This window comes from Agelaius tricolor, unplaced genomic scaffold (assembly GCF_023055355.1).
Source record: "Agelaius tricolor isolate 1412-34295 unplaced genomic scaffold, bAgeTri1.0.p SCAF_8, whole genome shotgun sequence".
Taxonomy (NCBI): Eukaryota; Metazoa; Chordata; class Aves; order Passeriformes; family Icteridae; genus Agelaius; species Agelaius tricolor.
Genome location: NW_027269268.1, coordinates 20,664,898 through 20,921,397, shown reverse-complemented (window position 1 = coordinate 20,921,397; position 256,500 = coordinate 20,664,898). Strand labels below are relative to the sequence as shown.

Below are 256,500 nucleotides of genomic sequence, written 5' to 3'. Positions count from 1 at the left end.
CACACAGCCTTTATGCTGGTAAAGCAGTGTGGTATAGACACGTGATTCCCTTTTCCTGTACCACTGCACATCATTGGTTTACAGAAATGGGAATTCAGATGTAGCTCATTTCCTTTCTTGGTAGCTCAGTTACTCTGTTTGAGCTGAATTTTCTCCTTTCAAATGTATCTGTTTAACTGCATTGGTCTAGTTCAAACCATACAACCTCTGGGTTAAGGCAGAGTGGGGAAGCCAGTAGTGTCTTGTCAACTTATAGCTGTGTCACCTCTGTTCTTTGAGCAGAATGGAAAAGTGTAAACTGCAAATTAGTGCTACCAGTAAAGTGAGCAAATAGCACACTGAATTACCAAATCTGTTGAGTGAGAATGTGCCATGTTTTTAACAATTTTTAAAATGGCTTTCTGTGTTTTACAATATTTCAGCTGAAAGTCACATTATTCCTAAGCTTTCATGTCATGCTACCTCTGCCACAACATTCCAGCCTTGAGCATGAATAGCACCCAGGGGAACAGGTCACTCCCATCAACACACAGGTAGCTACAGTCCATGTGAGTTGTCAGCCTGCCCACAGGAAGTGGCTGTGTCACTGGGGAGGTGAGTTCCAGAGCTGGTTTGCATCCTCCTGCCCTTCCACACCTGCATTGCTCTATGTGCTGTGCCAGCACTTGGCTGTAATCACCAAGGTAGTGACTCATCTGTCTGAGAAAGTTTGGTCTGATGGGATAGTGACACCTCACCCCAAATGCCAAATGAAATAATTCAGAGTTTATTGCTTGAAGACTGTGGGACCCAGGATTGCTGAGGAGGGCATTAAGATGTCTCAGCTCTCCTGGTCCCTGCTCAGTAGCAAGGCTGAAAGAGAAGTTCTTGCTCTGGAGAAGTTCTTACAAAACACTCGCTCTTAGAAGAACTCCTTCGACATGTGGTAACTAGTTGTTGGATTTCTCATCTGAAGTCAGCCACTTCTCTTGAGAGCTGTGCTCTGTATCATGCATACAAGGAGACAACCTAATGAAAGCGCTGCTTTTCTTCTAGAGGCACTGGTGCCTCCTATTTCTAACCTGTATAAATGATGCAATATGATACTTCGCCATTCAAAATTCTATTTCTTTCCCCTTCCACCTTTTATTCATCCATTTTATATTCATTGATATCCTGACAATTCTAATGTTAATGTTAGGATTTTTGGCCCAACCTTCCGGCAAACTGCTTTCCTCCTTACACTCCCTATTTCTAATATTATCTTTTGCAGATCATATTTTTGAACTGTCTCATGTATCAGCTAGTATCACCCTCTTGGTACACATCCTCGTGATCGTAGGCCCTAATTTCTCCATTGCTGTATTTAGTGGCTTTCCCAAATCCTTGCTTCATTTAGCTGAAAACATTATGTCATTATTTGTTTTTGTCTTTTCCTTTTGTAGCAGAGGGTGTGCAGTGCTTTTTCCAGCAGTTCCCCAGAATGTCCAAGAGAACTGGTAAAAAACCACATAATCTCTTTCTCCTTTCAGGTGTCTCCATTTTTTAACTTTCTGTCAGTGGTCCTTTCTGACCTGTTCTTTTGAAATTCTCAATTTGACATTTAGTATCTTTGTTTAAACTGCTCCTATTTCTCATTCATCTCTTACCCCTACCTGCCTATATAGTATCCTTCCCACATTCCATTTTTATATTTACATTTCTAAATATAATATTGCTACTCTTAGCTCTTTGGCTTTTTCCTCCCTCTTATTTTACTGGCCCCATCTAATATTTAAACTGCATTTCAAACTCCCTTGTCTTCTTTTCTATTATTTCATGTCCAGTTCTCTCCTCCAAAAACAAATACTTAATTCTTTCTGGAGACAACCAGTTTTTTTACTTTCTATCTTACTTGGCATGTCTCCATGATATTTGTACATCAAATATTATGTAATGATTAAAAGTATGTCATCTGCCCTAACTTTACCTCTTTGCATTTTTTCCCCATCCTTTATGCTTAGTCATTTCAAGTCTTGCCTTTGTTTGAAGCTTTCTTTTGCACTCCTCAGCATAAATTTTATTCTTTGTTTTAACCTTGTAAAAAATAAACCCACAAACAAAACCTGCGCGAGGACAGAGTTGAGGACTGTTTGTTGACATAGCTGACTGTGTTACAATGTTGCATTAAAAAGTCAGATTGAAAGCCGGCTCAAACATTAGGTAATATCTATCAAAAACCTATCTATCTAGGTTTTTATTTTAACCTACATCTTTTGTTGTTTATTTTTGCTTTTTGCTATTTCAATAGCTGTTTGTGAGACTTCAGATGTTTGTGCATGTGTAGCGAGCCCATATGGCCTGAGATCATAGAGAAAGGCAGGTAGAACATAAAAAAGGATGGGTTAAAAGGCAGGGTTCTGTTCTATTGAGATTCCCCTGCAGGAACTCAAGGAGAATTTGTAGGTCAGGTTAAGGAGAACTTTTTATTAAAAATCAACATCGATTGTTGTTGATTTTTAATAAACAGCTAAATTATATATGGATATGGACTTACAGAATCCATATCCATATATAATTTAGCTCACAGAAATTATTATGAGAGGTAACACCACAAGTTCTCCAAATTCTGGATAGCAAGAAATGGCCACCCACAATTCAGCTCCACTTCAAAACTGACACAAATTTGTGTTTGAGTTTTCTCCCCCAGAGCTAATGACACACGATCTGTGTAAACTGTCACTGCCCTGCCCAGGGCTCATCAATGTTCAGTGAGCAAATAGACATTTGCCTAGAGACAAGGCAAGGCTGAAACAGCATTTCTGTGTAAGAAGGGTTTCTGCAGAGCCTAGACATTTCAGAAAGAGTCAGATGAGCTTGAAAATTGACATGGCTTTTCAGAAATTAACCAAGAGACACTTGGTAATATGAACTTGGGATCTGAATTAGAGACCCTTATTATGTGCTGTTACTAACAGCTGCTAAACTATTTTTGAAAAGCTGGTACAATGGATACAGCTTTACTGCTCTGAGAAAAAGTGTGTCTGAGTGTTACATATATACTCAACACATGGCAAAGACAAACAATTCAAATTTGAATTACGACTCAAGTTCTAGTAGAGACAAACCCTTAATTCCCTGTGAGTGCTGAGGGTGACCAGACTCAGTGCATTATACACTGAGCATCTGCAGAGAAGCAGGAGCAGATGTGGCAAATGCTATAGACAAGCAACAGCAGGACAGAAATAATATAGGTACAGGCAGACACATCTACAGGCTCTTGGCTCTGCTTGTTGAATGAATACAAACAGCCCTCCAATCCCCATCAGGAGGCTTCTCCTACATGTCCTGTTACCAACCCAATCTTTTCAAAAAGCAACAGAAATTCTCTTAGGAACCAAAAGAAATTTAGGGTTTGATAATTTCTTGCCAAATTGGCAATGTTGTTCTTCATACCCCTTCACCATATAGAAGTTGGCAACAGAAATCCAAATAGAAAAGGTAAAGCTGAAGTAAATGTGTGATAAAACTTGTAGTTTTTTGTGTCCCATCCTCAACTGGCCTTCACTCATCTCATGTAGATTTAGGTGCCCTAAATCATACAACACCTTCGGAGCTTTGTCAAAGTGTAATCTGGTGCCAACCACTTGCCTGCCAGAGCTAACAGGAGAGCATTTGGCAAACACAATGGCGGCTAGAAATCATCTTGCAGTTTCATCTCAAATATTCATTGTTAAATAGCTGTAGTAAAATGGCTTGATCATTCCTTAACAATATCTACAGCATTATTCCTACCCAGCCATAATGCACATGTGCAACTCCAAACCTGTATTCCTTGTGAAATGCCTGCATCACTGGGATGGCAGAGAACATCCTGGACAATGAGATTATATGAAACTTACATTAATGTAAGCTTCCTAAGGAATTATTTGGAATGAGGATTAGGTAGCTTTATGAATTTAAAACTTCCTTCAGATTTCTTTATCCTCTCACCTCATCTAACAGGGGTTGAAACCAGTAGCTTGCACTGGTCCAGCCTCACAAAGGAGATAATTTTGAAAAGTGTTCTTTTGGGAGGAGCTCTGCTAGTGTTCAGAGGCATATTGACCTGCAAGGATTAGGCAGAAATTTTGCAATGTGTGGAAAACGGCCCATGGGATCCAGCCAGCAGGAGATTTAACTGCTGCTCTGCCTCCCAAGTGGGCTGAGCCAGCTTCTTATTAGGATGCTGACTCCTCAGGCAAGGCACATATTTGTGAGATTACATCCTCCAAAAGCAGTAATGCAGGTCCTGGTTTGCTTTTAATCATTCATCCTTCTCTCTTCTTCCTGTCTGCCATTCCAGCTCCTCAGAGATTAAAAATTCCTTGTCAGCCGCCTGCCTGATCCGATCAGTCCCCCGGTTTGGAAACCTGGGATGGCTCTGTGCAATCCACCCTCCTGATTTACAGGCTTTAAATATAGCACCGGTATTTACCAGGCTTTTGTTTTGTTTTGTTTTGTTTTTGTTGAGTATCAGATCCTTGCATTCTCTAAAAGCATTTCCAGCTCTAATGGGAAAAGAATGAGTTGTGAACCTGAAATGAACTCCACGTTTCTCTCTGTGGAGATAAAATGATAAGAATTTAAACCATGCTGAGATCTGCCCTTACTTACATTTGAGAAGGGTGTAGACTCAGGGTAGGTGTGGATTGACCTTTGCAGACACGGTAGAAGGCATAAAGCTTCACAGTTAAGTACTCAGAACCAAAATGGATTACAAGAGGAATTATATGTTCACTTCCAGGAAGCTTCTGTTTCCCATATGATCACATCTACAATTCTTTCTGTCAGGGGTTTCATCAGCAGCCAATAGTTAGGACTGACCTCTTTCATTCTTGCATCTCCTGTGAATGGCTGAATGCCAGGTCTCACAGAATTTTAGTGTTTCTTGCCTCTTACTTAGGATAGACCTAAGTATAAAACCTGTACCTTCTGACAGAAGATCAGGCCTCAGAGAGCAGGATGTAGTCAAGGTAGCAGCCTGTCAGAACCATGATCTTCTCACTTCAGACCACACTTGGTGCACCTACACTGGCACAGGGGTGTGACTGTGGCATGGACAGATGCATAGAAGAGGCACCACAGGGGTTAAGGGGTATCAGTCTGTGCACTGCTATTAGGATGTGTAATTGGGCTGCTAGTATATATACTGAAGTGTATTTCACTGTCACAACTCTCTACAGCAACCAAAAAAATATTTAATAAAGGTGTGCCTACCTGTACTGCCATCACAGACACTGGTCAACACATGACTCCACCTGAAAATGTGGTGCAGTACATCCAACCCAGCTCTTAGAAATGGATTTCTCCCATACCAGACTAAATCAGAAGGCCAAATTTATGATCTTTTTTTTTTTTTTCAGGTAATCTTGCAGCACTACAGTCAGCTATACTGAACTGAAAGTTAGATTTAAACACAGGGTGTTGAGAAGCAATGCTTTCTGCCACAAATGCCCTCAGCATATCCCTCCCTGGGCTGTGACTGATGGCATTTTGGATGCTTACCACCAAAAAATTCTATCACCTGTATGAAGACTTGGTCAGAGATTAAATACACCCTATGCTGAGATGGGGGTTTCAGAGAAATAAGGATTGTAGGCAAGACACAACTCACATTTCCATCTGAAAATGAGGCTGCAGATACATGGATTTCCAGATTTCAGCTTGGTTTCTGATTTCAGATTCTAGACAAAAGTGTAAAATTTCTGAAACAGCTTCCTTGGCACTGCAAAGGCTGTTGAAAACTTTTTGAGTTAGCAATATGTGGGTTTAGTGTAATCACCCTGACAAAGGGATGTATCACATATTAGCAGCTATGATGGTTAAACCAGTATTAGCAATGTAATGCCATATAGAAAGTGCTTTAACTGAATTTTTTTTAAAAGTATGTGTTTCAAAAATATGTTTATTTTCTAATAATCTGTGACTGAAGCTGTGTTTCTTGCTTCAGTCCTAGTTTCCAGTCGCATAGAGGAGCAGACAAAGTGCCTTCAGGACCACTAACATTTTGATTCAGGGGCCTGAAGTTAAACAGGCACAGGCTCAAAACACAGGCTGAGAGGCTTCCAAACAGCCTTAATTTAGCCTCTCACTTGTACACACATTATAAATACAGCCTCTCTGCAGACTATCACACTTTTTTCCTTTAATATCTGTCTGGTTTAAAGCTGGATGCTGTTTCCTTAATTCTACTGGGACTATTTATATGCTTAAATATGTCCTCAAATTCTGCAGAGCTGGACTATGACAGGACTGGAGGCTGCTTCCATGATTTTAAATGTTGGTTCATAACACCACACTAGAACAGAGAACTTGGCTTAAGTCCTTTAAAGTTATTTAAATTACAAACTATGGAAAATAATTTTTTCAAATAATCTAGGAACAAAATTTGCCCCAGATCAGATATCCATACTCTTAAATGTAGTTAGTGGTTATTTGCATTTTTAGTATCTGAGAAGGTTTAAAAAACGCTTGTCTTTAATGTTTCTTTAGAGTCTGGACTCTATATAAACTATTTGTGAAGTAAAGTTCAGTAATTACAGTGAAAATATGCAAAGGAAAAACTCGAGAACATTTAATTCAAGAACAGAAAAAGTGACCTAGATGGGAGGATCAAATGAGAGCTGCCACAGCCTAAAAAAGTATCAAGCAACATTTAAGCAGCATTATTTTAGGACATCAAAGATTATCTTCAGATACTTTAGGTGTGGCTGGAAAAATCTTAGTACTCACATTACAATTTGGATGTGCTGGTGTGGTTTTTTTATGGTCTAGTATTCCTGAAGGAATGTGCTTTTCAGATTTCATTCTCTTCATATGAATTGCTCACAGCTGAGAAAATACCTTCAGACATCCAGCTGAAGCACCCTAAAAATGAAAGTAAAGGGGATTTTAAAATATCTACTTTACTTTCCCTCAAGTACCTTGTCTCTCTACTCTTCATTTTACTAAATCTCCAGTGATTGCACCCGGAACAGATTTCTGTTTGGTTTTCAATCCTTTAATTCATCAATCTCACATCTTGTTATCTCTTTAAGATAAATATTTCAATTTCTACAGAGCACTGAGGGTTTTTTCAAGCCAGATCTTAAGCTAGCATTGACTTGTAAGTGACAGCTACTGAGCAGGCAGCTCTGTGTAAGCCACGCCGTGCTGACGTTTCATGGGAAGATCATTCACCAGCTGACAGCTTTTCCCCCATTTAGGTTGCTGCCCATGCATCTATCAAGTGAGCTGGCACATGAAAGCCTGTGACCAGACAAGGCTCTGATCCTTGTGTGGGACACCCAGGATGTGTTTCTTCTCTCACTCCCAGGAGCAGCCACGGAGAATTTCTATTCTCTGATTTTTTTTCTAAGTTGCACAGATACTCCTTTTAGCATGACAGTCGTATTGTCTGCCGTGTGTCTGTCTGTGCTGGCAGGTCTGCTGCTCTCCTGTGCCTGCACAGCCATTTCTGTACAAAACAGCTTTACTCCCAATACCAGAGACTCAGGAGTCAGCTCCTGTTCTAAACAGGCTTTTGAACACACTCCCATCCCTCTGTGAGGCATCTCAAGTAAATTTATTCTTCCTAACTTATTACATGACTCATCTTTTGGGGTCCATTTCTGGTCAGATGTGTTTCTCAACCCCTGACTGAGAGTGGAAGGGGATCCCCTCCTGACAGCTGAGTTGCAGTACCCAATGACCTCTTTGTTCCTTAAACTAGGACTTGGATTGTTTACATCAGCTGTATACTTAATACAGGTTTGGGATACTGCAACCCTACAGAAAAGTTATATTTCCATTTGTATAATTTCAGTCTCTAATTCCAGCTTAAACCCTAATACAACATGTGCATAATTATTTTTAAAGAATGAAACAAACCTTTAACTAATAAATCCCCATCCTGCTCCACAAAGTATGAAAGTCTGATTTACTCATAAATAAAAGGTCAGAAAGGTGACCCAAGCCTTTTTAACAACTGATTGTTTTTATTTCAGTTTCATTCCAGCACTGGCTTCAGAAGAACAAAGTATAAAAGATTAATAAATTGTAAATTTCTCTCCCAGTAGTGGTATGTTACAATTAATAAAAGTGTCTGAAATTTGATTCTCAGAATTGCAGTGTTCATGCCTTGGCTTCTTGTCTCAGATGCTTATGGCTTCATGTCTCATGAGGATGCTCTGTACAGTTTTGAAAATAAGTGGGGCACAGCATCCTGGCCCAAAACCCTGGATTTTCCCTGTTAAAACAGACAGTTTTGGGGGCAGAAAAGGGTACAACCCCTGTTGGTGCCCAGGAGCACTCTGAAGTTACAAATTTAGGAGAAAGCACTAATCATTTAGCTATCGAAAGGAATATGAAGCTGGTAGCATTGAGGTAAGAGCAGGCTTTAAAAAAACACAAACCCTAAAGTTGTACTTTGGGGGGTTCATCCCACCTTTACCCAGCCTGCATTGAGACAAAGACAGACCTCATGGAGTCCCACCTAGATTTTAAGGGTAGGAGTCTAGGAAGGTTGTTGTGTGAAGGACTTTATGGGTGAATCCCCACTAGGCTACAGGAAAGCTCTGCTGGGGACTACCTACACCAGCTAGTAATTGTGTCTCCTGTGGTCAAATAACAAGACAACTTTGCTGACCAGACATTGTCCTGTTGGAAGTGCAGTTTCAGCTGTGGATTTTGCCTGAGGGAAAGCTGAGCTTCCAGGAGGACATATCTTTCAAAACACAGTCAGTACTACAACAGAAAGGAAGCATCATCTATTTTAGGAATTTATGTAAGTCACAAGTAATTCAGCAATCTTTTGGCAAGTGCAAAATGTATAATCCATGTACTGCTTTCCCAAAAATTAGTAGAAATGAAGTGTCCAGCTTCAATATAAATCTGTCAACAATATAAATCTTCAATATAAATCTGTTGATGCTCTCAATGCACCCTGAGGCCTCTTCCATTTCAGAGATTTTTAATCTTAGAAGTCTCTATTTGAACCCATTTTTAAATTTTTTTAAAGGAAACTTAGATGCAAACATCTGAATATTTTCAAGTATAATTTTGTAGATGCAAACATCTGGATACTTTCAATTTTAGTTTTGTATTTTATTTCTCTTCCTATTGAAGTATCCAAAGTATTGTCAGCATGAAATAGCAGCCTGTGTTATGTATGTGGAAAAAAAAAAAAATAAAAAGAAAAAAAAAGACAATTACAAGTGTAGTAAAGCAAAGAGATTCTTAAAACTGGCAGATACTTGTTTTTATGCTTTTATTGTCATTCTCATAATATCTCATTGTTCTAAGCTTTGTTCTAATTTATACTGGTGGCACTGGTTTCAGAAAGATTGAAAAGATTGAATGATTCTGTTTTTTCCTGAAGCACCTCTGTGTCTGAAACAAAATGTAACTTCTCCTTTCGTGTAATCTAGATTTGAATTTGTTGGAAGGAGAGCTTTGTCATCTGCAACTTGGTCAGGCATTGCTTGCTCTGAAACAAGTGCAACAGTGGATGCAGTTCCAGATCCCCACGAGATTTCCACACAAGGATGGATTTTAGCCTTGATTCTGCAAATCTGGTTTAGCTCAGCAGCCCGCAGAAGTGCCATTGCAGCTGACACTCTGGCTGACTCCAGAAGATCCCTGTGGGCTTTGCACAAACCCTTCTGCTTTGATGTTTGTTTCTTTTTAAAATGTTGCAGTGAATTGCAATGCACTGCTATTTTCCATTCTTTCACAGCAACTGGTGGGAAAATTTTATCCGTCCTTTCTCAATGTATGTAAGAGACAGAAACAAGTCATTAAGGCACTAGTAGAACTTGGCTGGTTCTAGTCCCTTCCTGCACTTCAGAGCAAGTGAATTAGCTGCTCAGGACTGCAGCAGACAAGCTGTACTAGCAGGTTTGTAATAAAAGCCCTGCAACTAACCATCAGCTTGCCACATCTCTTGAAAAATTTAGCTGTTGTTGTTTTCACAGGAAAAAGGAACTAGAAGAGTGTCAGCCAAGCGGCTGCAGCATTGCAATACATTTCTGTTTTTCTGAAAAGGTCACTCTGATGACATGCTGTAATCTCAGTGATGCAAATCCTTCTCTATTAGGGAACAACATCAGCCAACAGCCTAGCTTTGTGCTCAGAAATGCCCTTTACACTCTAAAAACCAATGAAACAGTAACAATGAACATGCACAAATGCTTCCAAATGGGTAACATACATTGCAAGCACCCTGAACATTTACTGGTTTTACCTGTGAAAAGACACTTCTTTTTGCTGAGGTGCATTGTGGATCCTAGTAAATGCACTAAGGTCTATGAAACTACCAGATACAATCCATCCCTCTAACAAAACCATCCATGACTGAAGCTACATGGGTTTCCAAATGCACAAGTTTGTTTTGCAGCGAAGTTGTCACTACAGATTTTGGTTTCTGTATTCCAACTATGAAGAGAGATGCATGAGGCTGAAGACAACAACTGAGGCAAAGGTACCAACCTTGCTTCCCAGGCAGGCCAAAGGGAAGCAAGGTTGGTACCTTTGCCTTGGTACCAGGCAAAGGTTCAGGGGAGCACCATCCCAATGCTGCTGGGCATGGTCCAAGGTAACTGCCCTTGCTTGAGAGTCTGATTTGTCAGCATCCAAAATACCTCATTTCTCTTTCTCTACAATTAAAAAAGAAAATAAAATTAGGATAGTCAAATGCATGCCAAACCACTTTCATATGCCTCTAAAATCTTAATTAAAAGGTACTGTGGCCAAGAGTCACATTTCCTGTACTTTTATTTGCCTTAGAAGTCATACTTGTGTACACAGCAGTAGATGGCTATCTTGCTTTCAAGGGGCAGTGATGAGTTGTTAGCCAAATATTTGTCAATAAGAGTTGATGGGAACTTGAGGGAAAATGCTACAACCTATGTAGAAAGACTGAAAAGGGAAAGAGAAATATATATAGTTCTTTACATTAGAAATACGGTGTAAAAATGCAGTAAAGATATAAAATAAAAACAAATCCTTTCCTGTTTTCCCTTCCAGTTTCTCTCTCTATGTTTATGTTTTTGTAATGGATGAGTGAGCTGGGCTGAGTCTACACAATGGGGCAAAACCACAAATATACAGGGCAGGACAAATCAGAGGAACATGTGTGCAGCCCATCTGGTATTAGAGTGGCAAAGCTGGGAAGGAAATGGGGAAGAAATAGAAAGGAGTACAGCACATCTTTTCTGTACATTAAAACAACGAAAATACTGTTAAATAGTAAGACTTTGCCTACTGTTGACTAATGTTCAAGGAAAGCTGAGGATGGACAATAGTGCCAGCCTTGGGATTTGAGAGTCTGCTCCTGAAAACACAGACAGGCTTTGCCTTTGCTGGCCACCAGCCCATTATCAGTTTTCTTATTGCCAGACGAGACAAAATCACCTCTGAGCACAGATGAGTAGCCTCAATTTCTGGACTTTCATCATTCAAACAGTCTATGTCAATTAGACACTATTACTAATCCTTTGAGTTTCTGTCATTTTTTAATGGAAAAATCTTAAAAGTATTGGCAAGTTTCACCTCTGACACTTGTGTCTGATAAGTGTTATTGTGTATGACTCTGACATCATATTAAAGAATATCTCCTAGAAATATTTGATTTGTTGGTCAGTGCAGTGGATTCAAAACTCAGAGCTCCTCTTTATCTACTTGTAGGTGCAAATGTTGCAACTTTGCTTTTCCCCCAACTATTTTATGATATACATACATTGCCAATACTAAGCAACCAGTTCAGATTTTTAGTTAACTGTATTATTCAAGGGGCTTAAATCTATCAACAAGCTGGTCATTAAATGAATCACTGACCTATTTCTCAGCTACTCAAGCTAAATAACCTAAAACTGATGACCGATAAAAGCATCAGTGTGTTAAGAAAAATTATTAGCTGGAGAAGCAGAGCAGCAATTGATCACTCCCCACCAATCTGAACAGAAAGATTCACCAGCTTTGACAAATTCCAGAACTCAACAAATTCTGACCAGAAATCAGATTTTGACAGACTGATGTATAGGGAAAGTACTATGAAGCTCCTACACAGTCACCATTCAACCCTCCTTTCTTAGATTACTACTGGAAAATTTTATGCAAGTATTTCAAATGGCTCTTACCTGGGATACTCCAGAGTAAAACCTGGAGTGCCGACTCTCCTCAGCTCAGAGAGATTAATTTTAGACCTAGCACTTATTTCTGCAGTGGAACAACCCAATTCAATGGTCCAACCGCTCTCCCAGCTTGGGTACATGTGTAGTTTAGATCCAGATCCAAATCCTGAGTCCTGTCTAGGCCTATACAGCAAGAAGATTGAAAATGCTTGGTTTAATTTTTAAGTTCTCCATTGCTCTTACCCACAGAGCACCACCCAACAGGAAACACGTGGAAGCCCCTGGCCAGCTCTTACATATTTCTGAGCGTGTGGACAGTGATGGGGTGGTGGGAACAGAGGACATGGCAATGTTTGGAGGGGCAACAGCCAAGGTCTTCACACCCAGACAGAGACTGCCAAGGGGGAGCAAAAATAAAGAGGAGTCAGGAAGGGAGGCATGATTACTTTCCCCTTGCCACTTCACACAACTGTGGCACTGCGGGCCCCCATGCCAGGCCCTGCATCCTGGTGGAGACTGAAACCTTCTGTCCCCTGCCATCTGCAGCCATCATCACACCAGTGTCTCAGCACTTGCTCATTAAGCCACCTGCTCATAACAAAAAAAATTATGTGGTTTTCTGCTTTTTCCTCTTCCTCTGCACGAACCAGCCCAGAATAGTCAGTTATAGGCTCCTAAGAGAGCCAGCCATTCATCCCATTTGCTGAAGACAGCCCACTTGGGGGCTGCCTTTTGGGACTGTAAATGTATGCAGTCTCCCACCCCGATGTGGGGAGAATTACAGCTTGAAAACCAAGGAAGGAGGGGAGGCACTATTGAAATTTTCTTGCTTAACCACCCTGAAAAGTGACATAAAACCTTCCTGCTAACATACATATATGAAGTTTTGTGTCTGATCTGTATTTGTATGATCTGTGGCACTGTGTGTAGATGAAGATAGAAGGTGGTAAAGTCAGGAGTGAAAGGAGAGGAAGAGAGCGGGAGCTCTCTCACCTACAGCATAAAGGTGCCTCAGTCGAGTGTGCGCCTGAAGAGCAACTTCTGGGTTTTTTTTTCTTCTTTCTTTTGCAATCATTGCTCACTTGACAGGCCCAGACGGAATTACATCACTTCCTAAAACCCATCAAAGAGAGTCCATCTCCTGAAGAAATGCAGCTCAGATGCTCCCCGGCAGGAAGCAGGAAATGTAGATGTTCGGGTGCAGCAGGGCGGCTGCCGGAGCGCCCCTCAGGTGGGAACGCTGCCGGGGCAGCATGCGGAGCCCCGGGATCCTCGCCCTGCTCTCGGCCCTGGCGCTGGCTGCGGGATCTGCCGCCTCTGGTGAGTAGGAAAGCGCCTTTCCCTGCCGAGGTGGGACCGCGTGTCTTGCCTGCAGCAATGGGACCAAGCTGGAGGGCAACACCCTCCAAACTGAGCACAGGGAGGAGATCTGTGGGGACTTGCTCTCTGCTGATTTTTGCTGTGTTTACCTTCTCTGTTTCCAGTTGCCTCTTTTTTTCAAAGCTTTGACTTTTTTTTCCCTTAGACCTATCCCCGAACAGCAGCAAACAAATCCTACAATTGCAAACTTTTCCTAAATTGCAGGTGTGTAGAGAACGGGAGTTTCCATGTTGAGCTACCAGGCATGTTGCTCCTAATTTTAGTTATTTTTTAAACTTTTTTAAACCCCACACCCATACCATCAGTGTTTAATAGCAAAGTTAAAGGCAAAGCACTGCTTCCATTCAAAAGGGGACTGCCGATTTCCGCAGCCCCGGTGCACTGAAACTGGTTTAACAAAGGAACAGCCGGTTCCGGAGACAAATATTTTGAACTCTCAGCTGCAGAACAAAGTGGCCAGCACCATGGACTTAGGTTCTGACCCTCTGAACCATGAGTGGAAAAGCAGCTTGTGACAAAATGCTGAGGCACTGGGCTGCCGTTGCAGAGATTCTCGCCTGTTTGCAGGCGTCATTGATTCCACTAGTGTTTTGGCAGCCAGCAGCTGAATATGACAGGCAGCTCTTGTAGGGAAACCTTGCTGAGGTAGTGCTTGTAAGCCTTTTGGGGTCAAACAAATCCCTGCCAAAATGCCTTGGTATAGACTAGAAGTGTTTGCTGCCTCTGTGTTGCTGTAGTGAGCAAGAGCTCTTGAGAAAGCAGGGAAAGAATGGTCACTCTCAGACATCACTGGACTTCTCTTAATGTCCTAAAATGCACTGCTGGAATTGGTGTTTTGGTGTGAGTGCTTTTTCCCTGAAAAGCAGTACTCTAAGCAGGGTTAGAGCTGGGCTGCAGGCTCCTGGCATGCTGCTGATCTGCTTGCACTTAGGAGACTTGCTTAGCTGTACAAGCGAGCTAAGTGAGCTATAAAATGGTTTGGGTTTGGCTGTGTTACTACAGCCCTGCTGCATTGCAGACACGTTAGGAAAATATGCTGCAAGCACTGAGTGCAGCTCAGAATCAAAGCAGTCAGAGGAACAAAAATCCTGCCATGGGCAGAGCTAAACAGAGGTCCCAGGGAAATGGAGGAGTACAATGAAGAATGAAGACATGAAGGCAATGCAGAGTGATCAGGCTCCTGCTTCTCTAGCTCATGTGCAGGGTACTGAGAGCTATGATTTCATCACCACATCCCCATGGGGTGGGGGGGACATATTAGCCCGGGGTCCCTCAGCTCATGACTGGGTGCACTCTGCCCTTCTCTGCAATGGGCATTAGGGACTGCAGGAAGCACCAGACAGATGTCACACACCAGGTGTGTGACACTTCCCACTTCCTACCAGTAGGTCCACCTTCAAATTCTGGTTGATTTTGGAACAGTTCCTCTCTGGGAGTGAGTCAGTCCTGCCAGAGCCCTCCCCAAGCCCTGTCAGCTCTGACTTTACAGAGCCAATCCACGGTCCTAAGGGAAGCGGAGGAGAGCACCCACCTTTGCTCCCCATACAAAGGCGGTTTTTGCTTATTAAACCAGCTCCAAAATGTACCTGGGGGCTTACTCTGACTGTGGGTGGGACAGGGAAGTTGTGAACCTGAGCCTTGGGGGGGAAATAAAACTGATGGGGGGAAGGTTTATGTAGTGCTTATGTACCCCACAGGCACTGGTGGGTCAGGAGCCCCTCTGCTGAGGGCAGCCTCTCAGGGAGATCCTTTGCTCTCACCCTTCCTTGCTCACAGATCAACAAGGCAGGACCTTTAAGGGAACTTTTTCACCTTTTGCCAGACACAGTCTTCACCTTTTAAGCAGTTTACTGTCTAGAGACCATTCAGAAAATAGGCAAACAGGGTATGATTAAATCTTGCAGCACAGATAGATTAAAGTCTTTATAAGTCCTGTTCCCATACCATGCCAGAACCTCGTAAAAGCCTAGCCTTGCCATTTGTATTATGATTTATGGATGCTTTTCTCCCTGTGATGCTACAATCACTCTAATTCAGTAGCTCTAAGAGCATTCCTGAGGTCTCAGCTCTGGGTGCTGGCCTTCTCCCAGCTCCATACTGAGAGGACATTGGGGTTTGCACCAGTTCCCTTCCCCTTGCTTTAATGCAGTCAGGAATCCCTACAGGCAACAGTGCAGAGCATCATCTCTACTGTAGGGGATGATACTCACTGCTCAGCCTTGCAGCAGCCCTGAAGACCTGCCTAGGTGTGTGTGCTGGCCCTAGTAACAAGCATTAAGACCCTTACTATAGCTTATAGGAACATGTTCTGATCCTTGAGTCATTTCCCAGGCTAGGCCATCTCCCACTGTGCTCAGTGAAACAGGTGGGAAATTGCAGCCAAAGCAGTCTGACATGGGGAGCAAGAAAATGTGTGAGGGAGAGGAGCAGCAAAACATGTAATATCACCAAGTGGAAGAGCTGGGGTGCTTGCAGGTACTGCTCTATTTTGTCTGTGTCTCTGTGCTATTGTTTTGAATTGTCATTCAAAGAAACACTGCTATCAAAGATCCAGATATTCAGCAGCTTGTACCATGAGCACAGGCAGCAACTCTCTCCTGACAGAGAAGGGTCTTTTAGGCTGCCTCCCCTGCAAAGCCAGGTCTCTAATGGAGTAATAATTTTGACCTGTTCCCCCCTCGAGTAATGAACTGAGAATGGGTTTGAACCTGTTACAATCACCTGTTAAAATTTTCTAGCAAAGCAAAGCAACAATGTAAGAAATGAGGATTTGCTACATTTTCTCTTTCCAAAGTGCAGTGCCCTAAAAAGCAGATGAAATATCCTTTTTACTGAACACATCGACTCCTCCTATGTATTTACCACCATTCCTCCATTTTAGCCACACACACAAACATTCACTGTTTTATTCAACTGCTTCAGGGACATTTCAGAAAATCTCTCATTTACATCAGCAAGATTGTATACTAATTTTCAGTCAGTGACACCAGTCTCTTTTCCCTCAAGAGATTTTATGAGAGCTGGAAAGCCTCCGGAGCTTTTGAATCTTTAATTTCAGGGTCCTCCTGAGAGCAAGAAGCACTGAGAGATTTGCATCGCAGTGAGGTCGCAGGAGTATCACAGATGCAGAGCTAGAAGGCCATCGGATTAAGCAGAAGCAACTAAATGCATAAATTGGTCTGGAAAGCCTGTAGTACTTGGGGTGAGCAATGAGACTACAGGTTCACAGTTTGACTCTAACATGTGACTGAATTTGTAATGCTGCCTGTTAATGCAGCACTTCAGCTGCATAGAAATACAGTGAGGAAAAGCAGTTTCCATCTTGTATAAATGAGCTTAAACAGTTGTTTCCTCTTTCAGGTTATACCTAGATAACGCTTTCTAAGCACCTCGTTTTAATAGGATCTTGTCTACAGATTAGCCACCCTGAAATGCTTGTGCTCCCTCATCAGAAGAGTGTATGCTCCCAACAGCTAGCCTGCAGGCTTTTAAGGATTCCTCTTCTAGCCAGATTGACAGGCAAGACCTGCCACAACAGGCAGCTGGGCAAGTCCTGGCCACGGCAAGGAACAGCCTTCTTACATCAACCTGAAATGTGGAGGGAGGAACAGTGCAGGGATGAGCCAAGCAATACACCAGAGGATCACACAGACTGTGAGGAGTGGTATGACTACACCACCAACAGAATGTGTGCATGGAGCAGAATGATATAGGATATAGTAACTTTATTCCAGCTTTACAGCCTTTTCTTGTTCTGTCACCTTCTCGTGAGCCTTCCTTTCACTGCATTTTTATAGCTTATGGGAAAGTTTGGAGATATAAAAATTTTCCTTTCAGACTAATAAGCCTGGCTATACCACTGACGTACTTCTTGCTTTTTCTCTAGCTCATTGCTTTTTCTTCTGTCAGTAGACACTCTGGTGTAATTTGAAAAATTCCCTTGAGAGAACCCAGTCCTTGAGTCTGATGGCAAGGCAGCAGAGAGACTGATGGTTCTACAACAAAACTGAATGTGCTGACTGCCAGCTGTTTTCCTTTGCTATTTCCCTTTGCCTCACATCCAAGCGAATTCAGAAACCTGTTTGCCTGCTTACTTCATCAGTAAGCCCATATCACCACCTCTGAGTGCTGCAGCACAGAGGTAGAAATGCTGCAACAACAGAAACGTTGTTTGTTTGATTGAGACATAATTTTTTGGACTCCAGTCTGTAAAACCACTTGGTATATTCAATTGTCTCTCTCCCCCACGAAAAGCATATTTGGGAGCACCTCCAAAATTCAAGCGAAGTCTATCAGTGACCCAAGCATATTTTTAAAGTAAAAAATCTTGAGTAATACCTTATACCATAGTATCTGCATACAGGGACATAGCTTTTTCATAATTTGTAAGAACTGTTAATTGAACCTTTTATGAGAGGCTACTGGTGCTTGCTCAAGTATTTTGGTGTCTTGAGTTACAGATTCTCTAATACCTCAACTGGGGAACCCTTAAACAACAGTTTAAGCTCATTTATACAAGATATAAACTGACTTCCAGCTCCAGCTTCTTAGCTTCCAGTTCCAGCTGTGCCCACCTTCCCCTCAGGGTGGATTGCTGCATGCCAGCCCCTCTCCCTTCTCTTGAAAGCATGGGAAGTGGCAATACAGGCTGGGCTGAAGCTGTGTTGTGTTCCCATCCACTTCCCTTTACACAGGAAGAAGGCACCAGCATTCATGCCCCAGGTGGTCCATACAAAGGTGAAGCCCATGTGGTTGTTGTATGAGCATTTGCTGCTTGGACAAGATGTGCAGAGGGATGAGTATATGGATGTTGGAATGTAGCCAACAGCATGAGGCTGAGCTCAACAAGAGAAAGGGCGCAGGCTTTGCAAAGTCAAGGAGATATCTCTATGGTCACATGTGACTTGCTCTTTGTTCCACTTCACTGGCGTTGCTTTTCCATCCTGAATGTCATGCTGTATTGTTGTAAGATTCCCATTTGCAGGGAGCTAGTAGATGTCTGCAAGATGAAACCACAGCTGACAAGACAGTTCATGGTGTGAATTATCACCGTAAATCTGGCATGGAGAAAATGTTTGAACAGCACCTCACAAAATCTCCAACTTTCAGATGTTCTTCAGCCCTGCTCCAAACCTTGTAATGCCCAAACCTTGTAACTCACCCCACCAAACAGCCACCCAGGCCAGCTGCAGCACAGCCCACTTGCTATTTTGAGCACTTTAAATTGAAACACTATGACAAATAGCAACTTGAGGTCACCCACCTGTGTCTCACTGGGCTGTGGCTGTGGCAGGTGCTACAGCTGCACTGGGAGGCCTGAGCCCGACTGTCCCCGCCGGACTGGAGGCACAGATCCTTCCCTGTGCGAGCCTCTGGGCCAGCCCAGGTGCAGGCTGTGCTTTCCCACTGTGTAAAAAAGGTGATGTGTGGGTGGCCTGAGAGCGAGAGCAACTGCTGGGTGACAGGTGAGGCGTCCCTGGAGGCTGAGCTCTGCTCCTCAGAGGTGACGGGGGAGCGGGATGTGTTGAGGCAGCAGGTAAATGCAGGAAATAAGAGCAATGTCCTTGCGAGAACATTGTGCAATTGGCTGCCCTTTTGCTGAAAGATGTATTTAATTTGCTCAGAGAAAAGATCTCTGTAAGAGAAAATGGTGTTCCCAGAGAGATGCTGTTTTGTCCCTGGATTTATGCAAAGTGAAAAAAATACATGGCAGCAAGGTCACTCCCTGTGATTTGCCATTTTCTTTGCCTAGAGACTAGAAAAGGTAATTCTGTTTCACTGAGAGACAAATGATTTGAAGTCTGCTTCATAGTTCAAAACCAGGCAAAGTGGCAGAGATACTGGAAAAATCTCTCTCAGAAATCAAGCACAGCATACTCTGCAGCTGAAAGTTTATCACTGCAGTTAATGAAGTGTGACTGTTTGCTTTAAAGCCACACCATGCTTTAGACATTTGAAAAATCCATTTTAGCTCTACGAATTAATGAAAAGCAAGGTATTTTCTCCACACCCTTTCCCTATTTTAAGCAACAGGCTTGTCCCTCTCAATATATCAAATGTGGCAGGCAATGGGTTCCAAGGGCAATGGCTAGAGGAGGAGAAGAAAGCAAGGTCATGGAGGAGGTTCAGCGAGGCTGTGGCAGGCCATCAGCTCTGCCCGTGGCACAGTCCATCGTGTCACAGCCTGCAGCACAGACATCTCTCGTGCTGCCTCGCCGCTCTGCACAGCAGCAATTGCGATGCACTGGCTGCAGGCACTGGGAGCTACCAACTGCCTTGGGAAAGAAAAGCCAAACGGCCAAACTAATAAGGGAGAGGAGCTCTCCCTCCTGCCCTCTGCCATAAGATTAAGGACAGGCAGCAGACCACGGGGAGGGGTGGAGCAGCACACACCTAAGGGGGTCGTTACCTGCAAGGGAGGCAGAGATAGGGTTTTGCTCTTGATTGAAATATTAAATACAGAAGAGACAGAGACTATTGATACAAAGTGCTTTGCCACAGAAGAGCTATCATTCTCATTGTCCTATTGTGCTGCAGGAGTCTGGTGACCTTCACAGTATTACATTAAGTATTCAAATTCTTTCCTAGTTTTTAGGAAAGGATGAAACAATCAGATGCCTGTGTGATATGTGCAGCATAAAAATCTGGATAAAACACTGCTGTCGCACTCAAATAATTTTATTCATCTGCAATTGGGTTTACTTGAATACAGTCTCATGAAATACTCATCCTTGTGACAAATCTGGTGGGAGATGCTGCAGACTGGATTAAGCAAGAGATAGCGCTCTAATCCCAGGTTTTTCTCTCTCACTTGGCATCCCTGGGAAGGACAGCATCCCTGTCCTTCTGGTTCCTCATTTGTAAAATGGAGATGATAACTGCTCATCTCTCAGGGCCATTATGAAGATTAATGTGTTTACAAAAGCATTTAAAATGCTAAGTACTTTTGGTTCCAGTCCTGTGAGATTGGAAATGCCAGCACTGAGGTGCTGAAAACCTTAAGCTCTTGCTAACTCTTGTGGAAACTCTGGCTGCCCAGCACTTTGCAAGTATGAGGAGAAACATGTAATTGCAAAAGTCAAAAAATTCCATCCTGTTTTATTGCACAAAATGAGATGTGCACCATGCTGGCATTGTATCTGAAAGGGCAGATAACACAAAAACCCCATCATTTCATTTCATGCCAAGAAAATTCTTGGAGGCTTTTCTGCTGTAATTTAGATAAAGGCTGATTCTTGCACCTTTGGCTACAACAGGATTTTGGCATCCATATAGAATACAGCATCAGCCCAGAATTTGCTGTACTTCTTTAAAGCTTTTAAATTCTGTGACAGTCAATAGACTCTTATGTAAACACACAAAAAGCACTTGTTTCACTATTACTGACACAGCCAAGTTTAGCTATTTTTCTTGCAAAATGAGTGATAATTGAAACCAGAACTGAGATCAAAGTTCAAAACCTCCAGTCTTAGCACTCATGGGGAATATCCAGCACTGATGCTTTGCGACACACTCCTTCAGCCAGCCTGTAGAATCAGTCAGAGGAACAGTTCATTGGACCTGTATGCAGCGAGGTCCCCACGTTACTCACACCTCTTCTAGTCCACTCAGATGGGGAAGTCAGCAGCTTTTACATCCTTCAGACTTCCTTTCACCAAATGTTTTTCACAGTGAGACAAATTTAACAAATTTGAGAAAGGTACAAAAACAGGGAGATGAGTGAACCAAAGGAACTGGTGAACCAGGGACAATGGTCTCCCTGAAGGCAGTACCTAATTCCTTGGGTAAGGGGAGGAACATATGTGCCAGGACTGGGAAGCAAAACAGGCTGGTGTGGTTTACTGAGAAGCAGAATAATTTCTCATGCGAGCAAGACCGGATGCCAACGTGCAGCAAAAGAAGTCTGTTTGTGCAAGGCAGCTGTGTGCAGACAGATCACACATGCTGACGTGTCCCAGGAAAAGTCAGCTGAAGAACGTGGTCATGACTGGTACGATTTTGTGATAAAGCTGAGATCTAATTTTACATCCAATGCCCAAGACTTCCAATCTGTGTGTATGAGGCATCTGTTAAATTTTTTTAATACATCAAATGGGAAGTAAATACTAAAGTTGTACACTGTGGCTCACTGATGAAACTCTTAAAATGTTAAGCTGTCCTCATATATTTGACAGATGCTGGAAACGATGGATCAGGAGATGGATCAATGATATTACCCACTTTCACAGCGACACATCTTCCTGCTACGGGCCCTTCGACCGTGGATGACCATGAGCCAGTACTTGTAACTGCAAGCACTACTGAAAGCAGCTTTGATACACAGAGCTCTCCAAGTACTGAACTGATTGCTGTGAATGATGGGGAGAGCCTAGAAGAAACAGAACAGTCTATCTTGATATATGTTGTCCCTGTGGCGCTGCTGGTCCTGCTGATTTTATTGATCACATTTTTTGTAATGCATCATAAAAGGAAAAAGTCCAAGCAAGGTAAATTTGTCTTCTTGTGCATCAAAAGGCTGTTTCTAGGATGTGTTCAACATTAACAGATCATTAAGGGATGGGGTGTCACATTTAGGATGCCCTTCTCTGACTGTAGTTGCATGTTTGACAAGTAAGAGAGGGATCCTCCCCAGCCAGCAGTCCCTGGTCACACGCCTCTCCTTGGGCAGGAGCTACTTCTGCTTCTTGGCACCTCCTGGTCATGCTGCCACACCCATGGGAGCCCTGGCACCAATCTCTGGCTCCTGGAAATGCTGAGAATGCTCAGAGATATAACTGTGGCTGCAAATGCTTGTTCTGTCTTTATGCTCAACAACTTTAGGCAAGGTGAAATTACTGCTTCTGTTGCTCTTAGTGCCCACAAGGTAAAGCTGCTTGGAGCTTCAATAAAATAAGATCAAGAAAAATCATTATAAGGAATAATTTTAAGGAATCCTGATTGCATGGGGTGGAGGCTGCTATGAAGACATCCCAGCAAATGAGCTAGGTCAGACTGCCTGGGTGCTGCAGTAGGGTGAGCAATGCTTCAGGAAGGTGCTGTGATCTGTTAACAAAGGAATTGGTAACTTGGAGTGTCAAACCACAGGAGAACAAACTGAGGTGTCATAATAAAACCACATAGTTGATAAGTGAAATGCTGAGATGGTCGTATCAGTGTATCTGCATGGTCAGAGTGCAGCTGTCAGCTCATCAGCCTGTAGACAGTGTAACACATTCAACACAGATTTAAAGTCAAGTTTTCAGCACATTTTTAGGTTGTATTTGCCCAGTCACTGGGTTTCCCTCTAACAAACTATGAATTTGCAACCAGGCACCCACTTGCCTGCATGTTTCTGGATGATTGAAATGCAGGTACACTGTTCAGAGAGTTAGGAAATGTGGTAACTTTCAGGAACACAATCTTAGGATCTCATGCCCTGTGCCAGCTGGGATTTTGAGCATCCTCAAGGATGGGGCAGATGGCTCTGTGGTTCTGGGGTGGCTCGGCAGTCTGGGAATGTGCTGGAACAACTGGGAGGTATCACCTGCTGGCAGCAATGAATTAAAAATAGGGTGATTTAAGACAGGTTTTTCAGTCACTTGATTCCTGGAGGTGAAGATATTTATCAGAATTATGTCTGTGACACCATTTCCCCCCTCCATTTTTACTTTGTCTTGGAGTCATAAGTAGATTGGATCCCTTTTGACATCTAGCTAGTTCAGCTTCATTTGCCTGAGAACTAATCTGCCATGCAGTCCAACTCCCTTCTCCCCATGAGCAGCTCCCAGAGTCTCCAGACAAGCTGAATTGCCCAAGTGTAATCTGTAGCAAAATGTCTCAATGCTTCTAGTAAACAATTTTTTTGCAGAAGTGGTTCCTTTTCAGGATACCATTTCCCTCAGCACATCTGTTCTGCTGAAGGAAGTGGGCATCTGCCCTGTCCTGCTCACTACAACACCAACACTGGGCTTCCTCCCAGCAAGGCTGAGCTAATAATGAGATGCTTTTACATTCAAAAGAATAAGTTCCTCTGAAAATTGCAAACAGGATATGATGTTTTGTCTTTCATCTGCAATTTAGTTTTTATGCCTTTTGAAAATGCAACCTGTTTCACTTGATCCTATTCAAGGCCTGCACGCAGTCCACACCCTGTAAATACAATGGGTAAATATCACACAGAATTATGAACACCAACTTTCTTCTTTTCCAGATGAGCTGGGAAGTGAAAATGTAAAAAGGTAAATTTTATAAATATCATTATTTTAAAAAAATTTCTTTTATTCTAACCTTTGTCTCCTTCACTGCCTCTTTTAATATAGCTGTACATTAAACATCATTTCATTTTGCCATCAATTACACCAGCAATCTCAACAAGTGGATAAAGTGTGACTTCAGAATGTGGCTGAAGTGTGAGACTAGAGCAGGAGAACAGGAGTAAGTGGTGGCTGAGGCAAGGGCTGCCCCACAAACACCCACAGCCCACAGACGTCACTGAGCCTGCTCTTAAGCACCACAAGAGGTACAAGGTGCCCCATGAGCAAAGGGGATCAGTTCCCAGGCTCATCACAGGCTTTTGCTATTCAGAATAAGCTCTGTGTCTTGCTCCCCTGTTTTTCAAGTTTATCTTCTTAAGGCAGAAAGGCTTGCCTGGCTGCCACAGGAGCAATGCCTTAGATGCTTGGAAAACAAGACAGAAGCTGCGTGGCTCTTCTCAGAGTCATAATTTTTATTGTTGCCTTTTATTGATCTCCATCTTGCTAATTAATGCTGAAAGTTCATGAATTGGCTCTATGAGGGAAATTTTTTTTTTTTTTCTGAAAACATATTTTCTATCATATGACTGCAGGAATGGTAAGCAAAGGAAACTAAGCAGAGGCATTTAAATAAACATAGCTCTCATGACCTTTCCTTTTGAAGTCACTGCAAATGTCAGTCACAGCTATGATGAAACTTTAGGCCTTCAGCTTTTAGCACTGGAGAAATGGCACTTCTATCATGTGTTCCAGAAGGGGTAGGGACAAACCATCTTTTTTTTTAGTTTTCTATTTACAGCAGGGACAGTTTTCAAGAAGCTGCAATGATCCTGTGCTCTGGCATGTCTCTGACTGCACTGAGTCCCTCTGTGTTATGTCTCAGCTGGCCCTACCTCTGCCCAGAGCTGGCATCTCAGTGCCACTCCCTTGCATCTGTTCATGGCCCCTTGGTTCACACCCACTGGGTTGACATCTCCTCAGATTACTGGGCTAGGATGGCTTTCCAGAGTTAATACAAGTCTCTGGAATTAGAAACAGTCATACAAAATCACTACATTGTAAGCTGTTTGAATTAAGCACTTTGTGTAATACTTTTTCCCCCCCTCTCTTCTCTCAAGTCCTATTTTTGAAGAAGACACACCCTCTGTTATGGAGATAGAAATGGAAGAGCTTGATAAATGGATGAACAGCATGAACAAAAATGGTACACGGTAACCCCTCTACTCCATCCTCTCTCTCTTGCCTGCTGACATAGATCCCATGCAGAGGAAATCAGTGGAAGGTGTTTTATATGCATATCACTGCTTTCCCTACAACATTTTTAGTTGTGCTCTTGACTCCCTCCTACTAAAATAACTGAACAAATGTCAGGGGTAGATTTTTTCAGAGGAGTATTTTAGTTTGTGTGGGAGTTTATTTTTAATATGTGATAGAATCTCATAAATGTTTTCAGTTTCCAGTAGGCATTTCTATTAAACACACTGATAGCTGTGAATGTTATTTATATTTTTAAATACACATTTTAATGCTAAATATTAGCTTCTCTGAAGCATCTAATCCTTTCAGTCTCCAGAATTTCTACACTTTTGTGCTCCACACTGAGGTATTGTAGAAGAAATATGCATTTGCTCATAGTTCAGACCACCATTTATTTAAAATTGCTGCCAGGAGCCTATGAATACGCCCTTCCCCTCCCTTCGAGGCTATCAGTACATGGAGCAATTAGAACATATAATAACTACCAGCAGCAGCATCTTCAGCTGCCTTCTCAGTTACTTAAGAGTACCTTGCATTTTTCCCCCCATTTTTCTCCCAGGTGAATTCCCCAGTCAAAATCTCTAAGGGGTCTGCATTGTCCCTCCAGGGTCTCCTCAAAAAATGCAGGTCTTCAGTAAGCCATGAGTTAACCAAGGCCTGATTTTGAACCATGAGCAGCTTTTCACTGGCTAGGAAATGCTGAAACACTGATATTTTTTTCATTCCTGGTCCCTTGCCTTCTATCCAAATGGCTCATTTGCCTGACCTACTAGGCATGCTTTGTTTTTCAGGACATAAAGCTCTCTGGAGCATTTCTTTGCATTAGCACAGTGCTCCACATGATGGGGTTTTGACCTTCTCAGTCTGAAAGCTTTTGTAGAAAACATGTGCTAAGTGGCAGTAGTGAAAGAGAGACATTAACTGTACTACATGGGGAAAAAGTGCTATAAAATATATTTTAAAATTTTGTGGAGAGAAGGAAGCAAGTATTTTACATACTTTCATGTGTGTATGTGTGTTAGCATTCCCTAAACTCCAGCCCCAGATTCCCAGCTGGACCAAAAGGCATAGGTACAACTGTCAGCAGTGGAAGATTAACAAACAACTCTCCCTGTGGCAGTGTGCAGGATACAGTGCTCAAAAGTAGCTCATTTGTACAGGTGTACATAGAGAACTGGAACATATAAAATAAATAAATTGTGGCAACATCTATCAAAGGAAGGAGATGTAAGATTCATGCTATGGGGACCCTGCAGATGAAGGGAGCAGAAGTGAATCTGCAGAACTGTATTCTAGAGTGACTGCATGATAAAAGTTCATGCATTTTTGAAATAAATGTAGAACAACTGCCAAGAGTAACTATAGTCTTGTTTCTTACCCTTTTCCAGGTGACTGTGAATGTTTACCTACTGTAAGAGAAGAAGAAAAAGAATCAATTGCCAACCCAAGGTACTTTAATTCATTCTATTATTTGAAGAAATATGGTCAGTGTCATTCTAATTTTTTTTTGTATGTAATTATAGAATTATTCTTCGGTCCATTTAAGTTTTAAAATGTTTCTATATATAAACTTTGACTTCAACTTAAACTAAAGGCTTGATACTCTTATTTCTGAACAGGTCTCTTCCTGTAAACTGCACTGCTAAATAATCTTACAGTTGTAAAGTGGTGCAAGACAGACAACCAGATGGCACAGATGGAGTTTCACTCACTGATCAGACTTTAATCACAGTTTCCCAAGGTGTTAATACAAGCATTCAGCATAGTGTCCTTGGCTCCCTTCAGCAAAGGCACCCAGTTCCCCTCTGCCACCTGGTGCCTATAGGTTCTTGGGAATCACTGCCAGATGTTTTGGCTGGAGCTGTGACCTGAAAGACAGGGACTTGTCTGATTGCAAGGAAAAAATGAGAATGAGAAACATGAAGGATCTTCCCAGTGCCCCCTTGCAGCACTCCCCCAGAGCTGGCACTAGTTGATAGTCCAAGCAGAGATCCCAGTGGGATGCAAAACCACAGTCCTGACCAGCTTGTAACCTTAAAATCTTTCTGGTTGGTTTCCTTAGGAGTTTGGCCAGAATTCCTAAACCCCTTGCAATTTTCCCTAATTAAAAATTCTGGCCCTTGTTTCCAGCGGGAAACAGGAGGCTGTACATTGCCCTTGCCTGCACCCTTGTGTTGCAGCTGCATTTTGAGGAGTGGGCAAAGCAGCTTCTCTGTGCCAGGTTATGATAACAAACAAGGCATCCTGTGTGCCAAGAAATCCCTGGTGCAGTGGAAGCAGTAACGCAATCAGGCAAGGCCAGGAGCTGGGAGGGGACCTAGGTCTGCTTCCCATGGCCTCAGATAATTCCACTGACCATGCCTCTGGCAGAATTGCACCTCCTGCAGTAGACTGTCATAATATTCCAATCCTCTTTTCTGAATTTCCTTGCTCAGAAGTGAAATAGGGATGTTAAATCACCACTGCTGCAGAGTTTACAGCTCAGTTGCTCCAAAGCTGCAGTTTCAGAGGAACCTTTGGATGGGGCTTGTCCACTACAGCTACTTGTATATAAAAGGTTTATTTTTACACCTATTGCAAGTGAAATCAATGCTGTTGATTTAGTTCAGATTGTTTGAAAAAAAAAAGGGCTTAGATCCTAGATTCCAGATGCAAGCAAGCACATTAATTTTACCCTTAGCAACTGGAAAAGATCCTGGATTTGTTAGCCATCTGGGTCTTCCCTTCCTGCTGCTGAATGATAACTCAGAGGGGGGAAAATTGTTAAGGGGAGGCAGCTGCACAGCAGTTCTCTAAAAGCAGATTTGCTGAGTGTACCACTGACTATAGCAGGGAGTACAGCACAAAGGATGCTTCAGCCATAGGCTAACACTGGCAGAAGTCATACTGTAAAAGGCTTTTTAGGCACAACCTTAGCATCAAGTTTACTTTCCAAATCTTTAACAGTTCATTTTAAGGGGGGAAAAAAACCCCATCAGGGTCTACCAGCTTGAGCTGACATTTTACCATCCTTGCTAAAGGAGTGGTTTTGTACTGGATTTGCATTAACCTCAGCAGAAGAAGGGGATTTTGCTCCTGGCCATCAAAAGGCATCTTTGAGCTACACCCTACCTCAAGCTCCCCACCTGTAAAATAGAGTTATTTTAGAACACTACAGTGAGGCTTAAGCCTTGATACAAAAAAGCAGCCCTGTTCAGATAAGTATGCTCCAGTCAGAGAAAAGGCACACTCATTATTTAAGCAAATTTTCTTGTGAAGGGTATCTTAGAATCAGACTAGATTAGAGAAATTTATGCCCCTAAACCGTAGAAAGGCAAGCAAATGCAAATAAAAATAGGAGATTTATCTCTAAAACATTCAGAGCTGCTCAGACAAGGGATATTAGTTGAATATAAAGTGCAGGAATATTAGATTCAATTTAAGATTCTGAAAGACTACTTTGCTTGGGCAAAATTCTTCTAAAATTAGGGTAATTTATTTTTAATATTTTATTGATATTTCAGTATGGGAAACATCTCAGGCCACACTGAACAGAGATGGTGTTTTCTTACTTCACAAAGATGCTGAGGGGGAGCTGATCAAGACTCAAATGTCTTGAACTATGAACGATTTTGAAAACATATGAGACAAAACATTTAAATAATGACACTTTGACATTTTCAGAATGAAGGTTGTTTCAAAACTACTCTTCAGAGTAAGTGTATTTTTAATATAAAAATTTTTAAAATTTTTGACAAGCAGAACTGTGTGGCGGTAAAGTATTTCTATGTTGAATGTTTCCCTTACTCCAAGGCTACTTCTTCAAATTTCATTTCACATGAAATTTTGAAATATGCTTCATTTCAATGTGAAAAGATATTTGAAGTGGAGGGATTTATGGGAAACAAACAAAAATTTCCTGTTTATTTGCAATTGAACCTTATCAGTCCAAGATCTGCTGCTTTTCCCAACCAAATTTTTAGATTAATAAATAATGTCAGAAAGAGAATTACATACAGATAAATAGATGTTTTCAGCAGCTCTTTTGAGCAGGGAAAGGGCAAGACTAAGAAATAAAATGAAACAAAGCTATAATTATGGCAAAATTTATACTCATGAGCATCAAGGCTGCACATTTGTGCAAAGGAAGTAAGATATGACAACCTGGGCTCCCTGATAGGTGGAGGTCCCCTCCCCTGGCCTTGCAGGCTAAGTTACAAACATATGTATATACACATTTTCAAAATTTATATACACTGTTCAAAATATGTATATTTGAATCAAAACCTCTTGCATTTGAAAGCTACTGCTAGAATCCTGATTGTGCCTGAGCACAGAATTGCAACTCCCCCCCCCCCAGCTGCCTGGGGCCAGGGCTCCCATCCTGTGCATGCAGGAGGGAGCAGCAGCATGTGCAGGGGCAGCAGGCAAGGGCTGATGATCTGTGGGGCACAAGGGGGGAAAGACCAATCTCTGCTCCAGGGACCTTTACTGTTCCAGAAAATAAATGCAGCCTGTCCCCTTCACAGCATGGGTCATAGTAGGGGGTGGAGTACAAGCAATCCCCCTATGCTTTATCACCTGAGAGGTTTGGTTTGTCTTGGGTGCTGCTGGGCACCCTTCTTGTCTTTCTGTCTGAAAAAGGATGACTCCTTCCTACGGAGAAATGTTTTGGGTGGATGGTAGGTCAGTACAGAAAGAAGTACTTCATTCCCAGGATGTGCCTCAATTTGCAAGAGACTTAAGAAAACATGTAAAATATTAAGATTATAGGTGGCCCTTTTAGTTTCAGAGATGGTTTAAAACCCCACTGTTGTCCCTGCTGACTGAATTCAAATCAGACAATATAAGATGTCACATTTTTTAACATTGGCATGAGCCAAACACTATTAAGAGAGTGCTAGGGAGCAAGCCACTTGAGCAGAAATCAGTGGGACAAAGAGAAAAGGCACCTGTTACAAGGTCAGCTGTAAACCAAAAAGTTTTCCTCAGCTGAGGAAAGAGAGCCAGGAGCAGGAGAAAGGCTGTGCTGGGCAGCCATGAACCATCTGACAGGAATCAGAGCAGCCCTTGCTGCCAGCATCAGTTCATCCATTACATGAGTGACAGATTTATTTTCTGGTAACACCTTCTCATGAACTCTAGAGACACTCTTGCATGTTATTTCCTGCTGAGACAACTAACCCAAGAGCATGACACTGGTGTTTTTTTTTCTTTTCCACATGTACACAGTGATGGTGAATCATGAAGTCCTCAGGATGGCAAAGAACTGGCTAAAGGGATGCAGCACACAAGCTCATCATTCCCCAGATATTGGAAGAACTGGATTTAAATAGAATTCATCTCAAAAGGCCAGAGAAGCAAATGCTTTTGTTGTCTTCTGCTTCATATGGTCTTCAGAAAGGAAACATCACCAAGGGAAAAGAAGAAAAGATGGGAAAAAAAAAGAAAAAAAGAAAAGCACTCTAGCAAGATTAATGACTCATTTAAATTCTTTTTGCAATGAGATTCACCCCAAATCAAGAGAAACCCCTTTTTTACCCCTGCTGAAAATTCTCAAAGTAGTCCATATTTCTGTCTAGTTCTGCAGTTGTGTATTGTGCAGCACTTAAAACCAATTCTGTTCCAGGTTTGGTGGGTTTCTTCAGTTTGGTTTGGTTTTGTGGGTGTTTGTTTCAGTGTCCATACTTCTGGACTGCTCTGGTTTGGTGGATGTGAAGCTCATGCTTATGCAATGTTTATTTCTCAATTTGCTTTTTCTGAACAGTGCAATGATTTGCACAGGACTGCTGTTGGGGAGGTACCAGGCTAGGACTGACAGACCAGCTATGAGGACAGACTGCAGCTGAAAAGCCTCTCAAAGGAATAGCCAGAAGTGACTGCAGCCCAGCCAGGGCACAGACTCTGTAGAGTGCTTTTTGGTTTTCAGATTAAATGCCCTGTAGAAGTGACAAGTATTATTTTGAGACTGCCTTTCAGTTTCTTTTCTCCACAGATGAGTGCCCTGGGCTAGCTCTCCCTGTGTAACTCTTGTCCCTGCCCAGGGCTGTTCTCTAACCACCTACTTCAGGAATATTCAGCTTGAAAACATTTCTTTTCTTTCTTTCTTTTTTTTTTTTTTTTTTATGAGTGAGGTTGAAAAATGGAACAATTCAGTATTCACATTAAATACAGATTTAGATAAGCATGTGTTATGCATAACTCCTTGGTCAAGGTTTTCAGATACAGGAGGTTTTCTGCTCCTTCTGTTTTTAAATACTGAGGCTGCAATATCTGAAAGATAAGGACTACTAAGTGTGCCTGGTTAATTTTAGTTAAAATGAAAAAAAAATCAGACTCTTGGGATACCTCAAGGTGGGAATATGAATGTTGTAATGGTGTCCATTGATTTTAGATAGCATGTCTCTTAGGGATCAGAGCTTGAATATGTAACTCACATAAAAATGGATCCTTGTCTGGGCAAAGTTTCTCTTGCCTTATTTAAAATAGCAGTTTCATATCTTACCATATCTTATGTCCTACCTATCCTCATATTCTATTTAAATATATAATGCCTTCCCACTCAATACATGTTTAATAGGATCAGGTTTTTTGCCTGCAAATAAATCACAAGTTGCCATGCATAGCTTGATTAAAGAGAGAAAACAAATGCCCCAAACCTCTGTGATGGCATCTAAGTATCACTAACAGCTGACAGAGGATGGTTCAGCTTTGTGAATAATTAAAGACATGTCAAAATACAGAGGAAAAAATGTTTAGATCTAACCATATTAATTCATTACTGAATTAAAATTAATTAGTAATTTCCTAAAATAATAATTTTTTCTCTGTTTGGATGATTTTTAACTTTTAAATAAGTGTTTTAAGTTCATCTTTCACAACTTTTTTTTTAAACACTTCCACTATTTCCTGACAGTAAACCCATCATGTAGAATATTGGTTTAAAAGAATGCAGTCACAAGGGGAAGAAAAAGTGAAAGATTGAAATTTAGAATTTTTTTTAAATTGAAGTAGATAATTTCCAGTAGCAGTTTTGTTAGCTACTTCTTTCCAACAGAAAAAGACATTTTGCTTAGGTGTCCTACAATTTGCAAAGCAGTAACCTGAAGATGCCCAAAACAGAGAGACTGGTTTTTTTTTTTTTTAATGGTACAAGATAAAAGGCTGTATTTTAAGACCATTACCAGCTGTGTGGTTGGAGAGCAGCCAGTGGGACCCAGCAGTTCACAACAGCAGTGACTCTCACCACACCATGCTCCAGTCCACACTGTCCTGTGTCCAACACCTGCTGCCTTCTCCCTGAAGCACAGCTGGGCATGAAGAATAGGAGTCCTTGCCTTTTTTTTTTCTTTTGAAAATGAACCAACTCCCAAAGGTGATGTTGCATCATTGTATGGCTTAACTCAGTTCTGGTACACTGATGACCCGTTTGATATTAGTGCAATGCACCAACTCAGTTTGCTGTGGCATTTGAAAGCAGCCTGTGTTGTAGATGTTGATGGTTTGGGGTTAATGTTAATTCTAGATGGTCCTCTTCTCAGATAAAAGGCTGTACAGCTCCAAATAAGTTTCTCAGAGATTAAGTTTCATTTATATATTTTATTTTTCAAGTTTACTTTGAGAGAATGTATTTTCTGTAAACTTAGTGCCATTAAGCACTAATTCTTATTCCAGTGTTCATCATTGATCATCTCTATAAAAAGCTTTAAAATCAATTTTGTCCAGAACTAATGTCTAGGTTCAAGGTTTATAATTATTCATGTCACTTTGTCTAAATTCTGGCATGCTAGAAAATTTATTTGCCTCTTCAGGAACTTTTCTCGGCCTTTAAAAATACAAAACAATGCTTTGGGCACTTCCTTGGCCAATTCAGACAGAAATTTTCTCTATCTGCTGATTTTTAAAAGTCCAGATTTAATATATGCTGCATTACTATTGAAAAATGTGCCGTTCCATCAAATCTCACCTGTCATTAGGTCCTGTCCTCCTTGTGTGAAACAAGACCGAGGGTGAACCAATTTGCATTTCAGTATAGTTATGGATATTTCCCTCAGCACTAGACAAATACAATTTTTAATATTTCTCTTTTTCCTGAGCATTGATACATCACTTTTATTCTTCCCCAAGCCCTAAACTACGGAGGGGATCACTCATTCATCTGCACTGCTCCCTGCCACCCCACTGGTCTCTCTCTTTGATCATCACTTTCACACTGAGGTCTGCATTTGCCACAGCCACTGCCCAACTCCTGCTCTCTCACTTAAGCCCAGCCTTTCTGTGAAGGAGGTTCAGGGCTGCAGCTGCACCATGGGCACTGCTTTGGCCCCTCTCCTCCCTTACCCCATTTGGTATTTCCCTCTAATGCTTGCTCTCCTGTTTTTTTACACTTTTCATCAGTTCCTGGTCATTTCCTTTTGCACAGTTTTGCCTCAGTACTTTAATTTTGTGGGTGGATTGAATTACATGGGATTTAGGCCATTTCACACCTACATTAATACAGCCAAAACTTTATAATATTCCAGTTCACAAGTATTAACTGTACACCTTCTGTTGATCCACCTTAATTTTTCCTAAATCATTCACACAGTCAGGTCCTCTAACCCATATAAAAAGAAGAGCCAAATAAAAAGAAGAGCAACCAGACAGCAGATAAGATAGCAGCAAACTCTCAAAATTATTTTATCACTGTGTACTGCAGAGTATTTAAGCCTCTGTGGTAATATCCTCACTGTTAGCCTGATCTGAACCCATCTCACCATCACCCTGCAACATCTACCAGTAACTGATAAGTTATCATCCCTCAGTAGAAAATGAGAAAAAGCACGGAAACAGGAAGTGTCTCCCACTATGTACTGTTCTAAAATGTTTCACAAATGTGATGATCCCAAAGGAACTGCTACCTCTTCTTCCATTTTCTTCAATAATTTCAGCAGTTATCCAGCACTTCAAGACAATTTGACATCTCATTTACAGAGTGAGGCCTTTTTGTCCTGCAGAAAAGTTACAGATCCACAGGAAGATTTGTCTGAGAAATACATAGGTAATAAGAAGGGTAATTAAAAATCAACACCTCTCCTAGATATGCTAAAAATCAGTATCTTAACAAAATAGAAATAACTCCTCCATAAAGTTACAAACATAAGGCTGCTGATATTACCAGCAGCTAATTAATTCCATAAGAGTTCTGCACTTGTAAAGCACACAGCCCTAACATTAACCTCAGCAAAAAGGAACAATCTTTTAGTTTCCACATAACCATAAGTTATAGATTCATAGATAACTCTTGGTCTGAGATTAAAAAAATTTTTTTGTAATGCTAAACTCATTGGGGGACCCTGAATTGAACTTTTGTTACCTTTCTGGTGTGAGACTGCTGTATATTTAACAGTTTTATCAAATAGCTGTTTCAAATTATTTTGTAATGTAAATATTTGAAAGACACAATATTGCTTAATTGTATATAAGAGTTTGAGATTTTAAACAGCTTGTTCTAATAAAGTTTTTAGTGTATACAGGCTCTGTTTTTTCCATAGTCCTGCTAATCCACTCAAGTCTATGGATGCTAATTACTTGTTATTTATGCCACTCAGGCCTGAGAACATGTGCACAGCTGTATATGGTACATAGATATCTTACTCTCATCAGCTCTCTAAAAAGGCCAAAAAAAAAAAAAAAAAGAGAGAGGGGCTTTATATTTCATTTTATCTCTGTTGGGATATTTCAGATTGTTTATATCAATAGATCAATTCCAACTCCAGGGAAAGTAGTGAGTTACTCCCAGGATTTGTCCTTGGGTGACTGTTGCCATCTTTAATGATGAATCATTTCTCAGGTTATTTCAGTTAAAACACTCAAATGAGAGTCTCCAAGTTGATAGACCTGTTAAAGTAATTTTCAGTGGATTTAAGGGAAAAGGAAGAAAAAGATTAAAAAGAGACATGTATTTCCAACTAGAGAATTAGAAAACATTAATAAAGTAAAGCATTACTTTCATCTATTTTTGCAACAGACAATTTCATGAGAGAGGTGTATAATGGCTGGGGAGTATCCAGAAAGCTTGAGACGGTGTTTATTCTATTTAATGCTCTTAATGTTCAAACAACCTCAGTATGAAAGCATCATAGCAATGAGCAGGCAGAAACCAGCCACCTCTTCCTCCCTCTCTCTCTTTCCTAGACAGCACATCAGCAAGGCACTTGTCTAAGGTACAGCCTTAGAAATCTGCATTTTGGGGCAATGCTTGTCTAGTTCTCAAGGGAGGTGCAAAAGAGGACTTGACTACAAAGTCCCAGAAAGTGTTGTGCCACCTTAGGGAGTAACACAGTTACTCTCCTGTCCCCAGACACTCTCTCTTGCCCCACTCTGCTCCTCCTAGAACCATCATGCTGACCCACAGGGGGTCAGGGGCTCCTCAAATGTGCACTAAAAAATGGCTGGAAGGGGTCGTGGGAGACCTGGCTTGGCAGGGGGTTTGAGGGGAGAGCAAAGGACACATCCTGCACCAACATTATCAGCAACAAACGTGGTAATACCTCCCAAGCACTTACTCTCTGTTCTGGCTTTTGGAATGGTTAAAGTTGTACTTTCTGTGAATATCAGTGACAAGAAAATGTAGCAGCACGGTCTGTTGAGACTCCCATTCCCTTCCAGTGAGGTTGCTCAAGGTCTGGTTTTGTACTGGATCAGGTCTCTGGCCTCACTTTGAGCAGGATCTCACAAGTCCAGTGAACTACCATAAACAGGTGAATTATGCACCAAAGCAGAGGTTTTCCAGACAGTGGCTGGAATCTCGCCCAGCTCTCAGAAAATGAGCTATTTTGGGTGCCCAGCTCTCAGTAAAGGAGCATTTTTGGTTCGCTGGGGTCTCTCCCAGCCGTACCTCGGCTCAGGGCACCCACTTTGCTCTGCCTAGATGCCGAAACGCTGCGGTGACTGCCACCCCCAGGAGGCAGTCCTGCCCTGCAGCTGCAGGAATGCATCTCCTGCACGGAGCCTGACTCCTCTCACCGACAGAAGGAGCCCGGAGCTGGGGCAGTTTGCCCTGGCGGCAGTGCCTGCAGCACAGGGACAGGAGAGGGGCTGCTCTGTCCCCACTGGATCACCCGCTTTGCTCCCCAGGTTTGGCCCGGGGTCGCAGCAACCGAGAGCAGCAAAGGGGTACCCAACACTTTGGGGGGGGCAGCGCTGCCCTTCACTCCGGGGCTCGCTGCGCTCTGGGGCTGCTGTAAGGGCATCACCCCGCGGGATGAGGCTGCTCAGTGCCACAGCCACAGGAAAACTGCCCACGAGGGGGTCACCCACAGACCCAGATGGACGTGGGGATGTGGTTTGGACTCCCACAGCACGCGAGAGATGGGTAATCTTCAGCCTGACCTTTTCAGCCTGACTAGTCAGGCAGACCAGCCCAAACTATACAAGAATATTCTTGTGAAAGCATTGAAAATTATACATACACTTTGTATTTTTACCATTTCCCTCAAGAGAGACTTCTCTCCAGTCTGCAAGGCTGGGCCTGATTCTTTAACTGCAGCATTAATTTTCTGAATATATTAACTTAAATAATTCCCAATAAGATTTCCTAATAAGGGGCAGTTTAAAAAAGAACAAAAAGATGCAAACCTTTTGCTGCCTGGAATAAATACAAGCATTTTCTTTGGGAAAAATAAATACTTATCCACTAGGCTGTGTGGTGTTCGTATAGGAAGTTAAAGCAGAAGAATCACAGAGCAACTTCCATGAGCAGGTTTATTTCAAAAGTCTTGTTTCTTTCAGTCACTATACAGACCTATCAAAAGTCCGTCTTTATTGAGAGGGAAAATAGGACTCATGGAATACTAAAGTGGAAATCCTTCTGAAGGTGGCTCATCCAGAGTTTGGGTGACAATGCTACAAGGTTACAATAGCATTGTACAATTGCTACAGGGGTACAACAGCAATGGTATAGGTGCCTGGGGAGCTGTGACCACTAGAGTATGCAGATAAAAGGGGTAATGAAGGAGAAATAATTAAGTGGATGTATAATAAGGAGTTTATAACCCTAGAGGAAAAACAAGGATTTGCACAGCCATGCATTAGGCGGATTCACAGAAGAGATTTATTTTTAGAAAACACATGAACAATGAAAGGCCTCTTTGCTGAAATTAAAATACTAAGGTTAACTGTACTGCTAACACTTAATTTAACCATGGATAATTCTTTACAGTTTTCAGTTTTGTGAACAGTTCTGTAGACAACTCAAAAATATAAAAGCAGAACTTGTCCACTCATGAAAGACCATAGTCTAAAAAGGCCAGATCCTTGTGTTACCTCACTTGAGCCAAATCACTGAACTGAAAGCACAAACCAGAAGGAGGCATGAATCGAAGTATTATCCTTGTGCATTCCAGGAGCACGGGAAGAGCTGAGATCTGGGGGAGGACTCGAAGGTCCAGGCAGGCAGCACAATAACTAGCTCCTCTCTGTTTTAGTTATTTATGCACAGAGTGTATCTATTCTGTGAACACAACATTAGTCACAGGATCCTCAAGTTATTATTATTTATGGATATACATGTTAGCATAAAATACTAGCAGCCCCAAACTCCTCCCTCAGTTTTTGATGAAGAGTTATTTATCTATTAATAATTAGGTTTAATGCTCCCATATACTAGACTTCAGAACTTGTTTACACTGCTTCATGCCAAAGCTTCAAATGTATTAAAGGGGAAGTTCATTATTTTTGATTTATAATTATCTATGACAAGACAGATCTTAAACAAGAGCAGAAGAGAGCGGGAAATTATCTACTCATCCTCTGTTTATGCAACTACTACAAAGAGGCATGTGATGGCTTTGGCCTCAATCCAGCTACCATTCATCTCTATAGGGCTCTTTCTATGACTATCATACAAGAATCATGGAGCCCTTTTTTATTTTCTACTAACTCAGGTGTAGACAAGCCATTGCTCTCAGTCTACGGAGATCCCAAGATGGTGCCTCATGGCAAATGAGCTACCAAGTGACAGAACAAAACTCCTTGCTGATATATGGCATTATTGTTCTCCTGAAAATAAATTTTCCTGTAGCCTTGGTGATTCATTTTCCTCCCATCCCCATGTCATTAACTATCAACTGGGAAAGTCAACTACACTAGTGCAGCTCTGGGAAAACCTAAGTCAAAAAAATAACTCAAACCAAAAAACCCAATCAAAAATAATGTTGAAGATTGCAATGCAAGTTGTTTTCCATTACCATCTGTATGGCAGATTACCTTTGTCAAGTGAGCAGTTTGCTTTATCTCTCTCTTTGAGTGACCACATTCACACCTCCCCCGGGAGGGGACATCTGTTGATAACAGACTATTGGATGTCACTGCATGACTGATAAGAACTATAACATCCCATTGTGAGATGCTCTGCCTAGAGGGAGGAGCCAAGCATTGCTACCCAGATATAATCCAGAAGTTTTTGAGACACCAGCATGGCTTTCTTTTTCTTTCACGGGATTCCCCAGAGAAACAGCAGCTGTATCTTCTTCCACTGGATCTTTGGAGGAAGAATACATTCTTCTCTACAGATCCTCCTTCCTCCAACAGAACCACACCTGATACTTCAGGAGGACTGCAGCCACATTTCCAATTGGACTGCCACTGACACCCTGACCCACAGGGTGTCAGGTTGGGTTCTGGCTCTGTCAGTGTTGTTCTAGTGTACTGCATTGTTTATTTTATCCTTTTTTTTTTTCCTTTTCCCTATTAAATAACTGTTATTTCCTGCTCCCATATTTTTCCTGAGAGCCCCTTAATTTAAAATTTATAGCAGTTCAGAGGGGTGGGGAGGGTTTACATTCTCCATTTCAGGGGAGGCTCCTTAGCAGAATCCTGTCTTTCCAAACCAAGACAAATAACCAAGTCAACCAAAACTTGTTTAAAACCAGTGACACTTGAAAATTCAGTCATGCCAGCTCTGGAGCCAATTTGTTCCCTGATGCAACCCCTCTGCCCCAAGCAGGGGTGCACCAGCAGCAGCCACCTTGCCCCCTCCTCAAACCCAGGTGGGCTGGTGCAAGGGCTCACCAGCCCAGGGGGCTTTGGCAGGTGCCTCCACACCCCAGTCAGTCCCAGACCCCCTCAAGCTCCAACCCTGAAGCACTGTGGCAAATGTGACTTGACAAGCAAGCCTCGGCACAGTCCCTGCCCGGCTCACTGCATCCCATCTCTACCTGCCCCCATTCATTAAACCTCACAAAGGCACGGAGCAGTGAGGAGTTTGTCCCCACAGGAGACACACTGGTCAGACATCTCCAGTTTTATTATTAGGGTCTTTCCCACATTAGACTGGAGAGCTGATTCAAAGTAGTTTGTAATTTTATAGTCTTCAGCTCTTTGCCCCACCCAGTATCTATGTGTTTTTTCGTCCTCTCAGTCTACTAAACATGTCATGTACAAAAGCCTAACGGTTTCTTCCTCTCTTCTAGAAATGCTTTTTAGAGTTTTGACCTCATCCACACACATAACCATTTTATTCCCAGTAGCTGGTAGTCTCATTACCCTTGTCTTACTTTGGACCACAAATTTATGGTTTTGTTTGCTGTTTTCTTGCATGCAATTCTGTGCCTTATTTATTTTCCTGATGTTTCTCTGCCTGCTGTCTTAACACAGTCCTTGATCTTAGAGAGACATGGCCTGCATCTTTTTTGCTTCAAAAAAAATCACTTCCCCTAGTGATTTTCCAGCAATAAACCTCCAACCTCTTTCAGAGTAATATGAAAATACATATATTTTTTTTTACTTTCAGTCTGCATATTCCTGCATTTGTGCATATAAAATATTTTACACTTGAATATAAAGCTGAAATTAGAAATAATAAAACAAATTAATTGCTTGCATCCTCCCATCCATTCTAAACTACGTTTATAGAATTTATTCCATTACTACATGAGCATCTCACTCCCTGGCTCCTAACCCAGCTGCCTTATAAATATAACAAAGCTTCCCTCCTGGCATAATTTGCTGCTCTGTTTTTCTTCCCCTTTCACCTCACTCTGCAACCAGATTATCCATAGGGAGTGGTACAGGGCTGCAGCAGGGAGCTTTGGCAGTCTCTTCTGGCAGCAGGGGATAATTCAGAGCAGGATGGAGTCTGTGCCAGGTTATACTGGGGCTGGGTTTTACTCCTCCTAGGTTTGAACTGGGAAGAAGCAGAAATATGTCTTAAAGCTCTGTCACTCCACCCGTACAAAGGACACTGAAATCACTACCCAGTTGCGAATTCAATTTGTCATTTTTTCTGAGACAAAGGCAACTGAGGCATTATACCATCCCCTTCCCCAAGGCAGGGTCACCTCCCTGGGTGCAGTGTAGTGATTTTCCAGCTGCATCCCTTCCCTCCTGGGCACACAGCTTCCAGAGTAGGGCTGCACACCTCCTCTCCCCCAGCCCAACAGCTTCAGCACCTGATCTGTCAGTGCTGGGAGTTACAGACAGCATTCAGCCTGAGCAGAGCAGCTAAGAGTGGCACAGAGAACATTTCAAATTTGCAGCACCAGCAGCATTTGAAAGGCAGAGCCACAGGATATCTAGAAGCAGATGAGGGAGAAGATCTTTATATGCAGATTGCACAAGCACAGTTGGGCCTTGTATTCATTATTAGTTTTAAGATAAAGCCAACAGGGTTGTCACTCTTTTCCAGTTAAATCTACACATTTTCAATCCCAAGATCACGCCGAAACCAATGTGCCTTAAATAGAGGCAAAGGTGTCCACCTGTACTGTTGAAAGCAGTTGGCAGCTAACCCAAGGGAAATGCTGGGATGGGGATAGGTGGGAAGACAGGGCTGGCTGAGTTCACATCCAAGAGGCAGCGTGCAAGAAATACCCTGGTGTAACAGCCCAGAAGAAGAGGGAGGGGAAAAGCAAGAGCCAAAGAATTCAACTGCTGTCTCAATAAATTCTTATTCCATAAAAAGGCACCAAAATTAGATGACATCTACACATTATGATAGCTTCCTTTATATATAGGCATGTAGTTTCTAGTGACTGATAGAAAGTAAGCAGAACACTTGCTAATTTTATTGTGAAAAAAACCCAGAACAACACAGTGATTTCAAATTGTTCAGTCTGAAAGTGACTAACACAGAGAGAGAAAAGGGCTTCTGATTACAGCACCTGCAAGAAGCTCTTCAGTCTCCTCACCCCTGTAAATGTTCTTTCAGCATTGAATGTGCCTAGAGCTCTAGAGTGCCTTGATTGGATGCCATTAAAAGATATTTCCAGACAGATGCCTTAAACAAAGCCTGCAATTCTCCAAATACAAATGTGCCTTGGTAAGAATGTTTATATATATAAAGAAAATTCTATTTTTCAGATATTCCCTTGTCATGTGACACATTACAGTTGAAATTGTAGCATTTTATGTGTCTCAACACTAGGAGATTGTCACCATAGAGCATTATATGCTGAATCTATAGTCAATATTGAAATATTTAACGGATGAGAGCTGGAGCTAGACAAATGCAAAGCAGAAATAAGAAACATTTTAAATTAAAAAGAATAAGTAACCTATGATCGGGATGTATTTGTTATTCTAAGACTTCTTCTGAAGTAACCTCACTTTCCCTTCATGATCTAGGAACTCTGAACTACCATCAGCTGCTGGCTAAAGTAGAGACATTTGTTTGCTGAGGTATGGTTCGAAGAGTTTGTAACATCCCTAAGATCCTGCAGTCATGAAGATGCCTCCTGTTCAGGGTCTTCTCTGCACTTGGAAAAACTCTGTTTTTCAAAGACATGGGTATGGCCAGAGGTGAAAATGAAAGATCTGGGAGTTATAGGCCAGGCTCATTCCTTGACTTCCACTCATCTTTAGACTATCTAGAAGTCAGTAAATTAAGAGTACTTAACTGCGAGCCAGGGCTTTTTTTGGCATGAGTGTTTTTGGGACTTGTGATCCCTCAGCACATATCACACTGCACTAAAGCTCACAATGAGCCTCTTTGCTGAGGCACCCATCATCAACCTCCACCTCAGCCCTCTGGTGGGTCATACTGCAGCACATCCCACCCTAGAGCTCCTTCTCAAACTCACACGACAGCAAGTTCCCCCTGCACTTTCTACATTCCTGTGTAAAAAGATTTTATCCACCTCCTAGCTGTGCAAAGACAAGTTTCATCTCTACTTCTCTGGCCACAGACACCTGTCAAAACAGAACCTAAACATTTCCAGAGTTTGCTGTCTTCAGCCTCCTTCCTATGTGGGCAAAAGAACTGCCCAAATTTGAACCCATAGCCTACTGCTTGCCAACATGCCTAGCTGAACCATCACATTGATGTTAGATGTTCCAGCTGTGCTATTCATTTATTGCCACTGGGTTACTTTACCAGAAAAACACACAAAGTTCAGTTTGAAGAGTCTTTCATGTTTGGGGATGGAGGGAGGTTTATTTTCTTTTTTTACATAACTGAAATATTTCTTCCACTTACTTTTTAACCTTCAGCAGTTCTGGGGTTTTTTTGCTAGCCTGATATGTGTGCTTGCTCCTTAGTTACCATGACACCCTCTAATGTGCAGAAGATTAGAGCCCAAGAACAGAAAACAGCTGAGTCACATGAGAAGATGGACAAGTTGTCAAGCAGATAACTCTAAAGAGCACACAGAGGCTCCTTGGCTGACGTAAATCAGTGTAGCACCATTGAAGTCAAAGTTATAAATCTCTCCCTCTGACTTGGTAAATACCTTCAGGGATCAGAGCTGCACCTTCAATTCTGTTGATGCAGTTGAGCTTTTAGGAACTACAGCTACAGATCTCTGAAATAACCACAAACACAGATTTAAGTATGTAATTCAGCATTTATCAGAAGATATTCAGTGACTTTCCTGGAGGTATAACCAAAAACAGTGTAGGGAATATGAACACTGAAAGAAAAGCAGAGATGAAACTAAATCTCAGATCCAAAGGACATGGAACAGATTTGAATTTCAGGGCACAAGCTTTCCCCTGCTTCAGTCAGAGACTCAGCCCCGAATATCAAGTGCTGAAAATCCAAGTGACCAATAGGAGTTTCACATTTTCCTTCTTGTGGGAAAGTAAACATTAAGAAATGTATGGTCTTGCACCTTCTGCACTAGAAGATCAGGATATATCCAGCTTGGAAGGCTTTGTGGCAGCCGTGGGATGGGTAAGTTGATGATGACACTGCATGACATATGGGATTGTCTTTTTATTTAAATGGGTAAAGTCCTAGCTCCAGTAAGGTCAATGTGAATTCTGCCAACATCTCAGGAAACTCTGTGTTATCTTTGCTTTAACAAGCATTTAAAGAATCAAATGAAGCCTTTGGGAATTAAACACAACCTGCCCCAGGCTAGGTTCAGCTATGGGCTGGGTTTGGCAAATTCCTGCTTCCTTGGTCACTTTTTTCAGGTGGGCTCAGTGCACCAGCCCCCAGCATCACCACAGCAGAGAAGAAAAAGGAGCAGTTAGCTGACTGGGCTCCAAAATAAACCTCCTAAGAAAGGGTTATTTCTGATCTGGATTTTATTGAGGCTGTACAAAAAGCTGCTATTGTAGTGAGGGTGGGGACAGGGCTGTGCAGCAGGAGGTGAGAGGGGCCCCCAGGGTTGGCACACTCCAAAACTGCAGCATGACACTCAGTGCTCTGTCCTCTGCAATTGCATGGGGGAAAGCCCAGCCTGTGTTTCTGCTGCCAAGTCAGGGGGCAAAACTAATATAGACAGGACTTTTTATAAAGAGGTCTCTAACAGAGTCTGAGATTTCAAAGCATTTTTTGCTATTCCTCTATTCTTGAGTGGAAAGCCAAACCCCTGAAACTAATTTTGCCTTTCCAGATTGGCTAGCCTAGCTGATCAGAGAGTGAAATGATGGGTTTTTTACTAGTATCAGCATTAACAGGAATCCAGAAAGCCACGCCTGCCTAGCAGCAGGGATCATCATGCTTTGTGTACAGCATCATTAACACACCAAATGAAAGGCTGAAGGAAAAGCTCCTGATGCAGCCTGGGCTCCCACAGGAAAGCAGTGATGCTGTCTGCTGAGCCTCAGTGTGCTGCTTTTCCTCCACAGCCTTGTATTTTCTCCTTCTCCTCTCCCCTGCAAATTCTACTGCTAAAGTGTGCACAGAGGCACTGTAAGCAGTGTCAGAAACCAGCAGGAGCTTTTCTTGAGCTGTAGCAAGTGTTTTCAGTTCTGTGTCACTGAGGCATGCTCCCAGCAGGCCTGATGAGCACAATGCCAAGTAGCACTTGCAAAGTTTGAGAACTGTCTAGGTTAAGGCACTCAGCACTATTAATAGTCATGCAACTGATTGAGTATTATAACTCCAGGCCTTTTTTCCTACAAATAACAAGGGTCTTGAAGTTCTTTGCTGATTTAGAAGTTTTATTGTACAGCAGTAGCCTTCTGAGCATCAGTGAAAATGACAATTGAGAAGATGTTCTGGCTGAGGAATTTTGTTGCTTTCTAGTAGTGCTTCTGCTAAAGGGCAATTCTGCAAAATAACATGTGTAGGTTCATTGCTTTCCTTAATAGAAACAGTGAAGAACCTGAACCAAGCAGAGCTACAGAAGAGATATTATGTTATCTTCCCTTTGTTCAAGCTTATGACGTGGTTCAAGCCCATTACACTTGCCAAGCAACAATAAATATTTGACCTGTGAATGCTAGAAGGGAATTCATCCTTATTTCCTCTCCTCAGATTACATAAATCTGAATGACAAGCTATTTAATCTGGGTAATAGTTAACAGTCTCTGATTGCAGCTGTTAATATTACCCAAAGGAATACCAGCTACTAGTCAAGAGGGCTGTGGTAACACCTTGCTAATGAGATCCATATTTAAGGGTACTCAGACTAATAGTTTGATTCCCATAAACACATTTCAAAAACAAAAAAAAAAATGGCATTTATAATAACAGGGTCAGTAAGAGTGTCCAACTATATAAGAATCCTTTACATTTTTGGAGACTTACTTGGACTGCCTCTGAACATCCTGGATTTGCCTTCGGCTTTCCTTCTCAGGCACCTGAGGCTACTTTTTACTTCTTATAAGAAATTGCTTTCAGTCTGGTTTCTTTAATTAAAATTTTTAAAGCATGTTGCCTTGCATAATATAGCCCTCACAGAATCATCACCTCTGAAAGTGCTGATGACCTTCAGAATAACTCTTGCAAAGCACTAGGGAATCAAAAGTGTGGTTTTTGTCTTTTCTCTCTCTCTTTTGTTTGTTCATTTGTATTTCAAAACTCTCTTTCCCACTGATATTTGGAGATGTCTAGTTTTTCCATTTTGGAAGGAGGCTTTATATTGCAATGCTAACTTGTATATGTGAGATAGATGGAACATAATAATCTGAAGGGATCAATCATCACAGCAATTGTCAGGGCTGTAACACCTTCTCTCTTCAGGCTTTCCTTTTTCAGGGGAAAAATACAGTATTCAACACAAATTCATGGTATCATTTTTTTCCTCTCCCTTGAACCAGGAGCCTATTGAGCTCCCTAAACTACTCTCTTCTGGAAAATTTTGTGTCGCCTGCCCACAGCAAAGCTATGCAGTGGAGAACAAACCCCAGCAGTCTGCTTGGTTCCTTAGGTAATGTCTGTTGGTTGTGCCTTCAAAAAGAAAGTTTGGGAATTCCTCTGTGAAGTTGGGCTCTTGGATGCAGATACTTTCAAAGTTTAGCATTCTCTACATGCTTAATGTTTCTATTTCCTGATGCATTTGGTTGCTGTTTGATTTAATGTGATATGGTTTTACCTGATGAGAAAAAGCATTTTTCTGGTAAAAGAGGAAGCCAGACAGTGCAGCACTGGGCTTTAACTCTGCCATTTGGAAGCCACTCTTCATCACAAAATCAAATCACTTTCTGTTAAATTGTTGCAAATTTGTTGAAAAAATATCCCAAAGAGCACTGAGCTAGTATAAAATGTTAAACCTTTCTGTCTTTCTATTTACCTTAGGGCCCCAGATGAAGGCAAATAAAAAAGGGTAGCAGCATGACTCGCTAACCAAAACTGTTATTTTGGAACACACCATGAAGGGAGGAAGATTTTTCCTTATTCATATGACCTGCCAAATTTGTATCATTTTTCAGATTCTATTGCACAATTTGGTGTAACAGCTATACCGTGATTTTTCTAGTAATACTAGCCAAATACTTTGAAAGTTGCTCTTAAACTTTTCCTCCCTTTCTGTATGTATATGTGTAATTAAAATATCATTACTGAAATATAAGTAGTCAAAGTCAGTTTGTTCAGAAGCAACATCACTACAGAAACTGACTGTATTTTCTGCAGTCGTGGGAGAGTTTGATTTGCTTGGATATGGGAGAAACAAGAATGAACTCACAAGGAAAAGAAAACAACACAGGAAACAAGTTACTATCTGGAAACCATGAAAAGTACTGCAAATAAAGTTCTAGACCTATATAAATTTGCCAGTATTTTTGGTTGTGAAATGTAATATCAGAAAAGACTCAAAGCCTAGAATTTGATGAGATACTGTTGCAACTCCAGGGCAGTACTAATGCCTAATAAAATAGAGAGCTGTCTGTCTCAGGTAGACTTTGGGATAGTCCCTTTAACCCCCTTACACTGATGTTATTAGTTTGGGGGACCAGGTGGCAGCGGGCTAAAACATCAGGGTCCAATTTTACAGACACATAATTACAATCAAAAGTACAAATGGCTCCCAAAACTTTAATTGATGAGAATTTTGTGTCACCTGTTACAGCTAGTAAGTATTCTCCAATTTAGCTGAACACATGAGTCCAATGTCTTTTTATCCCTAAGACTGTCTTTTCTATATATTTGTGCAAACCTTTTTGCAGAAACTGTTTTCCTGAATAATTGTTTTATAAACTCCAGCCATTGGTGGAGAGGGGGGAGTTGTTGATGGCTAAAGGAAGATGGCTGAACAAAAAATTATACTACAGAGCAGGACAGTGCTAAATAATATTTGAAATAAATGTGAAATATAGGTATTCAGATTTATGTCAAGAAATAATTCTTAAATTCTCTAGAACTACCTCTGAAGACATGAACAGGAATTTAATGAAACTTCTGGGAAAAAAAAAAAAAGTGCTCTGCTATGGTGATGGTGTGGGAATATTCAGCACCAAGACCAATCCATAGCAGAAAATAGTGATGTTACCACCAGGTTTCCACAACGGTTTTCTATGTAGTGTTGTTTAATGGAATTATAAATAGTTTAAATATTGCAGCTGTGACTCAGTTATTTTCAATACCGGGGAATACCTTATTAGGATTTGCTCCCACCAAACCTTCTTTGCTTACCATGACAGTCAGGCTACCATGGCTAAATATAGATTATAGAAGAAAGTTGCTAACACTTTCAACTTCAAGCACACACTTAGACAAATACTATAAATAGGCTGATGTTTTGTAAACTAGTACTTGCCAGAGGCACAGGCTACATGCTTTCCTGTGTGAATTTTTTCCCTGTGTTGCCTTTATGAGACAATTAGCCGCTCTTAGATATCTGAGCTCTCTTTTTATTACAATGAATTTCAAGTCCAATAGCAGCAAGAGACTGACGAAGCTTGTGAGCAGCAAGCTTTCAGGCAAGCTGCCCAATATAGTTTTGCCAATACACTGATCTGCACTACCCTTGCTATGTCTGCCCTGATTTCACCAGGGTACAATTAATTCTAGTTCTTGTGATGGCTTAGTCCTGGTGTAGTCACAGCCTTGGTGGACCTGACAAACTTTGTGTTTTGGTATGGATTTGGAGAACATTCAGAAATTGGTTCACTTGAGTGTGTTATCATGGGTGTTAGCAATGGACCGAAATACCCGCCTGTAAGATTTCTAAGATTGGAGACCTGAGCCTGCAGTGTTGCACAGGTCAGATCAAACTGGGGTTCAGTTCCAAACACTTCACCAAACCCCATGATTTTGCTTAAAGCCATATCCTTTAAAAGTAAAATTTTGTATTCAGTGGAAAAAAAAAAATCAGCAGCACTCTTGCATTAAGCAAATTAATCTATCAGTATGTGATACACTTAGGCCAGAGCTGTTTTAACTCTAGTTATATGTGCTTTAAGCTACAGCCAGCCATACAAAGATAATTAACTCTGTCATTGAAACTAGTATATTTGTATAGATGGTCTTTTGCCAGTCTTCTCACTGATTGTACTGTTTCTCTTCTTTTATATGTTACTTCTACTAAAACCATTACATTACCTATAACAGAATGAGAAGAAACAGCACAATAGAATAAGAGAAGAAAAAGCCCAAAGGTCTTGCATTGTATTACCCCTGTAAGTATCAAAAATAAGGCCATTTTCCTGAGTCGGGGTAAGAATTCACAAATCCTGTCTGATATGGCATTATTGCTATGAAACTTTTATGTAAATGTCATAGCAAAAGACTTAGGGTTTGAGATTGAAATTTCCTGTTGATGAGATCATCAGTGCTATCAGCTCTCTGAGCTGATGCTGTCACAGCATTGTCCTTTATCTTTACTTGCAGTTTGATCCAGGACTGCTGTAGTTATGTCTGACTAAACTTTCATCAATGTTTGTTACAGTAAATTTACTCCCTTTGTCTCCCAAGTGGGGATGAGGCTTGGGAAATAGGGTCCATTTCTTTGGCTGCATCCATGAAAATTTACCTTATCTATCTTGGAAATTTTGTCTCTTTTCCAGGCTTTTTATCTGCAACTGGGAAGTATTAGACCTTTACACCTCTTGAAAATGAGATCTTGTATAGATCTTTTTTTCTTTATCTGTTCATTTTATTGAAGAGAATATTTACATTATAATCCACTTGAGCTCAGTAGGGCCATGATGACCTGTTCCCTACATCCTAAGATGAAAGATGATTTTAATTCTTGTTTTCTTGTTATTACTTCTGTTGCATCCTCTCTATTTTGTTTGAATGCAATAGGTTCTGTCTACAACCACGATTTTATTGTCTAAGTCTGGTGCAATGTGCTTACACACAACTTTACAGTACTCAGTAATGCCATGGGAGAAATGTGAATTATGTCTTAGCAGTGACTCTAAACCATTCTTGAGAAGAACAGCAAGAAAAGAGAGACAAATCAAATGTCTGTCTGCTGGGAAGGAGATGGTCTCAGTTTCATCATGCAGGCTGTTTAAAATGACCTTCCCAAGGTCAGCCAGGACAGCAGCTTCATTTGTAGGGAATTAAAGGTAGAACTAACCGTGTCTTTGAGCAGAAGATTGCCTATCAAAAAGAGGAGCTCTCTGCTTCTTTACCTCAAGTCTGTCATATCCTTACATGAAGCAGAGAGAAAGGATGTTTCATACCATTTAGGAAGCGGCAGTAGGAGTCTGAATTGGTAGATTTAGTTTTAAGTAAGGTTTTGACAGCCCATGTGTAGCCTAAGCACTGCAGCTCAAAGGGTGAAGTTTGAGCCAGATGAATCAATCTGTACTTCACTAACAACAAAAAGTGTGGCTCTACTCCCTTGTGGTTTGCTTATCTTTCCCCTTTTGCTACCTTTTGTCTGCTCCTGAGATTTTTTTCTCACCCAGCAGAACAAGCTGTGATTACGAGAGCTGCTGATCCGGTGTCCCCTGCTCCATTGCCTGCCTCCTCCTACACCAGCAGCACGACAGCACAGCTTCCCCACTCCTCTGCTCTGTGCTTGGCAGGGGGAAACCAAAATATGGATAAGCACTGTGCTGCAAGCCAGGACTATGTGTCTGGTGCAACTCCCTCCTCAGAGGAGTCCTGCTAAAGGGTCTGTTTCTCAGGCACCCACTCTGCCTCAGAAACCCTCCCCAGTCCAGGACCTGCACATGTGTGCATCGCTGGTGATCCTATTACATGGGATGCCTGCATCTCCCATCCCAAACCCTGACACATGCAGCCTCAGATATGGGCAGGTTACAGAAGCTGAAGCATCTGCCCAAGACAGAGCTCAGTTTCCATTCTCATTCCTGCAGGCAGTGGGATGCACAGCACTGCCAGTCATTAGGATATGTCTACCTGTAAACAATTTCTAAAAAATAAGGATTTAAATTTAAATTGGATCAGTCAAAATGGACTAAACCTTGTACAGAAGATCTCCTACAGAATTACCATAATTTGGGTCCATGTTTTCCCACACAAAGAAATCCTTTATTCTTCCCTTTATCTGCAAACAGCTTACACAATTTATCATAGATACTTGATAAAACCAGCTTACAAAATTTGTCATAGGTGCCTGATAAAACCAGAAACATGGACAAATTAGGCAGATTTTTTAAATGGTGGTTTAGTATTTGAATGTGCTCCTTTCATTTGGTTATTTCACCTTATTATTTATGGCATTTTAAAGACGATGTGGTATTATACAGGGTCAGCTTTCCACTGTAATAACAATTCTATAGCTGATTTGTTACTCATGCATGTGCCCTCTCTCTCCTGGCTAATGCTCATTTTCAAATCATCATCTAATTTTCTACGCCTTTTAGCATGGAATCTTTTCAGTTACCAAGGTTGTTGATAGATTGCAGTCTTGCCATTAAGTTTAATACCAACCTCTGGTATGGGTGGTAGTCCATCAAGATTAAAAACACCACAGGAAGAAAATATATGCAGACAGACAGCAAGTATCCCTTCAGCCTCTAGGCAGAGTGCTTAAAAGCCCCAGTGTTTCTCTTCCTCCGTCATGATTTCGTGCACAGTAATAACCTCTGGCAAGGTTTTTGCATTCTCACTGGATTGTATGTTGAAAACAATACAGATCCACTTAAAATTGTTCTCTGTGTTATTTTTAAAATCAGTTTTATTGAAACTGTCTGTGTGGTGGCATTCAAGTCTGGCATATGACAGTGTGATTAGTTCTGCCAATGCATTGATCTGTAGCACAATTCCTATTTTTATCCCTGCTGTTTGAAGTATAGTCAGTCATGACCACATTTCCATTAAAGACTACACGCTGAACCAGTTTAATCTGTGACTAATAAAATAATCGTAACATTTTCATTAAATCCTCAGCCAGTCTGAACACCATCATCAGTGCTGGCAGAGTAGTGATTTTCTGTTTCTTGAGTGATGCATCTGCCATTGTCAGTGATCTACACTGATTAGACAGCCAACTTTTTCCTTCGCTCCCAAGTAATGTGTACTCAGTATTAGTGTCCCAGCTATGTCTGACCCATGTGTGAATTTATTATCCAACCGGTAGAGAGAGAACATCACAATTAGTAGAAAGCCAGTGGAATAAGCAATAGATCCAAGAAACAGGAACCAGTAACCCCTTGATATGGATAGGGTCTGAGAGAGAAACCTGTGTTCTCTTAGCTCAAGGAGCACAGATCCATACTGCAGATACAAAAGTTTTAGCACTGCTATTTCTTTTGTAAGGGGCAAAAAATGCACATATTTCTGAAACTTGTGGGGAACAGACCTTGCCAAAATGAAAATATTATTCATGCAGATTTAATTCCTGCCTGCTTCAGGAATAAAAAGCTCAATTGCCCGATTATATATTTACCTACATACTTATTGCGGGGCTGCTTTGTCATTCTGTGGAAAAGATGAGTGATGTTCTGTGGGGCAGCAGGCCTGAGTAGTGAAGGAGTGAAGGAGGCTTCTGTCTGCAAAAGCACCCCTTGCCAATTTCTTACAATAAGATAAGCTAGGCAGGAATGGATGTGTGGAAGTTCAGCTGGTGAGGAAGGGATGTGCCTGCAGCTCTCAAGAGTGAGAGTGCTTCTCTGCTGCATTGTTCCAATGGGGACACAGTGGAGGTTTGGAGACTCAGGTAAGCTCAAACACCTGTTTTTAATACATGGGAAAAGAAAAATCAGGTAAACAACTTAACAGGAAAGGGTAAAGAAACACCAAGTAGAAGATGATGGAGAATAAAAGACAGATTAACCACTGAATAGCAGACAGGAAAAAGCTAGTGGGGAATTGGAAGGCTTTTACTGCAGTCAGACATCCCATGTCCCAATGCTTAAGTGAGGTCTGGGCAGAGCAGACTTCTGCCTGGGCATACTCTGACATGGCAAAGATCCACCATGATCTTTTGAAAAGAAAGATAAATGCCAGACCTAAGGTACACAAGTAACCTTAATTTTGCTCTTGTTGTATATGCTTTATGATGGCAACAGTCAAATACCGCTTTTTTTTCCTTTTTCCTGAGGCCTAAGCTCTTCTCAGGGGCCAGGCTGAGTGCTGCTTTCAGCCATCCCACATGCTTAATGACTGACAATTAAGTATTCATTTTTTACCTTGTTGTTTGTTGAATAGTGCTGTGTATCAGCATCACAAACCAAAGGAGGCCTAGCAGAACTCTCATGTGATGGCCACAACTCTGCACTAAACTGGAGCACAAGTCCCAGGACGAGTGGCTGAGGGAGCTGGGGTTGTTTAGCTTGGAGAAAAGAAAGCTTGGGGTGACCATATCACTCTACAACTGCCTGAAAGGAGAGCGTAGCCTGATGAAGGTCTGTCTCTTCTCCCAGTCAACCAGCAACACAAAAGGACAGTCTTAAGCTGCACCAGGGGACGTTTAGTTTGGACACCAGGAGGAATTTCTTCACAGAAAGGGCAGTTTGGAAAGGGGCTGTGCAGGGAGGTGGTGGGGTCCCTGGAGGTGTTTCGGGAATGATTGGATGTGGCACTCAGTGCTAGGTCTAGTTGACCATGGCAGTGTTCCGTCATAGGTTGGACTCCATGAACTCAGAGGTCTTTTTCCAATCGAATTGATTCTGTGATTCTGTTATAGGCTCTTGTAAATAACTCTCGGTTTAACCTTAGGAGAGCAGGGATGGGGTAACCATCATTCCCGTTACTGTGTTCGCGGCACCCGGAGCCCGACTGAGAAAGTGCTGCTAGGGACAGGTGAGCCCCAGTTTCTGGAAGCACCAAGGGTGACCAGCACTTCCCACCGCCGACTCCCGGACAAACCGAGCGGCGGCCGGGCACGGAGCGGCGCGCACCGGGATGGCCCCGGCATCGGCCGTTCCCATGGCGGGAAAGGGCGGGCCGGCCGCGGGGCCGCCCCCTTGTCCCGGGCTGAACCGCGCGGCCGCGGCGGGACCTGCGCGGCTCCGCCTCGCCCGCCCTCAGCATCATCGCTCCGCGCCAGCACCGGGGCGGGGCGGGCCCCGTTGCCGGGTTACCGCTGTCATCCGCCCGCGCCGCCGCCGCGCTCGCTCCCTCTCCCGCCCGCCCTCCCCGCCCCCTCCCGGCGCCGCAGGAAGCGAGCGGATCCCGGGGCGCTGCTGCCGCCGCTGCCCCCACCGCGCCCGGCGTCCCCGGCCCGGCCCTGCCTCGCCGCCCAGCGCCCCGCGCCGCCGCTCCCCCCACATGCCGCAGAGCGGAGCGGTCGCGGCGCCGAGCCCCGCCGCCCGGCTGCCCCGCCGCGCCGCCCAGCTGGGGCCCTGACGGCCCCCCCGCCGCTGGAGCTGGGGCCCGGCGGCGCCCGCAGTGCATGAGAGGGAGAGCGGGGCGGGGGCCGCGGCCCGAGCCACTCGCCTCCCGGCCGGCGGCGGTGCGGGGACCGGCCCGGGGGGCGCCGAGGGGCGGCGAGGCGGTGGCTCCATGTGAGAGGAGGCGGCGGCGCACCTGATCCGCCGCCGGGACAGCCGCAGCCGGGGGGATTCTTCGAGGGCCACCAGTCCGCAGCCCGCCCGGGGCGGGGGGGGGCTGGACCCGCCTGCCCCTTTGAAGTCACCCGGCCCCCGGCGGCAGCCCCGGGGCGGGGGGGGCAGCGGACCCCCTCCCGCCGAGGGAGGGGGGCTCCGCCTCGCCGCCCTCATCGCCCCGCCGGCGGGAAGGCGCGCGCGCCGCGAGCGGAGGGAGAGCCCAGCGGAGCCCGTCCCGAAAAGTGAGTGCGAGCGGGAGGAGCCGCCTCGGGAAGGGGCTGGGTGCCCCGGGGCTGCCGGCGGAGCGGGCGGGGGCCGGGGGCCGGGGCGGGGGGCGCGGCGCCGGCGGCCGCCGTTTCCCATGCGGCTCACGTTGCCGGCCGCGCACGGTCTGCTGCCCCGCGGTCCACGCGCCGCTCCCGCCCGCCGCGGAGACCGGGCGGGAACGGGGGTGCTCCGCCAGGGCCCCCGGGCAGCGCCGAGGTCTCCTCCGCGAGTTCCGCCGCCCGCTTTGTGCCGGGAGCGGCGGCCCCCGCGAACAAAGGCGGCGGGCGGGCGGGCGGAGGGCTCGGACCCCTCCGTCCCGTCCCCGCCCGGGTAGCCGAGCGGAACTGCCGCGGCGGAAAGTTGTGCAAGGTTGGAGTGGAGCGCACGGCCGCAGTGCTGTGAGCCCCGAGGGTTTCAAACATCCCCCACCCCGCTCCCCCGTTTTCCTTCTTTTCTCTATAGGTTGAGTGGCTCTTAACAGACCCCGCGGCTCCCTCCTGCTCGCTCATTTACATAACACTTGGGTGGAAAATGTAGCTCTTCTTTTCGCGGAAAAACGTTATTGAAGAGTTGCTTATTTTCCATGTAAAGTGTTTTGAATGTGTTTTAAAAGCCAGGAGTAGTGTTGGCTCTTCCTGTTTATCGGAGTAGTTGCTGCTTCACGAGGCACGAGAGTGCTCTTGCTCTTACTCCAGACCTTACTCCGGGACTGGGGAGAGAAGGGTCTCGTTTGGGAATGGGACTGTGTTTGCTTGGGTTCTGTTTTGCTTTGCTTTTTAGCATTTCCGCCCCGCGCATAATTTCCCGCTGAGCAAAAACTGTATCAAAACTTGAAGTCTTTTTATAGAGTATCTTAACTTTCTTTTAACTGAAGAAAACAACACCTCCGTAGCTTGTCGGGGAAGAAACAATTGTGTCTGCTAGTGTTAAATTGTACTATTTGGGTGTTAAAATTTATACAGCAATTTGTTACATATGAGGAGGATGTACTAAAAAATGAAGAGAGTAGGTTGAATGTCGTTTTTTTGATGAGACAGTGTTCAGACAGAGATCCAGAAATTGTAACTCTTGTGTGGAAACTGCTGTCTGCATGAATCCTCTCCACATCTTCCTGGAAAGAGTCTAGAAAGACTTCGCAGGGGAAGGTTGTAGGGTTTGTCGGGCTTTTCATTAAAAGAAGAGTGTACAGCTTGTGAACATCCTGTGGGCCAGGTGCTAGGCGCCTGCTCTCCTGTGCTTTCTTTACCAGATGCAATTGAAAGCAGAGGAAAACAAAACATAGCAGAAATGTACACAGTTGCCGAAATATATGGGTGTGAACAGAAGGCCATATTCCAGCATTCCAGCTATGGATGCTTGCTCTGTGCTTCAGTTTGTGCTACACTTTTGAGAGCACTTACTGCCTGTTTCCCAGCTGTATATTTGTCTATTCCACTGAAGAGATAGCCTTTGAAAACTCAGGGAAAAAACTTGACATCAGTAGGAATTTTAAGGTAGGCAGGGCAGCTGATCTTTCACAGTTTCATTTTGAGACCCAGTTTGCTGAAGGTAAAAAGATTCATTTTCTTTAGTTTGAAGTATCTCCACATCTTAAGCTTTCTGTCATCACTGCTGTTTTGAAAAGGGGTGTAAAGAAGTTGAACTCTTTATTTGGTTCATTTCTAGCTTTTCTTCATCGCTGAACTCAGTGGTTAGAAACGGAAGTTGCATTCTCTTCAGGCCACAGTGAAGAGAAGGAGAGGAGATGGTCAGTTCTGTACTGCATTTAATATCTACAGGAGCAAAGTGACACTATGTCCTTTTTTCATGTGTTGATTACACTTGTTTTAAGGCACTTCCTGGTCCCAAACTTAAATCTGCCCTTTCTCCATCATCATCCAGTTATTAATGACAGTCTAGTTCTGTATCTTGATGGCAATTATGCATTCTTGTTGGTGTTTCAGGTTCATAAATATCTCAAAAAGATATATCACTTCATATTTTTAAAATTTTTTTCATCAAGGTTTAGATTTTTCCTCCTACTGCAGCTTCTATCTAATCAGTGTAGGTTCTTTGTTCAAGCTGAATAATTTACTAATACAATGGTGTCTGTTTGGAAACATAAATGTTTATTAGAAAGTATGTGATTTTCATTTGTATTAACTGTTACAAAAGCTTTTACAACAAATAACTTTTTAGCTTAGGGAAAGAAATAATTTTTATCTTTAGACTTAGGCTGACAAATTAACTTTACTTCTCCTTATGTATGCATGTGGTACTTTGCAAAAGTTTTGTTCATTACTTCAATGGAATTTGTTGTCTCTGAACCAGTAAAAGAAAGGAATGGTGTGTGATGATTTAGGCCAGCAATGTTATTAAACAGAGAGGAATGCTGATCTTCTGTCTCTTTAAAGTAAACAGAGTTTTTAAAATTTGGACGGTGTTTAATGGACATGTTTAATATTCTGAATCTTTTTGTGAAGAGCACATGCAAAGGCTGTGTGTACATTACACTTGAAATAAAAGTGCAGAGCTGCTTCAGCCGTGTCATATGTGGACTGTGTATGTCAGGTAATTCTAGAAAGACATGATAAACATTGCATCAATTGCTCATGAAAATGCTCTCCCACAACAAAGTATTGTGCTTTAGTCAATTTGTGGAAACTGATGGATGGTTCAGTACTGAAATGCTCTCAGTATTCACTGGATAGACAAAATCTATTTACTGCAATCACTACTATGGACATTAAGATAGTCTCTTGTAGCAAAGACTACAAGAGTAGTAGTTGTAGTCTCTGTAGCAAAGGCTACAAAGATTTTAGGTATTTGTCTCATGAAGACCTAGACCCACGTAAGCATGGAAACTGACTTATTGTCAACAAACTTCTTGATCTTTGTGGTGGTACAGCCACTGGTCATCACACAGGCTCTTCTGGCTAAATCAGGCAAGGACAGTTTAGCCCAGAGCAGGTCTGCAAAAGGCTGAAGGCAGCACTGGATGCTTACAGGTCCCGGTCCCAGAGCACCCTTGTGGCTGCTATCAGTGTGTACTTTAGGGCTGTGTCACTTCTGTGAGTTTGGCAGCCCTTGGTGGCTTCCTCTCTGGTGAATGTGTTTGGTGGCTTTGAGGGAGGAATGGACAAGTCCTTGTTTTGAAGTGACTGGTCGTGAATAAACGTGTTGTCAGGTGTATTGGGTGCCTTCTTATTCCTATGTTAGGAGAGACGAAGAATATTAAATCCCTGTCCATTCCTCAGCTGTCACAGTTTTGTATTTAGTAGAAAATGAAAGGTGGTTCTCTGTCTTTCACTTTGTAAAGATTATTGGTGAAATAATAAAGTAATCAATTTTTGGCTACCTTCTCTGTTCAGCCAAAATCAATAAATAAATATAATAGCTTGATTAGGTTCTTACTTAAACATTAAACTACACATGTGCTTTTCTTCTTTGAGAATTTTGCATATGCAAGACATTTTTTGGCTGTAATGAATGTGAGAGGCGTTGTGGCTCACTTGTGGAGGGACATTTCTTGGGCAGGAAGAGAGAATGGGAGTAATTAAACTGTTGCAATGCTATGAATCCTACCTGGGTCTTTGCAGCAGTGGTTCTGGTTAGCTACTCCAGTGTTTGTCCTGTATCAGTGCAAACATTGCAGTCATGTATTTTCTAATAGATCCTTGCTAGGCTTTTTTGCCAGTAATGTGGACATGATTTACATCTGTAATGTCAAGTACTTCAAAAGTAAGGAATGTCAGAGTAAAAGGAGCTACTGCATTCAGTTTTGTTCATGCTCACTATGGCAAAAAACACGAGTTCATCTCCTCAAGACTGCTCGTTTTTGCTAAATAGACAGATCTGTGTAATTCAGGAACTCTTTCTCTATTTTGTTTTCTCAGTGTTCTCTGAAACTATTGCAGTTATTTTTACAAGGCTGAAACAATGCATTTTTTTCTATAATGTCATGCCTAACCTACCAGCAGGCATATTTTCATTTGCTGGGACAATTGAAGATGTTACCATCAGCTAGAGGATACAACACCCACAGCTGGTTGGTAGCTGATGTGTGAAATATTGTCCAAAACTAGCTTGCTTAGTTCAGGTAAGCTTTGCCTGAGTCTTGAGCTGAGACAGTTGGCTTTGCTTTGTGCTGGAGGATGAAGTGTTGGTGTGTACTGTTTTGGTGGCACACTTCTGATGTGCCAGAAGTGTGCCACCAAAACTTCTTTTCCCAGTCCAAATCCCTTCAACATGATTGTGGTGGCTGTGGCACTAGGAACTAGTAGAATTTGTCTAGTTTTCTAACCAAACACAAATATGGCCATAAAATAGAGAAGCATGGCATGTTTTAATTAAGATATAAAACAAACAAAGAAAATACCCCAACTAAATAAAAAAGTATGTGCTGTTTTCAGTTTTGGCTGTAATTTAGAGTTATACCAGTATGATACATTTTGCAATGGTATTTACCTCAGCTTATATTGAAAAAAAGGAAAACCAGTTTCCCTTTAATACTCTCATAAAAGGTCGAGTGATGTTTGGATTTTTGTAATCCAAATACATTGTTATGAAACTGATTAACATAGTGATGTACCTTAGATGTTTTGTGGGCAGGGGTCATTGGATACGGAGGGGAAAGGAAAGGGTTTCTTGAAATTCCTTGGTCTCCAAGCTCCTGTATCGGGGAAGCCTCTTGTGGGTAGTGCCTGCTAAGCTGGCCTAGGTGAGTCTGGTTTGTCTTGTGACCTGAGAGTGGATGGCTGCTTACAGCAGAGGGACAGCTCTGAGGTAATTAAGTAATGCTTCCTGTTTAAGGGCTGGCTATTCAGAGTTGTCCAAAATGTGGATGTTGTGAAATGCTTTTTTGCTTGAAAACCTTTCAGTGGTGCGGACGGCGTGACCTGCCTGTTGCTGCTCTGGAGAAGCAGCACTGGGAAGTCTCTGAACTCTTCAGCATGGGCAGGCTGAGATGAAGTGCACTTGAGAGGGCAGGGCATACTGCTGAACACTTTCTTAGCACAAGCTCTGCCTCCTTACCAGGCAGGAGGGCTGCCCTAGGTGGAGCTGAGAGGCATACACGTGCTGTGGTGAGACCTGGCCTTGCGGAGCTGGAGCTGTGGCGAGTGGGAGGTTAGAGCACGGTTGCAATAGAGTTGCAATAATTTCCCCTTAAACTCCTCATAAACCTCAATCAATGAATCTCACCACTCCAGTATCCTAGGTTGTAATAATAAATTAAATCAAATCTTTCCCCTGCCAATTCTCCCTCTTTACACATGGATCTCTCCTTGAAAATAAAAAATCTGAACTGATTCTGGGATAATCGTTGTACTTGTTCCTATGTACCCTTCTTCTGTTCCTCAATTTCTCGGTCCAATGTCAGAGCTTGTTGTTCTCCCTGTTCAGCACTTCATCCTTAAGAAATGTTGCTCTGGATGGCTTGGAATGTGGGAGGTGACCTTTACATGATACAGGTTTCTAGAGACTTCCCTTGTGTTTTTCCTTGGTGAGTTTATCAAAGAACTTAAGGGTGGTGGTGGAGACCCGATTGCACATGAAGTTTTGGTGGGTCCTTTTGATAGATTGAAGGATTCCTTAATTCGGTCATGCAGAGTCAGAGCTACTCAGCTTTGGCTTTGTCTTCATGTAGGTTGTGGCAGCTGCTGTGAATTTCAGAAGGACAGGAGCTGCAAACCCTGGGTGTGTGTTGTTGACAGTATCTACTTAAACTCTGCCCTCTTTGACCGTCATAATGTCCTTACTGCACACATTAGCCCTGTGTTCTCACAGATGCTGGTGGATACTTTTGGAGCACGTGCTTTTCAGGATAAAATCTACCATGTTTTCTTAAAGGTGAAACTTTACATTTAGATCTGCTGTAGCATGCAGGACCTGCCTATTCTTATAGGGAGTTAGTTTGCTGTATTGCAAAATTGCATACGAAAGGTTATTGCTGTCTTTATGTAAAATATATGATGTGTTTTATAGAATAGAATGTGTGTCTGTATATATCTGCAGGAATGACAGTAGTCACAGGGAATTCAGAACTGAACAGGCTACTTCAGGACAAGCTACTTGTCTTACTAAATGACTAACAAGCCCAAAGCATCATAAGCCAATGGAGAAGAAAAGGTTTCAAGCTTTTCCTCAAGTTCCCTTTTTAGGAGGGTAAGCTGCTCAGTGTGTTCCCTGGCAAGTGTAAGCCTTTTCAGCATTGTAGCATACTTCATGCTTGAGAAGTTGCTCACTAGCTATTGCAGTAGCTGCAAAATCTACCATTTCTTTGCTAGACCTGACACTAGTGGGTACTTTGCTTTTGATGACTTCTTCATTGCCTAATAAGGCTTTAGAATATACTAGAGAATATTTTCTTTAGTGTTCAAGGCTGTAACCATTAAATAATAACCAAAAAAACCAGCTATGGATTCAGACCTCTCTGAGGAAATATTACTCATCTTTTGTGGCAAGTGTGACCCCACACAGCTTGGCATAGTGCTGAATCTCTGTTGAAAACAGGATGTCTTCACCTTTGCTTCACCATTGTCTATGTCTTTTCCCAGCTGTGTTAGTTGTGGCCCTGAGCTTGGGCCAGTAAACCTGCAGTTTGCTGGTAGTGTCTGCTTCTCCTGCTGTTTATATCTTGTCATTTTGTTTTAATTCATGCAATCATACTCTAGCACAACAGAAAAGGGTCCTGAAACTGTGATCCTGGAGATACCCTTGTCTGAATTATTTTAAATGTTTGTTTCTGAGCTCGGCTGTGGCAGTTTCATCTGCTGTTGCCAGAGCTGATGAGTGTGTCTGCAGATCTGTGGCATTTCTCTGAGTGGGTGGATCACTGCAATGACAGGTAACTCTTTTTTTCTTTACTACAGAGTATGGTAGTGACAGTTTTTATGGATCTTGAGGGCTAATCTTCAGCATCCTTTAAAGCATGCTAAGGCAGAGTTGCTGTGATTTTCAGTGGTTTTATTTTTTTTATTTTTTTTTTTTCCTGGGAAATGTTTCTTTCTCCACATACCTAAATAGCAGTCCCTGTTTGATCTTTCAGCAAGAATGAGTTTGAAATAAAGAATTTGTATGGGGCACTGTGTTTGGGGATTGCTTTTCTCCTAACTTGCTATTTGCTGCAAGGGAGGGAGACAATGATCAAACCTGCAATGCTTTTCCCACCTGGCCCATATTTAAACTTGTCTGTGTAGCCAAGATGGGGCAGAGATGACCCTTATGACAAGCCTCTGCTGGAAGGGGGCAGTTATATCCCTCTGCTTTCATGGTGTGTTAATTATCTGTGGCAGCAGGTGGATTCTGACTGTGCTGTTGGTGGTCTGGGTAAGAACTAGACTTGGTCACTGCTTGACTCCCAGCTTGCTGGAGTTTGTGCTGTCCTGCACTTGCTCCACTCTACCAACTGTGTGATACAACACCCTGAACAGCCACTTGGTGTTCATGAAACGTGTCAAAGGTAGCATGCAGGCTTTGGTAGCCCCTGAGTAATATGGTAGTAATGCTAACAATATTTTGTCATTATGTGTCTAGAGGGGAGTGATTATATGTGTGAAAGAAGTCCTACTAATAGTATCGTAGGTGGGCTCTAATACACAGGTGGCTGAACTTTACATTTTGCAATGTTATAGTACAGAAGTAACAGAAGTGTTTCTGTTAATAACCTTGATTATCTCCATAATGGCTTCTTCCTTAGGTTATCCAGATGTTTAACCTAAATTTGCAAGTTTAACATAGCTGAATGCACTATAGCTAGAGCATTTCTTAGACATGGCTTGCTGTAGCAAAACAACCTTGACATGCACAGTTACATTTAGTTTGTTTCCAGGACATCCTGTATTTTCATCTCATCTTCGAGGTCAGGCTGAATGGGGCTTTGAAAAACCTGGTATAGGGGAAGGTGTCCCTGCCCATGGCAAAAGGGTTGGAATTACATGACCTTTAAGATCCCTTCCAACCCAAACCTTTCTCTGATTCTGTGATTTCAGGTTGTGTATTGTATTCCCAGCTTTATAGCTTATTGCCATGGTGAATCTATTGTTAATTGTGCTTTGAACACTGTTAGGCTTGGCTATTTTGAAGTCAAGTAATTCCTGATATGCTACAGCAAAGTAGTGGGCTGATAGTGGAATAATTGAGGGTCGAACTTCAGCTCTGCCATTACTGACATTTGGCCTGGTGGGAGCACTAGATAACACTCGGTGTGACTCAGGAGCCCAGGCAGGAGTTTTGTTTGAAGAGTAGAGGTGGGTGGTGTCCCCTGTCATGGGGTGGGTGTGTGGCTGTCTAGTGAGGGGAGCTGCATGCTGGGGTTGCTGCCTGCCTATGTAGGAGGTATGTACAGTCATCCCGCTCAGCTTGTGGTTGTTTACACGGGCTGTGGGAACCTTTCAAAGGGGTGCTGGGAATGACTGGAGAAACAAAAGCTTGTTTAGTGGCACAAAAGAAATGTTAACGTTTTGGTCCTTCTCATTCCTATTGTTTGTTTACACTGCAGAGTGGTGGGAACAAAATTGATTGCGTAGGTTAGGCACGACCTAGCAAAGATTAAAAAGGAGAAACTCATCATTAAACATTTCACCTGTCCTTCATAAAATTATTTCAAACATCACAAAGGTTGAAATGTTATATTCACTTGTCCTTAATGGGGTTGTCATTTCATATTGTATTTGACTTGCTTAGTTGCTACTGTAAGGAATGGCTCCCAACAGCTTCTCCTACCCATACCTCTTCCTGCACTAGCTATTGGTTTAATCTAATTTATTGTTAAGATTATTCAAATTAATTTTGTGCTATTGGTTTTCTATAATTTCAGTTCCCTGAATTTAAATGAGAAGGGAACTAAAAAGCTAATAGAGTTGGCTCCCTGTGACACGGAATGTGCGTTAGAGCTGGCACGGGGGATGCACAGCTGGCAGTGAATCCTTTGGGCACTGCCTGGCCATTAGATCAGCTTAACTGTGCCCTGAAACCTCATGGCTGTGGTTTGATGATCTGCTGAAACCAGTGTGGAGCAAGTGCTATAACCAAAAGGGCTGATCTTTTTCCTCCTGTCCCTTCTTTGCTTTTGTGGTTGTGCTGTCTACTTCTGAAATCCAGCTGTTTGTGAACCAACATGAGTGCTACTCTTGCCTGACTTCTTAGCCTTTTCAGTAAGGAGAGAGTGGTATTGACCCTTTTAACAGCAGGACAAATTTAAGTAATCTGAAAGTGTTTACAATCCTTGTACTAAACTGCAAAAGTATTGTCATATGTATCATGCTGTAAACTATATGCATGATATAAACCACCTTCAGCACTCCTGCCAGTTCAGCCTTTAAAACAAAGCATGTGCTTGATCTTCAAAGGTTTCTCCCTCGAGTTCTCTTCAAATCACAGTCATAAGCATGCCAATCTGGACAAATAATCCTTTTATTCAGTAGAGCTACATTTAACACAGTGATCAAAGCTGCAATGTACAGAAATATTAGTATTCAAATCTGTAAAACACAAGGGAAACAAATTGTTCTGTGAGCAGCAGAGCTAACAAAGCCTAGTTTCCTGTGGATTTGTGTCCTCTGTCTTCTGCTGTATCCCATCACTGCAGTAACAGTCCTGATTATTGTCCTGTTATCTCCTGTGACCTCCCTTATCACAAAGTGTCAGATCCTGCAGCCTGACTATTCCACCACTCCCCATGTAACCTACCTGCTAGCTGGGGTAGAGGCAGCATGTACTGTGCTGGTTGCAGAGCTGTGCAGAGCTATGCTTGGTGGCTGCTGCCAAAGGGGGAAAATATTTGCATTCAAGAATTCTACTGATTGTGAAGCTGAGAGTTTAACTTTTGTTCTATTCTTTCTGCCTATCAGTTGCCATCTCCAGAAAAGCAGTGGGATTTCATTATAAGGTGTGTGTATCTTTCTTTTCAGAATCACTTTTCACAAAAATGGCACTGGAAAGTTTCATGTATAAAGCTTCAAGTAGTTCTGTTCTTCTTTACATTATTTGTGATGCTTTAACCCCAGTTTAGTTGAATATATTCTTTTTGTTATAAAAATCCAGTTAAACTCAAGGTTCTTAGTGGTTTTTTTTCCCTATACCTTTTCCTTTATAATCTTCTGCATCTCTCAGTTACAATCAACATACCCAAATTTTCTGATGGTTTTTGGCTTCCCCTTTAAGATGCCTGTTACTAAATGTCACCTTTTTTAACTTTTAGTTTAACTACATTTCAAAACATTTTTTTATGCCTGCCTAGGAGTGCTGTATATTTACAAAGTGCCTATTTAAAATGCTTCATTCAGTTTGTAATGTACCAATTATAATATTCTCCAAAATATTTAATGCACATCCTAATTTTTTCTCTTACTGAGTATTATTCTTCTTTGGACTATCAAGACTCAACATATTCTTTCTGAATTTGTTCTTAAGGTCCAGGAAATTGGTGAGTAAAATATTCCCCTGGACAAACAGTACCTTGATTATTATTTTCTTTGTCTGTCGTGTATTTTCCATTTTATCTAGCTTGGTTGACTACATGAAATGTATAAGGTTCCTTCTCTTATCTTAACCTTAATAGCTTTTATGTGAATGAGTTTTGCCACCTTTTGCTTTCTGGACCATTAGGGAATATGTGTTGCAGTTCTAGTGCAGAACTGTGGCCTTCTGCTGTTAACCCTTTTCTGCAAATTAACAGACCACTTACTGCTTTTTCTTTTGATGCTTTACTGCTGGCATCTAAACACAAATGTTTTCCCCTAACACCAATATTAATTTTACTTAATGGGCTCTTGAGACTTTGAGGAAGGTTTTTCAAAAGTCTTTCTTTCAGCAATTTCTCCCTAGTTTACTGTTGTTATTATAAAATTCTACTAGCCTAAAAAAGCATGGTTTCCTTTCCAGAAACCATGCTGTGTAAATTCTCTGGTATTAACCTGCATATGTTTTACAATCATTTTCTCCAAACAATTGTTTCAGCTAGCTTGCTATGCATGAATGGCTTATTTGTTTGTAACACATTAAATCATATTTACTGGCTCTTTCAAATGTAGGTAAGTACTGTGTTTTCTCACATTCTAATACTAGGTATTTTTAGTAGGAGGTGAATGTAATTTTTTATTATTTATAATTATTTTTTCTCTTGTTCCTGTGGAATCACTCAGTTCTGATTTCTGCTAATAAAATGAGAAAATGCTAAAGTACCATGTTTTCTCGGAGGTGTTGGTGGTTTAGGTTTGTTAGCTCTGTTCTACTCCCCCAGATTGTGTAGTGGAGTGGTGACAGCTTGAGGGAAACTTGTGTGCTCAAGTAGTCTTACACTTTGAGTGCATTGTCTAGGAGATCTTGAATTCAGATGGCAGAAACACTGTGAGATGTGCAGTGAAAAGGGAACAAACAGACTATAGAGGTCTTCCTAATTAGTGAACAGCCTGATGCCTGTGACATATTTTTCCATTTGTTTGTTTTCAGGAGGGAAAACAACCTGCAAATAAACCCAAAGTGAGTAATTTAGCTTTTCTCTGGAGAAAAATGTCAGCTGGAACTGTTCAGTAGTAGAATCATTCTGTTGCCCCGCAAGTGCTTGCACAGACACAGTGTCTAGGAGGCAAAACCATGAAACTGCTGTAGATGTTTTAATGGAGAATAATCAGTAATGTTATTCCAATAGAAATATAATTTTGTAACTAATATTTTGAATGAAAGGTCAAGCTCATTCAAATATTTGAGTATAATATCTTCTCTCAAGATGGCAGTTTTGGGAGAGACGTCCAAAAGTTAAAATACTTCTATATTTTTATTGAAATGTTCTGTTTTAAATTGTGTTTAATAAATAGTTTTAAATGTATTCTAGAAAAATTGACCCACTGGTTCACACTGGCATGTGTTCTTTCTAGCTTAGTATTCTGTATCTGATAGCCATAGAAGAGAAAATCTTGTCCAGGAATCCAGAAATTCTCTAATTCTTCGCATGACCCATCTCAAAAAAATGTGTAAGTGGATTCATGTGAAACATTGAGAACAAGATCAATTTTAGATGCTTTTCATTTCATGCCTGTTCTCCAGCTACTTTCAGTTATGGAATCTCTGAGCTAGAAGTTGTTTCTGTTTATTCAGAAATTCTTGAATATTTCTCTTCTGAGAACTTGTACAATTTCTTCTTGAACCCTTGTAAATTTTTCAGCTCCATTGCATCCCTTTTCAACAAATCCCACAGATCTGCTGGCTGTTGCCTGAAGAGTCACTCATGTTTTGAAGGTGGCTTCTCCTCACTTCCTTAGGTGCTGCCTTGTGTTCATGTTGCAGGGGGCAATGAACAACTGGTATTCTTTGCCTTTCACGTCACTTGCCTCTGGCATAGTCCCTGGAAATGGGGATCTCTGTTCCTAAAGAGACTATTTTTTCAGGTCACAGTTCTTCTATATTTACGCACTTTTTGCTGTAAGAGACAGATGCTCTGTAAGATGACAGATGCTCCTTCACTACACGATTTTTCTTGTGGAAATGTGGAGGTGCTGTTTGGGTACCAGTGCTTACTGGTTTTTCATCGTTGGAGTCAACCAAACAAAGGTGGCAACTGCATCTAAAGTTTAGGCTGTACTGGGGGCATGTTTGCGAAAGAATTGCTTGACCCTGTGAAAATGATGGGTACTCATGTAAGGATGAAGAATTCTAATTTTTGTCTCCAGGAAATGGCAATTCCTGTATAGTTGTTCCTGTGGTCATCTTTTAATGTGGTTAGAACATCAGCTTAGCAGCTCTGAAGTTTCGCTCTATTGATGTAATGGATCATGAAAAAAATAAAGAAACACTAGGATCTATCTGAAATGATAAATAGCGAGTTTCCCATGTTAGCATTACTACTGTTGCAACCAGGCAGAGCAAACAAAAGTTCAGCTCTTGTAATTGAAGTTTTCTTTTTGGCCTGTGGTGTTAAGAGCTCATTGTGAGCTCCAATTTTATTATCATCCCATGTGAGTACTTTTGTGAAGAAAAGTAAATTTAATCCTTATTGGTTTTCTGTATGCCTCTAAAGCCTTTATTTAACTGGCTGATTTGTAGATCTATACAAATAGATTGTGTTTAGGAATAAGAATCTATAAGAATAGATTATATAGTCTATTTCTCAAACACTCCTATAAATGTATACATTTAAAGAGTGTATTATTTATAGAAATATATAGAAGGGTTCTGCAAGCTACATCTTGAGGTGTTAAGGTGTTAAAGGCATGTAACTTAGAGTGTTTGTTTAAAATACTAGTTATTATTTAAGTTATCTAAGTTATTTATATAATCACCATAGGTTTTGAAATTTTTTTGAAGATTTTTTTTTAGTGTTCAATTGATTGCTATAATGGAAGAAAAATCTCAAGGTACTTGTGAAGCATTTTAACTCGACGGTTAATTTTCTGTTGCCACTAGTGATAGACTATCATATTGGCTCTTCTGGAACACAGGTGAAGATAAGATAAATGCAGTCTAGGTCTGATGCTGCAGTCACTGGAGCATACATTTAGATTTGGCCATAAGAATGCCTCTAGAAAGCTATGCACTTGCATAATGTTTGCTGCATCAGTAGCTACAAATGTAAATTCGTCAAACTTCTTAGTCATGTACTTTTGTTGCCTCAGAAAAGAACTAATTGTCAGTTTTCCATTGATAAAAAGTCATTAGTCTAAGCTTCTGTTTATTTACTTCTAAGAGCAAGAAGTTAATCTCTGAAGAGTGGGACTTTTCAAGTATGCTTAAGTAATTTAGGAACATAAATTCCACTGCCTTTGTACTGTGAGAGGAGTAGAACTGAACTGAAGGAGAGGATTAATTTTGGAAGTTAAGCAAACTGAAAAGTGCACTTGATCACAAATATCAGGCAGTGTATTGTGTTCTTGATTGATTCTTGTATGGATCTTCTCAGCCTAAATGAATATTAGACTGTAGAATTGTTGGAAGACCTGATCAGGTATGGGCAGGGAGAGTTAGCAAAGTTGACTTCAGGACTTAAATAGGAAAATATTAAAATAATAAATTACTTCTAATTGCTGTTTGAAAGTTATATCATCCTCTCTCAAAGAGAATGAGAGAAAAGCATCGTGTAACTCTTTAGAATCACTGTCTTTGTAATAGTTATTGTCCTGCTGTTTTCTTTGCTAGCACACATCAGTGGTGCAAAAGCAGACAAAAGGCTCCAAAGTCCAAAAAAGCTTTAAGTAAAAACCTTAGAAGATGGTCAAAACTTTGCAATTAAATGAAATGATGTGTCGCTTTTTGCTATGAATTTTAATGGTCGTTTGTTTGCCTCTTGACTACTCACTGATTAACTATTTGTTTGGCAGGAACAGGAAGTCTGCAAAACTTGTTGTATGACTTGTTTCAGCTATCAGTTGTTTTTCTGTGCCTTATCAGGCTGCTTGACAACTGTTTAATTGAAAAGTTTCACATGCTATTGAAGTGTTATTGTTAGAATAAGCACTTAATTCCAGAAGGAGGATATAATCTCAAGGCTTGATAGTGAGAGTCACAGTGTAGAGGGAGGGATGCTATCTCTGTCCTAGATAGCAGACTTGTTTATTTTATAAATAAAGATTATATTTTCTGAATAGCAAAGGATAGAACTTTGGCTGATTGTACATATCTCTGAGTAGGGACAAATATTTTACTGTCATTCTGTTACAAGAACTTTCACTGAGAATTCAAATGCTGTATCCAGTGTAACAAATGGGAATCTTGTTCTGGAGAAGTTGCAGTAATAAGGATGAAACTTGCTTTTTTTGCTTGGGTTGTTGTGCATATAAAAAAATCCAGTAGTTGCAGTGTGCTTGAAGAAGAGATGCAGCTGAGAAATGGCAGCAAAAGAATGGCTTCAGATTGCTTTTAGAAACGGGTGTTTCACTGTTAAATATGAGTAAGAGAACATATACTTTTTCCCCTTACATACTGTTTTGCTTTATTTTCTGTGTTAACACCTTATGCAGCTGTGATACTTGTATATTGCTGCTAGTAAAATTGGTGTTCACAGGTTCTAAACATAAAAGTTAGAGGAAATACCTGCCTGGCCTTTTTTGTCTAGCTGATGGTAATTAGATGGAAAATGGCTTTTTTTTTTCCCCTTCCTTTTTGGTGGCCCAGTCTCTAATCACATAATAATGGAGCTACCTGTTAACAAAGCAAGTCTAGAAATTGTGAGTAAGGAAGGAGACTTAATTTTAATGCTTTCAAGGATTGCTGGTATAGTGCAGCTGAAGTCAAGGCAAAAATGCTGATGTTGTTTGCAGGAAGTTTGTGGCCATTGTCCTCCTGTTAGTGCTGGTTTTTGAGAATAGTTACAATCCCCCTCCAGACAGCAGCGCTGAGTGCTGGGGACTCAGGTTCAGACTTTGTTTCAGTTTAATTGAAAGCAATGGACACGAGTGCTAACAGCTTTTTTGATCTGTGCTAACTACAGCTCTTCTCGTTTTTGTTTGTCAAATCCAAACATATCTTTGGGTCCAAACTGAGCGTGCCCATGACTGAATGATTTTGTTCTTTTTGAGTATAGTTGTGGTGGACACAAGTACAGGTTGTCAGTGTTGCAAAGGAAGCTTTACATAATGCTAATATGATGGATTTGAGCTCTTGTCAGGGGGAATCTCTTCACCAAAAGCCCTAAATATTTCTGATGATGAATAATCAGGAAAGTTTGTGTCACACTTGCTGTGCTTTGAAAAGTCAACATGAAGGTATTTTACTATCAGTTTAAGGAAGTGGAGAAGTTAACAGATTTTAGAACTTCTGAGTTGGTGATTTTTAAGAAAGCATAGTTAAATGCATTCTATGAGGTTTCTGATGTTTCATAGACTAACAAAAGGTTGCTTTATTAGTAGCTTTAATGAACAAATCGCTTTATTGGCTTAGACATACTGGTTGCTTTGTCGGTCTAAACAGCTATGGGTTCTTGTTTCAATTCACCATTGTGCTGGAGTAGAGAAGTGATAGCCATTGACCTTCTGTTAAAGCACAATAAAAAGTTTTTTGTGAAGAAGGAAAGTGTGCAGGGAAAAGAGCAATGCAGTGCTGTGTCTGGAGTTCAGCAATGTAAAAATCAAGATACCATGTACCTCTGTTGCCTTTTTTACTAGGGGCTCAGTGTAGTGAACCACCTGAAACAAGAAAAGACAGGACTGACTTTCTGAAGGCTGTTTTTCATGGAACCTCTGTGTAAAGAAAGAAGGTATTTATGTTCTAACTGTAAGGAAACATATTAAGCAGGTACTCATTCACTTCTGAATGGAAAGTGTATTAGTCTTCAAACAATTTCTGATTTTACTATTGATTGTCTGATTTGTTTATTGTTTTATTAAGTGATTACCACACATGACTTAACCATAGCCTCTGGCTGAATTAAGTGACCTTATTTTATTTCTTTAATTACTTCCTAAGAATTTATTTAAATTATCAAAGAGCTTTTTTTTTTTTTCTTTTGTTTTTCTTCTGGCTGTATGCTTAAGACACAGAAGAAATTTGTTAGATGCTGTAGACTTTTGTTAATGACAATAAGCAGCTCTTAAAGTTGATGTCTGTGTAATGAAAGATTGCTTTTAGGTGAGATGATGCTGCAGTCATTTTTGTAGTTATTGGCTTGCTTTAAAAACTTATCATATTGCTTGTTAAAGATGAGCATCCTCCTGTAATTAGAATAATGGTGTTGCAGTAGAAGTGAGGATTCAGATTTGCCAAACGTATTTACATTATATAACACATGAAGTTATAATCATGATTAAAAGGATTAGGGACTTTCTCTCTAATGAAAGCCCTGTATGAAACCAGTTTATCATTCTCTGTAAATACTTTTTTATCAGGGATAGGGCAGTACAGTGCAGCATGGATGTTCTGTAGCTGGCTGGTTTCTACTTTGCAGAGTTGCACTTGTCGTTTGGTGGGAGCAGCTACTGGAATATACTTTGCACTTTAGTTACACTCTTGAGTTTTGTTGTAGGTATTGTGTTGTATGCTTGGTGGTTATGGTTGTTGAGTGTAGTTTATAGTGGTCACTCTATTTGTAATACAGATAAAGTATATGAATTACGTTTTTTCTCATGGAGCAGTTTTGTACCCCAATATGCTCCTAATTCCTCAGGAAAAACAAGTTTTCCCTGCAACAATTTGGGGAAAACTACGACAAGCAGTGAAACTGCCCATGCATAGATTTATCTAGATTTCATTTTTGAGATGGTTGTTGCTATAAACTTGTGTCTGAGATTAGGAATGAGATTGGGTGAGCTTGCATGAGAACATGTTGAGGGGAAGCAGCCACACTGAGTGTTCAGACTGTGCCTTGCTGATCCTGGTCAAAGGGGACCTGGGTTGCCATCGTGTTCTGCTTAACAGCTATAGCTCAACAGTGCTGTTTACAGGAAGTACCTTTGGACTTCCTTTAGAATCCTTCTGAATCCTATAGCATCAAACTGTCATTAATGTAAAATTTGCATGGAGGAAGCTTACAGCAGGAAAAAAAGCACATTTTTTTCATTTCTCCTCCCTATGAGGAACTGGGTAGGATACGTGATTGTCATTGTATGCAGTTTCCTCTTGCCTGTCTCTTCTGGTTACTGCTTTCCCTGCCTTTCCTCCTTCTGGTCTTTCAGCATGTACTCAAAGTTTGTTTTGCTCTCTTGCAGTCTTAGTGCTATCTCCTTTTGGCTGCAGTTTTTTCCTTTACCCCTTTTCTTGTCCAGTTCTGCCCTCCCATCCTTGTTTTACATTTTAATGTTGAAGTAGTTTTGTACCTCTTCAAAATATAAGGTTTTCCTTTGTGAGCATAAAAATTATTTGAGTCAGCCCTGATTTTGAAAGGAGCTTCCACAGGTTGTGTTAGCACCCCCTTCTGACAGCTACTCAGCTGTGTTCCTCAGTAATTCTGTACTTGCTGATGGGTCTGTATCTCACTTTCCCAGTGTACAAATTTTATAGGTGACTTATGTCCTCAGTATTGTTTAGAATCAGTTAAGGTGTCAAAGGATTTTGACAGTGCAGCAGTTACTCTAAAAGTACTGTAAGAGTAGTCAGCATGGCTGCAGTTGGCTAAATACAATTCATATTTGTAAATTCTTTATGTCCAAACTATCCTTATGAGTGATGGAATTGAAGAAGTTGTGGAGCTTCAAATAAAGTGTTTTAACCCTTTGCACTGCACTGTGGAAACTTGTGTTTTAACAGCGCGCTCTCGGGGAAGTGGTTTTGAAGCTGTGTTGATGTTATGACTGTGCACCCATCTGTAACTGGAGTGTGTGATAGCAATGGATGCCAGCTGTATCCATAAAAGAAAACTGGCAATTCTAGTGCAGTTTTCCTTGGAAAAATAGCTTAAGTAAAGGTAAAGCAATAAAACAAATTGAGGAGTTTTAGCTGTCTAAAACTGTGCTGCAGTTAGCTTTTTCATTATACATTTCTTCATCAATATCAGCTTCCTAAACATCCATCTCAATATCGACTGGCAGCCCACAAAACTGCATATATTGAAGAAAGAAGATATGACAAACATCTGTTTGGTTTAAAACCAGCAGCCATCTGTGACAAAGAATTAAATGTGTGCTGTATAATAGCCCTTAGATACCACTGCATCTGCAGTAAGGAGCATTTGATATTCATCTTTCAAAGCATATACCTCAGAACACTATTCCTCAAGAGAAATAGTAAAAGTTTTGACTATCCAGCATGAATTGGCTGTAATACAGCAAGAAAAAATCCCTATAGTGGCTTAGCATTATGGCTTGGAATCTATACAGAAAATGATTGAACATTACCAGCTGTAGTGGGAAATGGTATGTGGAAGAAATTTCAACACTTTTCCCTAATAATCCCCTACCATGATCAGAGCCAAACTTTTTTAGGTGAATTTGCATCAAATAGTACCAGGTCTTGCAGAGCAACAAATGCAAGGCTTGCCAATGAATCTTCAACTTCCTATGGTAAATATTTGTTCTCCCCCCACTAAAATCAACAAAATCTCTGGGTCTTACATATTCACACACCATAATGAAATATATTCAATACAGGTCACCAAATGTTGCTATGGGAGTAAAGGGAGGGGAAGCAAATAACTGTGAAGTGCTCAAGTGAACACACATTTAGAAATGAGAAAAGACATCACCACTCTATTCTGTCAGGCAAGCAAGGGGTCAAGAGAAAATGGATAGTTGGAGTTTAACCAAGGTGGGCCTAAAGGAGCATTCAGGAGACAAATCCTTTTTAAGTATGGGTTTATGTAGACTATCCTGGCCTCAAGAAAGGGGTTTTGTGAAATTGCATTAATTTACCCACTCCTTTAAATCTTCAGTATATCACATGTAAATAGTAATTGTCTGTTCTGCTCTTATTAAATGACAAATGTTGTTTAACTTTGACCATTTTCTTAGAAAAATCTCCATTTCACAAGTTTTCAGCCTCCTCATATTATTTAACATAGCCCAGATGAAATCAGAACTCATATTCTCAACTTGAAGTTGCTCTAAAGACTGTTCTTTGTCCTTTCCAAATCTGGAGGTTTTCTGTGCCTAGCCTGTTCAGCTGTATCAGTTTGAGTAATAGAACAAGCTTTATAGGTGGGAGCTTTTAACACTTTACTGAACCAAAATTGTTGTCTTAGCAAACTCAATTTCACTTAATTTGACCAAAACATTAACCTGGCCTTACAATGTTCAGTTTCCCCAGTTTAGGTTCTGGTTCAGCCTTAAGTGAGACTCTGGCTCATTTGGCTTTCATAGGGCTTCTGCCTTGCTAATCAGAAGTTATTTTTAGCTCACGTTGCTGCCTTTTTCATCAGTCTTTTGGAGCTGGAAATGCAGACAGAGCAGTGGTGTGATAGTTGGAAGGACTGAGGTTTCTATTCCTAGCTTCTGCCACTGACTTTGTCTGAAATTCTCTTATTCAGGAGCATACTATTCCATTTTATGCATCCTACTTTATAAAATGAGAGTATGCATCTGTCAAATGTTTTGAGGTCTTTGAGTAAAAGCTGTTCTGAGTGTTTGTTTCAGGGGATCACAGCTTGTGATGCCAGTATAATAGTACATATAATAGTTTATTTCTTTGTGAAAAAGAAGCAGCATCAGTAGTTCACCATTCTGCATTGAAAGGGCAGCCTGTAATTTATGTAATAATCTTAAATTAATATGTTCTTCTACATATATATAACTAGTAATTGTTTAATAGGAGCAGTGACTTAAAATGAATTGCTAGTAGATGTACTGGTCATTAGATGCTTTAAAGAAATAAGCAGTTATATTAATCAACTGTTTGTGGGACTGTTTTAGCAGGTGCTAAATTTCTGTGCTATTGATATTGTTCAAAATATGCTTAATAAAACATAAATATTGTTCTCATGCAATGAATGTCATATCCAAGACAGACCCACAAGTTCCAAATGAGATGTTACTCTGCTTAATGGTACACATCTTATGTTTTCTCACTCTCATGGAAACAGCTTACTGCTATAGTTGCTGCATTAATCCATAATCCAATACAGGAGATTTATTTGAGGGATTGAAGGCAGAGAGAAGGAAAAAAAAAGTCTCTATAAGTTAAGCTAAAAATAAGATGGGGCTCTTGAATGGCTCTGTGTTTGCCTTTCTCAGTGTTTGAAACATATGCATTAAAGTTTCATGGCATTCTGTAAAAACCTTACCAAAATGCTTGATTTTTTTGAGAGGAGATTCAGGACTTTCCTCTTTTCTTTTGAATATGGGATGTGCCTTACCTGTATCTGTAAGATGGCCTGTTCATGCTTTATTTTAAAATGCTCGATTTCTGTGTCTGAAATGAATTTCAGAGAACAGCCAGGAAGACATTCTAATTTTTTAATGCTTGAAGATTTCTCATACTAGAATTATCATTTAATGAACTAGTGCTTTACTCCAATTTCCAGTGTACAGTTTAGATAAGAATAATGATTTTGAGCTCTTACAAGATATAAACCTGGAGATTGTTTCGTGCTCAGATACACATATCCTCCCATGGGTCAAAATAACAGGAAGAAAGTTTAGCAGTCCTGAACAGGATTAAGAGTGTGTGTATGAATTAGAGGGCTAAATTTTGGTTTTGGCACCTGCCATCATGTGAAGCAACCAAAGCCTTGAGCTGTCTACAAAATACTCTAGCCTGTGGGCTGCAAAGAGAAGCCTGCAGACATCACCAGAGTGTAACCCACAAAGCCTTGCCTGCCAGGGACTGGAAATGTGCAAAACCTGTTAGGAATGTCCAGAAGATCTCGAAGCAAGTTGAGATGTGACAAAATGGCTGTAGCAAGTGTTTCTCAGTTGAGCCCATGCTGCAGGTAGCAGTGAGGGGCAGGGGCAGCTCAGATCTGTGCCCTGGTCTCCAGCTCCTCATGCCTCTGAGCTGGCACTGGACTAGTCCTAAAAATAGTACATGTTGCAGATGCTCCTGTTACCACTGCATGAAGGAACAGGATCCTTCTGCTTGGTGTGGGTAGAATTACAGTCCCTGAACGTGAGCAAAAGCAGAGCTGTAGGAATCTGCTCTTGGTGGACACTGCTGTCTGGAGCACCTGAAGCTGCTTCTGCTGCTCTTCAGCTGATTTATGTATTGTTTCTTCAGAGTTTGCAGCTCTTTGAAAAGTGTGGTGCTAATTTAAACAGAAGGTAGCAGGAGGGTCTAGCATGCTGTATGCCATTTGACAGGATTGGCTTTTTTTCCTTTATTTCAATTTTGGGAATTGGTATAAAGCAAGTACAGATTTTTGGGAGGAAATATCAATCAGATTGTAAGAATAGAATTCTTCTAGCAATCTTCTTTTTTTTAAAACAAGATTGGTCAATTTAAAGTCAGTTTCAATCAGTTTCAATTTTTACCCTTTTTATGCTTTGCTGTTGAAGTGGTGCTTACTGGGAGAGTACTGTATTTCATTTAAGTTTTAATTCTTTTCTGTTTGTTCATTCTGACTGCTGCTATTTTATAAAGTCAGGCAGAATGTTTTGTTAGCAAACAAATGGGAAGTATAAAGCAAGCAGCCCTTCCTTTTCTAATAAATGCTTCCATTATTCTTCCTTAGTAGTTAGAATGTTATGTCATGGGCCAAACTCGAGTTGATAACTAAGCTAGAAATGATAATAAAGTCTTGGTTGTGGGAAATGGATAAACTTACTGATAAAATTCTTATTTTAAAAGGTGCCTGGTGTCTACTGCAGAGTTGCCTTTTTTAGTTTAGACTTACTGGCTTTGCTAACGCATAAAATAATGCTTTCTTTTATTTTTTTTCTTCTTTTTTTAGTTATTTTTGGTGAAATTGGAGTTTAGTATTATACTGATAATATCTTAACTTGAACTATTGTGAATTTTTGGCGTGGACTCTAAAGAATTGACTTTTAACCAGTTAGGATGATACATGTAATAAATACGATATTTATTTTCCTGTTTAAATGCTAAAATCATGAAAATATTTAGATAGCCAGGGAACTGAAAGATCTTGGAGGATGGTTCAATAATACTGCATATGAATCTGGATGCAGACACAGATTTATCTGTTAAACTGAATATCTCCATTTATTAGAGTATGATAGAAAATACTGGGTGTTTCTATGCAAGTTACCTGAGAACCTGAGGCATGTTTTCAATGAGAGCAGTTTCAAGATTGTCTCAAGAACTGCCTGTTTGTCCTGTACCTTGTGGCAATTCATTCTTAAAATAATGAAGGCCTGGATCAGCTGAGTTTACATATGTGAGAAATTATATATATATATATATAATTTTTTTTTCTGTTTTGGTTTGGTTTTTTGTCATTGTTGAGGTGTTTGTTTGTTTTGTTTGGTTTGGTTTTGTTTTTTGTTAGTTTCTTTTTTTTTTATTTGTTTTGTTTTGTTTTTTCATGTGTTCATGTGCTTCCAAGGAGTCCTGGATTCTGGGTGTACAATAGAATGTTTTCATCTCATGAAAATAGAATTTTTTCATCTCACATTTCTGTATGAATATAGAAAAAATGTTAGATGCCTTTGGTAGAAACTCTTATCCAATACCATTCTGAGGAATTTCTTGATTTATCTACTTCAGTGATGTTATAGTTGCTAGAAAGCAAAAGTCATTCTGGCAAAATTTATTCTGGCTGCTGGTACAAGGCAAATAAACAGAATCTCTAATTTTCCATACCTGGTCCTAAAATTAGACTGTTCAAAGAGTTTGAAAGACCTTAGGGACTGTTAGGAGTTGCTTTGACACATACTGCTCTTTAATCTTATGCAAACTAAACCAAGCAGAAAATAAAATTGCAAACCCTCCTTAGTATCAGGGACTGATTGCTATGTTCTTCAGCTGTTTCAGTAGAACACTTGGCACCTTACCTCTTTTGGCATTGCAGAGTCCCATTGCTGTAAATTTAGCAGCATTTCTGCATATATCTACATCTGTGTTGCTCTGTGAGTTTTCTTTGTAAATCCTGGTCTGAAAAGAGACATGGAGAGAACTGCCTTAGAGCAATAACAGAAGATAAGTTTATCTAACTTTATGTTAATTTAATAGCTTGTAAGCCATTAAAGGACTGATGTACAAGGTCAGTAATAAACATTTCCCTATGCAGTAGTTTTTCTTAAGTCTGAGAGAAGATAATGTAGATTATCCCTACCAGGAGAGGTGAGCTTGTGTCTCTGAAACCATGATTGAAAAAAATGCCTTGCTGTTTGTGTTTACTCTCTCTTCCAATTGCAAAACAGAATTATTGTATGAGTGGCTTGATTAATTGTGTTGGAACCATTCAGGATTGCCATGAATTACTCATGGGAACTGTTGCATCCTGAAAAGTTGTGTATTCCAATGTTTATAAAAAACTAAAAGAAAAATGAAAATCCTTTACTAAGAAGATATCCTTGGGGGTAGTTTCAGACAAATTCTAGGAGAATGAGCCCTTGATGGGACCAAAAGATCAACATTCAATACTTCATTAATGGCCTAGTAATGCTTTGTATTTCTTGGTGTGAAGTTGTATATGATTTCTTCTTCTTTCTCCCTTAGATTAAAGAGGCACCTCAGGGGTGCTGTTGAAGCTTTCTTAAAGAAAACTGGGAGAACACATGAATTAATGTGTAGGCTGTTTTGTTGCTTAATGTTTCCACCAAAGCCATCCTAATTGCATCCACATTGTAAGCCACACAGGCACTCATAGATCTGTTAAATCATCTCCATCTTTCAAACAGGACAAGCTTAACTCATTGCATTACCACTTTATCATTGTCTGTGTAGACAGATGAAAATGCACAAATAACTTTTAATTTTTCACAATGACCATAGATTAAATTTTTGTACCTTTGTAAACCTGAATTTTTTCTCCCTGTAGCTTCATATGTTTGCTATGGCACCCATTTGGTTTCTTCATGTTACTGCTAAATTGCTGAAATAAATTCCTCCTTGTCCAGCAATTGCTGACTTTTGTTCAGTTTTGTTTAGTAGACCTGAACATATATAAACATGAAGAATAAATTCAGGTTGCACTGAAAATGTCCTCTAAGTTTTGATTTGAAAGTTTAAAGGCTGCACAGACAGAACTGAGAGGCTAATTGGGATTCAGAATTTCTATTGCTGTATATAAAATCAGATAAGAGCATATCAACATTCCTACTCTATTCTCTGTTACCAGCTCTGATAATTAGCATCTGCACTGATCCAAAGTTTCTCTCATCACACAGGAGCTATACACCAGTCTCATTTCCTCCTTCACTATGAAAAGGAAGAGGTGGTACCAATTACTCCAAGATTTAGCTCTGAATCCAAGGTTGTCTTGACAGACAACCTAAAGCAGTTTGTTCACTTCCTCTTTGGATATGTAACTGTACTGTTGAGAAAATAATTTTGGCATACCATGAAGATTTTGCATTGTGTAGTTATTGGGAGACAGAAGATCTCAGAAATATGCAGCTGAGATTCTCTGCCTTTGGCAGTGTGGTAAGGATACTCTTTTGTTCTGTCCACAAAGTGTTGCACTCAAAAATGCAGGTGTTGGTCAGAGCTCTTTGCAAGATTTTTAGCTTCCTTGACTCCTGATAGGCAAACTTTTTATTGCCAAATTTTCTATGTCAACTGCAATGTTATTAATAGAGGAGTACACTAGAGGAGCTCCACTTCATCAGTGTTCTGGTTTATCATCCATCTACCTTAAGCTTGCAGTAGTTACCTGTAGTATATATTGCTTTTATGGATATGGAAAATAAAGCACACTTCAAATATTGCATAATGATGTTCTTTTCTGATGTATGCCCATAGTGAAGTAAGTTGGTAAGATGCAATGTGCTGAACTGATAAGGCAAAAAACCACCTTTATGTTTTGAAGGTATTTAGGAAATCAGTGTTCTGAAGGGACTCACTCTGTTTTGCCTCTTCAGCTTGGAATAGCATTATTTATGTTTACAGAGAGTTGTGATTAAAATACAGTTAAAATGAGTTTATTTTTTGTTTCTGGAAGCCACAATGGCTGTGAAGTCTGCAGCATTTCCCCCTTTATCTCCACTAGAGAGCACTACCAGCTGTGCTGCTGATGCCTCTCCAGTATTTAGTGAAATGCTGTTTGGGATGTGACAGTCTGTCCTTGATAAAGTGTCACTAGAAATTGTATTAACTTCCTATTATCTTACATGTGTGGTCATTAAGGGAAATTAGGGGCAGAAGGAACTTTGGACTTCTTCAAGACAAAAATCTAGACCAGCATCTCTCAGTTTCATAGAATCACTAAGGTTAGAAAAGACCTCCAAGATAGAGTACAACCATTAATCCAGCACTGCCTGTCCACCACTAAACTATGTCCCCAGGTGTCACATCCACACATCTTTTGAACATTTCCACAGATGGTGATTGCACCACTTCCCTGGGTAGCCTATTCCAATGCCTGACCACCCTTTCAGGGAAGAAATTTATCCTAATATCCAATCTAAACCTCCCCTGTTGCAACTTGAGGCCAATTTCTCTTGTCCTATTGCTTGATACTTGGCAGAAGAGACTGACCCCCACTTTGCTACAACCTCCTTTCAGGTACCTCTAGAAAATAATGAGTTCCCTACTGAGCCTTCTTTTCTCCTGATTAAACAACCCCATATCTCAGAGGACTTATGTTCCAGGCTCTTCCCTGGCTCTTTTGCCCTTCTCTGGATACGCCCCAGCCCCTCATGTCCTTCTTGTAGTGAGGGGCCCAGAATTGAGCACAGGACTCAAGGTGAGGTCTCACCAGTGCTGAGTACAGGGGGACAATCCCTGCCCTGCTCCTGCTGGCCACACCATTGCTGATCCAGACCAGGATGCCCTTGGCCTTCTTGGCCACCTGGGCACAGCTGGCTCATGTTCAGCTCCTGTTGACCAGCATGCCCAGGTCCTTTCCTGCCAGGCATATTTTCAGCCACTCCTACCCCAGCCTGTAGTACTGCTTGAAACTGTTGTGACCCAAGGGAATGTTTTGCTCTCTTTTCAAGCTGCCAGTGAAGGAAAGTCCATGTTTTTCATAGCCAGTTTCTTTTATCACTTTGTGATCTATAGACTTGCCCTACCTTTTTGCCCCCTTCTTCTCAGCGTCACCTTTCTTTAGACTCTGTTCCATTTTTAGCTCTCTGTTTGCTGTAGACAGGACAAATAGTTATTAGGTTTCCCCCTCCATACACACATGCTTTTTGGTGTTAAAAGAGTGCTGTTTTCCTTTCCTCACTCTTGTCATCAAAGCCAGAGTGGCTCTGTAGCATTGACAGTGGTGAGGGATTTGAACATCCAGTGGTGAGACAGCTGCATCCAAAGTCATTACCAGTGGCAGATAATGGCTCTGCTGGGTGATAAAATGCTCTGAGGGTAACTTGGGTCTTGCCAAAGAAGGACCAGGATGCCAGGAGGGCCAGGCGTGGCTGAGGCCTGTCTGTATCCATCCTGTAGGGACTGGGTAGCAAGGCTGAGGAGGTGAAAGCAGCAGGGGGCAGGTGTCTGTGTCCTCGGGTGTGCTGTGAAAGGAGTCTTGCTGAACCTTGCCAGTTTTCCTGTGCTGTGATAGATGCAGTCACACACGCATACACACACCAAAAAAAAAAAAAAAAAAAGAAGGGAAAGCACTGCTTCAAACTAAACTCCATTAACTCCATTTTTTTCTGTCTTTTGTTGTAAGCTGACATTCCAAGGGTCTGGCCATTGTTGTCCCCTATATTCATAGATAATGTGAAGAATGCTGAAGTGTTTCTGTTGGGTGGTTTGTGTGGTTAAAGGGAAAAACATCAATAGGAATTTGTTTTTTTTTTAGTTTGCAATACTTCATCTATTGTTGAAAGCAGCATTATGGAGAAACTGATTTTCACACTTGTGGATTCAGTACCTTTTTGTAGTTGGATTACTTGTTTCTCTTCACTTGTTCAGACTGTAGCTTCAGACAAAACTGTGAACTAACCTACAGAGGATCACAAATGATGGGCTATTTTAATGTGCAGAAGTCTGACCTGTGTTTTGTAGAACTCAGAATTACTCCTCTGTGCTTGTTCAGTCGGTTTGGTGTATTGCAGCAGGCAGCCTCTGGCTTGCTGGCAGAACCTGGTTTGCAGGAATGGTAACTCCTGGCAGGTTTTCAGTCCTGAGTGGAGGGCAGGGATTTAAAATCGTGTATGGCTACAGCTCCTCCCAGTGGCAGCTCCTTCTCTGCTTCTGCTCGCTGGTGCGGCAGTCCTGAGAAACACCACCCCACAGCATTTTTGCAGAGGTGGGAAGGGGTCTTTTTGTGACTGACTGGTAGGGTCTACAATAAGAATAATAAGGGCTGACTATTTACAGCAGCCTGCTGGACAGAAAAACTGCCAGAAGCATAGGTGTGGTCCCCCGTGCAGCATCGCTTATGCTGCCTCAATAGAGGTTTTAGAAACACTGTGTCTCCACAAAGGCTGGAACTGCTGCTGTCGTTTTATACATGAAATCACCTTCATTTTTCCTGCAGAAAACATGAGATTCATATTCTATGCACATAGTTAGACTCTCATCATCTGGCATCATGATTGCTGCAGTGTCCTTTTAACAGGCCTTTACAAATGCAGTTTTGCTCTTGCTGTATCAGTCTCAGACTATTGCTGCATACTGAATTATATTCTTGTACAACAAGCCATTTCAGAAGTGTTTGGGCAATGCTTCCAGGAGGCAGTGGAGGAGATAGCATGACTGTTGGCACAAACTGTGGTTGGCTCTATGCCTGTCCATACTGAAATATTTTCTGTGCTGTTTTTGTATATGTAAAACCTCTCACAGTGTGAGTATATAACACTTTATTGTTGAAAACTGGACAGGATTTGTGAAAATCAGTTACTCACTAGACTCCTTTCCATTTCTAATTGCACATGCATTTACATTTATTGAATTCTGTTTTGGTTCTGCCTAGAGCATTCCCTTTCTCTTACATCCTTACCAATGTAAACTTTTATATACATCAATAGACTAGCACTGCAAAGTGCAGACTTTCCACCAGGTCCTTGGAGGTTTTCAAGCCTTGACTGGCCAAAACCCTGTGCAACTTGATCTGAATTCAGTATTGAACTATCATTTAAACAGAAGGTTGGATTAGACACTGCTTGAGAATCCCTTAAGTCTAAACTAGTCTAATATTTTTTTCTTTTTCTGAGGAGATAGAATACCTGGCTCTCTAGTCAGTAGTAGGGGTCAGAGCTTCAGTGCTGAAGGACTAGTGCAATGAAGAGTCAAAGAGCAGCACATCAGCTGCTATTGACACCTATCAGTGTAACTAAGCACCAAACAAATACATCAGAAATACCCTGTGTTTCCCTGTCTCTCTGCTTTGGGTGGAGTGCTGGGGTGTGCTTCAGTTTGCTTGCACAGCTGCAGAAGGAAAAGCCTTCTGGCCCAGGGTGTGTTCCTAGTGGCCTCATCTGTGTCTTCACTTCCATTACATCCAAATAGCGCTGCTTATACTCGTTATTATTTCTTAGGGCTCGTCCCTCTTTTGGCAATCAACTGTAAATCATTAAAACATTGAGTACAGTTAATTTGGTAAGATTTTAAAAAGGTCTGTCAGTCTTCTATTGTAAAAGCAAATGGCGACCTTTTTATAAGAAAGCTGAGATTGAAATTTTTGCTAATTAGATGGTATTGACTGTTGTCATTGGAAAGGCTCAATTTTGATTATTAGGAGATGGAACAGAAGAGCACTGGGGAGACAGAGTAGACTGTCTAAAAAAAAATTACTAAGGATTTCTGCAACCCTTTTCTTTTTACAGGCAAAAATAAAAAGTCTTTCTGTATGGTGGTGTATATATATGTTAATGTATAGCTCTACAATGTGGTACAATTGACACACCACCACCATCAGCCCTCCCCCTCAGTCCTCCTTTCAGTTTCATGGAGTCATAAGGCGATTTTTTTTCATGGTGCCATAAGACGATTTAGATTAGAAGGGACTTTGGAGGTCAGCTAGTCCAGACCCTCACTCAAAGCAGGACCAGCTTAGATAAAGTTGCTCAGTGTTGCTATCCAGGATAAGTTTTTAATATCTCCAAGGCCAGGTATTCCACAGCTTCTCTAGAAAGTCTGCTTCAATATTTGGCTGTGATGTAAGACTTTTTTACAGAACACATAGTCAGAATTTCTGTTCTTGGAACTTGCATTTGTAGCCTTCATCCTATCACTATCTGTCTCCAAGAAGAGTCTGCCAGAGAGGCTCTCTGCAGGGTAGATTGTCAGTTATGCAGAGTAAAAATATCTTTGTTACTTTTCTATGACAGTAAAACCCCCATAACACATGAAGGTACCTGAAAATATTTCTAGTCTATTCGTTTTAAGACATGAAAATTAATACGTTGGACCTAGAAGCTTATAAATTTGAGCACTGGTACAGTATAAGCAGCTCTGTCTGGTATAAATTAGTGCAGGAAGATGCTTGTCTTCACAGGACTTGTAGCTGTCAGAAGGAAACTTATTTGCCATTTTTGATATCTGGAGAGAAGTTTGTGTTCAGCGGAGCCAAGGGTGGAGTAGGGTACAATTATGGGTAAATACTCTTTGTTCTCTCCGCTGTTGAAACTAGTCTTTTGTATTTGAGAATATATGTGAGTCTTATTTGATCTGTGCTACCTAATATGAAGCATGTTGAACTCCAAAACTTGGAATTTTGGTCCCACAGGAGATCTAAGCTGTGGAAGAGAGCACAGACCCCTCCCATCCTTTCCTTCAACTGCCAGCCAGCAGTGACTGGACTGGCAAAGCTCTTAGCTGCCGTCCTGGAAGACACCGGAGTCATTAGCCCTTGGAAGCTAATGAATGAGCTTTTTAAAGGGAGCTCCTCTTGATGGGTTTGGACAAGGGTCACACTCATTTTGGGAATACCATCCCCTTCTTGCAGCCTCCATGCTTTCATCTGTCCATCAAGGCTGACCCTTGTTTGGACCTTTTGTGTGCTTATGTTATTTGGTTTGTGAATTGTGTTCATTGTTAACTTGGTCAGCAATAATACTTTGCAATAAAATGAAGGTAACTTAAAACAGTGCTTTAATTATTTCCAAAAGAGTTTTCATAAAAATTAATTTTTGGTGATTTTACATGTTTAATTAAAAAGGTGCAAAGGTGAAGTTGCCCAGCAAGTTGCCAGTTGTTTCTGGTTTAACTTGAAAAGTGGCTTTCTTCTGCAAACTTAATAACTTAATACCGTAATTTTTTCTTCACTCAGTATTCTCAGTGAAAAAGTAATCTTTTTTGGTTTTGTTTTTGCTTTGTTTTAAAATATAATCTTCTGGGACAATCAGTTTTTTTGTTGATGATTAAGTAGTTGTAGTAAGTGCTGATTAATCAGTGTTGTGGTTGGGTTTTTTGTTTGGTTTTTATTTGCATCCTCTTTGGATATCCATTAAAAAATATTTTAATCTTTTTGTGTCATGTTTTCTATTGTTCAAATCTTGAGCTAGATGCATTTTGAATAATTAAGTGAAACTGTACTTTCACCAAACTATTATGCATAGAAAGATCTGAGTGTTTTTTTAGCAAATTAACTAGACACCAATTGCAAATTGAATTTAGAATTCTGTTCTTTAGCACTTCAAACAACACAAATTAGTAACTCCATGTACTTTTTTCCTTTTTTCTTTGGGAATGCACAAGTACATTTCCATGGGGGTTCTTCATGGATATTATTCCACTTTGTTCCAGAGCTGAACATCATGCAAAATATTCTTCAGCTGTCAAAGTCTTTTTGCAAGAGAACACTGCAGCTAGTGATTTAAAATGATAGTCAGCCCTTTGTTTTTAATGCTTGTGAAGAAAGTGCTGCTGCTTGTAGTCTTTTTCCTTAAATGGCCTTTGGGAGGGTGACTTGCCTCCAGTGAGATAAAGCTGAAGAGCATCTATCTTTGTTGCCCTGACACAAAACAGCCTGGCTGTTTTGATGGTGGCCACTGCTGTCTGCTTGCAGGGATGGCAAAAGAAGAATTTTCCAGGATATCTCAAGGACTAAGCTTGTCCTGAGTCTGCCTGCTGGAATGGTCTTAATTGAGTGAGAGAGCTGATAATACAACAGAACACTTCTGTCTGTGTTGTGGACCAAGCTGCTTATGAAGCAGTTCCTCAACTGCTGCAACTTACAGCCAGGCATTTTCAAGGTAAACAAGCACCAATTTAGTTTGGATCAGAAAGCCACTTTTATAATTCAGTTTCAGTTGCACAAAATATATGAATATTTAATAACATACCTGCAATTGTCTCTTTAACTGAAGTTGTAAAGTATATGCTGATTTGCCTGCTACTGGAGGATGATGAAATATTTAGCTTAATATAAACTTCAATAGAAAATTATTTTCTTACGGGAAAAATTTAAGGGAAACACTTCCTTAAATTTGTGTGAACTTTTGAACCTTAGGAAATGCTAAAATAAAAATAAAAACTTCCAGTTAAAAACTGAGGAGGATGGTTTGACATAGTTATGGACATCATTTATACCTAGAGGTGATTATACAATGTTTTCTGCTCCTCAATGCCCCAATATTTTGGCTAATGGGTTCAGTATGTGACAGATTTACATTGCACACAAATTGCAAACTTTGCATTAAAAATTTGAGTAGAAAAACTAGTGGTTAGGAATATAAACTCAGTGGGAAGCTGAAAAAATATACTGTTCAGATTCCATGAAAAGAGCGTAAAAAAACTTCAGCTTATCTGACAAGCTTCAAAGATTCTGCTACTTAGCTAGGGAGGCTAATAATCAGTGTTTTTCATTACAGAATCCTGGGATGGTTTGTGTTGGAAGGGGCTTTAAAATTATGTAGTTCTGACTCCCTCTGCTATGGGCAGGAAACCTTCCGCTAGACCAAATTGCTCAAAGCCTTATCCAGCCTCACCTTCACCACTTCCAGGGATGGGGCATCTGCAGGTTCTCTGAGCAGCCTGTGCCAGTGCCTCACAACACTTTCAGTAAAGAGTTTTTCCTAATATCTAATCTTAATCTATTCTTTTTCAGTTTAGAACCAGTCTTTCTTGTCTTATCTCTGCCTTCTGCCCTTATCTTATGCCCCCATAAAAAAATCCCTGTCCAGCTTTCTTGTAGGCCCCCTTTAGGAGCTGGAAGGATGCAATAAGGCCTCCTCAGAGCCCTCCTTTTTCCAGGCTGAACAACCTCACCTCTCTCAGCCTGTTCTGATAGGAGAGGTGCTTTAGCCCTCTGAACGTCTTTCTGGGTCTCTGCTGACCCTGTTCTAATAGGTCCACAATTCTGCAGAATCCCCTCCCTTGCCCTGCAGCCCACGCTGCTTCTGATGCAACCTTAGAATACAGTTGGTTTTCTGGGCTGCCAAGTGCACATTGATGGGTCATGCTGAGCTTCTCCTCAACCAACACCCCCAAGTCCTTTCTTCTCAGGGCTGCTCTCAGTCCATTCTCTGCCCAGCCTGTATTGGTGCTTGGGGTTGCCTTCACCCAGTGCAGGACCTTGTGCTTGGGGTTGTTGGACTTCATGAGGTTCAGATGGCCTCACCTCTCAAGCCTGCCCAGATGCCTCTGGAGTGGCAAAGTGTTGATCACATCACACAGGTTGGTGTTGTCAGTGAACTTGGTGAGGGAGCATTCAGTACCCCTGTCCAGATCACCAACAAAGCTGTCAAACAGTGCTAATCCCGATTCCAGCCCCTGAAGTACACCACTTTATCACTGGTCTACACGTAGATGCTGAGCTGTTAACCACAACTCCTTGAATGCAACCATCCAGACAATTCCTTACCCACTGAGCTGTCCACCTGTCAAATCAATGTTTCTCCAGTTTTGAGACAAGGATGTTGTGCTTTGCACCTGTCCCTGCCCTCCCTTTAATCCTGACCCACATCTTGATCAACTCCTCACCCATCCACAGGCAGACCTCCATGCACTCCAGCTGGCCACTAACATAGAGGGCAACACCCCTCCTTGTCTACTCCCCCTGTCCTTCCCTAAGAGCCTGCATCCTTCCATTCCAGCACTCCAGTCATAGGAGCTATCCCACACATCTGCATGGTGCCAGTAAGATCACAGCTAACTCTTTTTGTTTATTCCCCACGCTGCCTGTGTTTGCATAGAGGCATTTCAGTTGGGCCCACCATGAAGCTAACTTAATGGCTGAAGTGGCTGGAATTGCCTTGTGGTGCCCTTCAGGTGCTCTCTGACTGACTTGTGATCCTGCTCCAGGCTCTGGGCTTCTTTTGCTGGCACTGACATCAAACTGGTATCAGTGGGATAAATTGAAGTTCCTCACCCCCAGCACTGTTGGTTTAAAGCCCTCTTCCTTGGCTTGGAGAGGCCATGACAAAAGACACATTTCCCCTTCTCTGACAGATGGACCACATCAGCCCCTGCTAGAACCAGGTTTCTCAAAGTAAGTCCCATGGTCCAGGTACTGGGCCCCTGGCAGTGGTACCAGTCCAGGAGCTATTTTATGATTTTCCAGATTCAACTGGCCCTTTCAAATCCATTTGACTGGGAAGATTGATTATCAAAATCTACCTGTGCTCCAGAGTTCCTAACTGTCCCTCTCAGGGCTCTATAATCCTTCATACTCCTCACATGTTCCTGGTTGTGTCACTGGGGTCCATGTGAAACAACATCAGCAGATAATAGTATTTGTGTGTTTTGACAAAGTCATTCCTAGCTAATGAAATATACAAGTTTAATGTTTTTCTAAAACTGAAACACTGAAGATACATCAATTGGACGGCTCCAAGACACATCACTTAAAAACTCCAAGAAAATATGGGAGGGAACGTTTCTTGGTGTCTTGTTGATTTCTGTTTTAGTCACTGAGAAATGCAATATTTGAGCCCAGATTGTAGCTAATTTTTCTCATGTCAGTTTGAAAGCTTAATGCCGAAGAGTTTTGGGATTACTTGATATTTTTCTGTTGTGGAATGAATGAGACACAGGGTGTACTAGCCATCCTGAGGAGTGGATGCAGCAGATCATTACAGCATTGCAGCTGTGATGGGATAGAAGAGTGAGAATAAAACCAGGCTTGTTGGGCAGAGAGGGGCAGGAGAGGAAAGAAGAGTAATATCCCTTTTTAGACCAGCTAACAAAAAGGGAAGGAGTGGAATTTTCTAGTGTATGAATTCTTATGTGTAAATGGAAAATGTTAAATTGGTTACACTGATTAATTAACTAAAGCATTTAGTTTACTTGAAGTTGATTTAGTTAGGTTATGGCAGCCAAAAATACCAGCATGAGCAAACTGTGACTTCACCTTGACAGTCCTTAAGCACTCTATTTACAGTGCGACAACAAATGAAATGAGGTTTGGTTTGAATGGAGACTACACAAATGAATGGCAATTGACTCTTTTTATGTCCTGAGAGGTCTTGGTGTCATTGTTGTCTTCTCACCCACTGCCAACTAACTAAAAGAGGAAAAAAGTGAATCCCCAAACAATGAAGAATAAACCAAGCAAACAAGATCCAGTGCTATCTGTAGGTTTTATGTTCTTCAGTATCATGTTTAAGAAACTGAACTAGGAATGGGTTGCCTGGGATGCATTGTACAAAATATATCCCAGCACTGTGTCTTGATCTTGCTTTAGGGAGAAAGTAGTTCCTGAAGTTTGAAAACCAATTAGTCACATATTCTAAAGATGACTTTTACTTCAGATATTCTGGGACCAAAGATTTTCAGAACTGTAGAGGAATTGAATACTTCGGCTTAATTATAAGAATACAAACTGTTAAAAGTCATGTAATCAGATGTGAATTTTGCAAGATTCTTGTATTTCTGCTTTCAGTTAATAATTTGAAGTTATTAAACCTTTCATGACTTTGTATGGCTTGCTTTGCCTGCTCTTAGCTTACTGCTAAGTGGTTGCAGGAATGCTTGTATGTGAAACTGGGCTCCCAGTATGTGCACAGGGGGCCTCACTACTTACTTGGTCTTTCACATCTTGATATTAATTAAATTTTGTTAACATACAAGAAAATAAAGAGCCTTAAAACCAAAGAACTGGTAGTAATTTAGAAGTAAAATCTGATTTTGGTAATATGGAATGAAGTCTGTTTAGGATGTTACATTGATAGTTGATCATTCTCTATCACTAGGGTGCTTATTCTCAGTTCTCTTCTTCCCCTGGTGGTGGGTCCAGTTGCTGCTCTAATGCAATGGCAACTGTGGACAATAAAATGCTTGGAGTGCTTTAAGTAGCACATCAGATCACATCCAGCTCAAGCCTCCTCTGAGCAGGGTTTGGAATGTTTATTCCTGTGGCTTCACAGTTTTTGAGTTTTCTTGTCTCTGACAAGCTGTCTGCAGCACATCAAGCCCCTTAACAACTATTTCTCCTATACTTTGGTCACAGGAAAAAGAAGAAAAGTTACTGCTAGTGTTAGCTGTCTTTTTCTTGTCCTGCCTTCAAGAAGAATTGTATCCTTCCTTTCCTACCTGCTCTTTAATAATATAGTAAGTAAATAACTTATAACTTCCTTACTTTACCCAAGTGCCCTAAATATAGTAAGCATTAGTCCAGTTTTATTAACAAGGAAGTGAGGAACAGAGCAACAAGTAATTTCATCAATGTGGTATTTGACATCCATGGATTTGGATTTCCCCAACCAATTTTCCTCCCCTGGCTGTATTCTACCCTCCATGTCACCACCCCCTCTGTATTGTGTGGTGAGGTCATGTGCAGCATAGCACTCTGATCCTCTGATCTAGACTGGCCATCTTATGAAGTGTGGCCTTCTTTTTTTTTTTTTTTTTTTTTTTTTTCCCTTTCCTGTGTTTTTTATCCAAATCCAAAATTTCTTATTTTTCTCTGTCTAACTAAATGAACAATCATACCTCTGTATTCCCCTCTGTATGGAAGGGAGAAGAGTTTGAAACAAGGAATCAATGCTTCTGTAACCTAGCATAAGCAGCAGGGCTTCTAAGATTGAAACTAGTGTTAGGCTACAATTTTTAAGCACTTTAAAGCAGGCAGCAATTCTGAAGTAAATTCTGCTGATCAGCTTCTGACTTTTGACTTCTGGAAGTTTTGGAGCATCTGTGCAGTGATCTAGATTTCAGAACTGTTGCAGGATAAAATTAATTATCTCAATAGCATCTAAAGTGCTTGTGCAATCTACACAGATTCTTGTGCCAGCACAAGGCCAAGGGTGAAATGGGGAAGGAAACACTTGAGAGAGAGGGGAATGAAGTATGTTTTTGAAGCTAGTGTAAGTGGTTCTGCTGTCACTGCCTGTCAGCCTGCAGCAGCCTCAGGAGAACTGCCCTGCCATGAGCACTGACACTGGGCTACTCTAGTTCAGTAAAATTCAAGATGCAACATTCAAGATGTAGTGGAAGTTAATGCCCCTGTGCTGGTGTATGTTTAGCTCCTGTCATTAGGGATGGAGATTTCTTCAGTTTTGTGTTCTGGCACACACCTAAGGCTTGTACTGAAGCATCTGTACTGCTGTTGTAGCTTGTGTTGTCTAGGTTAAGTTCATGCATGATAATACCTTGATTTTTCTGTGTAGAAAATAGATGGCATGGCATACAGAGGTAGGGAGAAGCTAATTGTTCTTTTTCTTGGATCCTGCAAATAAATTGATACGTACATTTGATCGTTTAGGACAGATTAACTATTTCCTCAGACCTTTTTGAATCACTCTCTGCTTTTGGCATAGATGAAAGCAGTAGAAGGTACATTAAGAGATTCAGTATGTAACAGTCATAAATACAGAATGTCCTCAGAGGCTGTTCCTTGCTACTCAACCTCAGTTTAAGAATGGGTATACTATGTATTTTTGTGAAAAAATTCTGCAGTGCATCTAAATAGATGCATATTTGTTTGTTAGGAGGAGGCTGATGAAAGAGTGTAGTTTCTGTTTATCTTGATTGGATTGTATTTTTATCTATTTAATTTTTAGAGATGAAGTTCATTTAGTTAATTTGTTAAAATGTGGCATATTCTCCAGGAAATACAGTTTGCAAAATGCCCACTTTCTCTGGCTGATGGCTTTGAATTACCTTAGCTTTCTTTTTAGCTGGAAGACACAGTTCGCTTTCTAGGATTACCAGACTGATGATCTCATATGAAAAAAGCGAACTTGCAAAGTGCTTTTATCCCTCTTGCATCAACATCTGTTAAGGTTTTCTGCTGTTACATGTGTCCTGCTCCTCTTATTGAGAAAGCTGACAAGGGCATAGAACGTAATTGTGTTGTAATTAATTTGAATCTAAAGTAAAAATAGTTTTTTAAACTTTCATAACCTACTGATGTTAAGTTAGCATTTTCTCATGTGGCTCATTCATACAGATTGTATTAAGTAGCTATGGGTAAAGCTGTGCAGAAAGATCTGGACCATGACTTCCCAAAGGGTTAATGAAAATGCACTTGGCAGTGAATAGTGACTTCAGACAGAGTATTGCAAAAGGCAATATTTATAGTAAATATTTTGCTTAGTGTAAGCCTGCAGGTGGGGCTACAGTTGAGAAATGGGGAAAAATATTTGTTATTCAATAATAATTATGTTAATGTTGTTAGCTTTTATTTGAAGTCGCCAGTCTTCTGAGTTTTTTATGTCTTAAGCACAATAAAGGCCAATCCACTGGTTTCATGCAGCCTGAAGAGGCTGCAGGATTAGATTGTTGTGTTTCTTGATTTAATGTGAGATATAGTGGAAATGCTGATCTTTGTAAGCCTCTCCTTCTCTCTTGAACTTTGAAACTGACTTGTAAGTTTTCCTATTTGAAGTATTCCTACTGGTTAATGAAAATTAAAGGTCTGCTATCTTTCACACCATATCTTTGACATGGATAATTTCCATCTCTCTTACTTTTGGTGTGTTATTTTTTGCTTGTTTTGGCATTTTCAAATAATGTTGCTGAAAAACTGAGTTTCATAAAGCTAACCTCTATCTGCAGCTCTATGAAGACCTAGATTATGAATGAGAGTAAGTTGCATTTTAGAAGAATCTGTTCATTCTGAATATTGCTTGAAAGTGAGCAAAAAGAATTGCAGGTCTTCCTTTATTGTGTGATTTGACATGATAATTTCTGCATCAAATGGTTGACTGTTTTGCCACAAATCGCTTCTTGTGTTTTGCATTGTCTTCCTAGAAATACACTTTGCTGGGTGATGTGCTATTTTTTTCAGTAACAGGGGAGGAGTGTGGTCACACCTTCCTTGTCACTTAGCATGACCTACCTGTGAAGAGGCAGTGGAGTCAGTCTGCTGATACTCTGCAAGCATCAGGCTTTTGTGACACATAAGATTATGTCCCTGTTACTTCTCATCCCTCCCCATTTGCCCCAGGGAAACAAGGGCACCCAGGGTCAGATGCAAAGTCTGGGCAATGTTACTTCTGGCAGTGCTACATGAAGGGTTTGAAAACCACCATTTATTTAAGATTCATATTTCAGCCTCACCAGGCCAGCAGCATTCTCTTCCAAGGGTGTAGCAGGAGTTGCCTGGTTGTTATTCTGTGCTGTTTGAGGAAAATTTACCATCCTGACAGATGTGACAGTGTCTCTGCATTGAGAATCTGGTTGTCCTCATCCTTGTTTCTATCAGTAGCAATGGAAGTGGGTGGCTCTGAAATTTGCAGTCAGATGGCAAGCTACTTGCTTCCTCTTGATATTTAGTGCAGACTAAGGTGTGGTAGCAGCATCCCTCTTTCCGTAAGATGTCAGTTTTCTTTTATTGTGGGATTTTGTTTCACTGCTGTTGCTTGAAAAGGAGTAACTCTCATAAGTAAGTCACCTTAAAAAAGAAGTACCAAGCATAAATTGATAGTGTTTCCTTCTTAAATAAGCAGCTAGCCTGAAACAAGAGCTCTGAAGGAAACTTCAGTGCTTGCCCTAGGGTTACCTCTGAGGAAAACAGTTAATATTTCAACATCTGGAAATCAGATAAATGCTTATCCCAAAACTCTAAAGGAGGAAAATCACCATCAGTTAAAAACAGGCCCATGGGGATATGTTCAATGACTTTTAATACTTATGATCTAATATTTTCAGTACACTGAATATGTGCAGGTAGTATATGGTAGTATAAATTTATTCTTTACTTGAAGCATGGCTGAGTTTTTGTATTCAATTAGTTTATAATCTCCAGCTTTTTCTGGTGCTGTGTAGAAAACTGTCTTTTACATGTAGATTTTATGGAAGCAGCAAGAAGAGAAGGGGAAGTAGAGACTACTCAGTAAAGCTGTAAGTCCATTCCTGGAGGAGAGGAACAGCCCTGTGCAGATGTCCCTGTATTTAGCTGTAAGAGCTCCATACATAATTGGGTGTGAGGGGTTGCTGCTGCCTGTGTTCATGACTCAAGTGTAGGCTTCCTATCTAATGCCAGGAACCACGTGTCCATCAACAGCACCACTTGAGCTAAGTGATTTTAGCTCCCAAGCCAAATGATGAATTCTGTTGTTCTTAAGCCCACTAGAAAAGGCATTCAGAAATCTGCCACTGGATCATCTCCTGCTCTCCCAGGAGACATCCTCACAAGCCCTGCACTGATTGCCCTCATTAGACTGTACTCACTGTGTGAGCTAAACCTTTTATTGTCTCACATAGCTGGAAGAGGGTAGAAAGGACTTTCTCATCTTTTAGCAGGTGCTGGGAATTGTTAAAGGGGTGTAATTTTTTTACTTATTCAGACGAGATAAAAAGGTAAACATAATTCCTCTGGAAAGCAAAGTTAGGGAAGTTAGCTAGAGAGGCAAGCCCAGGGGCTGGAGGAATTACTCAGCCACAGTCAAAGAAATGTTGGTGATGTTGTGGGTTTTGTTTTGGTTTTGGGTTTTTCTCTCGCTTGTTTCCTTGCTTGCCTGCAATAAAGGCAACTGAACACATGGAGTGAGAAAGACTTTGTTAGAGAACAAAGGTGGTTGGGTGTGAGATGGGGCCTTAGAAGGTGCAGCCTGTGTTTGTCCTGCAATAGCTTGCACAGATTACAGTTTTGGAACAAAGAGTTGTCTTTTTCAACGCTTTTATTGGTGGGGTTTTTTTTTGGTGATTCCTCTTGTGCAGGAGGAGAAAGAATGAGCCTATCCATTCATCTCTCCCCACCCCAAAAAGAAGGAAGGGGCCTTGAGAAAAGCTGATGAAGCTGAAATCCACCACTTTTGTTACATTGTGCCTTAGGTGAAAATGGTCATGCCTTCTTATATCTTTCCCATAACTGCTTTGAAATCTGTCTGTAGCAGGGGCAGTGTACTTGTCTCTTGTGATGGTGGTTTTAAAATTTGTTTTGTTTTATTATCTCTGATATGAGAACTCAAATACCCAAAGACCATTTTCAGATCTTTAAGTTGCAATCTTGAGAGCCCAGCAGATGATGTAATTTTTAAAGCAATTTGCTGCTTCTCCCAGTGTAGGATTTCAAAGTTTTTATTACCAGGAGCAAACCTTAGATTAGAACCTATTTTATCTTTTACCTATATACCTATTGTACTGGTGTATAAAAGGAGTCTAAGTTCTTTTGTATGTACCAATAAAGCAGCTTTTGGATTATGAAGAAAAATATAGCTTAGGTTGAGTTTATAGAGCTACAAGTTCTTCTATTATCTCAATTAGATTTGTAAAACTTCATTCAGATTGCTGTCATCTCCCTTTCAAGAAGCCTTCATTCTGATCTTGTGGTAATTTTTTGCTGTGCACTAACAAATATATTCTGACTGTATTAAAAGCTAGGTATGCATTGAAAGCGGTTTTTTTTTTTAATTTAAGTAACAATTTTAGCATAACTTTAAGAAGATATATTCATTTGAAGGAAGCATACAGCCAACCCTTTTCTTGGCTAAGTATTGAAAAGGGGGTTGCTGTGCATGTTGGATTTATTTTCCAAGGCAATGGAACTTTCAGCAGACAGAACAGGGGAGCTGGCCATGTTGTGTGGCAAGCTCCAGGGTCTCTGGTGCTTCCAACGATCTTTTGGAGAGTTGCCTTACAACTCATTAGGCTGTTGTAAAATATCTTCCATTCTACTAAACCCATTGAAGTTTTAGCTTCTCTTGCATTCTCTTGCTTTTTTTCTAAATATGTAACAAATAAACCTATTGGTTTTTTTCAATTTGAGCATCTTGCTGTGTATCAGGTGTGTTGTGTGTTGAGAACTTTGCAGTAAGTTTAGCCTTTTTAACTTTACAATGTCTTACAATTGTATATAGTATAGTGATTTAATCCTAATTGTTTGTTACTAATCACAGGCTACTTTCCACCAGTTCAAAGTTGTATTTGTTTGATTATTTGTTCACTAACTATATTTCATAATTTATGTATTGTTTCTATATGTATATCTATTCTGCACTTTTTTTAAGTTGGTACTTACACTTTTCATAGTGTACTGCCTTTTCCACTCTGTCCAAGTGATATTTCATCAGTGCTTAAGAGTGTGTCTGGCTGCCTGCCTATTGAGATTTTGCATACAGGAGAGCATGGCCTTAGCTTAGCATAAAATCATGTCTCCTTTGCATTTTTTTTTTTAAAGAGAAACAGGCTGTGGCTTGTGATGAAGAATATTGCAAGAAAGATTTGTTAGCATGATAAATGTTCCTTTAAAACCATAAGCAACCCTGCTGTTTTGAAGTTTGGACTTGACTGAGTTTGTGCGAGTCATGAGAGCTAAGATAATGATGGAAAAGGTAATCACAGTTCTGAGGATGTTGTGTTCATGACTCTGTCCTGTCAGTGCATATTATGGATTTACATACGCATTACATTTATGCTTTGGTTGGAAAAAGGGATGTAAGAAAAAAGATTCATAGCAAGCAATTTTAATTTTATAGGGAATAAAGTTTTATTGAAAGTTTTGTTGATCAGGCACAAGAAAAATAAATAAACAAAATATAGTGGTAACACCAATGTAAAATTTAAGGAAATCTGTCTTCGTGTTTTAAGTGGCACTATAGGATATTTTTGATATTTTTGTTCTTCCATTAATTATGTCACTATGAGTAGGACTTCAATTCTGCTGTCCATAGATAGAAACACACCCTTCCCTGCCAGTAAAATTACTTTGATATTCTTAAAAATATTAATTTATGTTGCAGATACTTCTTCTATGAAGCTGTGGCTGTCATTCACTGGCTCTATCTGCATGCACCAGGGGATCAATAGTACATTAAGGAAGCTGACTTAGGAGAGGAAGGATTCATAAATAATAAATTGCAGGCTGCACTGCTGGCACTTCATCTCTACACAGAGTAATACAAATTCTAGTGAAGTACCCTTGTACTTCCTAACCCTGTTAGGCTTGAAACCATTATCCCAAATATTGATGCTTTCCTTTAGTCTGTTTCTTGTTAAGAAGTATGTCTGTGTAATCCTTAACTACAAGCTACCAAAGGAAAAGGCTAGTTTATATATCAGAAATACAGGTACAGTAGGAGCACTTGTGTAAGAACTGATCTGTAGTCTTCTGAAAGACCAGGATTTGAGCAAGGGGATGTGGGGGCTGCTTTCAATGTTTTCTTAGCTCTATAAACAATAGATGCTTCTGTAAAGAGATTTTTGTGGTATGCAGGACATGTGAAATGTTGAGCATGGGAGCATGATCCTTGCACTTTAAATCTGTGTATTAATTTTTTTCATTAGCTCTCTCTGCTTCCACATCCTGCACATTGCTGGCAAGCATGCATCAGCAGTAAGACTTTATTCAGTAATGTGTCTGAGATATCTCTGAAATGTGGCTGGTCAGAGCTATAGCTGCTTTTTTGGAAGTTGGTTGCTTTCAAGACATTTAAGTAATTTCACCAGATATTACTTTAAATGTTCTATATAATGTGCTCTTTCGATGAATAGCCATGTAGAATCAGCACGGGAAGAGCAAAGTCCTTGGCAGTGCCAGCTCAATTGCATCTGCAGATGAGGATTTAAAATTCTATGCAGCAGACAGTACCTCCAGCAGGCGAGTAAAAGGTTACTGCATTATTTTGCTTGTTTGCATCTGTAGTCTTTATCTGTGGAAGGGGTTTTTTTACCATTCAATTTGTTGTGCATGCTTGTATATAGATACTACTGGAAATCGATTTAATAGGAACATAAATATAAAAAGGGCAGAGCAAGGTGAAGGGAGAGGCTCCGTTCAGCTTTAAACCAAGGAAAGGGAGGGAGGAAGAGAGAGAATAAAGGGGAGGGGAGGGAGCAGAAGAGAAATTAAGGTTTCAATGCATTGTGAAAGCGGGAAGTTTTTTTCAGCTGCTTTCACATCACTTGTATTTTTCTTAACCTTTTGCTAAAAAGGATGCTATTGTACAAGCACTGATAGCTCTATAAATGTAAGTGACAATTATTTCAAGTCAGATTATCCCATAATCAGTTTAAGCAGTTGTGTTAATGTGAGACCTTCTACTTTTAGGAATAGTATTGCATACCATACAATCTTAAACCAATTAAAATGAGCTTTTTATAATATTATTTGCATTTTCTTTCCTATGAAAAGGCAAAAGTATATAGTTACTGCATCATTAACTCTTATAAACAAGAAAATGTTTCTAGCAGTAAGTTATTTTGTGTGTTAAATTGGGAGGGTATTCAATGTTGTCTTTTGAGCAGAATATACTTATTTTTAAAGGTTAGGAGACCTGTTTATGTCTCACTGCTCATTTGAATTAGTTTTGCATTTTTTGTTTTTCTCAGAGCAAAGAGCTCCTTGAAGACTTTGTTAAAGCTGCTTACACGATCTGCCTCTAACTTGCTTTGAGATTTGGTTGTGGTACCTTTGGACATTCTACTGCAAATCCTTTCATGCTTCTTTCTTCCTGGGTTCAAATTTATGTTGGCTTTTCCTGATGTTCTCACTCTCGTAGCTTTGTAGCAGCCATCCTAATTTCAGGATCTGGTAGTCCTGGATAACATTTTTCTCATGCATTCTGACTTTCCAAGAAGACTTTTTCCCCAGGCACTTGAGGTAGTCAGTCTGAGAGTGCAGCAGTCAAACGCTGTCATTCCCCTGTGTGATGGGAAGGTCCTTTTCCTTCAGCAGAGGCGTTCCAGCAGGTTGGCAGCCCCCAAGGTGTGCAGGCAGGGAGGCAGGCAGGGAGGCAGGCAGGAGGTACCTGCTGTGTGCCCTGCCCTGGCGGGTCCGTGGGTGGGGCGCGCGGCTCCGGGCTGGCACAGCCTCCTCTGGCCACGGCCCAGCCTGGCTGCGCTGCGCTGCTGGGGAGGGCAAAACACACTGGAAGTGACAGCAGCCAGAGAAGGAGTAGTCAGCAAGCAGTTTTGAGAGATTGCCATCCCTGAATTTGCTCCTCTGTTAGACAGCTGTCTGTCTTTTTGAAGCAGCTTACTTTGCGAAGAGGAGTAGAGGGAAAAACGCACACGTTTTTTAAATGCAAGGTATTACTTGCTGATGAGACTAGCTGACTTTTTTTTGAGAAACATTCTTCCTTTTTTTTTTTTTCTTTTTCTTTTTTTTTTTCTTCCCTCTCTGTTTAGCAGTCTTAATTTCAGCCAGGGAGCTGCAGAATGAGGCAGCTGGCCAATTTTGAGAGTTTATGGGACAGTACTGGTCCTAATTTCTTTAAGAATAAACTCGTCTGATGAGCAAGTCAATGTGTGGCTGTGGCTGCAGCATTATTTCTTCTTTAATGAAGAGGCTTGGCTGTTCGACCTGCTGCTCCAATCTTCTGTCTTGCAGTCATACATCAGAGCAGTTGCAGAGACTATCCATTGAATGTCTCAATCAGCCGAAGAAGGTAATTATATTTTTAATTTTAACTATACCATTATAAGGATGCTGTATAATTTGGATTTACTTGATAAAATGACAAATTTTAGATCTTTTTGACAGTTTTCTTGACCTTGAGTAGCTATCCAATATCATTTTGCCATTATCAGGTTGTGTAGCAATAGAAATGTGCTGCAGTAATTGATTTTGTAATAGGATCAGGTGATTTACTGGATGCACTGACAACCACTTGCTTGCTTGTTCTGAAACGTGGAGCACTCTAATGGATGTTTTGATTGCAGCCTCGAGTTGCTCTGAAACTGCTAGATGCTCAAAGATGTAACATCTCATTTGTCAGCCTATCCCCTTTCCTGATGGCCACTTAGAATTAATACATTAACACATGCTTTATGCATTCCCTGAGAGTTTGGTCCGTGCTAAACATGGTCCAAGTTGCTGCTTAGAGGAGAGTATACAATATAGTTCTTTATGGGTTGCTATTAAATGTTGGGGGCTTCTTTCTGTTAATATGTTATGCTTTGGAAGTAGAAATCTGGCTCTAATTAGCAAACAAACCAAACCGAACTAAGCCAAATGCATTCCATATCAGAATATGGATTTTAGAAAAAGCCATTAGGAGCTGTGATCCAGTGAATTAAATTGGGGAGCTTAATTGGATCTACTTTTTGAATCAATCTGTTTTAGGCTGATGAAATGCTGTTAAACTTTAAGAGCTTTTAAGATACAAAATACACCATTCCCCCGCAGATTAATTGGGGTGTAGTATAAGCACAAAGGGTGCCACACTGATTATTAATAGTTTGTATCTTGTTCTGTTCACTTTCAAAGAAGTTGTAAGTCTTTATCCATTATTGTGAAAGAATAAACATGCCCTTTTGAGTTCATTGTTATTTGCCATATCATATAATAATGAAAACTTATATACAAAAAATCCCCATTGAGATGTTAAATGGCTTTTCCTTGTTGTTGTGTCCATTTTGGAGTGAAAACTGATAGAGAAAATATTACATCAGGAAGTAGAAAAGTTTCACAGGGACCTCAAAGTAAAACACTGTCAAAACTTAACTTCAGTAGGCTAAAATATAGAGGACAACACTTGCTTTGACTGGAGGACAGCAATATGCAGTGTACAATAGGAGGTTGAATAACTAATAGCCAGGATCAAACACGTACCAATTTCTCACCTGATTGTATATGCAGTGATTTCAGTGGCCTGAAGTAAATCAAGGTGGCTGGATTAGAAATTGTTGAACCTGATTATAATTAAACTAAACTGGAGAGCTCCTTCAGCCAATTCTCATTTGATAAAAAACAGTGAGCAAGAAACATGATTTAAACCAATTGATTTTAATTTTTTTTCCATTTATACCTCAATGAAGGTAACTAAAACAAAATTTATTCTCACCCATGTGTTTTATTATATCTATTTATTAATAAGGAGAATATACTACTATTCCCATGCTTGCTCCTGTTGTGTATGGCTTGACATTCATATGCTTCTTGGCTATTTGATCTGGATTTGTGTTTATGGGGTTTTTTGCATTTGTTTTTGTTTGGTTTTTCTAACATTGTGAAATGAGCATGAGTCCCTTTACAGAAATAGCTTTCTATCTCACCAGCTTACACTTGTAATTCCTATCCTTACACACCCAGGTTCCTATTTCTCCAGAGTGTAAGATGTTTTTTCAGTCTGAAAGAACTGGTCATTGTGTTGGAGTAGCAGAATGAGCCCAAGTGTGTTTTTTGAACCTGAAGAGTAGTAGTATTCAAAGGTGTTCATGGTGTTAGGGGTAGCACTTGAGTGAGCTTGGGATGCAGGATCTACATAGTGATTACTGAGTTCAGTGATTTGACTTTTTAAAAGGTGCATGTGAAGGCAACATTCTCACAGTCTTTCAGCTATTTGTTTTGAATTGTCTTAACAGGCAGTGGGAAACACAGCTATTAGTTTAAGGGAGGGAATAATTAAAAATCACTTCCATATAAAGAAGTTAACTTGATGAGAAAAATAAGCTTAATAATAAGCTTAATAATAAGCTTAAAAATAAGCTTAGATTGCTTTTACTTTGCTTTTATTTTTATGCATCTTTTTCAAGATTAGTTTATACTACATAGAAATTTTGCAACCATAATGTTGTATATCATAAAAGTATTTGCAAGAGAGTTGATGTGATCTGCTGTGTTTTGAATTCTAAACATGATGATAAATAGCTAGTGGATTGAGTTCTGAAGTTCAAGAGAAAAATCTTTGTGAGTCAGTGACAAGAGTAGTTGAAAAGAATTACATTTTTCAGAGAAGGCGGCAAATAAGCTTTTTTTGTAAAATAGTGTTTTATGTGCAAACTTGCACTTGAGAACATACAACTGTGTGAAACCATAACTAGGGCAGGGAAGAGAAAAGGGCTTTTTTGTGGAGAATGAAATGTTTCTGAAATGGCCATGAATAAATATGTGCTGCAGGTACTGTTGCACTAGTGGAGCAGAAGCAGTAACAGAGCTAATTGAATAGTAATATCAGAAGTGTTGAAGTTGAATTGGTGAAGTTGTGTTGGTGAAGTTATGGTGGTGACCCTTGGGTAACACAGTCCAAGGTGTCCTGCCCATGGCCACCCTCTGTGACCCCTGTGTTGCCTCTCAGCTCCCACCCCACAGCTTCATCTGGGTGGATGGGGCAGCTGGTCCTGATGGGCAGCAGTAGTGTCATTTTAGGTCCTGGCACCTCCTGGTGCTTAAATAACAAAAGGCAGCACTTTGCCAGATTTAAATGAGACTTAGAGCATGTGAAACATCAAGGTAAACATTATAGTAGAATATTATATTAAAATCATAAAGAAACTGGCTTTATCTTAAATAGTACATTACTGTTGAAAATTAACCTTGGTAATTTGCCAAAATTAACCTTGGTAAACATTTGCCAAAATTGGTTTAATTGTGCACACCATTTAGTGAGATGATTTTGTAGACTTAAAATATTGTATGTTTAAAGTGTCTCCCAAGGGGTCAGCAAAAGGAATCTTCCAACAAATTAGAAGCCTTTATTGAAAAAAAAACCCAAAACCAACAACAACAACAAAAAAATTGAGAGAATTATGTAAATTTTTAAAAAATTGATGCTTCTTACTTTTTACCTATTTTAAGAGAACTCTTGGAGGTGTTTCCCAGAGAAATACTTGACAAAATGATGTCTCCTGGAAGTTTTTTCTGCAGTCTAGTTTAATTTGATTTTCCTGAAGTTTTTGTGTGCATTTGCTCTTCTGCATAACCATACAAGTTTCTGTGGGATCCAAGACTGTAACTGATTGGTAACAAGCATTCACAAGAGAAGAAACCCCATACTTTTATTTACTGATCTCCTTCCAAAAATATAGTGAGAAAGTCTTGCTATTTTTGAATGCCTGTGTAGCTACAGACAAAAGATAATGATCTTCTAAACTGGTTTTCTCACTCTGACTGACCTTCCAGATCAGTTGAGGGCTTCTGCATCTGATTTCTTAATGAGGAATTGACCAGATTGATTAATAGCTTCCCCTCTTCCACTCCAGGCGATTTCAGTATGAAGACATGCTGGGTTGCTGGCAGTCGCAGGTTGTGTTAGGGTCTCACCTAAACCTAACTTGAATTAAGTCAGAATAAAATAATGGGATTGTGAAAATGGATGTGTGGCATACCTTGCACTTCAAAATTTGTCACACATGCTTATTTTATAAGATTACATGCCTGTTTTATAAGAGTATAGATGTCTGTATTCTTGCATGTAAAGGCCTCATCTTAAACTGGAAAAATACCAATAGTGGAGAAGGAATATTTAAAAAGGAATACTGAATGAAGACTTGAGAACACTAAAGATTGGATAGTAAGGGTAGAAGCAGTAAGTTGTAAGGAACTAGAAACAGGCAGTATTTTATGGAAGGTGGAAAACCTTGCTGTAAGCCACTTTTTTATTATCTGTGTATGTATAATCTTGCACAGCTGCTAATCACTGATTTTGTTTTAGTTCTGCAGGTAACATGCAGTGTGTGTGCATTTATATACATGAACGAGTGTTATAGTTGGGATTTGTCTTTTCTTGTTTGTTTCATGCTGCCCTCCAAATTGATATAATTAGAAATTTATTATGGGATCTGAGTGTCACGCTTCATTCTCTAAGAAATATAACTTGTGATCATAATTCTGCATTTTAGTTCTAATGTGTCTAAAGGGAACCTGCTAACTCCTACATGGCTAAATTTAGCTCTGCTAAGAATAATGTTTAAAAAAACCCCAAAAATAAAAATCAAGGTATTCTTTTAGTAGAATGAAAAGAAAGTATCCATCTAGATATATCCAATAAAAAAAAAGAACAGTAAGGTCTTTTTAGGTCAAAACCTTTAGTAAATTTAAAGTTAATTCTTTTGGTAAATAGATTTTCATCTTTAAATGTTGTATTGTACAGATGCTGAAGACTGAAAGTTCCTGTTTCCTGTGGAGATACCTACTTTCTCTATTTTGTGTATGGCACAGCAAAAGCAAGGATCAAGTCATGAAGTATTTCAACTAGGCAAGCAGATATGTCTTTTTTGCAGCTTATTTGGTTTTGCCATCTTACAGCTGCTTTATGTGTTAAGAGCTTAGTGTAATTATAACTGGAGAGAGCACACTTTACTGAATTCCAAAGTATGATGGCCTATGATTTTTATGAGTGAGTGATGATTTATGGGGTGTTTCTTTGTTTGTTTTAAACTGGTCCTTCTCAGCACAGGTGGGCTGTTCTCTTTGCCAGCAGCTCCACAGTGAAGGAGTCTTGAAAGCCTAAGGGGGAGAGACTGAAGGTATGTTATGTTACATGTTCAGAGAAGAAGTCCTGCTGTAAACAGAAGGGTGGAGATGGTAAAATGGCCTGTGAATACTGTGAAGAAATTTAAACAGGAACAGACTTCTGAATAGTTGGGCAAAGAACCTTCCTTGGTGGTATTTGAATATGGAGATGGTGGTAAGAACAGAGAACCAAGAGGTAGGAAGCCTTCTGTGTGTGGGAGATGACAGACTATGCTGAGGAACTGAGCCAGGGGAAAAAGGACATATAAATTTTTAAGTGGTTATCTATGTTATCTATGGTTATCTAGTTTGACCATCTGCACAGCACAGCACAGGATTGTACCTGTGTTGTAACCCCAAGATCAAGGTTTGGTAACAGTATTCAGCATTCAGAGCTAAATTGTGCTGCTCATTCTTTTGATTCAGACTGTTCTGCTCACAAAGCCCTAATTCAGCACTTGTTGCATTGTCATCTATTCGCTCATTAAAGATTCTAAATAGTATTTCGATTTTCCTGTGTCTTTATCAAGCTAAAGTGATTTCTTTTTTCTTTTTGTTTTTTTTTTTTTGTCTTAAGAGCAGCACATAATTTTTTCCTGCTGTTGGCAAAACAGGAAAAATGATGACAAACAGTAACATTTTGTGGTAAAATGCTATTACTGGCATCAATATTGTCATTATCAGAAGAACAGCAATGTAAGAGACAGAAAAACCATTGCAATGTCCTTTTGCTCAAAGCAGAATTTAGGAAAAAAAAAATCAATTTCAGAAATAAATGAGATTTCCCAAAAGTCATAATTGGGATGGTTTACCAGAATGGTAGAGTTTTTCTTCATCCCAACAGGCTGACATTGCAAGTTTTGATTTGAGTACAATCACTTTCTTAGAAATGCTATTACAAGTGCTACAGCACACAGAATCTGTTAATGGTATTAAGGACTGTGAGATTCTGAGGCTCGAATTAATTATTGTCAATTTTAATCAAACCAACTTTTCATACAAAATCTTAGCTATTCTTCCCCCAGTTCCCTCCTCTAAGATTGCATTTTTCTCATCAGCTTCCACAAGACAGCAATGAGCCATGGAGAGGGAAATGCCATCACAGCAATGGAGACTTTCAGGTTCTTGAGCAGTAACATCACTGGAGCAAAACTGAGTTTGTGTGCTTGGCTTGGCTGCTTTGAAAGGCCCTCCAAGAAACTTCTTACCTTCAGGTTCCTGTGAATATTTGTTTTTCTAAGTAGCAGACTTTACTTTTTGTGACTTCATGCTGTGACTTAGAACATTCAGCATTGGGAGATGGTGTTCAGGGACACATCAAGAATAAAACTCATGCAGCATGACCTGTTCTGGTCATTCTTGCAACACTTTCAAGAAAATATGCCTGAAAATATGCCTGAAAATATCTTGCATCCTTCTAAACAGAGTGCTGTGGTCTGCTCATTGTTTTGGTAAAGTAATTGCAAAGACTTTGTTTCTTGTGCATTTTGTTAAAGCTTCTGTTCTGAAGCTTTTAAACAATTGTTTCCTCAGTACTGTTTTTATTCCAGTTTTAGTGGTATTGTATCTGTTACCTTAAATACCTTTGAATTACACTGTAGTGCAAGACAGAGAAACAGGCATCTCACACATTGTTGTGTTATGGTCTGTGTATTTAATACTAGAATTAGACTGTCAGTTGAACAACTTATTGTCCACAGAGTTCAAAAGATTTCTTTTTAAAATAAATGCATATAGTTTTTCTTAATTCTGTAAGAAGCCTCTTTTTCCTTTATAATCCCTGTTGAGATGTCACTGATGATATTGTATTGATCCACTAAAAAGGTTTGTGGTAAAGCTTTTTACTTGATGTAGACTGTCTTTTTAATTATAGCTATGCCAGGATGCTGTACAGAACTCTGTAGTTAGGGTTGTGTCAGCACTTACATATGAGATCTCTCATTTTTATCAGCGACTTAGTGCTGACAATAAAAAATTGCTTTGAGGAAAAGCATAGTAAGATCTTAGCCTTCAGGGTGAGTCGGTAAGAGTTCACTGTATTAAAAACTATTCAGATGAATCTGAGTTAATGAAAGGTTAGAACCTTCTCTTTTACACAGATGTGTGCTTGCAGCTACTGTTTTAAAATTATTTTTTAAGGCTTTGTTTTCATTACTTGAGGTCCTGCCATTCAGCATCTAAAAAAGCAGCAGAATTCAATGCTCTCTTCCTCTGGACATCTCTAAGGGATCTACAGCAGTTCTTGAGCCTGCCTGCCTCTTTGTCTTGGTTCCCCCCTGCCTCCTCCTCTTCCCCTTCTCCCAAGCCTGCAGTTGCTCTGAGCAAAGGACCTAGCAATGAATGATGGCTGTCTCACTGGTGTTCTGTTTTTATATTTACCAAATGTTTGATCCCACATGAGACAGAAACATGTGCAGAGGGGTATTTTCTCCTTATTTTAAAAACATACAGCAGCTACTGTAAAAGAATGTGTCTCATGCTACAGACTGATGCTGTTGTATGCTGGCTCACAGTCCAGAGCACAGAGCTATTCCCTCATGATGGGAGCCTGAGTGAACAGGATTGATTTGGTTTTTCCCTAATGGTGGTAGTGAGAGTGCCTGCAGTGCCTACCCTTTGTGGGAAAGGGAATGGCTTGAGCACTCAGGGCTGGGTTCAGTTCCCACTTGTTCCTGCAAGGGTGGAAGGGCTCATCTCTCCCTTTTCTAGAAGAGTGCTGAGAAATTGTTTGGGTAATGGCATCTTCCATCTCTGTTGTGGTGTGTAGGCCACTGTGTGGTTAAGGAGGAGAGAAAGGCAGAAGAAATGTGATTTTGCAGGCTTAGTATGCTTTGCCCTGGGTTTGGGGAAGAGATGTCCAAGCACCAGTCTGCTCCCTGTGTTATTTCCAAATTTTCTCTCTCAAAAAATTAACAACTGTATGGGAAAAGCAGGACTAAAATACAGCTTTCCCTAGGAGCTGATATCCTAGAGTAATCATCCCTTCTGTTATTCTGTCCTGTTAGCTTAGAATGCTGTAGTGAGGAGAAAGAAATGCTGGTTTACATATCCCTCATCAGATTTTGCTCTGATAATGCACATGTGTATCTTTCTTAATTTCACATCTAACTGAGCCTGACATACAGACCTTATGATGTTTTGATTTTTTTTTTGCTTTGTTTGTGGTTCATTGATAGGTGTCAGGCTGGTCATCAGGCCTTCCTGGGATGGGAAGATGCTAGAGGAAAAACAAACATATTACCAGCATATTCAACTGTTGATGAGTACAAAAACTGAAAAGAAGAAATAAAAGCGATGTAATGCTCCAAAAAACTAAATTTAAAGAGTCAGAGTTGTCATAGTCCAAAGCACAGCTGCTCTACATTGCTACAGATACAAGTCTGGATTTCACAGGAACTTGCTCTCACATTTAAGTTCAGTGTAGCTGACCTTGCTGGCCAGGTCTCTGACAGAATCTCACTTTCACCTGTTTGTTGCTAAGATAAAGCAGTTCACTACGAAATGTACAAACATACCATTGCATTGAGCAACCTGGAGAACATGTATAAATACACCTTATTTCCATTCTGTGGGCATGCTGATGGACTGTGAGGGCAAAAATTGGAGTGTGAGACTGTTGTAATGAATGTGCGGGAAGAAGTTGGACTGACAAAGTAATGAGATTTTTTATCCTTTATTTACCTTTCACTATTCAAAGCCCTTTTCCAGGGAAGCATATGTAATAAACATCACTTTATAAATGGGAAAACAGAAAGAGGATGAAGGTTTTTCTTCAGACCCCTGGCAAATCTGAGCATGGAAGCCAAATCTCCTCAAAATGTATTCAGCAGATTTCCCACTGGGTCACATTTTCTCCCCATAGTATTTTCTTTGTGAGGAAAGCACAGAGAAAAGTCTCAAGTGACTGCAAGATGGCAAAACATTTGTAGGGGTATTCCAAGTACCTTAAAAAGGTGATCCCCATTTCCTGTAACTGGAGACATGAGGCACAAGGAAGATAGTGACTTGCTGAAATTCTCTCATTTGGGATAAAAATCACGACTGTTTCCTACCTTTTAAACACATTTAACAAAATGGTCTCTGTAGCCTCTTGGACCTTATTGCTTCAGTTTCTTTTGTGCCACATCTTCACAAGTATGAGTTCAGTGTCTTTGCCAGCCGTTGGGAGCTGTGTGCCAACTAATGCAGCTGTCACTTGATTATTTTTTTTCCCCCAAGCTTTTTGGCTCCATCTGCTTGCCTGGTCACTTCCATTGTTTGCTTTCCATTTCCTACTGTGCTGCCTCCCAGATGCACAGTTGTCAGTAATAGTCAGTTTGTGCCTCTCCCTGCCCCCAGTCTCCCCAGAGGATGCAGATTACACCTTTCCTTCCTCTGAATGCCTGTGCCCATACTCACAACTCAGGATGGAGAGCAGAAGAGACTTCCTGAACATGTCATAACTAATGTATACCAAAGCATTTTCCATCTGCTTTCCACCCACAGCTACAGCTATTTCTCACAGTATCTGCAGTGACAACAAAATATTTTTCTTGATCAGGTTTTGGTTAAGTAGCATAAATTGAGGAAGAAAGGAAACAGTTAGACAACATGGACTGAAGGATATGTGCAGGAGCTGGGAAAGGAGTTGTGTTATTTATTTATCTTAGAGGTATAACCACCCCTAATTTTGAGTGGTAATTTACTGATGGAAGATTAGTCATTAATTATTTTTTCTAATTAAAAGGATCCCTTGCATATCATAAGCAAATCAAGATGTTGAAGTGTGCAGATCATGCACATTGCTAAGTTGGTGCAGAGCATCATAGTAAGTTTTATGAGCCAGCTGAATTTGAAACAAAACATGAACTGGCAAACCACTTAGCCTACTTCAAGTGAATAATATGGATAGATTCTACCTGCTGCTTTGGCTTGTTTGATGCTCAGTTTTATTTATCTATTTATTTTAATTATCTATATGTGTCTATATATTTACTTGTAGTTGATTTGGTGTCAATTTTTGTTTGGGAGCTCAAGAAAGCAGCAACAACTGGCAGTTACAAACTCATTAAGTTTTGCAAGTTTTATTGGTCTGAGAAGTTCTTTGTTTCATTGTTGTAATCATGATTTTTTTTCATCTTGCTTATGTGTATGTAGACAGCGCCTTTTAAATGTCTCATAAAAATTTTCTTAGGATCACATGGGTGCATTGAAGCCTATACATAGGTTGATTTTTAAGTAATTTGTGTATCTTGGTTAACATTTTGCACATTTGGCAAATTTTTTGCATCAGAAGAATGAGTAGTTAACATGTATTGGCTGTATTTTATCTTTGTGGAGTTTCTAAATGCATTGAGTTCCAAGAGAAAATAATAAAACTGCATGTAAGGATATTTATTATCCTGTGGAGACAAAAAATACCACCCTCCAGGTTGATTTTTACTAGAAATGTGGAGTTAATCTTTTCCAGACTTAGATGTTTCTGGCCATTTGGTGGCCATACCTTCCACTGGGGACAAACTCACAGGAAAGGCATCTTTCTTTATGAAGAACATAATGAGTTTTTATGTGTTTCAGTGCCAAAGTCTTCCTCAAACCTGTTTCATGTCACACATAACATGAATCTTATCACTATTGTGTGTTGCCAGTATGGTTACATTAATTATTCTTCCATCCCTGGTAGTACTCCTCTTTCAAGTTTCTTGTGGACCTTTAATTTTGTGACGAAAGTAAAATAGCAGCCTTCTATCTGTGGAAGAGTGTAGGCAAAGAAGTACAGTCAGTTTTGTTAGAAACTACATTTAATGGTTCTGAGCTGTTGCATTGACTCTGACCCTACAAAGGTAGCAACAATCATGTGGATTATGGAATGTTTCAGATCCTTTATGATCCCATGGCATCTAAAAAAAATCCCCAAACAAAACAATGCCCCCACTACCAGCAAGGGAAAATCAGTCATGAATCTTGTTCTGAGAGAGCAAAGATGTAAAATGTGTATTAATATGTTAGAGATATTAGCTAATTTTATAGCAGGAGGTTTGATGGCTGTAAGCACAGGAAGACAAATCTTGGACCTTAGTTGTTGCATCACTACTAGTGCACAGAGTGGCTGCTTGTGGAATAGTGAATTGCAGAACTGCTAAAATCCAGTGGCATCAGATTCTTCTAACTTAAGGAACAAATCGTCCTCTCATCTTCTCATGTAGGAATCACACTTCCAAAATTTCCTATGTGTGCTAGGAAATTCCACATACTGACTGAAATGGATGCTATTCCAATGTGTGTAGCTGACCTTTGATTCTCAGAATTGAAATTCTAATGTAGGAATTATGGAAAATAGTGCATACTACCAGTACCTGCTTGTGGGAAGAGCTGAGAAATAAAGAAGTGATGGTATTTCCTTGGCTGTCTAAGTGTTACAAACTTATTTTAGCTGTAGTCTGAAAAGGTCTTTTATTCATACAAGTAGCTTTACAGGTGGTTGTGAGTGGTTCCATGAGCAGGAAAATGTCAGTAGCTGACAACTGAAATCTTGTGCCATCACTTGCAGAGGGATGGCTGTGGTAAATGTCCCAATGACATATATTATATAAGGTGTAATTAGGTGACAGATGGTGTCAAACTTCACTTGCAGTTGGCATAGTTTTTTGAGAAGGGAACAGTAAGGACACACTGGTATTTTTGTGCTTTATTTAGCCACTTCTATTCACATACCTTCAGATTTTGTACATTTACTCATGCTGTTTGAAGGCAATTACATTTTGGTTTTAACAAGCATGTTCTCAGATGGTCAGTTAAGTATCCTTGATGCTGAGGAAGGCAGATACTACTGCTGTATAAATTTAGACTTATTTTTAAATGTGTAAGTATACAGTGGTTATTGTATCTTGACAGGCCATCTATCACATTTGCAGGATTGACATTCCTACAACCATGAGTCCACTATTTTCCATGTGTAAAACTTTCTATGCCTATAAATATAGGCAAGTACTGTTAATATGTGAAGACATTTGTCTCTTTATTTGGTTTGTATTAGTGATTGTATTGATGACTGACAAACAGCTTCTAGTATCAGGCAGAATCTGTCACTAATAGAACATTTTATTTTGTTTTCATGCAAGGACTGTAGTACAGTCTTAACATTTTCTTAATTAGAATAAAAAAAGACATTATTTTTGGTATTTTCTGTTATTTTAATTTTATAAAATTGATTGCTGTCCCAAGGTAAGGTTTTTTGCCTCTACTAGTCACAATGAGAGTGCCTATTGCTTGTAATCTTTACGTTTCAATTTGCTTTTACTCATTTATTTCATTAATAACTCTCCTTGGATCCTGTTGCTGATCTGTCATATCAGCTCTAAATAACATAGCAAAAGAACCTATGCAAAGGTAAATAGACTTCTGCAGCTCTTACATGATGTGAAACTTGAATTGGCCTTTAGTAACCTGTACATTTCAAGGTCATATACATATTTACACCAGCCTGTATTGGGTATGTAAAATAAGAGGGGTTTAGAGAGATGAACACTTTTTGAAAATACTTCCTTATAAATGCTTCAGCTACTTTAGACATTAGTTAGCCTGGTTAGTGAACTTCAGTGGCTGACTGGTTTAACATCTTGTTAGTTTCCTGTATGTATTTCTTGTCCTAACAATGTTGGTGGTAAGCTGCAAGGACAATGCTGGTTGGACTCCATCTCTATTGTTAGAGAAGCTTTAAATATTATTAAATGAAGGAATTGAGTTCTTGGCCTTTATGACAGTTTTCCTCTTCTTGGTGCACAAAGCCAATTTATCTTGAAGCATAAAATAAACAACCAAGTACTAATGTTATGAAGTGTCCCTTTCTGCTTGTTTCAGCTGTTACTAAATATAAAAATTGATATGCTGGAACACTTACTCCTGTGTTGTCGTCTTTCTCCAAGCCTTGCATAATACAGTAAATCAATAATGCACTTTCTTGCCTACGGGCGCTGAACAGATCTGATCCTGTTTACTCTGTATCTAGTAATGAATTATCTATAATTCCTCTAAGACTTTACACTGTAGAATTTATTCTATGCTTCAGGTTTTTCTCCTTCCTATCCCCTTATGCTTAGTTCACTTCTAGTTTTACACTGCCACATGTATTTGGAATAGTCTCTGTTGTGATACACAGCTTCCAACTTCACCTTGCAATTTCTTTTCAAAGCACAATTTTTCTGTGATCTCATCTACTCCCACTTTCCTGTGTTGCTGCTTCTAATTTTCTAAAACAGTAGTGGGTGAACTAATAAGCAGCATATCAATCCCATTACAAGCAGCTAAATATATATCTTCTGTCCTTGGTTTGAGATTTGTGAATTCTGTTGAGCAAATACTGATCTTTAGACAGTATAGATGATGGACTCCACTGTACCAGAGCCACTTGGCTCATTTCTTCTGGAAAGGAACACATGTATCAATAGTGATAGATAGAATAGATCCTGGTTGATATTTGTCAAACATGTACTTGGAGAAAGGACTTTCCCTATGAAGGACAAACAAAAGCACCTGCTTTTAAATTTCATGTTTATGTACTGGGTATGAAGGTTATTGGTAACTAATTTGGAGGTGATAATATGCATCTTAAAAAACAAAATCTGGGGTTGTTTTATTTCTGCAGATCCAAAAGACTTGAATAGACTTTCAGAAATGCACTGAGGCAGAGCAGCACTGAGCATTTCAGTCATGGGGAAAGTATAGTGAAAAGGACAGAGGTAATATGTGAACAAGCAGGAATAGAATAATTTCCCACAGCTTTTTTTTGGATATGTTAGCACTTGGAAAGATATGTCATTCTTTCTTTGGGTTTTCTTTTAAGAGAAAAAGTAGAGCTTTTACAGACTTCTTCATTACCATCTTTCACTATCCGTGCTGTTGTTCATTACTACTGAAGCATACAGTCACTGAAGCATACAGTAACTGAGCCTGCAGTCCCTGCAGAACCAAATAACTGAATGCTCAAATCCAGCTGCAGATGCTTTTCAAAACAAAGGAACTTCTCTCCATGTATTTTGGACTCTCGTTGTATCGTATAAACTTTTATAAGTATTTTATAAAATACAAATGAACACATTATCTGCAAGTGTTGATTTTTGGTCAATGTCTGGATGATTCCAAGTCACTCTTGAAACAGTGTATGGCTCTGCTGCTACCAGGACAGAAGAGATTCAGTTGGCATTTTCTTTCTTCTACTTTATTACCACATCTGCAAATACTGGAAATCTGTAGCTGTTTCTACGTTCAGCTGTTCATCTGTTTCAGCTGTTATCTTTTTTGCTCATTGATGAGGATTTGGTAAGAGCAGCATGTACTCTTGAACAATTCTATTTTACAGATAAAAATTCCTAGTTCTTCTACCTTCATAGATCTTCCATGCATCTATGATCTGCTAAAAAAAACTAAAACCAAACCAAGTCCAAGAAAATAAATGAAAATATAAACACCAAAAACCCCAAACAAACCAAAGAGGTAGGAACGTTCTTGATGACGTTCCATTCCTTGAAGCATGCTCTAAGTTCTGTCATCAGCTTGAATAGTGGAGTTGTCCTGTCCACATGTCTGCATCTCAGGCTCCCCCTGATTGCTTTGCTTTCTTCTTGTAGATAAAAAATGCTAAAGCAAAAATTTTTCACTCAAACCTTCTCGGAGACGTGAGTAACAAGAAGCGGTGGCAGAACAGAAGTAGGCACATGTGAATGCAATGTAGTGGTAGAAAACATGAAAACATTTACCTTTAGAAAGACCTTCTTTACAGTTCCAGTTGTGAAATGCATTTGCCCTTGCACGCACATCTCCTTGAGCCCACTGATGATGGGATTGGTGATACCTTTTCTTATGGTCTCAGTGTATTTGCAGGCTTGTTTTATATTTTGTTAAATTTCTTAGGTTATTGGAACAACCTAAAGAAATTAAAAAAACCCCAAGAACAACAAAACCCCTTTTTAGAATTGAGAGTAAAGCTGGAAGCAAAGCACTCTGTCCAACTAGTAAATTCTGTGGTAAATTTGCCATCTGCAAATAGACATGAACTTTTCTTCTCCCTTGAAGTTATCTGTCCTCATGAGCTTTCTCAGGATGTTCACTTATGAAAGTGACTGCTAAAGAAGCAGGAAGCCCATGAATTGTAGTAGTGAGATAGGATATTTCTGGCAATTCCAATTGACCAGTGCTCTTTTCCTCTTATGTTTACCATGAGGAAAATAACAAACAAATAATTTTGTTGCTTGGAAAATATTAAATGCTTTTAATTGTGTTTACAGTTTGTTCTCTGATTAAATAAGGGAAGTGCTAGCAGTTCATTTCTACATATCACTTGTAAGGTACTTAGCATTTCTGAGAGGTGTGTTTTGTCTAAAATTTCGTAGATGCCAGCTACTTTGTAAGACTATGTCTGAGATCCTTGGCTGACCTTTGGTGGGTCTTATCAGCATGGGGAAACTGTGGAACAGAACAGAGCATGAAGAGAGCTGTTGCTCTCTAAAGAGAGCTGTTGCTACTTTCCCAGGTGAATGTGACTGGGCCATAGCAGGCATTGAGTTCAGGTTCAGCTGGGCCAGCCGCAGGTTGTGGCTGCATGCTGCCTGCCCTGTGCCCCTGAAGTGGATTGTTCACCTCTAATCTGTGTGTGGAACTGCTCTTGTGAGTGCTTCCTAATCTATTTCAGGCAAAATGAATCTGCTTAGCTGGGACTTTAAACTTGTAAGATAACCTGGCTCATTCTGACTGAGGCGGATTAGTGATGCTTATGTGCGCAGGTGCGCCAGGAGATCTGGTTGGATGCAGGGATAAGCAGGCTGGGTGTGGGAGGCTGAGCCTGTGCCTCAGGAAGAGTGTATGCATGTGTCTCTACACTCCTATTCTTTCCAGAAGTCCCTTTAAATAGCTTATTTTAATGTGTCAGGAAGTGTGCTTTGAAAGCGAAATAAATCTTGTGCAGAATAATCATGCTGGGATGCTTGCTGAGTGCTTGTTTTCTAGTAGCTGCTAGTCCTTACCTATTTTAAACTTAATATATGACTGCTTTTTTGCAATTTTATCTAATTCAATGATCTAGGATTTCCCAATGCTGCTGGGTTTAGTCCTCGTATATCTCTAGGTATAAAAAGTTCAACGAATATTTCGGTTTCCACTGGAACTGTGTGCACACAACTATGAAGGAGGAAGACTAACTAAATGAATTTTCAAAAATATCTATTTAAAAACTGCTGTCAGGCTTCTTAAGTTGTTTTTTTATATTTCAAAAAAGTCCTACTAGAAAGTCCTCTGAAGCTTTCTTCCATTTTTCTCTGTTGGATAACTAAGAGAATTTCTCTGCAAGCCGATAGAAATCTCATGCTTTTTTGAGGTTGGTAATGTGATCTCTACTGAATCAACCATTTGTCACTGATGGATGGTGCCTGCATCTGAGCTGTTTAGTATTTCCATGCTGGGGTATGGATGATGGAGCACTCATCATCCAATCTCTATTCCTTCACCAGTGACAGAAACATCTAGTAATGCCCAGCCTGCTGTCCTGCTGCCATGAGCTGAACATATTCCAGATGTTAGGACTCATCAGAAAAAGTCTCTGGAATGTGTAAGTTTATCACCTGGGATTGAATGGACATGGGATCAGACTTTTAGGTTGCCACCTCCTGTCCACTTTTAACAAGTCCTTTAAAGCAGATCCAGATTTGTTGATTTCAGATTTTTTTTTTTTTTCTGGTGAGCCCTAGAGCTGGGAGTGTCAGATGTTGCTCCCTGTGTTTCAACTCCAAGCCAGATGTGCAGCAGGCTTTCTTTCCTCTCTACCCCTACCCCTGAGACTCAAAAATCAAGGAATGCAAGACTAACCAGGCAGTCTGTGGAAACTGGCTTTGGGCCAGAAGTTCCAAGAAGAACCACAATAAATTTACGCTGATCAGTAATTTTAAAATGGTCAGTTCTTCAACAGAGAAGTGAACACTGAGTGCAGGAGCTCCTGCTGAGAACATCCATGTTCCTGAAACTGTTGGTACTTTCCGTGTCAAAGTAGTTGTTTAACATATACCAGAAGTGCCTAGAAGAGCTTGGGGGTTTGGGGTTAATGCTCACCTGTGAGGATGAGATATCTTGGAAACATCCTTGATGTCACTAGTGTCTGAGGAAAAAGTGCAGATCTGTAGACCTCATTGGTGCCATTACTCCGTGTTGACTGTGATACCTTTGAGAATGGTTAGGAGCTCTGTGGAAATGGATTTCAGTACATAAACCCTGCTCTATTACAAGTAGAAAATACATTCTTGCTAGACTTTGATAAAAATCTATGAGGAATTTACCAGGAAATGAAAGCATTTCTTAGAGACTAGTTTCCTTCCAGGATTCTTACTGAAGAAAGAAAGAAAATTGGTGTGCTAGGTATTTCCCAGGTGTTGAGATGATTGGAATGAAAATGGAAATACCTTTAAAAGTTCAGCTGTATTTTTTGTAGTGTTTTATACTTCATACCTAATCATTGCTTCAAAGCTAGTAGCTGACTCCTGTGTCCTGGTGACTAAAAAGTGGCTTCTGAACTTTGGGCAGAATGGTACCATTTGCTAATAATCATTCACGCATCTGAGAACATGGAGGCCCATGTGTAGATTATAAGAAAAATTAAAATACACACTGACGTGAAGGCTGTGAGGGATGACTTGAACTTCACATTGCCTGTACTATATTCTGTTTTCCTCAGTGGAGTACTAGATCTTTTGAAAAATTGAGCTATTTAGTGAGAGAGCCTTACAGTTACTAAAAGCCTTTTTGGGCTGCTTCAGTGAGAAAGTTACGGTAAGGTCCATTTTGCAGCCTTCAGGCTATGTCATAGGACATAACCCAATCAGCCAGGTTTTCCAGTAAGAACAAATATAAATGCCCTGTTTTCAATGGTGCTCTTGCTATCAACAACCAATGTATTATTCAGAAAGCCATCCAATATGCCTTTCTATCAGTAGAAACAGTTGGAGTGAAATGCATCTGTTTGCAGCTGGACTGTTTCACACATCACTCTTACATAGTAGTGATAAAACAACATTCTGAATTATCTGCATAATGGCCTCAAAATTTGAATTAAATCAGTTATTTTACAAATTTTGTTTTTTCACAGCTTTTCTAGGTTAGAAAATAAACAATCAATCCAACAATATACTTTGTGTGTGTTCAGTGCATCCAGAGCTCTGTTCTTTGTTGTCAACAAGATTTGACTTTTCCCTTGCCTGTTGTGTTGTGGGTTCTTGTGGCACTTAGGAGACACACCATCTTCTCCCAAAGATTGTACCATCTCAGCTGCTTTGGATTTCCACCTATTACCAGCAATCCAGCAAATTTCTCCTGAATATCAGTACTTCACTAGGACCTGAGCAACTATCTACTTGCTTCCAAAATATGCTGGTCTCCAATATCCACAAGGCAGCTGTGTGGCATGGGAAGTGACCTTTGTGAAGCCCAGTACATCTGATGTAGCAGCAAGTGCAATCACCAGGTTTGGCTGGGGAGTGTTGAGGTCTGTGTTTGATCAGTACAGCTGATGCTGTTTAGCACTGTCTGGGAGAGACAGAGACTGCTCTTCACCTACAGGAGTCTTTAAAAATCAGGAATATTGATTAGCCTACAGTAAAGGTGGATCAAGGCAGTGATGTGGGAGACTGTTCCTCTTCGCATCTGCTGTTGTGTTCTGGGCTTATTGTTGGGAAGAAACTGTCTTAGCTCTGCATGCCTCTTTCCACACAGGCATGAGAAATGATGCCAGCTGTGGTGAGCTAGTGGGTTGGTGACTCTGACAGTAGTCAAGTTTAGATCCATAATGCCAGCAGCAGAGCATGCCTTGCTTTAACTGAAGAGTACAGCTTCAAGTTTATGGGTAAGTGTTTATTTCACAGTGGTGTAAGATGTTAATTGGTCCCTAATCAGTACCCATCTCTGCTGGAAAGGTGTAAGATCTGCTGTCCTTCAAACAGTTCATATCTGTCATTCTTAACCTAGTGCCAGCAACACCATATACATTAGAGGAAACTCGTGAGATATAATTGATTTGAGTATTTTTTTCTGGAATGGTAAGGGGGGGACAGTTTATTTTGGTGAAGCTCCACTGAAAATATTCTGTGGCAGAGCAGTAACAGCATCTTAAATGACATTAGTCACTGAAAAGAATCTCTATAACCTGTTTTTCATCCACTCAAATTACATTACCAATTTCTAATTTTAAGATTGTTTCTATTTGTCTGCATCAGTGTCTCTTTTATTTGGTGGTTCAGGTACATAATTTATTTGATAACTGTATACATGGTCAGTGCTTTACTGCATTGAACACTGCTCTCTTTACTGCTTGCAGTTACATCACCTTTCCTACTAGGAAAATGTTGAGAGCAAAAACAGGGGATATTAGAGTTGATGGCTTTGTAGAATTGGAAGGAAAGTTTGAATGCCTGCCTGACATAAATATTGTAGGCCACCGTACATTCTTATCTACCTCTGGTCGTGCAAATACAAAACCTTACTTTCTAGGTCCCAGAAATAATTTGAGCAAAGAAATCTATGTTTCTGTAGGTTGTTAGCAGATGTCCTGCTGCTGAATCATACTGCTTAATCAGTTACTGAAATAAAATTGTCAGAGAACCATTTTAAGGGCATAAAATCAATAACAATAATTGCAACCATTTCCATTTCTCCAGTGGAGCCTGCTAAGAGTCTGTTTGGGCCAGGGCCAGATTCTTTTAGACAGGCTGGGATATCATCTTCCTTCAAACCTGGCACTCACTCATGCTGTTTGTCAGCAAGTACCTTGTTGTTCTGCAAGGTCAGATTTTAAATCTAGTGCCATAAAGCTTCTCTGTGACACAGAGAACATAACACTTAGGAACCAATGTGTGCTAGGCAGTGTTCTGGAGATGTGAGGTTAATGAGAAGGCATTTACTGTTTTTTAAATAGCATGTGGAGACTGTAATTGGTTTGGATTTTTTTGTTTTGTTTTGTTTTAAATTAGACACTAGAAAAGGGAATGGGTTCTGCTGTGTTCTGGTAGTATGTGACCTTGTTTTACTTATGTCTTTCTACTGATGAAGATGCTGAAAATGCAGACAAACCAGTGTATTAGCAGATTTCAGCAAGTAAATGGTAAATGCTGCCTGTGTGTTTCTCTTTGTATTTCTTGTAAAAGTAGAGAAGTGCAGATCAAAGGATCTTCCTTATCAGATGTTCATGCAAAGGCATTTAACATGTTTCATTGACTTGCTCTGGGAAAAGTACATAATTTGGAGTTCATCTTTGAAAGTACAGCATTCAGAATGGAGAGGGTATTGCTCAGTGGATACTGCAAAAATCTGATATAACATTCACAGCTGAACACTTTGTAAGATATGAATTGGTACTGCAGACAGATAGGCTTTCTTCATAAAATATATATTGCTCCTCGTTCTTTTAGAGCAACCTTGTAGGAATAAGGCTGAGCTGTAGTTTTTCGCACCAAAATACACCAGTGTTTATATCTTGTGTTGCTTGCATGAGGCATGTTTTCTGCCCCAATCTGACCACAGCTACCTTTTCTTATCTCAGAAATTTGGTTTATAACTGGTGAATTAAACACAAATGAGAAATGCCTTTGTCTGTCTTACGTTACCACCTTTTACTCCATTCTGCTTTAACAGTACTGATAGAATTACTGATGTGTTTTTTTTATCCCTAGCACATAAGACAACATGGTAGCTGAATCAGAATGGGTCAGATTGGAACAGACCATGGTGGGTCATCTGGTCCAACCTCTCTGCTCAAGCAGGGCCATCCCAGAGCACATGGTGAGGGAGACTCCACAACCTCTCTGGACCATCCATTCTGGTGTGTGGCCACTGCGCAGTAAAGAAGTTCTTCCTCATGTTCTGGTGGAACTTCCTGTGCATCAGGTTCTGCCCAGTGCCTCTTGTCGTGTTGCTTGGCACCACTGAGCAGAGCCTGGCTCCATCCTCTTGGCACCCTCCCTGCAGATACTGGCAGACATTGATGAGGTCCACTCTCAGTTTTCTCAAGGCTGAACAGGCCCAGTTCTCTCAGCCTTTCCTCCTTAGAGAGTGCTCCAGTGTCCTCATCTTCTTTGTTGCCCTGCTCCAGGAGCTCCATGCCTCTCTTGTCCTGAGGAGCCCAGAACTGGATACAACACTCCAGGTGGCCTCACCAGGGCTGAGCAGAGGGGCAGGATCACCTCCCTTCCCCTGCTGGCAATGCTCTTCCTAATGTACCCAGGATACTCTTGGCCTTGTACTTCAGACTTTTTTTAAAGAATAGGCAACTGAAACAGGAAATTGTGATAAAAATTTTGGGCAGTAGCCTCAAATAAGCATTGTCAATTGTGGATCTTAAGGTAAAATAGGTTGTTGATAACTTGGAAAGGCTTGGATGTTTAATTCTCTCGTCATCTCGCTTAGAACAATTAAAAAAAGTGTAAAGTTCAAAAGAAGGGAAGGCTATTTAGTATTAGTAGAATATTCTTAATTTTTACCATAACCTTATAGTAATTTCTAGGAGGTTACTCTGATACAGAAACCTGCAACTGAACAAAATAGTGAGACTGGACTTCTTACGGCATAACGTGCATTTCTTCTCCTTTACATCATTAATCATTATTAAGAGGCTCAAAAATACTGTTCTGTGCATTGAAGCTTCTGGGGAGTAAAGTGAGTTGATTATTCTTACTTATTAGAGGTAGTATAAGAGCTGCTTGAAAAAGGGATATTTACTTCAACTGTTTTTAATCACCCAGAGAAAAATGTTCTTTAATAGCAGTCACAGCTCTTGATTCTCACTTTTCTCAGCTTTAATTCTGCTGTCATCTTCTTTTTAACCACTAGAATGCCTTTCAGTGTAAAGGGTATATATGTTCCCATCTGTTTGTGTTTTGTTCCATATTAGAGGACTCTTTTCTCTAACAGCTCTGAGGTAGGGGACAATTTGGTACTTGGTGTTAATTTCCTGCCCTTCCCCCAGTTTTCATATAACTAAATTAATTTTAAATTTGACTAAATTTTGCTGCTATTTGTTCTCAAGGTCTGTTAGCTCACTTCAGTTAAAGATGACATGTTTCGGTCTATCTTTTTTGCCCTGTATTCTAAATCACCTTTTTTTTTTTGTTTGTTTGTTTTGTTTTTTGATGTCCCTGCTCTTCTGTATGTCTGCTTGTTTGTGCTGCATTTCAGCAACATTTGAGTTGTAGTTTTAGTCCAAGAAATCACGTTACCATTTTACCAGAAGCTGATGCCAGCCATCTGGTAAAACTGCAACTCATATTAGCAAAACCTATAATTTCAGGAAATGTACCCAAAATTACTTTTATGATTAGTGGACAGGAAAGAGACTGAGACTGAAGTCAGTTGGGTACTTCAGAAATCATTTTGAGGTTTGCAGGCAAACATCTTAATGGCAGTGGTCTTGCTGCCAAATGCTGGTTTGCTTTTGCCTTCAGAATAGTTTGCATTAATAATGAGCAGCTCTGCTTGGAAGTTTTTCATGTATTACTCTTACAACTTAACTTTGTGAAGCAGCACCAGGCGAGGTGACAGTCTGTGTGAATGGATATGTAAAGTGGTTCAGCATACTGTACTGCTAAGGCTTTCCCACTGGAAATGCATCCCAGACCCAATGTTATGGATGCTGAAGAAAAATTTATGTTTAGGCTGTTTTGGCCGTGGAACACTAGCCTTTGTGTTAAGTCTAGAAGTTGTGAAATAAGTCTGCACTGAAACTAGGCAGGGTTTAATCAGCAGTTTGGTCATACTTTTTGTCTCTGTGTCACTGTGGGAGCAGAGAGGAGGTGACAACAGCTCTCTTTCATGTATATTCTCAGGAAGAGGCATGCAGCTCACCATGCCCTGGTAGCTGCACTTGTGCTGCATGTTCTGCAGTTGTTGAATGTATGTTTTAAACTATGATGGAGTAAATTTCTAATTTAAGACTTAAAGTGGTGATGAATTTGCTATCTTCCTAGTGAGCTATTACAGTGAGTAATTATCCTCATAGTTAATTCCATTTGTATTTTTCTCATTTCAGCATTTAGTGATTGGATCTTGCTTCTTGTCTATTAGATGAAATCCTTGTTCACCTAGGCAGTTGGGAAGAATGGAGTTGTTTCTGCATAGTAATCACATTGCCTGTTTACATAAATAAATGTTACTGAATGGTAGTCCTAGACTTCATAGTTGAGATTTCTGGTTTCATGTGTTGGTACCTATGGCTTAATGTGTGTTAACTCAGAAGAGTTTGTCCATAACACAGTAACACTCCAGCACAGATTAACCAAAGGTCTCTACTAGAAGGCCAGAGGTCCATCCTCATTGCTCCTCAGACTCTTTTCCTATGGATGAAAGACCTTGAGCAGTACAAAACTATCCTAAGCAGTTTTTGATCTGGGCAGCTGGGGAGGTCCTTGTATGCAGTGGTGTTGATGGTGCTGTAAAACTGACCCCAAGGACTCCTTTTATAGGGAATATTGATGGTCTAGTCTGGGGACAGAAAGGCATGTGAAACTGCAACAGAATGCATAGTACTACTGTGGAGATGTCAGGCCAGCTTGGAAAGCCCTCACAACTACCATAGACCCACAAACTTCATTTACTTACCTTTTGAAATGAAGGTTGAATTCAACCCGAAAATTATCCAAACCTGTGAAGTTTTAAGGAGTGCTTAGTCTCCTTTTGCTCTGTAAGAGGATTCGTAATCCTTTTTTGTAGAGAAATCCTTTATTACATGTGTATCTATCATGGAAGAGTTTGGATGATTCTGTTGCCCTTCACTAGGCAGGTATACAACAGCATCTTTAAATTTGAAAGGCGTATAAGAAACTGCCTGACTAGTTTTCTAAACTGAGAATTCTTCAGCCCACATGCTTCTCAAGTAATGTATCTAAAGATACTCTGTTTATGTTGTTTTAAGTGTGATCTAATGTTTGCTTTTGGCAAGAAACTCTTCCTTGTTCGTATGCACAGAAAGGGTAGTTTACATGAGGCTGAAATATTAACTGGCTGTTCTAAACTGAGCAAATAAGAATACTTCTGCTCTATCTCTAGCAGTAGTAGTGTAGGCTTCTTGTAGTAATCTAATTCATGGGGAAAACAATAAGCAAGCATTCATTAGTTATTCAGGTAAGAGTTTTCATTTGGAGAGGTAAAAATTTTATATAATACTAATACCAAGTAATGGTATAGTTGTCAAAGTGGAAAGGTTAAGACAATGCAGTTGAAAATTGTGTGCTTAGCTTTTATACCTTAGAAGTCCTTTCAATGGAAAAACAATCACTGCTTGATATTAAATGGCAGCATGCAGGATTTTAGGGAGGATTTGCCTGTTTTGTTTTTAATAGTTGCTGGAAAACTTGGCACCCTTTAAATAACTCAAGGCTTTTTTTTCTGCTTTTCTGAGGAAAAGGGGAGAGAAGCCTTTCATTAGTTCCACATGATAGTTAACTTGTCACATTTTACAGCTTAATCCTTCTTCTTTAAAGAGTTTTTAGTGAAAAGACAAACCAGCCATCTTCTGCATAACAGTCATTACTAATATAAATACTAAAAATAACACAATTATTTATATGAACACAGTAATATTGCTGATAATACAGATCTCCTCCTACTGTGGATTGTTGCCTCCCACGATATCTTCCAAAGAATGCAAGTGAGTTTATTCTACATTATATCCGTTCACTATTCTTGATGGAAACATAACAATGCAAAATTAAAATTAAGGAGTAACTTCTGTACTTTCGCTGTTAGTCTTCCCTTTCAGGGGAACTACTAAGAACTGTGAACAGTGTTCCTGATGAAGTGGCCTGAGCTCCCCACTTTCACAATAATACTGTACTGGTGTGTTGGTGTGTTAATAACTTGTCAGTTGGGGGACAGCTTTAAGGAAAAGGACTTAATTTTTTTTTTTAAATGCAGTTTTCTCATTACTGTGTGATGGAGCTTTCAACATTTTCCATATGGGTCACTTTCACATTTCCCTCTTATCTCCACCCCATCCTTGCCACAGCATTGTAATTCTCATTTTCTCATGTGTCAAATTTTGAGGTAAAAGCAGAATTTATGTAAGACATTATTCACTGATTATTTACTGTGATTATTTGCTTTCTTTTTGAAACAAGGAGAATGCAGGCATGTTTGGAAACACTTCAAATATGAGAATTAAATTCATTTCTTATGTACGAACAAGTGTTTATAGAAAGAAAAATCTCCTAAGTTTCTCTCTTCCTCTTATATGCTGAGTGTTTTAATATGAACATCAAGTCTCTATTAATACATTTTATAGCATGATACTTTGTGCTAGAGCATTGAAAGCTGCTATGACTTCAACTCAGATTATCCCCTCTTTTAGCCAGAGCAGCCCTTGTGTTGAGAATGCACAAAGAGGGAAGAAAAGGCCTTTGGTTTAAAGCATTAAGATTTGATGCTCCTCTTGCTATTGCAAAGAGAATCTGTGGAATCCACATGAATTATAATACATCCAGGTTCTGTGTTTGTGTGTGCCTGAACCTTGTAGGTGGTTGTATGATCATACATACTTTATCATAATCTAAAGAATGTGACTGCTTCTAGCTCAGACTGTTTCTTCTAAACTCTTGCTTATGAAAGGTCTAGTCATCACTCTTCTACCTCTGATATTTCTTTATCAAGCCACTTAGCATAAATACTGCTAAATATATATAAATTCTTGAAGCATTTACTCATTTTCTAAACTGCTTTTTGTATTCTCATTTTCTAGTGGGTTTTGTGTGCTATTTCATATTTTATCACTCGTTAAATACTTTATGTATTTGTGCCAGAAGAAGGTAGGATTATGTGATAGATCTTTCATTCCCAGAGTTAAAGCAAAGTTTTCTTTTAAGTGGTTTCTATGTGTTTGTCCCCATAACTGATAGCAAGGGACATGGCTCTGTCATGCCCTCACTACCCATGTATTATCAGATATTGTCTCTCTTTTAAATAAATCCCTTTGTTTTCTGTGGGGAATGGTTCAGAATAAAGCAAAGTGTCTGAGACTGTAAAGCAGCACTGGAGGCTAAAGGGGATTGGGAAACTGAGGCATGGGATTAGAGAGGGAGCCATGTTCAGAGGCAGTCCTGGAAGAAAAAAGTAAGTTGGATGGTGGAATAGGGAGAGAAGGGGTCAAGTCTGTTGAAATAGGATTGTGGGGTTAAGAAGAAGCAGGTGAACAGGAGGCAGAGACCATGTGTGGTGGGAAACCTGGAAGTATCTGTTCAGAAACATTCAGGAGAGGTCAGGACACCAGGACTTGGTGAAGAGTTTCAGCAGGTAGATGGAAAGTTGGGCCTGAATTTCAGTAGAGAGGGAGATAATTAGAACTGGCTGCAAAAGAAGATTAAATACAGCTGGACATAATTAAATTTAAACAGGAAACTTTAATTGTGGTATTTAAAAAATTTAATGAATACTAAATCTATTTTTTTTGTTTGCTGTCAAATTTATGTTTGACATAAGTAAGTAATTAGAGGAGCACTTTGATTTAATGTATGTTGCTTTGACCACTTTGCACTGAATAAACAACATTAATTGATCATTAAAGTATATTGAGATTGTGAAAAAAGAGCAGGATAATTTCCAATACAACCAAAACGTTGCATGTGCTGCTCTGTTGAGTGTTTTTGGGAGGTTAATAGTAAAGCAGGAGCAGAGAATCTTTTTGGTTGCTATTTTGTTCTGGAGCTTGAAGCTGTAAATAATGGAGTTGACTTAGAGATTTGAGGTGTGTATGTGTTTGGAAGAAGCAGTTTATTGTTCTTAGAAAAAGCATGTGTTCTTGTAGAATGAGTTACATTGTCTATGATTTTTTTTTTTTAAGAAAAGCTGCTGAAAGTTTTTAAATCTCTGTTTCAGTCTTGCTTTAATCAGCATATGTACTGATGAAATACAGAAGGTTTTTTATTTTCTTCATCTGTGCAATGTATTCAACACAGTTTTGTGACTCCATAACTATGATCATGTTTGCTGTCCTTTATAGTGCAGCAATCATCATTACAGAATCATTATTCTGTAACTTTCATTTAAAGCTCATAACTTCAGTTAAATTTGTTGCTTTATCTGAATTATCTTAACTTCATTAAGTCCTTGTATGAGAATAATTGTCCACTACCATAACCTATAAGAGAAGGTGGTAGATTCCTCATTTGATTTTTGTATTTCAGTTATTTCAATTATATGTTGGCTGCTTTGGTTTGTTACTTAGCTGTTGTTGAAAATCCTTCCCATACACAAACTGTGTAACCAGTAACCTGACCAATATATTAACTGTTTTCTTAAACACATCATGTATGTGTCTTGCTCGTAGTGTTTTGCAACATTTGCTATCATGGCCATAACTCAAATATATATTTTTCTTTGGTAAAACATGGTTCTTAGTGTTAACTCTGTTATTTTTTTATTTATACCTGCTTGATGCTGCATGTAAATCCCCTTCTCATACATGTTTTTTCAAATGGGCTTAGCAGGCCTTGGATGGCATGGCTTGTTAGATGTATTTGCACTTTGTGTGGTAGTTTGGGCTTGGATCAAGAGCACCTTTTAGAGCCTAATTCCTGATTGTCCACGCCTGTTTCCCTATAGAATGAGTTGAAGCTGTTCCAGAACACCTTCTAGGTGAAGCTAAAGCAGAAGGTGCGCTCCAACTCTGAGGGTCATTTTGGGCTTGGGCAAGGGTCTGGGAATAAATCACTTCCTCTCCCCAGAGCTGGTATCCTGTGGGTGCTGTGTCTCAGCTTTGCACCCCTGCCCCTTCAGTGCTGCACTGCTTGCTTGTGAGGACCAATATTGGCAACAGTGCTGTTCTTGGACACAGTGTGCTTATAAGGGTCTTGTACTTCTTCAGAAGGTAGATTTGGATGTTGAGACCTTAGGAGATCCTTTGCTTGGGTGGGATGTCCCTATTTTGCTTTCTATTTAACTCAATTCAGTATTGCACAGTTAAATAATGCAATAAAAAGTTCAGATATATTACAGTGGTAAGATTTAGTCAAATATCTACGGAAGTTTTTGTGTTAGTTCAGTTGTCTTTGTCCACTAAATATGTAATCTCAAAAGATTTGTTCTAGGAGCATCCACTGGCCATAAATCATGTTGTCTCTGTAACTATACTGTCTTTTCACTAAATGCTGTCATGATACTTAGGTTAGTATCCAAGTCAATCTAATACATTAATTTCCAAGTTAATTCTTTAAAACCTTTTCACAATCTGTTAAATTTTTTTAAAAACATACCCCACCACACCCCAACCTCCACCTCTCTAAATCCACTTCATTTTCTTTTTTCTTTATAGTTTCAAGTAATAAAAATGGAAAAACAAAAACAAGCAGTACTGATGGAAATTTCATTTTCCCATAGTTATGTGGGTTTATAGGTTAAAAATATTTAACGATTTTTTAATCTGTATTAGCAGGATAGAGATATTTCAGCAATAAAGCAGGAAGTGAAGTGGTCATCCTCGCAGTACAGAATGCAACATGTTGTGGCAGATAACCCTGAGCAGTTTTCCCTTTAGTCTTCTAGTATTGCTTGGCATTTCTTGTTTGGAGCAACTGTTGTTCATATTTATTTTTATAATCTATCTTCTGTGAAAATGTAGTGCATAAAGCTGAAGAATTATGCTTAAACAGCATTTAATGTTCAGTAGAGGTGGGGGCTGCATACAGTCTTCAATAGAGATGTGGGATGCCTTCATCAGCTCTGAGTTTACTGCTGGATCAGTCTGGAGACTTCCATTTTCCTTAGGCATTTCTTGCATTTTGTTTTCCCATACAATGCGAGTGTTAAGAAACTTACCTGAGAGTTGCCAAGTTAGATTCATGGATCAAGTTTGATGAGTTTTGCATGCTTATGCAAAGCCATGCCACTTGCATTGCTATGTTTTGGTGTCTGTCTGATAAAAAAAGTCTTTGTGGTCCGAGACAGGTAGGAAAAACAACAGCTTTCCTCAGTGGTTCTTCTGGTTTTTAGTTGATTTGAGTCATTTTGGTCTCTGTATAAATGAAAGAGACACTGTACTAGCTGAAAACACATCATTTCAGTTCTCTGGAAGTTGATTTGTAAATACACTTCTTCCTGCAAAATAATAATCCTTCCTTATTCCTATCTACCTTATACATGGAAATTATTGTATCTTGTGTATTAGCAGACAGTAGTTAATTCTGAAAGCACTTACATGACAGAAGGCAGCTTTAATGTTTCAAATCTCTCAGATAATGTACATCCATCTGTTCTTTAGCAAATGCATCACCTCTCTGCATACTGATGATTTCTGATGTAGCACTGCTTGTAATTAAATTTTGATAATGTATTTTACAGGCTTCTTGGAAAAACAAATTGAGTTTATTCATGCAAATGCAGAGTAAAATGGAAATCACTAATGACTAAAGCTAATTTCATGAACTGATGGTCACTCAAAACTGTAGGAATAATTAAAAATATGTACTAGTGTACATTTTTAATTGGCTGGAATCTCATTTGGGTGTAATAACAGTAACAACAGTGATATTGTTGTCACTTAAACATTTAGTATATTCTTGCATTTGATTACTTTAATGTTTCAAAGCTGACCTTTTATGTTGGTTGCTTACAGTTACAAATTGGAAGTATGCATTAAATTATTGCAACAAATGCAGCATTTGCATTTTTATCAAGTACATACTAAACCAGTAATTGCATATATAATGCTACTGATACTGAAAAAATGCAATTAAACTTTTAAGCTACACCCATGGCTACTTAGAGATACATTTGTAGTGGAAACTGGAATTTCTAGATTGAGAAGATGTAAACCTCTTGTTCAGCTTTTTTTTTTTTTTTAACTACTTTTTTTTTTCATTATTTAGTGCTTCAACTTTCCAAGTTGAGAAAATAAGGTGTGATATTGTTTTGTTCATAATGCCCAAAGTATGTAGCAAGCCTGATACATAAGTTGTATTACCATCAGATGATATATGCAACTAAATTTGGCTTTTGGTGAAATGTTGTTATTAAACATCACTCCCACATGCTCAGGTTTCTGAGCTTTGGGGAAAGATGTTAAATGAAAACATTTCTCTTAGAGTGCACTCTTTGTGGCATCTTTCTTAAATGCTCCTTACTGTACACAGAAAAATAAACACATTTGCTTTTGCTACCACTTGAATATGAAAACACAGACATTAGCTTCTGGTTTGGGTCACATGCACCCAAGTGTCCTAAAGCTTTTTTCCCATGGAAAAATCAAGAGTCAGCACAGTGTCTGCTTCCTTCCATTGAATGTGTGGTGCTTAATTGTCTTTTAGTGTTCACTGGTCAGAACTAGATATGTGGAAATGTGAGAACCCTGTCTTTGGGATGTAAGTAGTGTTTCCCTGAGGAAGAAAGGTGCAGAGAAGTGCAGAATCCCAGCTATGAATCCTCCTCAGAGAAAGAGTGCAAAAACACCTGTAAATGTGTTTCTGTGCCTTTTATGGTACAACACACTGAAAATTACGGAACAGCTATGGTTTCTGGTACTTTGCTCCCTACTAACCAATAAGGTGAATTGTTTTGCAAATGTCATGGAGCAAAGTTGGGCTTTATATGTTCCCTGTCCCTCATACAAGGCCCTAGGTTTTTTGTAAAAACAACCAACCAACCAACCAACCAGCTATAAGAGATAGGTGAGTTAAAAAAAAGGAGGGGGTGATGGTGGTGGTGGTTCAGATATTATCATCCTGTGTGGAAGTACTCATGGAGACATCCTTTACTGCTCCTACTCCAAGGAGGCTCAGAAGTTGTGCTCCCATGCAGAATTTGTGGTGTTGTGCTTTCTGAATCTCTCTCTCACCGTGTGGCCTGCTGAATGTGTGGGGTGGGCTGTGGGCTCCCAAGGACAGTGGCTCTGTACACAAGGACAAAGCTGATTTCTCTCTGCACACACTTTCATGTACTGCTTTCAGAGTGAGTCTGACTGCTTGTTGAGTTGTGGCTGAATTCATCTACTCAACACATTGCTTGAATTTAGGGAGACCAGAGTCTGGATTTGCCAGCCTCAAAGGCTGTATATCTGGAAATCTGATACCAAATTTAATAATGAATTAGTCTGTGTTATAGCCCCCTATTCTTATAGATTGCTTGGAGGCACATGGGTAGCTGAATGCATGAATAATTTGGAAATTGCATTAGTATTTTTCAATGTCTATTGAAATGCACCTAGTTTTGGTCTTTTTTAACATCTCACAGATTCATTTAACAATTATTGTAGCTTCTTAGACTTCAGAGAACTTTACTACTCCTTCAAAAATCCCCATGACCACCATCAATCCATTTTTTTTCCAGGTGAGATAGGTGCCATTTCTGGGCCACACAGGTAGCCTAGTGATGTCTGCTTTTGACCACTGGGCATCTCTCTGGCCAACGTAAGACTTGGCAGTGATAAGGCTGTATTCTAAAGTGGGTGTTCTCTTCTTTATCAATCTAAAAGGAAATTAGAATAAAAAGAAATGAAACTTTCAATTATATCTGAAAAATATGCTGCTCTTAATGCATAAGACCAAAAGCAGTTTGTTTTTTTGAATAGTATACAAGTCTGTAATCAAATGAGAGGGAAAATAAATGCCATTTGAAATGATCTGTGTACAATTTTTTGCAAGTAATATTGCATACTTGTATCTTCTGTTAACATGAATGTTAATGGTTCTTACAGATTCTCTAGAAGGGCAACTAGTTCTTCTGAATTTTGCTGAATCTGGTGCTTAAAGAGATTATGATCAGACTGTTTGACAGAACAAGTAATTCTCTTGCTAGAAAGCTGCCTGAAGAACTTTTATTTTTTCCTAGTAGTGTGTCAAGTAGAAATTATTCCTTGTTTCCTGGAAGTTTTTAGTTGCCAAGAATAAAACAACTAAATAGATTTTTACTGCTTTATCTAATTAAAAAAAAAAGTAACATTTGCCATTTCCCACTTTTTCTTTATCTCCTTAGAATGTGAAAGCATTTGCATCTTCAGATAGCCTAGCCAAGGTCCAAGAAGTAGCAAGCTGGCTTTTGGAAATGAATCAGGAACTGCTCTCTGTGGGCAGCAAGAGGCGACGAACTGGTGGATCTCTTCGAGGTAATGCTTCCTCAAGCCAAGTAGATGAGGAGCAGATGAATCGGGTGGTAGAAGAGGAGGAGCAGCAGCAAAGACGACAACAAGAGGAGCAGCACATTGGGAGGAATGGGGAGATAGGAGCAGAAGAACCTGGATTTGATGACAGGCATGAGTCTCAGCAGGAGCAGTTAGAAGAAAATAATAATAGACTTATTACAGTGGATGAGGATTCTACTTGTAACCAAGAGGAAGATGATGATGAACATGCTGGTGACCAAGAGGAGGAGGTGGAAGAGGAGGAGGAAATGGACCAGGACAGTGATGATTTTGATCAGTCTGATGACAGCAGTAGAGAAGATGAACATGCTAACAGTAATAGTGTCACAAATTCCAATAGCCTCATGGACTTGCCCATTCACCAGTCATCACCATTCTACGTGAAGACAAAGGTGAGAAGCTACATTTTTTTGTGCTCTTAATCCTCACTAACTTTGGATTTTGGAAAAAATGGCATATCTAGCATAAACTAGAGTTTTACAATGAAGCAAACATTTTATTTCGTAAGGAGCTTTATTTTGTAAGGAGCAGCGACGGATTTGTGTAGTCCATAAAAATCATGCTGTTTTAGCTGTTAATAATAAAAATATTTGCATGCATTTGACATGAGTAAATACCCCTATATAATTTAAGGGATAGCATTCTGATGACTATGGTTAAAATACCAAGATGTTCCTATATAAATATTTTTACATAAGACCCTCCTGGAGTTATTTATGCTGTTTTCCTTCTCCAAGTGGGCTAGAAGGGAAGGTAAGCAATCGTACATGTGTTGTGTTCTCACACAGGATCTGGTTCATTTAGGTGCAAACACTGTAATGAAAAAGTAGGGTGGAATATTATAGAAACATGAAGTTCTTCCTGCTGGCCTGCTGAGTTCCTTGACAAAATACAGGTTAAAAAAAGTGTGATAGCCAGTCATTCAGTTAGGAAGTCATTACATAATGTCTTGTTGCATCCTGCTTGTGAGGACCTTGAACCTGTGTGCTGGTTGTTGAAAACTTCAGATTTGCAATGAGAATCTGGAAATTAATCTCCATATTTTTATTTCTATTTCTATCACTTAACATTTTAGATTAAAAAGAAGTTACTGGGGTATTGGTTGCAGTGCACATTTGTAGTTCACTGTATTTTCCAAGTTCTTTGGGAAGGAGGAATTCCATTAACTCCTAGGAACAGCAAAATAATGAAAGCAGTGATATTGACTAGTAAGAAAGAGGAGCAGACCAGTGTTCTTCTGGGAGAATGTTCTTTCTAGGTCTATGGACTGATTTATTTTTCTTACTCATTAATTGTTAATAGAATATCTAGCTTCCTCTCACCTTTCAAAACACAAAACCTCCTCAAACTTTTAAATTTTACTTAAAAAATAATTAAAACCTGATGTAAAATAAAACCACAAAAAAGTCAGTTAACATAAGTTAACAGGTTGACTATGAGCATAAATGTATAGAGATGGATAATCAGTGTTCAAGATGCACCCGAACAGGTAAATAGGGTGAATATTTGCTTCTGGAATCTACAGCAATGTTTTTGTTAATAACAATAGTTTGAAATTCACTTCCATGTTTAAAGTATCTCAGCTAATATATTTGATTTTTGAAAAGTTGTAATGTTTTCACATGTGTTTTTTATATAATTTTATATTTATAATTCTACTCTTCAGGGTGCTGAAGTATATGCTTTCTAATTTGGAGTGAAATACTGTCATATTTCATGTAATTGAATTGGATTTTACTACTGAAATCCTTGGTTTCATTTCAACACATTGGTTTTCCTGTATTTAGTATATTTTACTGGGTATCATACAACAACTTGCATCCAGCATGGACAATAATTAATGTAGGAAATTATTATACTCAAAATTATGTTTTTAAGTCTCTGAATTAGAAACTTGCTGAAGTGCTTCATGAGTAACTATACTCAAATTATGTACAGACAGAGCAGAGCATAATTTTCAGTGGTGGCCAGTTCTGGAGCATTTTTTATTGATTTCAGTAATGAATGTAGCATTTTCTTTCTTTTCTTGAGGCATATTTGACATGAACTGAAACAAGCCAGTTTAGCCTGAAGGAAGATGTCTGAAAGATCTTTGTACTTATCCAAAATTTCTGTGTGGTCTGATAGTTGCTCTGCCTATTCGATGCAGGGCTGGTGATTTTTGTCTGTGCTCTGCCCCCAGGCTGTGCTTCTGCAAGAATTGTTGGGCAGCCAGGTAGCAAACCATATTTGGGATTTTTTTCATGGTGCAACTCTGTTTTAGGAAGTTCCCACTTTAGGAAGTATCAGCACAAGTTAGAAAGCTGCTTGAGGTGGCACTGCTCAGCATGATGGTTACACAGTAGAACCGATAACATGCAACATTAATGTTACCAATTCATTAATAAACCAATATTTAACCAGAGGAGCACATTCTGTGTTACAAAGTGTTGGGGAAATACATCTGTGAGAGCATGAATGAATTACTAGAGTAAAAATAAGCATGACTAATTAATTTGCAGCTTTTGAGAAGAAAAGGTGTGTTAGCAGACTCATTAGCTATATTTACAAGTGATTTCTGCTTCTACCTGTTGAGGATAAAGTCATCCTAGGAGACTTGAACTTGGTGGATTTATTTTTAGCTTTTCAGACATGTTTCTCAGTGTTTGTAGTCAATTACAGTTCTCATAACTCTGGCTGAATTACCTTGCTGTGTGCTGTACTCTGTGAAACTTGCTCTGAGCCAGCATTACAGGCAGTGATGGCTGAATGCCCTCCTGCCTGTCTGTGTGTCAGATGTAAACCTGGCTCCTCAGAAGCATTTCTGATGCAGCACACTTTGTTCTGCTTGTACATATGGCAGCACACTTTCACCACTACCAAATAACAAGAGATAATAGTGAGTCTGAACAAAATAGCAACTGCTACTACTGTAGTTGTTGTACAACTCATCTTAGTTTTTTTTATATCTCTGTTCTTTGTCCTTTTTCTTCCTTTCCTCATAAACTACTGCATAAAGTCTTTCTCTAATCTGATTCTTTTTCTGTTTGTTGACCTTCAGAATCCTGTGTGGCTAAGGAAGGAAATGTCATATTTCCCCCATAACACCACAGTGTACCCTGCTTGAGTTTGCTGCTTGTCACCTTAGTAGCAGCAAGCATGCTGTGTTCTAATAGATATATATAAAATATATGAAAATATTTGCCTCATACTACTGCTCTGTGCAAATAACTGATAATTGCTGCCATAATGTTGTGAAAATGTTATGAGTAAAGGGCATGGGCTCTTAAAAGGAGAAGGCTGCTGGTTCAGGAAGGATTTCATTGCATTTACCAGCACCACACAGGAATCCAGAAGGATCCTTGTGGTTACCTTCCATGATTTCCTGCATAAAATAGGCTGCTCTGTGTTGACTTCTGTGCAAGCTAAAGCTTAGTTTTTGAAAAATGTCACTGTTTGAAAACAGGAAACTGTGCAGCAAGGCAAATCTCTCTCAAGCCTAGTTTAATAGTTTGTTAGTTATCATCAGTGTTTAAACTTCTCCACCTTTACTCTGCCTTCTTCCTGTTGTATGAATTTTTCTGTTACAATTTCATTTTATTTTCATGTTGTATTGAGGAGCTGTTTAACAAATGGGGCTTTTTTCTCCCTGTATGTTAAGCAATCAAGTTCCTCCCTAAAAGATATCTTAAATGTAAGTAATAAGGACAATGTGTCCATTGGGCATATTTTTCTATTTTTTTGTTCTTGTTATGATACTTCTCTGAGCACTCTGGTGTTGGAACATTTCTCTTCAATCACAGATGTCTTTATATCTTGATCAACAATCTGGATGAGGGGATCCAGTGCACCCTCAGTCAGTTTGCAGGTGACATCAAGTTGGCTGGGAGTGTTGCTGTGCTGGAGGGTAGGAAGGCTCCACAGAGGGATCTGCACAGGCTGAATTGATGGGCCAAGGCCAACTGTGTGAGGGTCAACAAGGCCAAATGCCAGATCCTGCTCTTGGCTCACATCAGCCACATAACAGTGCTACAGGCTTGGGCAGAGTGGCTGGAAATCTGCACAGCAGAAAAGGACCTGGGGGTGCTGGTCAGCAGCAGCTGAACATGAGCCAGCGTGTGCCCAGGTGGCCAAGAAGGCCAATGGATCCTGGCCTCGATCATCAATAGTGTGGCCAGCAGGACCAGGGCAGGGATTGTCCCTCTTTGCTCAGCACTGGTGAGGCCACACCTCAAACCCTGTGTCCAGTTCTGGGCCCCTCACTACAGGAAGGACACTGAGGGGCTGGTGCATGTCCAGAGAAGGGCAATGAGGTTGGTGAAGGGTCTGGAGCACAGGTCCTGTGAGGAGCAGCTGGGGGAGCTGGGGGTGTTTAGCCCAGTGGAGTCTCAGGAGAGACCTTATCACTCTCTACAAATACCTGAAAGGAGGGTGTAGCCAGCTGATGGTTGGCCTCTTCTTCCAGGTAACAAGTGATAAAACAAGAGCAATTGGCCTGAAGTTGCACTAGGGGAGATTTAGATTGCATATTAGGATACACTCCTTGCAGTAAAGGGTTGTCAAACACTGGAGCAGGTTCTTCTGGGAGGAGGTTGAGTTAACATCCTTGGAGGTATTTAAAAGACATGTAGATGTAGCACTTAGGGACATAGTTTAGTGTTTGACTTGTAGCAGTATTAGATTAATGGTTGGATTTGATGATCTTAAGAGACCTTTTACAACCCAAATGATTCTATGATATCAGAACTGCAATTAAAACAAAGTAGCAGCTGTGCCAAGGACAGCTAAAATTTGTTTATGTGATATATTTACCTATTGATATATCAAATAACTCCATGCATTGGGATTTCATGTTCAACTGATTTGTCTAATGTGATGCAAGCCTTTTTCAGAGAGCTTTCTGTTCTGTAAGGTTGGCCTGTGTCCTTTGTACCTACAGAACTAATGCTCAGTTGTATTAAAGTGACCAGTTTTCTCACATGTCAGGCCCTTTACTGTTTGTTCATTTTTGCTCCAGTTGATCTGTGTCTTGTCAAATGTTTCTGTAACTGTTTAAAAAATACTAAATAGCACAAGAGAGCTAAGTAAATATATACAGCAGTCTGACAAAAACATGTTCTTGATGCTGATTCTTCACTGATTGCCCTGTATTTGTGGCATCCATTTCCAGTGCTCTGTGATGACTTTGTATTAATTGAGTTCTATTGGGTAACAATTAACCACAGCATAAGCAAACAAGTACTCTTGCATCCCATATTTCATAGCAACTGCACTTAAATGCTTTTATCCCACTACATGTGGGATTCTCTTGCAATGCAAGGACAAAAATGTATTACTGGCAGTTGCCATCACTGTGAAATAGCTCATGTAAATTATCATTCTTGCTTACTTGAGATTTAAATTGTCTACCTGTGCTCATACTCTTGAAATTGTAGTACTAACAGATGTATCATGCCAGCAATATTTTATGTTTATCAAAATTGGTGTTTATGACAGAGGTGATACCAGCATGATTTTGTGGAAGAAAATGTCATCAATGCTATAATCCTATTTTATGACAAGCACTGTTATTTTCTCTTGTACTGACACCTGGGTTTCACCATAGGGTTATTTAGGTTGTACTCTGTTTACTTTTCCAATTTTTTTCCCTGTAAATCTATAGGTTTATTTAGTATTTCTGAAATATTTTGATTGTTCTGATTCTTAAAAACATTTTGATCATAATAGGTTCAATCTTTTACTTGTTTCAGTTTTTTTTGTCTTTGTTTACATAACTGTTATGTATGTATAACTGTTATGTAACTCACAGTTTCATAGTTTTAAAATATTAATGATTTCAATATACTTAAATATTTTGTTTTTAATTGATGTTTTTTGTTCCCATTAAGATGAGTTGTTTTTGTTGAACTGCTGCAAGCTTTTTATATTTACAGGAGCATTGTCTTCTTGATTATCTTAGAAATTATTTCTAAACAGCTGCAGTAATTTACAGGTTCATTCATCTCTGGTTTGAGTTTGATGGGAATTGATTTGTGGGGAAAAAAGTCATGATCACTTGTATGCAATCTCCTACAAATCAAACTTTGTTCGATTAGTTTTTATTTATCTAAAATTCAACATTACATAATACTTTTAACATTAAATATCTCTAATGTTGAAGCCACCTCAGTTAGGAAATAAACACTTGAAAAAAACCTAAACACATGAATTCATGAAAAGCATTAGCTGCATTATTTCCAGCAAGTATTGTCACAGATTTCTATGGTGGAGGCAAAATAGCCACTTGATATCAGACTAACAGGAGTGAAATGTATTATGTAAGGACCTGAATTTTAAGATCCAAGTGAGCAGGTGGAGCAGGGAGATTCTTAGCTGGTGCACAGCCATTTTCTTGCTCAAGGTTTCAGGAAACACTTTTGTCTGCTCTGCTTGTCTGGAGAGATTTCTGAAGGAGTGTTGGAGCCCATTTATGTGAGATGCTTTATCCTTCTGGGCAACAGGCACTGTTCAACAAGAATCTTTGCAATTTACTTAAACATTTATTTTGTTTTCTTCTGTTGAGGCCATTGTAAAGCCTAGCAAATTAAGTTATATGAATGTGAAATATTATTTCTGTGTTAACTATTTGGATTGTGATGGTGACTTCTTATAAGGGGTCAGGCATTCATGTGTGCAGAACCCTCCAATAACTTCACTAATTAGTCTCCTCTTCAGATGCAGGTTTGCTTGCTGCAGAATTGTGGGTTGTGATTGTTGTGCTGGTTAGCAGAGCTTCCAAGGAAACAGAAAACAGATTAGCTAAAATGAAGACGAAAACTTTCTGTATAGTTGCATCTACAACCACAAAAAACACTTTGATACCCTTTCAGAAGCGGTCATATTTTAGCATTTGCTTCATTACCAAAGGTAATAAGATTTTTTTAAATGGATACATTTAATACATAACATGTATTACAAACAACAGTGGTAAAGGCTGAGAAGGAGTTTAATTTTCATGTGAAACCAGGGTGCTTTGATTGCAGCATCCTCTACCATACTTTATACCATACTGTCCATTTGGCTGTAAGTCACAAGTATTGTGTAAGTGTTAGCACTGTTCGGGAGTGCCTCTTCTTGATTGTTTATTGACATGGGACAGTGGAGGGAGGGAAGATACAACAGATGAGCTGGATTGACTTGGGTGGAGCTGGAAGAAGATGTACCACAGGAAAACCTGGCCCTTGGAGCTTAAATACCTATCTCTTCAGTTCTGAACTAAATCTAAAGCCCTGCTCTTTATGTGTAAAGAGCTTTCAGCTCTTAAATAGTGCAGGCTGCGACAGTTTTTTGCTGCAAGGTGCCTGGTCTAAGCTTGTGTGTAGAGCCACACAGATAAGAAGGATTTATTTTTTCAGGGGTTTTGGCTTTGGGTGGAAAGACAGCATGAATTTTTTAAACTGAGGAAACCTAAGATTGCACTGGGCACTCTGTGCAAATGTGAAGTGAAAAGGACTCCTGTGTGAAAGTCTGCAGTTACTGTCAGAATTACTGGTAGGCTAAAAGCAGGATAGAGGAATAAGGAGGAATCAAAGATGATTACAGAAAGCTTATCCTTGGGAGCAGAGGGTTTTTTTGTGTGTACAGGCAGTACATGGAATTAGGAAGAAGTTGCAGTGTGCGTAGGTGGAGGGTGGTTTGTGTGTGTTAATCATTTTTCTCCCTCTCTGAGCAGCAGAGGGGGCTGCTATTGCTTTGCTGCAGCCCTCCCTATGCAGACTTGTGCAGTGTTCCTTTGCAAAGGTTTTCCTTGCTCCTGCAGCTAAAAGCCTAAAGCATGTTTTTTAAGTGTAGGGAATAAATGTAACTGGAGCAGAAGGACTCAGTATTTTTTATTTGTCAAGGAATATGTTTCCAGTATAGGAAATATTGTAGGAATGTTTCCTTTAAAAGAACAAGTATTAAACTTATTTTCAGATGGCTTATGTGATGAGAATGCAATGTATAGTTCTCTGCTCTGAGTACACAGGAGAAAGAGAAAAAAACTTCATACTACAAAAAGAGATTGAGTTTTTTACCTATTCTTTTTTCAAGGATCACATACAAGGTATGTAGATTCTTCATGCCTTTCACTTGATGCTTTAAAGGGTTTTAAACTAAGTTATAACTTGCCTAAAGCTGTGGCAGAAAGGCTACACATTCAATGATTGTTGAAAAAAGGCAACAAAAAAGCACTGACTGAAAAAAGTTTTTTTTTTCTCTCTTGCTTTTTCTGAAGATTGTATTTTTTAATTGAGGAGGATCTTGTCAAGGCACACAAATGATTTAAGGGAAGATGTTCAGGTACTGGGGCCAGATTCTTCAGTAGTGCCCAGTGGCAGGATAAGGGGCAATGAGCACAAACAGAAACATAGGAAGTTACATCTGAAAATGAGGAAAGACTTTCCTTTGAGGGTGACAACACTGGAACAGGCTGTCAAAAGAGCCTGAGGAGTCTCTTTCTATGGAAATACTTAAAACTTGCCTGGGCATGATCCTGTGTAACCTGCACCAGATGAACCTGCTTTAGCAGAGAATTGGACTGGATGATGTCCAGGGGTCCCTTCCAATGATTCTGTGATTCATAACTGCCAGTCAGAATTACTTTTGCACTACCATGACAGTTTAGTTATGGTCAAGCAAGTTTTGTTGTTTTAAAATATATTTACTTTTTACTTTTCTGATACAGAACCTTGTTTTTTGTATTGGGTGGTAATAACTAGAAATATTCATACTTGGAGATTAATATAAACAAACACTTCTAACCTTTGATTTCTTTCTAATTTATATACCCCACAGTTTAGTGCTAATCATTCCACACATGCAGGATCATTTGAAAAGGTTGCACAACTGTGATTAGATGTAGTTTCTTAAATATTAAAGCATCCATGGAAGGAATGCAGATTCTTTGTTTCTCTGTAGATAGGAAGTCACGTCTCCAACTTTACTAACCTCAGCATGCTTTTCTACAAATACCAGTGTTTTGTTTGAAAAGTACTTTTTACTTCCTGTGCTTTTACTTGGCTGTGTTAATTTATGATTTCATTTGCTGCTCAAGGCTTGTAGAAGTTTAGGTATACTTTTTGAAGTAGAATTTTCCTACACCTTCACTTGTACATAAAACTAATGTGTTACATAATTGCTGCCCGGCTAATTTTTCCTACTCTGTAAGTGGAGCATGAAGTTTGCTTATAGATATGTGGGCTATGTCTGTAGTAATGTGGTTATTACTAAGGGTATATACTTGAATTGTCCTTGGAATTGTCCTTTGGTTGCTTGGCTTAGGCATTGCTCCCTAAAGGTAAATATTAGGGAGGTACTTGCATATGTTACTCAAACTTCCATATCAGTTTATTTTATGTAGAATAAATTAAATTGATGCCTTCAGGATAACTACCTGAAGCAGCACCTTGTTGTTCAATGCTTTTTCATAGACTTTGAAATCAATGTTGGTTCAGCTACCATGTGGTTTTTGCTCTGCATGTTTGCTGTCAAAATAAAAATGAGAAATGAGCTTTTTTTTTTCAAAGGGAAGAAATAAAAACATGTGCTGTAGTACTATTTCACCTCACCAATTATATGACAACAATATTATGAAGTAGCAATCATGCAAATGTGCTTCAGAATCCTTTCAGTATGCTCACTCTGTTTGGGATATGTGACTTGTCTAACAAATACATTTGGGAGCTCTGCCCCACTTAAATATGCCATTTGTTCCTTTTGTTGTTCTTGACTATGTGGCACATGCTATTGCCTGATGTGATTGTTAGCCCAAATATTTCCAGTCTGTAGTGATACAGCTGTATTTTCTTGAGCATTTATCAGTGGATGCTGTTGCCCTGTCAGTTTTAAGCTGCTTCTCCTTTTCAAAGTTAACTGAAGTTGGTATTACTAGTTAGAAAACTTAATGCAAATGATGAATCAAAGTGTGGAGAAAGTAAAACTTTTGCTGGTGAGTTAGTTATGATTAGTAAACTTCTTGCATTTGCTGATGTTTGTACTTATAAAATCATGGGATCTGGAATTAGCTTAGGGAGCTGGAGGATTAGAAATTGATCTGAATACCAAAACTAAGTTTAACACCTGCTGCAGGACTAACATTTTTTCCTGATATGTTTCCCACTCAGAGCTATTTTGCAGATTACAGTATGTCCTTTATTTCTCTAGGAGACTTTTCATTATCTCCAGAACATGTGGCTATTCAGCAAACTGTGCACAGTGAAGGAATTTACATACCTGTATAAATTCTTGAGTATAAGGAGAGAAACTAGACAGTGTCAATTTCTCTGCTAGTTTAATGATTTCTGAACAGGCAGAACACTTAAAAACAAAATTTCCAAGCTGTCTCAGCTAATCTTTGAACAGACAGCATCTAATGTCCATCCACAAGGGATGATTTTTGACATATGAACTGTTCTTCTTTGCTAGTGCCTGGTGTCTGATCTGTGCATGCAGCTGTGCTTGTGTAGTAATGATATACTGTGCATTTTGTGTAACTTATTGATGAGCTGTTATGTTTTGTTTATGTGAATGTTTTACAGCTTGGTTTATTGGTGAAATTTCTGTTATAAAAATCCCTGTAAAACCTAGAACAGGTGTTTCTAGAAATGGTTTGTTCTGTCACAAGCATCTTCTCCCTTTTTTTTCCATAGTGTGGTTAATGAAGATGCTGTCTAAACTTCATGCAGAAGTTGTGAGATTTCTGCCCGCTTTCTCCTGGCCAAACAAGTTCAGGAATTCACCAAATTATTATAAAATGTGTTTATTTAAAAAATCTTCATGTGCCTTCACTTTGTATGGTACAACTTTTGATGTACTATTACATACAGTTAAGTGGTATTGAGATTTTAAAGGAGGAAATAATTAGTTCTAGTGGATAGATGGGTATCTTGATAATAATCAGTGAAATACAAGTGGAAAGCATTGCTGTTGGGCATCTTTTCTTCTGTCTTATTTCTTCTTTTCCCTCTTCTTGCTAAGTTTAAATTTTGTTTCTTTAGTTGGTAACAAGAATTGGAAAGAGGGAGAGGATCTGAGAAGGACATAATTACTAAAGAAGTGCAGAGATTTCTATTGCAAATCAAGGTGGTCCAAACTAACTATTTCTTTGTAAAACCTGGCTTTTTAAAATCTTTGTTCTTATTAAAAGGTGATGTTTTCTACTGACTTTTCTACCTGACCATATATTGCATAATGTGAAAGGAGTGAATTGGGAATTTTAGTAATACTCAGTGTAATTCAGTCTTGGAAGACACTGGCTATACTTTTCAGCTGTGTCATGACATATTACTCATTTAATGCTTATAAAATTTTAATACATTTGCTCAATCCCTGGCCCCTATGTGAAGTTGAAAATGTACTTATCGCCATCATGGATTGCCAGCAGGGATAAATTCCACCTAATTCATCATCAGAAGTCATCACTACTTTCAAGTAAAGTATTAGCAATATTTCCTGTAAGTGCAAATCTCATTCTTACCCAGTCAATGTTTCAAAGTGGGCAGGAGAATTTTGCTCTTCTCATTTAACTTATGGAGTGTCCCTTAAGGATGGCAGCTACTGTGATCATTATTGGCCCAAAGATATTGAGTACTAAAAAAAATAATTAAAGGCAACAAATAATAAACACTCTTTTGCCAATCTCATAGTTACTTCAGTTGTGTTGACCTTGGTCAGATTTTCTAAAACATGGAGAAAATATCTGTTTTAATTAAAATGAATATATAAAAATAAAACAAAGAAAGTAGAAGTGACACAGCTAAATGGAAGAAATCAGAGCAAAAATCATTCAATATGGATCAGTTGTTCTTGCCAAATGTAATAATGTTGTCCCTCAACTTTTAAGCTGGACTTCATTCACAGCAAGGACACTTTCTGTTGGTACTCAGAGGCACTTTCCCTTCTGCACAAATTTTGACTTTGGTGTAAACCACTACTATTCTATGCCTTAGAGCAAGTGTGCTGCAGGTATTCCCTTGTATGTGTTTTGGAGGACAGGCTCTGGACAGACTCTGACTCTTCCCACACTGTGCCAATCAGAATTTCTTGGCAGGGTTTAGTATCAGAATGCCAGTAAGCTCAGGGCTGGATTTGGCCAACCATACCAATCAAGAATGCCAGCCCTTCTGCATACTACCTGCTTTTTTTCTGTGCTCTAAGCATTCTTTACTTCACATATCTTGAGCTTTATAAATAGCCTCACACCCCTTTCCAGTATGCTGTTACCAGCTGAAAAGGATTATGTAGCTTAATTTGGTGCTATCAAATGAATGCCATTGTAACAATCAGTTGCTGCATTTGTTAGATTTATGTGTATTTATGTGTATTTTACAATGCTGGTAAGAAAAATAGTTTTGTCTCCAAAGAGGCCTTGAGAACAGTTTTGTTCCAAGCTTACAAACTGTAATACTTTGCACTGTTCAACCTTTTATTTTGGCACTCGTGAGTGTAGCTAATCTGTAGAGTGTTGTCCGGAATTTTTTTTAATGCTGAATAAACAGTGTTGGGATAGAATTCTGCTACAGAAAAAAAAAATTGTGTAAGGTGGTGAAAATATTTTTGATGCCTTTTTGATATTTTTGGGGATTTTTCTTGCTCCCATTTAATAGAGAGAAAGAAAGGTCTAAGTCTAAACCTCATTTTTGTCAGTGCTTTTTGTACATTATTCAGAAACTGATAAACATGTTTTAGGTATTTTGGTACTGCTTTGTGCATTTTTGTGTGTGTAGGTATATAAGTAGAGAATTTCTCATTTAAAGTGTTGCATTTTACATGGAAGGGTGATATAATGATAAGAAAAGCTGAATTTTGAAGTATGGAAAATAATTTTTCAGCTTCCTATCTTTCCTTTTCATAAACACAGCTTCCTTAGTAAAAAAACACCTGCTTTCCCTTCCCCCAGCTTATCCTCAGCTGGGAATTTGACTTGCATTTTAATCCAGTGTTAAATATTGCATGACTTCTCTACCTGTTGCAGTTCTCAATTCTTGTCTCAGCTTTATTTAAAGGTGCAAAACCAGCATAAAAAAGTGGTCAGCAAATAAATTCCTGCAGAGCAGCTGTAGAAATTCTTTTTAACAGCTGTTGCAACACTGACTAGACTAAAGAGTTAAACTTGCTTATCCAACAAATCATGTTATGAGCCAATGAGAACTGGGCAGACATTTCTGGAATATTTATAAAATGCAAGATGATGCAGCTGGATTTCTGTTGCATACCTGAAATGTTTTCTGAAATATTCACTGGAGATATGAAGACACATGCCTTAAAGATAGTTTAATAAAAGGGACAGTAACAACAAGACACCATAGTGTGGTAAATACAGTCATAAAATTAGGGCACTTGTAGAGTAAAGCCAGATAATAGAGGCCTCCAGTGTAAAATGGTTATGTTAGGTGGGCATTATTTAGATGCTCATGGTAAGTTGGGCATTATTTTATTTAGATGCTCATGATTAACTATTTTTTTAATGTTATGACAACATCATTAGTATTGATACTATATAGTCTCATCAATATGCATTTTACTAGACAGTCTATGTTGTTTTCATAAACACTCCATGAGACCTGGCAAAAAATTACCTACTGTGAATGCAAATGTGCTCTATTGTGTAGTGCTGTCCTGATTGAGGGCACATCCTACACCTATAGCTGCATGTACCTGCAAGTTCCCCTCCCCTTCTTTTGAGATGGAATTCTGCTCTTGTTGAGATGCCTGGGAAGCTGTAATTTTTTTGGGACCAGTGTCACATGCTAAGGGATGCATGGACAAAGGAGGGGTGATCTAACAGCTCGTTCTTGCCCAAAGGTAGAGGTCTTGACTGCTCTCCACTTCTAAACACTGTTTGTCTCTTCATGCATCTGGCTGCTTTGAGAGCTGTTTACAGTTGTTAATCTAGTGGAAAAATGACTTAGCAACAGCAAAAGTTGAGAATTTTCAGGTTTCCTACTTACTGGAGGTATTTCAGAGCTCACAAGCCTGACGAATTTTATCAGTTTATTGAAGAGTTTATTGAAAAACTGGCCAAAGATAGAAGGGGGGAAGTGCTAGTATTGTCCTTTTCCCTTCTATAGTCTCCACTGCATGTTTTTGTTTCCTTTCAGCTGTGGGATTGAACAGATCTAGTAGAGGTCTTATTTTGTTACAGGGTGACATTCATTCAAACTCACTTGAACTGGTGTTTCCAATTAGAAACTGAGAGTAGTGAATCCTTTTTATTGGTTAGTCTGACTTGCTGCTGGGCTCCCCGTACATAAGTATTTAAATCCAGTAGGTCGAATTTGAGTCTCATTTTATTTCTCTGTGCACTCACACTTAAATGCCAGGATGCTTAAACAGTTATGAGCATTCACATAGGCATGAAAAATATATAGTAGGTATGTTTATGTGATGATCTCCCCTTTGCTGATATGCTTGATATTTCATCTTTCCTTGCCTCTCTGCTAGTGGACTTTGGGGAATGCTATCTTATGCAGTGTGCAGTCTTTTGCCAGACAGCACTTTACCATCATCCTTACCTATATTTTTTTGGAACTTCATAATTTATTTTTCAATATAGGAGTGTTATACAAGTTGTACCATCTTCCATGGTGTAGCTCCTTCTTGCTCTTCCACAGCAAAAATTGTAAGGTAGCTCTTTTGTATTAGACACAGAAGTTTAGAAATGCCTTGATATGATTTCAGAGCCAGAATTATGACCAGGAATAATCATTTGAGTTAATCCCACTTAAGAAAATGTGGATTCTTCTTCACTGTGTTCTTAAGCTTTGTTGCCAAAGAAAACAAAGCTTATGCATTTGAGACTTTTATGTGTCATCGTCTGTCATCCTTTCCAGAACTTATGTAACTCTTGGCTTTCAATTTTCACATGATTTGGCAAAAATATTAATATTACACAGATTTGCAAGATAAATAGAGGGTAGGTAGGTAGGAAATGGAAGAGACTGCTGAGGAGGAAGTCTTCAAGGGGACCATCATCTGTTTAGATATCTTTGAATCCTTGTGGAATTGGGTTTTGCTGTGATCATGTATACAGGTTCAGTCAACATTTGTTCCTTCCTTTACACCACAGAAATCACTTATCAGTCAACACTCTTAGTGACACATAAGCCTGAAATAAAGGCTTGCTGTGGCTGGACTGTTCAGAGGGATGCTTCCATGTAGGTCCCCTGACACCCTGGGACCATAAGGCCCTGGAGAAGCTATAGTGTAATTCAAGTGCAATTTGAATTTGTACAATAATTTAACCTGGAGCCAGACTTTGTTCTTTCTGTTGCTTGTGTTACAGCAGGTCTACACCTGAGGTTTTTTTCATGGACTATGGAGAAAGCTATCAGTTTGCATGTTTTACTAATTGTTTTGTCCCTTTTGCCCCTTTTGCATACTATCCAAGTGTACACTTTTTAGGACATTCTGATCTCATAAGATCAAAATTGTCCTCCCCACTGATCTCCTTCAAAGCCCCTTCAGAAGTCTTCTTTATGTTTTCTTATATGTGCAGATCTTTGTATTGGTAAACTTGGACACAACAGAGTCATTTTAGAGCAATTAGGGTTTTTTTTTTTCTATCCAGCACCAGTTGCAGTTAGCTTCTGTTCAGCAGCGCCTTTTATCTATACAATTTATTTGTTCATCTGCACAAAGCAGGCTAATATACAATCTGTCATTTGAAAACTGCTTGTATATTGATATTAGAAATCCCTCACATAAATAAACTTGGGACCACAGTTGCTGGGTAAGTTGCTGATAGTGTTGTGTAGGATGCCTTGCTTTGCTGACAAAGTGCTTCTCGGTCTTTCTAGACCTGGGCAGGGATCAGTGAGAATACCAAATGAATAAGGCGGCTTATGTATAATGTAAATTATAGTGCATTCTGTATGCTACAGCTATCCAGAGCTTGCTACAGATCTTTTTTAGGAAATAGATTATCAAATATATTCACAGGATTATTATGTTAGTACGATTAATTTGAGAAGGTGACTTTTGAAATGTTGCAGTTCTCTGCTTTATCCATTTGAGGGCAGCTGTTCACCGATGTTAAAAACTCTGGAGAACCTGTCTGGAGTTCTGCTATCTGCATTTTAGTTTTTCTATACTTGCAAATACTTCATTCAGGTCTCTCTAGGTCTTGTACTGTTCCATCACCATATTAAAATGTCATAATTTTGTTTAGGTTTTTTCCAGTAATGTTAGTATGCAAAACAACTCTAGAAGAAAACTCTGGGAAGTTTGCATGAACTGGTTTTTGGTGCTGGGATAATTTTATAGATCCATGTCTTAAAATTATGGCCTTCCTGAGTTCAGTGTATTGAACAAACTAGTTAATTTTGTAATCCAAAAAAGCTGACTTTGGATTACTCTGACTGGAAGGTATAAAGATTATTGCTGCTTTGTACATGCTTTCATTTTACAGGTATCTCTTCACTGGACTGGCCAAAAAGAAACAGGAGTCTTCTGGATTCTTATGTTTACAGTCAATTGAAAGTCCATGATAGCCTTGAGTTTAAAAATACTAGGTTTACAGGCACTTTTATGTGATTTCATTTCAAATGTGATCTTCTGATTAAAAGGACAGGCAGGCACTCAGAGCACCATTGGAAATCAGCCCAACTATATTCAGAAACAGAATGTTAGTAAAATGTATTATTACAAAGCATTAAAGCTCAAATTTTCATAATTTCACATTTGTCAGGTTTGTACATGTTCTTATTCCATATAATGCAAAAGTACACACTTGTAAAGATAAAAGTGACAGAGTGACTGTTTAAGCTTTACATTTGGATCTTAAATTAGAATTACATTTATAATATATATGTATTGTACAAATACAAAAATAAGTGATATCTACTATATGCAATGTATTTCTGACACTCTTCAGATACTCAGCCTTTACCATTTTTGTCTTCTCTCTTAAGACTGTGTTTTATTTTCTGGCTAAGGGCTTTTACTTATTAAAAGTGTATAACTTTCCAGCATTAGCCTGGGACTTTTAAACATTACTGTAAGACAATGATACTTACAGTCAGCAATGTGTATCAAATACAAGACTAAAAACTAGAGTGATGATAAGTGGAAGTAAAACTGGGACAAGATCTTATCTGCTAATGCAAATCTTTTTTCCCAGGGGACAGTGATAAAAAAAGCAGGAGGAAATAGAGACAGGTAAAAACTAAAGTTTTTTTATTATTGCTATGATTAAGTATGAAATCTAGCTCTGTAATTTCACATTGGACAAAAAAGGTGCCTTATTTTGCCATGGCTCTATCTCCTAAAAGGGGACTGCACTAATTATGAACATGATCTTATTTTTTGAACTAGAAGTGTGTCCCCGTGGAATTACTCTAGAATAGAAGTTCCTGGGGAGAAAACAATGTACCACTGGGACTTTATCTCAAAACAAAAGAAGAAGGGATGACAATCCTGAGTTTTGTGTTTTCAGAGGTGTGAGAATAACCTGTGACTGCAAGTGGTGTGGTGAGCAGAGAATGCAATACTTGAGTCTTGTTTACTCCTCAGCTGTATGTAAATCTGTGAATGGGCCAAGTTATGTTCCTGTTTTGCACTCATGTTATGAGCTAATATTTTTTAAAAAAAGTGGGGGGGGAGTAAGCCTGTAAAGTAGTAAGATGCTAGGCTCTTGTATCAACTAATATCAGTTGGTGGTCTGGCACACTGTCAAATTCTTTCAGCAATTGTGCAATGAAATACTCTTAAAACTGAATTTATTTCAGCAGTTTCAGCAGTTAGTTCAGTTTCTCTTAGTGCACCCATAGAATTCTGTATGCAACTAAATGAAATATTGAGTATTTATTAAAGGAGAAAGTAAGGCTTGCTTTGTACAGAATGTTGTATCTGATCCTGGTCTAATCTCAAATTATGTTTATATAATTGCATTATATATTACATTTTGCTAAACTTCGTGCTTTGTTGGAACAATTGAGATGGTGACTAGTTCATCAGAAATAGAAAATTGATCTGTGGCTTCTTTTTGAATGATATCCATAGGGTATGTGGGTTGATCTCTTTTGAACTTTTGGTTCTGTTCTTCACTTTAGTTATTCAAAGTAAAAACAAAAGGCTGCTCTTTTCCCTCTTTGGAGTACTTCAGTGAAATGTTCTTATTTTGATAAAACCGAGATTCTGAGATACTTATATACTTACTTGTATTCTGAAGCATACCAGTCAAGTGAAAGCCTAGTATTTGTATAAAATTTGAAATAATTCAGAATGAAGTTATAAAGTAATGCCATTACTACTGTGTACAGTCTAATGGTAGACTGTTCCTTGGAGTTTTAGCAGGAAGTGTGAAGTAGGAAATGTAAAGAGTCTTTTAGAAGAAAATTTATGTCTAAATGTGCTTTCGAATAACATATGAATGGGATGGTAGAAAAGAAAAAAAACCCAGCCATCTGTGCAAGAAAATACTGTGCTACCCAGCATTCTGTCACAGCTTTTCTGTATGCAACATCTGTAAAGAAATAAGGATTGTCTTGTTTGTCTGGGAAAAATATTGTGTTATAAGTAGGTGCTTACTGTAATGTATTTAAACTGTCAATGAAATGTTAGGTTTGTGGGGTTTTTCCTTTTTTCTTTTTTTTTTTTTCATAAAAAACTTTCCACATGCAAATGTTTGGTCAGGGAGGCCCTCTATATGCAAATGAGACATGCTTACAGCTTGGCTTTTTGAAGGGGAAACAAAGGGCTAAGTAGAAATGCTAATACAGTCATATTTTAATGCTGTCTTTTGTCAAGTTGCATTGTTGTGCTCCAAGCATTAAAGCATTACTGCACTCCCTCTTTTGCCCTCACATAATTATACAGTTAATTATCTTTGCTGGTTTGTGCATAAAGAGACTTGTAAGATTTCTTAATGGTCATTTATTCACTGTGTTTTGGACTATACTGATTCAGTTCTACAAGAGCCTTGATGGTTTTCTGCATCTCCTATCAGCAGTTTCATAAGACATTTTCACACGCTTTTGTTTCTTGCTACTTAGTTTTGCTCAAAGATGTTTTCAAAATCTGAATATGTTTTTAAGAAATGTGTCCAATTTTAGGCACCGGAAGGGGATTGTGGGAACATATGGAGACATTTTAGGAAAGCTAATTTGATCAAGAAATTATTCAAAATGAAAGTAAACTAATTGTGGAAAATCTGAGTAATAGACATTGCTTTGTAGCTTTGTTCAGTGGAGTAAGAACTTTTTTCCTGAAAATGGGCCTTGGGTTGGTTGCTAAGGGCAGGCAGACCTCTCCCCACATCCTTCCAGAGATGCTATATTCTTGGAGGAAGAGCCCTCCTACTTTCCACTGGTGTAATGGATAGGCCTGAGCAAACAGGTACCCAAACTCATGGGAAATGAGCTGGCCAGAAGAGGGAAAACTACTGTACCTTTGCATCCTTAGAGCCAAGGCCACCCAGATGCTGCTATCCCTACAGTGGCAGGGAGAGAGGAAGAGGGGCTGACTGGAGTACCTGTACTTATGTAAAGAAAGCCAGGAAGAAGGAATTAAAAATCACAGTATAGCATCTACTTTCATTAAATGAACTAGTTTTGTACCAATTTTTAGGAGATGCTAATTTTTTTTCAATTTTTAAAAATCAATTTTTATTTTCTTCTTTAACTTTTGGACAATATATTATGTTTTTAGATACCATGGCTGAGGAACAGCAAAATCCAGATCAGTTTTTAATTTAATTTTATTGACAGTCCAGAAGAAATCTGCTAAGGGCGTGATAAAATTGATCCTTCAGCAACGCTGCTACCCTCTGAAGGTTGCAATCTCCTTGGATTCCCCTTCTGAGAGCGTAATGGCAGCTTGTTAAAAACAAAGCAAAATTAAAAGAAAATTCTTCCTTCAAAGAGCAGGTGTAAGTGGCTGTGCTTACTAAAACTCCAGACAGTCATGATTTTTTTCTTTTTCAATCTGCAGATCCCTTTTTGGAGAAGGGCTCTTCTGACATTGCAGGGGAGGTCCACCAGCTGTTTGACTGACGGGAGCAGTCTGCCTGCCCCTTGGTGGTTTAATTCCTGTCTATACTAGGATAGCTTGCACTTCACTGAGCAGCAGACAGGTCAGGACACTTGGCAGGAGAAGGTTGAGAGGCAGAGGCAGCAGGCTGTGGGGAGCTGATTCACCAATCTGAAACTTAAAAAAAAAAAAATCGTGCTACTTTAAAGCAAAGTTTTTAGCAATGTTCTTGCAGTGTTAGTAGACTTGACAAAGTAAGAAAGATAAAATGTCCAAACCTGGGAAAACTGCCATCAACCATGGCTTGGTTCCTGTTGATCTTAAAAGTGCCAAAGAACCTCTACCACACCAAACCGTGATGAAGATATTTAGCATCAGCATCATTGCACAGGGCTTGCCCTTCTGCCGTAGGCGGGTAAGTGTAAAAGTCTTTAAAAGCTGGATTTTCATCACTTGGCTTGGAGCTCAGTGCTTTGTCATGGTGCATTCATTCCATGAGGAAGTACTTACATCTGCTATTATCTCTTTAATCAGGATGCCATAGAGGAGCTCTTTGGTAATTTATTTCATCAATTCTCGTGCTTTAATTTAATTAAAATCTGTACATGTTGTCTTAGCTATTACTCATTTAAAGGAACATGTCAGTGATTCTTTTATAGCTGTAAACCATGTAGGTGAAAACAAATGCTGTACAAAATAGGTGCACTCATAAATGTATTTTGCTGTTATTCAGTCTTTTAGGTCATGAAGATAGTTTGGGGTGTAATTCATTGAACTCAGTTCTGAACTGTAGTGACATATGCAACTTGTTGAATACTAAATTAGAGAATTTAGAAATGTTAAACTAATTAATATTTAAACATTTTTAGTAAGAATTCTTGAAATATGATTTTAATACTTTTGTAACTCAGTAAGGGAGATAACATTTTTTACTATTCCATAAAATAAAAATAGCATGTTACTATGTGGAGGTTGCGATATAGTTTATATATAGACAATCCTAGCCTGACAAACTATCACGGGTCTTATACTACAGCTTCAGGAACTGTATGAATTAAGTGTCTCTTAAAATACATTTATATGCATTTTCTCTTGCAGCTAAAGAAATACTGTTTCAGTTTACTGATGCAAGTTTTAAAATCTAGCTCATCCTTTGTAAATATGCTTGCTTTCTTTGAATGTCAACTTAGTACTTTTTAGCAAACTTAGTTAAATCACAGACAAAATTTAAATTTGACAAGGTCACCCTGGAAGGTTTGATTTTTTTCCTACTGTGTTGTTTGGGATATCTTAAAATGTTTATTATATTTAAAAGGTACATGGCATACATTGAAGGCAGCAATCTAATGTCAATCTGCAACAGTGCAAAATTTAGAACACATATATATATACACACACATAACTGTTTAATATTGGATCGTGTACATTTCAGAAAAGAATTTTTTCTGAAATTAGATATTATGCATATGTGTTTGCTGAACATGAAATAGGAACATTTCATAACGTTGAAGGTGATAAAGTAAGTTTCTGTATTTTAATAAAGTGTTTTAATTTTTTAAATATGATTTAGGAACTGTTTGTTTGAAAATTAGCCTTTGGAATATGTTTGGATAGTTTTAGTTCCTTTGTCTTGGAAAAAGCATAGTATACAGTGTAGAAGATAAGTTTAGTAGATACACTTCACGAGTCCTTTTGTGGCTAAGTAAGTATGGTGTACTCTTGGAACTTGAATGCTGATGTCTTATGAATGTATTTTCTGTAATGAGAAATATGATCATATAGTATCTTATCACAGGTAAAAAAAAAACCCAAAACAACCCAACCAAAATCTAAAGCAGTTTTCTCAAGATTTTGCACTGTTCCAAAACGACCAGAAAGATCTCATTTGTCCTGTCCTACACCCCGCTCAATCAGTCAGTTTAATGTTTTAGTTATAGGAGGGTTTAGAAAGGCGTTCAGCATCTATTTTTCTTTTAGCATTAGGACTAAGGAGAAAATTTAGAAATGCTGTAAATGTATGTTTTGCCAGCTAAGCTATCATCAATCTATTTATCTTGTAGATTGAAACTAATAATTCTCCGCATGATGGCTGCTGATAGTGGAAAATATGAGAGCTCCACCTTTAGTCCCATGCCTTGCAGCACTCAAAGCCTGCACGTAACTCCCAGCCATTACCATATTGGGCTCCTTCCATGCTAACACACAGGGGTTGCATGCAAGATCTGCAGGTTGAAAAAATCCAATAGTAAAACCCAATCTAATTCTTCATATCAGCAGATGAGAGGGTCAATACTTCTGTTTTCTGGATTTATTCTTTTATTAAACATAACAACCAAAAAAGTATTTTTATGCAAAATAGGAGTTTTGACACAAAGTCTTTATGCAACTTCAAGTTTTATTTTTTAAAAATTCTACTTTTCATTTAATAAGTAATGCCTTGAATTATTTAGTACTGCATTTTCAGAGCTTAGTTTGATGTGCTTAGAATATGAGCTCCTATTTTCTTCCAGGTTATTGACTTGGTAATATATCAATGCCACCCTTTTTTGGGTGAGTGTACGATTGGGCCATTCAGACATTGACGTGACTTTAATATTGACCTTCTCCTTGTTTGAACTCATTTCTTCCCCTCCTTAATTGTACATTAGACCCAACAAAACATCTTTAAAATGTGTTCTGTGATCCTTGAGAGTAAAAATATTTCCGTTATGAGAGCTGACAGTTCATGGCTTCTGCATCCTCTGCATTGGTTATACTGAGCTTCTATCAAGAAGTGCACTATAAATGGTCACAGGACTTAGCAGTTTGCCCTTTCGCATTTTGTCAGTTTGCTCGAGTAGTTAAAACACTTGTCTGCAATACCACTAATCTGAATCCCGTTAAAAATAGTATTACTTAGCATTCTTTGTGGAGCACTTGAGAATAACTTTAGTGTGCAGCTGTAAAAGTACTGTACTTCCACAGTAAACCTATGTATTTCTACAAAGCTGTCCCGGAAAACACCGATACACTATCACCAAACACAGCCATAGCTGTGGTCCTCTTCAGCCTTTGACTCATCTTTCTTAGGCACTGGAGTAGATTTTGCAGTATAAAGTGGAGAAGCAATGAATACCTTTTAGCTGGTACACGCTTGGAGTATCAGATATCATTTAGCTCTTCAGCGCGATGTAACTGCAGCTGATCATTGAACATACTTACAGCACAGTCACGTATGTCACGCATGTTCCAAAATCAAGTGCCACATTTTGTTTGCCATGGTAAATACTTCCAGATGACAAAAAAAAATGGTATCTTAATTAAGTATGTGATTTTTCCTTTGTAATGCTCTCAAACCACTAACAGAAGTATTTTTCCTTCTGAAGTCCTGTAATTCTCAACTCTTTGAAAAGCTGTTTAACAAATAGATTTCTCCCCTCTTTAGTTTTCTAAGGTTTTCTTCCCTGAAATTTGTCTTGAATTGTCTTGAAATATCCTCTTCAAGTTTGCTGTATAACAATTTTATCACATTGAATGTGTCTTTTTAAGAAGTGTTAATAAGCTGGAAAATTTGTGAGAGTGACTTGTTCACTTGCAGCGTTCCTTCATTTCAAGTAGATTAAAGTAGCACTGAATTGTTATAAAGCAGGGTTTCAGTGTGCACCCTGTGGTATTCCAAGCTGGAAAAATCAAGGTAATAAATGTATCCATTTTCACTGCCTGTAATATGAGAAACACCAAAGATTCTGTTATACTCTATGATTTTGTGAGAATAGTTTTCCTCTGTGTGTGTGTGTTTCACCCTTAAAATACATCCAACAAAATCTGGGCAATTCATCAGCTTACTTCATCAATGAAATGCTTCTGTCTGTAGGACGTATTTGTATGTTAAGTGAACACAAGATAGAGCATTGAAGCATTACATTTACCTGCCTGTGTTCTTCATATAAAAGAGCATCCATTTGGTCTTACACACTTACACAGTTGTTACTATATTAGAGCACTTGGACTGAGACTCCAGTTCCTTTCCTTCCTCTGATTGACAGGTATGCTAGTAGGGCATTTAAAATACTGGTGACTTATATGTGAAGAGCTTCACTTATTTGGATTTGGTTTTTTTATTCCTTAATTTCTGTGTTAAAGCAACCAAAGCACTCTTTTCACTGTCAGTCAAATCTATGTAAATGTTTGTGCCACCAGTTCAACCAAATAGTCCGTCCATTCAGTTTTTCAGGGAAATGTAGTCCTGAATTTTTCCACAATAAATCATATTTCTTGCTTGAATACAGCACTTGATTTCATGGATGACAGTAAGAAGTTACTTAATGGACAAAAAAACTGTTTTGCTTTCTCTGAAATGATATATCCTTCCATTTATACTTCCCTGTACTGCAGATGACTTTGGAACAGGTTCTGAGTAATGTAAAAAAGCACTAATCTATTTTCCCCTTAAACAAAAAATAGGTAATTTCCCCTGGAATTTCTCACCATTTGGTAGGAAAAGTCTGACAGAAGAGCATAAAGAAAAAAATATGTAAAAATATGCATATGTGTGAGTGCATATATGTGTATATGTGTACAATTTTCTAATGTAAAAGTAAAGGTAGTCTTCAGAGTCTGTCACTGGACAAATCTGAGCACTCCCAAATGCTTGTGTCTTCTACAAGAGAATTTTTGTTTCTGGGCTTTGTGTCAGGGAACTTGCATTGTGACCTCTGGTGTTAACATATTTCTTTGAATGGCTGTCAGAAATAGCTTTCTTTCAAAGCTGCTTTAGCCTTTACTTCAGTTTCTCTTGATTTTGTTAGAAAATTTGTCAAAGTACATATCATAGACTGATCAGTTGATACTTGTCAGGAAAGGAAGTTTGTTCTTGACCTATGTTTATTTTTCATAAAGGGATGTGTCCATTGCTCTGCATTTCCAAATATTCACAATAAAGCCTGTCTTCTAGATATTTTACTTTTCATTCTTAGATTCATAATTTATAGTTTTTTTCTTGTTTTTATTTTTGGTGTTTCGGTTTTGGAAAATCTTTGTAATGAAACAGAACTACTTCAGAAGTTCAGTAGGATGAAATTAACTGAAAAGGAAGATGGTTTTGAGTGGAAAGAAAGGAATACTGAATAGTTACAGAAATGAGGAAGGCAAAGTCTTCTGTAACATTCTGCCTAGAAGGTCACACCTTTAGAAGATAAATGATCTTGTATAATGAACTTTGTCTTTTTTTCTTGTCTTTTTTACATATAGGCAGTGTCTCCACTCTCAATCTGCTTTTCCTGTGCCTTCCATCTATTCTCACAAGGGAAATAAATGTTTTTCCTGTGTGAAGTGGTAGTCTTGAAGAAAAAGCAATACGTTACTTATTTTATCAAGATGGAACAGCGAAAGTCTAAAAATTATCTTCTACACCCTTTTTTCTGCAATTCTCTCTTTCATTTTGTTTGCAAACAAACTTCCTCTGTACTGTATTTGAGAGGGAATAATACAGGTTCCACAGAAGTGGAAAGAAGTGTACAGATCCTCAATTCTCTGATCAGCTCAAGGTGGGCGATTCAACCTGGCTCAGCTGAAGTGTCCTGTGATCTTCCAGGCAATGCTTACAAGAATTCTGCCAAGCCTTATTGAAATCCATCCTTTAAACTGTGCATGCAGTCTGATGTAGCCAGTATTTCTGGCTTTGTAGAACGAGATACAGGCAGAAATAGGCTTCTCTCTAGCCCTGCCCTTCTCTGGGGTGTTAGAGAAGCTCTGGGCTTAAGATAGCCATTTGCAGGAGGAAGCACTCAGTTTGCTGTTCAAGCAGCTGTTCCCTGTATTCCCTAGAAAAAATAAAATTGGTAGCTAACCTGTGCATATCTAGTCCAGGCTGGTGTAGTGGGTCAAAAATAGTTGGGCAACTTACTTGAGTTTTTGTTGTTGTTTGGTTGGTGGTTTGTTTTTGTTTGGTGTTTGTTAATTTTCAAACCTGCACTGCAACACATGTCATAGGACTCCCAAAGACTGCTTTTCAGAATATTCAGGGATCCTCTGTCACCATACTGGCTCTTTGAGAAACACTGTTATTTAAATTGTTCTACCTATTTCTGGCCAAGATAAAAGCAGCAATCGGAAACTCATTTATATTTAACACTAGCTAAAATGTTTTTCTTTGTGGTTTTGATGCATTTAAAACTTCCATTTCCTCTTGTAATGAGCAGTGCTGTCTGTTACAGACTGCAGGAGTGCAGATGTTAAAAGCATGTTATGATGATTCTGCAGTCGGTCCCTTCCCTTCAGGAGGTATCAGAAGAAAGGTTTCCTGGGTGATTTTTCTCCCTTGTGCCCAATTGTTTAGATGTCTTTAGAAGCCTTTATTGTCATGCTCTTTGAGCTGTTCAAACATGCTGGGTTGACTTTGTGAAAGGTCTTTACCTGCTTAAAGTCCATCTGTTTTGTTGTCTCATACTGTGGAGGTTATAGCATCCAGCAGAAGAGGGAATGGGAGACAACAATGATGCCATAAACTGACCCAGCTGCCTCTTTGCTGATTGATCATGCCAGAGGGGAACTCTGAAATGTGTAATTAAATACTTAGTGTATTGCTTTGAAACCTAATTGCTTTAACTATGAATCTCCCTTTTCTCTTTTTACAGTCCCTTCTATATACTAGGTAAATGCTTTTTGTCCTTCTGCAGCAGAGGAAGGCATTTTAATTTCTTGAGCGTATCTTTTTCAGGTATGGGGGAAGACTCCTTTGTGATGAAAATATTGCTCTGCTCTGCCATGACTATCCTTACTACAGAAATACAAAGAGGGCAAATAAGCTTTAACTGGCAATTTTTGTTCCGGTGTTCCCCAGATTTTGAGTGGAAGTCAAACCGAACTAGAATGACACTCAGACAAGTCATAAGCAGGGTTGTAGCCTTAGCATCTTGCTCTTGGTATTCATCTGCTGTCAAAAGTGGGCCTCTTTTCTGGAAAACCTATTTACCATGTTTGAAAATACAGTTTTGCATAGGAACAACAGCAATGTCTTTCTAAATGCTGCTCAGGTATTTTGTAATGTTACTCATATTTTTGAAAAGGCAAGAAAAAAAGCACTGGAATTGACATGACTTTTCCCTTTATTTATTTTTTTTTTAGTCAAGGAAACATGTACTTTTAATTTGTTCTGTTCCTTAAAATATGTTTTGAGTAACCAGTTTGATTGCAAAGTTTCTTGGTCAGAGGTTTGAGATGGTTGCATATCATTTGTGTGGTCATGTGTAGTTTGATCACATTTCAGAAAAACATCTCTAGTTACTTTCACCTCATGTGGACGTGATTTTAATACTGAAAGATGCAGTCTATAAAGTAGGTTAATGATTTTTCTTTAAAAATCAGATAATAGTTACAAACTGTAGTGCATTTTTGATACATTGCAAATATTTATACTTGTGAAAGAGAAGTGTAATATATATCATATGAAAACATTGATGCTGTGCAAGAAGGCAATACAGTAGATCTGTTTTTTATAATTCTGCTGCTACTGTAACACTTGGAAGTAATAGGCAAGAAAGATTTGTATGTGGTGTTTTTCATTTGTTTTGTAGATCATATTCCAATATATTGAAGGACAACCAAAATTCTGCTGACCCTAAACTAATTGATAAAAGTGAGAAGGAGACTAAGTTAAAATACATAAATGATGATAGAAGTGTAAATAAATTCTTTTATATAATGTTCTTCCCTTATGAATTATCTATGTTTAGCAGTACTTCCTTAAACCAGCTTTGTTTATTCATATCAAAGGCACTCATAAGACTTGGTAAATGCTAATGTATTCAACTTCTTTATTAGCTAGGAAAACTTTTTTTTGCAGGAAATAGTATAATAATGTAGCAAAGACAGTAAAATTTTGTGGTTTATTTGGTGAAACAGGCTTCTTTCTCTCCTGCTCTCTCATCTCTCAGATGGCTCATTATTTCTGATAGTTTATTAAGTTTGTATATGGTGGATGGCTTTGTATATGCAAGGTAGTAAATAGAATCTTGTTTGTAAATTGTGAAAAAGAGGCAACTTGTCTGTAGAAGATGAAGGTAAGTAAAAAACTTATTTTAGGGATCTGTAATATGTAAACACAAGGAAATTTGAGACCAGATGTTTCAATATACATAACCTCCAGTGGAATTTCTAAAATTGCATTTTTAAGTTTAAAATGTAGCTAGTGTACAGGGATGGTAAGCAGTTGCAGCATACTGATCCTAGATGGTATCATGTGGGATCTCTCCTCATGATTGAGATGCCCCCATTTATGTATAGAGACATGGGTTTTAAAAGCATAGTTTTATTTGCAAACATTATTATTCATATTATAATAATATTCTATATGTATGATATAATAAGTCTGATATGCTGGATGCAAAATTGTCCCTGCACAGAGAATTTACTGCTTGTAGAGATGAAAGACAGAAGATGAGATGGGAAAAGAAGCATGGTATGTTGTTAGCTGCTGCAAGCAGAGAGAGCTGTTCCTTGGTTCATAGGTCAGGAACCTGTAGGTGGTACCATACTGGTCTCTTTCTAAGGATACTCTCCCAGCAGCATTTTAGTTTTTGAAAATTGAAAAAGAACAGCATAGAAAGTGACATAGAGGTATATTTGGTATATTTTTTGTGCCATATTTTTTCCTGTTTATCCTGTGTTTATGTACTCACTACTATATTTAAACAGTTAAAATTTTGTACCTTTAAAACAATCTGCATGGTGCAGTGTTCTGTCAGTAAAAAAGGCAGTCTCTTCCAAAGCATGCTGCTATTAATAAACCCTAACACAAGATTACTTTCATGATAACAGCAGCAGCTGGCAAGAATGTTTTCAATTTTAACATATTTACAGCATTGCTACATTCCATCTTACATTTCTCCTATGGTACGTTGTTAGTGAAATTTCAGACCGAATTCTTACCATGAATTTCTTCATAGCCTCACAGTCTTCCCTTCTTTTGCCTTCCCTTCTCCAAATCTGTCTACATACCAAGCTGTCGAACAGGTCCTCTACTGTCTAGTGCTTATTCTGTCCACATAACTTTTATAGATCATCTCTCTTTTCTTTCCTGTCTCTTTACACCCACAGTGTTCCTGTCCTTTGCCTCTCTGCTTATCCTGCAAACAGTTCTGGGAAGTCCTTTCTGCCCATGCACCACGTTTAAGAAAATGAAGAATTATCTGTAACTGGTTGTATTTCCTAAGAAAAGCAGATAAGCCATCAGGCTAAAAAAATTTACAACTTCTACAACATCTATCACTTGATTTTCAAAATACAAGTGTTTAGCTTTAAGTATAATAAATTCAGTATTAAAATACTACATGTCAATCACTTTCCACTGCCTACCCTTGCTTTATTATCTCCAGGCAGGTGATAAACTCTCATAGTTGGTACTAATTCTCTTCTCTTGAATAGCATTCAGAATAGATGCTTGTGCACCTTTCTCCTTGGGAGGAATGTTTTTGTATTAAACAATAATAAGCTTCTGTTTATTTAATTTATTAGACATGTATGCTTGCCACTTATTTGCTGTTTCTGTTCACAGTGATGCAAGAAATAGGTAACAGACAAAAAACCTAATAATACAAATTATAGAATCGAGACTGCATCGTCCCTTTAACCTATGACAGGATCTATGGTGTCTGTGCTATTTCTGACTCAGATTCATCTAATGGTATAAAATTGCTTCTCATAGAAATGGTTAGTTTTCTCATCATGTTTGAAATGTCATTATGTGTTGAGGTCACTTTGCACTGTGAGAATTTGACACTAATTGCAATTAATATCCAGATTTATTAAGGGCACATACATAGCAGTGCTTCTTCACTTTAGAAAAAAAATGGGTTAGAATAGCAGCAGCTAATTTGGTCAGTGCCTAATTAGTATGAATATTACATGGATTAAAATTGCCAAAGTAGATTCATTTTGGGGGTTTGTTTCTTGATTTTTTTTCAAGACACACCATGCCCCTCCCGTATGGGTTAGAGAATGTTTGTAACAATTTTGTTTGGATTATTCCATTATAATTGTCAAATTAATTTGCTGTATGTCAATTTCCTTTAGCTTCTTGTCCACTTTCCTTTTCTTGTTACATAAAGAGCTGGTCATCTTGGGAGAAAACTTCAGTGAGTTGTAGCCCTTCCCTCCCAGAAGAAGAGGAGGCAGCTTGAGCTGCTTGGTTCTGAGCCGCGTTAGTGATGGTGGGTGTCCGTGAGATCTGTTGGCACGGCTCGAGAAGCTTTCCAAAAGGGCTGCCTCTTGTGCTGCCTTACTGAGAGGAATTTCTTTGGAGCATCTGGTTAACAGGGATCACTTTCTGGCACCACCTCCGTTAATTACATCTGCTCAACCTGTCTGCCTTGGTTTGCCTTGTGCATTCCCATGAAGGGTTGTATCCAGATGCAGCTGTCTTGCAGGCGCAGAACTAAGCCCTGCGCCAGTCTTGAGATTTCTGGGAAGGCATCCAAACTTTTGAGTGGGTGAAGAGGAGATAGTTTCCTGTTCTGAAGTACTGGCCCATTTTAATTTGAGCACACAAGTGAATGTTTTAGATGTCCATAAATACTGCATATTTGTTCGTTTATGGCCATGTTTAGCAGGTCCAGCCCTTACTTTTCTTGATTTAGGAAGAGCTCACATCAGACGTGACCTGTTCTTTCCTGTGTGTGGAGAAAGTAAATGCTTCAAGACATCCAAGACATCCTCAGGGAATTAATTAATTCCTGAAAATATGGCAATGAGGAGAGGTGGGTGTGCAAACCTTCATGCCCCCTGCCCCAGTTTTTCTCTTTCTCTCTTCCTGATGCAGAGGGAAAGCTGCAGTAAAATTTCTCGCTAGTTGCTGAAGTGTAAAAATAGTGAAACCCATAATTTGCACCTCTGGAGTGTCTTACTGACTTGTGGGACCTAATTTATAGAAACAAGTAGCATTGGCAGCCCCTTGCAGTGGACACACAGACCACATGAATTCATAATTGCTGAAAATTTTCAGCTTATTCTTTGGGCTTCAGTAGACAATTTATGCCCCCCCCCGAGGTTATACTGAGTTACCCAATCATAATAGATGCTGCAAGTCTAATAAAACTAATCTTTCAAGAGACATCTGTGTTTCTTTGCTCTCAGCATATTCTGTCTTTTGTGTATGTATGTTGATAGAAAAATTGAAACATGTTATTTAGTAATTGGCCCTAAGGCCTTGTATTTTCTCAGTGATTTTAAGATTTGTAATTCAAATTTGCACTACTTAAGCATGAGCAATGTTAGTGAGCAAAAAACCATTAAATTGAACTGTCGTCCCTCTGAAGTAACTAGTCTTTGTGATATAGACACAAAAATGTCTTTTTTTTAACCTAGTGTAACAACTGTGTGCATAATGTACAGTATTTGTATATTAATGTATTTGGAAGAAGGTAAATAGAATCCTTCTTACAAGGTACTTATATTGACACAAATTAAACCTCAGTGGGATGAAATGATGACAATTACTGAAAAATAAAGTACATTATGTAGTAGTTTTGAATGTAGTTTAAACTATTTTCCACTTCAATTTTAATTTCAGATTGCCTGTATCTTAGAGTTTTTTTCTTTTTTGCTTATTCTTCAGAACCACGAAGTCAAGACACCTATTTGTGCATTTTCATGCAAGCAGTTGCTTGCTATGAGGCAACATGGGACACACATGCTTTTTTGTCCATCTTTTGAACTCTTTACTAGGAGTTTTAACTTCTGTACAGGGTTTTGAGAAATAGTTCGTGTTTTGATGGTATGTGAACATATGGGGAATGAATTTGGAGTCTTGAGACTAGCATTTTTTTTTCTTTTCTTTTTTTTTTTTTTTTTTTCTTTTTAAGCTTACTAGGAGAGCATTCCAGTAGAGAGGACATAAGACATATGTTGTCTTTGAAGGATCAGTGTGCCAGATATTGGATATGGCATTCCAAAGCATGTAATGACATGGATCACAAAGATGTTGCCCTATTAAAAACCTAATATATGCAACCATCTTTGTATTTCTAAAAGAATGTCAGTTGCTACTAAGAAATATGCTAAAAACCTTTCTGAACTTTTGAATTCCTTTGACAGTGCTTGTGAACTTCAATATCTATTTTAGAAATACAAAATATAATATATAATTTTCATTCTGTAGCACACAATATTATAGGTGGTAGGCAGTTGTTTCCTTTCTTTTCCCATTCAGAACTGGGGAGTCATAGCATCTCGTTATCTAATACTACTTAATAATAACCCTCAGAATACATACACAGATACAGGTGCTCTTCCTTCAGGGAGAGTTTCAAGATTTCCTTCTAGCTTCTTGCCACTAAGTAGCATCAGTGCTGCTTCATAAGACTCTGTCCTAGATTAGGTGTATCTGTCACAGACATACCAAAAACCATATCAAATACAAAGGTTTTATCTGGCCTCTTTTAGATGTGCCTTCATTAATGGTTTTCACAAATAGAAAAATTGGTAAATTTGCTACTATTATTCAGTAGAAAAAATCTTAAGCTTTTTTTTTTCTTATTTTTTATTTCCATTTATATTTTCTTATATTCTGACTTTAAAGTAATCAGGTTTTGTTTTATTTTTTTTTATAAAGAAGAGCTCATTTTTAATAGGAAAAACACTAAATGGGAAAAACCTTACATGTTGTCTTACAATGTATTATAAATAAGGGAGCTTGATTTTCCTTTTTCAGTCCTTTACTCCTCATGTCTTGAAAATAATGAAATAAAAAATTCTCCTAGCTTATCTTCTGTATGCATTTTCTGTTCTGTACAACACTAGAGTGTAGCTTCAACACTAGAAGCAGTAGCTTCATAAACAAGTCTGGAAACTGAGGTAATCCTGCCTCATGTCCTTATTTTCCCTGTTTCTTTTACCTTGTGGCTGCTGTCATAGTCTCCAAACTTGGAAACAGCTGCTGCTAGGAAACCCTGTCTTTCCTTGTTTGACTTGGAAAACAGGGGTGGATTATTTCTGTTAAACTGAAGTGGAAAAAATACTTTCATTGAGTGCTGGCCACGTGTCTGGTTGCACCAAGGTAGAAATTGGACATCTCTGAGGTAATACAGACTGTTTCAAGAACTCAGCATGTGGGAAGTTCACACTCTGGTCCAGAATGTGTCTAGCATCAAGACAGAACAGATGAGAGATCGCCACTACATTTAAAGTGTAAAATGTTTTCTTTCTTCATTTATGAATGAGAACGGTTGTGCTTCAATTTTCTGCCATGTTTATTTTCATAAAAATACAAACATCTCTAAATCTGACTCTCACTTGAAAGTAAAATTGAAAGTGGTCAGGAGCATTTGATAGATTACTGTAAATAATTGGAGAGATTTGTCTTCTACAGGTGCAACCTGAGCTGCACTTCTATGGTCTCAATGCAGTGATTTAGTTTCTTTACGGTGGTTGCTTGAAGGAAATGGCATTTTCTGCTTCTCTGGTAGATGCTTTAAATTTCAGAGGCAGTTTAGCACTATTGTAATTACCACAGGGTGGAGGAAGCCATGCAGTGCCACTCTGGTCCCAGGCTTGTGTCGTAGATGCAGCATTGCTTGGTTGGCTACAAATGACATGAGATACACAGAAAGTGAGACTGACAAAAGGTGGAACAGAAAAATGAGTTGCTATAGTACCAAGCAGCCAGTGCTGTACTGCTAAAAATGTGGCTTTCTGTATATGCATGTCAGCAAAATAGAATACCTTTGTAGTGGTAGAAGGTATCAAAGTATTTTTTTAGTATTCCCAGGGTGATAGTCCCAGTTGACAAGAACTTTACATCAGTTTTAAAAGTGACATTGGGCATTATACAGTGAAGTCTCTCCAACAGGAATATATCTTGAGGAAGAATGTATCGTGACTTGAGAATAGATTCATATAAAGACAACCGTGCACCAAGTGTTGGACAGGCAAACTATGCCATAGTGCCTTTTTTGAATCTTGTTTTATGCCTTGCTTGCAGAGTCAAAGCTGGATTATTTGCACTTATAGAGGTCTGACCTCTAGATGCCATTAGTAGGATAGAAATACAACCCCTGTTCTTAATCAAAAACCTTTCAATTAACCTTTCAATTAACTCAATACTGAAATTGTTTGTCACAGTCTCTTTCCTATGGGAGAAACCCCTGAAGAGATCATGGTGGTTCCCTTGAGAACCAGCTTTACTTCATAGCTCAGAATGTGTTTTAGGGGAAAGACACTGTGGTGAGAGACATTTGTGTAAAAAAATTGTAGCCAGAGGAGAAAATAAAATACATAATGGCCCAGATATTGTCACTGACTGTAATAACTACTTTTCAGGATTTATGATGAAACAACTTCAAACTTGTCTTTTAAGTCCCCTTGTTTCTACTTGCATGTAGTCAGGAGAGAAAGCTTGAATTTTGTTTTCCCATTATTACTAGGGAATTATTTGGATTTTATCTTTATGGGAGTGGGAAAATGTTTGTTTTTTTTTTTATACCTAGCATGCCATTATTTATCATCTCTTTTTTTATTAGGAACTACTTTTCATAGCAGTTTGTTAGCAAGAGGGTGCCCTACCCTGACCTTAGTTAAGAAGCTGTGTAAGAAGTCCTTGCAAAGCTGCATTCTTAAATACATGGTGTATGTGTAAACTCACAAAGACACAGCAATAGTAATGTAGTAAAATCTGATGGGGAATGCTGTAAGTTCAAAAAACAGGAAATAATTTTTAAGCGTCCTTTTTACCTTTATTTTTTGAAGCATGCAAATTGCACCGAGGTTTGAAGTTTCTCTGCATAAATTTCCAAAACACATAATTGGGAGAAATGCTTTGCACCCTTTTTCATAACTGTTGACAGGCCAACTTAATTTTTCCCTTCTCCTTGAAAAGGTTGTGCTTGTATGCAGGTGGCTTGAATAGCCTGGTCGACATGGGTTTAATCCATGAGAAAATTAAATTATGATCAGACTCTGTTAAGCTAGGTGGGTTTTTTAGCCTCACCCAGACAAACATTTGTGATGTTCTTGTGAACTACAGCATGTCTAAAATGTCCCATGGCTTTAATAAAGGGTGCCTAGAAGTAAGAACTCTGATGTATCATTTATTTAGAGTTACCATACCAATGTAATGGGCAGAATACGTTTAGGATCTTTTATAAGCAAAAGAGTTTTGCAAAGCACTTTTTCTACTTAAGATTATGGTGATCGTGTGTACCATATGAACATTTGCAGCACAAAAAGTAATTTGAGCATATTTTTTTTTAAATTGCAAATTTTACCACTCTGCTTCTTAAAAAAAAATGTATTAGGCCTTTGAAATGTAATGGTTTGTTTTGTGGTCTCATTGTGTACCCTTTTTCTTTAATAGTGAAAAGTATAATTTTGGATCTCAATGGTGTTGAGTAAGGTCTTTGTCATCTTTTACTTCATTTAAGCTAATCTGTAGGAAGGGATAGGAAGAATGGCAAGTTCTTGTCTACGTGAGAGAGGTTTCAGAATGCCTGTGCTGATGATACACTGAGAGATTTGTCTCATGGAGATATAGGACACCTTTTTTTATTCAATCAAAAGTTCCTGACTGACATTCTAGTTAATGCTACCAAAAATAAAAACCTATACACCTCTCAGAACAACACATTTAGCATTAAATGACAAGCAAAATAACAATTGAATTTAAATTAGAAGAAACAGGATGCTTGGGGGAAAAAAAATGTGTTATTTAAAAAGTTGAGGGAATATATAGGATGTATGAAGTAGCTTGTATACTCATAAATAATTTCTTATGCCATTGAGAGTTGATTCTGATAGAAGCTTTATTGTTCCATTCTTAGATAAAACTTTGTGTCATGGCTAAATATATCCATTTTAGTATTTCTTTTCTTTCCAAAGAAATGTTATCTGAATTGCTTTTGTTCATCAATTCTCATCCACTGTGTAATCAAGGTGGAAAATTTATACCTTTTTAAAATGAGAAGGTCCAAGTATGCATATCAAGGGAAAAACAGGTCGTTTTCCCACTAAAGAAAGAGTTTGATTTTTATTCTGCTTTTCCTCCATTGTTTGTATGTTTTATTGGGGGAGCAAGGGGCTATCCTATAGAAAAATATAGGAAATTTTTAGTTTAACATAATTGCTATGTTAATATTTGGTGGGGGGTTTTTTTCTGCATCATGCAGCTTGTGGTGTTGTTTCTGTAGTGGACGTGAAGGGGCAGTGTAGTGCTGTTGATAAGTCTTCCTCTGTGTTCATCTTTTCAATCTTTTGTGGAATATCATGTTTAAAATGTGATTATTTTATTGATTGTGTATATGTGCATTACTTGTAAGAAAGCATGAGAATTCTTTTAAGTTAAAGAAATATTCTGGAAATATCAATACAGTTAAGAGCATTGTTGTTTAAAATGAGTCACTGTTTTCTCCTTGATACTGTTTATACTCATGAATATAGATATTATTCAGTTGGGTTTTTTTTATGACTGTTACTGTTTAAAGGCTTCCACATGGTAAAAGCACATGAAGATCATGGACAAGTGCTGGCAAAGTACAGCTAGTCTTGAAATATAAAAGGGCATGAACAAAGCAACTTTGACGTGATTTTTGCTTAGTTGTTTTTTTTTTTCACTTTGAGTATTAAAGTACATTTGAAGTACTTATTCCTTGTGAATGGCATATTCTATATTAATTAATTGACATCCTGCAGAACTGAAATATTGAGGATACCTGATATATTTTTACCCAGTAGAATAAATTGGTATCCAAAGGAGGCATTCTCTCAATCTCTCCTGAAACCACCATTGCAAAGAGAAGGGTCCTAATCTTGGGATGTATTCTCTGAAACAATGAGTATAGGTATAATCCTCAGATATAAAGAAGAAAAGATATAAAGAAGAAATTCTTCACTGTGAGGGTGGTGGGGCACTGAACTAGGTTTTCCAAAGGAGTTTTGAAGGCACCATCCTGAGAAGTGTTCCAGGCTGGTCTGGATGGGGCTTTCAGCAACTTGATCTAGTGGGTGGCACCTTGTCTGTGGCAAGGGTATTGGAACTAAGATGATCTTTGATGTCCTTTCCACCTTAAACCATTCTGTGATTCTGTGATAATTTCTCATGTCACTGTTTTCTCAACAGAGCCAACATTCACTCCAGTCTTCCCTTATGATTTTTGGTTGTTGTAGTTGGTGTTCTGTCCAAATGCCAGGGATCATGAAGATTTTGAGGTTAAACTTTAAAAATGAGTGAGTGTTTCAGTTTCAGTGACAAGCTTTTTCTTGCATATTTTTGAATATTTTATGTTAGGTTGTTGGGTTTTTTCATAGACAACTTCAGGGTTTTTTCTGTGAATATTTAATTTTATTTCTAAGTCATAAAATTCAGTTTTAGAAAATTTTATATGAAACATGAAAAAAAAATCTTGCACTGTTACAGTTGAAATCTTCTAGAATAAGTGGGGCTTTCCTTGTTCATTGGAACTGCTTTAGTACCCCAGGACCATAGTCTGAGAAGCTAAATAGTGATACTGAGCAGCTCAGGCTCCTTTGAAGATACCAAGGCATACCTGGGTTAGTGACATAGCAAATAGTAATATCATATTCTTTGCTCCTGGAGTGCTGATGAGCTGAAGAAATACATGTTTCTGAAAAGAACAAAAGTAATTCTGGCAGTTAATTTTTGCATGGCTTCAAGTGTTGTACCTTTTCTCATAATAAACCACTTTAATTTGCTTAGCGTTTTTAAGCTAACAGCTTTCATCATGGTGCATATTAAACAATTCAGAGAGCAGAATTAAAATAAGAACTGAGTGTTATTTGTGCTAAGTTATAAGTACAGAAAATTATGGGAATCGCTGATAATTATAATGACTAATAATAAGTATATAAAATGAATTTTAACACTTTTTTAGCCAGTAAGTCATTTATGATTAATTAATCATTAGCTGACATTTTATGCATCTCTGTATGTTGAATGTGTCTGTTACCTGGGTTTTTTTTCCATAAAGTTTTTATGAATTCCTGAAGGTGCTTAAAAGATGAAAAATATTTTAATGTGTGCTAGAATTCTCCAGGAAAGATCAAAGTACACGTTCTTTAACCTAAATTTAATAGATTTGACTTACATTAAAATTTGAAATTAGGTAGAGACTTACAGTGAATGTCAATAGTGGGGGTTTTTCTTCTATTATTTCTTCTACAAAAATATCATCTGTGAATACCATTGTATAGCTGCATGACAAGTTCTTTCATGCCCTGAGAAAATTGCTTTCTCTTTTTGTTTTTGTTTATTCTGTGATCAGCAGTGAACAGAAGCCAGTAACATAAATTATTTGTTCTGTTTAACTCTGTAAGTGCAATGTATAAAGGTTAAAAGATTGTTTGCTTTCTTAGGAGCTCCATTGTGATGACCTTAGATGTAAGTATGCTTTTTTGCCCAGATAGAAGGTTTCATTCTCCATTACTTTTAGAAACAATATAGTATTTTTATTGCAGTATGTCTCAGTGGATAAATCTTTGAAAAACATCTTACTAGACTTGACACTAAAGAAAAATGTTAGGATGCTGAGGGATTGTAACAGTAAGGCTTTTTAATTAGGAATTTAAAACCCCCAAACCCTATGTATCAAACTTTTGACAGAGCACTTGCTTGGGCAGTGTCAATACACCATCTTTTCTCATCTTTTTCTGTGGAAGTGTTAGGCTCCAGTTCTTCAAAAGCAGCAGTAACACACTAGATGCCAATGGGAAATTGCAAACAGGAAAAAAAGTCCTGTATTTTCACATCAGCTTTATATATCAAAACTGCATGCATCTTTCACATCTGCCACTAGACAGATGTGTGTAATTTCAAGTGCAAAAGTGCATGTGCCATTTTAAGACTTTATGCAAACAGTGTATATCAAATTAGCCACTCGTATAAACAAATACTCAACTGCATGCCTTGTATGCATGTCAGCTGAATGCAGTTACACACAAATTTTCTTAAAAGCAAGTGTCTTTTAGGCTCACTGCTTAAAAAGCTTGTCAGTGTGTGGAGGGTAGCGTGAATATTGTCAGCTTTTAAATAAATGTCTTTAAAAAATGGATAGACTGAGAGGGCTATTATGCAAAAAGTTAATAGATAGTATGGTTCTTGTTGGTCACACATGCTGAAAGTACCAGAGACTGAAGTAGGAGAGCGTGTTCCTGTTCTTAAGGACTTCCCCCACCCCCAGCCAATGAAGAGATTTGTTAATGAATGGAAGACTTTCATTAACAAGTTGCCTCCTTTAAAAACTAACTGAACTTGCAAATGATCAGAATAGCATTTGGCATATCATTAGTACAGGACGAGTAAGCCTTAGAAAATTTGAAGAATTGGTTCATGCAGTTTCAACAAAAGTACTTTAGAATTTGGGCTTTTCTTTGGTAGCCTGTGCCCTTTTGGTCTCTTTTCATTTTCTTGCTATCTGTGTAGACCCTTTACATTTTTTCCAAACCTCCCCCCACCCCTGTTCAATAGCTAATCTGCTAAATTCATGCTACAACTGCCTCATTGAGTGGATGCGTTGTTCTGCCCGCTTCGTACCAGCTTTGTTACTGTGCAGTATTTTTCAGCTGTTTGTGCTCATTACCATACAGCTGGTATTTAGAGGAGAGAGGGAAGCAGGCAGAAGCTTTACTGTCTGCAAGTATAAGAAGCTCTTTTGCAAATGGGGTACTGGCAGATGGGGCATGTGTTTAAACGGGTTTTGCTGATAACAGACTGCATTAAAAATCATTCTGAGAAAGTCTAAGGTCAGCCCCATGAATTCAGAACTTGAGAGGTATTCAACTTTTGGAAGACCTTTATAGAATATTAATTAACCCAGGTCCATGAAAGTGACAAATGGATTGTTTGCAAAAATGTTAGATACTATCCTGCTGCCCCCACTTCACAGTTCATTTCCTTCAGCAACCCCTGATTCAGTTTATGGGTTTTTAAAAAAAACATAGGATTGTGTATGCTGTGTTCATGATCAGGGCTCTTGCCAAAACAAATGAGTGAACAAAGAGTAAAATCCCAGACCTCATGAAAGGAAAAATAATTTTCCTTTTGATGTTGTGACTGAACTTTGCATTATGTACAATTATATAAACCTTTGCCAGAAGCCAACCCTTTACATACACATGGAAATTGATTCCCTTGCTAGCAGAATGAGTAGCACTGCACTGGCTGAGGTGATCTGAAGAGAAATTGAACAAAGTTTGTGTCTAGAGCCACTACATCTTCTATTGGCTCTATTGCTGTAGCTGAGAAGGGAGAACAAGCTTTAGGGCCCTGGGACTGCTCTTCCAGGCCTGCAATGGAAGCTGGATATTACAAGTGGATATTATAAGTGCAAGCTGGGAACAGGTGTTCTGCATTTAGACATAGAAGTTAATCATTTACTGTCTGAAATACAAGGTAATTGGTATGTGCTAGCACAGCTCTGTGTGGCTCTAGTGCATGGCCCTTGTAACAGGATCATCAAATTCCTGGCTTCCTTCTGGAATTCGGTGCATTTTGGCATTGCTCCGAGCCCCTCGGGACGCCCTGGGGTGACTAAGCAGCCTTGCACAGATGGAGTGCTCTGACAGCTGATGAAGGATGGAAACAGTGGTGGGTTAACATTTCTCAGAGACCCACACAGTCTCTGACCCTCCCAGTCCTAATCCTCCAGGAAAAGCTACAGAATGCTTTCCAAAGCATTGAGCCTGGGACAATAAAACCATAGAGTCAATAGAACTATTGATTTCATGGGATGCCATAATCTTGGGGTTCTGTCCCCTTGTTTTACCTCTTTCTTTGCCATTGGAGACAAACTCCTCCTTCATTACTAACACTGCCCTTTCTGCTTGGTGGGAACCAGCAAGTCTCAGATTTGTACCTAAAATGTTCACCACACCAGGTATACCTGGAACCTTATCAGCTCAACATTTTGGTCTCCTCCCCTGCCCCCATCCCAGCTGTATTTTTTGGGATAGTGAAAAATTCTGCCACTACCCATAAGCCTTCTTTTACTTATAATAAGGAGGTATGTTGTGTTTGTAGCTGTTGGTCCTGCAGCACAGCAAGCAACTGTAGTGTGTAAAGCCAGTGCCTGGCAGTAAGAAGATGAGCTCTTATTCCAGACCAGTTAACAGATGTATGTACAATTGAGGCCACATTTTTATGTTCTTGAGAGAAAAAATCCATATGCTTCTTACCTGCTTAACTATTGACCAGAGTTTTATTTCAAGAATAGTTACATCAGGAGAAAACATCAGGAGATTTTAAAGAACAGCACTGTTCAGCTGCAAAATTCCATTGCTTCTCTATAGTGTGAGGTAACACACTAAAATGTGATATGAAGAGTTCTGTTTTGATTGAGTTAGTGATCACATTCAAAATTACATTGAGAACATGATTTATACGAGTTTTGAGTTGCAAATGAAATGCTGTTCACTGGTCAGGTTCCACACTGAAGCACATTCACTCTGACTTTGTCAAGAACAAACTGGGGAATTCACTAACTGCAACTTGTTCAAGCTCTTTAAATCAACTACAATTTATTAGAGTTTTTGATGTGTATTGAAATGCAGCAAAAAAAAGTAATGGCCAAAGTAAGACCCTGTTGTGATAGCTGCTGCAGCAGGGGTAGTTCCCCTCCACCCCCTGAATTTATAAACTCTAGCACTTTGCTTTCATACATCTGTCTTCAAATGCAGCTGTACGAAAGTGCAAGAAGAGGTAATGAACAGCTGCCATCTTCTGAATCCAGCTGTGATTCTTGGAGGCTTTATTTGCACACCTCTGCCCCCAGCCCACCTTCCTGCTTTCTCCCTCTTTTTCCAGTACCATCTAGTAGTCTGCCAGAAGTTATTTCCTTCCTTCAGCTTTGCTGGCAAATGGATCCTGTAAATGATCTCATTCACTTTAGGCAAAGTTAGTTAAGTTTAAAAGGCTATCAAAAGTGATTTAAGCTACCTGGAAAATGTTTTGCATGAAGGAGATGAAAGAGCAGCAGAGCTCTAAGGTCAGTAACCTCTTGCAGAAAGGTGGTAGAATACCCAGGGGTTAAACAGCTTTAACTGGCCAAGTGCACACGGATCTGTGGTGCATGAAGAGCAGATGTAAGAGCTGCTGTCACTGTAAAGGCCCTCCTGTAACTGCCTGTGCTAGTATCACTACTTTGATTAAAAATCACATGCTGGAGGTTGTAGACAGACGTTCACTTGGCTAAAATCCATGCCACTGGAAACCTTCATCTCCCCCAGGCAGGTTCCTATTGCCCCTTTGGTGGTAATTATGGCCTCACTGGAGCCAGCAGAGCTCCCACACTGGCTGTGGAGCAACCAGCCAGAAAAGCTTAGCCAATTTAAATGGGTGATTTGCACTAACCCAGCTAATTTAACATAAAGTGGATTTATTGTTCCTTTGGTTCTGCAGTGGGGACAGCAGCATCTTCTGCTGGCACAGCTAAACATGGGGGAGCCATGGTGCAAATGCTGTGTGGTGTCCAGGTGTGACAAAGGGGCAGCTCCTTGATAAGGACCCCACTCAGTGCTGTGCCCAACCTTGTGGCTTCAGTTTAGGTTTCCTGTGAGGTGGCTTGATGAGTAGAGATGAACAAAAAACTGTGTGAGTATATCTCAGAAGTCCTTTTAGCTAAATTTATGAGGACAAGTTTGTTCAGGCAGTTTGTTCTTCCATAGCAGAAAGCACTAGGTACTTTTGAGTCTATGGATAGGTGGTAACATGGAACTTCATCATCTTAGTCTGGATGTTTTTAAGTATCATGTAACTTCAATGTTAATTTGAATTAAGTTCATGTGTAAAATTCAGTGGGAGTGTTTGGATGGTAAATAATTAAAGTTTTGCTGTAAAAGAAGTCAGAGTGCATAGATAAGTTTTTCGTATTAAATACAAAATGATTCAATTCATGGTAAAAGTTAGAATCTCCCAGATCTATGATGTCATCTTTGTGGTAGGGAATCTCAAATGACTGGGATTTGTGGAAAGCAAATTACATTTTACAGTCTGAGAACTACCTCTGAAAACCTTTTGTATGTTTCTACCTTAAATATTTTGAAAAATGTACAGAATTCCTTTCCATTGTAATTTTTATAGTTATATTGTTTGTATTCTCCACATTATTTAAAAAATAATGCATGCAAAGACTAAAGTGTTACCTAATGGCTAGTAAATGTTTGGTTCTCAGAACAGATGCACAGCTTTGAATGGACTCAGAGATCTCCAGCTCTCTGCCTTTGCCTGTTACACTGTCTACACATGAGTCTTGTGATCAAATTTGTGGTAGGATCTAAGGTAATAGATGCAGTAAAAGCTACAAGAAGCTTTGCTAATAAGCAGACAGAGAGCACGCACCACTGTGGATGAAGCAGAATTAAGCTCCATCCAAAACCTCATCCCACTAAAGATATTTTATACTGATTTGTTTCAGAAAAGTTCATGATAAAACCTTCAGTGAACTGGAAACAGTGGAGAAATCAGTGTAATGAGCAATCAACATCTGAAGCAACTGACTGGCAATGAGAATACATCAAAGACAGTTTTCAGAGAAAGGATGGAAATTACTGAAACTTCACAGTGTTCAGAGACATTGTGGTTCTGTCTTTGTCATGATGGGGTCCTGGCTCTCCTGTGCTGGATGCTTCATTGTGTTTGCAACCCGTGGGCAAAACCTAATTGTCAGTTACTGGCAACAGAGAACGTCCTCTTGAAGTTTTTTGCTTTTGGGAAAAAAATTTTCTGCTTCCCTAGAAAAAGCCAGGCTTTTGGTTCAGTTTTTCTCTTGGGAATATTTCTGCTTCGTAGGACTTTGCTGAGAAGCCTTCAGTGTTGAGTTTTGGACAAATAATCCAAACCAGTGAAGTTATCCACTTGAAAAAAAGAAAAAAATACATCAGTCCTGTATCCCTGGAGCCTGTTTTAACAGCTGTACTTTAAACTCAAGAGCTCAGTGAAGCTTCAAGAGGAAGCATTTTTGATGCTTAATATTAATTAGGAAACCTTCTCCAAAAAATGAGGCAAATTAAAATAATTAGGAAGTTGTTGTGGTGTTGGCCCTTCATGTGTATTGTTGAAACACAAGCATAACAAGGTGTGTGGCATGTGGAAATACCCTGCAACAGCATAAAAGTCCTGAAGGAGGGTGGTTAGTAGCTTTATTCACCAGCCTTGCAGTAATTCACTTTGCTAACATATGCTCTTCTCTAGTTTTACATTGGTGCCACTCTGCAGTTTCGCTCATTGAGTCACCAAGTAGCTGTCCATAAGTTTGTTTAAATAAACTTCTTGGATGTGATCCTGTAAATATATTATGTAAAGCTGTGCAGAAATCACAAGTGCTGTATTTTTATCTTGCTTCAGATCTTGAGTGATTCCTGGAAGTATGTTCAGGTTACCAAGGACCTTGTGTAAAAATACAGAATGGAATTATACAGCATGGTGCTATAAAGTCTCTTTAGGAAGTCTTCTAGCATAATCTCAGCCCATCTACTGTTCTCTTACTGTGTTATGACTAGTGACTGTTAAAGTCACTTCTGTTGCTGCATCCTGCATTTGGTTTTGGAAGGGAAGAAAGTCCTGATTCACATTAGTTTTGGACATGTATGAATGGAAAGCTGAAGCAAATGGGTGCATTTTTTCAGCCTATCATGGTTTCCAGTAAGTGGGGTGGATATACAGTGTCAAAGAAGTCAGCCTGAAGGCCTGCACTGAAAAAGAAAACCACGAGGAATGAGTTGTTCTCTGAGAATAATGTCGATAAAAGAATTGAAAATGGCCTTAATTCAAAATAGGAATTGCAAAGAAACAAATACCCTATCCCCTCTGAAGACAATATGAGAAATACAAAGATGTCCCCCATTTGCGAAATAGACAGACAAATTATTATGATGGATGTCAGCTGTGAATAATGGAAAGCACTCATTCTGGTCCATGGGAGTTTGGGCACTGTGTTACCAGGAAGAGTGAGAGTACAGCCTCCATTGGCTGCAACACAGGGAGACCCTGAGGTCTTGAAACTGTGGCTAATAAATTTATTCTGGTTAGCTGAAAACATCATCTGATGAGGAATTTGTAAGTAATAGCCATCATGGGTTCAATTATTTCCAAGGCAGAAAGACAGTCACCTATCTCTTGGTAACAGAAATTTCCTATTACAGAGTGCACTCTAAATCAGATGAGAATGTACATCAGACAGCATGGTTCACCAGGCAGAAATTTAATTCTGGGGTGACACCTGGTCTGTGGGTACCCATCCTCCCTGGTAATTCACTCAATAGGCTGCTGGTTGACCTCTTTATGTTGAGGGAATGGGCAAGGGGCAGCAATAAGATGATTATGATGATGATTGTTATTATTATTATTATTATTATTATTATTATTATTATTATTAGGTCTCTCTACTTGTCAGGATTTAAGAGAGAGCTGTCTCACAAAGCTGGCAATAATCTAGGTGCAATATGTCATTTTTCAGAGCAGGACTAACACAGACAACCTCTACTTAGGCTGATTAATAAGGTGGCTAACCAGCTTCATGTTTCTGCCTCACCAATCAGATCTGTTATTTCAAGGTTCTTTTCAGTGCCATCAGATTCAAAATTATTATTAACATTTGGACCTGCAAATGCTCTTTGACCTACATTTGGGGAATACAAAAAAAAGCTTAATTTAATTGCAGTAAATTCTTTCAGAAGGGATGTAAGAAGTCAAAGTTCTTCACTCATGTATTTCTCAACAAAATTCAGGATGGACACTTTTGGACATCTTAATGTGAACCATGTGTTCATTTTTCTCTCTGTGAGGACCAGTGCAGTAGGACTGCATTTTCAGTCCTTCCAGCACAGCACCAGTTGATTCTCTGTGGGAGTTGTCATGTTTCTTATCCATTAAAGCAGACCCCTTAATAGCTCCTATCACTGCCAGGCAAGCTTTATAAGTTCAGAGTGTCTCTTATGAGACTTGGTATTATACATCTAATTCAGACAAGTATGTCTCACAATCACTATTGCATTGTTTCCAAAGAAAATGCAACAATTATCCTTTCCTCTCTGACGCATCAAAGCCCAGCTCATAGGAGAGCTAAATCTCCTGGCAAGAAGGTTGTGGTAAGATTTGCTTTCAGCCCTGCAACAGCCAGTGTGCAAAAGTTGACTAAATACCATTGGATTGGCTGTCAACATTTCACTGTGCATTCTTGACAGATATCTTCTCTTTGATATGTTCCCTCTACAAGGGGAACTGCATAGGTTGTGTACAATCTTTACGATGCTTTTGGTTGTTGAAACTCAAAGAGTGATTCTTTTTTCTGGGGTAGGTAGGAAGAACTACTTTTGTCACCATCTGTAGACAGTAGGATGAGTAAAAAAGGAATTTCTTTTGAGTAACAAGTTTTCACATGCAGTCTCATTGTAAAAAGAGGGTCTGTCCAAAATACAGAGAGAAGTCAATAGCAAAAGTTTGGTTCTGTTTTGTCTGAAGATATCTGTGCTTTGAAAAATAAGTGGGGGAATTTTAGCCTGCAGGTTAGGATATAGTTAACCTTGACTGTAGAAACTGCCACATGGTGGGAGTTCCAGAGAGCAGGACAAATGTGTCTTTGGTGCCAAGTCTGGTTTGCCTGCAGTTTCCATCTTCCATCTGGCATTGACAACACCACCTGAGGTAGGAAGGTGGAAGCAGGACCACCCCAGTCGCCTATGGCTGTTTTTTCCATTGGTATTGGACAGACCTCAGAGCTTGGAGGCATGAGCTTTGGCCTGTAAAGGGTAGAAGTTTTGAGGCCAAACCAGAGATTTTGCAGTTTCTTTTCCCAAAAGGGAGGTATTTTCTCCTATTTCAGTTTAAGCAGAGTTAAAACTACAGGGAAGAACCCAGTCTGCTGTCCTCTGTACCCCTTGTAGTGGTGACATACAGTGTTGGCCATGGATTTGTTTTGTGGTGAGAGCCACTGAATTTTTAAAAATCTTTATTTTCTAGAAGCGTATTCAAGATCTGAAGCCATATTTTTAAAAGCAAAAATGCCTTTTTAATTAAAATGTGAGGTTATAATAATGACTTTCTCGTTGGCAAATAACTGATTTACATCAAGCCCTAACTTAAAACATAGTGCTTGGAGCACCATGAATACAAAATTCTATCCTTTCTTATCCCATGTGTAGGAGGAATCCATCACAATTGCAGATACAATGAAACAGTGGATTTTGACATTTTATTAAAGTTTGGACATGTAATCACTCTTCAATGTTCTGTTCAAAGGAGCCTCAGCAGAAAATAGCATAAAATTACCATGCACTGATAATGGAGAGAAGCACTGAACTTCAGATTTACGCTCTCATTACTTGTTCCATCACATTCTCAGTTCTTTGTTGTGTTGTCTTTATGGCTTCTGCTGTTCTGAGAGTAAGGTTCCCATTCATTTTTGGAACTCTAAAAGGACATAAATTATAATGGCTGAATTCTGATATGACATGGGTTAACAAAAATAAAGAAGTTATTTACTCTCAACACTCAAAAGCAAAGTTAATATATTTTCCTACTGTTTTCTTTTGATTTCTTTTCCAAACATACAAGAAAAGTTAACTATCTCTGACATTTGAGGTAGATGTTGTGTTATATTTCTCTGTGGTAAAGTTCTTTTATATGTTTAAAATACTAGCATTAAATTCTGGACTCTGATTATAAAGAAAGTCACTTTCATTTGTAAAGTTAATTTTGTATTTTCTATCATGAGGATTTTACGTATAAATATTTGTGTAAGTTGCCTTTTTCAAACATCTTGGCACAAGAAACTCAGCTAAAATGGAAGGAAAATGTTTTATGGGAAGAGAGAAGCTTTCTAATCTCAAAAGAAGTCTATCATGTTTAAAGAAAAACATAGTTTTATGATAAAAGCATTATTAAATAAATCCACTAGGTTCACTGAGTAATAACTTTTCACCTCTTGCAACTGCTGCAACAAACAAAAAAACAGTTTACTATTATGGCTTTGCTGAAACAGGTGGGAAAGGAATTGCCTGTTCTGTTTATTTACCAGTGAGCAGAAAAAAGGAAAAAAAAATCAGGTATTCAAACAGAAGTTTTTTTAAAAAGCCAGAAAGAGAGAGAAGGTTGTAAACTCTTTGTACTGTCTTTGACTTTGTACTTTTTTACATATTTGAACTTTCTCTCCCAGGATTTTTTTTTTATATTGCAGATTTCTGTGCATGAGTGGATTTCTTAAAGAGCTTGCAGATACAGCCTTTAAAAGTGTCCTTCAGGTTGGTTAGTAGATGGTCTCTACTTCTCTAAACAGATTAGGCTTTGTCAAAGTGTTTATGTGTTGTTTTTTGGTTTTTTTTTTGAGGTGGGTATTGTCATCTATGCCTTCATGATAGCATAAAGAGATTTTCTGGTTTGACAAAAAAGTGAGCATTGTTGCATCTGCCAGAGTACTTTCCAGAGAAGTGATGATGCCTTGTGTAGTAGCTTTGCTTAAAGTCTTATGGCTTGGAAAATTCCAATTTTAGCTGCTATTTCTCTGCTAACCAAACCCTTCACTTGGTCACAGCTAAGGTGGGCAAAGAGCACTTTTGTTGGCAAAGAGTTCAGTCTCAGCAAGAGGCTGCATCAATTTAAGATATTATTTTATCCAGCTGTTCCTGGGTACTCTGCTCCCACGGCACAACCCATAGGAGGAATACGCTAGCAATCACAGCCACGTGTCTGCAAAATCCAGGAGTTCAGTGTACACCACTGCAATCCTTATAGATTGTTTGCCTAGGCAAGCTCAGGTAAACAACCCTTCTGTTTAAGGGAAATGCCCTCTCAAAGCTGCTGGCAATGTTGTTTGTCAAAATGAAATATTTTAAATAGTAAGGCTCTGCCACCCTGGCTGGTTTGTTGGAGTGGATTAGGTTGGGCTGTTTGTACCAGAGGGGATTTGCAGCTGGGTACAGGGGGCTGTGGGGAAAGGATGAGTGACAGATGACAGGCAAAGCCTGTTACCCACTGAGGCACAGTGGGCACTGCTTCCACTGGTGCCCCAGAGCTGTGTCAGCCTGGAGGGTAGTCACAGTCCTAGGGAGGCTCTGTCATCATCATTACAGCAGGGGCAGGGCTCTGTAATAAAATTGTCTCGTGAATTGGTGTGGCGGTACGAGGTCTGTGGAAAGTGGTGAAAGAAATGTGTGATTTGAAGATATTTTGGGTATTTCATCAATGGGTTTAGGAGAACACACCCTCATTAATAAAAGTCAGTTGATTTTGAAGTTGAAGCTTTTGAGTGCAAATGCATTTTATGAATAATATCTGAGCAGAATGATTTCACTGGAAGGCCTTTCCATCTGATGAAGCCTAAACCACCTCCAAAATACATCAATAAAAAGTTACTAGAGTTTGTTTTGCTGATGTCTCATTTTACGCCTGCAGAATAAAAGTGTGATTTAATTTAGTTGTCCTGACTGATAGTAAGGGAATCATTGTGGAGTGGGCTTCGGAGCATATAATCAAGGGTTTCTGAAACGTTTATGCTTTATCTGCTAGTAGTATTAAACCTCTTGCTGCTGTTTCTCGCTGCTTCTCCAGCCTGTCTCATACACTGAGAAAGCAAGGGGCCATGAATCCAAGCCTTCACTTCAAGGAGCTGCTGTTAGCTGTCTGCAAGCTGACCCCATGTATATTTGCTAACATGTAATTCTCAGCAGAACTTAGGCCCCTGGCATATCTATCCTCTGTGTATGTTACTACAGTTTTCCCTTCACAGGGCTCAGGTGTTGCATAAAGTCACATGTAGCAACACTAGAAACAGGACTCAGGACTCCTTTTAAAAAACAAGAAAAACATAAATTCAACCAAAGGCTGGTTTCAACTAACTTGTCTTTTGAACTGAATAATTGAAATGTATTTTAGCAATGCTGATGGTGTATCTGTTTATTAAAAACATATATGGAACAGATGACTTGGCATGTCCCATCAGACAACAGGGGATTTTAATGTGTATATGTGTGAGTGAGCTGGGACTGCCAGTACAGGAGAAGGTCTTGTAACTGCAACAGTGGATAGCAAGCACAACTGAATTTTATGACAGATATCTTGATGTTGGATTAAGTAATTTGCCTCTAGAATTTCTCAAAGAAAGCTGCTTTTGAAGTCAGATGTACCACTCTTTGCACATATTGGATTTGGGCGGTTTTAATGATTAAAGGAGCAGTAATACGGGCTTATAAGATGTTGGGTCAAATCCTGGCAGTACCATGAGGCCCCAGTGAATTCAGCACACTTATCTTAGTGATGGGGAATCCAACATATCTTGGCTTCTGTGATTGTGACCAGTTGGTACTGTGAACATGTCATCTTCCAGCTCAGCTAAGTTGGCTGGATAAACTGCCACCCTTTGGGCTACTTGCAGGTATTTGTCATGCATCCTGCCAGCAGACTTCTGCTGCTTCAGATCTGCCACTTAAGCTGCTCATGTCATCACTTCTTAGCCTGTTTAAGGGGAAAAACGTGCATTTATTGCCAAAGATCTACTTCTATATATAGTTGTATAAGCCAATTTAGCTCATGGACTGAAATCTGTTAAGGAGGGGAGAGTAATCTCTTCTGGTACAGCTATATCCAGCAGAAAGTATCCCCATGGCTTGCCATTTTGAGAGCTGGTTTTGACAAGTTGTTTCAGAAAAGCTTATGGAAGGTATGCTGTCTTACAGTGAAGAATGTCTGTAGAGAGGTGTGGCATTTCCTTAGGAGAAGATAGCAGTAGGCATGAGGAATGCTTCTGGAGCAGATGGGCCTCTGATCTAGAACTGTTCTTGATGTAAAGCATGTTTGGTTATCAGTGGTCATCTTCACATGTATTTGCAAGTGGGATTTGAACTGGTAAAACCTCAGTATCCTCGTCTTCCTAAAGATTTATTTCCTTGTCAACTGTGGTTTTCTACAGTCTTGTCTACAGTCATCCTCTCTGCTCTGCATAGAGGCATTGATATGGAGAGTGTGTTCTTGCAGACTCGGTGTTCCCAGCCATGGCCCCAGAGTTTGTTTACAACCAAAAGGTGGGAATAGCAACATGAAGAAGCAGTCTTGATTCCTAGCCAAGCTTTTAGTCTGATTCACCTCTAGGTTAAGCCCTCAGCTTGTGAGCCCCTCGCTCCACTGGGTCCCTTTGAGCTGGGGTCTTTACCATGTCTCTAAGTAGTTCTTACTTTGAAAGGGCAATCTTATTATGAGGAATATTGATGTTATTTGACAAACCTTTGTTATATACATTGAGCTGTCTGTTCCTTTCCTTTCCAGCTTCAAGATCACTCTGAAAAGTGCTAACAAATTAGGAGCTTCTTGAAATTCGCTGAACATGAAGAAGCAAATATACTCAATTCAGTTACTGGTTTAATGCAGATCAAGATAATATTTTCACCTCATTCCCAAAGGCCCCTAAAGGGATAGTGCAATTCCATGATGGCATCCATACAGATAAAACGTAGTATAACTGCATTATTTGGAAACTACTGCAAGCTACTTCTCTTTTCCCTTTCATTTTAAAACATTTTGAAGACACTAATGCTGCGGGGACGGAGTCTTAACATCTGAGCACTGGAAAATTTTTTCTTAGTTGTCTGTTCTTCCAGAATATTAGTGAGAACTGTGGTTTTGTTTCAGGGAAATCAAAAGTTGGAAGAACCTGTAGAAGGTTTAGAAAGACCTGTCAGGGGCATAAAATGGTTATTTACCTTCCTGAAATTCTTGTGTTTTATGGAAGAAATTACTAGGTAATTTCTTTTAAATCAAGGTTTTGGTTGGGCAGGACCAGATTTGTTCAGATCTAGGTGTTATTGCTTAGACTTTCGTTAGAGAATGTAAGCTGGATATGTGACAGCTGGACAAAACTGCAGCAGCCTTTGATTCTCTTCTTATATCATCAGCTGGCTGTTTGCATGGTGGGGTCTTGTTTGCAGACCAGTTGCACATTCTGTTTCATTGAGGGCTAAGTCAGTACCTCAGCAGTGAGAAAAGATGAAGGGTATGTGAACCACTCCTGGTATCCATCCCCATTCTCATACTTGGGCATCTGCTAAGGTTTTAAATGAAGAGTTCCATTTTCTATTGCAACAAAAGAGTATAGTTTTTGTGGAGGTGAAGGGGGCATTATGATTGTTTCTCACACTTTTTTTTAAATTCTGAGATGAGATTTCTTTTGGTACAGCCATCTCTTTAACCTTGGTGTACACTGCCTCTGCTTAGAAAACAGTGTTAGTATCACAACTCTTCAAAACAGATACCTTTTAGATTGTAATGGATGTCCCCCAGAAATTGGAAATGGGAAATGAGTTGGATTTTCTGTGTCTTGGAACTGTTGACCCATGCTTTAGATCAATGCAGGCTCTGGCTGAGTCTTCCTCTTTTTTCTTTTTCCCATTTAGCCTGGAATACTGAACAGCTAACCCAGCTTACTAGTCACGTTTCTATAGCTCCTTTCAGAGAGCCACACAACACTGCCAGCTGTCTACCTGCTGTAAAAGCAAAACCCCACCATTCCTAAAGTAGATGCATATAATATGGTAATGTAACCAGCTATCATGAACAGGAAAGTGAACAAAGCCCAGTTAGTGTTACTGTTCTTGCTTCTCAGTATGTACACCTGCTGAGTCACATTTAACTTTCCTCTGTGATATAGCAAATTAAGTACTTAACATTTTTTTCCCTAGGTGCTTTGCATAAAGAAGTACAAAGCTTGTTCAGGTTTTCTGGTTAACAGGATACTACTCTGAGAGCACCTCTTGTGCTCTTCAGGACTGAGTAGCCCACACATCTTGCCGCAGATGTGGGGCTTGTCTGTCTCAAAGGAAGAGAATTTCAGAGGGCTCTTTGAAGGACCGTGCTGATAAGGAGGCTGACATCCCTATCTTGAGTTGAAATGTACCTTGTTGTTTTAGCTTTTAACCCAGTAGTCTGCACTGCCTAAAATGACTGAATTACTGGGAAGGTTAGTATCCTCTGCTGTCTTTTCCCTGACAGGTTGATTGCTCAGTCTAAACTTGAGGCTGTTGGATTCCCTTCTTAGAGTAGCTGTCCACCAAACTTTGTATTAATCAGAATCAGTAAATATGAGCATACTGTGCATAAGGCACATGAAAACTGTTTTAAAACAACTGTTTCTGCAGTTGTTTTAAAAACCCCAGAGCTTTGCCATATGACTTGTGCCAGGTAGTGTTCTCACGCTGGCTTACTTAGGGGGAACACCTTCACTTGTTTCAGTCTTGCATAGCAGAGAATGAGGGTTGCTCAGTGCAATGTTGCATGCAAATGCAGAGACCACCCGCTGTTTCTAAGCACAGGGAATTAAAATCATTTGTAACCAGGAGAGATTTTGGATGAAGTTTCCTAGAAATGTAGTAGGAACCAAAATAAGAGTCCCTAGTACAGGTCAACCAATTCAGCTTTTGGAATCAGCATAGCGTAGGAGTTCCTAATCCCTCTGGTGGTAGTGGTCTGCCTTCTAATTTTAGTCTCTTTCAGTTTACTTGTAAAGCACAATAGACCAGTGGAAAAAATCTGCATTTTAAAAAAGTTTTTGAAGAGCAGGCATGAGTCATACCTGTCCCTGCAGGCCATTAAAAAGCTGCCAACAGTTAGCTGGGAAGAAGTGTATTTAAACTGTGTTCATGCCAATTTAAATCACTTTATTCAAAAGCATGAATGAGGTTGTAGTATTCCATTAAGACTGTTGTTATCAAATTTTAAAGAGGAACTATATTTACACAAGCAGCAAATGAGTTCTTCCCAGAATTTTCTTTTTAATCAAACATTCCTAAACATTGTCTGTGATTTTACAAGGGACAAAAGTGAACATTGTACAATCTTGTCCCAGTGGGGAAATTCAGCTGTGTTTAAATAACTGCACAGAAATTGAAATTTAGGTTCATCAGTGAATGATCTGATCAGTGGCTCGTAGCATGGTTTGTTGAAGGTAGGTAGCAAAATGGGGATTCAGGACTGGCCAGTTTTCAAGGCACAAGTTTGTTCTGTGTCTGAAATTAGACTAAAAGGGAAGAGTCCTCATGATGTGTGAAGCTTGTGTCGAAGGTTAAATTAAAAGGGACCTAACTAATGCTAGTCTGCACTTTGATTTTTTGCCAACTTTCTGATCAAAAAAAATGAGACTTCTGCTAAATACCAGACTGCAGGCTGGTGCTCTCATCCTCCTCCCTCCTGCTTCCCTTTCCCACTTCCATTCAGTCTCTCCCTGACACATCAGCAGGCCTGTGACATACAGCAGGATATTTTTCCATTTCTGTGAGAAAGATTGGCATACATAAACCAGTTTGGCACTGATTGAATATTAGAGATGGAGTATGATAATAAAAGGAAAGTGGTAAAAAAATCCCTAGAGATTTGTCAGAACATTGCTGGCATTGCTTAAGCAATGTTATAGCTAATAACAAGCTTTAGTAGTTGCTTTCAGCAAAATAAAAGGAATAGGAACTAGGACATATATTTGCACAGGCTTTATTACAGAATTTTAAATCTCTCTTCCAATGTGCTAATTTCAAATAATAATTTGCAATATTCTGTATTTTTTTCCTCTTTATTTTAAAATAGTTTTAAGATACTTCCCTGTACAACCAACCACATTGGTGACATGGACTATTCCTTGGCATTTAATTCGTAAATCAGTAACATTAGATGGGCTGCATTTCCTCAAATAATTGGATTTGTGAAATACTGAGTCTCCATAAACTTTCAAACTTCAAAACCATGGTTGCCATCTAATTTTGTGGTTACGAGTGAATGAAACAGCAAACAAAAAAATTTCGAAATCTTTAATTTACTCCATCCAGTCTATAAATAAAACTTCAAAACCCAGGAGTTTCGTTAACTGTCTTGCTATTTAACCCACAGTGAATGGATTGGTTTAGGGAGCACATCAGTTCCATTACACTGATCTGGCAGTTGAGAAGTTTTTAGAGAAATGGTTAAATATGTGATGTCTGAGGTTATGTGAATGTTGCAACATGCAGTTTTCCTTGAGGGTAGAAACAGGGTTTTTTAACTTGTAGTTTTTTAAATTCAAGTAGAAATATTATAGCTTTATAAAGGAAGCATAAGCTTTTATTTAACAAAATGCCTTCCCAAAAGAAGTTTAGACATAACAGTGGACAGGTATGGTAGTTTTCCTTTTTTATGCTTAGTTCTTAAGTTTTCTACAAGTAGCACTGAAAATATCTCTGAAACACTGTGAAATGTGCCACCTATTTCATACTTCTTGAATTGTATGAAACATCTGTTATAAAGAGTTGTGCTGGTAAAGCTAAATTCAGTGTAAAAAAAAAAATAATTATTAGCAATTGTCATCCCTCTCGTCTGGATGAGGGACTGGTTACCTGAAGTTATGCAGTGCTGTGTCTCTTGTAGAGGCAGGCAAGCATGCTGTGTGGTTTCTAGACTGGAAGCACCTGTTCAGGGAAGAGTGTTTTGAGTTGGGGCAGGTTTGCTGGCCTCCTTGCTCTGCCTGTAGCCCATTTTGACATGCAATTGCACAGCATAAGGTTAATGACAGTGGGTTAGCAAGCCTTCAAAGCATCTGGTGTGACCCTGGGATGCCTGGCATTCCTTTCTGCTCTGCAAAGGTTTGGCATCCATCCTCCACTGCAGGAAGAATGTACTCAGGAGAAACCAGCTCACAGGGCTCCCCCAGGCCTCTAGAGAGGGGTGAGTTGTCATGGCAATAAATCATGAGGGCTCATGGAAAAGGAGTAAATCCCCTTCTCTGTGCTCTACCACAGGCATGGCTTGGGTGAGAAAAGGAAGCTGGATCAAGCAAGGTAGAATGTGCAATTTTCCCTTTTATAACCACCACTGCAGCTTAATGCTAGGGCAGAGTGTGTGTCATGGGAAAATTACCATTTTCATGTACCAGAGACACTCTGGGCTGCAAGGACTCTGTGTCCTACTAGTCATAGTGCTGATCAGACTGACCTGACTGACCTGGGACTCACCAAGCATTCTGTAGCCAAAGGCAATGTTGGCAGAACTGCATCTTCCCTCCAGTGGCTGCTTCCAGCTGCTCTGCAGATGTGGGCAAGGATGGCAGAGAAAACACCAAATATCCTCTAGATAACTTGCTGGTGCAGGTATTAGACAAAGCAAAGGAGAAGCATTTCGGGGAGCTGAAGCACCTCAGTGAAAACAGGCTGAGAGAGCTGGGGTTGTTCAGCCTGGAGATGAGAAGGCTCCAGGGAGACGTCATTGTGGCCTTTCAGTTCCTCAAGAAGGCTTATAAAAATGAGGGAGAGTCACTTTTTATACAGGCAGGTAATGACAGAACAAGGGGGAACAGTTTTAAACAGTTTTAAACTGAAAGAGGAGAGATTTAAGTTAGATGTTTGGAAGAAATTCTTTACCCAGGGGCTAGGGAGGCACTGAGGGTTGCTCAGAGAGCTTATGGATGCCCCATATCTGGAATTGTTCAAAGCCAGGTTGGATGAGGCCATGAAGAGCCTGATCTAGTGGGTGGCATCAAAGACCACAGTGGGGGAGGTTGGAACTAAATGATCTTGAAGATCACTTCCAACCCAGGCCTTTATATGATTCTGTGTCCTGCAGTCCAGATGTCCCCTGCCTTGTAGATGGTTGAACATTGTATGGAAAAATGCTTGTCCTGAATTCCAGGGAAGGAGAAAATGTGGTTGAGGATGGGAAGGGAAAGGAAAGGAGTTATAAAGTGGGACAATAAGTCTTGTTAGACTGTGATGTTGTGGAGAGGGCAGGATGGGCCAAACTACTGGGGAAATACTGGGCCAGGATATTGATACAGGAAGCACAGGGCAAGAGAATGGAGGAGGAAAAGATGGAGAGAGCACCTTGGGGATGATGCTTACAGAGAAACAAGGAGGAGGAAAAGATGGAGAGAGCCAGGAAATTCATACATATTCAACAGAACCATCACCTCTGCAAAGCTGAAACTCAAGGATCCTACACTTCTGTTACCAGCAAACTGCCCTGGCACATCACATTTCACCTTCCTCTAGAGCTTTTGCACCAAAGGTGGCATCCTGCTGTTCCTCACTGCAGGTTACCCACAGTGGTGGGGTGTCACCTGGGGGCTCAGGCTGTGTTCCTGCCTGCCTCACTGGACAGGGAGTCAATGCATTGCCACATGATGGGGTGAATTCATTCCCTTGATGCTATAAAATGGATGCCAGGATGCCATGCCTAAAACATTGGAATGTTTGCCTTTGCAAACATGATGCGTGTGCACAGGTGGATAACAATACATAGTAAATCACAAGCTCAAACACTGTTTCCACAGAATCTCTCTTATTTAGTATGTACCATGCACAGGCTATCTTGTTAAGCAGCTCTTTCGTAGTAAAAGCATCTTATTCCTGTCATTTCAAATTCTTTTGAATGCTTGGTTTTGTAATGTTTTCCCCCCTTTAGGTAAAACAGGTAGGAAAAGAGATTTGACATTTTTAATAATTTTTTCTTAACATTCTTCCTAAATCCTTCTGGCTTAATCTCTAATTCCAGGAATTCTTCTGTCTGTAGCCTCAAGACTCACAACTAACCCCTTCTCATTTTCATGTACCACAAATGACAACAGAAACTATTTTGTAAATAAATCTGTATAGATTATGCCAGATAAACAAGCAGTTCTCTTGGCAATTAAAATAAAGCTATCTCAAAAAAAAAAAAAAGGAAAACTTAACAGCAAACAGCAGTAGATACCTGTCCCCCATTTGTATTCAGTGCAAAGGACAGACATTTTTGGTAAGCCTTCCAAGTCCAAACACACATTTCTTTTTCTGTACAAAGGTGATTTGACAACCTGCTTATATTTGAGTGAAAACAGTTTGAACGTTGGTGTTCAAAGGCAGAAATGCACACTTCTCCAATTTGGAAACATTCTTGTCAATATAAACAAAAAAACTCAGCTCTCTGTTTGAAATATTGAGAAAAGGAACTGATTCCTATTAATTTATTTTGTAACATGTTTGTTTATTGATCAGCAAGGAGGGCTTGTGCTTTGTGTGCCTAAGAACAGTCTCTATGCATGTGACTTTATGGACTATTGTCACATGCATAATGTGTGAAATGACTATGATAGGAATATAAAGTACAATTATTTTAAAAAAGACCCCAGGCAGTGACTGCTATCCTCCTGTTGTGCCAACAGAACCCCCTGTGCCCAGGTGGCCTCTGGTTGCTGGCGTCGTGTGGCAGCCACTGCCCTTGACCTCAGTGGTGTGTGCGGATATCTGGGAGAAGAGTGGGCCAGGGGAGGGAAGGGGATGGGATGTGTGGTGCCAGCTTCCTCCTCAGTGCAAGGCTGGGAGCCAGAGAGAGGCTTGCAGGGCCACCTGGACTTGCCCAGTGTGTAACAGGCAAGGTCATCACTTCAGGACATTTAGGAATGTCCTTTGGTCTCTGAAGCAACTGCTGCTGTGACTCAGAAGCACAGCCTGGTTCAATGTGAACTTGAGTGATTAGCACAGCTATTACTGCATCTATAAATAGAATTCATCTCACAATATATTAAGTTTAATGATATAATAAATAGATTACAGTTAACTTTAATAGGAGCACAATGAATGGAGATGCAGTTCTTATGAAGATCTGCTGCCATTAGAGATTGTTTTGCAAGATGTATTATATGTAATGCCTTCTAATTCCTTTGAAAAATGAATAAACTTACAATACTCTGTAAAAACAAAACTCAGTAAAGCAACTCATAATGTTCCTGTTGCACAGAAAGCGGTGAAGGATATGAAAGTGCAGGTTGTATTATCAACCTTAACTCTGCTCCTTAGGAATATGCACCCTGAAAAAAATGTTTATTATATGCTAATATTGCTAGTTTTAAAACAAACCACATATTTCTGTGTAGGAAACTTGCATGTGGTTACTGTCACAGGGAATTAAAAGCAACAGGAAGCTTAGCTGCACTGATATTTTGTTTTCATTTATCTTTTTCTTTAACGAGAAGAAAAATGCTTTGGGAAGAAAAATGTTCTGGTTTTGTTGGTTTTATTCAGTGAAATAATATAGAGTTCTAATGAGACAAGCTTCCTGGAGTTACAATGTGACTTGTTTAAAGAAGGCTGGCATTATACCCCCTGCCTGTGGTTCACCTTGTTGTACTTGTTTTGTGGTAAATCTTTGAGTGTCCATTTCCATTTATCTCAGACTGAAGTATATTTTTCCGTGCAAATAAATTGTTCTGGTGATAATACAGTCCTCTGGGTTGGGAGGACAAAGCCCAAACCACACAGTTCCTTGCCTTCTCACCTAGGGCTGTAGTTTTGCAAGTGTTCAAGGTAAGTGTTCAAGCTCTTCTGAGGTTAAAAAGGAGAGAGTGGGCTGTATCTCTTGCTATGCAGGCACATGTGTGTGTGGCTGTGCAGTGAGGGAGATGAGGAATCTGACCTGGCTGGAAAATAGCCTAGCAAAAAGGTCCCAAGGTCAGTTGCCACTGTAGTTGACCACAGAGCCATACAATGAAGTCTGTGATGGCACCTGAGAAGGTGATGCAAGCATAGAAATGAGTGGCCAAGGGCAGCCACAAGTGCAGGAACTGTTTGTTTTTTTCTTCTTCCCAGTGGCTGTGCTGGCTTAAATGCACATGAAGCTATAGCTGAGAGAGAGCGGTGCCTCTAGGTGTAAATAATAGGCTTATCCTCTCTGCATGGGACACTCAGGTCATAGTTCCTCATACCTTTTTCTCAGTGGTGTAGCTGGCTCAAGGAGTTTGTGCCCTGCCTGTGAATTGCTCATTTGCTTCTGCTGGCTCAGCTGTTTGTGAAAGCATGGTAGAAATTTAAACTAGCAACTAGATCTAAAAGAAAGAAAAAAGAAAACCCCAAGGGTAAAAACTTAAACCCATCTCTCTTTACCCTGCATCAGTTAATGAATCTGGTTCACAGGGTGTTTCTACAGATGTTTGTCCTGCAGAAAATAAGGGCAAGAGCCATTCAGGGACAGGAATGAGCAGGTGAGCCTGGGACATCTTTAAGCTGGTGTTATCACCAAGGAAGAGTGCATGGATCTGTTCCTTTCATTAATGGGCATATGACAGCTTTGGCTGTACTCCTTTAAAATAACCTAAGCATTGGAGCATATGCTGCAAGTTCTGTGCCCAGCTCCAGGGAACCAGCAAAGAGAACAGGATGTATGACCTTCAGAGGGGAGTTCTGCTCTGCTGGAGACACAGCAATGCCATATTACATTAAGCCTGTCTGTGAAATCTCCCTGCTCTTAAAACATAATTTGAAGTTTATTATAAGCATCCAATGCCGGAGTCTGTTATATACACGTCACGTTTAAATCCTTTTCAAAGCTATTTTTTACAGCCATTAACTAGCACACCTTTTGAATTTATCACAATGCATTTAGAGCTCTATTTTTTTAAAAGCAAGTATTTTAAGAAAGTAGTTTATGGGAAATCTCTGCTATAGATATATACCTTTAAAATGGTATTTGTAACCAAAGTTCACGCTATCCTAATAGGATCAGGATTCATAAATAAATATTAATTGATTTTTTTCAGTTGCTACTGATGCCATTTCCTTCCCTGCAGAAACAAAGCTTAAAGTGTTTTTACAGATTTGTTTGACTACAGTACCTTACTTTGCATGGAAATCACAGATAATCATGTGTGGGAAATTTCATTTTGAAAGCAGTCTTCAAAATGCTTTGCCAAGAAACATTATACAGTTAGTGAAACAGTTTGGTATTACCTATCATACTTCATAATATGTATTCTCCACTCCACTTAAGTAAGCTTTGGAAGGCTTCACGCAACTTAATGTAATGCCTCTCTGGGTCCTTCCTCCCATAATAGAGTTACTGTTGCTTTCACTACTTCCTCCCAAACCTTAAGCTCATCAGTATTATAAAAATATGTCATTTATCATTAAGCTGTTGGTCAGTGCACATTGCAGTGTCCAGAGTTGCTTGTACTACACTTGAACTACACATGATCATAAGTGTAAATTTCTTCCTCAGCTGTATTGAGGCAAACATGCAGGAGTGAACCTTTCTAAGCTTGCTGCCCACATTATAAATAAATTGAGCAGAAATTCCTCTATCTGAGCTGCTTCCAGGGAGCCAAGTTGCTTTTGTTCTTCCCTCATGGCTGTAATGTAGCAGCTGTTGGTCACAAACTGGTGCACCTAAATTCATTTCTCCAGGTCTGTTCTGCAGCTTCAATACTAATGGTATATTGTACACAGTTACACCTGTGTGATAGGTGCATCCTACACTGTGCCTTTGAACTTCCTTAGCCAAATAAACCGGTGAGTGTGCTAAACCTTTGTCTCACCCTGCCCACTGATCTGAAATTTACCCATAAAATACTTCCAGCTCAGCAACTAGGATGCACACTAATAAATCTCAAATCCGCAGCCTGTAGTTCTGCTGGCTAGCCCAAACTAAACTGGGAGAAACCATGAGAACCATGGGATTTCTATGATCCCAGTGGGTCACTTGTTTAATTTCATTATAGTTCAAAAAGAAAAAGATCTAACAATAATAGCAGTGCCTTTTTGTAGTGGAAAGGCCCACCCTGAATTACTTTGAAACATGTTAAACACTTGCTGTCATGTGGAATGTTTTTCTCCTTTTCTGAGACCTTATACATGTTACACTCTAGCATGTGCCTTTCTCATTGAGTAAATGGGAACTTGGGCTTTTAAATGTAGGTGTCCTAAGAAAAGCTGTAGTTAAATGTCTAAAGCAGATGGCAGAAGTACCTCTCTGTGGGGCCAGATTCTTGCCTGAATGGGAGCATTTGGCAAATTAAATGAAGTATGTAGTTGGATGAATAGGTCGAACATAGAAGACAAAGTGCTGGCTGCTGCAGCTGCCCAAACTAGATTACTGAGCAGAAGGGGAGTGTTTAAAGCCTAAGTGGGTCCAAATTTGAGAAAGGGGAGAACAACTAAGCATGACTGTTCTTCTCAGGTCATCTTCACTGTGTTCAGGGTAAATCTTGCACAGCTAAGGATTTGGCCCCTCCTGCTTAGGATGTTTGATTTCCTGGTTAGAAAAAACCCTGCAATCCTATTAGACAACACACAAAAATCCCTCTGAAATGTTTCTAAAGGAGTCAGTCTGCTAAGCGTCTGCTAAATGTGCAGAGTACACAGAATCCCTTCTGGCACTGTCTTGAATGATGCATTTACCAATATTAATGGAGATACCAAACCATATTGCTCCACAGTTCCTCTTGCACACATTATGCTCCTGACACACATATGTTTGTATGTGAAATGCCAATTAATGTTTTTGCATTCCCTGGTTTAAGCACCAGTGTTTTTTCAAAATGCTGACTGGCCATTACCACAGCCAGACCATCCTGTAGTCTCTCCACTCAAAAATGTTTCTCCAACTAAAAAAAAAACCAACAAAAATGTTGTTTCTTTGGTCTGCTGCACTGTAATCTCCGTTCTTCTGGGGATTATATAGCTCTGCGGGTGATTTCTGTAATTCATTCTAGTCTTTCATTAGAAGTAATAGACAGTCTTAATTACAGCATGCCACATGACAAACTGGTAAAGGTGCTAGAAGTGTTGCCAACAGGAAAAGAATTGGATGCTGTGAATTTTTTTTAATTAAGAGTTGGCAGCACTGACGGGAAATAAGATTGGACTTGTGTCCACTGAAAACTATGTAATTTTGGTGTAGACATTTTTCTAAATGTCATGAATTGTATGTTGTTTGTGGTTTTAAGAACTTGAAAAATTATTGTCAGCTTAAACAAAGCAAGAGCAACCTTTGAAATTACATATATACGAGACAGGGAAAGAAACATGGTAACTTTTGATTTTTCTCTTAACATTGCTTTAAACTGTAGTCTTCCTCAGTGTACCTTAATTTGTGATGAATGTTTACTTTAGACCATTAAGTATTCCTGGATCATTAAGTTACTGTAGTAAATATTATTTCAAATGTTGGTAGAGATGTAAGTGAATGCATCATCTTTGCTACTTGCTGTCAGGCTCTCAAAAGCACCTGCAGGGCTGGGGTCTTATTCTCTCACCTTTGTATTTTCCCAGAAGGCACAGAGTGAAGCTGTGTGACCTCAGTCTTCCCACGTTAGGCAGTTCCACGTCACTTTTGCAAAACCTTAATTAATTTCCTACAAGGGAGAGTGTAGTGCATTCATTACAGAATTTTCTTCTGAGGACAGGGTGGTTCTCAAAGTCAAGGGAGAGAGAGAAAGTCCTTTCTAGACAGGAATTTGGAGTGGGAGTCTAACAGGAGGTGCCCTCAGCCTTTGGTGGAGCATGTTCTCCTCCAATAACTAGGGAGAACCTAGGCTGTGGTTAGGCATTTTGGGGAAGAGCAAACATCCAACTAGATTCAATGTTGCAATTACCCAGAGACTATCAAACTTGGTTTGAGATAGAGGGAATGTTTCTTTATTTGTGGACATTCAAAAATGGGACCACTACAGAGATAAATACTGAGAAAGTGAGAGCCAGAGCCATAACCATGTGCAATTTTTGTTTTTTGCTCTGAGAAAGGCAGATTGCTAGATGAGAGATGGTCATTGTTCAAATGTCACATCTGTCTGTGATAGCTGTTTCTAAAATTAGGGAAAAACCCAAACCTTTTGTGCAGAATAAATACCTGACATACCAAGTTTTCTACCATTAGCAAATGATTGCTGGGGTTATTACATGGGTCCTGACTGTGGCAAAGTGATTAGTGGTTAAGTCAGTGGGATTTTTTACCATGAGAGAATATCTGCCAATCATGATCAAAAGAGAAGTAATCTGCAATAGTAGTACTCCAAAAGAGAGGAAAATAGTAATTTCTAATTATTATTCAACTCATTGACTGCTTAATTCCGGAGCACATTTTGTTGAAAAGATAAATCTAGCCATGCTGTCAGATTACACTTGTCTTTGGGCTGGGGGAGAGGCTAATCTCTGGGGATTTCCTGGCCATTCCTGTTTCTGTGCTGGAACAAGAGTAGCCATCATCCCCCCTCTGCATCGAGTGCATTCACTGATGGGAGAAGGGGCAGAGATAGCTGCAAGTATCACAGGACATTAGGAAAGCACATATATAAAGTACTTCTAAGTCCTCACACTGATAATGTTGAAATTCTTTCTTACTCTGATGGTTTGAGTATTAATTTGCTTCCTGTGATTATTCAATGTGTATATGCAGCCTGTGGTTTTTTCCCTTCCCTTTTGCATGTGATGTGCAAAGGCAAGCAGTAATAGTCTCCCGGGATATGTACAGCTCTGTTCATATCTGAGGTATGAAGTCAACTCAAGACCATTTTGTTCTCATAAAATATACAGCACTGCAGTTTAGTGGATAATGGCATAAATGCCAAGATTTGATGGGCAGAACCATTTTCACTGGGAGATGAAAAACACTGTGAAGACTCAGTGCTGGACGGGAGATACATAAAACCATAGAGAGACAGAATCTGTGCTGTGGGGGTAGGGATTTCATCTTATCTGGGTGTGCTAACACCTGCCACACTTAGCTATTGCTAAGTAATAATACATATGAGATTTTTTAAAAGTAGTAATGAGGAAGCTAATGGGCTTTACAGAAAGTGCTTCCATTCCTTTAGATGTGTGTTCTGTAAAGGTAGAACCTTTTTTGTGCTGCTTTGGGTGATAAAGAAGAAGATAGTTTCCCCTCAGGTCAGTAGGAACGGACTACATGCTTCCTTCTGTTTGAGTGAATCGGTCTGGAGGGCTGCTGAGCATCTCCAGTTTCCACTGCACCTGGGGAAAATTACAGGGGAATGCTGCAGCTTCAGATCGTGTTCAGGGTATGCTCTGTTCTGAACTTGAGCAGAAAACTTTGCAGGAGGGAAAAGGAAAAAGAAAGAAAAATTTCTGAAGCTGAAGTCTCTTGAGTTGTCTGTATAGAAACTAAAAAAATCAAGCTGCCTAGCTGCTGTGCCGGTTCCAGGTATCTGTCTGAGAGCCCAGCCTATATGTCAGGAACTTCAATGCCCTTGAATCGAGCCGTAAGGGTGAGCCGGACAGATTTGTTGATGTGAACAATGACCAAAAAAGGAGCGTTCTTTAGCAAGTAATTACCAAGGGCTTTCCTTGTGCTTTCCCTGAAATCCAGGTGAGAATCCTGCGTAGGATTTGAAGCCCGAGCTAAGATGGCTTGGTGCCGCCCAAGAGCTGCCTTGTGCGGGAGAGGGGAGCGTGTTGCGCGTCCAGGCTGTTCCAGGTGCACGGGGAAGGCTCTGCCTGCCTCCCTGCTGGGGAAACCCCGCTCCTGCCGCTGACAGCTCCGCCGCGGCTCTGCTCTGGATTACTAGTTTAATGTGTATTACATAATTGCTGGATTCGGCTCTTTCAACTCCTAAATCTTCAAAAACCGTTTATTCTATTGTCTAGCCAACAGAGGGTATTTCAGCATCTTTTTCCCTGGCAAAACTGTAGTGCATTTCAAATTATTCTAAAATTACCCGCACTTTTGGAGGACTAATTTGCGTCTGTCCACGGAATGCAGTCATGGACGAGTCCAGCCAGGCCCGCCGAGGGCGACGGTATAATTATAATTAGTGGAAACGAGCTTGTTTTCCACCCGCTTGGAAAACCGTGGAGAGAGTGGCACTGAGAGAACAGAGCGAGGGCTGGGGGCAGCCCCTGCCTCGGAGGCGGTGCGGGAGAAGGGGGCGGGTGCGGGGGGCGAAGGTGAAAGAGGGAAATAGCCCCAAAGCGACGCGGCGCTGGGGTATTTTTTTTTTAATTCCTTCCCCTCCGCGCGGGGTGGGGGCGGTTTCCCGCCGGCGGGGCCCGCGGGTCCCTCCCGGCCGCGCATCCCGCAGTGCCGCGCCGCCGCTGCGGAGGCGGGCGGGGAGGGAGGGACGGGGCGGGCGCGGGGGGCGGGCGGAGGCAGGCGGCGGGCAGGGCGGGCAGGGGGAGCCGCGCTCCGCGCAGGCAGGGCAGGGCAGGGCCGGGCCAGCCGGGCCGAGCAGCGCCGCCGCCGCCGCCGCCCGCCGTGCCCGAGCATGTCGGCGCGGGAGGCGGTGACCTACCTGCCGGAGAAGGGGCTGTACTGCCAGCGCCTGCCCGGCCGCCGGGCCCGCGGGGCGCCGCCGCCGCCGCGCAAGGGGAAGCGCGCCGACACCATGGGCTTCTACGGCACCCTCAAGATGATCTTCTACAAAGTGAGTGGCCGCCCCCCCGCCTCGCCTCCCCTCCCCGCGGGTGCGCGGCCGCGGAGGGCGCGGGGGCAGGGAGCGGCGGGCGGGGGCCGCGGCGGCGGCGGTCCGCGGGCGGAGACGTGCCGGCGGCGGGGGCTGCCGCCCGGCCGTAGCTGCAGTCAGTGCGCTGCCGGGGAGCGCTGCCAGCGCTTGGTGGCGGGCGGCGATGCGGAATGCAGTTTGCTGCCCCTTCTTTTGGTTTTTTTATATCTATTAAATTTTTTTATATGCTGCAGTCTCGGTTAGTTTGATAAATAAACGTTGTCTGAAGGAGTTGTGTTTTCCTAGCGACAAATTAAATGTTTAGAGGGATGTTTGCTCGACGGTTTCTGTGTTTTGGTTACACGGAGACCTTACATGTCTGAATCTTGTCACTAGACCTCTCTGCTGTAAGAAAGTTTTATCTTCTTCATATGATAAACGGCATTTTTGGCAGTCTATTTACTTAGCACCTTCTGAGATACTGGAAGTCAGTCTGCGTGGTGGCCCCCATGTGAAAGTTGCCTAAAATGTCTGAAAAAAACCCAGCCAAAAGGAACAGGTGAAATCATTATTAGGCAACATAATGCATGTTGTTTTCTTCACTAACGCAAAAGAATAAATCACCAGAGCTGAGTATTCTGCTGTAGGCTTTCTACTTTTTATTTTTAAGATGTGCTTTTGCAAAACTGCATCTCCCTCTTGTGAGAAGCAGAAGAGGAATACGATGATGATAATGTCTCAGAAAGGCAAGCTGGAAATAAAAATTTTTCTTGAAGAGGAAAAATCCTTTCTGAAAAGTCTATCATCAAATACTGAAATTCGTTCTCAAACAGCTTACTTACGCTTCCGGTAATTCTGATGGCTCACCCACCTAGCACAGCAATAAAAGATGGGATCCATTATTTTTCAGTGAGCCTTGCAACTGGTTTTCTTGGGGGGAGCAAGGGGGGGCTGCCCCTCCTGGGGTGTGGGGAAGCAGCGAGGGTGAGGCTGGTGATTCGGCAGCATGCAGGCAGTTCTGGCTCAGTGCTCGTCTGGTGAAATGCCGTGGAGTGTCCCATGTGAGACATGGGCAAGAAAACACAGCTACAAGGCAAGCTCTTCTGGTTGTGTTGTAGCTGTTCCCATAAAAACCACCCTTAGCTTTCCTGTGGAAGCACTAATGAAGCAGAACACGAGATCTTTGGTGGCCGTTTTAGGTAAAGCCATAAGGGTATTTTAAAAGTATAAATAACCAAAATCACAACAAAAGTATATGGACCATAAGCTTTAGAGAATCCTGTTGGGTTTGGGGTGTTTTGTTTTAGGTAGCTAGACTGATACAATAAATGGTTAAATAACTGTGTTATAATACAACATTAAAAAAGATCAAATCAGTTGTGTATGAAAGATGCCAACTTTTAAACTGTATCTTAAACATGAATTTTGAAAAAAGGAAGGAAATGGTTACACTAAAGTCAAAATGTAATACTAGTAGTTTATGTATTTTGCAGCTCACAGTTGTAAGCAGCAGTAAACATTTTTCAGCTGGCTAAACTGTTGTGGTGTATCACATCTCAAAAAAAAAAAAGGAAAACCAGCAAAAACTCAGAAGTTGCATTTGGCACACGTATGTCTCATTTAGTCCAAAAGTCTGTGGTTAAAGATTACCCAAATATGTAGAAAGTAATCTCTATTTGTCTGCCTAGATAAATATGGCTTTCATTGGTTTCCATCTCTTTGGTAATTTTTGCAGTCTGGCTTCCCCTTTTAGCAGCTGCCCTGTTCATTATTTGGTTTTGATCGTATCTAATTGCGGCTGACATTTGAGACTAGGGTGTAGTGTTTTTTATCCTTACCCTTCTTGGAAAAATACTGGTTAATCTGTCACTCAGTTTTACTGCAATTTTAGAAATGTTTTCAATGTACAGCTTTAAGATAAAAGTATAGACAAAAGATACAGCAATTTTTTATATATTTTTAGACCCTGAAATAAATATGGTTTATAATGCAGATAGGCTACCTAAAATTTAACCATTTCAATGAGAGACTAAGCAATGAACCTGAATACAAAGAATCCATGGCTTTGGTTTAGTTCCTTCCCTCCTCTCCTGGGAGGACAGAGAGAGAACAGTTTAGTGAATAAACCAACACAAAATAAATTAACACAGTTCAACACACTTTTGCACAATTTGGGAATTAAAATAATGTAATTCCAAAAGATTTTGGACCCTAAAAGAGCTATAATATATACATGTACCCTCTAAAACATATATCAAATATTGTTGAATTCAGAAAATAAAATACTGCTTTAAGTGATTTTATGAGTGTCAACTTTTTGAAATTTGGTATAAAAGTAGAAGGTAAAAATGTGTTAATTTTACAGAAGTACACTTAACTAAGGTTGATTGTGTAACTAAATCCATGTTGTTACTCTTTTTCCCTCACCTTGCAGATGAAGAGAAAGTTGGACCATGGCTCCGAGGTCCGTTCTTTCTCTCTGGGAAAGAAACCCTGCAAAGTCTCAGAATACACAAGGTAATTAAATGCAATGACAGATCACTGGATCCTGATTCCTGCGTATATCCTGTCTTTCCAATTGCTGAGCCTGATTAATTAAGCTCCTCTTAATGTTAAAACACTGTAAAGCAAAGAAGAGGTGGTATCAGCATTTGTATATTGCTTTGCTAATTTAAATTACGTGAACTGAAGATGAGTTTTAATGAAGTAGCCAGACTTGCATTTCTTCAGTTGAGGTTTGTGTTTCATTCTAAATATAGCATGCCCATTTACTTAAGAGACTTTTTGAGGGCTAGAGCATTCTTGGGAATAAAGTCAAACAGATTTTAAAAAGGGACATAACGATAAACCCTAAGACTATTAAAATTGTGATCAGATGTATCACTTTGCTATGGTAACAGGAGTGAGAGAATGGAAATTCATGTAGGCAGAGCAGACCATCTGATCTTAACAGGAACACACATGTATTTGCTATCCACAATGTGAAAGTATTAGGAGTTCTGCTCTGCTTCCTTGCTGCTGCTGTGTGGTGCCAGGAAGCACAAATCCCTGCTAGGGTGTTCCCACCAGGTGGTTAGGAGTGCTGGTGGGGTAAAGCACTCCTAACCATGAGCAGCAGTGCAGGGCTGTGGAATGCACGCCTTACAACTGCATTCTTACTATGTAGTTGCCATAACAATTGTGCTTGGATGTCACACTGCTTCCCATCCTGTTTGAATTTAGAGTATTTTGCATTTTTTCCCCTCTATAAGCATCGTCCCTCCCGTGAGCCTCCCAAGGCTCTCTGGAAATGGCACTTCTTTTAAATGCACTACAGTAGTGTTCAGTCACTGATGGCTCTTGCAAATAGTTTATATTTTATTTCTCTTCCTTTAAGAGGTTTATCAGGTGATGAGTGAAAACTTAGGCAGCAGGTCCTAGGGTTGCTTTTCAGATGTGTGAATGCTGCAGCAGAGTAAAGGAGGTGATGTGCTGTTGCTGAGAGGCACTTGTTGCAGCTTCCACATCCTCCCAGGCCTGCAGGTGGTGTCTTCTGATTTCTGAGTCAGTCTAATGGAAGGACTCTCTTGTTGGCCACCATTTCTTAAGTTGACACACTGGGAGTTCTCTGCACTCCCAGAAGAGTAAACAGTTCAGCATTAAAGAAAAGCGCATTTTTGTCAAGTGTGTCTGTCAGGTTCAGAGGATCTGCTGGACTTGTCCAGTTTCCACAGAGACCTGACTCATTGTTTTCAGGGGGATGAAAACATAGAGGAAAAATGAAGCATGAACAAGTGTCTTCTGGTTTCATCTGAAGCCAAAGGAAAGAAACTTTTAAATCGTGTTTTGAATAACTGTTTTTGACTGAGAACCAGTTTACAGCAGAAGAAAGTAAAGTGTAACAGTTCTACTGGGGCAAGTTCCAGGCTACAATATTGCTCAAAACCAATAAAAAGTAATTTCAAGTGCCTTATTTTGGACCTTGAGTGATAGGCCTTGTGCTGATCTCTATGCAGGTCATTAGAATGACTAAGCTGTAAAATCACATTTTTATTTTAAAAATACTTTTAACTGACATTACTTGGATTTTGAGTAGCTATTGGCATAAAAGAATCCTTAAGTAACATTTGATCCTCCTCTCTTAAACTCTTTGATTTGGTTTTATCTAAATAATATAAAACTGCAAATGATGCAGTTCTTGTGCCTACTTGTTTCCATTTTCCCTAGGATCAGGGACTCTAAAATTGACCAGCTGATGAACTTTGTTTGCATATAACAGGTAAAGTCAGTAAACAGATGCCATTAGGAGGATCCTTCATCTCTGAAACAGTATTTTCATACCAGCTTCTGTTTCTGTTATTACTCAGCAAAATGAACAGTTAAAAATAGGCCTGCTCAAACCAATCTTTACTTTTCTTGACCAGTTTGGGTAAATGTTAGGACATGCTATGATTGTCCTTCAGAATAAGGAAGAGTAGAGTGAAATATTTGTAGAGCATAATGAGGTAAATATTAAAATGAACTTGCCTTGCATCATTTAAAGCTATTGCTGTAGCCACTGAAAAATCAGTAGACCCTCTAAGCTCATGCCTACTAAAAAGTTTGGTTTATCCTACAAAAAACCAGAGGGTTTTTTGGAGTCTCACACTATAATTAAGTGTTCATGTTTGTGCAAATACTACTGGGGTTCCATATTTCCTGCTAGGGAATACAGCTTTGATATTCTGTGAATGAAGTACTTTACATTATATATAAAAAACAAAACAAAACCAAAAGAAAAACTGATCCTGAAAATGAAAAAAACAACCAAACAAAAAAACCCCAAACCAGAAAACACAGTCAGCTGTGTTTCTTTAGACTCCCACAATAGTAGCTTAATCCCAGCTCTTTTAAAAGCTCCATTCCGTACGAATGAGCTGGTTTTTAACATGTCAGAGTGAAAAAAATCAAACTGTGATTCAGAGAGCACCTTTGGCTCCTTTTCCCTTTTCACTTCACACCCCCCCCCCCTTTAGTTCCTGTGTCATTCCATCAACACACAAACTTTAAAAGACCATATAGAGTATTTCAAAGTCCAATTCCAGACCACTAAGCCACTAGAACTGCTTGATATTACTATCTCTTTGTCAACAAAATATATTAAAACCTAAAAATAGATTTTTTTTTTCCCTTTCTGTTTGGAGATGAAGCAGCACTAGCACATTTCACATACAGGTGGAAGTCTGAGATCTGGCTTCCTACATCCCCTGTCAGGAGGCAGCAGTGTAGCCCAGAAGGAAAGGAAATACTCTGGCAAGGAAAGGAATGTGTAAACCTGTATCTTTACACACAACTTGCTGGGCAGTTAACAGAGTGATAGTTTTTCAGCCTTGAAATGTGATCCTTATTTCTCCCCTAGTTGGAGGGCTAGCACTGCAGTGGTAGAAGCAGGCAGATTTATCCAATTGAGGGACTGACCTCTTGAGTGACCAGCTGAACAATTCTTCATGCTAATGCTTTTGCTTGAAGCTAAAGAGTTTAAGTAATAGTTGCAAACTATATACTAGATTTTTTTTGCTCTCTTGTGAATTTTCCGTGATGTTTTACCTATGGCTGTCACTTTTTGTTTGTGTGGCAGTACCACAGGGCTGGTGCCATGTTCCGCCACGCCGACGACGTTTGGGGACCTGCGGGCAGCCAACGGCCAGGGGCAGCAGCGGCGCCGCATCACATCCGTGCAGCCACCCTCCGGCCTCCAGGAATGGCTGAAGATGTTCCAGGTAACTGTGCTTGCAGAAATGAGCATCTGAAGCAACTCTGCCTCCATGGTTCGTGTTAGGGAGCGCTTCAGTGGAGTTGGTCCTCCTTGTACATCCCAGAATGTCTCTGCCATTGATTTTGTATTCTCTTGCAATAACAAATGGGCATCAGCTTTAAGGAATACTTGTTCTCTGTTTCAGCAGAAAATAACAGCTTTAACTGGTTTCTTAATAATACAATCCTTCCTGTTTAATGCTTTCACATCTTCTGCAAAGTCTGTCCGATGTGTAAGGGCTAACTACATGGCCTCAAGCCATTTTTGCTTGAGACTAGTAAGCTCTGGTGCATGGTTTGCTTCAGTGCAGTTACAGCTCTAGATTCGTCACAAGTCTAGTGTCTTCTAAGAATAGAAAGAAAAGTTTATCAATAATAGATTAAAAGGAAACTCAATGTGTATTTTTACTGATCTCTATGTACTGAACATGTCAGCCAGCACATGTGTACACAGCTGAAGGAAGAGGTTTTGCGTATCTTTTAAAATGCCTTTAGCAATGCCTAAAAATTACTTATCTGGATAAAGAAAAGATATGAAGGACAATGCTATGAACTGCTTGCATAGGTTGAAACTAAAATGCGCCTGGATACCAGTCAGGGAGCACCTGAGACAATTTTGTATATGGTAATACAAGCAAAGTTTGGGGCAAGCTTCTCCTTCTGGTCCACAGCCTGTACCATGGAGATCTTAACATTTTGCTCTGTGTTTTTAAGAAGCAGGGATAAGTCTTAGTCATTCATTTGAAAAATGGAAATATTATGTCTTCCTATCTTGATTAATAAACCATTCCTTCTAAAAGCATTTTCAAAAGGAGCAACTAACAAATACAGGCATTGTTTCAATTACTGTAACAGGCAAAGATAAAAGAACAATATTGTAGATACAGGTATCTATCATACAATTTTGCAGGCAGAAATGTGCCTTGGCTTGATTCATACTGCCACATAATACCATTGATCTCAATCACTGTCAGTTCTGAACGTTAAAATAATAATGTAGAACCTCTTTCCTCTTTATTTTTACACATTTATGATCTGCTTAAACCAGTGGAAGCTTGAAATTAGGATTCTTGTACACATCATTCAATTTCTTAAAAATATTCACATTTAATTACTGTGGTGTATCTTTTTTGAGACTGTTCATAGAAATATGTCTTTTTAACCCCTAAGAATCATATTTGAATGGTACTACGTATATTTATATGGTAATGTAATACTACATTGTATTTTAACATTTTGTAATGTTAGAACATTTGTACTAACAAAAGCTATTTTGTTACAATATGTAACCTACATCAACGTAAGATTGATAGTTAGTGACAGTTACATATTTTTGAAGAAGATCATGAAAGAGGTTGAAGCGTTTGAGAGTGGTGCAGACACCCATGACAGTAAGAGCAATGCTATCAGCTGTTTGGTTAGGATGAGTAGTCTGTAAGCCCATGAAAATTTTGCCTATGTAGACAAATGTGTACAGTGTGTAATGTAGAAAACATGTTTTAATACATATATATTTAGATACTTTAAACTTGTCAGAATACTTAGTTGCAGTACTAAGTGCCTAAACGCTGATCTATACTATTGAGAGAGCGGGAGAGGCCTCTCTCTCCTAACTGGAGATCATTGAGCAGCACTTATTGATCATGTCTGTCACTGGTCGTTTTTATTGCATTCACAAAAGGGAGTCCCTTGCTTTTGAAGAAAAGCTTTCAGAGTCATGTAGCTCCATCTCAGTGTTACATCTGCTTGCCTCCTCATTTTCTATACGCTTATTTTTCACATGAGTTTCATGAAAGAGGCAGGTCTTACACAGCCAAATGATAAAAGCATATTCATAGGGGAGGTAGCTCTGCCCAAAGGGCAGGATTAAATGGCACATGCAGCATCATTCTTGAAATACAAAGTTTTTCCTGTAGAGAAACAGGAATGAGAGAGCTTTCTTCGTGTACTGTGTACTTGCTAGTCCACCTTAATACCTCACTCATTTTATATGAAAATATAATTCCAATTAATTTTAAAGCTAAATTTCTAGAGGCATGTTAGGGGGACATATGTACTGTTTCAGGTAAAACTGTTCTTTGGCATAGAAACTGGCAGTGACCAGTGATACTTAGCTATTTTGAGGACTCTCACCTGTATGTTAGCCTTCCATCCGGCTCCTGATGAAATCAAGACCACTTTGCAAATATTAAGAAAACTTAAGATGGTCAATAAGGTTTTTTTTAAAATTTGCTTTTTATATGTATTTTCTGTTGTTATGTTTTATAATTGATCTAAGCCTTTTGGTTTTAAAGTAATGAAATAATGCAGGAGGGAGAAACAGTTGTATAGTTGCACTTTCTCTTTAAAAATAAAGTTGTATATGGATTTCAGTGAAGTCTGGAGAGAAGAATAGAAATGCATTTTATTAGATTCAAGCCAGTTAATTTCTTGAAGGTCTATTTGTTTTTTCTGATTTGCAGTGGCTCTTGACTTCAGGTCTTTTTAAAATCCACTTTAAGAGTTTTTAAAACCCAGTGCCCAAGTTTATCTTTACCAAATTTCTTCCTTTACAAGAAATTTTAAATCACCAAATTGCTTGGCACAAGGAAAAAAAGTCAGGTGGATGCTAAGTTCAGTCAGATGTGGTATTTGCTTTAAAAATTATTAAGCTCTCCATTCTTCCTACTTCATATACTTAGGATTCTGGGGTTTTTTATTTAAGTAATTTATTTTAAGATGGCATTTTCATGGAAAATTGATTTTGAAAAGTTGTTCCATACACACCAATATAGGCAATCACTTCAAATAACTACTTGATTATTCAAATGAATGCTATAGTTTTACCTACAACTGGAAGCATTCTTTTTCACAGCAGTTTAGATAGTGTCCAGAATGCTTTTGCCATATCTGGCATTTTTTACATAAATAATTGGCTTAGTCACCTAAGCTCCAATTGCTTACCATTCTCCCTTCCAAAGATGCTCAGGAATGAATACATGTACAACTGAATAGTCCACCTCCTCTGTGAAGCAGGCATAAAGATTGTACCATAGCCAGCATTGCAGCACTTTCTGCTCTGTGCCTTGTGGTGGGATGAGTCAAGGGTTGGAGTTTCTGTGCAGCCCATGCATGCAGCTCTGGAGAGATCTGCACTGCAGCTTCCCACCCCTCCTGGCTGCATCACCATTCCTGCCTTGTTCCAGAGCAGTCCTGCAGACTTACAGCAGGTCCCCTGCCCATCTCTTTGGTTTGGCTCTCATGGCAGTTTTGTTACATACAAGTTCAGCTGCTTTCAGAGAAAACTCTACGTTATCCAACATCTGGAAGGGTTGTGGAGTCTGAGCCAGTCGCAGCTCCTCTGGACAAGGTCCACCATGTGTGCTGCAAATGTTCAGTCCAGGGGACCGGGCTGGGGACTGGAACTCTGATATGGGTTAATGAGGGGACTTCAGCACCAGCTGCTCCTGAGTCCCTCCTGGTGTGACAAACTACTTGCTGTAAAGCTCTACAGCTGTAGATGGTGTTTCTTTCAGGGCTTATGTGCTATTTTTATCCAGACTAAGGTACCCTCGGGGTGTGGGATGGCAGGGTCTTGGATAACTGATCCAAGAGCTGGACAGAAGCAGGCTCCAAGAAGAGCCCTTCTGCAGGTCTCAGTAATGACAGACCTCCATTAACAGTATTTAGTAATGGAGAACAGCACCCTGAAGTTAAACTCTTTAAAATAGATTGTCCTTAATATACCTATTATAGCAAAAGGATATAATTGCTACAAGCTGTAATTGTACAAATTGAAGGTAGCAGATGAGAGCTGAGCAATAGAAGAGTGCAGGTCATGAAAGAGGAGAGGTGCAGAAACAGATGATGATAAAAAAGCAGGTAACAGGTCAGACAGAAGGTGTGAGGTGGAAGTTGTAGAAGCAGCAAAGATGTTGTTTATATTGATTGTAAGAAAGGGAAGACATTTACCCAGAGTAGTGCAGGGGGAAAAGAAGGGATAGTTTTCAGTTAGGGAGTGCCATTGTTACAGCAGCTGCTTTACTGGATGAGGAAAGGCTGGTATGAACAGCCAAAAGGCTTTGACTGACAAATCAACACCTTCCCGAGGAAATGGGAGCAAAGAGGAGATATGTTTCTTTAGGATTCTGAAATCATTCAAAGAGCAGTATCAGTGCTGGCTTCCCAAGGGCTGTGTTAATGAATCCTGGAGTTATCTTTTCCAAGGGAACCCCTGCTCATAATAACAACTTTAGTTCAATTTTACATTAAAATTAAATTTCAGTTTTGAAGACAAGGAAAGCAAAGGAAGACAATTAAGCAAAAGTATTTTAAAGATAAAGTATATTCTTTACAAGGGCCTTCAATTTGAAGGGGAATTGCCTGGTAGAAATTGAAGGTGTCTGGTCATGATGCAACCTGTCTCAAAAGTCTCTCGTCTTCTACAAAGTTTGAAACTTTGCAAACTGGCACACAGTTACTTTTTCTTTTTGTTTTGCAACGTTTGTTTACTGTTGTTTCTCATCAAAGCCACAGTTACTCCTTTTCCCTTCTGCCTTATGAGCTACATGCAATTTTCTTGCAAGTGGATCAAGCTACAGGGCCCAGAAACAGAATTTACTAGTCTTGTCTTCATTAATGCAAACAGTTGTGTTCATCTGGCAAAGCTTCCTCCCAATTTTCCATGCCAGACATTTCCCTCAGAGACCTCTCACCAACTGTAGCTGGAGGTTTGTTTGCTTAAGTGAAAGACTGAGGGGACAATGTCCTAGAGACAACGTTTTGTAGCAGTTGATTACTTAAGAAGATCCGTAGGAAGCTGCCTGTACCCATCCCCTAATAATGACAGACAGATAAAAGAGGGTTCTGCTTTTAGTCATTAGCAACTCTTTCTCATTCTGGAATCTTTTCCCTTTTCTGTCCAGATCTGTATTACGTTTTAAAAACCAACTAAGTGTAAGAGAGTTACAGATTAAGATAGCATACAGTGACATTATTAATTAATAACATGTTGGTAACTGCTAGCAACATTTGCCACAGCAGCAAACAATGCTCTTCAGGTAGAGTTGTTCTAATTTAGTACATGTAGCTGCTTATAAATTAAGAGTAGACTGACCTTGGAAATTTATATTATAAGGAAGTAGCACCAGTATTGCTTTCCCTCTTTTTAATTCTCCTAAATTCAAACACGGCTGACAGATGACATTAAAGCCTGCAAACGTTTGTACCTAACACCAGCTAAGCTGTGGGTTAATGAAACAAACAGCAGTTGGAAAATTGGTGAGATAAACAGTACTTCAGTGCATGATTTATGGAGAACTGCTCTGTGATGCAAATGTTTCTATTGAAAGAAATTTATAATAAAAGCTGTTTACAACAGCACTGCTGCAAGTTTGGCTGAGACAGTCTGGTTTCTTTGTAATATTCTGAGGTATTGGGTATTGGACATGGAAACCCTCATCTCCCGTGGTGATACTGCATACACACAGGTGGATGGGGAATGTTTTCTTGCCAGCTTAAACCATTTTACCAATTGCCCACAATGTGTGGAAAGGCTCAGGTCAGGAACTTCCTCCTCCATTAGGGTAGGCTGTCCAGTAGCTGGCACACATTTGCTGCAGGCAGGGGCATGGCAGTGGGGTGAGGCAACTGCAGTCCCAGAGTGCTCTCTCCGTAACTGAGCCACCTCCACTGCCCTGAGGCACTTGGGTCACTTGGAAGTCCCCATGGCCATGGTTTGGGTAAATTATACTTCTACTGACATTTCAAGTATTTTGCTGTTTTAATTAGGGAGAAATGATGCAATGCTGTGATCTTTTTATGTTGAGTAAAGCTGGGTATTTATCTGCTTTACATTCACTTTGAGAAATTCCACCTTCTTCTTCATTTGCCTCATTGTTCTGGCAGAAACTGCACAGTACACTAACATTGTAGTATGGTGGACACCAGAGTGAATTTTCAGAGTCAAATCCAAATTTAGAGCATAAGTAGTAAAGACCTGAGATACATGACAGACTAATACAGAAATCTAAATTGTAAGGTATCTTGCCCTCTTTTTTTAAGTTTGAGTTAGCCTCTTATGGTAACTGTAATATCATTTGTATGTGCTAATTTACTTGTAAATGTCATTCTAGAAGACATTTGAGAAGAGGAATGTGAATCTGCTCTCAAAAACTGTGATGTCTCATTTTCTCTCTAAGGTTTTATTTGTGCTCTAATTCTGTTGCTAAATCAGCTAGCAGTAGCTGTTGTTTTTTTCTGTAAAGTTTTTTTTCTTTAAATTGTTTTCATATAACGAATCAAAGCTCTTTGATGAGCACAAATGAGTTTAAGACATGATTTTTAGATCCTCAGTATATTAAGTTACAAATTTTTTTTTCCTACAAATGATGCTACTAATCTGCTATGCTCCCAATTGAGTGCCTTATTAAAATCTTCAAATTTTATAGCACCCATTAGTAAAAATGTGAAGTAAGAAAATTACCAATCAAAATTCCCTGTTTATTCAAGTGTAAGTTGATACTTACAAAATATGCATTGGTTTATAGCCAAGATTCTGAAATTACAGCATTGTCACTTAGGGACACACTGTAGTAACAATCAGAGAGTAAGCTAATGTACTTTTCAAGAAAGTTTTTTACTTTCCTTTCCTCTTGCTTCAAGATTTTGGTCTACCAGATGAAACATGATGATTAAAAGCTCTCATCTCACTTGAATGCACAATAGAGAAAGGGTGTTCATTCTATTGCAACCCCTCCGTTGTCTGTAGCATGTGTGTAGATTTCATCAGCTTCAAAAGAAGCTTAATTAATTCAATTATTATTACTAAATATTATTATCTATTTAATTGCCAATCTGTATGTGCGTATAACAAATCCTTTCTTAGCTTATGAATTAGTGTAGTAATTTTGAATATTTTGTGTTGATTAACTCCTCATTTTTGTGTCATTAGCATGAGCATTTATCTCCTGGCTTTTTATATGCTTGTATATAGTTCAATGAGGAAACTTAATTTGCCTTGTTGGCACAGCAGTGGCACTTATTGGTATAAACCAAGCCAGTTTGTTAAACTAAGCTCACTCTTTGTTTCTTCTTCTTCCCTTGCAGAGCTGGAGCGGACCAGAGAAGTTGCTTGCTTTAGATGAACTCATTGATAGTTGTGAACCAACACAAGTAAAACACATGATGCAAGTGATAGAGCCCCAGTTTCAAAGAGACTTCATTTCCTTGCTCCCAAAAGAGGTGAGAATTATGGGGTAATATTGCATTCTCAAGTGCCTGGGCTGCCGTCTTTAGAAAACTTCTGTGCTGATTTTGCCAATGTAGCGATGTAAACTCATGTTAGAGGTTCACTGTTTGGAACACTGCCATAGCATGTCTACTGTAATTTCAGGTTGACATATCTCTGTCTCTTGATAGCATTTAGATACTTGGAAATACAGATGACCCCTTTAAACAAAATCCCAATAGCTCTAAAAATATCTCTGTATCTTAATTGGGCCAATTGTGCTTTTTTTGGAGAACTAATTCTGTTAGGGCACACACACACAGAGATTTCCTCTGGATGTAAGACCTCTCTGCACATTATTCTCTGAGTGTAAGTATTATTTTTAATGCTGTAAGTGGTGTTTTGTTAATGTTATTTTTTAATTTATTTTAGAAAAACAGAACCCTAAAATCTCTACCAAATATACAAAAACTAAACCCAGAAAAGCACTTCTTACTAAGGATCAAGCCAAACTGTAATTAGCAGACACCTTACAGTAAATCCTTCACTGAAAATCAGATCATGTTTTATCCAGTTAAAGAGAAACTAAGATTTAGATTTTGGTGTGTGTAATTAAGTGCTGTCCACACAAGAGTAATTTGTGATGTCATCACAATGAGAACATGAGGGTGGATATGCAGGGTTATAAACCCAGTTTGCTGGAGTTATTGAATAAATGTATTTTAGTTGACTTATAAATAGTACTTCTCACCTTGATTGATTTTAGGGAGTTAAGTCTCAATTCCTAACAGTTTGCAAAGCAAGTTCTTTTAAGTTATTCTGGTGTTTGTATTTGTTTGCTATGTTTGACATGGTTTTATTGCCTGAAGACTGTTTCATGTCTCTGTTCTTTGACACTCTTTTCTGACATATATCCTATTTTTGAATACTTGCATGTACAAAACCCTTCTTTCCTTTACTACACTGTCATATCTTCACAAGTCTGGAAGTGTCACAGCCTTCCCTTGCTGGCTGGCATTTGTAAGGGTTGGAATCAATTTATGCAGCAAGTATTAACTTAGTACACGGGACATGAGATTGGTATTTAGAGAAGTAATTCCTGCAGCAGCCTTCTTAGGGAGTGGAAAGGACACTGGGGGAGGAGAAGAGTTCAGCAGCACCCCTGCATGGTTGCCGTATTTCTAGAGAAGCTGTCCGAAGCATCAGAAACAGAGGAAGGCACCAAGAATTTATGTTTTGAAGAGACAGAAGATACTTTGCCACTTCTGCATCTAGTCAGTCTGGAAGTTCAACAGAAAATTGATAACAGTAACTCAGAGATCAGTTCTCTTTGCATGATTTTGTGGCAATACTCACTGAAGTACAACCAGTGATCTAGTTACACTGTAACTAAAGATCATGTTATAATTTCAGTCTTCACAATTTCTTCACAGAAAAAATACAGTACTTAGCAGTAAAACTTCCTGACTTAGGTTTCTTCCCTCCCCTGTAAACTACTAATGTTTAATTTGTTTATTTTTGGTGGGATTCCTGCCTCTTTAAACCAGAATATTGTAATGTGTAGCTTCATGACAGGCTGACTTCACCAGTGAAGTTGGCTTGAATAATTTTTGCTTCCTAACCCCGAGTCACTGTCACCAAAATTACCCGAGTTAAAAAAAGCCGTGGAGCTGACTCCACCATCTCCTGTGCTGTTCCCTCAGCCAGATCTCCCCAGCAGGGCTGTCCCCAGCTGCTGAGTGCTGGCTGCAGTGGGGGGTGATGCTCTGAGCTGTGGGGGCACGAGTGAGTTGTTGGGGTCAGTAATTCCATGAGGAGGCTTCCCTGGCAAAGGCAGCCCCCTGTGCAAACACGCTCCCTTGGGCTGTCGCTCCACATTAACATCTGTGCTTAGCTGCAGTGCTGTTGGATGCTATGCACTGATCTTATTACCAAACCAGAACAGGAAGATGATGTGGACAGCAGGGTTTTGCTTCAAAACCATTGTCTGCAATGCAAAGGCAATAACTGAAATGTCAAATAACTGTGGAAATGTTTGTTTTCTTCCCAATAAAGCAGCAATCAAACAGTTAATATGAAATAAATATTCTTGGTTTCTTGCTCAGACTTTAGAAATAATTATTCAAATTACTTATGTAAGAAAATCAGGTTGAGACACCAATAGATAAAGAGTTCTGCTGAAATCAGTAATAGAAATGTTGTTGGTTCTGTGTGTTTAAGTGAAGAAAGAGGCAAGGAACTGCTTGCTATTGGGTGTTATTAACACTTCAACAGAGGGTAGTCATAAATCCAGTTCAGTCAAAGGTCAGATCTTTGCTACCTGAAATTTTCTTATAACTAGATCCATGAGCTGAGACAAAGGGATGTCATCTTTTATCCACTGCTAATCCTAAAGTCAGCTGTGGGCTGTGTTGACCATTGATGACTGTTTAGATAAATCTAGTCTAAAATAAATGTTACCCATATTTAACCTGGTTTAGACTCGGTTGGCTCATAGGTTTAATTAACACCAGCTTAGCAAATGTCTGTGTTTGTATAGATAGTTATTTTAAAGTAATATTTAAACAAACTACTGTCAACTGAGGAACATTCGGCAAAAAATGGAAAGGGGCCGTGTCACGTTTGAGTTTTGTCACATGCAGGTCTGTGTGATGTGTGTTAGGAAATAGCACTTCAGTAACTTCACATGCCAGGAATGAAGACAGAATGTCTAAAAGGACTAGTACAGTTTTTGCTCCTGTAATAGAGAGCCTTACAACAGATCCCAAATGCTGACTCCCTGAGCAAGGAGAGAAGAAGGTTCTTCAGGTTTGTGGCCTGGGGTGCCTACAGGATCTAACACATCATTTAAGGCACAGGTCCCTCTAATGTGGAGTGCTGTGTGCTCCCCATGAGCTGCAGGTGATGACTTGCAAACAAGGTGTGTGTGCGACCAAAATGCAAGTAGTTGCAATGTGCTGAATTTTTATTTCCTGCTCACACTGGCTTGTCTAGATCACTAAATGTTTCTCACAAAATAAAGTGAAAAATCTTCTGAGGTCAACAGCCTGCAGTTATGACTTCCTCAGTAAATTTCAGTCTTTGTTGCTTTGAAGGGCAGATTCTGTTTATATATTTCTATTTAACTATCTAATCTCATAACTTCAGTTAAAAATGAAATTGAACATCCTAAACAAAATAGATGGCAAGCAGAAGTAAAAGTGGGTGATCTAATTTCCTTGACAGCTTCTGCATCCTGTTAATTACTGAGAAAGTCCCCAATGTAAGCATGTTAGTAGTTCCCTGCATTCATGTTTATCAATATTGTTCTTTCTGCAGAGTTTTTAGGGACTCTGTGCATTTCCTGTGACTTTCCTGCATCTTACACTTATTTTCCATGACAAGGGAGTTACATTGTTGCTGTCAAGTAGAAAAGCTGTACTTGGTCATCACACCCTTAATGAAACACTCTTTGTGTTTTGAATTGTGATATATATGCCTCTGTTTAAGGCTTCATGGAGAGGTGGAGATTTTGGGGCCTTTATTGTAGTCACTATATGGCTTAGCTCAGTCTGAGAAGGTCTGAATTTTTCCTAATAAACTTTAGTTTTGTCACATGGAAAAGCTCATCTTCCATTTACTTTCTGGCACTCGTTAGGATTTGCCCTGTGGTTTTGGTAATAAACTGTACTGAAGTTACATGTCCTGATCCTACTGGATCCAAATCCATAAAGCTCCTTGTAACTCCACCCAGGAGTGTGTTTGAATTCTCATCAGAAAATGAGCAATACGTACACTGCCTTTCCTATGACTGCAGAGTGGTTTGAGCTCTGGGGAATGTAGCATTTACTTGTTCTGTATTTGGGCTTTCTGAGTGATGTTTACTCATCACAATGTACATCCCTATCTGCTCACATGGTGAGCACTGTACTTTTTAGTTCAACTCTCAAAATAACTTTTGTTGAAATTGTTAGGTAAAATAACATAGACATAATTACTTTGGTAATAATTTTTCTAATGACTCAAAGTAATGTGCCTTACATTTTTTAAAAAATGTAGTAATTATTTCAGCTGACATCTATTTTCTTGCAAATGCAAGAATCATTTTGTGATATGATCTGTAAGGATTTAGTTACTTATGATGATTGTTATATTTTCACATGCCCACAGGAATAAACTGGAGTCTGTTAAGTTTCAGAGATTGTTTAATAATTTATTGTTCCAATTTTCTGTACTTCAGCCCCTGATGTGTGATAGTAAATGGAGTTATTTCACTTTTCTCTTCAAAAGCAGTACAGAAAATACACTTTCTTCTTATTTTTTACAGCTGGCACTGTATGTGCTGTCATTCCTGGAACCCAGGGACCTTCTGCAGGCAGCCCAGACATGTCGTTACTGGAGAATTCTGGCTGAAGATAATCTTCTCTGGAGAGAGAAATGCAAAGAGGAAGGTAAGGCTGAGCAAAATGATGGATGTTATGGTCAAAGTGTTGCCATCATAAAAAGTGCAGTTCATTTATATAATAAGCTTAAAGTTTTACGAAAGCAATTAGTGTGACTTTAGATTTAGTGCAAGTTATGCTTTAAGCTACATGGTATGTATCTCTGTTGAAAGCAGGGAATAGAAATAATCCATGGAGTGCTGGAGTTTAGGCTTGAATATCTTGTTTATAAAGTATGCTAGTTGCATGTTTTTAGAAGACAATTGGGATTGCTTTTTGAGGATTGTGTTTATTCAAAATGCAACCAAAAGAAATAACAGCTGAGGTGTAAAAATGGTAGGAGTATAGCCTGGCAGTTGTAGCATGGAGGAAAAACTGTTTCAGTGGTTGGTAGAAGGGCTGCTGTAATTTCACATGACTTGTAGGATAATTAAGGCAGAGATGGCACACAGTAGTGGGAGAAGGTGCTAAGAGAGGGACACACAGTCCATTAGCCACATGGATATTATCCTGCTCATGCCAATTCAAGAAGATATGGTGCTCCAACACTGATATGAATGGGCAAAAAAAGGCTCCCATGAAAGTAGCCATGTATTTGTGCACATGGAGAATGCAAGCTCTTATTTTTAAGGATAATTATAGGAAGAAGAAGTCTGTTTGGGCCAGGGGGGAATGGGGGGGTAGAAGACCACATGCATGTAATCCCATAGCAGTCTCATCTTGGACACAGGACCATGTCCAGACTGCCTTGGATTATGGAGACAAGGACTTCTGAGGGGTTAATGCAAAGGCTTCAAAAAACAAAACAATGTCAGTTGTAGCTGGCTATTTGTGAGGGCACCGAATATGCTTTCTTTTGTGCTGGAAAGCAGGTGTCTGACCTCCTAAATCTTCTCTACAGATTCTCCTCTTAAAAATTTCAGTGAAAATGCATGAAAAGGAGAGAGTGATAAAAAAGAAGGTTGAGAGGGGAATGAGCTTACATTTGTGAGATTACAAGTAAGAATAAATGCATCCAGGTAGGAGAGCACAGGCAAGGAGGCCAGTATTGCAGCCTGCTTAGCCTCAGTGAGCTGCTTAGTAACATGAAGGAGCCCTTAATTCAAGATTGCAGAGAGAGACGGAGCTAAAGGCACAAGAGTGAAATCCACATACTGGCAAGACACAAGACTCCTGCCAGTAATGAAATGCAGTGGAGAGAAGAGCTGCATAGAAAAGAGAGCAGGGTGAGAGAATTGTAAAAAAAGCTGTATCTGTAGTAGCAAGGGTAAAACAAAGCTCTGCTGCTTAAGTGTCAAGTCAGAAAGGGCATAGCTATACTTAAATTCCAGCCAAGAGAGGACAATGCCAAAAGCACTCAGCCTTTCAGATCAAGAAAGTAATTAAAAGCTCACTAATACCAGGAGTCACAGTGAACTTAAAAGTAATGAAGATGGGTGACCAGAGTGGAGAACCACAGACAGAAAGGTTGACTTCTCGAACTGTTCCAGAATAAGCATGTAAGTGGTTAAGGACGTTTTTGGACAGTACGCGTTTGTAAAAAGCAATATTCTGCTGCATTGCCTCAGAAAGGGGGATCCAAACCCGAGCTAGGAGGTTGCCAGCAAGGAATGATGAACTAGAGCATTTTCAGTTGTGATTATGGTAATGATTATGCTGAACTGACAAGGACAGAGAGAGTATAAATCTCTGAGGAGCAGGATGGTGTCACTGACACACAAATGTTGGCATGCAGGAGATTGTTACATTTCTGCCATATTTTAATGTCAGGGGTCACGGTAAAGGTTTGGGAGGGAAAGTGTTTTCTGTGGGGTGGCCTCATCTCTTCCCCTCCCCCTCATTTTTTAAAATTCCATTTTAGGGATTGATGAACCATTGCATATCAAGAGGAGGAAAGTAATAAAACCAGGCTTTATACACAGTCCATGGAAAAGCGCCTACATCAGACAGCACAGGATTGATACCAACTGGCGGCGAGGAGAGCTGAAATCGCCCAAGGTGAGGTTCTGAGCTCTGTGCACGGGGCTGTGGACAAAGCAGGAGCAGCTCGTGCCTTGGCTTCTTTCCTTTGGACAAACAAGACTATCCATGCACAAAAAGCAGTGAATTGCTACAGAAAAAAATAATTCGTGTTTTAGCCCACCCTGGATTTAAATTATATTCTGGCCACCATTTTGGAAATGTGTTACGCTTCATACTGCAGAACCATTTCACTGCTCTTCTAAGAATTCCTGTACAATTTTGGGAATTCTTATAAATATGCCAGTCTCTTTGAGACAGGTAATCATGAAAATTGATTTGAAATACTTATATTTAAACATACAGACACATATATTGTACATATATAGGTGTATATGTATGTATTGGTAGAGCTGGGTCATGTTGCAACCTAAAATACTCCACAACTGTTCTGTGATTAATTCATGCTTTATTTTTAAATATATTCTTCTAAATTGAGCAGCACAAGACATAACTTCATTCTGTGTTAAGATGTCTGTGGGGTTTTCTAAATGTTAAAATTATTTTAATGACATTGATATTTATCATTGCAACCTTTCCAAATGAAGACATGAAGCAATTTCAAACCTTTTGTAAATAAAATAGCAACTCTCTAATCAAACCTGATAATGAACAAGCAGCCAGAAATGTCAAAAAAACTCATATTCATGGCTTTTTAAGGTTTTAAGGCAATTTACCTGTTTTCTTAATTAAAAATAACAAAATAAAATAAGAACAAAAGAATTCCCTTGGAAAACCTATGGCTATATCCTGCTGTTTATTTGGCTGTGACTTATGTACATCTCTGGCAACGGTTCTGTATTTCTTGCATTGATATGCCACATCAAGTTATCTTGGAATTATTATTAAAATTACAGCCTCTGGCATTATCCAAATGCCATTTCATTTCAACAAACATCTTAAAAATATTTGTATATCTTAAATAAAAAATTATTCATCCTATGTATTCTACTAAGGATTTTTTTTTGCTGTATTGCAATAAAATATACAGAATTACAGTTTTTCCAAAATCAAGCATTGAAAATCCCACCTCTGTAAAGCAACATTCCAGTCCACATTCCCAGCACATGGAATTGTTGCTTTTGTTTCCATTTAGTTGAGTTGATGGTTTTCCAGTTTTTGACTTTGGTGCTGACTGGCATTTAACAAAATACAATGCTTGGCTGATAAGGGAAAAAAATAGATGTAGTCAACCTTGGCCACTGAAATACAAATACACAGCAAATAATCAGTCCATCCTTTTCATTCAAGATTGAAACAAAAGGTAACAGTAAATGGAAAATCAACTGAAAAATAAAGAGATGGAATAACTGCAGAGGAATAGAGCAGTGTCCAGTTACTAATTCAGCCCACTTTTGTTAGTCCTTTTTCCTGGTACTTTCAGGAGGCTTGCAGTAGCTGTAGTTCCCTGATAAGCAATGCATCATCACTCCATGGAAGGAGGGAAACACCTTCTTTGGTCCCAGCTGGCGGTAAATTAGACTTGACACACGGGATTAAGGGGCCTTATTATTACTGAAGCAACTCTAGCATTTTGTAATTTATGAATCAGAAGAGCACTTTGTTTCTCCTGCTTCTCTAATCTCCTGCATTAAATTGTGACTGTTGCTTTTGTGTTCTTGGTTGCCAGGTGCTCAAGGGCCACGATGACCACGTGATCACGTGCCTGCAGTTCTGCGGGAACCGCATTGTGAGCGGCTCCGACGACAACACGCTCAAAGTGTGGTCAGCAGTGACAGGCAAGGTGAGGTGGCTGCTCTGCTGCATTCCCTGGGAAATGAGCCACAGGCAGGGCATTGGCACAGCAAAAGTGCTGCTGGGCCATCAGACCGCGCTGCAGGGTGGCCTTGGGTGCTCTGGGGGAGGAATTGGAAGATGTGCCAGATAAACATGTGGGTTGCCTTTTCCCACACAGAAACTCCTCCAGTTCAAAAAAGTCACCTTGATGTGAAATTGCAATGCTGCTCATGTTACCACTGGCATATATCCTTGTTCTCTTGGCAATTCTGCTATTCTTGTGGAGTCGATTGTGACATGGATTTTAAAGAATTTGGACAGAAACATTACTTTATCTTCCTTAAAGCTTAACTTAGGCTGCATTTACCCCTCTGGATCTCTTTTCCTCACTTATCTTCTAGCATTCTTTCTATTGTTTTCAAGTTTTTGCAATGGAGTGTTCATTTTACTGGCTCAGATTTCAAATACAGAGTTTGTTTTTCTTTCCAAGCTCCTATATTGCTGAGCCACAAAAAAAAAAAAAATTAACTTGCTTTAGGTTTAAATATTTCCTATTAAATTAGATCCAGCTCAGGCAGGAATTTAATAAGCTTCAATAATTTAATTCTGGCTTAGAGGAGCAAAACAATATGTGCAATCAAAAAGACAGTTCTGAGCATTTCAGTCATGTTAGAACATCACAGCTACTCAGCCCACAGGTTTTTTTTTCCTGAGGTGACTGACCGATCAAGGGTGTAGAAAAGGCCTTGGGGAAACAGTACTTTTTCCTTTTAGACTGGTATTGTGTCCACTTAGCTTGGATTTAATGGTATAGATAACCACAGGACAGCTGCTGAGGATAACGTGTTTAAGATGTAAAAGGTATCCACTTCATAATGTGGAAGCTGAATGTATTCAGCATTTGTCATTGCATGCCCAGAAGTTCCTTGAAGGGATTGCTAATCCTACTGTGGGTAAGAATAAAATTAAGAGCCATAGGCAGCCTCACCCTGCTGCTGTTGGCTTCCCTACAACAAACTGTCTAATGAGGGATCCCATAATGAAATGTATGTCTATTTTAATTGAAAAGGGCAACCTAAACACAAATGAAAAATACTTTCTTTGTACATACCACACTCCCAAAAGCAAAATGTTCCCTTAAATATATCAAATTAAGCACAGTGGCAAGACTTAACAATTACTGTTCAGTAATTTTTTGAAAGTAATTGCAAAACCTAGTGTGGCCATTTACCCTAGACCTTTAAGAGAGCCAGAAATTGTCTCTGAAAGATGGAAGCATGCTGTATCAGCACTCATGCTTACTGATGCTGAAGAATTAATAAAATAAAGAAACCCTAAAGGTTGGTTTGTGCAAATGAACATGACTAAATAATTCCCTTGACAGATGTAAAGCCCAAAATAAGGATTCTGTGTTCTTGCTGCTTTAACAGGATGATTTCTTAAAAAATGAGCACATTGGATGAAATAAGAAAAAAAGACAACTGTAGAAATGAACATCAGCTATGAACTGAAAAAGATGGATTTGATAGCAGTGAATTAAGCCAGGAGCCAGTAATTGCAGAAAACTGGTTAAAAAATTGTTAGAGAACAATAGAAGAAAAAAGCAAATTATTTTCAAGGATAGAAAGAACAGGATATTAACAACAGGAATTACTATACTGTTACTGATGCAGAAAAAAAATTTTGGAAGAAAATTCATGTGATGGAAATACAGCATGCAGTGATAATAGAACATTTCAGCAGAAACTCATGCTTACTACTGAAGTTATGGTTTTTCTTATTAGAGTTGATCCAGATAACCGGTGTTTGATTTTTTTTTTCCCTGAAGTAACTTTTGGCTTAATATTAGTGCATTAAAGGTATGATCTCAAGGAGAAGATGCAGGACAGAATAGTTAGGAGGCCAAAATGCATCAATGTTTAAATGGAGTAAACTGAAAGACTGGGTATTTAGGATACACTATCTCAGATAAAAAATACTGGACCGCGTCAAGAGGAGTCAACTAACAGTTAAAGGAAGGCCACGGCAATTAATGCCACTTAGCATTAGATTACAGAAAAAGAGATCCTCAAACTGCCTTGACCTTTTTTCTCGTGCAGTTACAGGTTTGACTGATAAAAATAATAGTGCAGAAGTAGATGGCTGTGTGCACTGAAAGACTCTATCCCCATGACAGAACTGAAGAAAATAGAATAATGCAAAAATCAACATGGCACATATTTAAATGGGTTAGAAAATGGGTAATTATAGAGATCATGTTGTTAAAGTAAATGCAGAATCTTCATGGAGTATCTTTCTAGAGGAGTCTTGCAAGGATGTTTCCTTGTCTGTACTAATTAGCATTTATTGCTGCCTGGTGGGAAAGCATATATAGTCATTACTTGTAGGGAAAACAGCCTGGGAGACAGAGACGAGCCATTGTTCCGGGCCGACAGGGGTTTTATAGAGGAAGGTGTGAGCAAACACTGTCTGTACATGGTGAGAAATCATGTCATCCATTTGGGATCAGAGAAGGGAGGCTCTGCTTATGTAGTGTGGGATTCTCTCCTGGGCAACAGGAAAGTCTGAAAAAGGTCTGAAATATGAGTTTGCAAGGAGGGATGCTGTAGCTGTGGTTTACAGAGAGCAGTGTTTCTTGGATAAACAGACAGGAAAATACAGCAAAAATAAATGGTTTATAGATTGGTGGTTAAACTACGAAGTGTGTGCTCTCTCCACTTCTAACACACTTCAAAAAGCTATTGGAAATCCTGCAGTGACTCAGAAAAATGCCAGGAATATGACTCAGGGCTGCAAAACATGTCCTTGTATTGAGAAATGTGGAAAGACGGCTTAGTTTGTCAAGGGAAAGATTACAAGAAAAATTCCATATAGTTGAAGTACCAACAGTTGAGAGAGAAATTTGATGACTATTTTTTAAAAAGGGGAATTTTTTTGTTAGATCAGAATGAAGTTTCCAGGGGTCTTCCGGTTCTTGCTATGAGAGCCGACTCTTACCTCCAAGATTGCTTTTTCTTAAAGTATCCGTTCCCCTGTGTCAAAAGGGTAACTAAGGAAAATGTTTCTTTTCAGTGTTTGAGAACACTGGTTGGGCACACAGGAGGAGTGTGGTCATCACAGATGAGGGACAATATCATCATCAGTGGCTCCACAGACAGAACGTTGAAAGTCTGGAACGCTGAGACCGGGGAGTGCATCCACACCCTGTATGGGCACACCTCCACCGTGCGCTGCATGCATCTCCACGAGAAAAGGTGAGTGAGTCTTGCTGCAGAGCTCCAGCCACAGCCTGGCCCAGCATTTGTACACTCCTGCTCACAGAAAGTGCTCCTGAAACCTGGGGACCTCATCCAGCACCCAGTGAAACACAAACCAAGCAAAACATACATCAACACAAGGGAGGAGATGATTAATAGGAGCAGAAGCATGAGAATACTAAATGAAGAACTGGAAATTGAATCATGTACTTCAAAAAGTCACAGTCTGCATTATTTCAAAGCTAATTCTTTGTTACACCATGATCCAGTCTCCCCCACAGAATAATTTCTTCTTTTGTCAATGCTACAAACTTTTACTCATTTTACCAAATAACTTTCTAAGTATTTCACTGCAGTATTTTATTTAAATTTTAACTGATTATAACATAATTTTTGCAATAATCATGTCTTGATTCAACAAACATTAGCTGAGCTCTGTTATTTGGCTGTGGTATGGAGTTGTTGACAGATTGTTGGTTGCATTTCTTATTTTTTGAAGACTGATGAGGTTTTTCTATATAAATTCCATTAATGTTCATTCCATCTCATTTCTGCTATTGCCTAAAAAACCTTATAGAAGTATAAACTGAAAAAAAAAAAGTCAAGCAGAATAGCTGTTACTTTGCTAAAAGTGAAATTTCTGAAGATCTTTTTTTATTTGTTATAATTAGTCAACTCAGTTATTAAAACAGGATGCCGGTAGCACTGGCTGGAGCTCACCGTGTTCATAAGCTTTCATAGGTAGATACAAAAGCCCACAGAATTTCTCATGGCATTGTTTTGCTGTTCAGGAATGAAGTGCCTTTGTAAATGCTGATTGCTAATTATATCAAATAGACAGATCCTGAGGAGGTGAGTAGAGGAAGGAAGAAGGGCACTCCAGTCATTTAAGACCCCATTAAAATGTCACACCAAGCCAGAACTTTGGTGGCTGGTGCATCACCTCTATCTAATGTCCCAAATTAAAACTCAGAACCCATGTGTAGCCAAGTTTGATTGCTGTAGTGCTTCCATGTGCAGTGCTGAGTACAGGAGGGGCTCTCGTTGCTGCAGGGTGGTCAGTGGCTCTCGAGACGCGACGCTGCGAGTGTGGGACATAGAGACGGGCCAGTGCTTGCATGTCCTGATGGGCCACGTCGCCGCTGTTCGGTGCGTTCAGTATGATGGCAGAAGGGTTGTAAGTGGTGCATATGATTTTATGGTCAAAGTGTGGGATCCAGAGACAGAGACCTGTCTGCACACACTGCAAGGGCATACTAACAGAGTCTACTCGTTACAGGTATGTGCTTTTTATCTGCTGCTTTAGTTTCCTTAAGTAATGTTTAAAGTCAGTTTATTTCATCTTGTGTATTAAGTTGTGGGTACCTAGTACAGAATTATACAGACCACAAGCATACAGAGGCATCTATAATAAACCCCTCTTTCATTTTGTTACACTAGTTATATGTTGTCTTAATTTAGAAATGGAATTTTTTTTTTAGAGTAGCATTTTTTAAAGGATTCAGTATAATAAAGCCCAAGTCTCTATACCAGCAAGTTAGGTTGTTGTGGACGGATGGGTTGTTTGGTTGAGATTTTTTTTTTTTTTTAAGTCTTGCATGTATTTTGGAGTTATGTTTTTGCTTTTCTCAAGAAATTCCAAACTTACTGTTTAAATAAATCAGAGGATATAGCCATTGACAGTCTGCCAAAAACCCTATTGGATTAATGTTCTGATTTATGAAGTTCTATTTATCCTCATTTTCTCGTCCCATCTTCCAATTCTAAACTATAATTCAGAGTAAGGCTGGACCTAAAATTTTAATGAACCTATGTAAATCTCTAGCTTTCTACTTCCTCTTCTCTAAGTACAGGCCAGATATACAAGTGTGAGACTGTTTCAACAGCAGCATGTTAATGGAGGTGCGAGTTATTATGGTGCTGCTTTGTGGCATCTCTCTAGTGCCCACCAATTACCCACAAAGCTGGCAAAGATACACACAGACCTCATGTCTTGGTCTTCTTACCTTTTCTAACCCAAAACATCATCTTGTTCATTCATAGAGTCAAAGCATCACTTCCAGGCATTGAAAGGCAAAAGAAATTAATTTCATGCTTGTGCCTGTTCACACCACAGTCTGGCAGGACTTGAAAAAGAAATCAACAAAGACAGTTCAAAATTGGGAAATGGCATTCAGCATGTAACTGCTCTGGTTTGTGACTCAGAAAGTGAAGTTCAGTGCTAGAGACATTTTTCATTAAGTATTTCATATCTCCCCATAATATATTAAATATGAACAAAGTTCCTAATTGGTTTCCTTTCCCAAAAATATGTAGCAAAATCTATCAAAAACTCCAGCCCTTCTCTTCATATGCTGAGGAGTGCTCTCTAGACAAGCAGAAAGCAAAATGCTCTACTACCTACCTACCTACCTACCTACCTACCTACCTCCCTACCTCCCTCTCAAAAATATTCTGAGGATTTATTTTGTGTGGGGCAGTTTGGGAACAGATGTTTTTCTGCCTTATCTTCACCACTGGCTCTTGTTTTGGCTTACAAATATTTATGTCTTGCTCTGGTGCTGTAGTAATAATGGCTCAAATGACTGGGTTGTGTTGCACATCAATATGTTCTGAAACAAGGGAGAAGGGGGTCGGGGAGGGCAAGCTGGAGGCTACAGGTGCTTACAGGTTTGGAACAGAAAGATTCTTTAAAATTGCCTAATGGGTCTTGTCTTTCAGCCTGAAGTAGCCCCAAAAAGCAAAACTCCCATAAATAGAATAATCAGATGGAATATGCCAATCCTTCATGGAAGGTTCTATTATATCTCCATATTTTCCCATGTGTAGACCTAGTATTTTCCAGAGATCCTTATGCAGCAGTAGAAGATCACTAACCATGCTGAGTTTTCTTACTCTTTCTTACGTGCCTTTGCAGTAACCCACAGATTCTCAAGGTTCATGGATAACTCACTGATCCAAACCATTGTTTCTTTCACTGCAGCACCATCAATTCCTCTGCTTGCCCAGCCTTAAACCTTTCTTTCTGAATACCTTATGAACAGAGAATACAATTACTTTGCAGGAAAGGGGGGAAAGAATTCAAAATTTGTTACATCAATCAGGTTTAATTCTTCTTAGAATAAAAAAATATATTCTAGTGTTCCCAACTCTGTTGGGCTATCTGGCAATCCTTGTCTTTTTATCTGAAGTCAGATTATTTTCCATCCTCTTTTGAAAGCAGGGGACCCAAAAGAGGATCCAGTCAAAGTCTTATCAATGCTTGCTAGAAGTGAAAGGACATTTTTTATGCCTTCCATTCAGATACCAGAGGGTCTTTTTTAGTGTATTTTCACCAGGAATGCAGTGCATACAGCAGATAAGCAGTCTGTGTGCCAGTCACTCTCCATTTTTTTGAACGTAGGTGCCATGCCCAACCATGTCTGACTGCAGAGATCTAAGATACTCATTTTCTGCAGGTCTTATAAGAAGCAGCAGCCCCAAATAGTTGAGTTCCCTTAACTGGGTTTGTTCCTTGCCTTATCAGGTACCAGTCAGTCCACATGGACAAATAGGGTCAGATTGCCTTAAATATAACCAAGATTCCTGTCCAGCCTCCCTTCTCCCAGGCTGTAGCTGTACCTTCATTCATTCCCTGCCAAGTTCAAATCTTCACACTTTTCACTTGACTTCTGCAGTCTTTGCCTTTGGTCAGTTCTACTGTTTCAAATGTCACTCAAATCCTAATGAAAATAGTAAATGCCAGACCTCTCTGAAACTCTTTCTGGTATCTCTGATAGTACTGTGAACAAAGTAATAGTATCCCTGCCTCAATTTTGTCTCTCTCTTTGTGAAAATACAACCAAGACATTTGCTGTTTCACATGGCTTTTTACTCCGTCATGGAAAAAAATCATATTGGTTAAGGCAGTTTTCCCACAAATCTGTGTTTGCTGCTACTTACCACATTACAAAGGGCTAAAAAGTTCCTTGTGGAAATTGAAGTTAGGCTGATTGATCCATAATTCCCCTATCCCATCATTGTCAAAAAAGGAAGGAATTGTATTTGCCATCTGAAACTTGTCTATCTTCCATGGATTCTCAAAGATAGCAGCAGATGTCTCTGAGACTGTCTTAAAACAACTTGCCTTATGTGATTTTGTTCCCTCATTCTAGCAAAAGCTTGTACTCATTCGTCATTGGCATTAGGACTGTGAGCCTACGCTCACATGGCTGAGGACTGAGACAAAAAGAATTTAAATAGCTGGCCTCAATCAGTGTTTCCTTCCCACTGAGGATAAATGAGGGGTTTTTTGGCCTTCCTCTTGGTGTGGTTTTGTTTTGTTTTGTTATGTTTTTGGTTGGGACTTTTTTACACAATAGTGAAATGGCTCTTGCTAGTTTTATCTTGTGTTGTGCCCTGCCTTTCTGGTTTTGTCCCAGTGTGCTCTTTTATACACATCTATTGATCTAGTTTCTACTTTTTGTACAATTCCTTGTGGTTCAGCCAAGTGGGTCTCAGTAATTTACAATCCTTCCTATCTTTCTTTTACACAAGATAGTTTGTGTCTTAAAGAAACTGCCAACTGTCCTGAACTCTTCTTCCCCTCAGAGAATAGATACATAAAATCCTCATGGGAAGGAAGTCTAGAGTTTTTAAAGTATTTCTTCTTGAAGCCCACTGATTTTATTCTATGGCTTTTTCCTTTTTTTGAGAATTCTGGACTCTTATGTCATTGTCACTATAGCTCAAGCTATTTTCCATCTTTCTGTTCTACATGGTCAGTCCTCTTGGTCAAAAGAATCTCATCTCTTAGCCTGTATGCTTTGCCTACAATGACTGGAAAGTTACACTTCCTTACTGTACACAATTAGGGTTACAAAAAGCAAAATTCCACATTTTCCAATTACATTTATGTTGTGACTTTTGTGTAGATGATTTTGGAATAACGTTGTTGTTGTTCTCCTGCTTAAACTCACTCGGACTTGTAAAAAGCAGGGTTAGCTTTTTAACATCTCCTTTAGGAAAAGTACTTTCTCTTACTGTTGCACACTGCAGGGTAGTCAGGATCTGCTGTGTTTAAAGGAGATGTATTGCATTTCAAAGACCAGTGGCTCAGAGGCTCTTTTCAAACCATGTCCCTCAAGAGCCCACATGTCTTGAACAGAAAATTGCACTGACCATGAAGCACCTGCTGTGGTATCAAACATGGCCATCTCTACTGAGTTCTTACTTTGTACTGCAGTTTCTGAATATATATAGTATCTAACCTTGCATTTAGTGAATTAAATGCTTAATAGCCTTCTTTGTAAGGTCCTAATGTAATTGTTTGTAATAGATTGACCTTTCTTGTAGTTTGATGGTATCCATGTGGTGAGTGGATCTCTTGACACTTCCATCCGAGTTTGGGATGTGGAGACAGGCAACTGCATTCACACTCTGACAGGCCACCAGTCACTCACAAGTGGAATGGAACTCAAGGACAATATACTTGTGTCTGGGAATGCTGATTCTACAGTCAAAATCTGGGACATTAAAACAGGACAATGTTTACAGACATTGCAAGGTAAGTTTAAACTACCTTCATGTCAATCAAGCAGCCTACAGTGATCTGTACTGCAAATTTTACATTAAAAAACTTTAAAATAATTATGTACAAAGAAACAAGCACTGACCACTTAAAACTTAAATATTTTTCTGATGACAGCTGTATGATCTTTTTCTGAACTAGAAGAACAAAATGTATTTAATCTAATCTATTCAAATCACTTGCCTATTATGAAAGGCAGATGGTCTGGACTGATAGCAATTTGCTATGGGTATATTAGCCTAATAAGCCACAGAAATACGTAGGAAATTACATCTCAAAATAGACAGTCTATGTATTTATTTAGGGGTCACTTGAATGTTTCAAAGCCTACAGTTTAATTGGATCACGAGGCAAAGTACAGTCTGTTGCAATAAATCAAGAGATGCAAGTCGAAGATGTTTTCTTTATTTCAGTAAAAAGAAAGATTTTTTTTCTCCATGTTGACAGTTACCACTTAGGCATCATGCACACAAACACAGGCTTTTGTTTCTCCCCACAAAAAAGGTCTTATATCATTTTCATATATCATATGCAGCAGTGCTGGCTGGAGCAGAAAATTAAATTTCCCTGCAAAGCAAACTCTGCTGCTTTAACATATATATTTATATGTCAGCATATAACTGTCAGTATTTACTGATGGAGTAATCTCATAATAACATGTAAAAGGATCTTGGAGACAAACTCTTACAGCAGTCACCTCATTGAGGATGGTTAAGTTCATGTTCATGGATGTCCAGTTTGCCCAGCTGCCAACATACAGCACAACAAGATCACTGAAACAAAGAAGAAGATACTGGGAAATTTTTTTATATCTGCTTTCACTTTTTGAAAGCATGGCAAGGCTTCTGCACCTTTTAATATACAAACCCAGGAGTTAAAGCAGATAGTTCTCTAATAGTTCTAATAGGTGGAAAGAGCTGGATGCAAATAGCGAGGTGTTTATTCCAGATGCAGCACTGCCTGACTTTGCTTTCTAACTAATTACAAACAGAGATGTTTTTATTTACTCTTATAGGTCCCAACAAGCATCAGAGTGCTGTGACCTGTTTACAGTTCAACAAGAACTTTGTAATTACCAGCTCAGATGATGGGACTGTAAAACTTTGGGACTTGAAAACGGGTGAATTTATCCGAAATCTAGTCACATTGGAGAGCGGGGGAAGCGGAGGCGTCGTGTGGCGAATCAGAGCTTCCAACACAAAGCTGGTGTGTGCAGTCGGGAGCCGCAATGGGACTGAGGAAACAAAGCTGCTGGTGTTGGACTTTGACGTCGATATGAAGTGAAGGGCAGAAAGATGAATTTGTCCAAACGTGTAGACGATGTTCTCCTTTCCCTCCCCCCTGAAAAAAAAAGAAAAAAGAAAAAAAAGAAAAAGGAAAAAAATCCCTTGTCCTTGGTGGTGCAGGATGTTGCCTTGGGGCAACAGATCCTAAAGACCTACAGACTACGAAGGAGAAGACAAAGATGACAAACTATAACTGACAAGAGAGGCTTTTGCTGTCTCGTCACATAAAAAGGCTACACTTTTGACCGGGGCAGCTTTGCAAAAATCCAACTTTAGAAATGAAACCAGGTGCAATTAATTTCTTTACTTTCCTCCAAATGCTCCCTGAGCAATTTGGAGTGGAAAAAAAAAAAAAAAGTTACAGTTCTTGTTAACAGGTTATTTTACCACAAAGATCTTGAAACGAGCTGCACAGGCGAGCCTGCTCGTGCACCCTGGGTCACCGTGGGTCCCAGCAGCCCCTCCGAGCAACGCGCTGTCCCCAGCCCCGCTCCGAGCAGGGGGTTGGACCGGACTCCCTCCAAGGTCCCTTCCAACCTCCACGAGCAGTCACTGGTTGACTTTCAAAAACTAGAGAGCATCTGCAATGAGAAAAAACAAACAAAAACAAAGAGTCCATTCCTGGTGTGGAAAAGCTAAAATATTACTGTGAATTGTTTTGTACAGTTTTATCAGAGCTTTTTCTTTTTTTTCTTTATTCCTCTTTTTTTTTTTTTTTTTTGCCAACCATTGCCAATGTCAATCACAGTATTAGCCTCTGTTTAATCTATTTACTGTTGCTTCCATCTACACTCTTCAATGCATAAGTTGCTCTGAGGTGGCAAGTTGTCCTGGATTTTGAGAGTCCTCTGATGGATTTAATTCGCAATGCTGGTGCTAGAAGTAGGTCTTCAATTACGGGATTGTTGTCCCACCCCTGTACTGTATTCCCAGTGGCCAAACTTATTTATGCTGCTAAATGAAAGAAAGAAAAGCAAATTATTTTTTTTTATTTTTTTTTCTGCTGTGACGTTTTAGTCCCAGACTGAATTCCAAATTTGCTCTAGTTTGGTTACAGAAAAAGACTTTTTGCCACTGAAACTTGAGCCAACTGTGCCTCTAAGAGGCTGAGAGTGGAAGAGTTTCAGACAATTAAGAGTGAAGTTTGCCTGCAAATAAAGAATTGAGTGTGTGTGCAAAGCTTATTTTCTTTTTTCTGGGCAAAAATTAAAACACATTCCTTGGAACAAAGCTATTGCAGCCTGTTCTGTGGGGAAATTTTTCTTTGTGAGGGCTGTGGTGAATGGAATGAACATACATTAAAAAAAAAACTGACAAAATTTTTTAAAAATATTATAAAATACAAAAATTAAAATAAAGTTGCTGGTCAGTCTTAGTGTTTTACAGTATTTGAGAAAAAACAACTGTTACAGTTATTGCTGGGAGGAACTGACAGAGCAAAAACTTAAGTTTTTGTAAAGATGTCACATGCAAACAAAATGAGAAAAGAAAGAGTCAAATGGTTTGCCTCATTCTCCAAGAGCCACAACTCAAGCTGAACTGTGAAAGTGGTTTAACACTGTATCCTAGGCGATCTTTTTTCCTCCTTTTTTTTTTGTTTTTGTTTTATTTATAGTCTGATTTAAAACAATCAGATTCCAGTTGGTTAATTTTAGTTATGTAACAACCTGACATGATGGAGGAAAACAACCTTTAAAGGGATTGTGTCTATGGTTTGATTCACTTAGAAATTTTATTTTCTTATAACTTAAGTGCAATAAAATGTGTTTTTTCATGTTAGTATGTCTTTTTTTTTACTTTTTTTTTGTTTTCTAGTTGTTAATTTATTATTATGTATCATGTGAGGGGTAAAGCAGGTCGAGTTGCTCATCTTACGGGTAGATGCTAAAATATGTCTTGGGACTTTTTCTATAACCCTTCCACAAACAGGTGTGTGAGTGTCCTCTCCTTCAGTTGCCATGTAGGATTTGTCACATGGGTCTGGACAAACATGGGGGAAAAACATTTGCTCCTTCTCACAAGGAACGTGTCAGGACCTTGCTCTGGGGGGGAGGCAGCTATAAAAAGCTGCCAAAGTACGTAAAACTTCTTCCGATAGCATCTTGTTACTGCATCTTAAATTGAAACCTGATGGTTATTATTTATGGATTTTAATCAGTTGATTGCAGTTGACAGCAAAGAATAAATCCATAAATACAACCAAAATCAAAGTTAGGATTGTAGGAGAGCCTGAAATAAGGCTTCAGAACAAATATTAAAATAACATCATTCCACATCAGTCCAACAGCAGTTTTATCAGGGCCCTGAAACCAAGGTAAGTAATCATCTCTCAGAAACTTAGCACTTGAGTGTCAGGTTCTGTCTCAAATCTCCTTGACCAAAATCGTTGTTTTCTTCTGCATAAGCTTTTCTTTCAGGGCATAGCATTTGCTTGTTTGTGACAGTTTTCCCCTGTAGAAAGCTGTCATTAAAAAAAAAAAAAACCAAAACAAAACAGTTGAAGAGAAAATGCATGGATGGAAAGGAAAAATATTTATATACTTATACATCTACGACTATGTGCAAACAAAATTTAATTCCAATCCCTACATTATGCAAAACACGCAATGGTGAAGGATCATGCTTCCATCTGGCCTCTAGAGATTAAAAAGCCATCCGAATTGACTGAGCAGCTCCAAATTGCAAAAATCTGTTCCTTGGGTTGGTGCTTAAGGAAAAAAAGCTTGCAGCAAGCACTGACAATATAAAAGCTGTGATTGCCTATTATTTATGTAAAAAACAAAGAGTTAATCCTGTCCTAGAATGGCAGTGAAAGACTGCCAGGACATTGCATGGTTCTGCTGAGAGTGCAGGCCAGGACGCTGAGCCCCCCGATGGCAGAAGGTGCCCCAGTGTGGGCTGAAGCACTGGTGAGAGGGAATGGAAATAGAAGGGTAGAAACATGAATATTTAATGCAACGAGCAGAGCAATAGCTTTTAAGATTATGTAATTTTCTTCCATGATTTGTAGAAATTGCAACAACATGTTTTCAGAGAGGGAAGGCACCGGCCTGATGGAGCAGGAGGATGAGAGGTTTCTGAGTAATGTTGTGCTGGAGGGCAGGAATTCAAATCTGGGTGGAAGAGTGAGCTGACAGAAGAGGGAAACTAACAAATCCAGGTGTACAAGTCAGTTCAAGTACATTTTAGGCAGCCAATATGGCCAGGAGGAAAATGTGCTTAACCAAAATTGAGACGTTTTCCTGTTGACAGTGTAGGTCCAGCAGTATCTAAATGTTCAAATTAATACAGAAAAACTTGAACTTGTTAAGCAAATCATGTTTTCAGATTCCTTCATCACAGATTTAGGTTCAAATAAACTATTGGCTGCAAGGCCAAGATATGTCAAGACTGTCACCTTAAATACAAAAAACAACACAATACCTAAACATATTTTTAGAAAAGCTTTTCCCATTCAATAAAACAACTTAACAAAGTTAATTGTGTTAGTGCTTTAAGGACTTCTAATTTTGTGAAGTCTGTTTAGGTTTGTAGGAGTTGCTTATGAGCTATCTGAACAACACAGCTCAACAAGCAGAAATTTTTTGATTTAAGTGACAGAACTTCAAAGATGGGCCTGTAGTAAACACATCACATGTAGGAAACTGAGCAGTTTCTCTTTACACCCCCCCTTTTGTTGATGTACTTACCATAATATAGCTCACAATATGAACTCTTCTTCTTTGGCAGCACATGCTCCAAGTAGACTGCTGAGGAGACATCTTCCTTCCATGTAATTAGATTTTGATTTTAAGGTGGGTGGAGTGTTTGGGGCTTTTTTAAAATAAAAACATTTAAGAATACTTGTATAAGACTATAACATCTTTATGCTCTCAATACACAGGCACTTCTTGAATCCAGTGGCTTAGTCATCATGGGCTATGTCAAAATACTGCAGCTATCCAAGGGAGATAACTGCAGTGGTGTTACTGGCATTTCTGCTCTCTTCTTTTCATGCTGATTCTCCATTTTCTTTTAGTTTTAGTCCTAGAAAGAGCTTCCTTATTTTCTCCTGTATGCAAAACCACATCAACAACATTAAGGTGGTTTATTTATGTTATAATTTTTAATGGGCCTTGATCCAACAGTAAGTCAGAACTAGTATTGCCACTTCCTCCAAGAGCCTGTTCCTGTGGTCTCAGTTTACTTATTCAAGAGATAGGACCAGACATTTAACAGCTGTGTCTACACCAATTTTTAGTTCAGATCAGTAGCTTTCCCAATAGAGCACAGTGCTGCCTTGGAGACCACTAACAGGATTCCTTCTGGGTGTAACTAAATCTGGAGTAGCTCTCCAAGAGCACACTCCAGGCACTCAAGCTACTGGAGGAACATGTGGGACCAAACCAGAACTAGTCCAACACCTCAGGAATACATTCATGTGGATATGAGGTCTTCAGCACCAGCATTTTGTAATTGGCATTACAATTCTGCTGCTACTGCACAGCACTAATTGCTGGTGTGTACATAACCATCAACAGGTCCTCTCCCACAGCACCCAGCTCCTCACTCATAATCAGAACCAGCTCCCATCCCAACAGGATCCACCTGATACCACTTACAAGAGTTTGCTCAAAAAGCTCAGATGCCTTAAACTCTTTCAGCATTCCAATGGAGAGGTTCTTCTGATCAGCTTATGGAACACAGTAAAAAGAAATGTAAATCTCTTACAATCAGTCTGGTCAAAATCTACCAGTGAATCAACACCTGATCACTCATAGAAAGAAACAGTGAAGTTGTACAATTGTACAGAAGAGGCAAATAATTATCATAGTAATAATACTAAAGAAAAACTTGCCAGTAGTAACCTTCGGTCACTCTGACAAGTGGTTTATTACTTAAAGGGTAATATTCAAGCTATACCAACCACTGAATCCTTAATGAAAGTGGGAATAATACATTCTTTCCATGTCCTGCCATTCTATCCTTGATCCCTGTCACTGTGAAAAGATACACATGCTGTAGAATGATGTTTAGCATTTTATGATGATACATGATGTTTATGATTATACACGAAGTATATGATCTATTTGATATACACCAGGATTTTCAAACTTCATCTAAAAATGGCATATACAATTTTTAAAGCACCTCTCTTCAAGCATTAGTGCAGGTTTACAAATACAACAGATGTTTTTACATAAAAGCTCTTCCAGATTTTTTTCCGAGATAGAGAGTCTGACAAACAGGTTGTCACCAAAAAGTCAGCTGCCAGTCCACGCTCTTGCTCCCTGTTCAAGCTGCCCTCTGGCCCAGGAGCTGCACTGGTGCTTCAGGCCAAGGAAATGGTGCATTGTGCTACCAGGAGCATGAGCTGCTGAGGGGAAATACTGCAGCACTCTGTGAGACTGCGGTTGCCTAAGAACCAATGGCTTTATGCCCATGTACGCTGCATTGCTCTAGCCCAGCTGGGACAGGAGAGTCCTATAAAATCATAACTGAGCTAGGCTAGAATCTCCCCAAGAACTAGAGATGGCAGAAATCATTAATCAGAGCAGCTGCCAATTCAGCAGTGGTTCTAAATTACAGACTGAGACTTGGCCAAAGGCATCCTTCAGTTCTCCTTTGTCCTCACCTCTGCCTCACTTAGATACAGCCTCAACTCCCTGATCCCCAATGACAAGCTGATCTTGTCCAAACTTCTGTAGTAGCAATACCTTTGGTGAAAGATAAGCTGAGCTTTTTGTCCTCTGTGCTGCTGGAATCTACCTTGTACATTTTGCCACTTAATGCACAGGGACAGCACAGCCTCGAGTCTAACACTGAATGCTCCAAGGTGTAGTGCATGGAGATGAGAGGACATCATTCATCCCAGACTGAAAGATTCATCATCAATATCACTAAAATGATCCCCAGCCTGAGTCTAGACTAAAAAAAGTGTTCTAAACCTGGTTCAATTAGGTAAATTTCAAGTTGATCTCAACTCCTTAGTTTTCCAGTCATGCCTGAAAAAATAGGCACGTCCTAAGAAGCTTTATGGTTAAAGCAGGATCCTAAGTGTTGTCTCCTGGAAGCTGGGAGAGGTCATGGTCTAAGGACAGTGAAAAAACATGTAAGGCCAATGTAAGCTGGATCAGAAGTGACCTATGGAATTCAGAGAAGGGCAGATGACAACAAATTGGGGCTTTTGGGGGGGCAGGGTGGGGTGGGGAGGCCTTCCAAGAGATCATAGTTTTACATCCTACAGTGGCTACTGTGGGGTATTTCATCACTGTCATCAACAAAGCAGAGGAGTCAGATTTTTAATGAAGCCGTTAGCTGGGCTGCCCTGTAATTGAGGATACAACCAACCCTGTTAGCTCTGGCTCACCTGAACTGCTCTTACCTGGGGCAGATTGTTTGATGGGAAGATGAATGAAATGCCCCCAGACCTCCTCCTTGTGTCTGGTTCCTCATGTCTGAGACGCAGGTTTCGCAGGCTGCTTGCAGTGCATTATTTGAGAGTGCTTTGTTCTTTTAATTTAAAACAGGAAACGTGGAATGTAGGAGATCCAAAAACTTCAAAGGCAGTTTCCATTGCCAAAGGAGTCACATTTAAACTCAAGTTCATTCTCTAGATTAAATATTCAAACCTGACAGTGTGAGAAGATGCTCACACCTTCAAGAGGATTGATGACTTCTAAGGCACAGAAGGATTCAGACTATGCTGTAAAGATCAGTGTGGTAAACTGAGCAGTACCACTCTTCCTAAACTGGAGTTTTATTTTGAGTTCCTCAGTTCAAAATGAATTTCTAACAGTACCACAGCTTTACAGATATACAAAGATTATAAAGCTTGTTTCCTTTACCCTGATATACAGAAAATCTGAGTACTGCATTCCCCTCTCTTTTCAAACTCCATTTTCTTTTCAGTTTCCTGATATGTTTCAGAGCTGATTTTAAATGTTCACATTATCGTTTGGAACAAGAAAGAGCTCAAAAGCTATGGACTAGATAGGGCTCAAAAAATGTTCCTTCAGACAGTTTGCTGCTTTTTGTCTGCTTTGGTGTTCCTCCTGTCAGTTCTCAGTAGACAGAAATGAACGTTTCAATTAACTAACATCCACATTTTCCCAAATAAACAAGTTTTATATTTTTCTGTTGGTGTTTCTATTGCCCACTTAGCACACACTTTAGGTATGCACTGGATGGTCTTTACCATTCTGCTGACTACTGCAACAATTCAAGTGCTCAAATTTCACGCAAAACAACACAATAACATGATGTTCCTTGTGTCCATCCTTCAGTCTCACAAGCAGTTTTAGATTTCAAGCCCAGAAACTGGTATGTGTAGATTTACCTGCTTATGGGCAGTCATTTCTGAGCAGAATCAGCTCTTGAGGCCTCACTGTTTATCACTGTTGGCCATATGGCACAATAGGGACAACCTGGGGCAGAGGAGGAGGAATGCTTTGTGTGAGATACCACTAATATGTTCATCTTGTAAATGGGATATGGCTCCACTAAGCACATAAGTCTCCAATTTGATTTGAAAAATTCAACACTTCAGCCTAAATTTAAAAAGGCTCAAACTACATATTCATTTCTATATATACACATTCTCATCTTGGAATACTTAGAGCTTTACATATTTAAAAGAAGACTTGACAACGACATAATTTTTCTGTTTTCCTCTATTTACGCTTCTTATTTTCTCTTTTCTTTGACACTCACACTTCAATTTCCTTATGTTTCCTTTCCTCCTTTGTCCTGTTCCCTATGTTTTTCTTTTCATGTTTTACCATTCATGTCCCTATTTTCCAGATTTTTTATCTTCCTCCTCTTTCTCCATTTGTGAATATCTCTGCTTTGAACTGTCAGAGCCAGCTTTCCTCTCTTCCCTTATTCCAAGATCTGAGTTGGCGAGCTGGAGTCTTTTTCACACCCTCTGTACATACAAGATATACAGGAGATACATAAGCCAGATAAGAAGCAAATATAGAGCACTCAGAAAAATTCTTTTTTTTCCTGCATCTAATGTTTGTCTATCCACAGTCCACAAATAACTCAAATGGTTCAACAGCAATAGGATCATGCCCTCTTACGCACAGACTGGTCTACCACCAATTTCACAAATGGCTGAGCAACAAGCATTGTCTAATTCAATACTCATCAAGCATTCCTTCTTCTGCTTTCTGACAAAATATAACATTTTATTTAAAAACTATGTTTTCTTGTTCCTAAGGAAATCTAGTATGTAAAGGTAATTTTGAAAACACTCCTCATTATGAAGCATAGGTAATACATGATTTTCTAAATCTGTGCAGTGTTTGGAAGTTACTTTTGTTAACAAACTTTTAGAAGATTCACCTTTGGACAGAAATTGATCATCCTGACAGATACCCATTTTAAAAAGCCCTTTTATAAAGCTCTGTGTAGTAAACAAGAATTTGAGGCTGCAAATGAACCTATAGTCCAAACTCCACAGTAATGGCTGATATTCCTTCCAGTACTACCAACACAGCACAGCTGGGATAGCACGGTCTGTCAGGGGATGTTAGGAATAATATAGAAGCCATGTCTAAAACAATCTAGTGCACATTTCTCACTAATTCTTAATATGCACTGACAGCATAAGCAATAAAAGCTCTGGAGCCAGCATAGGATGTGACTGTGGACCAGGTACACTATCCTGGTGCTGCTGAGATTTTACTGTCCTAGTGATACAATATATCCCACTGGAAAAAGCCCCAGACATCCAGCACTCATCTGAGATTTGGCTTCTGCATTGTCTTAACCCAACAAAACTCAAAAGGATAAGCAGCTGTTAAGAAGGACACAGTGCCCAGAGCAACAAAGTCACAAATAAGACATCCTCATCTTTGCAGAACAAAAAACAGCAAAACCAACCAAACAAAACCCATGCAACAACAACAACAAGCCAAACCAACAAAACTCAAACCCAAATCCCTGAATCTTTTATCCCCTTGTTTCATTTTGTCTTAATGATACAGTTAACAATTGTAGGTAACCTGCTCTCCCTGTAAATGTATTCCCACTCAATGCACAGCCCAAACTATGTATACCATACTCACAGATTGTATGGCTGCATTTACTCAGTGAGAAAGATAAATACTATTTGCTACACAAGATGTTTGTTTTTTTATTATTGCTTGTTCTATCCAAGCATTTTGCTCTTGTGTGTTGTTTTACAAACACAGCAGAACCGCAACCACTGTACTTCCCCCATGGCTTGAACCAGGCTGACAATGGATGAGTGTTCCTGCTAATCCTTTCCAGGCTGAAGGATCACTGGATCAGAAAAAATAAGTTAGAATTAGACAGAGGTTCAAAGTTCAAAAAGCAGGACACGTGACAAGCATTGTATCTCGAATGCCTGAGGTGCAGAAGCCTTTCCCAGTGACAACCAGACAAATACCTTGCACAGCTAACAGGAGCCACCACATAGCAGACAAAGGCAGCTAAACCCGACAGGAAAGGGTGCAGAAGCTCTCCCATAGATATAATGAGTGCACCAGAGAAGAAAAAAACCTTGAGTCTAATAGCAGCATATTCTGATTTGCTCTTGGAAAATCCAAAAATCCACATGACACCCCCGTTGTGCAATCTGATTTATCAGACAGCACAATGCAGACAAAATTGTTTTGACAGCAAGACAAGAGTTCCTTTAATCTTTGACTTTCCAGACAAATTACCTCTAATTAGTACCTGAGTCCAGTTATTTATGCACACAAACCAGAGCTTAAATCTTCTGCGTCACAGAAGCACCCTGTTTCCAAACACCTGGCCAGCAGGAGCACCCATAAATGTCCCTTCAGCCACCAACCTTTCCCTCCAGGCTGGCCACAGCCACCACACACCCAACAGAGCCTCTGTAAAAGGATCTCAATCTCTCTCTCCCCATAGCTATTCTCTAAAAATTCAGGATTTTCCCATAAAGATTCTTCTTCCCACCACTTTGGCTTTTGGTAGAAGCAGTAAAGGTGAAACAAAACACACTGCTTCACAGGCAATGAGTAGCTATGTGATAAACAGGAAGAAATTACTCTAGTCATAAAACAAATGAAGTGACAGTAGTAATATCTCATGCTAAACCAAAATTTACCTTGCCTACATTTTAGGACACTTCTCCTGTACTTGGTAAGAGGGTGGGTTCATGCAGTATTTTTTCCTTTCCAGGAAGGATGGCTATTTCAACCTGCTCTTCTTACAAAACGTGGAAAACCTATTTTCAGTCTAACCCTTGTCTCTCTGCCAGCTAAGGATGTAAATTTTGCACTACTCTTGGAAAGCAACATGGTTTTCTGAGAGCCATTCCTATTTGGAAGCCTCCTGTGGGATGTGGCGCATCCTCTGACGTCTGTGTTTGGTAGCAAGAGCATCCCACTGCCTGGGTTTCCATCTCACATCCTCTTAGGCATTCTCCAGCATCCCACTGTGCATTGAGCAGTGAGAAATTGAGAGTTCAAGCAAATAATATGGAGGAATGGATAATAAGCCCCTAGGAATGCATCCAGCTACAGTTATACTCCATGAAGGTTAGAGGCCCAGTTCTTCCTCATTTAAATCTGATGTTGAAGGAATTCATAGTGCTTTATCCAAGCTACTAATTTGCAATTTTACTGCAAACAATTTACAATCAAATGAAGTGAAAGCTAGAAGCAAAGAGTACATTAATGACCTAATTTTCCCTTTGCATTTCTCTTCATTTTATCTTTCAGTGAAGACCAATCTTAAAAAATTGGATAATTGGCCAGTAAATAAATACAAACTTTCTCTTTTAATTATTACTGCACAAAAGCTGAACTGTTGGTAAGAACTGCAGTGTTGTCTTCTGCTGAGGACAGCCCTGTATGACCAAACTCCTGCAACAGAAATTGGGATAACAACATCATTTTTTCAGACTGTAAATTCATACTCTAACAAGCTAGGACAAAAATGCATCACAGTGTCTGGATAAAAAATGTAGCATTCTGGGCTAGATATATGCAATTTGTAAATTATACAGCCATGTGCATGCTAAGATGCTTCTTAAAAATACAGTAACTATTCTGTCAAAAACATAGCAGGAATGTCAAAGCAGCTTTTGTAATACTCCACTGGAGCTTTCAATACACCAGGTGCAGCTAAATCAGTGAATTCTTGTTTTCCTAGGTTTAGAAGCAGTCTAAAGGCATTGATCAAGCACCAAACCTCAGCCTGGGGGAAGGAGCTAGGGAAGGTGGTTGTTTCACAGGGCAGTGGTCAGTCTGAGCCTTGCTCCTATGAGAGACTCCCTGCTGCCCTGTGGAACTGGCTCTAGTGGTGAGTTGATCTGCTGAGATAGCTGGAGAACTCACATTTTTAGAAACAGTTAATTTTCTGGAGGTTTAGGGAGGGGACCTGAGCTGGCTCAAGGGGGTCAGTTAGCTGCCAGCACAGGGGAAGCAAGTGGCCAGAAGCAAGGCAGGTCTGCCTCTCCCAGCATCCTGATGAGATGCTGAAGCCTCAGGAGACACTGAGTTAGGCTGATATGTCAAAAGGTGTCAGAGAAAGCAGAGATGCTGCACTCATCTCAACTCCTGCCCTTCCCACACCTCCTGTCTCACTTATTCCCATGCTCACCCAACACCCAGACCCCATCCAGATGGTTAAACCCCTGTGATAACCTCCATCAGCCAGGTCAGCTTACATGCCACATCCTCTGACCAGTTCAACCATCCCAGCAAACATCTGGGATGTAACACTGCACCAAACTGGACTGTATTCCTTAGAGAAGTGACCAGGTGTTTTGCCCCAACTTAGTTATCCATGTCTAGGCAGTTAGCACACCCTGAACAGTGAGCTATGTGCTGCTGGTAGGGAAAGAAAGAAAAGAAAGAAAAGAAAGAAAAGAACATTTCTGGAGGAAATAGAGAGACTTATGCTCAAGACACCATCAGCTGTGCACCCTCAACACCACCTTCTGCAGAGGAGACAAAAATTCCAAGTCCATCTCTGTGCTCAGCCCTGCTCACTCCCATGATGCTGCTGGAAAAGCAGAAGGCTGCTGGAGGAGAAGAAACCCCACAATCTGCTGAGAAGGTGTTCAAATCTGTGGTGAACCCCACTTGTTTCACCTCCAGGTGTAGCTGCACCGTGTGTAGTCATTATGAACCCAAAGGAAATGCACAGCAAGAGCCTGCAGTTACAGAACTTGGTCCCAGCATGGAGGAACAGGTCTGAGCTCTGCTTAAGATGTGAAATTGAAAGACATTGAGACACTTAATTGGGCAGAAAGCTGGGCCTGGCCCAACTCCATTGAGCAAGGTAAATCAATATGCCATCAAGGAGAGAAATGCAACACAGTAAAAGGAAGTTTGGATTGCAAAGCACACTCTGTCCAATGGCTTGAAATTGAAATGCTTTCTTCCAGCTAAGCAAACACAGCACAAAGCATTCATTTGAACAGAAGCATATGACAAAAATCCAAGGTGCAACAAGAACTTCCCGTATGCATCCTCCTAGGCTGAGAAGAGAGGCAGTGAGAACCTGTACAGCTGAATCAAGCATTAGCACCCAGAAAGAAAAGTTTTATCCCAGGGCTGAGAAAAAAATTAACTGAATTCAGATAACTTGAGCAGTACATTAAACATTACACCACTGAACAGAGAACAAACATGACTTTCAACATCCAGATATCTGTCAAATAGGCCAAATTATTTTCTGGACTGAATCATAAAATGGTTTGGGTTGGAAAGGATCTTTGAATTTCATCTTGTCCAACCTCCCTGTGATAGGCAGGGACATTCTTCCCTAGATCAGGTGGCTCAAAGCCCCATCCAATCTGACTTTGAACATTCCCAACAAAGCTACATCCACAACTTCACGGGGCAATCTGTTTCAGCGTCTGACCACTCTCGTAAAAAAAAAAAAAAAAAATTTCTTCTTTATGTCAAATCTAATCTACTCTTTTTTAGTTTAAAACCATTGCTCCTTGTCTTGTCACTACAAGCCTTGGTAAAAAGCCTCTCAATCTTTCTTGTAAGTCCCCTTAATATTTTATCTCACTACTGTTCTTCCTGGAAAATGCCTTGAGGAATAGGCTAAGGAAACACAGACTGGTAAAATAACCCAAATGCCTTAGAGTAAAGCAAATCCCACACCAGGACTTAGGGAAGGCAGCAGCCTCAGCTAAAGATATAAAGAAGACACGACTTGAAAAGCATAAGCAAATGTAGGAGATAGCTATTAAGAAAAGGGACATATTGTATTGTGCAGGATCGGTCACCCTTGTGCAGAAGCAGCCAAGTGAACAGCAGCTGCAGGAAAGGCAGGCAGTGCTCTGCAGTCACAAAGGGTGTGTGAGCTGGGGCCTGTGCCCTCCTGGGGGGGAGCACTCAGGGAGGCAGCAATGCTGATCATTAGCTCTCACCACAAAATACTTGGCAAAGACAAGGAGGAAAAGGCAGCTGCAGTTTTAAATTAGCTTTTGCACTCTCCTACTCTCATCTTGTAGCTGCTTCGTGGTGGTCCAGCCTTCCAGGGCAAGGCAGAGGAGCTGAAAGATGCCAACTGCCAGTGGCCCAGGGCTCATTACAGCAGTCACAGGCTACCACAGGGTTTTCCTTAGGTACGGAGATTACCCAGATATTCTTCTCTTCCCACTTCCCTTTCTTTGCAATCACCTTTAAATGCAAAACAGTTAACCTGAAAGCTTTCCACCACCCCAGAAAATTTTCAATAATTTCTCTATGCTAATGTGTTTCAAGAGTTTAAATTAGCTAACTTGCATTTTGACACCAGAGTAAGGCAGAAAACTTTCAGCAATGACCTGCAAAATGTATTTGTAAAAGACAAATTTGCCAAGTGCTTTGGCAACAAATTACCAAATGAAAGATTAGGCTGCACAAGCAGAGGCATAAGCAGAAGATGTACAGAGGAAAGGATCATTTTAGGACTATGCTTTCAGTGCCAGTCATCTTAATGTGGGAAAATAAATAAAAGGATTCACAGGGCAGACATCCAAAGAGTCCAACAGACCTAAAATGAAGAGGACATAAGAACAGATTACAAAAAAAGCTACAAATACTTGAAGATGTGAAACTAGGAAATCTCTGGTTAAAATAAAGAGAAGAATCTAAGCATCTACAGGAGGAAATCAAGAAAAATCAGAATGCTGGGAAAAAGTTGCTTCACAGTAAAATTTAATAGGCAGTGGAACCATTTCCCTCAAGCAAGCAGCTGAAGTTTGGAGAATCTTGGCTTTGAAAGGACATTAAAAAAAAAACCAAACAAACCAGAACAGCAATTTAGATTCAAAACTTGGAAAACATATAAGGCTGTAAATCATTGAGAATTGAAGTGAACAAGCTCTTAAAGGCTTCTGCAAGGAAGGAGAGAGAATATGCCATAGGACAGAAATAGGGGCCTGACGCTTTTCCCAGTTGCAGTAAGCAATCCCCTTTCCTTTCCCTGCCAAGCCAATATCGACTCTTTGCTACCATGTGACAGCAAGGGACGTGTTCTAGTGATGTGCAATTACTCTTTGGAATGCAAACACCACTTCCGACAAGCTGCTGGAATCGCAGCGGTGGTCTCTAATGGAGGTTGTCTGCCTATTCCCATCTCCATCGGGACAGCAGCCCACGATGCAACTCCACTGCCAAGTCTGGCCTAGAATGCTCCCCTGAGATACCAGAACCATTCAGCGTGTTGAAAAAGTCATTTTAAGAAACATAGAAACATAAGTGCTTTATCCCTGCTTGACTCCATGCCAAGGGAATCACACAGATACCTTGGGATGTTTCTGTGCTAAATATTATGTAACAGCTACTTCCCTCATTTGAAATCCTCAGTTGTTCAACAAAACAAAAAAACACACAACTTCCACGCCAGCCTCCTGATAATTAGAAAAACTTCCCTTTCACAGTCTACCAGAAACTGTCACAATGGAAGAAGATCTCTCAGTTTCTTCATCTTCCTCTCCTACAAAAGCAGGACTTTTGGTCTTCGAGTGAACTTGATTTCTTTTCTCCTTGTTTCTTACGTAATGGTGTAGTCAGAGCTGTTCCCTTCTGAACCATTATTCTATGTCATTAAGAACAGCTCTGTGCTATTTTTAAGTACCAACATCCTTTAATCCCTTCATTAATTTAAATATATTCTAAAAGACACTTAGTTCTCTACTGGGACTCCAAAAAAACGCTCTAGGAGGAGACTCCTATACAGGCTTCCCTTCCCAACTGCAAGAGAACTGTCGTGCTTGTTCCCTGCAAGCATCAAAACTGGTGGCTGTTTCTGCTGCAAAGCAAAAATACCAACCTTCTCTAGCTCAGCTGCAAGACCAAGGGCTGCAAAAGAAAGAGCCCAGTTCTCATGACTCATTTTTGGAAAAATCGCCCAGGTCTAGCAACATTGAAATCTGCAAGTGCCAGCACAAAAAGATGATTTTTTTAAATTTTTTTAATGGAAGCTTGAAAGGATTTCTGGAAAGTAAAGAAGGGCCACTTACAGAATGAAGCCAAAAGTTCTCAGCCAAAGATACCCAAAGGCTTTAAAAAAATACCAGTATCATTATCATCATTTTACAGATGGAAAAGAGAATAAATGAGAAGGTATTGCCAATGTCAAGGTCATCAATTCAACTCAGATTTCCTGAGATTGTTTGCTGAGACACAGATCCATTCTTTATCCAGATTTATTTAACATGTAATGAAATAGTTGCAGAGAACTTGGCCTTGTTCTGAAAACATAAAAATTAGCTTGTAACATTGGTTTTGGTTATACAAAATCAAGATTATATATGCTGCTTTCCTTATTCTCCACTAAGTTTTGACTGAAGAGTCATTAGAGAGAACAAGTGAGCTTAGTAAAATGAGAACATTACTTAAGGATTGCACAATGTAATTGTACTTTAAATTATAGGGTGAAATTTCTGACCTAACTGAAGCTTATCCTGATTTCATTCAGGCAAGATTTTCACCCGTAATGTGTGGTAAAAGGGAAGAAAGATAACTTTGTAAAGGCACTTTAAAGAAGTACTACATTCAAAGGGGAGAAAAGTTAAGTGAATGAAGTATTTAATGTAAACTCAGTGAGCTCATTTCCCAGATGAGCCAGATATCTGCTGAGCTTGCCTTGAAGGGCCAAAGGCAAAGATGGCTTCACCTCCTAAATGTGGCCTGGGGCACAGTTAGGATGATTTACCTTAAGACAGTTTAAATGCCCTTGCCTTATTCTGACTGAAGATCATGTCTCCTGACAGCCAAAGACACTGAGACATTGAGGTTAGGTCTGAACCAGCCCCAAGTCTCCAGTATAAAATAGAAAAGGCACCACAAACATCTGAAAAGAACAACAGTCTCTTCTCAAAAAACTATTAAAGAGCGGCTTTGCTAAATGTGAGGGGGCAGTAACTAATTAAAACAATCTATTAATTGAAAACCTGACATTTTCTTGTACAATATCTGACACCTACGAGCAAATAATTACAAGAAGGCATGAGTAAAAAGTGCCAGCGTGATATAAGCAATGACAACCACCTCATAGATGAGAAAAGTTTCCAAGAAAAGTCTTCAAGAACTTTTAGCAGACAAATAGGTACCTAAAGACTGGGGAAAGGCAACATGGAGTAGGAAAAGGAGAACACAGAGATTCAGATTCCAGTGCACCTAACTGTAATTGCTGGCAAGGATAGAAAGCAATGAAGATTTGTTATTCTACTGGCATGGAAAAGATAGCAAGGTGATCAGTAGCAGTCAACACAAATGACAACAACCCAAACTCCTGTGGCATTATTAGAACCTATCAATGGTGCCCTGACCTATGTCAGTCATGCAGCTTTTCCACGGTGACCCAAAGGGAATGTGAGCGACATAAAGCATGCACATTCCTAGCTCCAAAACTGCATGTGAAAGATAATCACTAGCTCATTGTCTTACTGAAACTCACGGCAAGCAGTCATTTCACTAATGCCTTGGGTGATGTAATACAGCTGTGTGTACAGACAGGGAAAGTTGAAAAGGGCAAAAACTGATGGAGATCAGGTATAGAATCCCAAACAAATCTAAGAAAATGGAAAAGTGGTCTGAAATAAATAGGAGTGCCTCAGTAAAGACAAATACTAAGTGCTATACTTCACTTGTCAGTGAGCTGAAGGTCACAACAATCAACTGCACAAATACTGAATGACCAGCCAGGAGACAGAAGACAACCTGGGGGCTTAGAATGGCTCAGAAATCAAATATCAATAAACACTGTCACACTGTTAGGACAAAAAAAAACCAAAACCCTCCTAAACATTACAGCATTAAGAGCTAACAAACCTCCCTCAAAGTAGTTTGTTCATTTTGGTATTCCACATTTCAAAAAATATACTGACTGTACACCACTTAGAATTTAGAGGTGAGAAAACAAGGATGAGCAATGTCTGGACAGAAGACTCTTTGAGCAGATGCTGAAAGAATGAGAGAAACTCCATCTGGGGAAGAGAGACACTGAGAAATCAGCTAATATATATATAACATGTATATGAAGTGCTGCTGCAAAGAGGAAGAAGTAAAAGATCCTCCTTGTTCAGAGATAAAACAAACCATGAGCAAATTTATTATGCTTGCTTAATTTTCATAACAGAAATCCCTCTGAAAAGGTTAGATAAACATTAGTAGCAATGTTTGAGGTACAGCTGAACTGCCCTGGAGATAGGGATTTAACACAAACTTGACGTCCCATCCTTTAAAATTATTTTTATGATAAATCCTGGTTTTTAGAACACTGCATATGATTCACTCACTAGGCATATGTGTCATTTACAAATGACTATTTTCAATGTGTTTTCTCTCTCTAGAAAACACAGCAATTTTCTTGACTCTGATTTGTGATATTCCCCCCACAGTTTCTATCTACAGAAGCATTTAATTTAGGACTTTGCACATCAGACATGCACATTTGAACAGTATGCAGTATTCATGACACTACCCTGGCTGAGTGAGGCATGGAGCCAGTGATACTCTGGGAGCGTAGGCAAGGCAGAAACAGGAAGGAGCGGAGTCAGCAGTGCTTGTGGAGGGAGGGGAGCGTAGGCTGGGAAGAGAAAAATGAAAAGGACCTAGGGCTAGCCAGAAGAGACCAGAGAGTAAAGAATTTCAAAGTTAGGGCAACTCTCCAAATTTAAAGGAAAAAGTGATCTATCCTGTTAAAACGCCCCACTGAACATGATGCTTTGCCTTTCTATGTTGTTTTATCCACTGCCCTCCTCTCCTCCCCTCCTCCCCAACGCTGGGCTGGGATAACTGGAGCACAGAACCATGTTTATACTTGTTCTACTTATTGAACAGGATCTTAAAATTGTGTGAGCTGGAGGTGGGACTGATGATGAGCTGTCAAAGAAACTGGAAACCAGAAATAATCCAATATGAGCTTTACTGGAAACTGATGTGAGAGCAGCTTTGAGGGTTTTACTTTTTGCAAGAGCCTTCAAACAGGAGCTTCACTGTAAACCAACATCTTGTTTAGAACTTCTTCCCAAATGGTAGATTTCCCATACCTCCTATTTTCCTAAGAGAAAGGTGGGAGAACACCATGAAAGTATTAAAATTTCCACTCCCTTCTTTAACACTTGCCAACTCTGCCTTCCAACATACTGCTTCTTATTTAATTACCACTTCAAACAAGGCTGCATTGTATCCACAGTCAATGCTTTGCTTTGCTTTCCAACAGACAGAACAACATTGTAAAGAAGATTTAAGGTGCATCACTAACAGCCGTAGGAAGAGAATACGATGTCCTCCGCAGAAAGGCGTAGAACAATGAAAGTGTAATACCAAGTGTAATACCTTGCTCAAAGAGAGAGAGCAGGGGAATCAGAGAAATTGTTAGCAAGGACAGTGAGAGAAGGCGGCACACATAGAAGGGAAGTGATGTGGAACTTGTCCCGTCAGCGTTTATGTTGAACATTGAAGGTGTACGATCTAAAACAATTCAAATTAATGCTACTATTTTATTCACATGGCCACAACACTTGGAGTACTGCAGTCACCAAACTGGAAAAACAGAACACAAGGCACTTGCTGTCTTTCTCTATTTTACTTAGTAAGCAGCAGCCACTGCCTTATCTGGCTGTCATTTCCCCCTATTTTTTTGTTATTGCATCAATAGTAGCGCTGCTGCCAGTACTCCACCAAAGGTTACCATTACTCCAAAGGAACAGAAGCAGCCTTAGGCAGTTTCTACTCTTTGCACCACTGCATTAGCAAAATCAGTGAAGGCTTGTTTGAGACACCTCATGCATCAGAAGGCACGAGGGCCTTCTCTGCACTGCACCACCCACCCCTCTTGCTTCTTCTGAAGCACTCAATGGATGTGCTATGAGTAGATGTGAAATCACCCCAGATAAGCAGAGAGAGAGAGAGAGAACATTTTTTCCAAGTATATATTTCTTATATTGAAAAGTGGCTATTTTTGCCTTGATGTCATATACATAATACACGGATTAAGTTGGGATGGTGTTTTTCTGCCTGTTTATACTTGCATCTCTCCAACAGATGGAAAGAAATATCTGCAGCATTGGCCAAGCTGAGAATTATTCTAGTGTAGGCAACAATAATGATCACAAATGGTAAAATGAAGCAAAAGTTCAAATTTAGCTCATCAATACATGATTTTCTCCTTGCCACAGAAAACTTGGCAATTGCTGCTTCCTGCTTTTGATCCTTTTTGAATGCAGCCAGAGAAATCCACCTAAACAAAACTGAGATTTTAGCATGGGATTTCCAGGAGACATCTAAAGGACTTCGGAGCATAGCTGGGCAGCAATTCTCCTGTTTCTACTACACAAACAATGCCAACCTTCAGAACATACCTAGGGAACATTTGTTCCCTAAAGGAATAAAAATTTAAATTATCTGTGTTTCCTACCAAACAGGATTTTCAGGATTTCCTTTCAAGTAAACCAATGCTGCTAGACTACTCCATAGCTGAGAAGTGTGGGAACTGCAGCACTGAGAAGCTGGGAATTCAGGCTCATGAGGTGTCACAAGTCAGAAAAACATAAGTTTCAGCTGCCAACAAACAGGTGCAGAACAAAGAAGCTGGGATTTGGGAAAATGACAACTTGCCACACTGCCTTTAAAAGGCTAAGCAGACATGAAACCAACTCTCATGAGTTTTTTGAAAGTACACCTGGAGTTTGTTTGGAGGTTTTCTGGGTTGGTTTGGGTTGGTTTTTTGTTTGTTTGGGGTTTTTTGTTTGTTTGTTTATTTGCTTTTAAGAAAAAATGAGCCTTGAAATTTTATTCTGAATGAAATCTATGATCTTATGTCACTTAGGTCATTTAGAAAACCTGACTGTCCTGTAAGTAATATGAAAAAACACCTGCAGAGAGAGATTAATATAGGAGGCTCAATTATACTTAGAATAATTCTTTAACAGTATTTTATAGTACCAAAAGGAAATGCAATCCATTGTCAGCTTTTTTGTTCCAAGACAAGCATGGACAATTCAGCATCATATTATGAAGCTTATCTGGACCTCTAGGTACTTGGCAGACTGCAACAGTGCAGTACATTTTTGGGGTGCTCAGTGCTAACCCTTCCTTGTACATTAAAACCTTTTCAGAGGTTTACACAAAGGCTGCAAGGTCTACAGACAATTCATCTCCATTTTGCTTATTATTAGATAATTATAATTTGACTATCCATAAATGGAGCATGAGATCTGGCCAAGAAACAGTTAATGGCTGGTCACCTCTGAGAGGCAATAAAATAATGAATTTTGGGGGGCTGCCTTAAGAGAATTAGAAATCTTTCAAAAATAATTTTAAAAATGTTTTACATAGTTTTTTAATTCTCTTCTTCCTTAGGTACAAGACCCCAACAGATGAGAAGCTCCATGTCCATGGCAACACTTAGCTGCAAAGCCATGCAAATATTTAAACTGAGATGGAGATCCCTGAAAGACAAAACACCTTGTCAAGGCTTCAAAAATTTTATTAAACTACAGCTTTCTACACTATATGATCTTCTTATCTACTATAGAAAATGGTAGGTAAGGTACTGAATTAAACAAGCTGCACAGCCACAAGGCATCGTGCAATAAAGAATCCATTACCTAAATAATTTTGTATCTAAGCTAAGGGAAAATGTAAAGACATTTACATTAGTGTCTGATATGAATGTAAACCCTGCATTTCTGACAGGGAAATGATAGTACAGATGTCCATTCTCTGTGTGATTGCAGTACTGGGCCATACATTTATCAAACTCTCCCTTCTATTTAAAAATATATTAAATATGTGTATGAATTCTGCATTATTACCTAGCAACAAAGCCAAGAAACATTTTTCTAATATTTTTTATTTGCCATCAATGCAGAATTGGGGTCTGAGAAGTTATTGCAAATAATTCTTTTTTCACTGAACTTCTACACAAAGTTTATGTGTTTCTGTTAGAAATGTTTATGATTACAGAGTCAAACACACAATGCACTTTAGATGATAACCATATTTATATTTTCTTTTTCTACCCTTTTTCAAAGCTCTGAAAAAGGAAAAACATACAAATGCTGATCTGGACATTTTTTAAATGTGGAAATTTTCTGGCTCAAGGACATTTCTACAAGACACAATAAGTTGAAACAAAATGGGCCAAATTTTGCTTACTAAACCCACGTGCACAGTTCAGCTGAAATAAGTCTGACTGCCTCTTACAGACCCCTTCATCTGAGAAATCCATAAGCAGCAAACTGAAAACAGAAATGGAAGATGGAGTGAAATCAAAGAATGTTCTTTGGTCCATAGTGGGACCATCTGGCAGTGACTTCCCTGATGTCAGCATGTTACCAAACACCTTCACGGATGGACTCCCCGTGACTCAGAACTACATTTCCTCTGCTCCTTGTTTGTTCCTGAACAGCAATTCCCTACCTAATACCATGGGAAACTAGTGTAGCAGCAGTATGAAAAAATTAATGTAATGCAGTTGTAATGCAGTGCTCCCCCACACTACCTTGGCTTATTAGAGAATTCACAGCTTTTTCTTAAAAAGAGAACAGGTCTTGTCTAAATGCTGTCCCTAATCTCAATTCAGAAGATGGCATTCTGCTTTTCTAAGGTTAAGTTCATCATCAAGCAAAGAAGAAGAGAATAAAAAAAAAGAAATTCCTATCAAAGTCATTAAATTAAACTGATATGGGGACTACATTCTGCTGACCACAATTTGTGAAGAAATACACAGCTGGCATAATTTATCATCATACTCCCTATGTTAATAAAGTACTCTAAAATTGTTATACATGTACTGGCATGTCAGGTCACATTCAAGATAGTTGATGAATGCTCAAAAACTGTTAAAATGCAAGGAAAAGACAGCACCATCAAAATGAGAACAGCCCTTTAAGAACATTATTTCAGTGCTTCTCAACTGCTATTACCAACTCAGCTGGTGAGAAGTGAGATACCAAAGTCATTTTCCTTTCTCATATAAAATGACAATGGTTGACTTTTTTATTTTTTAACAGAAACCACTGTATTATTCATTTTGTTTCCATTCTTATTCCAAGATGATCTGTTTTTGTAAGCAGACGCTGAAATGAAAACCCATGCATACATTAAAAAAAGACTAAAGGCTAAGTAAAAATAAACAGACGAGAATTCCTCACCCATATTTCACACAACTGAGCTCTCTCACCTTACCATGATTCAAAGTTTCTTTCAGAAAATAAAGCTAGACAGAACTACACCTTTCATTTTCACAGCTCCATTATAATGATATATCATAGAAATAATTGTCTGCTGTAGTCTTGTAGCAAGTATTTTTGTAATAGTCTATCCAGTAACAAGTCATGTCATTTGACTGGAGAACAGTAATGCTGGCATTAAGAATGAGAAAATAATATTAATTAATACAGTCCTGTAAGCTTGACCTCAGGAGTATGGAAGAATTTAGAACAAATTTTGAAAGGATGGGTAATGAGTGACATGGACCTAAATGCAAAATGGGCTAATATTTAAAGAGTTCTCCCTATTGACATGGAAAGATAATCTATATTTTAGACAGACAAAAGAAATTCAGTCAGTCTTATATAGGTAGATTTGAGTAAAGCATTATGTGGAGTGGAAACCATATGTCAATTTAGAAAGCTAGTGGGTAGGCAGCCATGGTATGCAAAGGAAAAACAGCAACAAGAAGTACTAAGGGGAAGAATTTCAGACAGCAGTGAGCTTGGCTACTGGAATTTTTCAAGGATAAATCTAGTTTAGTATTTTCTTTAATAACCTTGGCATGAACAACTGGGCTAATGAGAGTCAGTGATGTAGGGTGTTGTTGCCAATATAAGAGGATTGCAACACCTCCCCCAAAAGAAATGGATTTCTTTGGTGACAAGAACAATAGAAATTTGACATGAGTCCTACATGAACAAAAAATATTGTGATTCTGCACTTGGGAGCTAACTGCAAAAACTGCCACGAGAAGCTGAGAGCTCATCAATAAGAAATTACTAAGGTGGAGAATGAATGGTCTGTAAGATTCAGCTATGAAAGAGACAAATGTAATGCTAGGAAGCATCAATCAAGGTATTTTCTGTAGATAGAAAAGTATTTATGCCATTGTACGAGGGCTTTCTTTCAAAAACTGCACGTGAAAATGTCTTCAACATTTGACACAGATTCACAAACCAGAACAGGGCAGAGAAGTGCTGCCACATCCATTCAGAAGTGCACATCTTAAAAGAGAAGGACAGAGAAGATGAGATATTTAGACTGATAGACAACAGGGATGTTATCTGAAGGGGAAAAAAAAGCTGGCAAAAGAGTAAAAAATGGTATGAACTGGCCATGGGGCTGAACATTAGCAGTGGTTTCTCAGATATTAGGACAATTTGGTTGCAGAAGAACCAGTCACTGCTGCAGTGACAGAGAGCAAAAGAAGAAACTGCTCAAAGTGTCTTATCCATTAGAAAACAGAGTCACCACCTTAATGGTGGTGCTTGATATGTTATGGCTTGCAACAGCAAGGGACTCAAGCTGACACTTTCAATTGTATGTGTGTGAATGTGCTGGCCTCCATTTATTTACAAATAAAGTACATAATAACAATATCCATGAATTACGAGAGAAGCAAGGAAAGCCTACAATTTTATTTACTTTATCACATTTCAGCAATCACAAGCAGAAAAGAGCAATTGAGAAGAAATTAGTGGGTGCTAATGCTTTCCACTGCATTAGAGGACATTTTCACAGGAATACTGACAGCGTGTCTTAGGGAACGACACTGATAGATAAAGACGGAGTCGTGAATCAAAAGACATGCAGATCTTCTCTAGAAGAATTCCAGAGTAATGAAGTAAATTACTGTTGTGTATAATGTCTTCTTTTTTTTTATAGTGTGCTTATTCCTAAAAAAATCCAACGCACTAATGAGAACAACTTCCCCTACAACTGCAGTTAACTAAGCACAGCACACACAATGCTGTCTATCTAGGATGTCTGGCTTATAAACTTTACAGCAAAAAAATTCCTAAATTATCACATTTTTAACATATATTTGTCCATTAACATTGAATATTTTTATGAGTTAACTTTGTTAAGGAAAGTAGCTTCACACTGTCCATATTTCCATACTAGATATAAGCAGTAACATGTCTGTCTCTCCTCTACTTGTTATCAAGAAACACTTAGGAGTCATACAGCACATCTTATTATCAACTGGCATCAAATTTGGGCTAACTCTAACAGTATGTAGTGACTGTGCTGGGCATGGGTGGGTTTGCTTTGTTTCTCCTGGAGGAGAATTTCTGGCAGCTAGTACAGATGCTAGTCTGGCATCTCACACAGATGTAGATTTGCCAAACAGGACTGAAAAAAGGTGAAGAAAATTTGAAGGAAAAGAAAATAAGCCAGCTGTTTACCAGGAAGGACGTGTAACATTGACAGCAAATTCTGTGGTGTGTTTAGTTCAGCTTGTCTGAGCCTGGCATCACAATTTCACCTATGCAGAGCAGCTTGGTCCCCAAACCCAGTCCAAACCTAACCACTCAGCAGTATTACAGCCTTGAGAGTTGAGGGAGTTGGCATCAAGGAAGTACTATTAATTTCTGAGGTGAAAAACCAGAGGTTGACCCTCATGCTTATTTTGCACAATAAGTCCATTCAACAGCACTCAGGGACAAGCCAAACAAAAATGAGGCTTGGCCCCTTGAGTACCTATAGAGGGAAGATTACAATGCACACCATTTTGGGCATAAAACACGAATCATACCACACTGTGTGAATGTGTTTCTGGGATTCTCAGGAGGTTTGAGATTCCCTGGATGCACACAGGGACAGGAGAAGAACAGACTGATGAACAATCAGCTTTCTTCTCATTGAACAGCTTCCATGGCTCACACAAATCAATTTAACATGGCTGTTATGCCGCATTAAAAAAAATCCCAAAAAAAGTCCAGCACTGCTGAAACTCGATGCTTGCACAATACACACTCCCCTGAGTAATCTGCAGCAGCCAGACATTGCCACTGCATGAGTCCCATCCCTGCAAAGGGAGGTTAATACACATCACTGAGAGAAAGAATATTCTTTTTTTTTCTCACAGCTTTGGCTGGGACATGATGCAAAACAACAGCTTTCTTACCCTACCTAGAGAATTTCCTGGCCTCATTCTGAAAAACCATTCCATGAGCATTTGTTAACTCATTCAGCACCCCTGCTCTAGGCCTCCTTTCAAAGCCCTGCCTGAATAGTGTGATTATGCCATGGTACCATTTATTCTGAAGCTAGCAGAACCATGTGAGGTATCGGTCACAGCTTTCTGAAATGCAGTGGGAGCTGCTGTTGCCCTGGGATTGCTGCAGCTCTGCTGAACAGGTGGGCCAAGAGGCCACTGTTTTGGGCAGCTGAAAGATGCAATCACACAGTTGACTTCCAGCATCTCACTTCCACTGCAGAGCTGAACCCTGAGGTCAGTGGGAGCTGGGAGACCTCCCAACACCAAAGACAAGAATTTGCTTCCGTGATAAGGAGGGGCTGTTGAGTCAAAGTAGCCATGCTGAGGCCAACAGAGTCTAAAATACTGCATGGGAACAAGCAAGCAAGATTTTTGTTCATCTTCATTTGCCTCAAGTTGGCCAGGATTTACTGAGGGGAGCTCAGCTTGGAAGACTTTCCTCAGCCTCTTGAACACACTGCTGGAAGCTCCCACAGCCCAGGGGAGTGCTCTGTCAAAGTGAAAGAAATGTGGCACGACTGGGTGCAGGGGCAGGCATGTCTTAATCCAGCTGTGCAAGTGCCACTGCAAGACATGCCTCCTCTGAGAGTTCAACCATCCCACACACCTTTTCTTTTTGTCATCCAGCCATTTTACAAAAGCCCAGCCCGAGTGTGCCAAGGCTTACTACAAACCTGAACTAAGAGATTTGAAGAAGGTCCTGGATTCATATTAACCTCCTCACCCTTATTCAATTAAAAAAACCCCATGCTTTCTTCTTAAAACTATGGCCTGGGGATCTCTGAATTTTGCAACTTGTAAACAAACATAGAAAATCTAATTAAAACGAGAAGGAATATGAGGCAGTTAAGAGTAAGGTAAAGTGTATCACAGAGCAAGTGGAAGACAAGAGCTTTGCAGAACTGTTGGATTTACTCAGTGAATAATTTGCATACTGAAGGCTTAAAAGTGTTTTTCTTGTTTGCATGAAACGTTTGTCTACTACATCAATAACCACAGAACTGGTTCCCTCCTATTTCTTGTCTTTAATTCTTGTCTCTGCATCTCATCTTTAAACCACACCAAACTGATTTTTTTACCCCAAAGTACGCAGTTCACTGACTGCAGTGCCTTGGAATCACACCTAAGAACTATTTAAAATGTTTTGTGGACCTATATGGAAGATCAAGAGTAAGGAAATCTGGGATTTGAGATTAAGCCAGCAGACTTTTCCCTTTCATCTGTTAGCATAAAAAACTTCATTTATCTTCTGAAAAAACTCGCTACTTTCCCATTGTCAGATAGCATGGCTGCAAATGAACACTGTGCCTCTGCAGTTGTTGAGTGCAGAGACTGCTGTATCCAGATTTGCAGCTGCACAGCCAGATGGCTCCAAGTGAGATGCCCCATTGTGCAACCAATATGGGCTAGAAGAAAGGAAGAGTATTGGAGAAGAAAACCTAAAGGTTTCTTCAGAAGGAGTTTCACTTGAGTGGCTGCAGTCCTGTTTCCCGACTCAGAATGGGAAGTTGGGGTGAGAGGATATGACCATGCAAGCCCATGAGGAGCAGCCCTGCCAGTGGAAGTCCAGGATGACAGAAGCTTTTTCCAAACTTTAGGCTGCAGTGTATCACCACCACAAGCCCCTTCCTTCACAGGACAAAGAAGGATTTCCTCACTTAAGATACAAAATGTCATCACTTTGAGTGAGTATTCAACTGCTGCAGTGCTGGTAGAATTAGAATCTGCTGTGAAGGAGGAGGCACTGTGCCAGCTCATAAAGCCTGACAACTCAAGGACAATTCCTGCTGGATTCGATCAGCTGAGGTTCAGAGATTGGCCACATGACAACTGCCACTTACCAACCAACAAAATGGTTATTTTTTCATGCTGATTCAAAACCTAGATGATCCCTCCAGAAGATTCATAATCAGTAATACTGAAGGAGTTTAAAACAAATCAGAACCTCCTTCCTTCAGTGAGAAAGTGAATTTTTTCCTCCCAAAATTGTTATGATGCTCCACTATCATCCAGGATACCCTGATTCCCTGGCTTTGACTGGTCATCTGGCAAGGAGACCTGAGTGGTTTAATTATTTCTCAAGAAGGAACAAAATTACAGTGGAACACACATTTGGAAAGCAGAAAAGCAGGACCTAATGACAAGTTTGCAAGTTGCTGAGCAAAATCTGCTTCCTGTGATAACTGCTTGCTGCTTTTTTAATATTATCCGTGATGTCAGAGACTGATCTGCACCCGCAGAGGCAAAGACAAGGACAGCAATTGCATAAGTACTGTTGCAGATTCTTCTTACTCTGGATGCAGGGAGGGACTTGCTAAAAGGCAATGCACAAACCAGTAAGACATGCAGTGCTGTTCTCCACCAAACTAACTTGTACCCAAGGTCTTGAAGGGCAGCAGGATCAGTGCAGGCAGTTTCAAAGGCCTCTGCTGTTTTGCATTATGAATGACAGCCTAAAACGAGGTCAGCTTTTGTCTGCAACAACTATTTTACCAGACTCTGAGATAGCTCCTCTCAGACTACAGGGTTTTATTAGATGGGTGCACAGCAAATTAAATCTACCAAAGCTTACTATAAAGAACTTGTCTCTGCTTCTGTTACAGCTGAACCCAGGGTATTTTCATAAGTTTTGGTCTAAATGTCACATATTCACAGTAACAGAACAATATTCACTTCTCTAACAGCACCTTGCACTCCAGTGTAGGAATGTAGGAAGTGAAAGAACACTTTGAAGAGTCTCTCAA

General features: G+C 39.6%; 2 protein-coding genes across 4 annotated transcripts; both read left to right on the top strand.

Annotated features, from left to right (window-relative positions):
* Positions 1-13,240: 13,240 nt before the first annotated feature.
* On the top strand, positions 13,241-34,468 carry TMEM154 (transmembrane protein 154). 2 transcript variants are annotated; one of them, XR_011679950.1, is made up of 6 exons: positions 13,241-13,430; positions 21,665-21,976; positions 23,680-23,707; positions 24,841-24,933; positions 26,368-26,428; positions 30,191-34,468. XR_011679950.1 is itself a non-coding variant. In XM_071431880.1 (6 exons), the coding sequence occupies exons 1-6, from the start codon at positions 13,301-13,303 to the stop codon at positions 30,204-30,206; spliced, it is 633 nt and encodes a 210-aa protein (XP_071287981.1). In that variant the 5' UTR covers positions 13,241-13,300; the 3' UTR covers positions 30,207-34,468. The 2 variants fall into 2 exon arrangements, 1 of the variants encoding a protein (XP_071287981.1); XM_071431880.1 differs by having other exon boundaries at positions 24,841-24,926.
* An 18,658-nt stretch (positions 34,469-53,126) lies between these two features.
* Positions 53,127-229,876, top strand: FBXW7 (F-box and WD repeat domain containing 7). 2 transcript variants are annotated; one of them, XM_071431878.1, is made up of 12 exons: positions 53,127-53,763; positions 130,587-131,144; positions 199,264-199,346; positions 202,426-202,567; positions 209,688-209,822; positions 214,115-214,238; positions 216,091-216,227; positions 217,879-217,992; positions 221,058-221,239; positions 222,296-222,521; positions 226,577-226,787; positions 227,827-229,876. In XM_071431878.1, exons 2-12 carry the CDS (start codon positions 130,656-130,658, stop codon positions 228,093-228,095), a joined length of 2,112 nt encoding a protein of 703 aa, XP_071287979.1. In that variant the 5' UTR covers positions 53,127-53,763; positions 130,587-130,655; the 3' UTR covers positions 228,096-229,876. The 2 variants fall into 2 exon arrangements, with proteins under 2 accessions (XP_071287979.1, XP_071287980.1); XM_071431879.1 differs by lacking the exons at positions 53,127-53,763; positions 130,587-131,144 and adding an exon at positions 196,535-196,811.
* Positions 229,877-256,500: the final 26,624 nt, after the last annotated feature.

Coding starts and splice junctions, on each gene's coding strand:
- TMEM154 (XM_071431880.1), top strand. CDS start 13,301: ATGTTCGGGTGCAGCAGGGCGGCTGCCGGAGCGCCCCTCAGGTGGGAA. Junction 21,977..23,679: donor AAGGAAAAAGTCCAAGCAAG/GTAAATTTGTCT, acceptor CTTCTTTTCCAG/ATGAGCTGGGAAGTGAAAAT. Junction 24,927..26,367: donor GAACAGCATGAACAAAAATG/GTACACGGTAAC, acceptor ACCCTTTTCCAG/GTGACTGTGAATGTTTACCT.
- FBXW7 (XM_071431878.1), top strand. CDS start 130,656: ATGAATCAGGAACTGCTCTCTGTGGGCAGCAAGAGGCGACGAACTGGT. Junction 199,347..202,425: donor AAAGTCTCAGAATACACAAG/GTAATTAAATGC, acceptor TTTGTGTGGCAG/TACCACAGGGCTGGTGCCAT. Junction 214,239..216,090: donor AGAGAAATGCAAAGAGGAAG/GTAAGGCTGAGC, acceptor ATTCCATTTTAG/GGATTGATGAACCATTGCAT.